Source organism: Ricinus communis, chromosome 2 (assembly GCF_019578655.1).
Source record: "Ricinus communis isolate WT05 ecotype wild-type chromosome 2, ASM1957865v1, whole genome shotgun sequence".
Classification (NCBI taxonomy): Eukaryota; Viridiplantae; Streptophyta; class Magnoliopsida; order Malpighiales; family Euphorbiaceae; genus Ricinus; species Ricinus communis.
This window is the reverse complement of record NC_063257.1, coordinates 2,702,124-2,954,480: the sequence shown is the minus strand read 5'-3', so window position 1 is coordinate 2,954,480 and position 252,357 is coordinate 2,702,124. Positions and strand designations below refer to the sequence as shown.

Here is a 252,357-nt window from a genome sequence, read left to right as displayed (position 1 = left end):
ACAAACAGAAAAACTATAGATTGAACATTCAACATAACATATCATGTGATGTTATTTTTATTTTTAAATTTATTAAATAATCAAATATTAACCATTGTATTTAATTTGATAGTAACATAATGTATTATATTATGTAAAATATGAAGAAATTTATATCAATTTAGATATTATAATATATTATTTAATTTAATTACTATTATAATAGTTAAACTAGATGAAACTGAGTAATGCAGCTAATGATAAAAATATAAAGAAAAATAATTGGATGTAAATTGTTAAAAAAAAACTCAATAATTATGTGATAAACTAAAAAAAATGATCTAAAAAGGCTAATAGACATTTAAAATAATTTTATATATTTGTGACATCACACAATGGATTATGGATCTCTTTTCTTATTTCAAACATAACATGATGAATACATATTTCTTAATCCATAATGTATTATTTTGCCTTTGAAATTTTTTATTATTTATTTTAAAATAATATTAAATGTACTATATTTATATCCTTAGTTAGGTTGGAGTTTTAAGCGGGATTAAAGTTCCTAAACTAGAATTATGATGTTTAAACAAAACCTTCATCAACAACAAATTTTGTCAATTAACATATTTATTTTTTTCTTTTAAAAAATATTATTTGCTCTCTTCTTAAATTATAATTAAGGTCATTAATTTGCAATTAAAATGGAAAAAAATACCATACATATATCTACTTGATTAATTTGAATTAAACGAAAATAATATTTTGAAATCAAAGTTGACGATGATGATTAACCTAGGATTTTATGCGATGACATCCGCAATACTTTGAAAAGGGTTTTTGCTAAGGGCAGTTTAGGTCAATATTTTAGTAATTTACTATGCTTGCCCGTAGCAATACTATTTCTTTCTTAACTAAATCCACGCTGTTGCCTAATTCAAAAAAAGGAAAATAAAATAATAATATCTGGCTTTTTTGTGTTGGGAACATGACTAACCGTTTCCGTATAGGATAACGGAAAACAAAGAAAAACGTGCTTCTTTTTGTTTTATCAAAATTATGTTTTCGCTTTTCTTACGCATTCAATTCGTGGGGAATGTTTTTGGTTGGATCATATGGCGATTGTTGTGTTGTGTGGCCTTCTGAAGTTGCTGGGCTTATGTAAGCAAAAGCAAACTTGTATCATTGTATGGGTAAGCACCCAAATCCACCCCATCTTTTTGGAGGACAGCATGACAAAAACTTTCCACGAAATTAGAGGTCCAAAGTTCGAGATAAGTTTAGGGAGCAAACTGAAATAAAACCGCAGGCTATCTCGAAAGAAATGAAACGGCCCCGAGCTTGACCCATTACTTAACTGATTTGTTATAATATGGGAACTCATATTGTAATCTACTTCGCCACATATTAGGCCCATCGTCCACGCTCTAACAACAATATAGTTTGGGCTCTTAACACAGTTTGCATTACGTTTTTGGACCAACACAGCTCTTTTAAGGCTTGAAGTCCTAGCCCAACTTGTTACCATGCACCATTAATGTTATTACGTTAATAATGACATGGAGAGAAAACAATTGCTATTTATTTATTCATAAGAGGTGGTGTGAAATAAAGACTAATAAATAGAATCGGAGGAAAGTCATCTTTTTATATAGTTAAATAAAGATAACAACACTTCTAGTACTGGAAGGAGAAGGCTTGAACCAAACCTCCTTCTGGGAGCAAAATGTTTGAGCTAAGCCTCTTATTTTATGATAAGCTATGATTTACGATAACTTATGACAGGAGAATGTATGATTTATGATAACCTATGACGAAAAAAGAATTATGAAAAAGAAGAAATTATTTCGCGGGTTAAATAAAATCAAACAAAAACAGATACTCTTGTTTCTAAGTGCTGTTCTTGTCTGGACTCCAGTGGTTTCCTACAACAGAAGGCTATAATGTAGGAGCATGTGCTAGCTTCGGCCGAGCACATTGGCGTGGCCGTAACTTCAGTGGCTGGCTAGACCTGGCCCACGTATCACCAAGTGGGTTTTTCTTTTTTTATTTCTTTGGTCAAACATTTATGGCACGTCAAAAATAATTATTTTTCCCCCCTTTGTCTAGCTATATATGATATATCTCCACTAAAAAGCAACAAGATCTTTAGGTTTCTGAAAGATTCCTCAGATACCTTGACACTAGTAGGATTCCTCTATCTTTTGTCCTTCCTTTCTATGGCTAGGATTTGATGGTTCACTTAATGCCCTTTTTCTCTCTTTCAACAGAAATTGATGTTATTGCTGAATATGAATTCCCCATCGCACGTTTCGATATGATCAAAGTTGGTGACTTTTGCTGCCCATGCATTCTCTAGGGTCCAAATGGTTAGAGTGGCTAAGTGAACTTCCCCAACTTGAGGAGCCAACCAGCCACCATTTTCTTCGTTTTCAACCATTATGTTATTCTTAGTTTTCAACTATAATTAAGATAATACCATATGCACGCACGCATTACTTTTTAGTTAAAAGGGATTAAATTCCTTATTAATGAATAGATTAATATATATATTATCTTAATTAGAAGAATAACGCATCACTAGTTCCTTTCATCTTTATATTCTTTCTAGATATGTACATTTTTTTATTTAGTTCATCTCACCTTCATTTTCTTTCTAGATTTGCACATCAAATTCAAAGAATTAAGCACTAATTAAGATGGACAGCCTTGGACCCTTGAGGAATTTTGTGGGGTTTGAACGGTTAGGAACCTTTCTTTAATAGGTAATTAATTAAAAAAAAACCTTTGAGAAATCTAAGTGCGCAATGCATCGAGATCTCCAAATCATTGCAAACCAGACCTTCGTTTAAATATGGAGTAGTATTAAACTTCTCTCTCTAATCATGATTTAACAATTTATTAAACTCCACATACCACTTTGGGATATGCTTTCTTTTTCCAAAACCATCTATGGTGCCTTTAGGTTAACTGTGCATTACTTGCAGTAATTATCATGTTTCCAGATTTACACGTCGATCGCTACTTAATTATAAATGCTTCTGTGAATAAATTATGCTTCATTACCAAACTTAGCATTCATATATATGTCAGAGGTGCATGGGTGTGGGATGATGCTAATTAGAAATTTAAACAGAACTCTAGCTAAGTATTCTAACCCCAAGCTTCACTAACAAAAAAAAATAGTGGAAAAAGCTTTTCTGTCAAGTCTTCAACATCCCATTTGACATGACATAATATCTACGTAATATTGCTGCTTAAATTTTATTCTCTTTTGCAGGAAAAGGAAAAAAAAAAAAAGAAGGAACAAAAGTGAAAAGAACAAAAGCAATGCCGCTTAAAAGGTTGAAAGTGTATTTACAGATGGAATGATAGATATATATGATGTACTTGGTTGAGGAGCCCCACAAATCCTGCCTTTGATTCTTTTCATAATAACCAACAGATCTTATTTTCTGCAATATAATATATACATAAGGAAGCAAAAACTGGAAACTATTATTGCTAGGTTCATTTATTTATCTATTATACATTCATGTAGCAATACGCATACCTTGTATTGCAGCCACCGAATGTGACTAACAGGTCAAAATGAGTATACATGATTCTTTGAAATTTTTTTGCTACTCAAGAGAATATGGATATTAGTAAGCGGCTTGAAACTTTTATGGACGACGCAAATTCTATTGGGGAATTCTTATTGTTCTGCAACTTCTACCATATCTATCACATATCTCTTTAGTCTTCATCCAAAAAACACCAACATCATGTTTACATATCTCTTGTATCGATTAGCATAAAATTATATGATTAAATCACAAGCTCTCAATTGTATTATCATCTCAGTGATGTGCTTGTGCCATTAGCTGGACTAATTTACTTTTAAAATCGGTTTGCATTCGTTGTTTTAAACTGAATGTGCTGTGGGTGGGATGGTGAATGGGTTTGTTCAGAGACTGTTGGTGGTGTGTGGGAGGAGAGAGAGGACAGATGGGATGTCTGTAAAACGAGAATAAATAGGGAACAGATGGAAAATGATAAACTGATAAGCAACACAAGTTCCACTACCAAACACACTCAAATAAAATGCAGAGTTGAAAGCTTCTTCTAGTAAACAATGAAGATTCATGTATTCAATACCTAATAGCACGCGAAATATGATGCTAGAGCAGTAAATCCCGAAACTTGTAAGCTCCATTTCAAGAAATTCAATACCAATAAGCATCAAGTCAAATTTAATTATACTGTATCAGTAATGGTTTTATACCAGAAAAGTCTTATTCAGACGGCAAGTGGATGCAACTTCTAATCACTATCTCACTTCTATTCTGTTAAAGCCATTAACAATCAACACAATATGTTCAGATTATATAATATTCTATAATTGCATGGGGCATGCAGAAATAAATAAATAAAATGGCAAAAAAAAATATACTGAAACTAAATATGTACGCACAGGGAATCTTAGGGGACATTATCATGGCAAACTTTGAAATCATTCGACCAACATTTGACTATTTTTCCAAATTTTCTAGTTTGCTTTATTTATTTACGGTACGTAATTTTGCTCCACTATTCAATTCAAGTCTATAAATACCCAGCAACACAATAGCTTGGAGGCATCAAAACTTCTCAGTACATTTCTCATTCTTCTCTAGATCTCTTATTTTGAGTCTTTTAGCCTTCACTTAGAAATATCACTACCCTTAGTTTATTTTCCAATGGCAAGAGTTAAGCTTAATTTCTCTATTGTTTTAGTTATTGCACTGGTAGTATCTTATGGTATCACTTCCACAGAGGAAAGGCAGTTGAGGATGCAAGTGAGAGCAGCTGGGATGGAGAAGGGTACCGGCAATTTATACTTCGGGCGCAGCCTTTTGGTGGATAATGATGGAGATAGCGACGATTTTCGACCAACAAATCCAGGCCACAGTCCAGGAGCTGGCCATTCCACCGGCCCTAGCAGCAAAAATGCACATTAAGGATATGGGACGATTAAGCATATATAATTAACCTTTAATTTCTGCTTAATTCATATGGGAAAAAGTATAGATATATAATATATCAATGGCATATAAAATTCAGCTTTGGTATGCATTGATTTATTTCCATAGATTGTGTCCTGGTGCATATTATAGTTATATAATTGTACCATTAATTATTATCTATATATTTGTATGTAATTCAGGGATGCTATAAATAAAATTGGATATCAGCATGTTTATGTAAATGTTGTTCTAGAGTTGCTATATGATAACCATATGGAATATGTATCCGTTTTCAGTAATATTTTTCCTCTGTTAATTTATGAGGCTTTATTCCGAATTCAATGATGATGATGATATAGACCAAGAATTTGTCCAGCAAATGGAGTATACCTGCAAAAGAACAAACAAGAAGATAAAGAATATCAAACCATTAAAAATGTTTTGCTCAATGAGGGACAGAACATAGCCATATTGGTACGGACAAGGCGAAGTGTATTTTCTACATGACAATTAACTTTTACTATGACTTGGGGCCAGGAGGCATTCAGGGCGTCGCTCAAATCTCCTGTCTCAACTTTACATAACTGGTGAAAAATCTAATGGACTCCATTGATGAATCAAGCGTGAGGGTTTTTATTATTACTATTATTTGAAATCTTTAATGTACTCTCTTTGCAATATGGCTAATTAATAGCAGAAATCACAAGACTAGCAGTATGCTGTATAGACAAAAATTTCTGAATATGTCATGAAAATTGCCTAATCTACCATTTAACCGAACTTTATCAATGATAAGACAAGTTGTTTGTCCAATAAAGTCATCGTTAGGCTTCTTATGGGCAAAAATCCTTTTAAAAAAGTACATGTTTTCTAGTTGTCTTCACAAAATGTAAATCACAACTTCTATATAGATATTTATAAGATTGGCATAGTCTCTCTTTTTTCTTTAATTGAAATTCTCTCATTTCTGGCCAAATATGGTAAGCCATGTTTAGATGATTCTATCTATTAAAATACTAATTCAAATTAAATTTTAATAAGATAATTCCATCTCAACTATTAAACTTAAATATTGAATAAATATCCAATTAATTGCGAATATATTTTCTTACAATCTTTTAAATCATGTTCACAAGAATAGTTTATAAGAGAAGACAAGAAATAAAAGAAAATTAAAAGTAATATTATATATAGTAACATATACTATGTATACTATAAATAAAGTCACATCAGCAAGAAAGTAAAGTTCTACTGCATCAGTTTGTGGCTACAGGGAGAGACTGCTGCCAATTTGGTCCGATAGAATTGAAAAGATAAATCTGGAGGCCAGAATGTTTTGACTTTGATAAATAAATAACAAGTACTATTATTATTCCTTAACAACATAAATTAATAAAACCTTATATTTGTTTCCAACAGTCAGCTGGAATCAGGACTTCTCTCTCTACATATATATATATATATGATAAAGATGTTGACACTATGCATTATCATTCAAAGTGCCTATACGTTAAAAGCTATGATTTCAGTAATCAAAATCCTTAATGATCAACAAAAAGATGGAGAGGGATAGGGAGAGGACATGCTTCAGTCTTCCTCTGACACTCCAAAAATAATATGTTATTTTATTTGGGAGCACTTTCGAACTTTCAAGGTAGGAAGGATGGTCAACTTTTCACATAAGAAGGTGATTTAGAGTCTCTCAATTCTGAAATGAGATTGTCATGATTAGCGGTGAAACTTGCTATAACATATTGAGTGGAGCAAATAGGCCTGAGTAATAATAAGATAGAGTCTGGGGTTTTATATGGTGCTCCTATAAATTTCTTCAAGGAAACACAAATTTCAAACTCAACCCACTATAATCAGAACTATCAAATGTATGCAAATTTACAAATTCTTATAGCGGCATGTTTCTAAATTCTTGAATTTTTCAAATCAATGATATGTAAAGAAGAGTTGATGGAGATACTATTTGTTATAATTGGTCTACTTATTATATATACTTAGTATCATTTACTTTATGTGTTCATCTCTTTTGCAATATATTTCGGGCGATTCGGGTTGAAGATCTTAAATTAATAAAACTAAATTTCCTGGAATATAAGAATATGGGCGACTGGTGGAAAAATCAAGTTAAAACTGTTGCTTTTGTTGGATGGACCTGGTCTTTGCTTCTTCTTTGAATCAACAAACTAGAGGCCCATTTGCGATATGACCCATCCTATTCTAAGACTTGTTCAAGCTTCTCAACCCGAATAAAAAATGATATATGACTGATTAATAAGGACTCAACTGTTTTCTTTGTCTGTTTCCTTGCATACTATAATAAAACTTTGTTTTAATCAACTTGATTAAGCTCTTATTCTATAAAAAGACGCATTCAGAAAGCTGATTCATTTGTTGACTCGTTATGGGCCACCGGAACATTTCCAATACGTTAGCTAGGCGGCCCAATTCAAGTTAGATTCACATTGTACACGTGCTAATTTACGTCCACAAGTTATATCAACATTTTTATTTCTTCTATTCCAATGTCTAGATTTTGTTCTTTCGTTCAATTAAGTTTTTTAACTTTATTAAAAAATGTGTTTTTATTACCCAATTTCATTCATTGACGGAATGTGAAAGAGCCCACTTTTATTTAAATAAATTTTAAAAATATACCCAATCTCAAAAAGTTTAAATAAAATAAATAATTAAATTCGTCGCTCATCACTTCTTATTTACTTATTATATAATAATTAATATTATAAAATAAAATAATAAAAATAATTATCTTTATCTCTTTCAAGTGGTAATCATCCTAGTTGATTGTAATAGTTATCCGAGTTTCTTGGTTAATTACAATAAGATAACTTCTCTACGGATTATTAACAAAAATAAAATAAAAATTCAAGGCTTATCATTATGCGTGGCCACTTATGGCAAACCAAAGTGATTAAAGGATAAACATAATAAGAGCTAAGAGAAAGTTTTTCAAGAAAAAAAGAAAAGGGCAGGTCAAGGCATCGAAAGAGGCGGTTGGAGCCAAGATCGAAGGTGGAATTTTTTTAGCATTTAGGTTATTTGCTGGTTGGACAAGTCATAGATTTAGTAGTGTGTTTGATTTTGGATTTTATAAAAATGACAGTGGGTTTTAATTTCCATCATCACTCTGGGCTCGTATTAAAATAGATGGAAACAATTGATTCCAACTTCGATGATTGCAGTGAATATAATCATATGGGAAGAGATATAGAACTAAATTCCTACAGTTGTTGTGTGTTTATATTAACTGTAAGAAATCTGAATGCAATCAAAAAGATATTTTATAGTTGTAGCGACACAAGATATATTCAAAACCCAGACCAATAGCTGAAACTATTAGTTTTGCTGTAGAAGATAGTGGAGCAATGAATGGTGACTGCGGAGATCTCATAGGAGAGAGACTGAGCTAAGACCAGGTGAATATCAATAAAATTAACACTATCTTTAGATTAAAAGATGTTATTGTCCTTTAGCTCATTTAGTTTAAAGATTTGTTTTTATCTCATTGGCCATCCACTCAAGTAAAAGTGGGACTTATTTGTGCTTAATCAGCATTTTGATGAGAATTCTTTTTTTCTTTTTTAAGAGTGCTTCTTCGAATCATTGTTTTATTCGATTTAAATATTTAATTGATTAAAAATAGAATCTAAACACGAAATAGTAAAAATTAGCATTACAATCGAAGAGAAATTCAAGAAAAAAACTCCTAAGAATATCCAAATTGGAATTTAAGAAACACAAATCCTAACAAAACTCAAATGCTACGCTTCATAAAAAACCTAATAAATTCTGAAATTCTACGCTTCAATATTCTCAACACTAAAAAAAGAGTTACAATAATCATCAAATTTACTAAAACCCAAACCCTAAGTCCTAACGTTGCTAGAGCCACTGGTCAATATATTATATATATATATATATTGCTAAAGCCTAAAGTCATTTGAGCTTTTGTCCTTTTGGTTATGCACGAAGAAGCTGTCTGGGGGGGAAGGAAATTGGGATATGCCATTTTCGTTAAAATGGGAAAATGTAATTAATTTAAACTCATCGGATGCATGAGAATGAATCTGATGTTTATAGCTCTGCATTTATAATTTCAATATAAAATTCAGATGATTGAAGTAATAAAAAAAGTTATGGTGGTACACATATTCTAAATTTCTCCATTAAAACACATCAGTAGACGCTACTTCCATTAAATAGTGTTTGCCCCTCGCAAAATTTAAGAAATTCAATCATAAATTGCGTCCAATCATTTTAGTTAGCATAAGGTAGGAGTTATCATTGCTTTTGCAACCCTATGAATATGTTGGGAAATTTGATTACAGTATTAATTGTCACCTACAGTTTTCACTTCCCATTAAACTTGTGAGATGGGCTAATTTCAGGTGACAGTCCAGGGCTGTCAGTTTTTAGAACCCTAAATTTAAGAAAGTCCAATTCAATCTAGAGCAAACCTTAAAAAGTTTCCTTTTTTAATTCCGGTACAGAATTACAGTTAGTAGGGAAGGAACAAGAATCTTTCCCATTTATTAACCGTGAGGTGACGCAAAGTAAAAAAGAAAAGAAAAGACGAAATACAGTTATTTTCTCAAAGAAGGTAAAACCCAAATACTGCCCACAAAACACAAAAGATGTGCAGCTGGCGGCGGATCCAGTCGAGTGGAGAAAACCAAAAGTAGTATCTTGGTTACGGAAAAACCAAAACCAGTATCACATGCATATCCTCTGGTTTCGAAAATAAATTAACGGCCACGATTAAACCCTCAACCCTGTAATCGGACGGCTCTAAATACAACCGCGTTCACTAACCCAACCCATGAATCCTTCCTTCTCTTCATTCATATCTCTTTTTTTTTTTTTTCTTTCTTTCTTAACAAACAAACATAAATCCTCTCTTAGACCCTAACCGTGTTTCGTTCTCTCTCTCTCTCTTTCTCTATCTCTATAAACCAAAAATAAATAAAAATAAAACAACAGTCTCAGATTCATTAAATTTTTCTACTTCTATTCATTTTTATCATTTAACAAAAAGAGTGAAAAATTCTTATATAGTTATATATAGAGGGAGAGATACTTTCTAAATATAATATATATATACATATATATATTTTGAAAGTTAATAAGATAAGATGCAATCAAACGGTTCTGATTCGCAGCAGCAACAGCCGCCACAGCAGGAGCAGAACCAACGGCAACAGCAGCAGCAGCAACTGCCGCCACCGGCACCGCAACCGCAATCGCAACAGCAACAACAGTGGATGGCGATGCAGTATCCAGCGGCTGCCATGGTAATGCAACACCAGATGTTGCCACCTCAGCATTATGCGCCCCCGCCACCGCAGCACTACATGACTGCATACCATCAATATCACCATCACCACCCACACCCACACCAGCCACAACAACATCATCAGAACCAGGGATCTAGCGGCGGCGGATGCGGCGGCGAAAATAGAACAGTATGGATTGGTGATTTGCATCATTGGATGGATGAAAATTATCTCCATACATGTTTTGCTTCTACTGGCGAGGTACAGATACAAATTTGTTTTTTATATGTCACGCAACACATGTATGTTTGTGATTTATATATGTTATGCGAAGAGTCCACTTTTGTAAATCTTATTTTTGCATTGAATTACTGCAATAATGTATTTTTTCTTTTCTTATATATACTTTTTATTTTTTTTTCTAGCATTTATTGCTTGAGGTTAGGTTTACAATGGTAAAATGTAAACAAAATATGATAATAAAGAGTTTTATATAGTAAGTGCTTTATATGTATATGATATTTCTAGTCACATGCAAAGTATATAGTTTGGAGTAAAAATGGGAGTCAAATAAACATCTTTTCCAATTTGTTATATTTTTTAACTCATAATTGATGAGCCAAAATATAGTTTTTGAAAAATGGATTTTGTTCTCACCTAAATTAGGTTGATGGAAGCGCAAATTTTTAAAAGAATCTCTTGTTTTAAGAATTGAATGAAATTCTATTCTAATTTATATTTGTAGTATGAACCAAAGCCGCTTAATTTATTTTGTTTGATGTTTACTTGAATACCATGCTGCTTCTTCTTCTTCTTCTTCTTCCTTTTTTATTTTGGTCTAACAATACTGCAATGCGTTGCACAGATTGTCTCAATTAAGGTTATTCGTAATAAGCAGACCGGTTTGTCTGAGGGATATGGATTTGTGGAATTCTATACGCATGCAACAGCTGAGAAAGTTCTACAGAACTATGCTGGTATTTTGATGCCTAATACAGAACAGCCCTTCCGTTTGAACTGGGCGACGTTTAGTACGGGTGATAAGAGATCAGATAATGCACCTGATCTTTCTATCTTTGTAGGAGATTTAGCTGCTGATGTTACTGATAGTTTATTGCATGAAACTTTCGTTAGTAGATATCCATCTGTTAAAGCTGCAAAAGTTGTATTCGATGCCAATACTGGTCGTTCAAAAGGTTATGGTTTTGTAAGGTTTGGAGACGATAATGAAAGAACACAAGCCATGACGGAAATGAATGGCGTATATTGCTCAAGCAGGGCTATGCGCATTGGTGCTGCAACTCCTAGAAAGTCCACCGGATATCAGCATCAAGGTATTATATTATTTTGATTGCATCTGAATTATCTAAATTTAATTGCTCTGGTTGGTGCTTTAATATTAATTTTTGAAAGCTTCGTATAGTGGTAAATAGTTGCTGCTCAAATTGCTTTTGATTTTTGATTGCTTACTTTTGGTTAAGCATTTTAGGACTTTGCTTCCCTCACATTCTCACTCTCACGCACACACTTCAACAAGCTAAACCAACATGCATACGTATATTATCCCTTTCTACTCAGAGTGTTAAATATATGTTTCAAGCATCGTCCAAAAGTGGATGATGATATATTAGTATTGGCATGAATGCTACAAGTCTCTGTGCCATTGTCTTCTAATCAGAAAAAAATCAGTCTTGAGTTAAACAAAATGCGAACGGTATGAGGTTTCTTGGGATTTTCAGCTCTGCAAGTCATCTACATCTTCTTTTGTTGCCTCACAAGTACCCATCTTTTGCACCTGAAAAGAATTATGTTTGCTCTAGTCTGATGTGATCATCTTTGATCGTCTCATTGTGAAAAGTGTCTAGGTTATATAGAGGAGAATTACCTTGCTATGATAGAAACGCAACTAATTATAGACCAGGCTAAAAATTCTGAGTTTTACTCTCTTATTCTGTTACCTTATTAGATGGAGATTCAGCATCCTTTTATCTTTTACTGCTATTTAACATTTTATTTTTGCTCAATTCTTTTATATTAGTACTTCTGTACTTCAATTCAAGTTGAATATGCATGTTCTTTATAATCACGACCTTAAAAACTTATTGCAGATACTGTCTTTATCTGTTTAGATATGCTGGTTTGTCTATCCTGAATTTCATACTTCAGTATTCATATGGGAAAAAGGGGAGCACTGTTAAATGTTTTGATTATGAGTAGAATGCGGGCAAGGTCTGGATACATGGATAGATTTTAAAATTGTTTCTAGTTAGATAAGGACAACTTATAACTTTTTCTAGTATTAGGCTGTCATTTGATTATTGAAGCTACAGAAGTGTTGCCCGGTTGTCGAATGCCCCAAGTATCCAAATTGGAAAGATACATTTATCAGTTTCTTTTCTTCTTTTTTTCTATATGGACTTGCCTCACATGTTAAATGAAAGTACTTGTAAGCACATATGGCTGCATTATAGACCAAGTTTTCGTCTCATGGTTGAAGTGAAATCAATACTCAATTTGGCTTTTAGTTTGTAATGCTTAAAATTTTTCTATTATACGAGATAGAGGCCCTGCAGAAACTATGTTTTAGTATTTTAGTATTTTAAATAATCTGTATATTAGGGTGTTGAAATTAATTGGAGGTTGTGTGATAGGGGTGGAGGTAACCCAAAATACTTCCTCTCATAATCTGGTTAAAATAGTAGTTGCCATGGTTAAATCTTTACATCAGCAAAGGTAGGGACTTCTCTCTTTTGTTTTCACTGACATTGCGTTGTTTTTCTTAACTGTAGTCTCTATTTGATGGCCTGACTCTTTTTTTCTTTGTCTATATATCTTCCCCACTTTCCGCTTCTTTAACAAAAGCTAGTGATTTACAGGATTTTTCAGCAGAGTGTTGGACTTGTAAGGAAGTCCTTTCTGCTAAGCATTATGTTGGTTGGGCCCCAAGTTTATGTTGAAATGGCCGGTGGGATGTATCGTGATTGTGTTATCATTTTGAAGATCTGAGTTCTGAATATTTATTTTTGGCTGTGTTTGTTGATTTCTTAATTTACTGGCTCCCATTCATTTAACTTTTGTAGGAGTGCTGTATATCATATATTCTATTCTGCTTATAAGTGGGTCTCTTTGTAATTGCTTTTGGTTTTTATTTCTTTTTATATCTTTGCACTTTACAATCTTCTGCCAACAGGGTTTCTTGTTAAAATATAGTTTGAAACATAAAAGTAACCATTGATCTGGAGTCTAGTCAATCTTTCTTGTGTTCTTTGTTAGGCGGATATGTGTCAAATGGTGCATCCGGCCAAGCTTTCCAGGCTGATGGTGATTCTACCAACACAACAGTGAGTTATACGGTTTCTTCAAGCGGTTTAACTTTAGGAGCCCCTTGTTTTCCCTTTGACTCAACCGTGTTTCTCTGTAGATTTTTGTTGGAGGGCTTGACCCCAATGTTACCGATGAAGATCTCAAGCAACCTTTTTCTCAATATGGTGAGATAGTTTCTGTTAAAATTCCAGTTGGTAAAGGATGTGGTTTTGTACAATTTGCCAGCAGGTAAAATTTGTGGCGCTCACTCTGCTTTGCCTTCTTTCCTAGTGAAATTCTAAATTATAAGTTCAGTCATGTCATGTTGAGTTCCTATAAGATTCTCCATCTTAACTTCTTTTGTCAGGAGTAATGCTGAGGAAGCATTACAAAAATTGAATGGTACAGTGATCGGCAAGCAAACAGTGCGCCTTTCTTGGGGTCGCAATCCAGCAAATAAGCAGGTATACATTCTTACTGCAAGGGAAGTTATCAGACACTAGATGCTGAAAACTCCTGGGACTAACCATTGTCAGAATTCGGCTGTTATAAATATGCTGCTAGGTTATTTATTTTGAGAGATTCTTACATAAACTTGGTGTATATACAACAACTAATAGGAGAGTGACACGTATTTATTATTGTTTTATACTTTGGTATTGGATGATTGACACATATTCCATCATTTAAAACTAATAATTATGGTATTAATCATTTATCATTTGGTGTATAGGTAGAGAATACACTAAGTCTAGGCAAGATTTTTCCATTTATTTTGGATTTTATTATTTATTTTTCTATTTTATTTTGGGTTTTAGCAGCTTCGATCGGATTTTGGCAACCAATGGGGTGGAGCATACTATGGCGGGCAAATTTATGATGGTTATGGGTATGCGTTGCCACCACCTCATGATCCAAGCATGTATGCCGCACCATATGGGGCGTACCCAGTGTATGGCAGCCACCAACAGCAAGTAAGCTGAAAGAATAGCAGCATGAAGCCCACGTAGCCTTTTAGCAATCCGAATTTGTCACGGTCGAGAGTCCAACAAAATGCGTCTCATTTCTCCATTAGTTCTATTGTTTCTGTAGAATGCTTATAAATCCCTCCAATTTCTGGAGCGGAACCGAATTTTGATGACATGATGAGAGGTAGTTTGCTAGAGATTTAATTGATTAATCATTTGTTTAGGATTACGGATGCTGAAGAAACAACTTATTTATTGGAATGCATGACTTTGTGAATGTGTGGCAGAGTGCTTCGTGAATAAAAAACATGTGCTCCAAATAATGCTTATTCTGGGATGTTTTCTATGTGATAGATGTTGAATTTGAATTGCATTGCATTGTTAACTCTAGTCCACGTATAAATTACAGGTCCAATGTCCTTGACCAAATAAATTTTATAATTAGTGCCTTAGTGATCAACTTGGCATCAAAGCTTGCGAGGTGGTGCCTCTTTGCCAACAGAACTACACCTTACTGGTTATAGAGTTTTATGCATTTGAGAATTTTGTTTTCCACGCAGAATTTCCCTAGTGTTGTGCACGGACATACAATATATACAAATAATTTATTTGGGTTCAACGTAGCCGAGCGGTTTCAAATGACACTATATAGAAATCTTGTAACTCTTAACTGCATAGATTAAAGCATGTATTCCATATATTATAGAAGGCTTACAAAAATGAAAAACGTGAAACATTTCATTCAAACAACTAAAACTCATATTAGTTTTATGGCGGGCCTTTAGGAGCCCAAGCATGCTCGGTTGGTCCGGCCCACCCAAAAGTATACAATCTGTAGAGTGTTGGAGACTGGAGCCTCCTTCCTTGATTAGATCTACGTGCTCCCCCATGCCTTTATCGATCCTTTCGATTTTACAAAAAGTTAATATCTATAAAATGGAAAATCATTTGTCCACCTCATAGCAGTAAAAAATAATAATAGATAGTTAAATATTATATAACCTGACGTTCTAAGGATGCGAAAGGTTAATTGCAGTGGCTCTGCGAATCCTGAACGGGTTTTAGAAATTAGAATTGTATTATTATAAAACTAAGAGAAACAAAGAGCCCCATAATCTGTTAATCATTCTAACTCTTTGGTTGGTCCCCCACCCTGAGTTTTGCACGCGAACGCTGCCGTCTGGTGGTGGTGGTGTATTATTCATAATCGCCATGAGACGGCTGATTGAAGTCAAAATCAAAGGCTCGTACTGGCGGGGAATGGCTCTTTAAGAGTCGCTGCTTTAGGGGGAATCGAGCTGGAAAGTGTTGGTCTCATGGGGCGCACGGCACCCTAGAGTTTTGGTATGGCGATTGGGGTGCAAAAGCACCGCTTGCACCATAATTAAGTACACCTTAAACAATAAAAAATTATTATTATTGTATTCAGTAATAATCTTTCAAATAAGGTTGTACCTGAGGACGGTTGCTACTCAAATCACTAATCAACTCCCCAACTCAATTCCTAAACTCAAATGCAATAATTATTATTCACCAACTAAAACCAAGGATGAACTAAAATGACTAACTACCCAACAAAACTATTCAGCCGCCATGGAAAATCCTCTAACTTGTTACATTCTCAATAGGATGTTCACCTAATTACGAATAAATGTTACATAGATTCTACTATTATAATACACTATGAATTATTTTAATAGCCGCTAAAATATTTTGTAAATAAAATGACAATTATTTTCTGTAATTCAAATAAAATGATAAAGATCTTAGTAAATATCTAACTAAAATTCTTAAAATAATAATTTACTATTTATAAAAATTTAATTTAATAGGACTATAAATTAATATTAAATATAAAAAATAAATATTTACAACATACATCATTATACATTTATCGATTATATTTAGCTAAAATTTAATATTTGTATAGCCAAATGATAGAGAATTTCACTTAAGAATAAATATATGTAATAAAATTTAACTCAAATGAAGTAACGTAGATAGGTTAAATGATTGAAGGATTGTATAAATATTTTTTTCTAGTTTCTTTATAAGAAAATAAAAATACGAATAAAAAAATACTCATACAAACATTTAATAATATTTTGTATAAATATATTCTTAAAGATATATTTAGATATTTGAACTTTCTTTATTTAATTATTTTATTTTAATTTTTAACATAATTTAATAAAAATTTTATTTTATTTTATTATTTTTTAAATTTTTTAAATTTATTTTTATAATATGAACTAAATATGTTCAATAAAATTATATATTAAATATATAATAAGTATATATATATATTAAAAATTTACATATTAGAATAAAAAAATTGATAAAATCTAAATGTATAAATATATATTATATTTTTAGGAGAAGAAAAGAATAAATTTTATTGAAGCAAATGTTAAAAATGGGAGATTAAATGATAACCGGGGATGGGAAATCATTAAGACGAACAGTAGGAGCACATGAGGATAAGCTTCCTACACGGGGTGTTTTTGCCAAAAAACATGATGGGTTGATCGGTGACAAATGATAGCCCATGACATGGGCGATTGTGTCAATGTGTGAGTTACTCATTGGCTGCAATACAACCGACAGCATCCACGTGGCGTATACCATCTTTTACAGGTGTACCTACTGTAGAAAATACTTGGTCGCCGCGCTAAATTGGGTTCTTTATAACTTTAATTAGGATTTCCTTTTCACGTTAGCGCTGAGATATTTTCATATAATAATAATAATAATAGCAATAATTTAAAGGTCCAAAGCTTAATTTGCTTACAGCTGGCCAATAGCTTTCTGCTCTCTGCCCAACACGTCGCTAATGGCAAATTTCTGTTTCGCTCCTCCTCCTTCTCCTGTTCCTTCTTCTGCTCTGCACTTTCAGCGACGAATTTTTGGTTTTCCGTCTTTTCTAATTCGAGCTGCTTCTTCTTCTTCTTCTACTTCTATTTCCACTTCGCAGCCGAAAGTTGTGGTCACGAGAGAAAGCGGCAAAAACGGCAAGCTCATTAAAGCTCTGGTGCCGTTTTCTATCTCTCCTGTTATTTTTCTTTTATTGCATTTCGTGTATTGTTGCGTTTTACTGAAGCTTCGGATTTATTAAAATTTGATTCTTTTGTTTAGTTTTTAAATTTGTATTGAGGTGTTTGTATATTTTGATTGGAATTATATATTTCGTGCATTTTTATTATTATGTTGTTTATATTAATTCTTTTTCAATAATGTGAAGTGTTTGATTGAATGCGAAAGAGACAAGCTGCATTTAAGCATTTCACTGTTAATATAACTGATACTAAATGCGAGTATAATGTAACCATATTCAAATATTGAGCGTCCATTTCTATTATCTGTCTCTGCTTAACTGTAGTGATCTTGTAAATAGTAGAAGCAATGGATCTATATAAGCCAAGTCAAGCTACATGAAGCAAATTATTCCTTTCTACCTTTGTTTTTTGTTTTTGTTTTTAGTATAGCCACAAGTGAATTTATTGATAACCAAAATGTCATCAGCGAATAACGGAGCCAAGCTCTGAAAACAATGAATGTAAACTATCCCAAGCTCTAAGTATGGGAATGTATCAGTCCCTGTTACAACCGTACAGATTAAGTTTCAGAAAAACAGCCTCCTTTACACTGTGCAGAACTCTATTAACATCAGGCCTCTGCTGCTTGGTGCAGACTGAGTGTTTTCTTGCCATAAGAAACACAGAGAAGATAAAAGGCTTTATCTTGACACAGCTCAACATTGACCTACCTCTGTCTTTCTAGAGAAGTTACTAATTTCTTTCACCATAAAGAACCTCTCTGAAAGAGATTGGCTTGTAGGATTCTTTTCCAAACAATCTCAGAAAAAGGGCAACAGAATGAGATATTGTTTCAGGAAAGGCACTGCAGATTATCATCCGTGACCACATTGCTGCTTTTGTTAAGAGACATAGTTAAGGTTTTCTGGTTTTCGATTTCAGGCCAAACATGGGATCAATTGCTTGGAGCTTCCTCTAATTCAGCATACTCAGGGACCTGATTTTGATAGACTCCCATCTGTACTAAGTAGTAATTTCTCGAACTTGATGAACGAAGTTTATGTAGTTTTACATACTTCTTTGCCTATCCATTAAATGCCAACTCATTAGTTGTTAGTCGTCATGCTTCTTCATTTTGCTCTGGGGCACAGAAAGCAACCATTTCAAGATCATAGATTTTTCTGATACCTAGAGGTGGTCTGCGTGGTCCTGATTGATCTTATCGAGCTGATTCTATAACCCTATAAATATGAAATTCCATTATGTCTAGATTATTCTATTGCTGTTTACATTTAATTCTTATGTTTCTCCCCATTTGGTTATTAAAAGGTGATTTTAACTTTTTCCTGGTAATGGAGATTGTTGTGCATGTTTATGGTAAATGTTCTTGTACCATGAGTTTTCAATGATGTTGTTCTTTAAGTGTATTATTTGTATTATTATTTCTTTTAATTACAGCTAGCTTTTCCCTAGTCTGAACTTTATTCTACTATATGTTTCATGGTTTTTATTTTGATATAACGATTTCAGCAGATACTTCCTTTGACTGGATTGTCATAACCTCCCCTGAAGCGGGTTCGGTCTTTCTGGAGGCATGGAAGTATGTGCATGAGGTTCTGTTCTATGTAGTATATTAAGTAGTTCCTTAATAATCTACCGGGGTTTCTTTTATTAGCATTATAATCTTTGACGCACAAATGTGACTTTGAATGAGGCTTCTCTCTTTCTTTTTGTAGTTCAATAGCTTATCTAATTATTATGCAGTGGGCTTTTTTCATCTGAGGGTGTATATCTATAATTATATGTATACACTCTTGAGAATTTTTAGTTTTGCTTAGCCAAGTAATGTCTCCGTTTATCTTTTTTCCCCCCACTAAAGTTAATACCGTCAGTCTTGTGCTTAATTTGCTCATTTTAGGGCCGCTGGAACCCCGAATATTAAGGTAGGGGTTGTTGGAGCTGGTACAGCAAGCATTTTTAATGAAGTAAAGCAAACATCTGGACAATCTCTTGATATTGCCTTTGTGCCATCTAAAGGTACTCACAGATGTACAGATATGCAGATAGTCCTCTACTTTGTTGCTGCATTGAGTTCTTCCTTCTTGTGCTGTACCTGACTAAACTGCAGTTTCTGTTTTCCTATTCCTTTGCTTGCACACTATCTAATATTGTCCTTTTTCATGAACTCTTCAGCTACAGGTAAGGTTTTGGCATCAGAGCTTCCAAAGAGTGAGAGCAAAAGATGCACCGTGTTGTATCCAGCTTCTGCTAAAGCAAGTAATGAAATTGGTAAGTATTGTCCTTCTTGTTGTGTACTTTCACCTTTTATTTGTTCTCTTGAAATTTGACCTGTATATCTGAGAAGCTGCAAAAAAGTACGATTTTGAATATCTTACTTGTGTATGTTTCAGAGGAAGGTCTCTCTAATCGCGGATTTGAGGTTGTGAGGCTAAATACATATACAACAGTAAGTATTTTTGCTTTGCTGGTTTTACGGGCTCCTGATGAAACTTATAAATTATATTAATTTCTGGGTTTACATGTGCATGATGAAACTGATAAATTAAATTTAATTTGTGGTAATGTCTTAAGTCTTCTTCTGTCTAAAAAATGATTGTCAGGAATTTAATGATGTATGACCAGTTACTGCCTTCTAGGTAGACTTTGTCAGTACAGTGGAGCCCATGAATTTTGAAATTTATCATGAATTCCATGGATTCAGATACTCCTGGGACCTAACTATGTTACTTGCAGTATGGCAGTATTATTTAAGTATGGTACTTCTTCTATGGGATGTAGGGCAGCCATAGATGTCCCTTGGTTTGACTTTTAAGGGTGTTCCTTGCTTTCAATTTAAAATTGCAAAATTATCTAATAGGCTCAAGTATAATAGATATAGAGTAGAGTAGAATATAATAACAGTGTGGATGAGTTAACAATTAAGAGTATTTCAAGCATAACTATTAGCATTACTTAAGTCAAGTTAATAGGTTTGCCCTTACGTTAAATTTTTTTTTATATTTCTTTATTGGCTCAATATGGGATAATCACATACTTCAAGAATCTCCCTTCAAGGGAAAATGCTCTTGAAAGTAACGGGTCTCAAGATATAACCCCTATTGCTCTCTAATACCATGTGAAATTATCAAATGGGCCCAAGTGTAGTAGATTTTGACTCGAGTAGAATATAGTAAAATAAGAATAGAGTAAGAGAAGAGTGTGGATCGGCTAACAATTAAGAGTAATTTGGCCTACCTATTAGCATGACTTAAGTCAAATTAATAGGTTTCCCAATTAAAAGTTTTTTCTTTTTGTGCCCAATGGGGAATAACCACATACTCCAAAAATTTGGTGAATCATAAACTGATTTAAGAACCTAGGATTTGATTAAGGTAGATGGAGAAGTAGTTCAGTATAATTGAGTGGTCATGAGTTGGAGAAGTTTATTATTGGTCTTAATATCGCATCTTAACCTTGTGCTTACTGTATTTAAGTGTGTGGCTTTCTTGTGCTTGGCCTTAACTGAAATGCAAATTATCATCTCTCTGGTTGTTTTGACCCCATTTGCTCTATTTGATAATAATAATAATGCCATGGATAAATGAGTGATATGTGTCATCATGCCCTGGTTTTCTCCTTCAGGTTCCTGTTGATCATGTTGACCAAATGGTTCTGAAGGAGGCCCTTATTTGCCCTGTGGTTGCGGTTGCTTCTCCTTCTGCAGTTCGGTGAGTACTGGTTGATTTTTAAGCCTATAGTTGATTACCCGGAGCTGCTCAAGGAAGTGCCCTGGTGGCATGCGGAACAATCAGCTGCCCATGATATAAAGTTAATTGAAATTAATTATTTTTCCCCTGTTAGTGAGGATATTTGATTCAACCTCCTGCTACCTGCCATAAATCATTGGTCATTGCAGATCTATAGAAGTGGTGCCTTCTTGGTACTTTTTGATAGGATTAAACACTTGAGTAAACCATTTCTTCTCCCCTCCCCCATTTCAGCTACTTAGATTGACCTAGGTTTCTATTTGTGTACTTAGTTAATATGCTCTCATTTCATGTGCACAGTGCCTGGGTCAATTTTATTTCAGAATCCGAGCAATGGAACAATTCAATCGCCTGTATTGGTGAGACAACTGCTTCAGCAGCAAAACTTCTGGGCTTGAAAAACATTTACTTTCCAACACATCCTGGTCTTGAAGGGTATTGCATTATACCTGTTTTTTTTGTTGTTTTCCTTTTCATGCCCATCTCTCTAGAGGATTAACTACCGATATCTATGTTTTCATGTTAATAGTAACTTGCATTAAGGATTGTATTACTTTTATTTAGGCCAAATGCATTTTTGCTCACTTAAACTTGTCTAACTTCCGATATAACCTAATAGACACCGTAATTTGTTTCTTCTGTGATATTTAAATATTTTCTGACATGCAGCTTCATTCAATACGTCCATGTTAATTGCTCTCAAGTGTTTTAAGTATTATCAAAATATAAAGTAAGGGTGTCTGTTAGGTTAAGTCGAAAAGCTTAAGCGTTTTAATATGTATTTTGCCTTCTATATATTTAGGCCTTCATTAGATGGGCGTGCTTTTTGGCTATTAGTGAATGCCCTGAAGCTTTTAAATGTTAAGCCAGGTGGTTCTGTGGTTGCAGTCATTCTTTTTGCCTATATTTTGGTGTACTGGATTTTTAAAATATCTATTTTTTAAAAGGAATCATTTATTCTAATTGATACAATCACTTGTTTGTTTGCAGTGTTGCTCTCCTGATTTGCTGCATAAATTTCGTTTTGCCTAATTATGAATTCAGTCTGTAATGATTTCCAGATTATGAATGCTTTATACACCCGTAATCTTCATCGCATATCATATATGTGTATAGTGGAAAAGAAAATAATTTTCTTTATTATATCGATATAATATCTTAAATACTCCTTTTGCTTCAAGAATGTGCCATGTGCATTTCTCCTTTCGTCCTTCCCCTTATTCCATGAACATTTGTCCTTTTCTTCGTGCCCACCTATATGGGTAATGGTGATGTTGATCTGGTAATCCTCTTCATCCAACATGAAAAGCTTCTTTTTCTTTTTTCAAAAGAATTTTATTTAATTCTTATTTTTTTATATAAATTTAGTTTGTATTAGTTTTAATTTAGTTATATTGGAAGGATAACTTTTCAATACCTGCTGGCCTTTGTTGCATTGATTTACGTATCAGAGGAATTTAGGGAATAGTCCAACACTCGTGTTGAATACAAGAAAAATTGGGGATGACACCTTCTTGTCCCGCTTCCTTGTCAGGTGGGTAGGTAGCATAATTGAAGCCTTGAAGGCACATGTCGCCTCCTAGAAGTTCAAATTTTTCAGGTAGCTGCTGCTCTTATTCCTGGCTCTCGTTCTATTCATTGTATTGTTAAAAGGTTGATGTTGTCTCCTTCCTAGAAGGTTAATTGGCTAGTATCTTTCTAGTTTCTAGCAAATCCTTGGCAGGTTGACAAGAAACTATAAGGCACAAGCTTATTTCCCCTCCTGAAATGTCACGGGCACTGCAAAACTGGCTTCAGGGCAAGGATGATAATATGGCAAGCAGCAAATAGTAAGGTGGCAAAATGCTTTGATATTTGGAGAGATCATGTCTGGTCATCACAGCTCTCATTTGAGGTCAGCCTAAAGATTATTGAGGTTGTTGGTGGGAAGAAAGCTAGCTGGAGGAAGCCTCTCTACTCTTACATACAGTTTCTAATATTTTGCTAGAATCGATTTCATGCCACGTGGAAATGCAGCATCTCCAATTCTTCACCTGCTAACTATAAGCAGAGAACTCTATTAGAGTGGAGGTTAAGATCATTGTTCACTGTATCTATAAGCGTTGTTCACTCTGTTTTATTTGATCATTTCATTTTTATCTACTTACCAATTATTTAATTTCTATGGATGTGTAGCAACATCTTAGTTAGGTAAGGGTGCATGTTGTAACGAATTGCTGAAGCAAGTTGGGGGTGCATAATTTGTTTCCAGTTGTAAGGAGTTCCCTGATCTTGTACTCGGAGATCTTTCTAACCAGTTAACCATAGAAAGCACATGAATCTTTGACAGTTGAATTTTTCCAAATTCAAATGTCGCGTTAGAGTATGAAATTCAATATCAGCAGGGGAGTCGAGAAAGATAAAATCGGTATCTGAAACTGGGCAAGTAGCCATGGATGCACACCTGCGAGTAGACATTTGTTATGTTTATAAATTGACGCCAGTGTTCTAGGCATGTTCGTTTCGGTATAGAGTTTTGCCAATCTCTGTTAATTTTAATTGGACCAAGCGCCAGCAGAAGAGCAACCAGATCCTGTCGGTGGCGAAGATTGCAAAAGACAGGACAGGTCCACAAATGCAAGTCAATGTGAAATAACTAGGAACTGTTCCCATTGAGCCACAACTCGTGAACCCAAGAATCTCCACGAAATAGGATTAGGCCAGCATTACAGTCAACATATACAGCATACTAGCCAGATTCTACTCCCGCAGCCTCAGGTTCTCCAGCAAGCTCTTCTTCTCTTGCGCTCTTTCTTTCCCCAATGTCATCGCAATACTTGTACTTTTCTCCTTCTCTTCTTTAATGCATAGTGGGCCTGAAATAATCGTGTCCCATTTGTTCCCTCCTTCAACGCAAACTAGCGTAGCAGATCATTAGCATTTTCTTTCTGGAAAGAGATTGTTAGCACTTCTTAGCTGAATGATTATTCAAGACTGCTAGTTGATAGGTTATTCTATAAGCAATTTAAAAGTCTCTTTTGTAAACATAACTGCGAATCAGGTGGTTCATTATCTAGCTTCACCTTCTGATTTTCTGTTCAGTTCTTACTGAATTAGATTGTAATCTCCCTGTATCTGTATTCACTTCTTGCTTCTGATTAATGAACTCCTTCCATAAAAAAAATAATAATAATAACAATACAAAGAGAAATCTTATAAAACTGACGGCTGTTAAAGCAGTGTAAAATTGAGTTCTCTACTATTTTTTACTTTATTTTTATTATCTTATAATGAAATTGCATTGAATCATCTTATAATAAAAATGATGATATGAAAGATAAATTTATGTAAAAGAAAAAAAAGGTGTCTGTCGCAGGACCGAGATAAGAACCGAGACAACAAAGCTCTCCCATCACAAGATTACTATGCCTTTAGCTGTAGATTTTTATGTCTCCTCCTCCACTTACCTTCTGCTGTATCTGGAGTTCACCTCTTTCTTTTTCTCTCCTTTTCTAAATCTACTTTAGACATTTACATTTCCCTTAAAACTTTCTTCTTTTCCAAACCAACTTTAATTTTCTTACAAGTTACACACGAGCAGTGGACGATCGACAACAGTAACTTAGATTATGTATCAGCTTTTTTAATAATCAAGAATATTTATTTATTAAATTTATAAGAACTAGAATTATAAAATAGTATAAATCTTAACACACTCAAAATAAACCATACGCCTTATTATAGCTATCTTTATTGGAGAATAATCCAAAGGATGACTATCTTGAATCTCTGTCTTGGGATCTTTCTCCTTTATGTAAATACTGAAAGTGGACTTTTGGTGAAAGCAATTGGTGATCGCTTCTTTTCCTTTTCTTCTTTCTTTCTTTTCTCTTATGTATGTCTTGGGTTCTTTCTGCTACTCTGCCTATTGGATACTGGGCCTCTTTACCACCCCATTCACATCTGATCAAAGTGGCAAGGACTAAAAAGCCTAAGCAGCCAGCAAATTTTACAGGATTCCTTCATTTCTCATGATAATTTAGAGGGAAAAGAAAATTCTACTTTGCAGCAACTTTCATGGTTCGTTTAATACAGTTCATCTATTGTAAACTTTAAGAGTCATTTAATAATAATCTCTATATCCTCACAATTCTGTGTTAGTGAGATCATCAGTGTTTCCTCATGTATAGATTTTTCGTGAAAAAAGGTCAAATAATATCGAAAAAGACCAGCTTTTGTACATCCAGAAAATAATGTATTGAGATCAGGCATGGGAATTTTGGCAGCTTTAAAAGAAAGTTTGTAGAGGACACCGTAGGGTTGGCCCTCTCCGTGCTCAAGTCTTTGTCGTACTCCACAAGATTTGAAGGCACGCACACATTACTAAAACAATATTAGCTAGTTAGCTACATCATTTCATTCCTAGTTGGTTTCAGGAACAATCAATCACACTGATCCATTGGAATTCCTCAAATATATGTTTTCCTTGATGAATTTTCCATTTTGTTCATGTGTTTCATTTAAAGGGCAAGAAACCCTGAAATGGAATGGAGCACATCCATCAACAGTATAAGTAAGAGGTACCTACCAAATCCTGAGGAAGTGCTGGCCAAACCTAAACCAAGATATGAAAGCCGACAATAGTTGCTCTGTACAAATTATGCAGCGTTCCAGAGATTTTCTTTTGGGATTTTGTCTGTTCCTTTGTCTCACGTAATAAATTTTCAGACCCTTCCTATATAGTCACACGGTAGATCTATGGCCTCAGATTGAAACTCCAATGGATTTAATCGATCTAAAATGAAAGCAAAAAGTTAACTTTTATTGTCTCGTCTTAGCTCTCTCCCCTCTGTGATTCATTTTTGGACCATCTGGTCTCTTGAGCAACATGTGCACAGTCATTCACCTATTTGAACATGCTCAACAGTGGAATTAATATATTTTTCACTGAAATTATGCTGATGGTATGGAATACTGAAGAAGATACGTGGAAATCCTCTCTAAGATTATTCTAAAAGAGGGTGCACGTATCATTTTTCCCTTAAAGATGTAGCACTAAAAATTGCCACGTTAGCCATCTTGATCCTTAAAAGAAATATGTGACAATGGAAGTTACAGTGATTGGTATTAGAATTGCTCAAGATGCAGGAGGGCAAAAATGTTCATGCTGTCCTGTGATTAGAGGACAAACACTCTAAAGGAAATATTGTCCCCCAGAAAGGCCAGCTGGCAAAACCAATTGAAAGATATTATAATGAGCAATGGATGGGACACAAAGTGGGCTATTTCACCCTTAAGTGGAAAAAATAACACCAATTTGCTTGCTCCATTTTGATTGCATCATTAATTACATTTGCAGAAAAATCAGAACTAGTGTCATTAAACTTTTATTCTTCAAATAATAGAGATATTATCAGAAATGGAGGGCCAAGAGACAAGACAGTGAAACAGTGACTAATCCTCATTCAAAGCATAATATAAAATATGAATAAATAATATGCTATAATGGACTTTAGACCTCCTTTCGATCTACTGAAAATGAAAAGAGGGACTTTTTACAATGGAAGTGCTGTTTTCCCTGGATCGTCAGATTGCCACTGTTTTTCCATGTTCTATTTTGGCCTCATGTAAAGTTGAGACACCCAGAAACCCATGCATTCCAAAGACAGTCGGACCACTTCAAGCCCTTGGCCTTTGACTTTGATGGCTTCTTCATCCCATCATTACATATATGCCCTAGATTTTTCCGTCCATCCACTATACGTTGGAAGATATGATTCCATCTTGCCCTTCAAAATTAATCATCATTCCCTAATTCTAATGCAATTAAATAGGAGTTAAATCTGATCATTCTGAATTATTAATTTCAAATGATTACTGCCTGTTCGAGAACTGTTATAGTTTGAAGCATTAAATTTATTATCATCAAGGACACCTGGTGAAATGGCACAGAAGAGAAAGGACACCAGCATGACTACCCCACTAAACAAATTGATATTACTTTCTCATCTCTTATACTGTCAATAATTTCTACTATATTTAGATCGTCCTTTAAGCAAAATACTCATTTATTTTTGTAGTATGATCTGTCTCTCAACCTTAATATTTTCAAAGTTTAAGTCTTCTCATTTATTAATTTGGATAAACATATCAATCCCTTTCATACCAAGAGTTCTGTATGGGAACTCATAAATAACATTCTGCATTTTTCTCAATTTAATAGGACTAATTTGCTGCACATATTAAATTAATCTGAAAATGAAAATAACATGCCAGCATACAGAAAAGTTATGATAAAAATTATATGGCCCAACAAAAGGAGAGGGGGGGTTCATAAATGGGGAAAAAGAAGATCATAGGAGAGCAATAGATAATCTTTAGGTAAAGGAAGCAGTACAATGATTTTGGTGGCATGAACATCAACTCCAACTCATCAACCAAGTCCCACACTGAAATGCTTTTAAAGCTATAAATATATATATAACAGAGTGCACTTTTGTAGGAAGACATGGATGAGGAGTAGAGCAGGGTGTGGCTTTCTGCAATGAAAATGAAGGGAAATGGGGGATGGCTCACTTTGTGGGGTAATACTTATGGAATCCGGAGCACAATCATCACACTCGCAGCTTCTAATCCACAAAATGAAAAGTTGAGACATACATTTGAAGCTCTAATATGAAAAAATATATAAATGTTTCTTGTGGTGGGTCATTAGTAAATGAGTCACCATGATTCCCTCGGTCTCTCAAACAGACCTACCAAAGTTTCTCTTTTCAATGCCCTTTCAGCATGATACTCCCTTGTCTTCTTTTTTTCTTAAGCTTTACACATGTTCTCATTACTTGATCCGAGCCTGATCTTTTTCTTTTTCTTTTTTGTTGGAAAAGGCAAAGATATCAAAAAAAATAAATGTTCTAGCGTATGAGATTTCTTCTTCTAAACATGTAAACCTAAAACTTTATTGTTAAAACTTACATGCAAGTGATTAACTTAGAATGGCTGAAAGTGGTCTCTAAGAACAAGAATAAAAGTAGGAAAGGAAATGATAGTACACACAAATGGTAGGACCAAAATGTCTTGTGTTATAATGAAAATGGTGTGCGAATGGTAGCATACTTGTCCAAAAAATGTTTCATTTTCTCGCAAGTTTCAATTGATGAGGTAGAAGTAGTCCCCTCCCCAGTCGATGAACTCGGGTGCTACTCGGACACCTCTGTCACCAACCGTGGAAGATTAATGTCCACCGCCTACCACAAATCATTTCCTCAACAGTTCTCTTTCACTACTTGATAGTGTTTTTTTTTTTCTTTCTTTTAGTGTCCAAACAATCCCTAGCTTTCCTTTGCTGCGTTTCTTTTTTTCATTGTCATTGATGATTGATGATTGTGGAATGTTGTAGACTACTTTCTCAATCTCCTAACATTCCTTTTTTTTATTCCTTTGCGAGTGTTACTTTCTTTTTTACTTTAAATCCAAGGGAATATAAAAAAATATAAAATGGGAAATACACCCAGCTGCCTATTAATGAAATGTAAAGGAAAATAATAAGACAAATAAAAAGAAATTTCCCTATGCAATAAGTCATAAAAGGGAGATCCACATAATTTCTATATTTATATTTAGTTTGATATTTTGTTAATATAATACGGACTTTAAACAGTATTTATTTTTTCTATTCCTTTAATTATCAAAATCATTTGGTGATTAATTAAATGGGGGGCATTGTTAATTAGCAGCGATAGAATGTAAATGGAGAAGACACTAGAGGCTACTTATCATTATGTTTTTTCGTTTTTCATAATCATTAATTGTAAAGTGGTACCCTTTTCTCATCATTCATCAGGAAGTTGATATAATTTTATCAATTAGTAACCAACGAAACGACAGAGAGAATTTGAAAACTCGAAATTTTGAATATTTTTAAAAAAAATTAAAAATATCAGTTTGATTTTTCTTTTATTAATATTAGTTATTATGTTTGTAGATGATGAATGTGTAATTAGTACTAATTACATATTCACTTTCTATCATTTATGTGTCATTGGAGATTATGATATGGAAATCAGCACAATTAAACGACAAAAGAAACTACATAAACATCAAACTCAAAAAAATTTAAAAATTCAATTAATGAACAAGAAAATAGACAATTCACCTAACGGAAGATCAGCTTGCAGTGATAATGGTTGAATTTGCAAGAAACTGTCTCTCTGTCACTGCAGCATCAAACAATAAAGGAAATCTTCTGCTATTTCTTTCCATTAAGTAAATGTTTGGTCAAACATGACTTTATTAATGAGAGAATCTTAACTAGAGTTATATATAAAAGATAGGAGGAAAAATATAATTAATGGAAACTAGAATGAGGGTCTTGGGTCTTGTAACATTTACATCCACACCCACAAGTTCATTTTCCTTTTTTTTTTTTTTTTTTTTTTTCCAAGAAAATAAAAAATACAGAATTGTCCTATTAGCTCAGTGTTTGGATCCAGCTTGCAATTACTGTAATGTATGGACCAGTTTTCCATTATCCTTTACCAAATATATAAAATTGATAATGATGCTACACAAATAAGTATTGCCATTTACAAATACGCACAAGCTGAAAAATAGACTATTCCTCAAGCGGAGGAAAGGTCAAAATAGTTTTATCTCACTGCAGTGATTATTTTAATTTAAATATTTTGTTTTTAAGCTATGGAGAAATAAAGTGAATAATTACTAAGAATTGACATATAATTAAGAGATTATCCATATAAAAAGAGGTCTAATTAATCACTCGTTGTTGTTTTCTTACGCTGTAATGCAACATAATCATTCCGTATCACTAATAAATTAATTAAAACCTTTTCGTATACGGAGGCACAATCTAATAATGTGTTATATATATATGCATATGGTGATAATAATTTGATAAACTTTGAATTCTATCACTGTTAACACAGATTAGTTATTCAATTTAAGCTGATTTGGGCTGTCTCACCCTCTAAAAAGAAACGAAGTAAAGACGTAATCAGTGAACAGCTAATGCTGATCTAACAGTATAATTTAATAGATAGCATAAACGAGTCACGTGGGGTGTGGGTGGTGCGTCCACTTCAATTTTCACTTGAAATCCCACCTCCCATCATCATAGATGGGTGCATTAACATCTTACAGAAGCCTTTAGTTTGCCATAGATTTTTGTTGGCATCTCTCCCTGCCTTAGCTTATCTGATTACGGACAAACAAAGCTTTCAATTATAAAACAAACCAGAAGAATTTATTAATATAATAAAATAAAAGATGGGTTATTTTATTTTGAGAAGTTGGATAAGAAATAAGCAAAAGCTTAAGAAGAACGCCAGACATTGCAGGCTGTGTGTGGGATTCATATTTTTGTTTAGATTCCAAGCTTCAGCTTTACATTTGTTATCCAAAATAGTAAAGCCTCTGGCATTAAGAAAGGAAGTTTCGTGCATGCATCATTCCTCTTCTTCCCGAAACTTGAACTCACATCTTAAGGGCCAAAACAATCTTTTTTTTCCTTTTTTTTTTTTTTTATTAAATGATAAATAGATATTGATAAAATAAGTGACTGACCAATAAAAATATAAACACACAGTAGAGTTTAATTTATTCATTTTATAAGATTTAAAACGCTCTAAATTAACTCTTTTTATATATACATGAATAGATATTTTTTACAATTGAATGTGTCAAAAATAGAGTTTAGTGATAATTCAAAAACTAAAATTCATATTATTAAAAAATAGTTTGACAATTTACTTTTCTTGTTTTTATTGCAACTTTCCAAATTTGAATTTCTAGGCACATGAACATTGGACATTAATTATTTGGCGGTTTTGAGAAAAGAACAACATTACAAGTTACAAGAACAAAAGATGAATAAGAACATAATAAATGAGGAATAACGATCAAGTCTTTGAGCATCCATTAACTAAAATTGTGGAAGACCAGAAAATGTTTAGTTGGCAAACATGTGACTGGTGCAGCTTTTGCCTTGTATGATTAAACCCTACTTTCTTTTCCTTCGATACCTTTCTACCTCCAATATTAATTCCACTAATTCCCACAACCAATCATCTCTAAATATATGGCCAAATTTAATTATGGTCTCGATTGATGCCGCTCTTCCCACCTTCTGAGTCAAACCCACTTAGCATTATGCACAAGAATAGCCATTCTGCTTCAAACAAAGACTATGGGTATTTCCGCTGCACCTTCTCTATTAATTATAGCAAAGTGGTTTTCCATTTCACATAATGATCGATTTGTCAATTACGAAATATTAAATCATATAAAATTGTGAACAATAATTTGTTAGTTTTTTTTTTCTTTTTCTTATTTTCTCCTTGGAGTAAAATAAGGCTTTAATTTAGTGATAAATCTACTGAGGCTAAGGCTGAGAAGTCAAAAGAAATTTTAAGTTTGATCCTCACAATGAATTGTAATGTCCATTTATTATTAGAAGAAATTGTTTGTTAATATCCAATTGAAATACTAATTCAGAAAACATAAGTTGGTCATATAATAAAGAATAGATGAAGGGGCATTTTGGGAACGATAAATAAAAATGGAAAGTGAAGAATGTTTAAAGTGAAGAAGAAGGCGCACGTTATTTCATAATGAGGCAGAAAGAGAGAGAAAGAGAGCGGTAGAGGAGCTTGCGTACGATGCCATATTGCTCCCAGATGAGACGCCCACTTGGCCTTTTTCTCTGCCATTTAGCTATTAGCCACCACCTTTCATAACCACCACATTACCCATCACCTCCCTCTCTCTCTCTTTATATATTATTAATCCTTTCCATTTTGTCTTTCAACTGATCACATAAGAGTAAACACTAAAATACAGCAGTGATATCTCACCTTCTCTCTTGGTTTCTGTTGTATATATATATATATTTGCCAAATATACATAAAAGCATTGAATTCAAGTGTTTTTAATTTAGCTAGAAATCTGGGTGCTTGATGCTGGGCGAATTCACTTCCCGGTGATCGAGGAATTTGCAGAGATTATGTAAGCATTGAAGTTTCTTGGGTTTTTCAAGGAATTAACTTTATGTTAAAGAAGGTATATATTCAGATAGTCTTCTCTGTTACTAAGTGTTATTCAATATGGACTCTGTCCTCCAATTCTGTTTCTTTCGGTTCTGGAGTTTTTTTTTTCTTCTGACGAAGTTATTGAAATGGGGTTGCAGATTTAGAGGCAGTGAAGTGGAATATAGTAAAAGATGAATACCAGAGTCAGAACAAGGCTGCAGTCCAAGAAAGGTCCAGCGAAGCCTGAAAAAGTGAGCTTCACACTTTAATCAATGTCTAAACAGTGTCCTTTATGGTCGTTTATAATGCGCTTTTTTTTCTTTTTAAATCGATTATCTTGAAAAAACAGTTTATACTGTAAATACTCTATTCGAAGACTAAACCATGTCCGTCTTTCTACTTCTTTTAATTATTATTTTTCCGAACTATGCCTTCAGTTTCAATGATGGTGAGGATCCAGAAGCTGAAAGCTCTAGAATCCTGACAAAGTTGCCATATTTGATGGGAATCTGAAATGGGTTTTCAGTTAAATCCATTAAAATGAAGGAAAGATTCATTTTTATTTAATAAAGATTTCTGATTGGATATAGTGATCCCTGCAATCACCAAATTTCCAGTTATGCACGATGGCTGTAAATAATTATGATATGTAATAATCAATGGTCGTTGTTTTAATGTCTATTATTTTCTTTGTTTTACTTTCTACGGACAGTATTACTTTACTTGATCAGCTGATGATTATTAGCTCTTCTACTTTCTAATTATTCAATCTTTATTACCATGAAGGAGAAGATAGAAATAAAGGGGAACAAACAAAGAAATGCCACTAAAGCGGCTAAAACTCGACAAGCCTCGAGCAGAGAGAGGAAAATATCATTGCAGCAAGATGTACTATTCCATCCTTCTTGATCTTATTTCTCAGTTCACTATCCGTCAATACAATTGTTTTTTTTTTTTTTTTGCACTAGCTCTTCTATTAATTGGGTGTTCGAAATTGTAATCATGCAGGTTGATAAACTAAAGAAGAAGCTCAGGTATGAGGAGAACGTTCATAGAGCTTTGGAGAGAGCTTTCAACAGACCTTTGGGAGCTCTACCTCGCCTTCCTCCATATCTACCTGCATCTGTAAGTGATTCATAATCCCTTCATTTCTACCTCAGATTTTCACTTCTTTGCTAGTCCATAAACAAATACGAAAATCCTTTAGGAAGTAACAGTAATTTGTCAATCAAAGCTGAATTAGAAGAAGGGAAGAATCAAAAGAAGAGACGTGAGGAGAGAAACAGAGCAAATGACCCACCAATTTCAGCTGATATTTCTAATGGTCAACATGAAGATTGGCCGATTTTGCTTGAATTGAAATTTTGATTCTGGATTTTTAGTTTTTGTAGACGCTAGAGCTTCTCGCAGAAGTGGCTGTTCTGGAAGAAGAGGTTGTTAGGCTTGAAGAACAGGTTGTGCATTTTAGGCAGGATTTATATCAAGAAGCTGTCTACATTTCAAGCTCCAAGAGGAATGTGGAAAGTTTTGCAGATTTATATGACTTGTCCCAAAATAATAATTCCAAACAAGCTAATATTAAGACCATTGCTCGAAATATAGGTGATTCAACCACATTCACGGTTGGGCATTTGCCATCTCTTTCAGGTAAGCAGCAGCTTTTAACATACATTGACGGTGCACATTTTTTACCAATTTATAAATTGCAAAAGCAGCTTATGGTCTTTATTAATCAGTTATGATTCTTATTATAGATGGACAAGAGAAAGAGAATCAGTTGTGTACTAATTCTGTGAAGAACAACAAGAGTTCCTCAATCCATAAAGCTCAACCGGGCAAAACTCCCATGAAAAAACATCCCATTGAGAATAAACAAATTGAGAAGTGCTTAGATCCTCAGAAATTGCAAGTAAGTATCATGGAATCATGCCCCCAATTTAACATAGTTATAGCACTAAATTAACTAGAGTTGCATATAAATGCACAGCTAGAATGTCGAGCAATAGGCCAAGAGAATCCAAAAGAAGCAAGAAATGTTAGTACTGCAGACGAGCATCTATCAGCAAATGACAACCCAAACAAGATATCTGAGGACATTGTGAAATGCTTATCAAACATTTTCTTGCGAATGAGCTCAAGAAAGACTAGACGTACTGCAGATAATCTGTCTTTCTTATCATCGTTAGTGTCTCAAGAAAATGGTGAAGAAATTGAATGTAGAGATCCTTACAGTATATGTTCAGAAGTTGGGAAGAAAGATATTGGTCCTTATAAGCATTTATTTGCTATAGAAGCTGGCACAATTAATCCGAACCGGACATCAAACTCTCTGTTTCTACTTCATAGGCTAAAGTAAGCTTTCTTTCAATAAATATTTTGATTCATGCAGTCTTTTTTATTATATATATACCTTGTATTTATGATTGATCAATTTCTGAATTCTCAGACTTCTTCTTGGAAAACTTGCATCCGTCAACTTACAGAACCTCACCCATCAAGAGAAGCTTGCCTTCTGGATAAATATCTACAATTCCTGCATGATGAATGTATGTGATGCCTTTTATGTGATTTATCAAGTTCCATTGGTTTTGATTTATCTATGATTGTCATTATTTCTTCTTCTTTTTCTCTCTTTTTTTAGAAATTATGCTATAAATGCATTTTCTTTCTTTTCCTATTCTGTGGTCATTGAAGGACCCTCTTTACTGTGCTGTCTTGGTTCAGGCATTTCTAGAACATGGAATACCAGAAAGTCCAGAGATGGTTGTTGCACTAATGCAAAAGGTATTGCTTATCCAGTTATGGCTTGTATGATTTTGGCCTATAAATCCATGAGGAATTTGAAGAACCATTTTCTCAAATTTTATTTCTGTCTTATACATTTTTGTATTTTCATTTTCAATAATTAGGCAACAATTAATGTTGGGGGGCACTCGTTAAATGCAATAACTATTGAACATTTCATCCTCAGACTGCCTTATCACTTAAAATACGTAAGTTAGGGGACAATTCAATTTATTCACAAACTTCTCCTTTTTTCCCAAAATTTAAGACTTTCTGAGCTAATTGTTGTTCTTGAGTTACCATCAGGCATTTTCAAAGGGAACAAAAAATGATGAAATGACAGCAAGGAGCAAATTCGGGTTGGAGTTATCTGAACCATTAGTGACATTTGCCCTCTCCTGTGGAAGCTGGTCCTCCCCTGCTGTAAGTGTATATAGAATGCCGATGGGTGTGATTTACTGCCTACTATAGCTCCACATTCATTCTCATGATAGTAACATGCATTCTATGTCTATAGTGCAAACCTTTTTCATATTTATAGCATCAGAAGTCTGTTGTTTTCTTGATAATATCGTTGTACTTATTTCTGAATAATTTTCCAGTAAGTGAAATATCTGTGAAGATAACTCTGGATCGAACGAATTTCTTGGTTAGGCTCTCTGTAGTTTTCCAAATCATCAAAAAGCCTTCAGAGTGTTTCTGACAGTGATGTCTTCCATAATGAAAAATCTCCTTGTATAATGGGTCATGAGTACCAGGATGTTTGGTTCTACTAAATTATGCCATTACTAATTGATGGACCTTGTGAAATGAAGGTAAGAGTGTACACTGCATCTGAAGTTGAAAATGAACTGGACGCGGCAAAGAGGGAGTACTTACAGGCTGCAGTGGGATTTTCAACAAGAAAGTTTGCAATCCCAAAGCTGTTGGATTGGTATTTACTCGATTTCGCAAAGGACTTGGAGTCATTACTTGACTGGATCTGCCTCCAACTACCGAGTGAGCTTGGGAAAGAAGCCATTAAGTGCCTTGAGAGAGGTAAAAGCGAGCCTCACTCGCAGTTTGTTCAAATTATGCCGTATGAGTTCAGTTTTAGATACCTTTTGTGCACATAAATAAATTTCATCATCATTTTTGCTTGCTTACATGATTGTGGGGGAGTATCAATTTTGTACAAAGATATAGGATATATATAAATATTATATATCATAGCTAAATGTATTATTTGATCTTGATGTAAGTATTTATAAAAATGAAAATTTAATGACAAAAAGAAATCTTCCGCTAAGCCATTCTGCCTGAAACTACACTTGTGAAAGGGTCATACATAAAATGATAAACACCCATTGCTTGAGAAACTTATTGACTTCTACAGCTTATGACTACACATGGTCTGAAAGACTGAACGAATATATATAGATCTCTTGGAAAAAACTGCTTCGATCTTGGATCAATGTTCTCTTCTCAATGGAGGTGAGTGGTAGAAATTATGCTGATGATGCATGATATGCTGCAAAAGGACGCCAAGAGTCTTATTTTAAAAAATAAATATAAGAAGTTAAAAGCCTTAAATTAAGATTATTGGCAAGTTAATCTATTTCACCTAAAAAGAAAAAAAAAAAAAGAAAGAACTGGATCCGCTTACTTTTTTCATGTAATTAAATTGCCAGCTATATTGATGATGGATATAAAACATGAGAGTCCAAATCAATGGAAGTGCCATACTGCCATTAAAGAACAGTACCTGCAAAAAGTAACAGCACATTTCTCTGTCTGGCCATGTTAATGAATAGTTAGGCAGTTATACCACTTAATATTATCCCCCTTCCGAAGTCTTTTATACCAAAATGCGTAGAAAGCTGCTGGTGCTCGCTTGAACACCCCAATAATCATAGACATTATTGCTTGTGGCCCTAAAGAAAGAAGAAGGCCAAAGTTTCCTGCAGGGATAACCCATTTTATTCAATGCTTGGGACAGGTTGTTCCAGCCTCCTTTTTGTAGCTGCTTTCATATTAGCTATTGTAACGTTAATTATTGCTTGCAACAATTTTATCACCTCATCATCAGCATGTGCTTTCTCGTGGTTCCTGATAATAAAAACCTTTTCTTTTAAATACATTCTGAGGAACGATAATAAAAACATTAGTTGTAAAGGAACTGTCATTGACCAAATTTGCAAAAGAAAATTCCAATTACAAAACTATTTCTTCTGAACTTAAATGAATTCAGAACTAAAACCTCATCTAAAGCCTTTAGAAGCAGCGTATAGCAAACAAAGCCATAGTACTGGGACCAACCAGGTATTTGGTTAAGTAGTGTATAGTGGTTTGGTAGCCTGACGGAATAAAGGGTTTGTCCCATGCTAATGAACAAGTAGTGATGCAAGTAGGAGTGGTCCTAGTACCGTTTTCTAAAATGGGGCTCCATCTGCCAGCCATACTTAACAACGTACTATTGAAAAAGTTAAAAAGGGTCACAACTCACAGAAGCTAAAGCCTAAATATGTGGTGGTTCTAGTACTTGGGTGTGGTAAAAAAGGAGGATTGGCTTCTTCTAAAGCTTGGCCAGTGACTATAGATAGCGTTGGGAGTCAGTTTCGTCGTTTGCCTTTTCTTCCTTTTTCTTTATGCTACCCATGTTATTTCATGGATATCTGGCTTCATATTTGGACGGCAGTTTTCGGGTTTGAGTATTATCTCATTATTTTCTTAAGAAATAAAAATTATAAAGTAATCTAGATTTGATATTATCTGGTTTAGAAATTAATTTCAAATATGCTACATATACATATTTACATATAAATAAAATATATATGATTAGTTATTCAAATTGGTTCAATTAGAGTATGCCATTACCTTCATCGGAATTACACAATGGCTGGGTATTGCTTGCCCTATTCGGATAAACTATTATTTTTAGATTTAATTCTTTATTTTACTTAAACTTCTGGTTTAGACTTCATTGTATAATTCACATAGATTAAACTAGAAAATTTAGAATAATCAAGTAGATTTAGTTCAATGCGTTGGCATCAGGTTATTTCAAGTGAGAAATCTGGAAGAAAATCTTTAAAGGTTTCTTGACATGTATGAAGATGATCATAGGAATATCTAAGTTTGGAAAATTCAAGCCTGGCCCAAACCGCAGTTTGAAGGGGTCCCAAGATACTCGTTGAATAGATAATAAACTGCCAGATCTGGGTCACAGCTCACAAGTAAGCCAAGAAAAAACGTGGCTCTATAGCCCAATTGGAACAGGCTGAAACCCAACCAACTGAACGCATTGCACAGCCCAAAACGAATTTTCTAATGTCACCTAACCTAATGGAATTCAAGATTCGGCATTTGTATATTTCTAATATCACGTAGTGGAAAATGCATGTAGGGAGCGACTAAAGTTAATGCATGCACGCATAATCATTTGTTTCTGCGAATGTATTGTAGATACATTTGAGGATTCTAGATGGTCTTTTCTACAGCCATGCAATTATACCCTCAACTTAATAATAATTGAAGAGGGTCAAATTAAATTTATTTCATGGTATCCGTAGCTGTTGCTTGGTCATCTTCATGAAAACGTAAACATGCATTAACTCATTTTTTATTAACTAAAATCATAACCATCTTCATATCTTTATATACTAGTGTATGGAAAAGATCATTTCTAATGTTAATTTAATAAAATAAAATCGTATGTTTGCATTTTGTTTATTAGTTGCAGATTTCTGCCTAACAAATTTAATAACGTCCAACTCAATATCATATATTCTCTACATAACAGTTATAGACATTTGTTGGAATCTCCACGTCATCATGAGTGAGCCAAAAACTATTTGCAGATAAACCAATAATACTATTATTATACAACAGCAAGTACTTTGGATTCTCTTCTGGTTTTTCTTTGGGTGTGTGTATAGGCAACGTGTCAAAGTCACAGTACTTGATCAATAATAGGAAAATAATTGTAATAAGTTGAAGCCTCTGTCTGGTGAGAAAGATGAAACGTTGATGCAGATCAGAAAAGGACATTCACAATCCTTTAAATAATACTGATATCTATGCGTGTGGAATCTGCAGGTTTGAATTATAATGGCTTAAAAATGTAATAAAATTGTGTGCACAACGTGACTCCGTGTCCTCACTTTTTAAAATTAAACACAAACATACACCATAACCCATCCATCCATCCCTCTGTTTGTTTTATTCTTAATATATGATTCGTAAGATCAAAATAAAAAGATTTCCAATACCGTCTCTTTCTCCAAGTTCAACAAATAAATGACATGCAATTTAAGATTAATTCTGGACATTAAGCCTACAGTTAATCTCATGATGTCATTTCACTCTTTACAACACTGATAAAGGTGATTAGCTTTGGAATCTCGTTTTTCAATCTTTTACCTTTTCCAACATATTCTCCTAATGATGAGAAAAGGTCTGATATAAACAACAGAAAAACAAATGGCACCAGCCAAAGCAAAGATGATATCCTTTTAAAATCAAAGAAAGAGGCTGAAATTAATTGTTTTCGAGTTTTCCCTTCATGGCTGGAACTGAATATATATGCATTTCATGTGTATAGGAACCCAAAAAGTCCAAATATAGTAGCGCTGACGCTGCCTAAATCTTAAAGATCGAAGCCTAATGTGCGTTTTATTACTTCCAACATATGTAGTCTGCTAATCTAGAAGCGTATGAATTAGTCTAATAAAGTATTTGACACATTTTCTGTGCACAAAATGTTTTATATTACACTATATAATGGAAATAATTATTTACTACCCAAATCACAAGTTTATGCTTTTGCTTGCCATTCAAGTGAAGACTCCTACTTCCTGATGTGGGTCAAAATCGATTAACGAAAATAGAAAAGTTTGAACCCATAAAATCCTATTCTAGCTAGCGGGCATGATATCATGCGAATCAAATGCTGCTGCTAATATCAAGATGACTCTACCCTTGTTTTGATCATTTTATCAAATTGTTTGATAAGATAAAGTGATTTTCATAATTCTATTTTCCAGATTCTGTATGTAGGAGTTTATCGTTTATGCAATTACAAATAGAAGCCCGAATGAAATAATTAAGCTTACAAATGGCAACCGACCATAGAGATCCGCTAATGTGGGCAATGATTGTGGAAAATCTCACATATTGACTGCCTTTACTGGTTAACTTTTTTGTTTACCAATAACTTGGAATCTACGTTTACAGCGTGGTTTCCTTTTAAATTTGATCACGTTTCTGAAACAAACTTGCTACCTGTTTATAAATCAACTAATCCATACAACAATTCCTCACTATATGCAAGTATGACGAATCTCTCAAGGCCCCATTTCCTTTATTTTATTTCCCTTTCCCACTAGTCTGTTTTGTGCAAACATTTTCATAATATTGCACAACCTTCCAACTTTTTTGTCAATAATTAATTAGGAGAAGGAAAAAATAATAATAAAGAGCACATGGCAAATAACAACTTTTCTTTAATAACAAAAGAAAAACTCCCTTTAAACTCCTATAATCTAACTCGATCATATTTTAATTTAGATATTAACTTTTAGTTTATAATAGGAAAACCTTTCAATATGTATCATTTATCATATTAACCACCTTAAAGCCGCAATCAACCCAAGGAACACAAAGAAAAAAAAAATAATCTTAAATAGATTTAATCATCCAAAAATTCAATAATAGATATATTACGAGTAATTTTATCATTTTATTTTAAGAAATATAATTTCTATAATAATTTTTTTAAAATATCTCAATATATAAAAATAAAAATTATTAAAATTTAATTCACTCTTTATATTTTACTATTTAATTTATTTTTATTTCTATAAACATTAATATTTTTATCTGTCTCTTTGTTAATTTTTATCAATAAAAGAGAAGAGTTATAAATATTAATTAATTAGGTGTACAAGAATTTATAGTGTCAAATAAAAAAATGAAATTTGTATCAAATATATAAAATGGACTCTCTTAAAAATATTTTAAACAAAAATTGTTTATTTAATATCTGTCAATGATCCAACCTAAGTATGTTAGCAATTAATAAAAATATTATAAATCGTAGGCTTAATTTGATTCATCAGAAGAATGCATAGCAAATTAGCATTGCAGCAGAACCAAGCAATGTAGAGATGAACAAAATTTATTGACCGGAATCCATTATTTAATGTCTTAAAATAAAACGTGGGGGTGAAGCATAATTAAGTTGTAATGTTTTATATATTTTACTTAATGGCGTTGAGTCGTTTATATGTTTAAGAATTATCACAAAATATTACCTAATTCGATATGTCACTCTCTGCATCTTCTCCATAGAAAGTTCATCACCACACCAACACTCAATTCTCACCTACTAATAAACAAAACCAACTATTCAAGAACCCCCTTTTTTCCTTAAAAGAAATAAAATTATTCCCCATGTGAAATAAGAATCAAACAATATGAAAAGGGCATGGGGTGTTTTTTTTTTTCTTTTTTTGTGAGGGATAGTAATAATGAAGGATGCGATGGCGGCGGCACCTATCTTATATGACTCTCACGGTCAACAATCTCATCTAACCCTGTCTCTTTCTGCAACTTCCGTCTCCCTTCTGTATCTACTCATTACCCTTATATATATCAACCACCAATCCTGTCTCTCCTTTAACCTCACAAATCGATTATCAAGCACTCAAGAAACCAAAAGAAAGAAAAAAGAGGCACAGCAACAGAGAGTGAAGCAAGCAAGTACAAGCCATGTTAAAATTAGAAGTGGCAATACCTGCACCGGGTATGGATTTCGACTTCAATGATGCACGGCCTATGCCTTTCTTGAGTGCTCCGTCTACACCAAAACGTTTCGGTGACTACTCTCTCAGTGTTCCTTCAAGCCCATCAAGAATGGCGGAATTTTATCGTTCTTTTGATGATTTTGATGAAAACACTACTTTTACTTGGGAACAGAGGCCTGCTACGCCTAAATCGCCTGCTGCAGGAGGAGGGGATGATTTCGCATTTGATTTCAGGTCAGAATTAGAAGAGAACTCTCTTTCAGCAGAAGAACTTTTCGACGGAGGCAAGATCAAACCGCTGAAGCCTCCTCCTAAACATGAAGACAGGACTCCGCTTTTGTCGCCAAGATCACCAATAGCTCAAGGGAAAAAGATGATCCGTGAGGTTTTTTCACCGAGGAAAAAGAAAGATCATTCGGATCCATTTGCTACAGAAAGAGGGAGAGAAAGAGGTCCTGCTTTAACATCCAATACAAGCAGACGAGCTGCAAGATCGCTTTCTCCGTACAGAGTATCTGAATATCCATGGGAAGAAGAAGAAAGGAAGTCACAAGAATCAACCAAACAGCAATCAGCTGCACCTCCCACTTCAAAAACTAATTCACAGCTATCTAACTCTTCCTCCTCGACGAATAAGAGTTCTTCAAGAAAGTGGAGATTAAGAGATTTTTTGTTGTTTAGGAGCGCGTCCGAAGGAAGAGCATCAGATAAAGAGTATAAGTATCCATCTTTATTTAGAAGACCTGAAGATGCAAAAAACTCTAGCTTCCGTTCCAGTGACAGTTCCTCCGGTTCAGCGTCGGGGACTCGAAGAAAGGCCCAACTGTCGGCTCATGAATTGCATTACAAAACGAATAAAGCTGCATCTGAGGATATGAAGAAGAAAACTTACTTGCCATATAGACAAGGTATTTTGGGGAGATTGGCGTTTAGTCCTGCTACTCCCCATGTTTTTGGCAATGGCGTTGGATCTCTTGGCCGTTAGGTTCATACTCGTCACTACAAGTGAAGTCCATCAATTTGGAATTTCTTGTTTGATAAGTTGTTTATTTGATATTGACGAACAAATTGTAGAGCTATATGAATGAAATTCTTTTCTTTTTTAGAAAAAAGGGTTGTACTGAAAGATGGTAAATATTATTGCAGCCATATCAGACATAAGTCGAGTTATAAAATTCTTTTTACCAAATTTTCCTCGTATTTTATCAAATTCTTTTAGCTCCTGAACATTTTTGTGTATCTTGGTGATGTCGGTTGGGAGCTCGATCAGCACGACTAGCCTAAATTCGGCGTGCAACTAATTGTTTCTTGTTTTCTTGTTCAATTAATATTTGATGGACAAAAAGATGAGACTCAACAACAAAATAAAACTAAAGTAAAACAAATAAACAGTAACAATTGATCATGGATTACGTTAGTTAGGAAAATGAAAGTTGAAAATAAAATGGTGCTTTGGCAACTTTGTCCAGCGGTCGTGAGCGACGGTTGAATGATAGGAAGGTCATGACATCTGTCATGCCCTTTGGAAATGTTGACCATTACCCAATTGCCATCTACCAGATGAGCTGTTTAGAGTTCAGACACAATTGAAGCGCAATCCACAAATTATATTTTCATTTCTTAACGTCTGAAAGTTAAATGCTAAGCTAGCGGTCTCAGCCTAAGGAAAGCAATTGTCAACTTCTAGAACAGGGGAGACATCAGATAGGCTTAGGATCTGTGATTTATTAATGCCAACCCATCTATCCGATAACATACCATATTGGATAATTGCGGCCTTGCAAACCAAAAATCAATTTAACAGGGAATTTAGCCATCTAGCACCTGGCCACGATGGGATGTCCATACCAGCTACTCACCTGACCAAGGATTGCTGCCTAGATTATTGGAAGGAGGAAGAGAGGGGCAGGGTAAAAGGGGAATATTATTCACCAATTCATAGGAAAGGAAAAACTGAATAGCAGAAGAAATGCAATTCCTGTAATCAGACTAATCATGATTTTACGCAACTTAAGATGATCAAACAGTATCCTCAATTACCATCGCACGTTAAGCACTTCAATGCTCGAAGCACCCAAGGCAAACAAAAACTTGCGCCGTCATTAGTTTGTTCAAGTTCCATTGATACATTTAACTTAATCATACAGAAAAGCTGCTTATAATAAACTTGCAAACAATTGATAATGATTTTTCCCCATTACAAGCCCTGCAATGATGATGCCATGTCTATTAGCTCTAGAATCAACCATAAGAAGTAGCATCCCAAAACAGTGTGGGCTTATGTTATTAAAATAATAAACTGGAAGCAAATTTCTAGTCAGGTTATGACAACAGAGAACATGACAATATAGTCATCTTTCAGGTTCCCAGAATTTCTATCAGATAAAGCAATTATATCGTACAAGCTTGTCGCTATTCCATGGGCATCTGAACTTCTCAAGCTCATTTTTACTGCTGTGCAACCATAACAGCAGATCCCTAAGCTCCAGAACATGAATTAGATACCTCGATATCACGCGGTCAGCCTATGTTATCAACTTTGATTGGAGTAATCTCATCAGCAACATTAAAGTGTCCAACCAAACGTGCAAAGAACACCATTTGTTGTTCCAATGTGAATTTAATGTTCTCGGCCTGTAAATAATCATAGATCAAGCTGGTGTTTTCCTCTCAACACAAATCTTGTGATAAGATGAACATAGAATTAGTAAATACCTTTCGAAAACCATGCTGTTCTCCTTCATACTCAACAAGAGCAACTGGCACACCCTTTTTCTTCAATGCATTGTATATTGTACGAGCTTGATCAGGGGCTACAACCTGCAGAGCAAAAAGTCGGAAATTAAGAATATAACGATGACTTGTGCTAAATATATAAGATATGTTGTATACGTCCAAATTGCATTAAAGAAAAACAATCTTTGGCTCAAACTGGAACGATGAAGTATACATTAGCTGTGCCATATCTCTTAAACTGTAGACTCCTAAATTAGACGATAAGTTGACGAGTCGTTAACTCAAATTCAAGTTGAACTCGGAAAGCAATCGAGATTTTTCACATAGATTATGACTCTGATTAAATAGCAATGCATATAACCTTCACAGACAATTTAACAACTTTAGCAAGAAACCTCTTGTTATTCAGTTCTAGCTCATTAACACCCCCTTCATCGCCACCCTTGAAGCCAGAAGAATTCAGAGTAGAATGAAAATAGTATGTGTACCTTATCTTCTAACCCTTGGAATAGAATTATGGGGCAAGAAAATCCATCAACAAAATTTATTGGGGATCTCTCAAAGTAATCCTTTTCATCACCTATATTCAGTTAAGGATTGCGTTACCGCCAAATGGAAAATAAACGAATTGTGGTAATGTAAAGGTACAATTACCGAACTTACCAACGAGGTTATCAATGTAATGAGACTCAAATTTGTGAGTTTCTGCTCTCAACATGCTTAAGTCTGCAACCTGTACATAAACCAACGTGATACTAAAATCAGTTAGATCTTAGTAGTAAGGAAAAAGATCTTACATCCTATACTAGAAATCATTTCACAAAATCAATATCTTATAAAGAAGAAAGAAAATCAGTTTTCTAATTCATGGAAAAGATTTGCACAAGGAAAGGAAAAAAAAAACTCAGAATTTACAGAATAATAAGCAAGTTCACAGATGCTTAAATTGCCACATAATTTATACAATAAAAATAAAAAGGACACAAACACACATAATTCTTTTGTACTTATTTGCATCTTTCCAATAGTTAAAAATATTTCCCAAAAGGGACCCATCATACACTTGCAATCAAGATTCAAAACGAACTCAGTCCAATTAGTAGCTGGCATATAATTTTTAAATTGCTATTGGAAAACAAAAAACGAAGTTGCCTTAAGCAGAACCAATGAGATGCAGTTAGCAGTTTGATTCAGCAAATGGCATCGCGCTTCCTATACTAAATCAGAGGGGCAATCAAGTGATAGGTCAAATTTTATTTCTGGGTAAAGTTAAACTCAGAGAAGAAGAGCATTTTTCTCATTGTTAGTTGAGTACTGGTTCAAATACTCACACCATACAATGATGCACCAGCCTTAAATGTTTCTTTAAAAGCAAGAGCAGCTAATGTTGTATAACCACCAGCTGAGCCTCCAGTTATACACAGCCGTTCACCATCAGCCTTTCCGGTGTCCACCTTGAAGAAAAATAAATATATAATTATGAATCGGTAATCATTATGCAATCCAGCACAACATATAAATTATGGGAACAAAGAATCGACACTTACCAAAAATTTAGCACAACTGCAACAATCATTAACATCAGTAATTCCCCAATTTTTTATTAACCGTTCTCGATATTCTCTGCCATAACCTTCAAAATAAAATTTATGCAGCATCATATGAATTTAATGTTGCCATATGACAAGTCAACATAATAGTGTAACTCAAGGAGTGCCCTAATTGGTTCTTTCACTTGTAGGGAAAAAAGAAGAAGCAAACATATCAGTAACAAGGCCAGAATATCTTTCCTTTTTATTATTTTCTTAGAAGTGCAGCAAGGGCCAAACATATTGGTTGAAGAACAAAATCCATCAGTTTCCCGTTTCATGCATTCTATTTAAGATCCTTTCAGAACAATATAATAGAGTCTATAGATTATAGAAGAGAAGCGAGGATTAAGGACAAATGTCACAGACCAGTGCTTCCACCATAATTTACATCCACAAAGGCCCAACCTCGACTGGTCCAGTACTGGATACTCGGGTTTAAAATTCCACGTGTATCACCAGTAGGTCCTCCTGCAAAATTTTAAACACCCTGGATGCTGTTATATTTGTAATATGAAAGTAACTTCTTATTCAGTCAATAGAAAGCAGAAAGTTAAAGGCAGGTTACCCAAAAAGTTCAGGAAAGAGCAACTTTGTCCGACTATAATTAACCAATGAGATCGATCAAGTATTAAGTGAATAGCCTTAACATACCATGACTTTTCAACAACAACGGAGGTTTTTCTTCTGGACTGGCTTGGTACATGGGATTAGAAGGTGGATAAAAGTATGCATATGCATTTTGGCCAGGAACTTCTGTTGGAAATTCAATGAACTCTGGCAAGCTGAAATAGGATGCGTACTTTAAACTATCAGGTGATGACGACCAAACAATCTTGAAATCAGCCACTTTGGATCCTCGGTCATCCAAATCCAGCTGAAAAGAGAAAAACAGATGGCTGATATTGATCACTAGGTCCGTAACAATCTGTTAGATTATCAGAATTTGTGGCAATAAAAGAATAGCAGTTCATTAGAAAGACAAAAAAGAAGAAGAAGAAAAAGCAGCTAGCAGCACCTTAGCCACTGATGGTGGATGAACGGCGGATGCTCCTTCAATGTATAGGCAATTGTTCCCTGAACTCTGTATGACAGAAGATGCACATCTTAGAACCATCATCAAAATCCCACTTGAGGGTTTGCTTTGCACTTCAGCTTAGAAAGAATAAGGTGTCTGAAAGTACAATATTATCTATGTCTGTGAAAGGAATATCAAGCAGAGATAACGAGCTTTCAGCATAGTCCAAAATACCAAGATACGATCTTCCCTTCTGCCTGCAAGCAAATATCAGAACTTCTCAAACTATAGTCGGTGTTTTATTTTGTGAATATTCTTCAAAATAGCAAAGAAATAAAATTGAAAAAGGTATGTGGATTAAGTAAGAATACAAAGCCAGTTTTTAGGGTACCTGTAGCTGCAAGCAATTAAGTGCTTCCCTTCATTGTTCTGAATAAGCTCGTAAGAGTTAGTGCCAAAAACCCATAATGGCCTTGAAAACTCAGCAGCCAAGGGATAGAGTGCTTGCACTTCATTTACAGATTCAACCTGTTGTCAGAATATAAAAAGTAATCAATTCAAGGGATACTGAATAATGGACAAGTTAAGAAAGTAAAAGGGTCTAGTAGATATTAAAAATAATCAATTCAAGCTATAGCAAACAATGGGAAAGTTAATAAAGTATAAATGTTCTAGAACCTACCCACTTGTAAAGATTCCAAAATCCACTTCTTCTATCAGTGATAAAGAATAGCTCCCCTGAATTTAGAAAAGAAAAAACAAACTTTACTATGTCGATGAACAAAAAGATTTCTGATTAGGTAAATGTCGAAACATGTTGAGGAATACTAAACTGTTAATACATAATACAACATCATTAGCTCCCAATTGAATCAAATCTAAGACTTAAGAACCAAAATAAGTTCTAGGAATTTGTGTCAGAAATGAGATATGTGCATTATGTCAAGGTTGCTGATCCAAGTATACTTTTTTATGAAAATAATGCAAATATAACGTTTTATCAATAATAAAGGTACTAGAGGATAATCTCCCCGGTCACCCTTGATATATGCTGGACCTTTTTCATGATAAAATTTGCAATGCCATTTAGAGAACTCATTCACCAAAAGATTAAAGAGTACCAGTGGAGGACCACTTAGGTTCAGTTGGAGATTCAACAACTGCAGTATCACAACCAGCAACACATATGCGTTTATAGACGTCTCTGCATGACAGGATCAAGAAAGTGAAACACCAAAAACCATGAATTCTTCTAAAATCTAATAACAGTGCCAAAAGGAGTTCTTCAAACACAAATCACAAACAGATTCGGCCTACCCATTCTCAGAAATATAGCCAACCCAGAGTTCTGTCTTATCCCATGGCATGTTAGGGTGACCCCATTCTATCCATGCTATCCGCTCACCTTTAGGATCGATACGTGGAAATGCATAGAAATCATTGCCACTGAGTAACACTTTTGGTTCTGAATGCCAAAACATCCAACAGGTAGGCAAATAAACACAAATCAGCTCCTCCAGCTATATTCTAAAATCAAAGTAATAACATGACTGACAGAAAACAAGCAACGTGATAGTCCTAAAATTCCATGAAATACTTTATACCTTGGATATTCTCATCACTGAGGCCAACTGTTACAATTGTTGTAACTGCATCCATACTGCTTAATCGTCGATCTATCGAGTTGAATAAAAAGGGATCAAACTCAAAGAAAACCAAGTGCTTCACGCCAAAAGAAAAAATTCAGGCTCAAACAAACATCCTAAATGCAGTTAACAAATTATACCTTCCATTATGGTAACAAAACGGTTAAATCGGGAATCAAAAACTCCATCAGCATAAGAAACAGAGGGTGAGCCATAATCAGGTGTAAGTGGAACAGGTGGAGAATCTGGTAAGCACATGATACAAAACTAAACATATCAGCAAATTGTTATTGTCATTTATCCCAAAATAAAATATAAGTATATATTAAGACATCATCCACCTCTGGAATCAACAGATTGCTTGTAAAGCCTTTGGTCTTTATAATTTGCAAAGATAACAGTATCTCCTGATATTGTAAATGCACCACCTCCATATTCCTGTGCAGTTGATCGAACTGAATAATCCTTAGGGGTAATATCTGTAGTTTTATCTCCTTGTTTATCCGCTTCTTTAACAAGAACCGATCGTCTACCATAGTAATTAATTAGATAATCAATACAAGGTCTAATAATAGACAAAAACCACAAACATAATAGTAAGTACAATATCGTACCCTGCTTCAGTAGGACGGGATTCAAGCCAGAAGAGGCGACCGTTACCGTCAACGGCGGTGCCGCCGAGCCGTTTGGAGGCTCCGGAGACAACATCGGCGGTAATTGGGGACTTCCAAGAGCCGTATGGAGCTGCCGTAGTTTCCTGTTTAGATGCAGATTCTAATGGTTGTGTTGATGAAGCCATGGTTTTATAATTATGTTGTCGCTGTTGGTATCTCTTACGGGAAATTGGACAAGTGAGAATGCGAATTTGGTGGCTTAATTTGAAGAGAGTAGAACAAGTGTGATAGTAAGATAAGCGAGTGAGAGTTATTGCTGAACTTGAGAAAATCATCGAATTTTCTATTAATATTAAAATATAGACACTGATAGTGTGAGGTTTTATTTCTCACAAAGAAAAAACAAACAATATAAAAATATCAATATCCACCGTTTGTTTTAGGGAAATCAGGATTCCTCTAGCCGTTGGTGCGTTTAGGATTGAACAATATAGGGCATCCGTTATTCTTGTTTGCGATGGAAATGCAGTTTAATTTGTTATTACATTTAAAAGAAATGATTGTAGATTACATGGCATTATTCACGACCAAGTCAAGTGCATATACCATTAGTCTAAACTTGCAGCTTCAAGGACTCCCAGTCCCAAGCGAGTTTTACACAACAAACTGCCAGTTATATACCATTACTCATACAGACGCGACGGAGCTAGCCAGAATTTGTGTTACCTCCGAAGGCAGTCTCAAGAAACCCAATATTACTAAGATGGCGGATATCGCCCCAGGTTTTGATGGTCCACTTGTCCTCACCAGCCATGGGAAAAATGTTAATAGATGTATTCTTAATCTTGCCTGGCAATTCCTCTGCTGGAGCAGCATACTTGTGAAATGCTCTCACTACTCCACCATGAGTTACCACTATCACTCTCTGTCCTGAAATTGAATTTGCAGGTTAACTATTAAGCTTCAGTGGAGAATCCACTGACAAACAACACATATGATGGAAAGATGTTAGATGCATATTCACCGCCAGACTTTGCTATTACATTAATTGAGTATACTGGATACGAAACTGAACAGTGAACCCCATTTTTCTTTGAACATATCAATTATCATAGGTTGGAGTGGTCTTGATAAATGAGTGGTATGTAGGAGTTCAAAATCGGATTGCAGACAAAATTTAAACTAAAACATGGGAAAGAAATAAGCATATATGAATCCATTCGAACGTTTAGCATCCTCAATGTAAGACTAGTATATGTCTCAATCCCAAAATGCAGCTTTATGCTTCCTTCCAATTTTCTGCAATGAGGATGTGCAGCGGTTATAGAGTTGATCTAAACTTTCTCCACCTCCCTGCATGCCGCAGCACAACAAAATAAAACAAGATTGTCATCAGATAAAAAATAAAGTTACTTTAGTTGGCGTCATACAGGCTCATTACATGTTAATTACAATATAGATCATCAATTGAGCAAACTATCATTGATTAAACTCCAGCCCCCAATTTTCCAAAACAACACTCGCCACAAATTCAATATAATTAACAGAGTTACATAACAAGATAAAATTAGTGACACCAGTAAAGATTTCACTCCAAAGAACCAACACTTTGACAACCCACCAAGTCCTTTTGAATTATTTCAAATGAATTGGCGATGTTTAAAAGCTTTGAAGGAATGCAAGTCTACAGTATCATTCTAGCCCGCATAGACGGTTCACCAGTAACCATACATTCTGTTTGCAAGTTTAACAAGAAGAAATCGCATACCGGAATTTCTTGATCCGTCCTTGATGATAAAGATGCCTTAAAAGCATCTGATGATAAAGTTTTCATTTAAGAACAACCTAAAAAGAAAAAGAAAAAAAAAAAGAAATCAATTTGAAAGAAAGATAAATGAGAACCGAACCTCGGGAACATTGCATCTGCTTGCTATAATCTGAGCAGTTTGACGAGCTCGCTTCAAATCAGAAGAGTAAACAGCCGAGATTTCGCTCTCCTCTGCAAGCCGACCAGCAACCTATAAGAAACACGCAAGTAATTTTAGCATACTGTAATTTGTAGCACACAAATCCTTATTAACTAACTGACGGACCAATAGAAAAGCTGTAGCAAAACTATGAACGGGAGCTAGCAATGCTGACCGTATTGAAAAGGTTCCTGAGACACAGCATGGAAGAGTCGCAATATTTTGAGGGAGGGAAAGCGTGGTTGACAAGCCACTTCTAGGAGGCGGCTGGACTGGAGTGCTTTCATCAAATGATGCATGTAGGCTGAGCCATTCCCATCCCAAGTGGTGGCCCGATTCGGCCTGCACTGGTGGTAGGTTGATGCGACCGCCTTGAGGACTTATAACCATTTTCTGCCGGTTGAAGTGTCCCTTTTGAAATTTGAATTGGGTTTGGGATAGATAGACTTACCGCGCAGTCTAATAACGAAGCGAGCCTTCACTGGAAAGAAGACCGCCTATCGGCTTGGCTTGGCAAGGCTGAGAGTAAACGAAAACTAAGCTCACCCGGCACTCCTTGAAAAAAGGCCCTTGGGCGAGATCAAGGGCATTGAATGCCTCGTAAGAAAGGGCAGTTAACGCTCTTGAAAGCGCTCTTAGGAAATCCAAGTCTTGCATTCCGCTGTTTAACTGTCTTTGAGATCCCTGAAGAGGCCATTTGTCTCTTATTTCCAAGGAACAAGCACGAAAAAGTCACCCTAAACGGTCTAGGGCGCCAAAAAAATTTATATAACTTCTTGAAAGACTCAATGAGTTAATATTCCATTCCCTCACTAGCACTACTACTAATTCCCCCCTGATGGCTTAATAGGACACACGAGGGAACGTCTTATAATCCCTAATTCCTTTTCCTTTCTAGCAAATAATTGCAATGTTTTCTAACATTTCACCCTTTTTACTGTACTAACTCTGTGTTGTCCTTTTTTGACTATTAGCTTACTGCCATTGCCTGCTGTCTCCCAACATCATTTAACTCCACATCCATGTGCCCCTACAAAATTAGAAACTTCAAATTTCAAAATCATTAATCACTATAAATGAAGAATTGAAGAGAGTAGTGTAATCGAGAAACCTGAACTCTTCCCTCGCAATTCTAGGCTGTTTCTCCATGACGGACCACTATAACCTCAGTATAATCCATTGCGACGATGCCACTGAAAAGCGCCATCCGATCGTCGTAGAAATGAATCCTCGCAGATGATAACGAGAAAACAGCGATCGATCGGATATGATGTAACTAATAACGACTGAGGAAAGAAGAGTAAGAATGGGCGGGAAAGGTCCTACGTGGGGCATCCATCTCGCGTAGTTGACAGGCACCTGTAAGCTTCGGGCTTTCTACGCCAATTACAACTTTGAGCTCTGCATGGGCCTAGTCACTCAAAGAAAAGGTCGGTCTATTTAACACTGTCCAGACCCAAGACTAAACAAAAGCCCAAATAAAACCCAATCCCTTCCGATGGCACTCTATAGCAACAAAAATAAAAGGCAAATTGCATTATTAAATTTCTGTTTTATTTATAAGAAAATGTTCATAAAGTATATTTAATATAAAGACTCAACAGAACAAAATAGATATTTTAAAATTCAATATAATAAAACTGAGAAGTTAAGAAAATTAACAATTGATTCTTAAAAAAATAAAATAAAATTAGATCCATATAGAAACACTTTTAGAAAAAAAATTCTAGATGAACAGGCTGTTCCATTATTGCAATTTATGTCTTTTTTCTATTTTTCCTTTGATACTTTTCTTAGGAAGAAAAATTGTGTATTATTTGGTCTGAGAGAATTTGAGGGTGTGGAAAAGCAAAATAAAAACATAAGAAGATGGTAGTCCCCAGTAATGGCAGAAATGGGGGAGTGAAAACACTATTCACAAATAGACAACCTTGTGTAATTGATGGTCATGTAAATGGGGCATAAGGACCACTACAAATGAAATTCAACCTTGTTGGCGAGCACAAGTATTATTGTATGAACTTTAAGGATATATTGCTTTGTTTATACCAGAAAGTCTTCCTAGTGAGCTACAGCACTTGGGTTTTATTTGACCTCTTTCAATTATAAAAAACTCAAAACTATGTAAACCTCTGCACCAATTTCCCTTTTGTATCTTAATCAAAAATATGCTCACATGCCCATATTTATGGGTTATATGCTACGATGTTTCTTCCTTTTTGCCGATCTTAAAAGCAAAAGAAGTATCAATATGATACTTATATATCTTAAGTTTATATATGTGGATAAAGCTTCTTTCAATATGAATATGATACGCTCAAAAGTATATATCTGTAACGCAATTGGCAAACTCATCATCCTTTCTTATAAGCATTTTTAGTTCCAGTTAAGTAACTACGCTGCTATGATAAGAAATGTTGATGATAGAACAGATTCAGCCTCAGGTTATACATAGTATTGAAACTGTAGGCCAGTAGCAGAACCCACTTGTCAAGCATCTTCTAGGTTCATCTCTTTTTCCTCTTTTATATTCTTTTCAGATATACAAGCACTTGCCACCTTTGCTTAGTAGCTTCATTATTTGCTCCACTTCATTTTCCTTTTTTGTTTATTTGTTTACATCTGATGAAGCTACAGATGTATTGTCTATTCTGCATTTACATCAGTTCATATAAATCTTGTTAGTTGTAACCAAAGTACCTCAAGAAACCCACTTGCGATAAGCAGCGTATCAAAGCAGATTTTAGATATATTGCGGTGTGCTAGTTTCTTGGTGTTTGGATGTGTGTAATTTTGTAGTTTTTTTTTGTGATTAATCTTTCTGATAAATAGCTCCAATCAACAAAATTACCAGTAAGACAAACTAGAATTTGTAGTCTTACCTTTGTGGGTCGGCAATCATGATCTTGAAATCAAACAAGATTACATAAAAGGGGCCTCTTTTTTCTTACTTAAATTGAGCCACGATTGCAAGTAAACCAAAAAGCAGTTAAACGTCATATAGATTGAACTCTAAGATAAGTGAGATTATATAAGGTCAATCAAAATCCCATCACAGACACAATAATTGGAATGCAACGACAAAAGGCAGCTTAGATTATGGAGTCATTTTACTTCAGCTTTAAATCCATATCCATGCTCTCTCTAATGCATCTCCTTAAAATAATGTTCCAACTCATTGACTCCAAAGCCAGCTGCATTTTCTTTTCAAATAAATGAAAAAATTTAGGGGTATTTTCATTTTGGCGTTTTTAGATTAATTTTACCCACCTTGACCAAATTACTTATTTGGATGGATTTGAAAAGCAACCCGACACTTCAAAACACTACCTTATAAATACCAGCCATGAGAAATAAACCCCAATTATGATTAACTAGGGCTAAATAAATAAATAAATTACCAAAAGGTTGCTCAAATGACCAATGGAAGAATATCTTGCAAGCTCAAAAAGAAAAGGACCAATTCTATCATTTTTAAGGTACAAATCGATTAGAGTTCGCAAACAAATATGAAACATAGTTTGTGTAATAATTCATTACCTAATATGACTAAATAATCATTTACAAAATAAAGTAATTACTAAAATGATTTCAAAATATCATTTACTTAATTAATCATTATAGAACTTTAGTAGAACTATCGTTCCAGCCTAAAGCTCGTATTGCTCTTGATTTGTTGGCTAAGCACTAGAACTAAGCTTTCCACCCCTCAAGTGTAGCATCAGGACCACAACATAAAGTGTTATTTTCTGGCTTGTACAGTTTATTACAACTCTTGAAGACTCAAGTCAAGTCTGTACTCGATCTTTATTTCTTTGATGAGTTCTAGTTTAATGTAATTGTTCAATTAATGGAGATAAATGAATGATACTAAGAAAAGAAAAATAAAAGAAATTTGAATAGCGCATGTTGTGTACATCAAAATGAGCTTGATTGATGATTTATCTTGAACAAAAATCATGCTGCGTTACTGTTCTAAGTCATGGGATGATGGGTTTGTGCAGCTTTATGTTGCATCAATGAGGAATTTTTGACTCCTTAATACATAAATAATAGAACACACTTTAGGGCTTTGGTAGGTCTAACACGCTAAGAGTGATTTTTGGCAAACATATATATTTACATGTAACCTTTGGTCCAATCACTACACGTGCTTGATGTGTGGTTGTGTTCTTTAAGGAGGGCCAGTTGTCCGTGAATTTAGAATATATTTGAGGATGATTCGAACCATTTCTAGGCAGTACCGTTCCTTTCTATTTTCTTTAACCCTTGTAAACGTAATTACCAATCATTTATCATTGTCGTATCAGTAACTTCAGTTGGCCCATACAATTGCTTTTAGGAGAAATAAAGACATTCCCACTTTCACAGTTCATCCATTTCTAGCAGATATAATCCTGTAGGAGTTGAACCTGTACACAAGAAAAAAGATTGACGAAATGATTGCGATGAATCCGATAATACATGGATGAAAAATGTTCGGTGATTGATGAAATTGTTACCCATCTAAAAAGCTACAAGCTGTAAACCAGATAACACGATCTCATCGTATAAAGTTTGTTTTGGTAGAAAAATAAGAGCCACAAAAACAAGATTTTACATACTGATTTACTACTCTTATGATTGAAGCTTCTAACTACTCTTTTTTTTTCTTTGTAGAAATTAATTCTCAAAACTGATGGGTCTACATGCATTAACCAAATGCCATCCTGTTTACAGACATATAAAAAGATTTCCTGGCTCAAAAAAATTCCCATGTAGTATCTGTCAAAATGTTCATGGTGCACCAGGGCAATGCCGACAACGCTTCCTCTCAATTTTAGTCTGTGTCAAAGGATACCCCATGTTGGACACTGACTTGTTTTGTTTGGACATTTCTGCTAATATGTGCATGTAAGATTACTTAAATAAGGATATTAAAAACTTCGTGTTTGTAAAAGAATTAGATAGAAAATCTTAATACGATGATTAGGATTGCCCAACTATTGGCTTAAATATGAGATGTCAGGCTTGTAATGTAAATCTATGCATGCGTTTAATCGACATATATAGGTGTACTAACTTGGTACATAAACAGTTCTACATTTGTATTTTTATGGTGCCTGACACATAAAATGTGAAGCAGAACTCAGAAAAGGAAGAGGGAGTCATCCACAAGCAAAAGCAAAGAAAAAGAAAAATAAAAGAATTTTCATGGAAAGGATAGGTGCAGCTCAATAATTAGTGAGGAGTTAGGGATGGGGTTTGGAAAAGCATAAAGCAAGTGATGTTGATGCCCTAAGTAATGATCAGAGAGGCACATGCCCAAGCCAACATTAGCAGAGTCCCTTTATTCATCTTTTTTGAGTTATAATTTTCCTTCACTCTCCCTTTCCCCACATTATGTGGTCCGACCTCTCTTATCTTATCACATTCAGAACCCATCTTTATTATTTTGATCACTAAACTTGGTCACATCAAACCATTACTACTCAATTTTCCTTTTCCCTCAACCAACTTGGAGGGGTCTCTCCCTCTCTTCCTCTTTCCCACTTCAAAAAGATTCCAAAGGACAACACAACCAAAGTGATTAACCACCTTCCTAACTCCCTCTTTTGCAATTCCTAGATAGACCTCATTTTTCTTGTCACTAGCTTAAATACACCAATCACCCTTAACATTTTTCTTGGAATTTCATTACCCTTTCTTGAGTTTCATATCACTCTTAGCAAGTCCTGCAAAATGCCACCAGTACACTCTAGCCCTTATTTCCAAATGGATAATCCAGCCATAATGTCTTTGCTCCGGCAAACTGCGGCCGAGAAGCGATCGAAATCTAGTTCGGGTGGCCTTCTTAAAATGTTCAAGCTCTTCCCTATGTTAACCTCAGGTTGCAAGATGGTTGCACTTCTAGGTAGGCCTCGAAAACCTATGTTAAAAGATAGTGCTACCACAGGTACTCTTTTCGGTTATCGTAAAGGGAGAGTTAGTCTAGCCATACAAGAAGATCCTCATTGCGTGCCAATGTTTGTTATAGAATTACCAATCCATACAAGCGCATTTCACAAAGAAATGGCATCGGATATTGTAAGAATTGCACTAGAGAGCGAGACCAAGACTCACAAGAAGAAAGTGATGGAGGAGTTCGTGTGGGCTGTGTATTGTAATGGAAGAAAGATAGGATACTCTATTAGAAGGAAACAAATGTCCGATGATGAGCTTCATGTTATGCAGCTTTTAAGGGGGGTTTCGATGGGCGCAGGTGTTCTTCCCAGCCCAAATGAAAAGGAAACAGCAGATGGGGAATTGACATATATTAGAGCAAGATTTGATAGAGTTGTAGGATCTAAAGATTCTGAAGCTTTGTACATGATTAATCCTGACGGTGCAGCAGGACCAGAATTGAGTATTTTCTTTGTCAGGGCTCATTAGATTGTAGACTCTTTGTATTTAAATTTAACCAAACAATATATGTTTTACTAGTTTCTTGTTTTGCTTATTTATTGATAAGAGGAAAAGAATTAGTGTGGCTTTGAAGTTTTCAGTCCCAAGGTTAATATCCTTTTTTCTCTTTCTCTTTTGGTATTAATAACTAACATGCTAATTCTATGTTGTAAGGCCTAGAAAGTGGGAATCAATTTCACATACTCTCTTAAAACAGAGACATAAAAGCTCAGAAACTAGCCTTGGAAAAACAGAATACAGACGAAGTAGAAAGAATATATGCACTTTAATTTTTGTAGGAGAATGACTTTCCTATTAACTTCAACCATCAAACACTTTTTGCCAAGACAAACAAATCAAGCAACAGGATTTCTTTCTCTTCTTTTTTTTTTTTTCCCACTCTCAGGAATCTGCTACACTGACATGTGATGAAAATTCTTAACCTGATGAAAAAGGTAAATTTAATAGTTTACGCAGAATATGACACACACGTATAGAAACCTCCTGAACAAGAAGAAAAAGTTACTTAATTAAATATTGCACAATCTTGAGTTAGCATGAGAAACCAATTTGGGGGTAATATAAAACACATGGCTGGGTAGGTTGTAGCTAGCTTATGCAATAGTAAGAATTGATGTAGACTCCAGTGGAAATTTGTGCACAAAATAAATAGATAGATGAAACAGTGGGGACTGACTCTGAGGGAAACTCCAAATGTCAAATGACATGTTCAATTCCATATCTCCATCCTTATCTGAAAAGATGGAGACTGTAACATAGTCAACAGTCCAGTGAAGAGGTATATGGACCACTATTTTATTAAATTCCTCCTCGTGATAAATCGTTGCCACAATCACCTATAGAAGGGTTAAATGTTACTTATTCTCTTATTTATCTTATGTTCACAATCTGTGTCTATATATTAAAGAACAAGGTCATTTCATTTGCTGTCAGGCCTAATTCCTAAGCATTTGCAGGCAGCATCAGTGAGGCCTAATTCAATTTGCGCATCTATTGAAGCATAATTGTTGTTTCTACCATAAACTGACAAATGAAAAAAGAAAGAAAAGAAAAAAGGTGACTGAGAAGTGGCCCAAAATTCGCGCTCGCAAAAGGAGGCAAGGCAAGTAAAAGGGGTCTGAGATCGGCTAGCCCAAACGCATCAGTAATTTCTAGAAGAAGGCCGAGAAAAGCCCATTTGAAGCAGTTGTAAGATGAGCCCAATATGGATGTTTCAGATATACCCGACATCATCCAACCAGTTGCAGACACAGCTCGCATAAACATAGAAATAGGGAAACGAAAGAAGAATAAATAAATAAAATCCGCCAAACACAGCGCATATAGAAAAACATTGTTAAAATTCTTGTCAAAGGCAAAGATGATTATATGAAAGGAAATTGAGAAGTTGCATTTGCATTTGCAATTATATACAAAAATAGTACAATAGTAAACTATCAATTTGAGACGTAGGGCGAGCAAAGAGGACAAAGATTTATGAGACATATATAAAGTCAATGAGGAAAATGATTGTCAATGTACTTTACGATTTAATTAAAGATGGGTAGGGTAGCTACTTCATATCATGGCTAATATTTGTTCAAAACCGGATAAATATTGAATTTACTTATTATGAAGAATTTCAACTAAATTAATTAAATTTCACCTAATCACGCAATCCAAATCTTAAATAGATTTTAAGATATTATATAATCCAAAATTTAATTGAAAAGTTAAAACACTAGTAGCTATTGCTTATGATATCGTATTTATCACATTACTTTATAAATAAAGTTATAAGAGAGTCGACAGTGTCAGTAGCACATAAAATATATTAAGGCATTTTAGTTGCTATAAGTTTAGAGTCTGTAAATTTTAGTTGCAGTAATGAAGTTTTAATTATTTTAATGTGATCCCGAATAAGGGTTTATTTCTTTTAGTCATTTTTTTAAAAATATAAAATATTTGAAAAATGAATTACTTATTTCCCTTCTACTATATACAAGTCATTTTGTACCTAAATAAAAGATCAATCAAGAATTTATTTTATGAGATGTAAAGCAAATATGAATTACTATTTAGTAGTATGATATGTGTAATCTATTGTTTGATTTTATAAATTTAAATTTAATTGTTTTAATATTTTTCGAGAGAAATATTAAAATTGATTATGTAGAAATAGAAAATATATTAATACAATTAGACAAAACTCAAAGAGGTTGAGGGTAACTATTATGTTTTGGATAAAAATAATAGTTGATTAAGAAAAGAAATCCGATAAAAAAGAAAAAGCAATTGATCTCACTAAATGAGAGAAACATTAAAATCAATTATTGAAAATAGAAAGACATATTAATATATACTATGTCCAAAATTGAAAGAGATTAGAATAATTAACTCTTCGGAAAGATGTAAAAAGTAATAATAGACACAACAATTGGTATCAAAATTGTTGGTATGCTTCATATTTAAGAGATAAACAAGTAAAATGAAAAAGGAAAGTGAGAAGAGGGAAGCAAATGGTTGACCAGTTCAACAAAAGGAAAAAGTAGGTGACACCACGCGGCTTTGGACAATAAGCCAAAATCATCAGGACCAAACCCACCGGCAAAGAGGTTGGAAGGGAACAGGATGGGCTCCACTGATCGCTACAAATCAAGTGGCTACAATTTATCTTCATCAGATCACTCTCCAATATATCTTTCTTGACAAACAGAGTCCCAGGTCCCACTGTACAACTGCCAGTACTAGTACACAATTATTGAACTCCCGATTCAGAAATTAAAATACTGTCTTCCTTTTTCTCTAACCTTTTGGAGCTGAAAATGAAAACTACAAATGAAAAATTATCAGTCGGTGAGTTTAGGGTTTTGATGACAGCTGTAGCATCAACTGCCCAACTGCTTCTTGCTAAAATTACATCACAGGTCCACTGCATGATTCCTATATATCCATTCGTATTGCCACGTGGGCGGCCAAGATGTAATGATGTAATGACTCGTTTTCAGATGAACACTGTGATTCCCTCCTCCTATTTAAGCGCGTACACTACAACCTCTGTATGTACCAGTGGCTCTTTCCTGTATGTAATCAAACTTAGTTAGCACAGATCAGTCTTTCAGTTGCCTGTATTTTTTTAAGGCAAGAGTATAAAAACATACTTTATGCTCGTGTATGCTCTGTATATTAGAGAATCTTGGCTTTTTTTTTCTTTTTTTTTTATATAAAAATAATAATATTCTTTTCTAAATTTTCATTATTTATAAATTAATATTTTTAAATCTTATAATTTAGTATTAATATAATGTTCACTTTTAATAATAAAATCATTTTAAAAATTGATATAACATACATCTAATTATATTAGATTCATAATAAATAAAATTATTATATACTTTTAATTCTTTTAGAGATAAAATAAAATAAATTTTAAATAAAGTTATAATATATTTAAAAATATTCTCATAGTTAATTTGAGGATCAATCATGTGCAAATTAATTTTATTATTAAATTTAATATATTTATTATAAAATAATTATAATGTTAGATGCTATTCTATATTTTTTCTTTTATAGAAAACCACTTATAATGATTTTTATAGGACAATTATTATAAAATTAATAAATTTTTTATATATTTCATAATTTTTGAAGATGAGTTATTGTTGGTAGTTCGAAATTTAAACACGTTGAAAGAAAATTGTTTTAGGCTCGTTTTTTCATATTGAAGTACTGATAGCTTTTTTCTTTTTCCTTGAGAAGAAATCAAAGCTAAAGTTGGCTCACTTTTAATTCATGAATCTATTCCAAATTTGATAATTACTAATGTCTTCATCCATTAAATGTCAATAAAATTAAAAATAAATGTCTAAAAATTGCATACCCTAAAATGAGATCTCATCCATATGAGTTGGACCTCCAAACCTAAAGTAGCACTTTTTATTGTTATTATGCTTACTAAATAGTCTTGGAGCTAGAAAATTTATTTCAGAAAATATATAGTCTTAATGAAATGAAATTTAGGAGAAAAATATTTAAAAATAATTAGTTCAATTTTAGATATATATATATATATATATATATATATATAATTCTCAAATATTAGTTGAAGTGTATTATGTTACAATAGGCTATATTTCAAAATTTGTTTTATTTTATGAAATTGGTCAAATAAAAGATTATTTTATGTTCCGGTTAAAAAAGGATTTACTTCCGTTTTTCTTATATTCTAACATGCAATGTCTTAAAATCATTATGATTGAAATGAAAATGATACGATAACTTTCTTAGGTTTTAGACTTTTTGTTAAATTATTCATCATTTGTATTGCACTAGTCCAAAAATAAATAAAGGGATTAATAGAATTGGATACAAATAGAATTCGGGTGAGGAGACGCACGCTCCGAGAGTGCGAGTAGGGTAAGTGAGTGAGTGAATTAAATTGGAGAATACGGCAAAGTCAAAGTGATTCAACTCGAAATCACGTGAGATTCGTACAGGCTGGGAGTGGGGCCCATCCTACGTGGAGGGAAGGTTGAAGTCATTTTAGAAAGGAGGGGGAGGGAGGGCTTTTGAGACAGTTGATTGAGGCCGTTTGATTAGAGTGACTGAGGCTACGGATTTGGACTTACAGCTGTAAATCTATCCAAGTAGTCAAAAAAGTCGTTGGCCCCACCTACCTGTTTTTGAAACGTTTGTTTTGTGTTCAACAGCTCTGCCCTTCCTGTCATGTTTTAAACGCCACGCCTTGTTTTGCATTACGTACGAGAATGATTTTTATTACTCTATTTATTCTTTTCTGTCTTTCAGTAGATCCCTTTGTTTCACCCATTTCCCGCTTTGCCCCCTTAACTAAACAATGGTTTCTTTATCTATTTATTAGATATCTTTTACTATTTTAGTATTTTGTTTGGTTGAATCAATTTTAAATTTTTTTAAAGGATTTTACACAAATTTAATATTTATGTCTCCGGTTAAAATTATATAATTAAATTATCATCTTTAATTTTAAATGATAATAATAATAATATCAATTATATTGATAGTATTAACTTATATAATATAAGAACTAATTAATTTTTTATATTATTGTGCTAATAAAAATTTAAAAATTAAGAAAAATATTTAAAATATAATTAGTTTACTATAATTTTTTAAAATATTTATAAACTAACATCAAATGTCAAAATTTTAAAAAATTATATTTATTAATTTAATTTTATAACTAAAATAATAATAACAGCCGTACAACGTATAAATATATATTAATTAAACATAAATTTTGATAAAATTGCATGGGCTTACATCCATAACTTACTTATATTATTCTCTTTCTTATACTTTGTCCTTAATTCACATTTGTGTTATTAATTTATTTACATAAGAATTTTCTTACTTCTTTGGATGTATTGTAGTTGATGGTCTTACTCAAAAAAATTTACCTGATGGTCGAATTAATATACTGTGAGAAGTAATTATAAAATTTAATAAAACACTTAAGTTTTATCTGCTAAAAAATAAAGTGAGAAAGGAAAGAGGGGAAAAAAGCTTGGAATAAAAAGAATAAGCAGAGGTCACATTTCTTATTCTCTCATTTACCTTTTATCTTTTCAAATAAGAAAAATATTAATTGTTCACATTTTTCTTCCCAATTTTCATCTTCTTTTCTAGGTCCCTCTTCCCAAAAATAAAAATAAGAAGAGTACATGTGATTTATTAGACTTGGAGTATAATAGGGGCAGCCAAGTGATTTCCCAATACGTAAGTCTTTGACCCTTTTCTAGTAGTATTTAATTTTATTAGTTAAATATTAATTGTTCTTAAAATAGTAACAGGCGCATTCTATAAAATGGTTAAATCAAATAACAGTTATCAAACTATCACTTGAGAAGTCTAATGACAATTAAGTTAAGAGTTATTAAATTCAAACCATTAAGACAAATTCTTAACTCGGAAAGATTTAGATATATAAATTTTTTTATTTATACTACAAAAGTATATATATATATATATATACATAAAGAATATTTTATATTTTAATAATAAAAAATTAATATATAATTTATTATTTAAAATTAATAAATAATTTAATATATAAAAAACACATAAACTACACAAGAATTTCTCAGGAGACGCAGACATACAAGTCAAAGTTACCTACACAAAATACATGCCATCTGCCCAAAATGGTCAAATAACAATAGACAGACAGAGAAAAAAAAAGAATCAGAGTGCCACGAAATTTTGCACGCAGAAAGCAAATCAGGTAAAGAAAGTATTAACAAAGCCCAAGGGGGTGCGCACATTCTAGTGTAGAGTTTTTAGACCACCCACCAACTTTACAAAAGCCAGTTTCCTGGAAGAACCCTCTCTACTTAAAAAATACACACACACCTCATTGGGCAACGAACCAAGTTCATGCATCTCTCTCTTTCACTTCTCTCGCAGATATATATATATATATATATATATATATATATATATATATATATATATATATATAAATATATTCTCATCTTCACTTCTTCTTCTTCAAATCTGCTGTGTCTTCTTCTACCTCACTCTATTAGCTACTACTTGACCAAAACTTTTCACTCTCCGATTTTTACAATATACGATGGAAGCTGCAGTCAACATGTGTTCTACTTCTTCTTCTTCAGAATCTTCTTCCTCAGAGTCTTCATTCAATAATACGCCAAGAAGCTCAAATAAACCTGAAAGGATCAAAGGTCCATGGAGTGCAGAGGAGGACAGGATTCTTACTCGTCTTGTTGAGCGACATGGACCACGAAATTGGTCTTCAATTAGCAGATATATTAAGGGTCGTTCAGGTAAATCATGCAGGCTCAGATGGTGCAATCAACTTAGCCCAAATGTAGAGCACCGTCCATTTTCTCCAGCTGAAGATCAGACTATCTTAGCTGCGCATGCTAGGTACGGTAACCGTTGGGCCACCATTGCTCGGTTGCTTCCAGGTCGTACGGATAATGCTGTCAAGAATCATTGGAATTCTACGTTGAAGAGAAAGGCAAAAGAACAGCAACATCAAATGATGATAGAAAGTAATTTTGATCACAATGAAGGGGTTATTGTCGCTGTTGAATCATCAGCAGGATCTATTATGCCGCGAATGGCAGTACAAGAGGAGGATGTGTTGACTGCGTTGACTCTTGCGCCGCCGGGGATTGGGGGTGGTAGCGGTGGTGATAGTGGTACAAATGGTGGTGGAATGGTGGCGGATAATAGGGCAGAGAGTTTGCCATCTGGGTTCTGGGATGTGATGAGGAATGTGATTGCAAGGGAAGTGAGAGAGTATATGAGTTCTAGTTTAAATGAGACAAGTCCAGGTTTTCATTAGCTTAAAGAAAAGAAAAACAACAATGGTTGTTTTTGGGTATGATTAATTAAGTTCTCGGTGTTAATACTATGATTTAATTATTTCATTTTCCTATATAATAAATAATTGTTCAAATGTGAAAGGTGATGAGTGCCTGAAGCGGATGACTTCAAACAAATTATTTAACTCTTTTGTTACACAGCCTGTCGCCAATTGAAAAAAGAAGAGAAAATGTCCTCTTTAATAATTTTCTATTCCTATCTGACGATGCGAGTATTTAAACAAGATTTTAGTGTCTAATTGTGGTAACATTGGATTAAAGAACAAAAGAAGACAAATAATTTTGCATCATCCAGTAGACTGAGTATGTGAAATAGAATTTGACATCTATTATCAAACATAAATGCTGTCTGGTCTCCGCCACGCCTCTAACAAATTAATGTTTTGTATCTCATTTGTAGTATGACGATTTATGTTGTTTAGTTAGGAGTTTCGGGCGTATTATTACTGCCTTAATTTGAAGGCCTCAAATATAATATGAAGCTGAATTTTGTTCATTTTCTTTTATAAAAGGAAAACGTTTTTTCTTCTTTTTAATTCCTAATTCAATTTTACACACTAATTTATCTTTGTTATAAAAAATAATTATTCAGTTTGGATTTGGATATTGATTGAACAGAACTTGATTATATTAATGGCCACTTCGGAAATATTTTAAATTACAATCAATTTCAGGGTAGTTTTACATTTGTTTTGGTAACTTTAGTTTTGTTTTGAATCCATCTCCCTTCTTTTATAATCTAAAATTAAAAAGAAAATCTTTACCATTTAGGAGAGAGATGAATATATTAATGTCTAAATCCCAGATGACGAAAACACAAGCAAAATAGTTAAATTGTTCTAAAGAAAAAGGGTAACATATATAATAAAAATACTGCTACTGCTCAATTGCAATGATCTGGTCAGTATTATTCATATGCACGTGAAAAATAAAGGAATGGCGCAATAATTTCCATCCTTTGGATGGCAGGGAAACCGAAATCTGGTTGCAAGGAAAATGTACTGAGAATTATGTCTTACTTTATAACTGCACTTTTGGATTTTGTATTTTGGACAAAGGCAACTTTCATATTCTAAATGTGCATAATGCTTTCTTTTCCCCACCTTTGTTACTTTAGGAATCTAGTTCCAGATCAACCCTTTTGAATTTTACCCTAAATTCAACAATTAAAGTTTGAATATATCATATGTATTACATTCTGATTTCCTTTTTTATCGTTGGAATATAATATTTAAATATCAAATAATTTTCTTCGTATTTGACTATTTCACGGTTCTTTAATACCACATGATAAACAAAGAGATTTAAATACGAATCACCTTATTTCTTATTTATAAAACATTTGACGTTGTATGTCTTCATCAGAATTAATCATCCAGTAGCTGCCGCGAGGATGGCATGCTTGAAATTGTCACACAAACTCTTTAGGCTGAGAAAGATGCCTCACCATTCATCAAATATCATAGGGAAATTCAATAGAAAGGGATAAACTTAGACAGTCTGGTGATATCCTTTTTCCCTATTCTTTCGGCCTAACATTTATAATTTGTGGTCCATATATAACTGTTTTTTTCCTCTTGTTTTGATCATTCATGTCTTCTTTTATGCACATAAAGATTTCTGGTGTGAAAGAGACCAGCTAATCTGATATGATATCTATAATAAAAAGTAAAAAAAAGCAAATAAAATCCTTAGTTTAAAACACCATGTGAAAATAATTGCCTAAAAGAATATGTATTTTCATGTTTTTATCAAATATGACATATAATATAATCTTTATTAAACTAAATAGATAAATTAAAATATTTATATTGACTCATTATAAAATAAGTATATATATATGATTTTTTTATATATTATTATTGATAATTGATATATATTTTGTTATTTCAAACTAATAAATATGTATCAATCATACATCGACATCGAATAATAAATTTATTTAAAAAATAATTCCATATTTACTAATTAAATAATTTTAATTAAACACATTAATTCGTCTCATTTCCAACCTACTCAAACATCTATTTCGCATTATTTATCACTTTTGTCACAATTTGAAAAAATTTAATTCCTCGCAGAGTTCAAATTAAATGAAGAAGATAAAGCTATACATGAGACAAAAGTGTGAGTCCATGGTAATGAAATAAGATTTTAATTTTTTTGTTTTAAATTGCTTAGTTAGCAAATTTGTTATTATTCATTAGTTTGTTATTTGTTTTCAATATCAACTCAATATTTTATGATATTAATTGAAATACTAGTAAATTCGATATGAATATTATAGCATACATCTAGAAATAGATAAAAATAAAATAGAACCTGCGAAAATGTCAAAAATATAAGATTTATTAAATAAATAAACTAGAATCTCAAGATAATTGATAAACTTAATCATACATACTAGCTATGATTAAAATAAAAAATGCACAATATTTTTCTTGTAAATTAAGCCTTAAATGTTAATAAATCCTAGTCAAATTTTCAAAATGATTCAACCTGTTTCCTCCTCAACCGCATGAAAGACTATGCTTATGACTTCTAGGCTTTGCTTGTATTGTATGTCGTGGAAAAATATATGAATGAAAAAGGAAATTTTCAGGAATATTTTAGGGTTAATAAAAAATATTGTAATTATTGTATGATTTTTATTTTTTAAAAAAATACTATTTTTTGACTTTTTTAAACACGGTGTAGTTATTTTTTAATTGTTTTATCAAAAACCATTAAAAATAAAAAAAATTAAAACAGTATTCTTAAAACAAAGAGTTCAAAATTGTATTTTTGATATTTTTAGCCAGTAAAAATGAAAAAGTTTACATCATATTTTTTATAAAAAAACTAAAAAATATAGGTATTGTTATTATTTTTTATAAAAAAATTAATATACTATATTGTGAGGCAAAATTAAATTGGAGCTAGGGTGGGCTGTAGCCCAGGGTAGTTTAGGAATTCTTTTTTTTTTTTAATTATATTCTTGAGTCTATCAATTTATTCTAGCTTCGAAATAATTTTAAGAAAATATAATTAAAAAATATAATTTTAATTTAAAATATTTTAATATTTATCATTATAAAAACATATTTATAGTCCAACACATATTGACTATAACTACTAATTACTACTCAAGAAGTCTCCGATGTTTGTTCTTGATGCATGTATGCTATTTTACTGTATTTATTTTTTCTTTTATCTCACATTAAACAACTAAAAAATATAGTTTGCAAAAAATATTTTGATGAACTCATTACGAGATGGTTTTTTTTTTTGATTAAAAATATAATAAATATTATGAGAGCTTCTTGATATTCGTTAAAAGAAAATATAAGATAAGTCTAGATCTAATTATGAGTTTGAATATTTTTTATTTTTTATCTAATAGAAATTACAATAAAAAAATCCTACAAATAAAAATGTTTGAAAAAGAACCGTAACTTTCTTTTACTATAAGAAAAATATAAAAAAAAGCGTGTGCGGTAAAATTTCTTGAAAGAAAATCTTGGTTCAAAAGAAAATGTATTTGGAGTATTTTGTATATGTGTTGTGAGACTTGTAATTAGATGGCGTGCCACATTAATAATTGTGTCTAGCTCATAGAGTAGCAGTAGTACATGAAGAAAATTTGTTAAAACTTTCCATTCAATTTCAAAACACGTTTTTGTTTGTTTTCAATCACAAGTCACAACCCTCTCAAATGTTCGAATATAGCACCCAATAAGAGAGTTGTTTATTTTTCAAGAACCCCATGGTGATAATGGCACAACTTTATCCTATGTATAAATAAACTGCACTGATGGATAGCCATCGTCTTCTCCGGAAGTAAATCATTGTGGATTCAACAGATAAGAATAACCTCTACCATTTCCTTGTGTCGAGTTTGCAAGGAGCTTAGATTTCTTGAGCTCAATCAGTTGGGCACCAGGTAGACACTATTGAACACTGGATGGCACATTTAAAACACGCGAAAAAGAAGCCAAACACTGAAACAGGAGTTAAGCAATGGAGAAACAAAAGCAGTTTTGGTATCTACTTGGGGCAACTGACCAGCATGCCCTTTGTGAAAAATGGGCTATAATTGAGGCCCACTACCAACAACAATGGTTCTAGCCTCTACCTCACCAATTCCTGATACACAAAAGTGCAGCAGCCTAAGAGGAAGATGAAGCAGTGAGGTGAATGAGCAAAACCCGGCTCCACCCAAAACTCGATTATGTTTGAACCTTCTGAGTTTATAAGTTCCCATTTGTATACTAGTCCCTTGATTTGTTCTGAACCTTCTGTTCTGAGTTAATAGGTACTGTATGTATGATGTTTGTCGTATTGGGTAATGATATTTCAGTTCCTTTCAAGAAAACAAAAAACAGCAGACATATACGAATAATTATTGGATGAAAATAGTAAAATGAAAACACAAAAGAATTTTAACCTATTACTTCTAACTTCAATTTTTTTAGTGATAAATTAGAAACTCTTATTTTTTCTTTCCTATAATTCCTTTTTTTTTTTTTTGAAAACTTTTACAATAATTCTTTGATAAATAGAATTTTCTATATAATAATATTTTTATTATAAAGAATAATGCGATTAACATTTGCAAATGGACCTAACCAGCTGAAGCCCAACATGGCAACCCTCTAAAACATTTTGAGAACATAAGATTTGGGATTAATCAGACCAGGCCTTAAAATTTTCTCTTTTAGACCAATAAAACGGCGTAGTTCCCTTTCTTCGGCCTCCATGTAGCTTTGCCGGCATCGTTAAACGATGAGTTTGTTAGGCTCTCTACCTTTGTAATGATACCTTTCATTCCTACACAATTATTTATTTATTTATATACAATCTAGAATAGCGGCGTCTACATCTTTTGTTTAGGGTTTATGTAGGGTTTTTGGGATTCGATTGAATTTTACAGTTTCCTGAATCCTAATTCTTGATATTATATCAGTTTCTTGTATTTTGATTTCGATTGTTTGCTTTACATATGGTTTTGTGTCAATTAGTATTATTACTGTAGTTTGCAAAGTTGGCTTGTTGCTTAAATTGACCAAAATGAAACAGGAAGTATGTATTCACATTAATAGCAAAGTTAGGCGTTGAATTTATTGGATTAAGATTACAGATGAAGAAGGATTCCCCTCCTAAACAACCTTTGTTTTGCTTGAAGTGGGCATGGGATATGCAGCAACATTCTGAAAACCCTACTGTTTGTTCCTTGGAGACTCCTTGGATATTCAAATCTATGCAAAGTCTTGGGTCAATTGCTTCCGATTCATTTAACTCAATCTCGAATTCTTGGATCAGTAACTTTAATCCGATCAAATTGGATGCTAAAACCCGAACTAACAGTTTGAAAGCCCAAAAGGTGTTGACTCCTGATGAGCAAGGAGAGGCAGAGCAAAGAGCTTTTGCCTCTGCACTAGCAAGTATGAAAGAGGCTACAGTTCTTGAATTCTACTCACCCAAATGCAGGCTGTGCAACTCTTTGCTTGGTTTTGTCTCGGAGGTCGAGGGTAGGAACTCAAGTTGGCTCAATATTGTTATGGCAGATGCAGAGAATGAGAAATGGTTGCCCGAGGTATTTTAGTTATCTCTCAATTTTATTCACATAAAATTATTGGCCAGTTTGAAATTTTGTGTCGTTGATTAAGTTGGACTAAAATGAATATGAAGAGTCTGAGTGCGTAATTTTAAGTTATGTTTCATGTTATTCTTTTGGTTCTTGGTATGTAAAAGATAGTTGCACTTAAGTAAATTTTTGATGTTATCATGAAATAATGTTTATTCATTACAATATGGTATTGAATGAGCTTTTTCTTTGTAAATAATTTGTGAAGAACTGAATATCACATCTTACTACAATTGAGTTTTGCAACATGGATAAATCAAAGTGTATGCTTATAGAATCATTCAAGAGACTTGTAACTAGGGATGCAAGGGCTGCTTCTGTAAGCACACTAATAATTCGTGTTGAATCGACCATGCCCATCCATATTCTGAAAATTTCATCCCTGGATGGATAATCTGAAGACATGAAATAGATTAGCGTTCTGTGATGGCATAATTGACTATTGATATTGTTGATTGTCTGCAGCTCCTCCATTATGACATAAGATACGTTCCTTGCTTTGTACTGTTGGATAAAAATGGGAGGGCACTGGCAAAGACAGGTGTTCCAAGCAGTCGGTTGCATGTAGTTGCAGGTCTATCACATCTTCTCAAGTTGAAACGCCCTCAGAGTCATAATGGCTAGAATAAATTGTCTGTAGATCACTATGAATTGCTCCCCGTGTAAGTTTGCGCAAAGATGTCAGTTATGATCTCCAGATTAACATAGTCTTGGGAAATATTCTGGGAGAGAGTTTCTCCTGTTATTGGCTTGGCTTGATTATTGTATTTAGTCTTCTCAACGTCACTTTATTATTTGCACCTGCTTAGTAAATTGTAATTCAATCCAGAAGCCTTTGTTAGCTTAGTAAGGGGAGGACATAGTTCCTGGAAAGGCTCAAGTTGATGGGCTTGAACTGGTAGGATGTGATGCACCTTGTATGTTCATCTCTTGCTTTCTTATGCAATGAATGCAGAACAAGCTTACTGTACCATGGCTATTTAAGATGCAATTTGGTATCTGGATTCTGGTGTACTAAATTCTCTCTCTCTCTTCGTAGCTGGAATCAAATGATTGATGTTGGACCATTTCACTTTGAAGATAACTGTGCTTGGGCACGAGTTGGGACTGGTATTCTGATTTCCTACTTTATTTGGGAAAGGGCAAACTTAATGCTCCACTTAAAATTGCTGGGTTAGACCTTTTCCCAAATGTGTGATTGATTGATCCATCAAGTAATTGAAAAGGCACGCTACTTGTTCTCTACAAGGTAATGGCCTGTATTTTTGGGGTGAAACCAATTTCGCTTGCCCATCAAGATCTGTAAACTTGGGAAAATACTTTTTCCTTCCCATGGCTTAGGGCAAAAACTTTGTTTCAAAACTACTTTGGCATTGACGAATGAAATAATTATAGTTCTGCAACCAAGGCCTATTTTCAATGCCCAGGAATCAAACTAATTTCTGAAGAGGGGGAAATTTCGCACGTTAAAGTTCCGCTTAAACAAAAGAATTATTCATTATACTCAATTAGTTAGCGAAGTAATTTACCGAAAGAAACGAAAAGATAAGTTAAAAGAGGAAAACTACGAAATGCAAATCAGGACATATTCACCTCAAAATGTATACCAGCAACAATGCATAATATTCTTGCAAGCAAACAATGTGAAATTAAACAAAACAGAGCCACTACATCCACAGGGAAAAAAATGCTCAAGAATCAAAGACTTTCAGGTGGGTGTTGAGGAGATTGCTCTTCCTGCTTGGTTTCTTGGTGGATTTGGACAGGCAACGGTGATGAGCCAGAGGTAACAAAAGGATTAGACCTTGGTGCTGGAGAGCTTATCCTTCCATCAATGCAAGAAGCGCATTTTGTTTCTGCCCAGCTCTCTATATCATACTGACCATAACCCAGGATTCTCCTTCCTGAGCAGAGCCTTCCAATCATAACAGCAAGAACACCTAAAATCATTATTACTACAAGTACTACAATAAGTGGGCCAATTGAGCCATGAGTTGAGTGAGTGCTGAAAGGTTCTTGTGCTACAGTTACTGCTGGTGGTTGCTGAGTTAATGGCATTGACATTTTAGACTTCAAGTTGGTTTCTGATGAAAGTAAAGAGATCTGGGGTCTGACCAGAAAACAAAAAGAACAAAGGAAATTTGGGCCCAAAGACTAGCTAGCTTATAGGACAGATGCGCGGGTTTATACAAGATTCAGCTTGAAAATGTGGAGGGAAATGGAGAAAGATAGAATATAGTATGCAGTATAAAACCCAATGATATTGTGCAACTTCGCCTCGATGCTTATAAGAGAGTAAGAGAGCGTGCATGGGAGAGGGAGAGGGAGAGGGAGAGGGAGAGACAGAGACAGAGAAATCTGTAGATTGAGAACAAAATACTAAGGGCTGGAACTTGAAACTAGTTAATAAGCCTTTAAAGGAGATAATGATAAGTATCTCTAGAAAACTGCACTTTCATCCCTACTTTCTAAAAAAAAAAGTATTTTTAGTTTTTTCACTCAAGCTGCATCAATCTGTCCATTAGTCAGAAGTAGAGTTTGAAATGACCAAAAAGGATACACACTATCTTACACTTTGAATCACTGAATTTTGTTTTACGTAACAAATTGGTTTCAAATATTTATATCATAAATCGCTTTAGTCTCTTATGGAAATAATATGTAAGCTTTTTGATCGAAAAGACTATTATGTAAATGACAGATAACATAAGGGGTGAAAAGTATTATCTTTAAAAAAGCAAGGATCGAAGTGTATAATAATTATCCCCTTTAGAATATCGTTTAGTTACCTCAAAAAAGGGACGAGAGTAAGGTTCTGTTATTCTGTAGCATGTCAAGGCTCGAGAATTCAAATAAATAGCAGGGAAAAAGGGCCAAGGCCCAGTGGCCAGTAGGAAGAGAGGAAAGGAAATAGGTTTATACTTACATTTGAAAGAGAATAATAATAATTTAAAGAAAGAAACTAACGAGTCAGGACGAAGGCAAAGGCAAACAAAAAAAAAGTAATCGGAAAAGCAAGGAATCTGAAGGGACTGACTAAAAAGTCCAAAACCTTTTCCTAGAGAAGCCCGTTTCGAAAACGCCTACGAGCTTTTGCAGAACTTCTCTGCTTCTGCTGCTGGCTGTAAAAAGATACCATCGGAAACAAAACAACCTTAAACCATTTTCAATTTCATTAATCCACTTAATATATTTCTCCCCTTCTGTGGCCTATTCTCGCTTCATCAATTGTTTACTCAGTGCACCAAATCAAACATTTTGCAACCCAGAAGTTAGTTTTTCATGATAAAGTAAAAATATGTGAAGTTTCATAAAGGGTTGCCGAACACTGAACATCCTAATTGGACATGCTGAAAATAGCCCCACTTCAGATGTAGATTTAAAAATTTGCTCAATGATTTTCAGTTTGGCCGTGTGCTTCAGTTTTGTGAGGAATTAATAGACTCGCTCATTTATTATCGCATTTACCAGTGCCATAAATTGCTGTACGTCGAAATTGCATTTGATATTTTTCCTTATTACACAATCACCGAATAGGAAATTACTTATTCATTTTTTCAGGATTGGGACGAATATCTATTTCCTAATACTTATAACTTATATTAATCATTCATGGTAGATGGGTTCTAGCAAAAAATAACGAAAGAATTAAAGGAGTCACAGAAAGGGTTTCTCTTTCATTAATATTGGACCAACCTCCTTCATGATTGTCTACAGCATTGGTTCGACAGTAACATGCCACCCTTCCCCCTATCTAGAAGCTTCATGACGTATCTGTCCAGTAAATTCAAACTGATCCACCAATCCTTTACTATCCACAATCAACATCATTCTAAACCCATATGCCCTTTTAAACTGATACTGAAACGTCAACTTAATGACCCTTCATCTACAAATTGAAACCTTGTAATTCGGACTGATCAGATGAGAAGGACCACCTTCTATCTTCAAGCATACAAGAATTCCGCATCCTACATTTTTTTCTTGACTTTGCCCATCTAGTTTAATGTGTCTAACCAGGACCATTTTCCTTTGTTCATTGGCTAGGGGGGCAATGGCCCCCTCCTTCCGACCCACCAATACAAGTTCCTAGATTGCACATAATAATGTTACTCGCATTTGTTCAAAGAGTCTAAGAACCAGCTGAAGAAAAAGATTACGGACGTGGAATGCAGGACAGCGGGTTGGGCTAATACATCATGTAATACCGCAGTAAGAACCACTTCCAGCAACGTCACTATGTTGTGTTGGGGAAGACAGCTTGTGTATCAAATGGCATACATCATATATTCATATTGCACTCTTGAGGTCCCATGACAAGCAATTACCTGTCTAGCAGTTCTCGCATAATGTTCCTGGCCTCGGTGAGATTATTCACATATCGAACTTCCTTAGCCCATATATTTTGAATGGGAAGCACTGTCATCTCCATTTGCATAAGGTGTTCTTTCTCCAACTGCTTAACAGCATTAGGATCCATCACATTAGCAACAACAGTCTGCAAATGTGAAAATGAAGATGTGATATGAAATCAACTGGAGTTCAAATCAAAATAGAACCTAAACGTGAGCATGGAAAGTTACTACCCAATTTCATGTTGCAAATCTGGAAATTTGGGCAGGCTTTCCACTTTAAATTATTATCTGGTAGGGTTCAAAATCAAAAGAGGCTCTATAAAATCAAATTATTCACTTCAGCATGATCCACTATCCAGTTAAAAATGTTAATTTTACTTGCAGGAATCCTTAAACACTACTATTACCAAAAATATTTCCCTTCTATATTGAACACTCACCCACAATGTCCCAAAACAAGCATTAAAGAGTATGAACTTGAGGAGATTCTCATCTGAGCTGCTGAGGGCATTATCTGAATGAACGGAGACTCTAAGATCTTGATGAGAAGACTCTACCACTGATCCATAGTTTCTAACAGTAATACTGTCGTGCTTACTTAGTATTCTTTCAAGATGATATACAGTGTTTTTCCAGCAACTTTTCTCTATTCCCACCCACTTAAATGTGCATCCGCTGCTCTCAAAAGCTCTCTCTGGAAGTTCTTCATGCAGCCTTAGCAAGGTTGCTGCTCTTTCAGCATTGGCCCAGCAACAACATGTGGATGATCCATCATCTAAAGAAACAAATATATTAGGATGTAAAAGTCCGGAAGCAAAATCTTCTTGCACATAGCTTGGTAGGTTAATTCTCAAAAACATCGTGCGAAGCTGAGATGGGGTTTCTAACTGACCAAACATTTACTAATAGTAATATGTTAAAAAAAGTACACCAAACTCCAACGGGAGCTAACAAAGTCATCGTACCAACTAAAGTTTAACTGTGACAAGTGACTCAATGTACTACAATGATATTTGTACCATTCATGACAGTTAACAGAACTACAGTGTTTATTGAACCTTCCGGTATCAAGGAAGTGTACAACAGATCACATCTTTAATTCAACACAAACTGGCCTTATCACTTTTCAGACATTCAGAGAAACTTCAACATACTGCTACTTTGTAAGAAGAGGGCTCCCACATATATTATGGAATCAGCCTGCAGATGAATATTCTTTTACTGCATCTTTTCTTAAAGTAGAAGAGAAATCCCCAAACTGGGATGTGACTGAAGAACTTTATGACACTGAACACAACTCCATCTCCATAGGGCTAGAGTCCAGAGAGATGCAAGAGGGAAAGAAATAACAATTTCTAAACTAAAAACACGCATCTAAATTAAACCAGTGCAGGTTCTTGGCTAGCATGTACTAGTCAAACTAAATGCAAAAAGCCTACCCAGATGTATCATCAAGACATTAGCATGCTTTAAGTGGCAAGAATAACTTACCCAACACAAGACCTACAAGTGGAATGTCAACAAAGTCTGGCCTGTACTCTACTTCTGAAGGCAAATCATAATATTTCCTATTCTTCTCCAGAACCACAACATGGACGGCGGCAACCTATCACAACCACAAACAGATAAATTCGTAGTTACCAGCTTTGCACGCCATTAACATTCGTACTAGCATTGCAGAAGCCTAGTGCAAAAAATTAAATATTATAGACATTAGACCTGCTTAGAAAGCCTGTAAATCAACAGATGCATACAACTCACCCTGCAATTAAACTGGAGAGGCTTGCCATCTGCATGCTGAATCAATTCAGAAATTATACCAGAAGAAACGTTGTCCAAAGAGGAAGCAGATGATATATTACTAGATTGGATATCAGAACATTTTTCAGTAAAAAGTTCATTTGTAACCCTTATGGAGTTCAAAACAATAAATGATACAGGTGTCAACATCAATTTATTTGTCCCCCTGAAACAAGACATAGCTATTTATATTAGTTCGCGTGCTATATTATTTTAGAAGATTATGAAGGAATCAGATACATAGTAGCTTCTAAAGCCGGTAGAAATTTGAAGGGCAGCACAGGTGAATGAGAATTTAATAAGAAATATTTATAAGGGTATAACTGCCACCAACAAATAAATAGAAAAGAAACAAAATGTTTCACCAAACTCAAGCTACATAGCAAGTATAATCCATGATTGGATGAAACACTGTCATCTTACTCCGGATCTGTGATCAAGGACAACAGAAAACCGGCAGGGGCACCCATTAAAAATGGCTTATAATCTTATTTCTGGCCTTTTCCCCCTAAACCAATGGCTGGCTATACAAATGGCAGGAATAATTGTGGCATTAGTTTTGTTATAAAGTGGTTAGGAGATGCAATAATGAACTGGAAGACAGCAAAACTCAAATAACTAAAACTCAAGTATGTCTTTAGTGGATTGAATTTGTACCTGAATTTAAGAATTCGATGGAACGTAGCATTTACATCAGGTCCAAATCCAACAGGAAGTGCATATTTACTAAGTGAACCAAAAATAGTCACCTGATAAATTAAATGATGTCATGATATGAAAATCTATGTTTAAACAACAATAAAAAAAAAAATATAAAGAAATAGCCAACTTCCTGATTATAACATGTGTGCAACAAATACTAATAAGAAATTACCACTTGATTATCCACCAAAACATGAATACAAGAGCCGCTTGTTTTCCCCTGAGAAAATCTCATGTCAAGAACATCACCTAGTCTGTTGCAGCTTAAACTAATATCAGCAGAATTATCATCAAAGCCATGAATGGCAACCACATCTCCATGCACAGATGTTAAATTTCCCTCAGGAAACACAGTATAATCAAGAGATCCATAAGATAAACTAGATGAAGATATTGAATAGTTAGAGGTCTCCTCTGGTGCCGTAGGTGGATCAGTATCTGCTCCTTTTCTTGCATTAAGCTTAATGTCAAAAAACCACATTGCATTTGCAGCAAGATAAAGAAAAACATCTGAACAAGATTCTGGAGACTTGTCAGTGACTCTGAGGAGTGGTTCAACTTGAAATCTTCTCAGAGATTCTCTACTGCTTGAAGAAGAATCACCCTGAGAAGCATCACTTGATGATCTATTATTTCTGATTACCTCATCAGAAGAGAAGAAAAGGCTCCACAAATGTATTTTGGATGAGATAAAAATCTTAACACCACTAATGTAATTATGGTTCCTAATACTACAGAGAGATTCTTCAGGATGGTGATTTATGATGTAATAACTGCCAATCTGCAACGACTGAAATATACAGTAAAGTGAATACTTGCCCTAACTGGTTACTGAAATAAGAGAACATCAGTATTTCATATTCCTTGTACTAGGTAAAGAAAAAGAAAAAGAATAGAAAAGTCTCACACCTGATACTTGATAAAATTTTCAGTGTTGAATTCTAGCAACACCTTCTCTGTACTCGGTTTAAAGCAAGCACCAGTATCTGTCTTGCACTTTGTGCAGCACAGTTTCCCTGAACCAAAAGAGCTATAAATATTACCATGTCTAACAGTGATCGAGCATGGAATTTCAAGCAAAGAATTCAAGTTTCCACATTTCCCATCAGTGGATCCCTTGGAAAGACTAGAGCAAGTTCTCAATTCACAGCAACCATTATTGCAATCATTCATCATATCTGAAGCAAGTGTCTCGCTTGATGCTTGATCAATTTTACATTTCTTATTGGGGGGATGTTCCTGGTAATTTTCAATAGAGCAATTTACCAATGGCTCATCAGGCCGATCCCCTGAAACCTTAACTGGAAGTCTAGTTCCATCTTTCCCAGGAAGGAAGAGATCCCAAGGCAAGATAATGGCCTCAGCAAACATAGTAGAGTTGTCGGATATCAATAGTTCCCCTTGAAACTGCAGAAAAAGATATGGAAGATCAGTAATCAGTAAGGAAACCAGTATTCCTATCCTACTAAAGTACAGCATAAATAATATCATTTAGAGTATCAATATGAGCTTAAACAAAAATTACTCTTAAAAACGCACCATACCTTTTGTAGAACAGGATATTTGTGAGTTACCCAGATCAGATGAAATCTTCGACCTTGAAGTTCCTTGTGATCGTAATTCCAGCCCAAAAAGGGATTAGAAGGATGTTTTTTCCAGATTGCGTTGCTTAAGCGAAAATAGATATAGAGTGTCAAGTTGATCTTTCTTGTCCATGAGGTGCAATGAAAGATATGCCTGCAGGAGAATGACTCATTTCTTGGCAATCCCAAATAATCTACAAGGTCAGGTGTACCTTCCATAATAAGACTATAGTTACCAACCTGAAAAGCAAATGCAAAATAAGTATCCATAAACCTATATTTTAGAGATGCATATGGTTTAATAATTCAAGTGGCTAGCGGTAGCTAGAGAATAAGTTCAGAAATCATCATTTTCAGATAACCTCATAGATGCCATTGGACTTCCAACCAGATGGAAGATCAGGTACTATAACATCAATGCTGCCCATTGCATCAACTAACTGCAACCTTCCAGAAGATGGAGAAATCTGGATTACCAATAAAAATCCTTAATTAATAGAGTAAAAGGTTTCACCAGTAATCTTGTACCAATAAACCACAAAATAGCCATTTAAGCTCATAATCAAAGAGCAAGTACTAAGAGAATTATTGACATCAGTAAGTATTAAGAGAACAATTGAACATTCTCTAAACAAGTAGTTAAGTGTTTATAAATAACCCAACTAATATGTTATAAAACTCAACTCAAGACAAGGACCCAGTAACCTGACAAGTGCCACACCCACATAAACCCTTCCTTTTCACATGTAAGTTTCATTTACAGACATCCATAATTTTGCCATCTGCCGTCACTGTATGATCATCAATTTTATAAAAATCTCTATCGAGAGTTTTACTTTTTTCCCTTATACAAGCTTATTGAACCTTGGCTCAAAAGAATAAAAGTAAAATAATAAGAATTTGCAGCAATGTCATTAGTTCCACATAAAAGAATACTATCTATTGTCATCTATTATTTCTTATCGCACTGTCATCATACACTTTTCCAATCAGTTGATAACTTGATTCACATTTGACAATATGATGCAGTTGAAGGGTTTAGGCAATCACATTTCAACAATTAGGCTAGAGCAGGGATTGATTGCGGTTGAAACAAGAGTAAGATAATTAGGTTTAAAGAAAACATATTTAGTGTAATACAATATCAAAATACAATGACTCAATTCTCTACTAGCAATCCTATTTATACTAGACAAAAGACTTAATGGCAAGTTAAAAATTATGAAGATTTGGTGAAAGAAACTTCAAAAGTAAACTAAATAACATTAAATTAAGAAAACAGAAAAGAAAGTGAACCTAAATGAACAAAGAAAATTAATAAACACATGCCACATCACCATAGTAGTAGAGGTGGTTGCATGGAGCACACAGATACTGTAAAGAAGCAAAATCACCAACCTTTAGACTTCCAAGCAGAGAAACACCTATATCCTCACTTTGGAATATCCTCCTCAATGTTCGACCATGAGATCTCCCTTTACATGAGAGAAGACTAGATGAAGAATTACCAGGCCAGATGCGACAGTTTCTCTCCAGCTGTACCAGCACTTTCATCCACATGGACTCACAATGATGGAGAAAGGTAGAGATAGGTGGCACCTAAGAGTAAGAGAGATTATTGATAATTTAATTTCTACCATCTATTAGATTTGTTACCAAAAAAATTGACAACCTTATACAGCCAAATCTGATATGCACTTTGATAAGATGCACCAAGCTATACTTAAGATATTACGAATGAAGCACTCTGATTGTTAAACTGACCAATTTCAGGTTAGCACAATATTGTTCCCGACCACAGCCAAATGCATCATGCTGGCATGATTCCGTAAGTATTCCATGCTGCAACAAAAATCTTGTTGTAGAATATGACAACAAATAAACTTGTATCTTTTCATCTAGCAATTATTTTACCAATTTACCCGAACTCGAATCATTGCTGGGGGTACATGTGAGCTTGCAAACATATGAGCCAGTCCTTCCTTCTGATTACACCTTGCAACCATCCACGCAAAAGTCAGCAGATAATTATTAAAGGACAGCTGGGGAGAAGAACATGAAAGCTTTGAAGTAAAAAGAGAAACTCTATCCAATTCATATGCACAAGGAAGACCTAAAGCAAGTAAATTACATGTTTAGATCCCAGAATGTCTCTTTCTGATAAAATTGAGCCAAACTTTTTCCGGAAAGAATAAATGACAAGAAGTGTCCTGAAACCAGCCACCATATCAAGCAAATAAGTTTAGTTCATATATGTGAACCACCCTTTTAGATCCCATAAGTTTTCCCAGAAGCATCTCCAATGCTACATACCACATTCTTGCAGAAAAATTCAAGGACTCGAGAAACTTCCCCAACTGGCTTTGTGAATGTGAAATCATATGACACCTGCAGGATAGAGTTGGATCTCCATTATGCATGCCTGACATGTTTAGATGTCCCAAAATAACAATAGCTTTCATACATTTCACATAAATTAGAAGGAAATCCATAAGGTCATTAGAGCATATTAGGGACTGAATAAAAATTACCATGGTAACAATTTGAAGTCATTTTCATAAAAAAAAAAAAAAAAAAAATTAAATATCTGTGGCAAGTCAGCACGTGTCAATGATACTTTTAACAAGAATTCAAGATCCATAAAATAGTAAGAGAAAATCAGCAGTGCACACCCAGTTTCCAGTGGAGAGAATGAATCTACAGTAATGCTGGTCTTCAAGCAAGCCCCAAGTATGAGCATTTTTGTCCAAGAGAATTTTGGATTAACAAAATGTACATTCCTCAAAGTGACCTATAACAAAACATCTTTGCCATGTTCAGGATAGAACCAGACAGATAAGAGCAAATTTCAATTAGACAACCAAAAGAACATATAAATTACTTACAATAGCGCCCACTCTAAGACTATGTGGTACAGCAAGTAGCTGATCGGTTAATAAAAGCCAAACTTCTTTATCCAGCTCAACGACCATTCCTTGCATGTATACAACACTAACAGCACCCTTATAATCACCACATTCCCCTTTCCCCAGCACAACATTTCTCAGAAATGGTGACCAATTCTTAGCTACCCTAGGCAAATGGATCACAGAATTCTCTGTAATTACAAACATTAATTGAGACTCCTCTTTGCCTATAAAAACCAACTTCTTTTTTAAACCTGATAGTGTCACAACTTTTCTTACAAGCTTAGTAATCACAGGATGCCAACTCATAGAAGAACCAAAAAAATATACAAACGAAGGTTTTGTAAATACATGAGTTTGTTGTTCTGGTTTGATAGGCTCTTTAGAGATACATAATTTACACTCGCAGACCCTAATTTGTGCAATAAAACCACGAAGATTCTTCGACTTGTTAGCACCAACTGAGCATGGAACAATTGAAACAGGGCTTATTGATTCGATTGGTCCATGAAGGCGATATCGAGCCTTCAGTCTGTCTTCCTTAGAACTAGGAGAAGGAACTGAAATTATAGGAATTGAATCTACACTTGAACAGCGGGAGAGTGCAATATTATTAGTTGAATCTGGAAAACTACATTTGATAATCTCTAGAAACCCGCCAGGAGAGTGTTTAAGAGGAATGAAGTTCCAAGAGAGAACGTGAATTCTTTTCCCGATTACAGGAACACTGAAATCGAGAATATCGCAGCAGATAGTGGACGAACCATCGGAGAATTGAAAGCAATTTTTGTTTGTACATTTTAGGGTTTCCGTTGGTAGAGTTAGGGATCCGACGAGGACCGCGGGGTGAGTCAAAGGAGAGAGGATTTTACTAAGCCTAGGGTTTGAGTTTATGGTGGTATCAGGAGGAGGTGGTGGCGTTTTTGATTTTGAGAATGAAGAAGGGATAGGAAAGCTAGGCGAGGAATTGAGAGTAGCAGTGGCGGTGAGGGGCTGGCCACGACGGATTAGCTCTGAGATTGTGAGTTGGTTAACAGTTTCTTCCATTTAAACTACAATTTTTTTTAACAAGATATTTCGCTGCAATTTTTGATGCGAAACCAGATGGTGGATTATGAGAGAGAAAGCAACAGGCAGGAACTGTGGCTTTTAAATGGCTTTTGGCGCCCGCGCAGCGGGCTAGTGTTGGGGCTGCGTTAACCTGTGAAGCCCAACCCAGGCTGTTGTTTGGTTTTCTTGTAACTAATATCTATTTTGCATTTGAAATAAAAAAAATAAAATATTAAAAGGAATAATTTATATATATATATATATATATATATATATATATTGTGGTTAGTCGAAATTTATGAAATTTATAGAATTTATTTACAGATTTAATTTTTTTTATTTTGAGTGAAGTGAAAAATAAATAAGAATTTTATATGGTTAAATTTGTTTAGAATTGATGATAGCTAATAATATATATATAAGTATAATTTTTAAATTAATTTTATGTTAATTTAAAAATATATTTTATAACACTAAAATATTTATGTCAATTTTATTATTTTATTTTATTTTTTATATATTTTTTAAATAAAATAAATTTTTAATAAATTTTAACTAAATATAATATTAATGTTTGATTATTTAAAGACACTTTACTAATAGTAAATATTTTTTCTCATGGACCAAAAGAGTTCCTTAGAAAAAGAGAACATTTCTCCTCATTAGGAAAACTTTCTTTATTGAATGAAAATTTTCCCTCATTAATGGAAAATTTTCCTTATATAAAGAATTTCATCTAGTGGATAGAAAATTTTCTTTTCAAAAGAAAAATCTTCTAACAACGTTTTTTTTTTGTGGATAAAATATTCCAATTTTGAAAAGGATTTTTCATACAATAAAGGAGATTACTCCTTTATGACTATAAGGCTTACTTGCAAAGAATAACTTGTGATGCATGGAGAACTTCCATTTCAGAAAGAAAATTTCTTGTCGTAAGCGGAAGATTTTCCTTCCAAAAGGAAACTATTTTCTCATGGATATAAATAAAGAAATCATTCTCTTTTTTTTTTTTTTCTAAATCAAAATAAAACATTGTCTTTTGATATATAAATTCATAAAAGAGTTTTTATATTTTTTTTATTATTTGACATGATAAAGAATTTATTTAATTTTTAGTGAAAAGCGGACGAGCTTGACAATTAATACATGAAAAAAGAAAGAAAAAAAAATTAAACTTTGTCGATATTAAACATATTACACACCAATACAATAGACTGTATTACATTGCATTCTTCAATGAATAGATCTCACTAAATGGTTTCAAGTCAAAACAACACAACTCAGATTGGGGTACAACGAATATTTAGTTATCATTACATACAGAACTGGTTTGAAAAATTGCAACTAGCTGATACAAGATTTTCTATGTTAGGAATGAATAAAAAATAATGTGGAAAAGATACATGTATTTACAAATTCATCTAAAGTATGTCACCTTCTTTTTTCTTTCTTTCTAATAACACAATAATGAACAATCTATTTCCAGTTCTCCCACTTTTTCCCTTCTGGTGTACTCATTGCTTACTACCCTCGTCCCTTCCATTTGTATTAGGTCTGGCTACAGTGATGAATATGGAAAATCCCCAGCTAATTAGATTTCCAAGTTGAGAAGTCCCCTCAGCATTTTCAAGGCCATAGAAATGAAAAACTCAACCTCCAAGCTCAGGAGATGTGAACCTAAAAGGAGATGAAAATCTCCAATTCATCCTGTCTAACCCAATTGCTCGCTTCTGCCTAGCTGTACGTGAAAGGAACTAGCCTCCATATCAACAACCAATGAAATTCAATTAATTCATTTTTCAAATATGTGGAACTTCCTTTCCATGACTCCTCAACAGAGCCAAAGGATGGTTATTAACAGCAACATGCGGCATGTTGCTCGAAACATTTGAAGAAGAGCTAAAATTATGTAAACCATAAACCACTTTGTGATATGGGAAGGACTTCAACTGGGGACGAAGGAGAGTGATAAGAAGCTGCAGAGCAATTTAATGTTTTGACACAGCTTTGTTAGCTGGTTTCACTGTGACTCAAAACAATTATAATCAAGAAACAAGATCAGATAATTAATGAATCAGAAAATATTTTCTGCAAACGGTGTGTGCAATTCTAGTTACCTATTGTTAGTCAATTTATCATTCATAATCCATGGGCCTGGGGAGGTTGCCATCAAATCAATGTTTTATGCAGCACAATCTCTGGAACTTTGTATTTTTTCCTATAAGGACACGTGAAAAATTAGTATACTACTCATAAACATTCCTAGAGAGCAACATAAATAATTTGGATGAAATCAACTGCAAAAGAATGCCTGTCTGCAGATTGTACACCAATGAATATCATTCAATACTTACCGTGAGATTTTTTAACGATAGTGGGCAGGTCGATAGATTGAGTTCACTTGAATTTCGTAGAAAAGGATGCTCAAGCAGCATACTTGCTGATGGTCTTTCTGCAGGATTTCTTCTAAGGCAACAGCATAGAAAATCTTTTGCCTCTGGAGACATTGCTTCTGGTATAGGTGGAGTCTTATTCAAAGCCTTGAACATTGCTTGAGGCTGATATACGAAAGATAATTAGGCAACCAAACAGATGGAATAGATAAACTCACGAGCGTGCACACCATTTTTAATGGAAATTTCAAAATGAAACATGCAAAGGGAGGCAAATATGATGAGAAGACCTAGTTGAAGAAAGAAGATGCATAAGCATCTATTTCTTTTTGAATGCTTTCAGAACATAAAAATGAATCAAGAATCAACTCACCACCCCAGGGTATGAAGCAAAATGGAAAACCAATATATTTAGAGGTTCATCTTAAAGGTGGGCTGATAATATCGAGCAAGGAAATAAGTTATTTTCAATCAGTAGTGTAAAATAGTAAACTTCTTATTGATTTCCTGCAACTTGGCTCTTGCTAATAGACTTTACCACCTAACACACTTTTGTTAGATGTGTAAAAGAGTTCTTCAGTTCTTCAAGAACAAATAAATGTATTCTACCATTAGTTATAATATAATAGCAAGAAAGATGAAAACTCCAGGGTTGAGTGGGCACTGGAAAAACTTTCAATGATTTCCAGTTACCTCAGAGGCTTAGCAGTGTAATACAAGTCTTCTCCTTTTTCCTACTAATCAGTGTTAGATTCTGAAGAAGGAATTTCTTTCAAAAAAATAGCTCACAATATCAAAATCAGTCAAGAAACATTAGTTTTATTTGATTGAGCTACTTGGAGTAGAAAGCCAATTCAGCCAGGGAATCCATTGGATTTGGATTAAATTGTCTGGTCAAAAGATTTTGCACATCATCTATAGACTCCAGTATATTTTCTCAATGTTAAACCCTCAATGCATGCGAGAGAAGTAGTCTATAAATTGGCTCAGAGATCTTAAGAGTTGAGGAAGATCTCAAGTTACAAAGCAACTTCAGTCCTTGACAGGAGAATAGTTCGGCATTCCCGAATCAGAGAGGTACAATAAAAGGAGTCCTAACAATATGTATTTGACAAATTTCCTATGTTAAATAAGTAAATGAGAATAGATCTTTGTTATGAGCTTACCCCTTCAAGCTCGCCCCAGGGAGGTTTACCAGTAAACATTTCAATGATGGTACAACCCAAGCTCCATATATCAACAGCCAAAGCAAGATCAGGATTAGCATTATTCTGCATCACAGCTTGTATGACCTGAAAGAAAAATGTAAACCAGTTTAAACAATGTTTAAAAATGCACCTTCAAGGAAGTTAAGGTAAATATCTTAACATGGCATACCTCTGGAGCCATCCAATGTGGACTGCCTTTCAAAGACAATTCATATGATAGTCCACTAAGCTGAGCACGAGTAAAACATTAAATAAAATTTAAATTAACTACACTGAACAATCTAGTATAGAACAATCCAAGCAGCCATTCGAAGATATCTAAAAAGAACTCACATGTTTTGCCATTCCAAAATCAGCTAACTTAACGATGCCTGATGAATTAACAAGCAAATTTGCTCCTTTAATATCCCTGCAAAGCAAAATTCTCTAAATCATTAAAACTCAATGCTTTTGGGGAAAGCTAAACTTTGTGACAAATAAGGTATCAAGTTTTTACTAATTTCATAAAGTCAACAAATCATTGATTACAGATAAATAAGTGACCTAGAACTTCTTTTTTAATTTTCACTTCCGTTACAGATCATTTACCTGTGTATTGTCTTTTTACTGTGCAAATAAGCCAATCCAGAGAGAATATGGCGGGTAAAATTACGGACTATAGATTCTGTCATAGCTCCACAATGTTCACGGACATATTTGCTGATTGAACCAGGATAAACATACTCCAAATATATGTAAAAGTGATCATCAACCTGAACATAAAACAAAGCTCTCTAGGTCAATTAAGCTTGCCAAGTTTTATGAGCAGTTAGATTCAAAAAAATATAACTTCAAAAGAACAAGAAGAATACTCACTATCTCACAGCTATAATACTGCACTATATTTGGATGCTCTAGATGTTGGAGGAGTCTAATCTCCTACAGACAGCACAAAATAAATTCATGATGTAGCTAATTAAATCCTCAGTAAATGTGATTCACATGACTTCTGCATTTTCCTTGATGTAATAATTGGAAGGATTTAGAGGGTGAACTAAAATTTCTAAGCAACGCCGTATCAAAGAAATAGAAAATGCTTATTGATTCATTAACCATCAGAAAAGAAATGTTCTCATAAAGCTAGGACAGGAAGAGGTACTCCAGTAGCATTCTACATTAATTAATTTGATCCAATAAAAGTCAGAATAAATAAAAAAATCTAATGATAAGCATAAAAGGATCATGAATTCATGCTTTATAATCCTCCTAAGACTCTTTGAAGTGCCACAGCAAGTGAATCAGGTAACAATGACACTGTTTAGCATAAGATAAAGCTCCTAGCAGAAAATGGAATCGAACTGACCAGCAAACTCAGACAACTTACCCAGCATCCAGGTTCTTAATTTTTAATCAGACCCACTAGAAGCATTAACTGAAAAGTAAAACTGCCCAGTATAGATAGTTAGGCCCTTATGCAAAAATCTGGACCTTCCCTACTAGTAGGAAACAAATTTCAACCATTTCCCAGTGTCACCGTCTCCAGGTTTTCACACAATGACTTAAATGCCTCATAAAAAAACTCTTAAAGATACCTGCTCTAGCTGCTTTATGCATTCAACAGATTTGGAGTCACCAGGGATAATATCAACTTCCTTCATTGCACATAAAGCTCCAGTCTCTCTGTAGCATATAAGCAACCGAGTATTATTCACTGCAGAGAAATTCAAGAAAGAAGGCATAAGAAAGCTTCTAAACACATGCATACCGGTTGGTTCCAACATAAACACTTCCATATGTACCACGTCCAATAAGTTTTCCTTTCAGCCACTGAGTTTTCCTCAATGATACATTTGGCTTCTCAATTGTGTGATGGAGAATAGCTGGTGGTGATGGAATAAATGACTGTGGCGATGCTGCTCCAGGAGGAAGGGGCAATGGGTGAGCACTAAACTGACTATTAGTCTCAGGCCATTCCTTTGATTTCCCCACAAACATTTTATTATGCAATTGAAATGAAAATTTATGGGGAGGTTTCTTGTTTGGTGTCGGACTTTGCTGTGATGGATAGATTGCAGAACGATCTAGACCATTCCCAGTTTTCACTAATGATTTTCGTGAAGTATGACCAGCATGCCTGCCTAAGTCTGGAACCTCTCTAGCCACAAAAGATGGTAAAAAGTCTATAGTGTAAGATCTTTGAGGGCTAACATTTGGGCTTGAGAAACCACTTGTTGGAGCGCTCCTGGGAGAATCAATCCAACTCAACTTGTAATTAACACATTCAATATTTAAATCATTCAATTGTCCCTTACAACAAGTTTTTGAACATTTAGTCGAGTCGGCAGCATTGAAGGTAGTAGAAAACTCTCCTGCATTTGATCTCCGTGGACTAACCAGAGGACTTGATGGAGCACTTCGTGGAGCAATGTTTAGTCTTAAACCGTGATTAGCAGTATCGACATTAGGATCTTGAGGAGAGAATCTCCATTGAAAATTGCTTGAACCTGTGGCAGAATTTATATCAACCTGATCCGCACTATTCCTAAGAATCCATAGAGAAAAACCAGAAAGCGAGATTAATACGGGGACATAAAAATACATGAAAAGCGTACAGTGCCGTTTAACTTTTTCATATAAGAGTTGCTATAATTTTTTTTAGTGATCTTTTAGTACCATAACAATTATATTGTTAGCATTTTTTATTCAAAATTATTAAGACTGCTAAATTAAATTTCTAATAAAATTGGATAGCTGCAAATTCGTCTTATGAAATAGATATCGAAATATAAAATTTTTTAGTTTTATTATATTATTTAAAATTTATGAAAATTAATTAGAATTAAGAAGAAAATTAAATTATAAAATTATTTTTTTCTTTTTAATTTTTCTCTTCAAACTCTATATAGAGATTAAAATTTGGATGAAAGCTAAATTGGAAAGGAGTAGAAGGGTGATAGAATCACAATCAATTAATACTAAATGAATGAATTATAATTATTTAATTAATGAAATTAATAAATTTAAATATAAATTATTAATATTTTAATTTTTAAAATATTAGAATATATAATATAAAAAAAAAAAAATCGAAACCTCTTAGATTGAACCATATAATCAAATTTTATAGTTTCCCAAGATACCTATCCGGAAATGTTACAATTAGGTCTTATTAGTTTTCTATCAAATTAACACCCAAGCACTTCATAATTCACAGCATAAAATTATCAAAAAGACAAGGAGTTAAAAGAGAACTGTGTGTCTTGGGATAATCAATCACATGAATTAATTATCAGTGATATTTCACGTTTAAATCATCTAGAAATTGTTCGTTCAAGTTACAAGTTAAGGTTGACCAGACATAGGAAATGCTAATAACAAGTCAAATATATCTACTAATGCTTTAGATTCCATGATTCATCTATTTACCATCAGTTCTTATATAATAGTGTTAGATTTTATTTTATTTAAAAAAATTGCCAAAATCAGCCGAGCTTTAGATTTTAAAAAATATAATAAAATGTAACTGATTTTAGCAATTCGTTAATTATTGATTACCTTCTCAACAGATAGATGGGGCGTTCTTCTGGCGATGCAGGAACAGCATGACCTGGAATGAAACCAAATGGTTCCGGTCTCCTAGTGAAATGCGATTCAGGAAGCGGCAACGGTTGAGGCAAGGCAGGGGAGGAGGAGGAGGAGGAGCACGGAGGAGAGCGAGGCTTTCTGGCGGAATCAGGTGAAGCAGGAGGCGAATTCAAACGATCTTGAGAGAACTGCAAGCCAAGATCCTGCTGAGTTTCGTGCCTGATCTTCCTTTGCCGCGTCAACCTCTTAGTATTATTTGCAGAAACAGGAGGAGAAGACGGCGAAGAGGAAGAAGTTTTTGGAAAGTAAAGCATCTGAGAGTTTTGGGAGAGAAAAAATAAACTTGAATTGCTGTTGCTGTTGTTACTGAAGGCTTCATGAGAAAGGAAATGAGATCACCGGTGGTGGTTGTTGATTTTCTTGCATTAGGAAGTAGCCTCGGTTACTTCTTAGTTCTTGCTTCGCTTACTTCAAAACATAAATACTAAAATTTTCTAAGGTTTGAATTTGTTTCAGTCAACACTGAAGGATTGAGACCTTTCGAATTTATCTGACCCCATAAAAATGCACTTCTTTTTAAGCTCTCAGGCCGAGTTTTTCTTTTTTACTTTTGCCCAACTAACAATCATTCTTCTACTTCTTCTTCTAGTTTTATAAAGGGCAAAGAAATAAAGAAAATTCAAAAACGGGTTTCTGTTGGAGAACTGGGAGTCAGAAACACGACGTTAGCTTCTTTAAGAGAGCTGCGAGGTCAATACGTGACTCACGCGTGGTGGAAAGTGGAAACCGCCGCCAGTGTAGAAATATATTCTTTTTTTTTTTTTTTACTAAAATAATTAGGACACTAACTATGTTTCACCTTTAGCAGAAAAAACTATATTATTAATGGATAAATCTTTTCTTTCTAGAAAAGGAAAATTCTTATTCAATTTATAAAATGAAAAGGAGAAAAAAGGAAAATAAATCCATCATTATATGGAATAGCATTAGCAGAAAGTAAAGGCTGACAAATAAAAATCTACGGTGCACCGTGTGCGTACGGCAGAAGTACATATTTACAGGGTGTTTTTTGCTACTTCATTGTTTCCACACTACATTGAACATTCAAACAGTTGAGCAATTACAAAGATTATATATTTTATATAATACTAATAAAAGGAAGAAAAGGATCGCAGATAGACTAATGTTGTCGCTGGTTTTACAGCTAATGGACGAGGGTCCTTGTGAATATAGCAGCAAGTGGTATTTTGTTTGGCAGTGGATGAGTGTCGGTTAGTAAATTTATCTGCATGTATAGCGTTGACGCCGAGAGAAAGAGCCTCTACTTTTTAGCCGTCTCGCCGGTGGGTGAAATGGGGACATAAATTCCTTGTTTGGATTCTGGCGATTATTTGCATGTGATTGTTGGGAATCTAAATCCAGCGCAGTAGTGGTAGCGGAATGCCCATTTTGTTTTGATAATATTACCATTAATTAATTGAACCATACAATTGTCTGTCTTCTCTTCTCTAGATTCTGTGCTGTGACAAAATTTTAGATTCATCTCCACCCATTATACTAGTACTATAAATAAACGAGCAAACTTTCAGTAATTACGCAGCACAACCACGTATAAAACACAGATTGATTGTGGACGGACTAAAACACTTCGATCTAAGTTTTAAACCATTCGCATAAAACTTGGGCTAGTAAGGCCCATTATATCCTTTACAATGGTCTAAACTTGGGCCTAGAACTTGGACGCATACGGGGGGTGACCGTGCGTGACACTTGGACTTGTCTTAAACCCTAATCCTTTTCTTTTTCTTTTCACTTACCAAAGAATATCATGCACACCACCGGCTTAATATTCCCGCCAGAAAATCAAATCAGTCTCGCCGGAAATATCCACTGGTTACCAGACCATCGACATCTCCAATTACCAACTACACTCCGGATGCATGAAAAAGGCGTATTTATATAATTTCGGATCCCAAATTAGAAACCTTCCCCAATTTTCACTTCGAAGACTCGCTTCATTCTCTTCATGTTCAGCTGCAACCCCTGAATCACCTAGTTTCTCTACCGAAGAAGATGAAGTTAAACAAGGCGGCAGCGCCGTTTATCGACACGTTCTCCGACACCAGCGGCCGGCCTCCATAAGATGCAAACCTGAGCTGTATAATTCTGTCAGCTTTATCGGACGCGTTGATCGGCCACTAGAGATTTACAAGACAAAAGGTGACACCTTTGGGGCTTATACTTTTATTGAAGTGAGAAATCCTAGTGATCCAAATCGCACGTTTAGGTTAGTTTCCGCTTGAACTTCACTATTTGGTAACTTGTAAATTTCGAAATTTAATAAAGATTTTTAGAATTTTTGTGTGAACAGGATGCGTGTGGAGATGTGGAATGATGTGGCAAAAACGGGTATCCAACATCTGAAGCAAAATGATGATATATATGTTTCAGGTTGTTTAGGGTCTTATGAAATGCCTGATAAGAATGGAAATCTCGTATCAATTTACAAGGTGCATAACCGTGCTTACTGCGAAAAGCTGCTTTATTTCTGATTCCTGAAATAGTCTTTGAATTTTAAATACTGTATAGATTATAAAATTAGGCAGCGGTTTAGTTATCTCTTTGTATGCTAAGTGATGGGAATGCACACCAGACTTCTCTCTTTTACCGAGTGTACACTGAGACACGAAGCAAACACATCTGCATATTGACTTTTCTCTTCGCACGAGTATATTTAAGATTGGGGCAGTATTATGATTTTTATTGCTTTTTGCAGGTTAATGTGAAAGAATTGTGTTATGTCGCACAACATGATCAACACTCAACTGCCCAAAAAACTGAATCAAAGGCCTGCCAAGTATCAGATGAATTGCAATTAAAGGCTAGCAAAAAATCAGAAGAACAATCGGGAGGTATGTTTTTTCATTACTTGCCGAAGTATGTTTAAAAGTGTCTCTATGTTTAAAAGTGTCTCTCTTGTCTGTCTTCGGGTGAAGTTACTGCTAGGATTTCAAGCTAGTAAATACTTTGCATAGCAACTGACATAACAGATAGGTTTAGATGGGTGGGATTGAAATTTGAGATCTTAGAAGGGCCTTAGCATTTTAAGAAGATAATTATAGTTATTTTTTGCAATTTCATGGTTTCACGATCCTTGTGCGCAGGACCATTAACTTAAAACCTATGCGTATCAGAAATGTGTCACTTGACACGCTATTGTGAGAGTTGTAAATTTACAATGTGGAGAAACTATTCCCTTTAATTGTTCAATTATATTAGCATATCCTGCTAGATTAGGCCAAATTGCACAAAGCGAATCTATGAGGATCAATATTGCTGCTCTATTAGATGGTTTTTACATTGTAATTACCTTTCACTGAATGATTTTCAGTTTTTCCTATTCTTTCATTCTTATCTATGTATATTTTTAATGCAACATATTTAGATGGAAATAATATGGAGAATTACAAAAACCGCCTTGACTTGTGGCAACTGTTTTTCTGCAAGCCGTGTGAGTGGTGGGATAAGAGGAAGAGTAAACAAAATCCAGAGTTGCCAGATTTTAAGCACAAGTACAATGGTGAAAATCTTTGGTTGAGACCAGATGACCCACCATGGGTCAAAAGACATCTCCAATTGCTTGACATGGAAATAGCTAAACAAAGGCAAGCAAATGGTGTAGGCAAATCTGGCATGATGAGGTACAGTAATCGTCATCACTTATGGCAAGTCTTTTTCAGCAACCCACATGAATGGTGGGATAACAGAAAAAATAAGACAAACAGACGGTCACCAGATTTTAAGCACAAGGACACAGGTGAAGCCCTTTGGATAATGCGGGATGATCCACCATGGGTCAAAAGACAGCTTAAACTTCTTGATTTCATAATGGCAGAACAATGCGTAAGGGAAAAAGTTGGTTCTGGTTCTCGGCTATCTGAATGGATATTTGATGCCTAGGAACTAATCTGGAGTTAAAGTGTAGGATAGGTACTTGCTTGCTCTTGCCTCCTGCTGGCTTGTATAAGATTTTTAATGAATATTTGAGGTACAACGAATATCTGTAGAACTGATGTATATAAGCACTGAAAATTGAACTAGAATGAGATTTTTTTATAACATAATCTAACAATGTATGATGGAATGTGAATACAGAGTTGTTGCTTTTCCTTGCAAGCAAATCTGCATAAATGGAAAATGAAGGCCATTTGGGAATATTCTAGAAATCCATCGATCTCTTCCAATAAGGTTTCTACTAAGCTAAATTTTTGAAGAATCTAGTTGTGAGCCAGTTTTCTCCCGTGAACATACAGAGTTATGCAGGGCTGAGCTATTAACTAGCCTCTTTACCAGGGGATTGGTCCTAATTAACAGCTTGATTACCATGACTTGACGAATTGAAATGCAAACAGAAAAGAGTTGAAAAAAGAGTAATATTTTGTAGAAGCCATCTTGCTAAAATACCGAGCATATGGAAGATTCGTTTGTTTCTTGGCCAATTCATCTATAAGCCCTGTATTAGCATCTCAAGTACTCCTTTTGGATTTGTTTTGATGTCATGGCTATGCAAGGGTTTCTTAAGTTTCTGCTTTCGAGGAGGAATGGATAGAGAAGGAAAAACTAGGGTTTGGGTGGATTAAGCAAAAGATTGAAGGCCCTTCCAGAGTGAGGCTCTGTGGTCAGGTTTGTTCATTTTAGCAGGGTTGTTCATCTTCAAACTTTGTGAAAATGGGCTCCAACCCGCAACCTTAATGTTTTTATGCCGCTAAGCTAAGCCAATGAAATTGGATTGTCTCTGCTCAATCAATCCATGATATTCCACTGCAGAAGTTGCTAGTATAGTGTGTCAACCAATTTTTGTTCTGTCATGACTCGGCTAATGTTCTAATTGGTGTAAAACATGCATATAAGGATCTGCCTCTGGAACTTGCAAGAGTGTTGAATTGGATTGCCTGAAAAAGACCGTCAACTGAGAGAGAATCACCCACAAAATGACTTACCAAGTCAGATACATGAACGAGCTCACTCAGGTTGTTTTCATACACAACGCAATTTACGGTAATATAATTGATCACTTCAAGCGACACCCTCACGTTCCAAAGTCCATGATGAGGTAATGGTCTAAGCTGACCTAAGCTAAGATTCTCAATTTTTTGGTTCAAAACATCAACAAACTAAATTATACGATAGGGTATCAAAACAATAAGATTATTGATTTTGTTTCTCTCTTAATGTGTCACACTACTAGTTATTTTTATTTAGTATTCAAAGTTTAAATTCTAAATTTTAAGTAAGGTCAAAAATATGTTTATTATTTTATCTACATATTTTTAGTACCGCTAGTTTTTTTAACTTGAAGAAAAATAGACGTCTATGGAGTGGGACCGTGGTACGTTATACAGGGGTAGAGCAACTTTTTATATGTGTCATATCTATTTATTACAAAAAAAAAAACCGAACTCATAAATTAATATTTTTAATAAATTCCTTACTTCCCAAGTATAAAATGAAGACTAGTTAAAATGGCATAATCTTATTGGATAACATAACAGATTAGGATAAAGGTAAGAATGTATCAATTAAGCATGTGAGCACGGACTCTTGTCTCTGCAACAGTCGCTAACAGGAAAGAGAAAAAGGAGGCCGTGCTAAACAAGTTCATGAGGGTAAAATGGTCATTTAGCGAGTCAATGGGAGCCCTCATATGTCGCTGGCACTGCGCTGCCAAACTTTTTGTCCCCACTTCTGAAAAATGGCCATCCATCCTCCAATTTTTGTTTGGTCAATAATTTTGACTTTTTTTTTTTTTTTTTTTTGTGTATCCATAATTGCACATTATACTCTCAATGTTTGTGCAAGTGCCACGTTACAGTTACACAGACGTCAGTCTCTCTTATCTCAGCTTTTTATTTTACTTTTGGTGATCGGATCAACAGAAAGAGGGATGATGTTACTAATCAACTACATATATAATTGAACAGTGGACTCATTAGCAAAAAACAAGTAAAGACAAAAAAAAGAATTTACAGTAGTCGAGATATTAACCCTTCTGTCTTTCGTAAATCTGCACAGTTAATCTCCCTTTTAATTATGTATGCTATTCCATCAATTGTTAAATGCACGTATAAATTGTATAATAATAAGCATAATATCACTCTGTATAATAGGGCTGGCAAATGACTAACTTAATCTACTATAATGCTCATAATCTCATTTATATCAACAATTACGAACTGCATAATAAGCTTTTTATACAGTAATCTGCGACCTTAAACAGAAGGAAAATGGATCGGCACTTTTCTTTTCTTAATGGAAAAGAAGAGAACAAAACTCTCCATACAAAATAACAACTTGAGAAAGGGAAAACATATATTAAATAGCCACCAAATTGAGGGAGATGGATTAACAACAAGCATCTAATACGTGTACACATTGAGTAATAAAAGAGATTGATGATCGAGTAGGCAGTCTATGTGATGCTGGGTGGCTTAAAGTATTAATAATAATAAGATATCCAAAATACACGTGATGCTTTGATAAAGAGTTGGTTGTACTGTTGGAATCCAAAAGTTTTGAAGCTTACTGTCTCTTCCTATATTGGCTGTCTATTTATCACTTGTCCCCTAAGAATATAGAGTTAAATTTACAAATTTTAAAGTATATACTGCTTCCTTCTCAAATTTTAATTCACTTTTTTAATTGTTACTTTAGTAATTAACTGTTAAAAATATTCTTCATTAGTTAATACAAGTATTGTTACACATGTAATTACTATCTGTAAGGAGTTATAAATTGACCAATTTTATAACAACAGAAACTAAGTACTTTTGAAGTCAAATCTTAAAGGGTATGTAAGAAACATAACAAAAAGGAGGACAAAGAAACAGTTTTTTTTTTTTCTTCTTTTTTTTTTATAAAAAAAACTAAACTAAAGACACCCCTAATTTGAATCTGTCAATCCTAAATTGGCTCAAAGAGCTCTGACCATCTCAAATAGTAAAAAAAACTAACTCATTTATAATTATATGTTAGTTGGATGAAAAAAGAATTATGAGTTAATTATCTTCAGCATTTGAAACTATTATCCAGTAAAATTTCCAGTTTCCAATTAGTTAGAAGGAGACAAAAAATGACTCAATATGTTCTCTTCAAACAGACTGTTCGTCAATTTGGTTGTTGATACGTGACATTCATAATACAGTTAACTTCTTGTTTGTTTATATTAAACAAAAGCAATTCAGCTAATATGTTCAAATGTTGTCTCTAATTTGAAATCTGGAACGCAAAAGCAATAATTTCAGATGAATGCGAGAGACTTGAAGTTTGGTCGCCCTTCGTTGTGATGTGGAAGAGTCAAGAGGTACTCATGACTCCTGAATTGAAATAACACATGGATGGCTAAATTCAGAATTATTAAATTTAGCCCATTGAATTTGACTCGATCATCTAACTTATTATTTCCTGTCTTTTTATGTCACTAAAGTTTGATCAATGTGCAAACTCGGAGAAAATCTTTATTTCCTGTTATTCCATATTAATATGCAACAAATCATTTAATTTACTTTTAAATGTAATTTTTTTTTGAAATTCAGCTTTTTAAATTAAAATAAATTAAAAATATTGAATTTAGCTGAATTGCACAATTATTTGGAAAATAATCAAAGACAAACGTTAACTGTTTTATGCTATTTTATAATAAATGCTCAAATGAACTTTTTTTTCCCTACCCTTTATATATTAAAATTGTAAAAAAGAAAAAAAAAAAAGAGAGAGAAAAAGAGTTTCAATCAACTTGTTGGCATTGATTGGCATCATTGATTATTATTCAAGAAGGAAAAATTTATATTTTAAGTAGGATTAACTTCTCGGCCTTTACATTTTGCATGGCTGGAGCGAATCTAAGAAAAAAAAAGTCAATTGAAGGTAAATTAGTTTTAGTTGTGTTTGGCAAAGAAATTAAAAGAAATAATTCTCTTTAGAAGTTGAATTTAAGTACATTCTAATTTGGAGTGTAAGAAATTCTGATTGATAGAAAGAAAATAAAATATAATTAGTTATTCTTTTTGTTTCTATAATTATAATAAAATTAATTAATTCTCCTTCATTTATTATAATAGAATTTTTTTATGTAATTAAATATTTAATTTTGTTTTTTCTTTAACTTCCTTCAAAATATTCTTTTTCTTAGCTTAGTTCTTATTCTTTAGATAAACTCCAGAAATTGAGATGAACCGTTCTCTACAATGATGCTATACAAATAGTAAAGTTCGTGAGATTGTATTAATTCCAGATACACATAATGTTATTGTTTATATTTAAGGCAGAATAGAGCAAAGAAAACTTGTGTACGCAACTCTTGCTATATAAAGTCAATATATGTTCCCTTTTTTTTCTTTAGGAATTCCTTTTACTGATTTTAAATCAATTACTGTTAATTCTTTCATTAAATATTTCAATGAACTGAAAATTTGAGAATTGTAAAGAAAGTAAAGCACCAGCCTTCACTGCAGTATCCAAAATTAAAAGTCGGTGCAACAGAGACAGCCAAGAATTAAACAAAATGGTGTGTATGTGTCTTTTCAATATCAAGTTGGTGGATACGACTTGGCGTGCTAATGGAAGAAAAAAAATGAAAGAAACTTTAGATTACTGGTAATAGCTTCCACTACATCAGCATCTTCAAATGGGTTTTTATTTAAAATAGGAAATCTGTTTAATTAAAGGCATAGAATGTATTTATTTGTACTAATAAATAATTAAGGGCTTATCTGCTCTCTCTCTAATCGTTAGGGACTTATTCGTATCTTTTCTCTAGAAGGAATTCATTTTATTTCAAACGTTAAATAACGGAAACTAAAAGAATAGGAACTCATTAACTTGCTCAGTTAATTAAAAAATAATTTGTCTCTTAATTATCATTGACAGTGAAGCTGATTTTTATTTATTTATTATATTTTCTAATTCTCCTACAATCAGAATCAGAGTAAGCGAGAGGCTTTTAAAGCCTTTGTGTCAGTAGAAAATATCGGACCCAGTCTCCCACTACCTTCGTCTTTTTATCTTGCTTCAGCTCAGAGCGCATAAGCATAACAATAAGCGAAACTCACCCGCCACAGCCAACGGCGATGGGAGTAACAGACTTCTTCGCCGGCGAGATTGCCGTGGAGCTTCTAAAAATGCTAGTAACAATATCACGCAAATCTTTACTGTGTAAAACAAGCGCCGACTCCTTAATAACCAACATCAATAGTCTCCTCCCGATCATTCAAGAAATTAAACACTCAGGCGTAGAACTTCCCGCTCTCCGCCAAGGCCAACTAGACCGTGTCTCCGAGACTCTCCGTGAAGGCCATGAGCTTGCCAACAAGGTCCTCAGGTCCAACCGATGGAATGCATACAAGAACCTTCAGCTTGCAAGAAAGATGGAGAAGTTGGAAAAAAATGTTTCAATGTTTGTTAAGGGACCTATGCAAGCACATGTATTGGCTGACGTTCATCATTTGAGGTTTGATACTGCAGAAAGATTTGATAGGCTTGAAGGGTCTGCGAGGAGACTGGAACAAAGGCTTGGAGCTATGACAATTGGGGTAGCAAGTGGTGGGTGGATTGAGGAAGCTGTGAAGAGAGCTGAAGTTGAGGAAGAGAGGTGGGAGGGCAGTTTAGTAAATTTGCTTGGTGTTGGCATGGAGGTGGGCAAGAGAAAAGTTAAAGAGATGGTTATTGGGAGAGATGATTTAGGTGTTATTGGGATTTGTGGGATTGGTGGCTCTGGAAAAACTACTTTGGTTAATGAAGTTTGTAGAGATAATCAAGTTAGAGGTAAGTTGTTGTTCTTGTTATTAAGATTGGTTATTTTTGTTTTAGAATTTTATGCAGTTTTCTAATTGACTACGTTTATTACAATTTTCAGGTTACTTTCAGAATAGAATTTTGTTTCTGACAGTATCACAGTCTCCAAATGTGGAGCAATTAAGGGCAAAAGTTTGGAGATTTGTTTCAGGAAGTGATGATGTGGATAGGGGTGTTAATGATCTCATGCCAAGCTGGAATCCCCCGAAGTTTGAATGGAGATTTGGATCTCGAATGTTGGTTGTTTTAGATGATGTTTGGTCACTTTCTGTTCTTGAGCAGTTAACTTTTAAGGCAGCTGGATGCAAGACACTTGTGGTTTCACGATTCAAATTCCCAAGTGTCACCAATGCTAGTTATGAAGTAGAACTGTTGAGGGGGGAGGAAGCAATATCCTTGTTCTGCCTCTCTGCTTTTGGGCAAACATCCATTCCTCTTGCTGCTGATGCCAATCTGGTCAAGCAGGTAATGTTAAACCTCCTCTCTGTGCGTGTGTATTGTTTCATTACCAAGTGATATTGAGTGATAATCCTGCTGACAAAATTTTCTTGGTTGATAGATCGTGAATGAGTGTAAAGGGCTTCCCTTAGCTCTCAAAGTGATTGGATGTGCACTAAGGGGCCAACCTGAAATGTATTGGGCAAGTGCAAAGAAGAGATTATTGAGGGGGGAACCTATTTGTGAGTCCCATGAAAACAAGTTGCTAGATAGGATGGCCCTTAGCATTAAATTCTTGCCTAAAAAAGTTAGGGAATGCTTCTTGGATTTGAGTTGCTTTCCTGAAGACAAGAAGATCCCTCTTGATGTTCTCATCAATATGTGGGTTGAGATACGTGATCTTGATCCGGAGGAAGCTTTTGCTATCCTTGTTGAGCTTTCAGACAAGAATCTTCTCACTTTGGTGAAGGATGCAAGGTAATTTTTCATCATACTAATTAAATCTAGCTAGGATGATGTTGTTTAGATAAATTGCTCATCTAAATTCCTTTGATTTGTTAATTTTGCAGAGCTGGAGATCTGTATAGCAGTTACTATGACATCTCTGTTACTCAACATGATGTGTTGCGGGATCTTGCTATATATTTGGCCAATCGAGGTAATGTAAATGAGCGCAGTCGATTACTTATGCCGAGAAGAGATTCGGAAACTCCAAAAGAATGGGACAGAAATGCTCATCTGCCATTTAATGCTCAGATTGTTTCACTTCATACAGGTATCTATCTCCCTTTTCTTGTTTGCTTCGCTTTAAACAATGCTTAACCGGTGCAATTGAAATTAATGATGTGATGTTTGTATTGATTCTGATGTATAGGTGAAATGAGAGAAATGGACTGGTTGAAGATGGAGTTCCCCAAGGCTGAGGTTCTCATGGTAAACTTCTCAGCAAATGAGTATTTCCTGCCTCCTTTCATCGAAAACATGCCAAAACTTAGGGCATTGATTGTGATAAATCACAGTACACGAAATGCTACACTCCATAACTTTTCAGCTTTTTCTAATTTGGCCAACTTGAGGAGCCTTTGGCTTGAAAAAGTTTCCATTAAGCAGTTGACGGAATCTACCATCCCATTGAGAAGTTTGCGTAAAATATCTCTCATCCTATGCAAAATCAATAACAGCCTTGATCAGGTTGAGATCTTTCCTTCCCTCTCAGAACTTACAATTGACCATTGCGACGATTTGATCAAGCTGCCTCCTAGCATTTCTAGGATGCAATCACTGAGAATTCTTAGTATAACCAATTGCCACAATCTCCAAGAACTCCTTCCCAACTTAGGTAACCTGAAATGCCTACAAATTTTGAGGTTCTATGCTTGTCCAATTCTGAAGATGCTTCCGTCAAGCATATGTGAGCTAACATGGTTGAAGTACCTAGACATTTCTCAGTGTGTTAATCTAAAACGTCTTCCTGAGAACATTGGTAAATTGTCAAGCTTGGAGAAGATTGACATGAGGGAATGCTCACGGATTTGGAGTCTACCACAATCTGTTGTGTCCTTAGAGTCTTTACGCTGCGTAATTTGTGATGAAGAGGCTTCTTGGTTATGGAAGGATGCGGGAAAGGACAATGTTCATGTTCAGGTTGCTGAAAAACACTTTGGTATAGACTGGCTTGATGAATGAGCAAGTCCTGTATTACTGTCTATACTTCTGTGGAAATTAGTGTAAATAATTCTTTGTCCAATAGAAGAAAATAAAGTTAGTTCTGATAGATTCATTCTATGCTTTTGCTTTTGAGTTTTCCAAATTAAACGACGATAGGCAGGAAGTTAAGCTTGTTACTTCTGGAACTAAGCAACTATTTTCTCGTGGGGGGAACGGAAAGAAGAAAAAGGATGGGTGAAGAAGTTCGTCTGAATAGCAATCAACTTTGGAAAATGTGCTTGGAATTAACAAGCAGCAAGCTTTGCTTGGAACAGAATTGCGACTCAAATTAGTTACTACCTAATCAAGAAGCCCATAATTAAACTATGCACGAATAATCTTTATAAACTGGTACTAGATCTTAAGAATGATATAAAAAAGCATTGTTAACCAAGGAGGGGATAACTCTCTTCATTCATCCCAATCTATATTGAGTTTGTGGGATGCTGTAATATTTGAATTATTGGAGGGAGACAAGTGTGTGGTCAAATTTATATTTGATTATAATCAACCATAATAATACGGTCAATTCTCCTTGCATCGTGTTTAGATTGGCTGATTTAAGCCTCTTCCTTTCAAATCTGCCTTCCTAATACTCTGATGTACTAAGCTAATTGTTTATCGAATAGAAAAAAATTACCGAAGAATGTCCAAGAAAATTAAAGTTATTGTATCATTTTCCAAAAGAAGTAGTGGCGATAATCATAGAAGAAGAAGATAATAGGACGCACCGTACGAGTGACAGGCGGCTAGGGATCATAAGTGGACAAATAAAACACAGAAGCAGGGCAGCCATCCTAGATGGACTTTTATATATTTTAATCTAAAATATTTATAAATACATTAAAATTTTTAAATATTCAACAATATTTTGAATTACCTCTTGCCATATCAGACAATTTTCTGGTGGTTATATATTTTGGTTGATATTTTTATAATAAGGGTAAAAATAGAAAAAATAATATGAAGGGGGAGTCATATCATATGTATATCAAATTTCAAATTTGTATTTGTGTCCGAATCTCGTTTCTCCGATCTGTGGGTCCGCCCACTGCCTAATTCGAGCAATGTCCATGTAAGAAAGCGAGGCAAGAGATAACGAGATGCGTGTGGACCCCACCTCAGTCGCTGACTCGGATGGGTAATAATGGGCCGGCCTAGTCAAAGGTGCCGCTTCTTTCCTGAGGTCAAGTTCTCGGCTTTTCTAGCTTTTGCTTTCCCCATTACGAAGATTTCGATTCAGCTCCCATTGATATTATTATTACTGGTACCTCTTCTGTCCTGTGATTTATTATTATTTATTTTATTTAAAATCAGAATATTAATAATATTATTATATATTTAAACAAAGTTTAATACACAGACAACTATCATAATTAGATTTTTTTTAACATGTCATAATATTTGTATCATTTTTTTTATTAATACTCATTAAGCTTAATTTTCATGTACAATAATATTTATGCATTTTTGTTAGAGATTACCAACGTTGATTTTGTTGTGTCATGAGAGGACATAAACTTGTATGTTATACCTGAAATATAAATATTACTAAATTTTCAATATGATTAGACTGTTGGTAAATAGAAGTGTAGTTTTAAAAAAATAATGCAATTCCTAATGTTCTTACATGTTTATAAAATAGGTTGGATATAGATCAAACTTTCAGTGAAGTCCAACGTGTGTGTGTATATAGATTTTCTTTTTCTTCACAGAAATACATCCCAATTATATCAAACTAATAACCTTTTACTTTTCAAAAATAATCCAAAAATGGCAGTAGCAAATATTGAAAAACACTTTCCTCCATAAGTTCAAGGTACAAGACTGGCCATCACATATGCTCTTTTAAGTTGCGCCCACACTTGGCACAAGCAGCATATACACATGGCTTCACCTTTGGACTTTCATTTTTCACATTGCTTCTTCGACTTTTAAGGTTTTTATTTTTTTATAATAAGGTTTTTTAATTAAAATATTTCTTATCTACTCCGGAAACCGATAAGTTATTGCATGATTATGATCCACCTCCACGGATTTGGCCAAGAACTGTCCTAAAAGGATGAACAGCCTGCTCAGTGCTAACTAAAATTGTCAAGTTAAGAGACTAAGAAGAAGACGATAAGGAACTTGGCCAACCTGCCAGTGGTTAAGATTTTACCTGAACAAAACAAATATTTTACCTGATAGCTAGTGGTTAAAATTTTGTCCAACAACTTACAAAGGCCTCATCATGCATATTAACATGAAATTTGCTCGTTGTATAGCCACTATACAAGTAGGTAAACTGTATTTAGAGAAATCTAGAGGGTAACCACTCGTTTATCCTGAGGGGCAGACTGTAAAACTCCTCCGTTCTAACATCCCCTTTCCGGTGCTGGAAAGGTTTCCACCATGGAAGTCCTCTGTCGTTGGTCGTATGCCTTGCATCAAGCGTGCTATCAAGCACAGTTCCGACGGTCATTGCCACAGTTGGAGGTGATGAGAATATTGTGTTCAATATGTCATTAAACTGCACATTTAGAGGATATACATCAGATCATTTTCACATTCCATAATTCATGTATCATCCACTTTTTCAGTGGATGCTCTCTTGTTTTTTACTGAGAAAAAATGGGGTGGGGGCGGCGAGGGGGATATGGATCTGACTAAGATATTGATGTTTTGTATTGATAATTCTAAAACATGATTGGGTGGATGAACAGCAAAAAAAGGAATCAAATGATGTCCAAAAAAGAAAAAGTTAGAAAAGACAAAAAGACAAAGCATGTCCCTTTATGCAACTTACCCATCCACCATCTGTTCTAACTGGCCCATGCCCATCTATGGTGGTGTTACTGGCAAAATATTGAGGAATAGATATCCCAAGGAACAAAGACAAGCCCAAGATGTAGTGATTTCTCATGGAGTTATTGTTAGAGAACTGTATAAATGAAATCCCAATAGCAGCTGCGGAGAAGAAAAAAGATAACAAATTACCGTTAGAAAACTACTGATATCACGTCACACATAACTGTAAGGTGTAACAAAGTAGATTCTCTAGAATGATGACAGAATCACTCACCAACAATGCCAAATAGAACACAGTATATGGCAGCAAATATTGTCAGAGGAATAGAAGCAAAAAAGGCACCAAACTTCCCTGGAAGATGCGAGGTAACAGGGTCAAACATAAATTTACAAACCTAGGTAAAAGAGTACAGAGTTTATGAGGAATGAAAAGGGACAAACCAAATATGGAGAAAAAGATCATGAAAGCAGTTGAAATCTGCACTACTCTTCGGCTACCAATGTTTGTCATTCCAAGAAGGCCAACATTTTCACTGCAATACCATTCAGATAACACAATAAACAAATCTCTACATTACAGTCATTTGTGAATTTCAGCCAGTAGTTAACATTACAACTTCTTCTCAAGTTACATAATTCCCCTATCAGTTAGCAGCATTCTATAAGACAAACTAATTATAGAAATATTTTCCATGAGGCTATGAATAGCAAGTCATAGGTTTTGAGTTGGTACTTAATCTGCCAAGTAAAATTACTAGGAAGTCAGTTCTACTTAAATTGTTTGTGCAATTATCAGCTGTGGACATACAAATATCATAAATCGCAGAACGACATTCAGCTTCCTTTTCACACAAGTATTAGTCTCTTACTTGAGAATTGCAGACTACACAAGCTGCAATGTTTAATGTTAAAACTTTTCCACTAGAAGGTCATCATCCTAAGCGTAATCATCTTTCTCAGCTAATATGATACTGCACTTTTGATGGAACATAACATTGGGAACAGTTGAGCCTTGTCCAAGGTGCAGGTGTTGGATATGTAACATTAAAACTAATAGTACCCAAAAATAAAGTGGGGCTCTGCTACATTGCTAGGAAACCTTACGTTGAGCTAGAATGGAAACAGAAAATAAACAAAAAGAATTTCTTCCTTACACAGATACAGTATTGCCAACAGCAGCACCAAAAATTCCTTCAAGCAGCATTCCAACACCCTATATTGTAGAAAGAGAAAAAGAGAAAATCATATCTTCAACTTCTACAATAGAAAAGCTTTATGAGTACTTCATTCCAGCATAATTTATAGAGAAATAGCTTGCAGGAGAATAAAAGGAGTGCACAGCAATAAAAAGCTTAACCTGCAGACCAATGCTTCTGGTGAGGACATGTGCTGGAGGGTGTGTAGCACCCGAAAGCCTTGCTGCTGCAAAATATGCTCCGGTGGACTGCATCACAAGTTTATCAAGTGATTAGGAGGTAAATACCCAAACAGCAAATTTCATTCTCTATTGAAAAGGAAAAAAGTTAAAAATTAAAAAAGATAAAAAGAGTGTTAGAGAATTGAAGTCCATGCATAGCAAGAAACTTTAAATTATTTGAGGACAGGGTAAAACTTAGGCAACTTTAATTGATATCGGTTAAAAGTTTTCAAAATGCATCAAGATTGATAAAGCAGGGTTTTCTAGGTTAGTGGCTGAACCTCTGCAGATGAAACAAGTGCTGCTCCCATCATTCCAAAGACATGGCTTGCTCTAAATATAGGAGCACCCCACTGAAAAGGGTATGGGACTCTAACCCTTGGAAAAGAATCAAATAATGTGTTATACAAATGATGAATGAAATCAAGAAGGTATCGAGTGAATTAAGCCAGCAAAGAGACAGATCATCTCTACAATACCATGGAGCAGATGATATCAGAAAAGATCGATCTGTGCGACAGCTAATTTTTGTTTGTTGTCGGACATTGTTGTAAGCACCAGAAACAGTGAGGATGGCAGCAAAAGCCCATACAATTCCAACACAGAAGAGCAAGCCAAACCTCTCAAGTACAGGGCGAGTCCTTGGATGGAGATGCTTCAAATACTATAGGCAAATTAAAGGCTCTGTTACCATCACATGAAATACACTTTTTGTAGTGAACTAGACATTTTCAAGATAAACTACCTGGCACATGACCAATAAAATGAGCATAGGCAACCCAACCTCCACACAATTAGCAAGCTGCAACAAATGCTTAGTGTTAGAACCGATTCTTACTGTTAGTTTCCAACAGCAACAAATGCTGTAATTGGCCAAAATGATTTTACCATTGGGAAGCCCCTCATGAACAGACCAAGACCCACCACAGAAACTACTGGTACTATAACAATGGGACTGAATAACCTGAAAGATTAAAGCAAAATATTAGGAATCTTTCTGTTTTTCAAAAATAAAGGAGCTGCTAAGTTCCAAACTTAGACCAGAACCCACAGTTCTGAGGAAGACTTGGAATAATAAGAACTAAAAATGATGAAATGGAAAAAGTTCATGCTTGGAATTAGGTTACCTTGTCAAATTGCCCCATGCGAAACTAAACCCGAGGATGATGTTGACAAAGGAAGAAACTATTAGTGATCCTTGAATGGTCCTCATAGTGTGGATAAACCTCTGCAACCACCCGCATCATTTCAATCAAATTTCTTTTGGAGAATTATCAAGAACATTAAACCAGTGTTGGTGGAAAACAGAAAGGCCAGCTGGTTCACATTGGTCAATCCAAATTTTGGAATCTGCTACAACTTGCAAATTAACGGAAGAATGAATATTAGTTAATATATCAGTTTTATACTACATACATCATGTTCATCTGCAAAGGTCTCATCAGACAAGTCCTTTATGATTGACAACACTGGTATGGTGAATGCAACTGAAGCGCTCATCACAGTCGGAAGCCTTGATCCGATGAATGTTTGAATCAGTGTATTCAATCCCGCCATAAATAGCAGTGTCTGAATCACGCGAGCTTTATCACCCTATTCACAGAAATACCAAATTGAAATAAACAGATATTTGTGGTCCATCAATCTGTTATTCATATGGTGAAACAACTTACATGGTCTCCGCCCATTTGAGGCACAAGATTACTGGCAATCAAGACTATAGTTCCAAGCATCACAATATAGTGTTGAAAAGCTAGTAAAGTAGTCTCAGCTGAAAATTTTTAAATCAGGAATCAGTAAAAGATTGCAAAGAACCAAGTTCAAATTCTTTAAAAATCTCTTTCAGAGATTTGGAAAACCCACTTGAAAGGCAATGATTCAACCTGGAAATGTCAGTAAATGCACGTTTGAGATGGTTCATCTATACGGCCAAGATAACATATTTGGTCTAGTATACAAATAGTGTTGAATCAGCTAAAGCTAAAGGATCTACTTCAACCAATGGGAGAAAGTTTCAAAATTTAAAATAGAATCAGAATCCAGTATATAATAATCATTAGAAAAAACAGATAAGTAGAGCATATTATCAACTCCAACCCTCAATCCTATCAAAAAGACTATAACTTTGGATAAATTAGATATCTTTTTATGCTATACTAGATTTTAAAAAATATCCTCCTTACAGCCTCAACTTTCACCAGCTTTTTTTTCTTCTTTATGTCAGGATTAAATAGTTAGATAAATAAAATTATATTTATATATTAATTAAGTAAACCGCAGGAAGGGTATCATCAAGAAATCAAAAATACAGTGACAGAGAAAGACTAACGCCAAGAAGGATTGGAATGGATGCAGTACTGAAGCTGCTGGAGTTGCTCAGCCGGAGTCCAAGTAGGACCCCTTGAAACTCCAAGAGATGGAGGTGGAGGTGGTGGTGCAGCCGCAGCTTGCGGTGGAGGTGGCTGGTGGTTGTGGGCTGTTTCCCCCATTTACTATTATTATTTCTTGTTTGCCTTTTGTTGTCACTCTTCCACTATCCCTTAATAGATAAAACTTAAAACTATATACCTTAGAAAGACTCTTCTTTTGTCTATATCTCAATCAAGGGAGAAAAAGAAAAGGAAAAACATTTCAAAAGCTGTAGTAAAACACCGACAGAAAAAAAGAGCCAGTATCGCCACAACAAGTGATCGAAACCAGAAAGAAAATGAAAATAAAAGAAGATAAAGATACAGTAAAGATAAAGAAATGAAGAAATAAAAGAAAAGGAAATGATCAAGTTTATTGGAAATAAATTAAGAAGCTTTTGAAGAAGAAAAGGAGAAAAGATTAAAATTGAATCAGTAAGAAACTGAGAGAGGAGAGAGAAAGGAGTTTAGAGTTGAGTTAAGGTTGTCGTGTAATGAGAATCATAAAACATAAACATTTACGATAACGTATGGGCAGAAGAACGCGTGGGCTTTCAGTTTCAGCTGTTTCGAGGAGCTTGCAGCTTGTAAAACTTGCAACTTTTTCTCTTCTTCCAAGTTTAGCTTTCTTACTTCCTTTTATTCACTATTCTGCCCTTCTTTTCAGACAGGTAAGTAACACTATTTTAATGACTTTCTCCCTTTTTTTAATAATTGGTGCTGCTTCATTCCTCATTTAATTTCATTGGCATGACAAAGTTATTCACATTTTAATTGTTCATTTTGTGTAATCACAGTGCACATGCCAATTAGGTAGCATGCACCCATGAGGATTTGGTGCAGTCAATGCGATTATTAATGGGTAATTAGGAACTTGTTATCTGTAAACAAAAAATAAATCAAGTCTTCCATCCTAATAAAACTAAAGTTTTCTTTCTCTGTTTTTGGTTCCTCTTCTCCAATTTCCGAAAGACCAAAACCAACAATATTATAATTCCACATCAGAGCCTTGGTCCAAAAGCAAGTTTGCCATGTGGCCCATTGTAGATATTTGGAGGACTTGGACACTTTTGAAAAACAATGAAATCAATCATGATGAAGAAGGCAATTAGATTCTACTTGATGAATGATCTTTTTTCTTTTCTTTTGAATGAGTAATTTTGCAGTTGTATCATTGCTATTTAAACCTGTCTTTAATGAACTTGATGGTGCATGATTGCAATGAAACAAAAGAGCTAGTTATGGAGGATCAATGCCATTTCTTTATGAAGGAGAAGGACCCATGCTTCATTCACACTGCAATAGCCTTGTATTTTTTGCTGTTTCTTTAAAATCTGACTAATATTCCCACGGAAGAAGCTTCGAGACACCATCACCATTTTCATTTCCTCGTTATCAAGATCGGTCCAAATCTAATAATAAACTAAATTTATGGTTTCTCAATTATTCCCTGCTTAACAACTCTCTCAAGAAAAAGGGTGCATCTTAAAGTAACTACATAGCCCTTATTTAAAGGACACTCATAGGTAGTGACGGGGCTATTGCCAATGTCATATCTAAACCCACCACTTCAATAGTGGCATGAATATTACGTTCTACCTTACGGGGTAATAAATTCTTTAGTATAATAATGAATGAAGCGAAGATTCTATTAGTATTACCTTAACAAACAAGAATCGTGCTGATCGTAAATTTTAAGACAAAGCAGTACCATATCCGACAATCCACCAGCTTAAGGAGATAGAGATAACCGTTGAGAGAATTAAAATTTCGCGCCAGCCACGTGAATCCACACGTGGCCACTATGCTAACAATGCGCTAAATTTAGATGTTTAGTGAAAGAGAGTCATTTGATGTCTATTTTATTCTCTCTCTGTATATATAAATAAATATAAAATTTGAATATATAAATTTGTACTTGAATCAGTTTAGTCGGCACCGCCCATATCAGAAAGAAGCAAAGGGCCAAAGTACGCCCTCACATCCCTTAGATGGAAGACGAACAAGAAGCTAAAAAGCGAGCTAGAATTCAAGTCTCATGGATCTAAATGTTAAGTACATTTCATAATTTAATCATTCAATCCACAGGATTTTTTTGAATACTTTCTGAATCAATTATTTTAATAAGTACTATTACAGAAAAAAGAGATATAAAAATAAACTCAAGAAGTTTAGATTAGAACCATGGGCCTTGCTGGCTTGGTCACAGACACAGCCTAGTCAACTCAAGATTAACTCTCTGCCGTTTCCGCCAGTGTCGCAAATAGCATAAGATGGAAACAGCAACTGCGCGACCAAGGAATGCATAACAGAGAGAAACATGGAAACAAACAGTTCAGAACAGCCAGGGAAACGGGAAATTTTTCTGAATTGAAATCAGGGTCAATTCCAGCAAAGGGTAATTACACACTTGCAAATATCTACTCGACCTCAGTCATATTTGAAGTTTATAAGCCTTCATTGTACTTTGTTATTTTTCTACTTGCTACAGTGAAAACATGGTCACATACACAGTATCAGTGTATAAAAATTCATACAACCTTAAGTCCACAATTATCGTTAAGACAAAACAAAAGCTCCATTTCAAGGCAAACTCCTTTTGTACAGAACTTGGCGTCTTGGGATAAACTATCCAACAAGGCACCAGGGGTCCAGGGGAGCAGCAAATATACAACACGCGAACCAGATATTAATCATTGGTATTAGGCCTCATCTACTTACATGTGTTCTCCATTACAAAGACTCAATTGGCCTGTGAGGGCTCAAGCACATGGCCAATGAACAACACCAGCCCAGTCATGTTTTCTCTGATCAGGAACAAGAACGGATGGTCAGCTACAAAGTCAATCTTATCACTAAAGGCCAGACTCCTCAATTTTATAACACCAGCAGAAGCAGCTGCCGCTTCCGTGCCTTCTTCGTTTACTTCAATGAAGGATTTATGGAATATGCTTGAAACATATAGCTTCTGACCAACAGAGGAGTCCACCATCTCTGTCAGATCTCCTTCACCAGAGAATGGCAGCACCAGCCCTAGTCCCTTAAGAGCTTCAGAAGCTTCAAATCCAAAGGAAATCCTAAATCTAGGAATCCTGAAGTCACCCACTTCGACCTGTTGACGTGGAAGGTGGTGATCCAAGAACCCAGACTCAGAACCCACTTTCTCCGCCAAAGCAGGCAGTCCGTCTTTGGCATCAGGAAGAAAGAAGTACATGGAGAATTGGCGTTTATCTTGACCTTGATAATAAGGAAGACCTAGGACTTTGAAACCCTCAAAGGCACGAATAAATTGCTTCTTCTTGCTAGTCATAAAAGGTGCATGAACTGAACTTCCATTCAAAAGGTAAAAATCATGGTCTTTCGTAATCGATGCGTCAAATTTTTCAGTCCAAGCTCCTTTAAAATAGAGTGCATTTGCAAATACGAGTCTAGTTGAATTGTCAACTGATCCAGAAGGAAGAACCTCTTTGATTAGGCCATTGGTTTCCTTTTCAGCCCATGCGTTCACTTCATTAGCCACTTCAACAGCCTTCAAAAATAGATGAAATTAAGGCAATTAGCATCACTATCCCCTTGTCTGGAGAGTCTAAAATTGCAAGAATTCAATTAAAATTGAATTCTATTTTTTCAGCTCTCATGTTTGGTAAGTCCAAAATCTATAGAATTTCAACTTAAAAAAAGAAAACCGAAAGCGATTAGAAAATAAATGAAATCATGACAAAGATTACATGATTTTGCAACAATGCATTCATGAACATGATTTGTTCGAAACAGTTCCTATAGAACATAAGTAGTAAAGAGAATTAAATACGATTTTGATGCTGAAATGTATGAATTTTAAAAGTCTCAACAGGAACGGAAGATCAAAAAAGATATCAAGCACTTAAAATTAGTGAACTACTGAGGTTCTAACAAAATCTAAAGCTATGAGAAACAGAGGGCATTGATGATGCTCACATAAGCCTAAAGAAACTAGAAATAAAATTAATAATAAAACACATGCTTTACCCTATACCTAGTCATAAATGGAGATAGAAGTGCCAAATTAGAAGAACAATCTATTAATTCTAAAACTATAAATGGAGAGTTACAGAATATAAATAAATACCTTAGTTTGGAAATCCACATTATTAGAAGCAGCCTTATAAACATTATCCACAACCTGTTTGAAAGAATGTTTGAGGGATAGCGCCTTGTCAACCCAAACACCATTGGCAAATGACAATCGTGGGCCACCAGCGGCACTTCCGTCAGCAAAAGCCACTGCAACAAGCTCGGACGAAAAGGAGCTAAGCTGATCATTAGACTTTGACTTAAGGAAAGACAGCAATTGATCGAGTGTAGCACCCTTCGAACCAGCGGCAATAATACCAAGCACCACCTGGATCGACAGCGGCGAGAACACTGAATTAGAGCTCTTGGCTTCACCTAAGAGGACGTGCTTTGAAAGGGTTAAAGCGACGTCGGTCTGGTTCTTGATCGATTCACGGAGATCCATTTCTCTTTTCTTCTGTGTGTTTTCTAAAGTTGCTGCTGAGAGTTGCAGAGAGGGAGACTAGTCAAGAATTGATTTCTTTGTTTAAGACATGTAACTCCTTACTTTAAAGTCGAACGAACCGACATCGGACTTTTCCCGTGTCCGTTATTTTGCGTAGGACTTAAGCTGGAAAATCAACATGACCATGGCCCATGGGCCAATGGTTGCCCTTTAATAGGCTTGTTGATGAATGCAGCTGAACCTTCGGATCCAAGGTAAGGAGGCTCATATGGTATACTGGAAAAGTAAATTATTAATTAACATAATTTGTGTTAGGGGTAAGTAATTAAATATTAATTTTTCATTACACTAGTTCTCTCATTTTAAATTCTCTCCATTGTTTATAAAGATATTTAAATTAAAATAATACAATAAAAATATCAATTCACAAGGGGAGGAGAACTACTATTTCCCCCTAAGATTTGTCAATTAGAATACGCTAGCTCATCTTTAAACATTGTAGTTGTAATCTATGATAATAACTAATTCTCCATTTCCGTTAGTTTTGGTAGCTTCACTTGGATCAACACCGGTGAGTGCGTGATCTTTGAGAGGCCAAGTGGAAAGTCAGCTTTGCTCACTTCATGTGCGTCTTTCTCCTTGGCATTCAGTGTTGAAAAAGAGTGAGTTTTGGGCTTTCAGCAACTGGGCATTGTGAAGAATGTTTTCAGCTTTTGAACAACCATTGAGCTATATATGTATCAATACATATAGAAAACAACACTTCTCAGTCTTTAATAGCCAGGTCTAATACCTTCTTTGCAATTCTTGAACTTTGCCCGCCATCTGCTGGCATTGTGGTCTGAAATCGATTCTTTATCAATAGCCCACCCATCTTTTTTGAACTTTGTCAATCATCCAACTTAAAGATATAAACTGAGTACCATTTGATGAGTAACTGAGAACAAGGGAGAGGGTATAGAAAATATAAAGTAACTAAAGAGGAAGTCATTGCTACCAGTAACGACTTGTTACGATCCTTCATATAGAATTCATGTTTTAGGTATGTTAAAAGACATCCTTTTCGCTAAGTGTATATAATAAAATAGAGTGCAGGAGTTCTTCCCGAAGAAGCTGACAGAAACATCTGCAGCGCAAATCATTATAAATAGCACTAAGCATAATAAGAGTGTAATTAAATAAATGCAAGCCAAAAGTAACTAAAAATCTGAAAATCCAGTGTCAGTTCATAGTATACTTGCAGCAACAACATTAGCTAGTTAGGCTTACAGTTAATGTAAAATAATAAGCCTTTAATCAGTGCTATTCCTTTAAAAGAAAGGAAAAGTGAAAGGTTATTTCCTATGTGACAGAACTTCCAATTAATTTATAAGGCACGAAGCAATTTAGTTAAGCACTAAGAAAAAGAGTACGTGTGAAAAGTAAAAACAAGAATATGAATCAGACAATGATCTTAATGTTTGTTATATCGGGTATTACAAATCATCTGACCAAACTTTTGGAACTATATAAGAACTAAGTAGGGCACCAAAGGAGCGATAATTACTCCATTAATTTAGAGCAAGTAGCATAAAAATAAACTCTTCAAAGGCAGATATCCTTGTCACGGTTTTTAGTGAAACCTCACTTTAGTCAGCTTCTTAAACTTGTCCTTTACTGCTAAAGATCATACATTAGAAGCGTGTTAAATTAATTCTGGGATCTAATTGGGTTCCACCTCATAAAATCATCAACTGTGAGCGCCCAAAAAGCATCGTGTCAACTTCTATAGTATCATTGGCTGATGCTGCAAATATATCTTGCAAAACCTGACGGCCCTTCGTTAAAAGGGAAGGCCAGCTGGATGCTCTCTCCTCCTCCATGTCTTTATATCATTCAGCAACACTGCTAAATATGTAGGTTTCCTTTCTATATTTAAAATCTTCCATGGATCATAATTAATGAATATTTCGGAGTATATGGTTAGACAGAACCTGGATATAAGTCCTTTAAGCTTGTGAATTTGCGATAATTAATTTGATGGATTCATTATAAATCCATCATCAAGATGACAAATACTTAAATGACAACCAAAGAGATGAGGAAGGTATTCCTACTGCAAGGGACTTTAATAAAAAAAAAAAAAAAAAACTCCAATTAAGGCAAGCCTTCGATGAACTAAACTGACTAGGCCTATTAAATAAATTAAATTCTTTATAAGACTTGAATTGAAGATCAAATCGAAACAAATTTATCAGATTAGATAAAATTATTTGAAGAAGTTAAATTCTGATATTTCTTTCTTGGATGTTCTTTTCCTGGAATTTTGCTCAACGCAACTCCAATCCTTCTAGACCCCACGTTTTTTCAGGATTTTTACAACAACAACAACAAAAATGAAGCAAAGAAGCAAGAAGAGAAGGCCAAAATTTACCCCCTCCACCCCATATTCTTACATTATTATAATGTTTGAGGTCCCTTTTGAATGCCCCACAAGTTGAATAACAAGAATTTTATAAATCATTTGAGAATTGAGAAAGTGCTTAGATTTTTTATTATGAATATATAGACTTAGAAGCTAGTATATGGAATTATAGATAATATTATATTCAATAATTTTCTTGGTTATTTATACTTAGACGTTGAAATATATGAATTATAAGGAATTGGTAGAGAACCAAAATGCAAATGCTAGAATACATGAAGCCCATTACTCATAACCATTTTTTTTTTAATTTGTTGCAGCTGTCATGAAATATATTTTATTGATGCTGAATTTCTATGGTTGAATCTGTTCAACATAGGGTAGGTTCGAACCTTGATTATATACACACTTATAAATGAATGTTGGTAGTTCAAGGGATCATCACAACCGCCATTTGATCTTTGCAACTATAGATATTTATATAAATTCAATAATGTCTGTGTATGAGGTCCTGGTTCGTTGATTCAACTTGATTAATTTGTGGAAGGGCCATGTGCTCAAAACACACAAAATAAATAAATAAAACTATAGACGTATGAATGTGTTACTAACAAATAATGTCTATATAACTAAGTAAAATAATGGGCAAGTATAATTATCATATTGGGGCGGATGGTAGATGGATGAGATATTATTATTATTATTATGTTAAGAGGTTTTTTAATGTGTTTATATATCAGTTAAGCGTAATTTGCAAGCGAGATTATATTAAAGGGGAGATGGATTAGAATTCAAGGATGGTTAATTAAAAATCTTCTTCTTATAATATAAACAAAATATTTAAGAGATCCGAGCAATTCAATTTCAATCAATATTAATATTAAAACTTCCAAAATCTATAATTACTTTTCTTATTAGTTAACGATCACTACAAAGAAAGTGGTCAAATAGTAAGCTGCATTATCATCTAACTGAAAATGTTTAGCGAAATTAATGGTTAAACCTGCATTGTTATTTTAGTAGTTACGTGAAACATGTGTCTCCACTTAATTATAAGAGTATGTCCATAGATACATAGTAATCTCTCTAAATGATAGTTGGATTATAATAATTTCCTTGGCAATAAATATCATAATATTATGTCTCAATGAATCAAATAATGAAGGTGGATTTTTAATAATTAACTTTGCTAACTTGTTAGCTAGTCAGCCTACGAAAGCAGTCTGTCACCTTACATATATGCACAAACCAATCAATTGGACCGATCATTTAAAACATCCAGCTTTCATCCTTTAATTAAAACTATATAATATCTATAATAAGTCGTCAACTATATTATAATTTTATAGTATGTCTAGTGAAGAAGGGAGAGAGAAGTCAAGTCTGTCTAATAACAAACAAAACCGACCCTAGAAGTCTTTGAAACAATTAGATGCCATTTGATTCCTTTCAGCTTTTGTTACCAGTTTGTATATATATATATTTGGTCGCAGGTCTGAGGTTTCCTTGTTAAAGAAACAAAAGATCTTCTTCTCCCTATTTTGTTTGGTAATAGAAGAAAGACTTAGAGCTCTAAGGAAAATGGTGCACTCTTTTTCTTTGTAGTCTTAAGTACTCAAGCATGTCTTGCATCCTTTTAACTAATAAGTTTATGTTTGATATACTCTTCAGGGCATCTGCAGAGATGTTAAAACTGGACCTCAGCAACAAAGAAAGCTAGGTGGAAATAGAGCTGCGCTTTTTGTATATGGCAAGTATATTTCTCTACTCTATATATTATATATTTATTTACATTTCTTTAGTTAAAATTTAAAAGTGCTCTATTATTTTAGAAAATAACTACAATCTTTTCAGTTTTAGAGATGACTTCAGTACCATTAAGTTAAAACTCATTAAGTTTTATTAATTATTATTACAATTTGGACTCTGGCAGAAATCAGAATGTATTCAGCTCTAAATGCGACTTCATTTATTACCACTGAGCCAAATAATTTATTTCAATCTGGATTGGTGTGATCGTAGTTAAGGTTGGCTTTGATGAACTTGTGCAGCTATGGAAGGGCTGGAGAACATGGCATTTGTATCCAATGCTTTGAGCCTCGTGACTTATTTCTATGGATATATGAACTTCAGCTTAACGAAATCTGCCACTTCGCTTACAAACTTCATGGGTTTTTCATTTTTACTCGCTCTATTTGGAGGCTTCATCTCAGACACCTACTTGTCAAGATTCAAGACTGCTGTCTTATTTGGATGCATTGAATTATTGGTATGTTTTCTTTTTCTTGCTTTATATTCTTGCGTATTTTCCAATTATGCTACTTAATGCCTTGACAAGGCACCATGTTTTGTTAATTTGTGGGTGGGATGTCACTTTTTTGGAAGCCTTACAGGATAATTATTTATCAAGTAAAAAGACAAACACAATAATATTATTATTACTGTACAATTAATTTTATCTACAAATGTAACTGAATCTATCTAAACAAATATGTTGTATATAGTTATATATATCATCCCAAACTCAATCCGAGATTCCCTAATAAAATACACATGTAAGGCATTGAGGGTGGAGGATAAGTATGGAATCTACCCTTCAATATTAATTTAGTGAAAGTAAAATGGGTATCTGTTCTCAGGTTAAATGTTCAGATTCATGCCTGAATTTCTTTGTCATTGCCATAGAGTACGAGCAAGAGAAGGCAATTTGTTAACCATGATTTATGTCAAACTACCCATTCATATGGCTGACGTTTTATTATCTTAATGACAAGTACTTCCACCCTAAATTTCAATGAGTTGGATATTTGCCAATACGCTTGAACTATTGATGAATGAGCATATTAATACGGTTGATAATATATGAGCAATCACAAGGCTGTGCATACATATATATATAATTCCTGCATGTCAGACCCACCACGTACAAGATAAGTTAAGGATAGGTGTCTTTTTCTGTTAGTTGGATACGAATAAATTAACAAATTCTCACCTTCATCTCTTTATAGTTTATAACAAATATATATATGCTCAACTAATTATATAAAAGAGTAGTCCAAAATTATACAAGGAGACCCTTACATCATATTTTTATATCATTATCATGCACATATTTTTTTAAGGAAAGTGCCTAATACCATACGCATCGCCTGCCATTCAAAATTTGTAAAGACAACTAATTACAATTTGCAAATTAAACGAATCCGTTAATTGATAAGAGACTATTAATAAAGTACCATTATTATCCCGAGTACATCGACTCAATTAGTAAATTCTAGGTTCTACATATTGATATTCACTGTCAAAATATAACACTTCTGATCTAGCTCTTAGAATCTAACCATGAGGACCTATTTGATCCAATATTTCCAGGGATATGGCCTCCTAACAGTTCAAGCACACTTCCACCAGCTAAGGCCGGTGCCTTGCAAAGGTGTTGCACCAGACCAGACGAATCAATGCGATGCTGCAACTAGTAGCCAAGAGGCAATTCTTTACATTGGTGTCTACCTTATTGCACTTGGTACAAGTGGGGTCAAATCTTCTTTGCCATCCATGGGAGCTGACCAATTCGATGAAAATGACCCAAAGGAAGCAGCTCAGTTGTCTAGCTTTTTCAACTGGTTCTTGTTTAGCCTTACAATTGGAGGTATATTTGGAGTCACTTTTCTTGTATGGATAAGTACCAACCAAGGTTGGGATCTGTCATTTGGTGTGTGTACAATAGCAGTTTTATTTGCTATAATCTTCTTGTGCATGGGGAAGTCCTTGTATCGAAATAATAAACCCAAAGGAAGCCCCTTCCTTCGGATTGCACAGGTACCTACTACACAGAAAACTTACATGTCTGCATCCGTCTCTTCCCATCAAGGTTGAATTCTTTCCGGTGCTTTTTGTTCATAATTACAGGTACTTGTGGTTGCTGTAAGAAATCGAAACCTTCCAATCCCAGAGATGACAGATGAACTACATGAAATTCATGACAAAGAAACAGGGAAGCAAGATGAAATCCTAAAAAGGACTAATCAATTCAGGTAACTGTAATGTTTACAGAAAGTGGTTGTCACAATTAGCAAGGTCTCAATTGATTACAAAGACACATGCATTGCTAAATTTCCAATTTCAGGTTTTTGGACAGGGCAGCAATTGTAAGGACAGACCATGGTGCATCACTATGCACAGTTACACAAGTTGAAGAAACAAAAATTCTTCTTCGCATGCTTCCAATCATACTTAGTACAGTTTTCATGAATACATGTCTAGCTCAGCTCCAGACTTTCACAGTACAACAGAGCACAACAATGGACACAAATTTGCTTGGCTTTCACATACCAGGCCCCTCAATTCCAGTAATTCCTCTGTTGTTTATGTTTGCTCTAATACCCATATATGATCGTATTTTTGTTCCACTAGCCCGAAGGCTCACAGGAATTCCCACTGGAGTCCGGCACCTTCAGCGCATTGGAGTAGGGCTAGTGCTGTCAGCTATCTCCATGGCAGTTTCGGGAGTAGTCGAAACACACCGCAAATCTGTAGCTATTAAACACAACATGGTTGACTCTGCTGAGCCTTTGCCGATGAGTGTGTTTTGGCTTGGGTTCCAATATGCCATTTTTGGAGCAGCTGATATGTTCACTTTGATTGGACTGCTAGAATTCTTATACTCAGAGAGCTCAGCTGGTATGAAATCATTGAGCACAGCCATATCATGGTGTTCCTTAGCTATTGGATACTTCATAAGCTCAGCGGTGGTGGAGATAGTGAACAAAGTTAGCGGTGGATGGTTGGCTAATAACAATTTGAATAGAGATAAATTGAACTACTTCTATTGGTTATTGGCAGCATTGAGCATATTGAATTTTGGGTTGTACTTGGTATGTGCATCTTGGTACAAATATAAGAAGGTAGAACAGCAGCAAGTAGAAAGTTCTGGTGAAGGTGATGGCAAGGGAAAGCTTGAGCTAGTAAGAGTTTAGAAATGCCAGAGCATTTCTTCTTCTTAAGGTTGTTACCTTGCTGTTGTATGGACGACACTTGGAACTCTAAATTTATATAAAAGAATATGAAGCACAATCATGAGAAAATATAAACCTAACAATGATACAAACCAGTTCTTTAAGAAAAATTTAGGAATATTAGCATCGCCGGCAATGCTCTCCTCACATTATTTTGGTGGGGATACAACAGAACGTAGAACAAAACAAAGCCTAACAAACAAGTGGCAAGAAAGTGATTCCATAGAGAAAGTCCAATGATTGTTAACGACTCCTTAAGCATAGTAAATAAGAAATTACAAATCTGAGCAAAACGAGTTTGTTTGTGCAAAGACAGGAAGTTCAACACCACTAAAATAAGAAAAAAAAAAACATAAAATGAAGTAAATAGCAAATATCTACAATCAGATATGAATTATTTACCTCAAGAACTAGAAAGTCTAGAGGTGAACAATAGTGGGCTTGTAGTCAATGACAATGACCTTGTCTACGGCACGCAAGAATAAATTGGCAAATTCAACATGAGCAGGATGAGATATATATTCGGCAATATCTTCAGTACTCTCAAAGCTAGATTCAAACACATGAGTGAATCCCTGATGCAGGTTCTCAATACTCACATCCGAGCCCCTGTTGTCACATCATAAATTAAAATGTCAAATTTGCATATTATATATTATCAGAAAAAATGTCTAACAAAATAAGAGAGACAGATTTGAACTACCAGTGGAAAGCTTTCATGGGTGGAATTAGATTGACGAGATTGGCGTAGCCCTTAATTAGTTTGTCGATCTCATGAGTTGGGATTTCATCTTTGAACTTTGCAAGCAACACGTGCTTCACCACTCCTTTGGCTTCCTCCATTCCTCTTTGTTATCCTCCTGTTATTGTCTCTAGAATATAGAGAGAGTCCTCAACTGACGCAACGCACGATGTCGTTTCTTGCAACTCGCATGCTGCTATTTTATTGAATTTTTGGTTACCTGAAATGTTTTCACTAATATACACTTGAGTCCCCAGGTGTTTAGAGTTGCACTTTTTAGTCCATCAAGTTACTAAACAACTATATGGTTTATTCTTTGTTTCAATGAAATATTAGTTAAGACATCTAAAATTTCATTATATTTCAAGCCCTGTAAAACAAAAAAAAAAAAATTAAAGTTGGGATGAGTCTGCAACACTTGGTGATTCATCCTATTTAAACCAATATCTTTTTTGCGCCTCTTCTCCTTATCTTCTCTTTTTTATTTCTTTTCGATTTTGCCCTTCCATTATCTGATTCTCTGTAAAGCAACACACAGGTAATATTCCAATTCTTTGTCTTATGATATACATTAATCATTGCAATTACATCGTCTTTGATTATTTTTTTAATTATTGCAATTACATTGTCTTTAATTATTCATTTTTTGGAAAAATTCATTAGATCTCAAAATTCAAAACAGATAGCAAGAGCTCGGGGTGGATAACATCCCACCTAGTAAGACCTGGCCAAAAATCAAAAGCTCTCTTGCCAACAAATGAGCTAGCTGATTTGCAGGTCTTTTAACATGAGCAATTTTAAGATTGCTAATAGACAAACTTAACATTTTACAATCATCTATAGTCAAACCCAAAAACAGAAAGATCAATATCCTGACAATGAAAGGCCTGCACAACAAGAAGAGAGTCTGACTCAAGGATAACATCATTATATCTTTGTTCCACAAGCCATTGAAGAGCTTCACGCAATGCAAGTGCTTCAGCTATAAGAACAACAACGTTTCCAGGAAAGGAATTCACAAAGGCACTGAGGAAATTACCTTCATGAACCCGCAGCACACGCCCAACACCAACCTTATTAGAATTTGCGAACATTGCAGCATCAACATTCATCTTAACAAAACCTAGTTCTGGCTTAAACCACTTCTCAATACTTGGAACAACCTTTACAACTGGAAGCAACTTGGACCTAGCATTCTTCCACTGATGTAAATGAAAGAGGCCTGAAGCCACCACAATTATTTTATGATTATAGTTGTTTTATTTGATATGTTTATTTACATCTACAAATTGGAAACCCTAGTTTTTGATAGAAGTTTGTGACCCTAATTCTGGTGATCTCACAGTTTGATATCTTGATAATTAAAGATTCCAGCAACAGCAGGAGGGGTTCGCATGCCAGCGAACAATAGGGTACACAGTTGTGCAACCCTGCAAACACATGGTATATGGCAAAGTGCAATTGGGTATGGTCCATATGCACTTAATAAAGATGATTAATTCAAAATCCTCTTCACAACAAAAATCCACCTCAAATAATGCTTCTGAACCTGAGGCTAAGAATGCTTATGCTAGTTTTCAAGGCCTTTTAGCCCTGGCCAAAATCATTGGTTCTAATACTAATGAGGCTCGCGGCGCTTGTAAGAGATATGGCCGTGTTGCTCATCTTGCTTCTCAATGTGGAAACTTTTTGAGTTTTAAAGATGACTCTAAAGAGAAAGAACACAGATGATGTTCGGGCTGCGATTTTATCTAAGTTGGAAAAGATCAAGGGAAGTGCAAGAAAGAAGGAGGAGAGCGAAGAAGAAGAGGAGGAGAGTAGACTTCCGATTCAAATGTGGATTCGAAGATTGAGAGAATTATTGCTGAAAGGTATGGCAAGAAGAGAAGTAGTAAAAGCAAGTCGTTTAAGGAAGATGATAATTCTGAGGCTAATGATGGCGAGAGAAAGAAAAGGGGGAGATCGAAGCAAAGGAGGAGTAAAATAAAAGGAGAGTAGTGATTGAGATGATAAGGATGAAGAAGACTAGAAGAGAGAAGAGGAATTGCTAACTCATCTCTCCTTTTCTTTCTTTCCTTTTTAACCTAGTTATCCGGTCAGCACAAACCATCTTAAGAGATTGCCGGATTGTATTTTAGAGAAAATAATAAAACTTTGGTGCCTTCTGAAAAAAGTTTGGATATCTTGGTTAAAATTGTTAAAATCTTTAAAGTTGAAGAGTTTTTAGATAATTAACCCTTTTTTATTAGAAATAAGACTTGTATTAAACAGCCAGGCAACCATACTTTGTTGATTGGCTTCTTAGTTTCTTTTGCTATTCATATCTCTGTCTTACGAAGTTGCGAGTTTTAAAACCTCGTACTAGATAATGAATCATCAAATAAGGATGCTACAAAATTCTTCCAAGTTTCTTGATAAAATGTTTCCATCCATCGACAATGCAGTTGAATAACAAATTAACCGCAGAAAATGCCCAATATGGCCTATGGTAAATGGATGCGGATTCGCAAAAGGACTCCTGATGACCTTAATGCATTCACAGCACCATCATCCTGGAACAAACAGAGCAATAAATGTCGTGCAACATGCTGTGTGCTTTGATGGGGTCAAATTACTACGATGGTAGGAATAGGAACAAGAGATCACTTCAGCAACTACCATATCCCATACTTTCCTACACAAAGCAACACTTCAGCAAGCATCACAAGATGTAGTTCATCCTTCTATTTTGTGCACAAACACGGGGACCCAAAAGAGAGATGATGCACGATTAAAAGATTTTTCTAAAATTATGTACAATATTAATACAGACAATAAGCAAGAGACGCGGCATAATCGACGGCACATTGCTTTGATATGTAAATGTTCTTGAATAGAACTATTCACAAAAGAACATCCTACCATTTCACATCCAGTGTCAGAGCCTCAGGAGGTACAAGAATAGAGGGGAATTTGGTAAAAGATAAATTTGACATTAAATTACTCCATGAAGCTGAATCGACTGCAATAAAAGGCCTAACCTTCTTAACCACAACAGGTCTCAATTTCTCATCTTCAACTCTTGCCAGCACTTCAAAGTAAACCCGCTCAATGGTTGGCCTTGTTCTCCAGTCTTCCAAAGCATCATGAAGAGTCGCACTGCTCCCAATATTCTTCTCTAGCTCCAACTGAAACCGAATGATGGTTGCTGCTTTAACATTTGATCTAAGAAAGCCCGACAACTCCATTTGGTTGCCAAGAAAGGTCCTCAGTAGCTTTCCCAGCCTATCAATCTTTAAACTCAAGAAATGACTGAGCTGAGCCTGGTTCTTGTACAAATCGTCACTATAACATTTTTCAGATAGTAACTTAATCGTTCCTTCCGATAATAAGGTAGTTTCAACAGGTGCATCGGGATTCCTGGTCTTGTACGCAATCAGCGATGCAGAACCAATAACACGTATAGGAAGTAATGGCATACATAACTGACGCCAAAACAAGCAGAAACCAGATTTTCCTTTGTTTATTTTAACTCTTCCATTCATAGAGAAACTAGGATCAAAAGTTTGAAAAATAGAAAGTTGTTGAGCATCTTTTACTTCCACTGTGATGCCTTCGCCAACTAGCATTCGTTTCAAGCTGCTGTGTGAAACATTCAGCTGACAATAAGAAACAAATAACATAAGAAACTGCAACAGATAAAAAAGAGAAAAAAGAAAAGCTAAAACTAATAATAACAATGTAGGGAACAGGTACAAACTTGGATCTAAATTAGTTAGTTATTCCTAAATTTTAACAAACACATTCAACTAATACTATTATGAAATAAAGATTGAAACTTCAATAAAAAATTTAAAATGGAAAAAAAAAAAAAACGAAAATGAGTTACCGGCAAGGACAAAGAGAGGTGGTCTTGGCCACCGATCCACAAATCAAACGGACCTTCGACTTTGAAAGTATCCAATACAGCCGCGGTACCAATCTCCTTGACAGAATTTTCGAAATCGTCATTTTTCTTATTATATCTCTTCCAGGAATACACCTCGTCAGGAAATTTGAAAATCAAAGACATTTTTCCAAATCGGATCCGAAACTCGTATCTCTGAGCAGTGCCAAACCTAATCTTACTCACTTTCAATTTCGATGTCCTAATTCTTTCCAAATCCCAGTTATGCCTTTCGGATATCTCCTTCAAAACGTCCTGTTGTAAACATGGAATTAACAGAGAGAAAAGCAAGAAAAAGATAAATAGATTTAGAAACGAACCTCGAGGATGTCAGTGTTATTATTGGTAATATGATGATTGGGGTCCGGAATATTGATTGCCAGAATTAGTGTTGGTAATGTTTGGAATAGGAGGAAGATAAGAGAGCATGGTAAACGACGACAATTCATTGCGTTATTGATATTTGATTCAACGTCAACAGCCTGACTCGCGAGCAAACGACTTTCTTGCCGATCTCAGAATTTGCACTTTTTGAATGGAACTTGGTTACTATGACGATTCTACCCCCAAATCTCTGTGCGAGGTCTCATTATCTGCCACGTATCGAGTGGGTTCATTTTAATTTAATCTACTTTTCTGTCGATCCCTTTCTCCGGTTTACCACTAATTATTCCGACTAAAAATATTTGCTCTTTTTAACTGTGAAATCAGTAGCTTGATTGTTAAGTACCCACATGTAACATACATTAGCATCAATCTAACTATTCACACGGAAGGGACAGAATAAAATCATACATTTTCGAAAGATCTGATTTTCATTGCACAAAGAACAATTGAGCCAAGGAAAATTCAAGCTAATACATCAAATCATTAGAATACCATCAAGTTCATCGATGGCGAGGTTCAACAGTACATATATCCAAAAAGTATGTTTAGCCCTGGACAACGTTGCTGTTATTATTTAAACAAACAAATTCCATATGACTAAGGAAAATCTGGTATGAGCTCCAGGAGATCCAACATGGGGCGGCAACCTTGTCCAAGTCATTGCCCCCTCGATGAATTAAAATGAGGCTTATCCCCTCCTGCCCGACCATGGCAACCTCTGGTGGTGTTGCTTTAAACAGCAGCACAGCACATCAAACCCACATCAGAAGCTTCCTCAACTCTTCGACCACAGCACAAAGGAAGCAGAAAAAATGAACTTCTCGATCCAACATCACCAAGCCATTGATCATAATGCCTGAAATACACGAGCTTGTAGGAGCATCTCAATTCCCCAACACACAAGGACATCAAAGCATGAGAAAAGAACTAGAGAAGTCTTTGCCTGTTCTTTTCTCTTCCAATTTTTTTGTTTGCGTGATATAGAAAAGATTATTACAATAAAGAATATGCTTCAATGACACAGTTAGGCCATTGACAAGCATATAAATTGACGGATGAGCACAATGATAAAGGATGACATATTAACAACTGCTCCATTAAGAGCCAGAAAAATGCAAAATGATTTATCAAATCACCATCTTGATGACATTAAAGTTATCTGATATCCTCCCTGTTCATGCAGAGAGGCCTTGCATCAAGAAACTGCTTTGTATTTTTTGCTGCATTTGGTTCGTGTAAAATGTTGGATACTCTGGAGGGAGGCCAATACCGAAACACCGACCTCCCGACGATGTTCTTGATAGGCAGAGGACCCCTGAAAATAGCAGGCACAACTATAAGTTAGAATGTGCATTAACAAAGAAAACATCAACTTGACTTTCTGACTTATCTTATGAAATTAATAAAATTTGAAAAGAATGCCAGCAAAGCAAAAAACACCAAATGCAGGAATGTTTTCTTTCAATGCAAGATAATCTCAAGCTATAACTCAGCAGGGGCTTAAAGACTCGTGAATTACCAGTTATGGGAGTCGAAACTGTTATTGCGATTGTCTCCCATCACAAAGACATAACCTTCTGGTACAAGCTGTGATAGCAACCAGAATTATATGCTTAGTTCGTGGAATGCAAGCGAGCAAAGAAAGAAATTAACATGAAAGATACAAAAATAATCAACAGTAAGAAAAGAGATGCATGGAGAGCTAGATGCACATTACCACTGGTTCCATCTCATAAGCAAGAGGCTCTAAAATGAAATCCTCATGTTGAATGACTCCATTCACATATAACTTGCCCTCCCGAACCTACACAACAGAAAAGAAAAATATAATACAAGCATTAGACAGGAATATGTGAATGTAAGACAAAAAAAGCAAGAAAATTGCAAGTGGCAATTAACAAAAACTTTTGCACAAAGTAGCATATCATTAAATAAGATACAGAGCCTTACTTCAACAATGTCTCCAGCTGTTGCCACAATTCTCTTTATGAACACATCGCCAGAGCTATATCCAATTTCCTATGTATTGCAAACAAAACAAAAAGGTAGTAAGCCAAATGCTGAAAGATAAAAAGAAAATCTTAATCATGTTCACCAAAAAAGTCCAATTTCATGTAATACCTGCAATATCGGAGGTGCCTTAAATATCACTATATCTGAAACTTCAGGCTGCCTGAAAATAAATGAGACCTAATACACCCAAAAAGAAAAGACATGGAAAATATTATCAACAACCAACACCAATGTTTCAATGCGGACAGTAATCAATAAGCGCTAGTATTTCCAGCAGAACTGAAAATCCAAAAGATTTAACAACCACTGAGTGGTTGTTTCATAGTAAGAGTATTAATAAGATTTAGCGAATAGAAAATTCAAATATAATATAATCTTAAAACATAATTGAAAGGAGATATTCGAATATTAGTTGCTAGGTTCCCTGGAATTCAAACCAAAAATAAAAATAAATGCGTGAGCTCCTACCTTCTCCGCTAAAACGCGGTCACCTACGTCCAGAGTAGGGCACATAGAAGTTGAAGGAATCGATCTTGGCTCAGCCAAAGCCGACCGAAACAAGAAATTAACAGTAGCAGCAGTAAAAATAGCCTTAGCATCCTCCGAAAAAGAACTCAAAACCCTAGATAACCAGCTCCCACCCTTGTCCAATTCGTTCCCGTTAATCTCCAATGTCACAGTAGTAGTAGCAGTAGTACAACAGCTACTACTACTCCCATTTTTAACACACTTTACCGTCCCTCCTCTATCGACGTCACTACTGTTCTGTCTAGTAGATGGCTCGTTATTCTTCTGTCCAGGAGATGGCTCATTACACGGAAGCCACCTGGATCCTTGTAAAAAAGGAAGGATCGAAGAAGCTTTAAGTGGTGAAATTCCAAAAACGCCAGTGCTGCCCGAAACCCCAACTCCAGCAGTTGACTTCATTAGTTCAATCAACCCGACGGCTATGGGACTTTTGCAGTTATTTCCGAAGATTTCTCCAGCGATTGTACTATACAACGAAGTCGAACTCTTACGGTAACCACCGGACTGGAAGACACGTGACGGCCGAGGTGCAGGTGGTTCCAGATCGACGTTTTGATTAGTAGGTGAAGCGAAGATGCGTGAACGGACAAAGCACTCGTGAAGGGACCTGCAGTTTCCGACGCGGATGCCGGCGCACGAGGCGATGCTTTGAGCGACATAGCCGGAGTAGGTGAAGGTAACTCGAATCGCCATATCTAAAAATTTGATAAGGTTGATAAATAGTAGGTAAATAGTTTCTTGGGAAAGTGAGATTACAGATGATCTAGGAAAACCTAGAAGAAGTAAATTAATGCCATTTGTGATTAATGAATAAAGGAATTGGATAAATGGAGGTAGAATTGAAAGTTTGGACCTAAATTAAATTCAAAACTGGGCGCGACTGAAGACTATTCACAGCAAAAAATTAGGGATTTGGATTATGAGAAAGAGAGATTCCTGAGATTTTTGAAGTCTCAGGAAAATGAGAGGGCAGGAAGTGGAGAGGATCACGATAGGAGGCGAGGATTTACCAAAAAAACAAACGCTACGGATTGCGCGAGTTTGGGATTTAATACAGGGCGGCGCGATGGCGGAGTAACGAAAGTAGACTTCTTTTTTGCTTGAAATTACGGATTGCCTGTGTTTGTTTGGTGACGTTTGGTTCCATGTGGTGGCGCTGTTGAATGGGATTTAGGAAGCTGCCTAATCTTCTTTTTTCATTAATTTTTCATTCACTTCAAGTGAATTATTAATTACTCAAGTTCTTATCATTAAAAATATAAAATATATTTTAGATATATCTACTATAGATATTTTTAACATTAAAGTAGTAACAAGATTTTTTTTATTATATAATAATTCTATCAAACAAAAAGGAATAAACCTATTTCTAACTTATATAAAATGGTTTTATAGATAACATTTAGAAAAATTATTAGTATTTAATGTTATTTATCATAAACAATAAATAAAATATTTTTAATGCCTTCTATTTATAAATTTTTAATTAACGAAATAATATAAAATATTACTAAAAAAATTATATTAGTTAATTTTTGAATTTTATATAAAATTAATAGTATAAATATAAATCATACTATTATTTTAAGATTAAAAATCAATGATAGTGGAATAAATTTTTAGTTAGTATAATATTTAAATTAATAATTAAAATATTATTTACAAAAACTACATTCATTGTATAATAAAATAGATCAATTATTCACTTCACATAATATTAAAATTACAATTAAAGTTATCATTTTTAAGTCATATTTTTTATTAGAAAAGTAATTTATTAATTAATATAAAAACTAATATATATATATATATATATATATATATATATATATATATATATATATATATATATATATATTTGATAGATTTTACTAACATTCTAATTGTGTTATATTTTTACAAAATTTCCAATGATGTTTTTATTTTAAAATTATAATTTGTTTAAACAATAAAAAAATTTATTTGAATTTAGTGATAGTGTCAAAAAAATGTCTCTTTATATATTTATTTTTATTTTGAAAAAAAATTATCAAAGAAATAAATATAAAAGTAGTAAATATTAATTAATAAATATATAAGAGCTTCTAGTGTGTTAATTATAATAAAGTTAAAAAAATTATAATAAAGTTAAAAAAATTAACTTTCTATATATAAAGAGAAAAAAAATTAAAGGATTCCTGATAATAAGACTTTAATGCATATAAAGACTTTAAACAAATATTTTAATAAACTTTTGAAATATTATTGTTATCTACAATGATTATATATTTATCTTTTATGAAAATTGACACTCAAGCACTAAAATCTTTGTAACAAATTATTTTCATTAAACTTTTATTAGATTCAAGTTGATAGCTAATAATAATAATAATAATAATAATAATAATAAAATAAATAATGTGAAGTTTTTTCTTTAGGAGAAAAATAGTGCAAAGTATTGAAATAAGAAATAAATAATTAGTTAGGACTTGTTTAATTTTACAATTAGAAATAGCTTTCTAATTCATGTAAAAAAAAAAACTAAAAAGAAAGTAGTAAAGAAGGTTCAAAATCAACTAGTTATCCGCATTATTGCAGGCAAAGCAAGCGACATTTAATAGTTGAAATTTAGATAAAATAATGTAAATATTTTACTTTTAGAGTTTTTTTTATTATGGTTAAATAAAATAGTGTTTTGACAATAAAGTATTATATATGTTTTCTTTTATTTCTCTAAGGTATTTGAAACAAGCACTATACTTTTTAATAGAAACATATAATTTTATAGATTTAAAATTATAGCCAATTTAGATAAAATAATATAATTTTTATTTTTAGAATGTGAATAACAAAGATATAAACAATTATTAATTGTAGAATGGTAAATAAATAAATATTATAACAAAAATAGCTAGTTATGAAATATATAATAGAACGTGAATAAAAAGTTTGATAGCAAAAATTAAAAGTTAACTAATTATACAATAATTGAAAGTCAACATATTATAAGAATTTTAATAAAAAATAATAAATTTCTTCTCTTTTTAAAAGAAAATATAATATAAAATTTACTTATAAATATACTTTTAGATTTAAATTAGTTGTATATAAAAAAATTGTAATTTAGTAAAAGTGAAATTGCAAATAAGTGTATTTTGACTTAATTATAGATAATTAGTTAACCCGTATGTCAAACTAAATATAAACATTGAGAATAAAAGATAAAATATATTATTCCAAAAAATTAATACAATGGATGTAGTTTTAAATTATGAAAAATCTCTTAAAAACTAAAAAAAAAAACAGTGCTAAACTCTAACAAATATTATTTTCTGAGAAATATATGTAATTATTATTAATTATTATATAGCGCCAATTTTTTTATAAAAAAAAACTATATATTTATAAGTTACTATAAAATGAGTATTTTCATTTTCCTTTTCTATCTTATTTTCGGTCAAACAAAGAATGGTGGAGTCGTCATTGGGCTATGAATCGGCGAGCAAGTTTAGTCATAGCAATTCGATAGAAAATGGAGGGTATTTTTGTAGTCCCAGACTTTTCCAAGAATTTTAGTTGACTTTGACCGGGTAGCTCATCTCTGCTTCCTATCCGTTTGCCTTCCTCCAACTTTCATCCGTCTACATAGCAGGCTGGAGATGCAAATGGACAAAAAAACCAAAATGTCATCGCCTTTTACTTATGCAGACAAAATTCAGCCTCAAGATTCAAGGGCATTTGGGGAATTTAAGTTAAACGTCTTTCTGAGTTATCCGGTGAAGTTTCGGGAACGTTGTAACTAGCTTTAAATTTTTAGAATTCATTTTGAACTATTTTGACATTAGCATTTTCAGTAAATATATATATATATATATATATATTTTTTTTCTTATTAAATTACAATATAATTAATTTTATATTTTTATTTATCTTAAAAACGTTTGTAATATTTTAATAATATTTTATTTTACTTTTTAATTAGTTTTTATTAATAAAAATAAATAATAAATAAAACTATTAAAACTTAAAAGAAATAGGATAAAAAATAATAAAATATATTTAAAAATTATTTTCGTCTTTACAAAATAAGAATAAATAAAACATTTTCTAAAAAATCTAAACTTCACATATTTTTTAGATAACAAAAAGAAATATAATTTAAGAATTTATATGGACGCTTTAAATAACATTTGCATCAATTTGAAGCTAATTCAGTGCTGCCATATCTTTAAAAACCTGGAAGGACCATGTGAATAGTCAAAGGCATGGACCTTCTAAAAGAAATAAAATTATTTAATATTGGGGCGGATTTTGGAAATAAGAAAAAAGGCAGGGGGTCCTTTGTAATAAAGATATAACGCGACTGCCTACTAAGTGATGCAACAACGAGTAACGTAAGCGCTTACGTGAGCAAGGGAACTTGGTTGGTTGCTTCGTCCATCTCAAAGACAAATGTGCCAAAATCTTCTAATACCAGATTGCCGATCGCATACTCCCGCCAATTTAATTGTTAATTAATAGGTTAATCCAACAGTCTTCTAATGCTTCTTAATTTTCTTTTTGGGTGTCTTTGCCCTATTCGGTAGTTCACTTGGATTATCTATTTATATTATACTAATTATCGTTTTTTAATCATTTAAATTAATTAAGTATTTAATAGTTAGTTTCATTCATGGATTCATAATTCCTAAAATTAAACTTAATTAAATCACAGAATTACTAATTCTAATTGATAGATTCATATTATATATATATATAATTAAGTATTTTAATAATCTTTTGATATGTTTTATATATATATAATATGTAGAAATATGCGTCTTTTATCTTACTTTACCCTTCTTGTCTAATTTCATGTGATAATAACTAAAAAAGGAGAATATGAGCCAAAAAAAATACATGAACAGGTTTTAATTAGACTGCATCTGTAAAAGGCTTGGAATAGAGACACATGGATTATCAAAATTGCAGCCAATTTATCAAGACCTACAAAGAAAAAATTAATTAAATATATATAATAAATAATAATTATATTTAAAGTTGTTTATTTTGTTTAAGGCAATTGAGAGGATAACTATAGTGGTGTCATACTGAGATAATGACTCTAAAAAATGAATCTCTAGAAGTATAAGTCAATTAAATAAGAGGGGGATCAATTATTCTTCTCTATGCGAATTTCGTATAATTCATCTTCTACAGCATTTAGTTAGTTTTTTGCATTATTCTTTCAAGAATCAAATAAACTTTTCAGGATGTGAAGAGTGATAATCAATCTTCTTCATTCATTGAAGAACTTTTGAATTTTAAGGGAGTTTTAATTTTTTATTTTATACATCTTATATCTGTCTATTTAATTATAATTACCATTGGAATAAATGTGTCAGGATAAGTTCCATAAGTGTTTAGTTTGACTTTTTATTTATGTATGAACCTTATATATTATGAGTTTAATGAATAATTTATTTATCTTTATATATGTATTAGTTTCATTTATTATTATTGGTTGACCATCATATTAATTTAATAATAATATTTGTTATAAACTTTTTAGGTTAAAAGTATTAGAAACATCATATTTACTTTAATCTATAATGGTATAAAAAATCTAAGTGGCATCATTAGCTTGAATGACTTAGGAAAAAAACATATCACTATTTCATTCATTGGATTTGGATTTAAGGAAAATAAAGAGATTACTAAGTATAAGCTAGACTAAATGTTATTTTATCATATAGTTTACATTAATCATTCCAGCTGTATATTTATTTTCTAGTTATTTAATTTCTTTCATAAACTATAAATCATTCTCAAAATATTAACTTAGAGTGTTTAGATTTATTTTTAGTATTTTGTATGATAGTTGATATTTATAATATATACTCTATAATTTATTGTGAGATCGACCTCGTGGTGAACTTGCCAATACTATCATTCAGTTCGTACACCTGCGATTACTAAGTTTGAGACATCATTAACATTCTTTGATAAAATATATTAATTTAATTTTTGTAAATCTACATTTGGTAGGATTGCTATAATAATTAAATTACTGAACACTATTTGCCATATATATAAAATTTATATCTTCTAATTTTTTTTCTCTCTCAAAACGTCTTTTAAATTTACTTATCTACTCTACATCAACTTTTGATTTGAACTACTATCTTTTGCTATAGGGTATACCAATCTAAGCATAGACATCTGTGAAATCAATTAAAATATTAAGACCATTTTAAGAGATAAAATAAAAACTCAAGGTTGTTTTAGAAATTAAAACTTTATTAATTATGAATTAGTAATCCCACTATATATGCTTAATAAAGACATGAGAGTTTTAATTTTAGATAAAATTTATCTCATAGGTTAGTTAAGCCATTGAAATTGTTAAATCCAACTTTTATTGTATGTCTCAGACATTATTATTATTTATTAATATTATGATTTAATTAGGCAATCTCACATACTTTTTTAATATAGGCAAAATTAATTAAATTATTATTTTATAGACTGTAAAATTTATCATATTAAAATAAGAATAAAATAAAAAAACTAAAAATAAAATGTCTTGTTAAATATATAAAATTAATAAACAATTAAAATTATTTTCAGTTAGTATAAAATAGATGGAATAATTGCTAATTCAAAACTAAAATCAATATTTATGTTTTTAACGGAATTAATAATAATTTTATTTCTTATTAGATAGCAATAACTTTATAATGTTATTAATTTATAATTTAATGGCAAGATGTAGATATGTTGCTGAGTTGAAGCACCATGCCGCCCATAACACCATTTAGCTTTTCGGGAAGGGATTGGTACGAAATGGTTGGTGTATGGAGGATTTTAAACAATTAGAATCATTCAACCACATCTCAAAATGAACGTAAAGTTTTGGACAGGCCCAAGTAGTTGCTTAAAATAAGCAGTCGTTGCAAGCCTGTGAAAATGGGCTGCACAAATAACCAACTAGACATGATGTTCCATTGCATTCTCCCTCTGTCTCGTGTCTTTGGATTCCGCAATGACCATTACTGTAATATACCATAAAAAAATTGAAACTGTTGCCTAGGAATTGGTATATAATGGACCCGAGTCTATAATTCTTTATGTACACACGTGTAATTTTCTTTTCTTTTTTTTAAATATTACTAATCATTTTTACATAAATACTACTTTTAGCATGTCTTGTCTTTTTATTCTTTTTACTATATTATTATTAATAATTTCTAATTATATTTTTTATTTTCAGTATTTTTATTATTATTATAACACTAAATTTATTTTTTAATAATATGTTAGTATTTTTATAATAAAAGTCATATATTAAAATGAAGTTTTATACATATACGAAACTTTATTACAATTTAATTTTTATCAAAATATTGGATTTAATCATAGTTAAGTATATATTTATATATTAAATTTTATTACTTTTTATTTCAAAAAATTAATTTTAGTTATTTTTTATTATTATATAATAATATTTTGATTTTAAAATTTAATAATAATAATAATAATAATAATAATATCAAAATTAATAATTTTATATTCATAATTATAAATTACAAAACACAATCATATGTTATGGATACAAGTTTATTAGTAAAAATTATAAATGTCAATCGTAAAACTACAGGTTCATAAGTTAACAACAAGTTCATGAATTATAAACTATAAGTTTATTGTAAGTATACTTGAAGTTCATTTATAGCATCTCAAAAGTTCATAAAATATACAAATTCATAGGTTAAAAATAAAAAGGTTCATAATTTTCAAATTATTAAGTTTATCACATGTATACCTGAGATTCATAGATTATAGTTTAGATTCATAATTTAAAAAACAGATTTATATCTTAATTGATGAATTTACAGTTTAGAACACTGATGAATCTATATCTTATATTTGATGAACTTATAAATAATACTTATTGATCTTATTGTTTATAATTATATTTAACATGAAATCTTCAATGAATCTACATTGTACTACCAATGAAACTACAATTTATATCTAATGAACCTAATGAATGTGTGATAGTGAAAAATTAATGTCATATAAAAAATAAATATAATATTTTATGAGAACTATCCTTAAAGTTATTAAAAAAAACTACTAAAAAATGTTAGAATTTGTAAACAAAAATTATATTGACAATTTTAAATTATAAAATTAAAGGTTCATAAGTTAACAACAGATTCATAAATTATAAACTATAAATTTATTACAAGCATACTTGAAATCATAGGTAACATCTTAGAAGTTCATAATAATATATAGATTCATTGATTAAAAACAAAAGGTTCATAATTTATAAACTATAAATTCGACACATATAGACCTGAAATTCATAGATTATAGTTTATAAGTTTATAATTAGAAAAACAGATTCATATTCTAACCAATGAATTTACAGTTCAGAACTAATGAATCTATACCTTACATTTGATGAACCTATAAGTAATACTTAATGATCTTGTTGTTTATAACTATATTGAACATTAAATCTTTAATGAATCTATACTGTATTACCAATGAATCTACAATTTATATCTAATGAATCTACAATTAATATCTAACGAACCTAATGAATATACGTGATAATAAAAATTTAATATCATATAAAAAATAAATATAGGATATTTTATAAAAGAATATAACTATCCTTGAAGTCATTAAAAAAATGACTAAAAGATATTAGAATTTATAAATAAAAATTACATTGAAAATTTTACACAAATAAAATTTTTATTCTTTGTTATTTCTATTAATATTTATTACGCTAACATTATTATTATAAGAATAAATTATTAATAAAATTACTAATTTTTAAAAGAATCAATATTTAATGAAAATAAAATTAATTATAGAACTTAATACTTAATAAAATTATTAATTTACCAAATATCAATTATAAAATATTATATTATGAAATTTATATATGACTATTTTGTTGTGTAAGCCGCACGTATTAAATGACTTAGGTATATATTGGTGTATGTACCTAAGTACGAGGGTCCATATGATATAATTCATCGCTGCCAAAACTAGTCCTCAACATCTTTAGCAGAATATTTCACTAATGATTATGAATATGACTTTATATTCCTACAAATATTATAAACGTACCTTCTTTCTTTTGTTCCCCTTGAATATAATTATTGAGGGCACGCAGGGATCAGAAATCTCTTTATCCCACTTGTGAAAATCACGAGCAAATTTTATGCAGTGAATAGTTTCTTATAAAGTGATTTAGACACGAAGAAGTAACAGCTTGCATACTTACATAGTGATCTTCATGAAGTTGGCATTTACTGAGACATTCATTATACGCATAGTACCCAAGAGCCTTGTCAAAAGGATTCTAAAAGTCGCGTAAACTAAAATCCCAAACATGAAGAATGTTGGGTTTTTTTCTTAAAAGAAAAAAAGAAATTTGTTTTAGAAGAAAAAGGGGCTGGTTGGTTCAACTTTCGGCGGGTGTACGGACTACTGTGGTCCATTTTTGTTTGGGTATATTGACTAATAATTTGAAATTGATTGAATAATTAGCAAGCCAAATATGATATGAAGTGAGCACGCCTGAATAACAATATGATGTCTGCAGCAAAGCAACTGGCATGATATGGTTGTAATTAATTTCAGCGTTTGATTTTAATCAGCACGCCTAATAAATCATCTTATCTGATGTTTTGGTTAAACCAGAGGAAGGGCACGTGCTGGTGTCGGTAAAACTTTGTCTGTCGTATTTTGTTTTATTACTTACTACTTACTTATGCGACCTATCTTATGTTTTTTTGGTTTAATTTTAAAAAAGTTAGCGGCACCCAGAAATCGATGAATGTGGGACCATTTTATTGGCCCATTGCTCTCTGCTTGCAATACCCTATTCTATGAGGAGCGGAAATTCCGGAGACAGGCCATAAGGACCCCACAATATTAGAATGATCATCCATCAAAACGCCTGATGGAAATGATTAATGTATAGTTTGACCTACTCTTCGTTGCCCCCACATCATAACCTTTCGTATACCCTCCGTCACACAATCACTACTACTACTACTACTACTACTACTTCGACACACTACTCTACTATAAAAAAATTAAAGAAGAAAACCATGAATCCAATTGTAAAAGCAGTCAACTTCACACGTCTGAAAATACAGGCTCAGTCTTTTATAAATTATAATAGCCTCGGGCAGGCACACATCACTACCATTCACCACAAACCTTACAAACTCATGCAAAGATCAACGGTCATGATCATATGTGTGCAAACTTTCATGCTGAACTGCTAGCACTAAGCTCACATTCCCCGTCTTCAGTTTTCAGACATTCATCAGAGTGACAGTCACTCACAAACCCATCACCTCTCTCTCTCTCTCTCTCTCTCCAATAACCACAAAGCAACAAACCCATAAAAACCAAACAAAATCTATTGTTTCTTCTTTTACTCGCTTCGCTTCTCCTTTTTAACTGTGTATTAATCTACACAAGCATTTCTGTCACCCGCAGCAGTAACAGGGCAAGAAGAGAGAAATGGAGGAAAGGCCAGAAACGGAGCTAATATCCATTCCAGCCACGCCACGTGTGTCGACGCCAGAGATTCTAACTCCGTCAGGTCAGCGATCACCTAGACCCCCTTCTAAGGAAGCGAAATCATCGACGGGGTGGACACCAACGTCGTTTATTTCCCCTCGGTTCTTGAGTCCCATAGGAACGCCGATGAAGAGGGTATTGATTAACATGAAAGGGTATTTAGAGGAAATGGGTCATCTCACTAAGCTCAACCCACAAGATGCTTGGCTTCCTATCACTGAGTCTCGTAATGGAAATGCTCATTACGCTGCCTTTCATAATCTTAATGCTGGTGTTGGCTTTCAAGCCCTTGTTTTGCCTGTTGCTTTTGCTTTCCTTGGCTGGTATGCTTCTACTTTTCCCCTATTTGTGTACCTTATGCATGTCTTTCCTCTTTTTCTAGCTCAGTATGCAAATAATGTTCTTAGTTTATTTTTTTTTTTGTTTCTCATTGCATTTTAGGAACCTTGTTTTGAGCATTAGATATCACTTCGTTGTTCGTATGACCCAGTGTATTTTCTTCTGTTGTGTCTCTTAAACATGTTCGGAGTTGGATTTTTCTTTTTCTGTTTCAGTTATTGCAATTACTACACATTTTCTTTCTTTCTCCTGTGAGTTTAGTTTTTCTAAAGACCGTTACTTTGTGCAGTGGTTTTGAAAGTGCATATTAAGCTTTAATTAATGTTTTTAATTCAAAAGGGAATGTGGGCTATTGTGGTGCTTTCATATGGTCAGGGGAATCTGACTAAAGTTTATGGGTTGTGGGTCAAGGATGTGGATTTGTCTTAGCTTTTTCAAAATTCATATCAAGGAGATTGTTTGAATGGAAACCGAAACTACTCTTGAGCCATGTCACTTCATTCTTTTCATCTTTTTAGCTTTTACTTGCACAATGTCCAATTATTCCAGAGAAAAGTTGTCCAAGCCCAACTCTGGCATGGGGTCCCTTCTCATAATTCTGTTTTTACTTTTTTCTTGATCCATGTTCGAGCCCCCCTTTATAATTGATTACTATTTATTACATATGTAGCTTTTTTCTACAAGATATCAAGATAGCCATTCCTAATTCCCTTTATGTAATTACTCATAATCATTTTGTGTAATTTCATGCTGATATATCGATAAGTGATTTACCATTTCTAATTTGATTACTAGTGAGGAATTTGACCCTAAGCTAGACTTTTGGGACAATTCAAAGGGATCCACCTCAACTATCCTTAATGATACAACAGACTGTAGCTTAATTGTACATGATTAAGAAACTAGAACTTATATAAAGCCAAGAACTGCTTTGGAAAAAGTATATTATTTACAGATTTCCCAATGTATATGATTTCTAAGGAAACAGTTTATGGTCAAATTTAATTAAATAGATATAGAGCTCCCTGTCTCGGGGCTCTGCATATCATAGTAGAAAGAAAGCAAAACCACAAAGAAAAATAACTTGACAAGCTGCTGTTACTTTTCCTATTGGTGCTTTTACAATTTTTATGAACTGGAGAACAAAAATAAAAGTATGTTTAGAGGAAGGATTTGGGGTTGATTAGTCACCGTTGGTGTTATCTGCAGGAGTTGGGGAATACTGTCTTTGACCATAGCCTACTGCTGGCAACTCTATACTTTATGGATTCTTGTTCAGCTACATGAAGCAGTTCCTGGGAAGAGGTATAACAGATATGTGGAGCTTGCACAAGCTGCATTCGGTAAGGATACAAGTTAACACCTTATAATTGAATGTTAAACAATGCACTCAAAAGTCACAATATAATAAATACCTAATTAATGTGATCCAAATTTTCTGCTTACTTAGCTTTGGGTTCTAATTATGAATGTTTGGAAAGGAATTGCATTTTTTTTTTCGATTATGATCTGTTCAATTCATATACAATGGTGGCAAGTTTATAAAATACCTATCTGCAGATTTTTTACTTGCAATTCCATGATATTAAGTGTCCACATCATTTTGTGTTCTCTTGTTTGCAGGGGAACGATTAGGTGTTTGGCTTGCTCTATTTCCAACCGTTTATTTGTCAGCTGGAACTGCAACAGCCTTGATACTTATAGGAGGAGAGACCATGAAACTCTTCTTCCAGATAGTTTGTGGGCCTCTCTGTTCATCTAATCCCCTAACAACAGTTGAGTGGTACCTGGTGTTCACTTCTCTGTGTATTGTTTTGTCTCAGCTCCCAAACCTTAATTCAATTGCAGGGCTTTCCCTTATCGGTGCCATAACAGCTATAACTTATTCCACTATGGTATGGGTTCTCTCTGTTAGTCAAGAAAGGCCACCTTCAATCTCCTATGAACCCCTTTCACTGCCATCCTTTACTGCTTCTGTCTTTTCAGCACTGAATGCTCTTGGTATTGTAGCCTTTGCTTTCAGAGGGCATAATCTAGTCCTGGAGATTCAGGTATATAAGCGTTCTTTTAGTTTCAAAGTCATAGAGCTTCCTCTCTGTTGTAAATATTATGTACTTCTTTGAGGCGTAACTTCCGTTGTCTAATTTGGTTTTCTCAGGCAACAATGCCGTCAACCTTTAAGCACCCAGCTCATGTACCCATGTGGAAAGGAGCCAAAGTTGCTTATTTCTTTATTGCTATGTGCTTGTTCCCTGTTGCCATTGGAGGCTTCTGGGCTTACGGAAATCTAGTAAGTCCTTACGCCCCTTCACTCATTTCAAAAATTCATTCTACCTATGTATAATTCTTTCCTTGAAATCTGCTGCTTAGCCAGCTCTAGAGTACTTTTTTTGGCGCAAGAAGTTAACTTATCCTTTTGGCTATTGGTAATTATGTTTCTTTTATTGATTCAGATGCCTACAGGAGGAATCCTCAATGCTTTATATGGTTTCCACAGCCACGATATTCCTCGAGGACTTCTTGCAATGACTTTCCTTCTAGTCGTGTTCAATTGCTTAAGCAGTTTTCAAATATATTCAATGCCTGTATTTGACAGTTTTGAAGCTGGCTATACAAGCCGTACCAACCGCCCGTGCTCAATCTGGGTTCGCTCAGGATTTCGAGTATTCTATGGATTCATCTCTTTCTTCATAGGGGTTGCACTTCCTTTCTTGTCCAGTCTTGCTGGTCTACTGGGTGGACTTACCCTTCCAGTCACATTTGCTTACCCTTGCTTCATGTGGGTTCTCATTAAAAGACCTTCCAAGTACAGCTTCAATTGGTATTTCAACTGGATTCTGGGCTGGTTAGGCATTGCATTTAGCCTAGCCTTTTCCATTGGAGGCGTGTGGAGTATGGTAAACAGTGGACTTAGGTTAAAATTCTTCAAACCGCCCAATTAATAACTAGTATTCGAGCTTTGGAATTCTATTACAGTCATTTCTGTAGATTTTGTGTTGTATGCTTGTTTACAGTTAGCCTGGAATTCCCTCTGTGACATTGCCTGTCTTCCCTTGGCACTGCCTTGGTTCAACATTTTCTTGGTCTTGAGGAAAAAAAGTGGTTGGGAGTTTGTTATTGTTATTTGTAGAGTTAGTTATCAGTTTATAGAATACTTCCTATATTTTCTCATGCATAAGTAATAGCACATTTAAACTACTTCTGTGAAATGCAAATGCACTTTGACCTCTCTTACACAAGTAAAAGTATGATATTTTTCAGTGTATATTTTGGGATCCCTGGACCACAAGTTTACATACATGTAACATTCATCTCATAGACTCATTAATACTTTATAATAATGAATGATTTAAAAAATAACACTTGAATCAGACTGGTACTCCCTGTCATTTATGTAAAGTGAAAAGCGAAGACCAGCTCATTCTTTGATTTATTGTATCATAATAATATGAAGTGTCAATGTATATTATTTTTAGTGTTGAAGGCTTAAAGCAAGCAAACTGCTTCTGTTCAGTTTGGCAAAAGCTTTTAGTTCCGTCTCTTTTGTTTTTGTTCCTAGACCTTGTAATTGGGTAGCCCACGAGTTGGCTAGGAAAACAGTTTTTTTCCTCAGCCCAATACCAATGGCCGGTACTGTAGTTTCTCTTTATCAATCAATCATCATCTTTTGACAAAAAATAAAAAAAGCAAACTGCTTTTGTTTAATGCTTAGAGTTTGTTTAAAGAGAAAATGATTCAAGTGGTCTTAATCTTGCACATCAAAATATGGTTTATATGGTCAAAAAGTGAAATCTTTGTCTGGGCAGATAATACAAGACAATTAAATAAATTAGTTAAATGTAGACATTCAAATTTTTTATTTTCTATGTAATTATGAGAATTTTTCATTCGTTTCAAATACAGCTTAATTGTAATACTAAAAAGTATAATTCATAAGTCAAAAAGATATTCTCAATTAAATGGAATTTTTTTTTTATATATTTTAAATATTATTAATAAATATCTCTTAATAAGCAACTTGACAATTACATGCTTCATTAATTTTTATATGATAATACAAATCAACTACTTAATTTTCATAAGAGCTTCCTAGGAGAACATCTACTACTAGTGTTTCAAATTTACTAAACTCTACGAATATTTCTATAAATATAGATATATATATATCATTATTAAATATCATAATCTTCTGTAAAAGACAACTCAAAAAACTCTAATAATAAATAAGAAAAAAAAATACAACAAACAATCTAATAGATTTCTAATTATCAATCAAACAAAATAACAAAATCAGAAAAGCAAGAGATCATCTCGATTTAAGAGATAAATGAAAATAAGATAAATAAAAAAATATATATATATAATATTAAAATATTTTTATAGCGAATCAGTAGTTCTATATAAAAATAATTTTTATATAATAATAGAGAAAATCATAATTCTAATTTAAATCAGTTATAAATAAAAATAATTATAGATAACAAATTTTTAAATCTCATCTTAAAAAATATATTTATATATAATATTTTAAAAAATATAATTTCAAAAAATATATATTATTCTATATTTTATCTTTACTAAAATTGTATAATATAATAAAGTATATATATATATATATATATTATTAACAGAATTAAATATTAAACCAGAAAAGATTTTAATACCTAAATTTTTATTAACCTCTCATAATTATAAAATTTACTTGGCCTTAAATATATAACTATATAGAGATAAAAATTAGTTTAAGATTTTACTTAAGCTAAATTTATAAAAAAATTCTAATTAAAATAGGCAAAATAAATATTACATTAATAAGCCATTACCATAAAGTGAATTTTACGGTTATCAATTTTCACAGAGGAGAGGAGTAATCAATTTGTAGTAATTATTGTTAACGAATTTAACTAATCACGGTATTCTTGGAGCTTTAGAAATAAATTTCATAAAGAGAAAAAGAAATACATAGTGTTTATTGCTACCCTTAATTTTCAAGAAAAAGAAAAAAGAAAAAGGTGTTTCGAATCTAATAGTTTGTCATCTTTGAAGAGAAGAAAAGGGGAGCACTCGACACTGATACTAAACCTTAAAGCTCAAGTGTGAACAGAACAAAAGGCAACTCAGTGCATGGAAAAAAACGAGCGTTTGGCCTGTTGCCCTGTTAGAACCCAACTGAAAAGAAATACATTTTTTATTTTTCTCATGCCGGTGCCTACGGATGCTTTCATGATAGTCGCAATCGAACATATCCATCTTTTACGTCTCAACAGTGGATATTGAAACGAAAATCTGCATTCTCGATAGCCGAGCCCGGTTTGATTCAGAGTCCAGACATTCTTCGAAAATCGGAACTCAGTTTTCGAGATCGGTCTGTTACTTGTTCACATCTACCTAGAATCCGACTAAACCGCAAGAAAGAGAAAAGAACAACAGTAACATTCATTTTTCTTATAACAAAAACAAAAAACAAAGATTTTCTTTTTCTTTCTATTTTCTTCCATAGATGTGTTCATCAAGAAAGACCCAAAAAGCTTTACAGAACCACCATTGAAACATACCCCTAATAAATAAAAGGACCACCTTTTTATCCAAAGTCATATCCTATACCATATCCCTATCTATAAAAACCAAAAGGAAACAGGACATTTGAGAAACCTATTTCAGTAGCACGTACCTTGCCTGCAAAAATTTAACCAGAAAAAAGAAAGAGAAAAAAAAAAAAGGAAATTCTAACAGCAGGACATGATCCGAAAAAGAGAAAGAAAACGTTACAAGAAAGCCCCTTTTTAAAACAAAAAATTTTAAAATGGCTAAAAGCCAATTCTTCACTTGAAACCTTTTCCTGGTGTGGAAATTGCAAGACCAGGCCAAGAAAGGCAGTTATTTTCTCCATCAACTAACCCACCACCAGCATCACCCACCTCCACTTGCTGCCATGTGTTGCACCCTGAAGAAGTACCATCCTCTACAGCATCACCTCCATTAACATAGGCCATGCCTGGATAAACCCAATTCTCTCTTCCCGTATCACAAAACCCATATCCAAAACCTGGCCCGTAACCAACCATCCCCATGAACCCTTGTCCCTGCTGAGAGCTCAACAGCGAGATAAAGTTTCCGTTTTGGCTCACAAGATTAACTTTCTCATCGTTTAGATTCCAATTATCTGACAAGTTCTCACTTTTGGCTGTCAAAACAGACTCAGGAATAGCAAGGACAGGCAAAGATTGATCGGGCTGATCTGGAGTATTCAAAGATGACAAAGCAGAAGCTGAAGTAGTAGTGGTGGAGGTGGTGATCGAAGAAGAATAAGAGCGAGAACGTTTCGAGTTCTTGCGGGTTCCACCGCCAATAGGTACGTTACGAAGAGTGCCACCATGGGTCCAGTAACGTCTACATGCCTTGCAGAAATGGCGTGGCTGAGAAAGGTTGTAGTTATTGTAGTAGCAAAATTTTGTGTTGTTAGAATCACACCTTGGGCACGGGAGTGGCTCAGCCAGTTTTGGCGGTGGGTGCGAGTGTGAGACTGGGTTGGTGTTGTTTTGGCCTGGAGTTGATTCAGTTGGCATTTCGATTTTGGGTGTCTTTTCGAAGAAGAGAAGGAATTTGGAGGAGGCAAAGAGAGGAAGCGAGTAATGATTTTGGAGGAATGCGAATGGAAATAGAGAGATGGGTTTTAAAGGAAGTGCGTTTGCTCTTTGGTCTCCTGCACACCCACAGGCGGTGGTAATACAATGTTTAATGACGGCTAGACGCGTGGCTTGTAGGTCAGTGGCGTATTTTTGGTACTGAGGAGGCAGAGATGATTCAGTACTTGTGTTTCCAATTGGTTTTACTGTTTCTGTTGACTGACTGTTACTAGATCTTCGTATGAGTGGACAGTCTCTGCTGTTATGCTTCTGTTCTCTTTCATTGCTTAGTTCTACCACTGCATGCAGTGTACATACATGTATTTACACGGTAAACAGTTTCTCTTTTTTTGTTTCCCTTATTATTAATTCTAGCTCCAATCCCACTAAAGACACCTATTATGTGAAACCAAAAGACTAATCTGTTAGATATTATAATGCTGTGTAGATATAATAACCTGTTAATGGCTGTTTAAATATAAGAACCGATATAACCCACTTCCATTCGACTTTGATATGTTTCTAAATACCCATTAGCTCCTATCCGCTGGATTATCAATCAGAATTCCCTAATTAAGGATCTATCTTCCACTTTTTTTGCTTTATTTTATTTTTCCTTATTCATTAGAACTATAAGCTTTAATCTCCATTATCATGACCAAATAAAGTGTAATGGGATTTTCAAGTAGGACAAAATTCCAATCTTCGGGAAACGTAACAGGAGGTGGAAGGAATTAAACATATATAAGAAAGAGGACAAGTGATGAGTGTAGAAGAAGGCTTAGAGATTAGTGATGGAGTTTTAGGAGAAGGAGAAGAAAAATTAAAGTTAGAAAGATAAAGAAGGGAAGGAAGAGGGAGACAGCATGATGATGTCGGGAAGCGTGGTTAACAATAATTGGGTAAGTTAGGTAGGCTTTTCAATTGCCATGCTCTCTGTCTCTGCCACCATAAATATATTCTGATTCTCCGCCATCTCCATCCTTTTCCACTTTTCCCCAAATCTCTCATCTCTTCCTTCTCTGATTTCGCTTCTCTTCTCCTCTCTCTCAAATTTTCCTACTTTTCCCTTCCCTTGTATGTGGATTGGACAATAAGAAAATAAATAAGCAAAAATTAAATTTATTTCCTTTTTCTCCTTTAAAATTTTTAAGACATAAGGTTCAGAATTTTTAATTCATTTAACAGAGTCAAATTATTTGGGTTATATAATACATAGTGATTATTTTTGTCTGTTATTATTTTAATTATAAAATTAAACTAATAAATATAATTTAATAATTTTTTAATATTTAGTATTAATAAAAAATACTTAAAAATAATAGCAAATTAAATTTTTTTATTTTTTTTAAATATTAGTGTGTAATAATATAAAAAATATTTTAAAATATTTATTAATTAATTTTAGTATTGTATGAATTAATATTATCAGTACAATATGTATCATTATTCTTTAGAGTTAAAAGTTAATTATTATAAAATATAGTAAAAATATAAATTAAAATATTATTTTTATTATTAAAATTATTATCTAATTAAAAAACTAACTTATTAATTAATATAATATCAAAATATAATTAATGTGCTATTTCTTAGAATAAAAAAATTTTATAATTTTATTAGTGTAATAATATAAAAAAATTTAGAAATATTTATTAATTAATTTTGATGTTATATAAATTAATATTATCATATATAATAACTATAATTCTAGAAATATCATTTTAAATTATATTTTTAATATTATATTAAATAATAAATTAATTATTTTAATTATATATTAAATTTTTAATTTTAAAAAATAATAATATCAATTAGTTGTTATAGTTATTTTAGTTAATATAATATTAAAATATAATTAATATGTTATTTTAATATTTAATTAGAAATTAGGGATGTCATTAATAAATTAATAGAAAAAATTATAAAATCACATATCGGCTATAGAAATATAATTTAAGATATTATTTCTGAAATTAGAGTTATTATCCAATTAAAAACTAATTTACTAGTTAATATAATAGTAAAATATAATTAATATACTATTTTTTAAGATCAGAATCAGTGTTGTGTCGTTATCTCAGAGTAGGAAACTATTTATCAATTAATATAATATTAAAATAAAATTAATATGTTATTTCAGTATTTAATTAAGAATTAGAAATATAATTCATTAATTAATAAATTAATAAAAAATTATAAAATTATATAGTAATTTAAATTTTATTTATTAAAATAAATATATTAAAATAAAAAAAATTATATAACACGTATTAAAAAAGATTTAGATGCTATATATATATATATATATATATAGAGAGAGAGAGAGAGAGAGAGAGATTGAGCATGGTCACTGTGCTTAGCAGTTAGCACATAAACGACTGGCAATCGATAAGAATTCCAAAAGTGTATAAGGAATTTGAACAAGTGGACCGAATATAATCAAGACCAACCATAGTTATGTATTTTCAACAATAATAGTTAAAAGAAGCCAAGCCAGACAGTAACATTGAAACGGTACCGTAAATCACATCGAGCAATATAAATGCAAATCTTATTAGTAGATTATTAGTACAATTCTATTGAACAGTCGTATTAGGCATAGGGTATCACCGCATAGGTACACAATGATAACCTTATAATATCTTTTTATATATATAAGTTTTATTAATTTTTCTACTTTAGGGGATTAGGTGAAAATCGGATATAATATTTTATATTTTTCTATTTTTTTTATAATTTTAAATAAATCATCTCTTAAATAAAAATAAAATAAAATTTAAAAAAAGAACGGCAATTCAAATTTAGATATTTCTAATATCTTGTGTTAAATTATAAAAATAAAATAAAATAGAGACAGAAAGTAAATTTTTGAAATTATATGATTAACAAACAACGAATATTAGATTAAATTTTATTTTTGTGAATTTCCAGATAATTTAATTAACCCGATTTTAATAATAATCTAGAAAGTAAATTATTATTCGCCAACACTTTGATAAGTAATAAAATGAGTCTAAATCGCGTCACTCGCTTAAAACAGTGAGTGTTTTAGTTATCCAACATGAATATAATTTGCCTAGAGATTATATATAAATCATTCTTCGATAAATAAAAATAACAATAATAAAAAGAAAAAGATTTAGGAGGGGTTGGCCTTTGGGGTAGCCACATAGGCCTTAGAGGGACCTGACTCGAGTAGTGCAGGTAAGTTGACAGACCTGACCATTGAGGATGAGAAGAAGTAAGGAACCAGGTACTGTAAACGTGTCAGTTAATTAGAGACAATGGACTGTAACTAAGCGAAGCACGCGAGCCAACTCTCCATGCAGCCGAATTTGGCCACACTTTAGTCTAAGTTTCTTTTTTTTTTTTTTAAAAAAAATTTATTAATTAAAAGTTTCATTCTGCCGCTAGGCCTCCACTTTCAAAACCCATTTGACTGTCCCTCCATGTCGAAACCCTTTTCACTTCAGCACCAATATAACTATTCTCCTCATTTGTATATTATTTTAATTTTAGTAATCCATATGCTTTGTTTAATACAATACCAGAACAAACATAGGAAATCTCAGTTTGAATCTGAATATTTGTCGGTCGCCACTTTGATCGAGCTGTCTCAATCAGAGCTGGTAATTGGAATTATTACTTGTTTGAAGTTTTCAAGTTTAGAACAGGGGAGACTTTACAGGAGTTTTTGTTTTCATAATATGTCTTTTACTTTTTTACCACCACAACGTACTTTTATATATTTAAAACATAATACAAATTTCACTTTATTGACATTTATTATTATATGAGTAATAATATAAAAGAATAAATTTATCTTATACAATAAAAATAACACACAAAGATAATCGGATTAGTAATATAAAATTAATTTAATAGATTGACTTTTCAAATGGTACAGTGGGGTCCATTTCTTTGAATTTGTGATGAGTGGCGATTGTTTTCATGGGATTTGATATGTGGGTTTTGAAAATGCTTGAATTAAATAAACATGATGCTTCTCATTCAGTCAGGTAGAAGAGCCATTTCTCAGTGTCACTATCTAATCTAATGTGTCCAATTTTAACATTTTGTGTACCTTTTCTTCTCTGAATTCAGATTCAAGATAAAATTTCAACACTGAAGATTGTTATGGACAGCATCTCCCTACATTGCACCTATTATATAATTGGCATATCAGAACAATTTTGCAGTTTAAGCAGGTGGGTCGGTTTGACTAATCCATCGTTTGGAATAAAAACCCTACATTTACCTATTATTCGCCCATTGTTTGGTGTGTCCGTTTTGGATCATTTTTACTTGCACTCAATTTATACATCTCAATTAATAGAAATACTCTCTCTATATATTTTTTAATATTAAATAATTAACAATAATATTTAATTATTTAAAATTTTAAATATTTAGTATATATATATATACTTAACATATAAATAGAGAGAACTTTTCGTCCACTTTTCATACTACAAAATCAGTTATGCAACATAATTTGTTTTTTTGTATGAATAATTAAATAACTATATGATATTCATACTTTATAGCATTTAAAATTTTAAAAACTAGAAGAAAATTTTATATTTCAATACCTACTGTTAGAATAGATTCTTTTTATAATAAATACATAATATATCTAGAATTAGTTATAGCATTTTGATTAATTTATATCATTAAAAATAAATTATACTCTTAATTGTTAAAATAATGATTATATTAACTACTAATTGCATTCATGAGCGGACTAAATAAATCCAAAAAATTATATTATTACAAATTCTAAAAATTATATTATTTTATTCTTCAAATGTAGTTTTAAGAATGCATGTGAGGCTTTTGTTGGCATGCGCCGAGATGGAAACAGCCAAAAATTCTCTTACTAATGATATCCATTATGCTAAAAAATTGGACTAGTGAAGATGTGAATCTTGAAAATCAATTGTTGTAATGGCCGCATTTTATAATTCTTCTTCAAATTATTTTGTTTCAGTCCTAAAACTGGTTCAGGAAATCGTTCACATGCATTTCACATAAATTGGGATATTCCACGAGACAGAGAAATGGAAGAAAGCCCTGGTTGCTCCTTACAGTCTTCTTGGCTTTATGGAGAGATGCAATGGATGAAGCTTGCGAGTTGTCAGTCCAACAATATCAACATCTTCTTCCTCTCCAGCTTTCAGTCCCCATTCAAATTCTTGCACCAGTCTGCCAATTGATGTACTGGCTATTAATAATGCTTGAAGAGCACCTGCACAAGCCCTCTTTCCGGCTCCAAAAGCCATTGTCTTATGCAAGTCCCCGGAATCATAGTTTCCGTTGAGAAATCTCTCAGGATTCCACTCTTCAGGGTTTACCCATCGATTCTTGTCCATGTTGCACCCATAAATATTAATTGCAATCTGCACAATATAATTACAAATTGAAATGGAGAACCAACATCTATAGGAGAAGAGAAAAGGCCAGGATAGACTAACAAACCTCACTTCCTGCAGGAATGTAGTATCCCCCTAATTCTGTATCTTCATGTACATAACGCAGAGGTATAACTGGAGCAGGACTGTACTTTCTAATAGTTTCATGGAAAACAGCATTCAAGTATGGCAGTTTAGACAGGTGTTCCTCTGTGATCTTCTCAGACCCACATACATTTTGAATTTGGCGATAGAGCAGATCCTACCAGATTATAGGAGAATCAATACAAGGACAAACGAAACAATTATCTAGAGATAAGAATGTAGATTAACAACTGAAACAACCTGGCAGTTGGGATTCTTAGCAAGTTCGTAGATGGCCCATTCTGTAGCGACCATAGTCGTATCTGATGTCTCAACAATTGTCTCCCAGATCAACATTCTGATTTGTTCATCCGTGAGTGTGCTTTCGGATGATAAGAAATCGAGATAACAATTTACCTCCTATTCCAAATAAGAACCAAGTTACAAGACTATAATGCTTTTGAAAGAAATTTGCACCTGAAATTGAAGGGAAAGAAAGACTACCTCCCCTAGAGCAATTCGTTTCTTCTGCTCCTTGATGAGGGCACCCATCACTGCCTTCCTACGAAAATGCATCTGCTGGATTTTCATTTCCCAGCTCTTATTAGGAACCCATCTTAAATATGGGAAGAAATCTCTCCAGTCCACATCAATTGCCCCTTCCATTGGGTCAAGCACCAAAACCTCAAAAATCTCCTTCCTTGACAGAGTGGTCCCAAGTTCATCAACATAAATGGATTGCACATCCTTTCCCAATGCCTGCAAATTTCAATTATTATTATTTTTCTTTTCCATTCAAGCCAAAATTATACATATAAGACAATTATCTTCCTGTAAATTGAAAAACTCACTTCTTTAAGTGATAGTCCAAAAAGTTCAGACTCAAAAATATCCCTGAAATTTACAGTTTGTTCAGGATTGGTCTTTACATGAGCATGAAACCGGCTCGAAATATTTTTGATCAGGGTGTCCCTGTGGCACCGATGTCGCCTCTAGAAGACCAATGGAAAAAATTATTCTCAGATTATTATGGTAAAACATGTAAGATGAAGACCATATACATGAGGGAAAACTAGAAGCTATGACAGCTAACCTGAGCATTGGCTCCCAGTACATTTGTAAGTAAATATCGTTTCACCATCTTGTGGAACTCATCATAATCACTTGTTGCAACCATACATTTATCCTGGGTAAGGATTACCAAGGCTTTTGATAGCTTTCTTGTTGAAATGGATGAATATCTAGTCACCATGGCCTGAAATAAACAGGAAAATCAATTTTTGTTTTCTCTAAATAACAAGACAAGCATTTAAAAATCTGTGTAGCATTTTTGTTCAGCAAGAGAAATAAGATGCTACTTTACCACAAGTACATAAACAACTATAACCAAAGAACAAATATAAAAAATCTGTAGAAAATTTACAACACATCAAAAGTGCAATGATAATTTTTTTGTTCTGACATCTAAATAAGGAACAATTACCATGCTTATATAAGATCCATGGCAACTGGAAGAATAATGGAGACATAGAAAACAAATATAAACTTTATGAAAGAAATCTTTCTGATTGCAAGAACTAGTATTTGGGTATAAGCTGTAAAAGGGCTTAGGTTGTCAATGATAGGCTAAATCTGATTTACTTGGGCTAGCCAACCACAGGTAATATTCTCTAGACTGGTTAGTGTTGCAAACAGAATAACTACAGTATGCAACTGCGCATTCTTTAGCATAAGAAACTAAAGCCAATGACCTGAAAGAAATAATATTTAATTTCAATCTAAGTACCAAACAGCAGATTAGTTCAAAGTAATGTAGCCCCACGACACATTCTTTGGTAAGTGATGATGTAACAGAAATCATATTTCATCCCAGTACCAGACAGCGTAAAAAAAACAGACAATGCAAAGGTACACTACAGCCAGCAAAATTTGGGAGAGGACCAACAATTTGGACTTATCCTAATCAATTGAATTCTAAAGTCGAGCAAAATTAATTTAATAATCAGTCATTTTCACTGAAAAGAGACTTGAAATTTTAGTATTAGCTCAGTAGATAAAAGCATAAAAAGAAGACGGACCTCTTTAGCAACGTCAGTTGAATTGAGAACAATAATAGTAGAAGCACCAGTTCTAATCGAATAAATAGGTCCATATGTCTCAGCCCATCTCATGAAAGTCTTATGGGGTTTCTTCTCTTTGAGTTGCAGCAAATTCCCTATCACTGGCCACCCTGGTACTTCTGCAATCAAAAATTCACCATCACAATATTACTCCAATTCTTGAAAATCTTAATCAACACAATCATATACATAAGAAACCCAGTTCTTGATTTCATTCAAGAAAGAAAAGAAAATTGCAGAACAAGAACCATATATGGAAAAGAAAAAAGAAGATGGCGAAAGAAAAGAGTTATAGAATAATACCTGGTACAGGAGGAAGTCTGGCATGTCTTTTCTTTTGATTGGAGATCAGCTTTTTCATAACGAACATGGAGAAGAACAAACCACCAACAGCTGCAGGGGTGGCATAAGTCATTGTCTGAAAGTTTAGAAGAATGTTAGGGGTGACAGCATCCATTTGCTCTGGCTGAAGAGAAAGATTGAGAAGTGAATACTGTTGTTTTAAGATCAATCTGTTAAGAGACAAGGCCACTTTATATAATTGGAAGTAATATCGTTTTATCGGAAATGGGATTAAAGTTGGCATTATTTATACCATACAGGGTACTCTCTCCGAGTAAAATTTCAGACAAAAAGAAGAAAAAGAAAAAAGAAAAAAAAAAGTATTATATCAGATAAAGAGAAGAAATATTAATTTTACGGCCTACACGTTTGTTAATTAACTAAATAAAAAAATAATAATAACAACAACAAAACCGTCCGTCGTGTTGTAATTGCGGGTGAGGCGCTGGATATACCTGATGAACGGTGATTAATGTGTCCCGGTGATATATTCGTTTTAAAGTTGTTAAAGTAATTAAGCAGGTGGCGTCTGATTCCGATTTGGATTTTGCTATGATCCAGGCTATATATTATATAGTATATGGTTGTTTGAGATTTGCTAAACATGTTTTATAATAATAATAATCTTGTTTTCAATTATAAATAAGGGCTTATATTTTATTATCGCTAAGGTCAGTCCATATATGTAAATGAATTCTGATTTATTTTCATAAATTTTCAGCTACTGGTCACTCGGCTTATACGGCAGTGGCAGGAGCAGGAGCACAGAATACTTTGTGCCAGAAGTAGAAATTGAGGATGTTGTCTACACCTGCTGCAATAAAATCCATGTACGTTCAATGCATTGGTCAAGTATTTAGTAACTGACCAGGCTAAGTAATGCTCCTGGCTTGAGTTAGATCGGTTTAAAAATTATACATTAATTGGAATGTATTTATATAAAATAAATTTAATATTTAAAATTAAAAAATAATAAATTTGAGTTTATTAATTTTTAATTGAATTCGGTCTTAAAATATAATTCAAAAATTTTAATTAAATTTGTATAAAAATTTAAAAAATTTAACAAGAATTTTTTATGATCCAGCCTACTGATAGAGTAAGCATCCCTTATTATACGGACCTACTAAAAAAGGTCAATAAATTTAGACAAAGTTTGTGTGTTTGCCTATGGTAAAATGCAATTTATTTAAGGAAAATTGGTTGTCTCTCTCTAACAAAGGAAAACTGAGTTGCTAATTCAGTTATGAAGTGAATTTAGACTAGGTTTGTGTTTTAATTATGGTAGTATCAAATTACTGAAGGAAACTTGGTTGTCTTTCCAAAAACGAAAGCTGAGTTGCCAATTTATTTATGAAGTGAATCTACACTGGGTTTGTGTTTAAATTATGGTCAAACCAAATTATTTGATTGTCTTCCTAAAAGTAAAAATGGCAATAGCGGATCCGGGCGGATTTGATTTTTTTCATTCTCATCCCATCAATGATTGGGATGCGTACGAAATCAAAACAGTATTTTTTTAAATAAAATGAGATTGTGTCCGAATAATATCTATTATATTTATTTTATATAATATAAAATATAATTTATTAATTCTTTTAATATATTTATCTAATATTTTAACTATTATTAAGTATAATTAAAAAATAAACTCTAAATTTAAATAATACTTAATATATATTATAAAAATTATTTTTATATATTTATATTTATAAATAATATATTGGGACAGATTACACTGACGGAGATGGCGAAAATCTATCTCTGCCCTATCACTAGCATAGTGAATATTCTTTCCTTTGTTAGGTCGGATTACGAATTTATTCACGTCTAAAAATACATTGCCATATCTACCTAAAAGAGATAGTTAGAACTTCCAATTTAATTATGAAGTTTAACTGTAGTTAGTACCGTATTATACACCAATTTATTGTACACTGGATTAGCGGTTTCCAAATCACATAAAAATTAGACTGCTTAAGTTATTAGTTTTTATTTTAAGATTCAAGTCGAAATTGAATTGGAATAGTTAGTTAGACTCCAATTTTGGAAATATATAGATTATATATATAATTAATTAAATTTGGAACGATTTCGTTAGAAATTGGGACTACTGGTTCCAGACATGTCCGAAGCAACCTAAAATTAGGGTTAGGCTTGATTAATGTATTCCAAAATATGAGCTCAGTTAAAAACTTAAAATCGAAAGAATGGGCATTAATAAATTTGAATAAACTAAGAGGGATCAGTCAAACTGAGACGTCTACCTTTGACATTTTGTCCAAGATCTTTTCTCATGTTTTATTGGACTGTTTATAGAAGTACCATCCCGATATTTTATCTGCGTTAATTTTGCCAGATAAAATAGTTTGTTGTTGCCGGTTTTCGACGTGTACAACTCCTCAAGCTTATTCCATAATGTTTGTGCGTGAGTCTCATTACAGATGTAGTTGTACACATTATCTTCGACAAACTGTCGAATGAAACTACACACTTGCTCATGCTTGAACGCCCATTCTTCATCCGATTTTTCTTCGGGTTTATTTGTTACAAACATCGGTAAATGCAACTTCATCACAAATAAGAGATCCTTCATCTCGTTTCTCCATATGCGGTAATTCGTGTCATTTAAACTAACCATCTTGCCCGTCTTCGCCTCCATATTTTCGACATATGGCCAGCACTTCAAGAAAGAGTAAATAAATATATCTAACTTATTTTCTGATATGGAGGATCCACTGTCTAGTGGCAACCACAGAGCATACGATAATTAGATATATATAGATACTCAAAGGATGGTCTGATACCAGTTGTTGGTGGGCGCAGCGGAATTACTTTGTCGAAAATAAAATTAAGGACGGGCAGAAACTAAATAATAAACGACACCGAGAATTTTAACGTGGTTCGCTCTTAATATTGGGTTACGTCCACGGGATAAAATCCGAATAAATCTTCCACTATCAAAATAGCAGGAATACAAAGAGAGTACTTTTACAGAGAAATCTCACCAAAATAATGACACTCAAGTGTTTCTCCCACACCCGAAATAATCTTATTATCTTTATCTCCCACATTTCTCACTGCTCGCACCCTTTAGAGAAAACGTTTCTCTAGCTTGCCTATTAGCCTAAAACTAATATCACTCACAAAATTTTTTTTTTTTTGTTACTCATTTCTTCATTCACCTCTTTACTATGTCGAAAATAAAATTAAGGATGGGTAGAAACTAAATAATAAATGACACCGAGAATTTTAACGTGGTTCACCCTTAATGTTGGGTTACGTCCATGGGACAAAATCCGAATAACCCCACATCCGAAATAATCTCACTATTTTTATCTTTCACCTCTCTCACTGCTCGCATCCTTTAGAGAAAATATTTCTCTAGCTTGCCTAATAGCCTAAAGCTAATATCACTCACAAAATATTTTTTTTTTTTTATGTTACTCCTTCCTTCATTCACCTCCTTGCTATGTCGGAAATAAAATTAAGGATATGCAGAAATTAAATAATAAATGACACCGAGAATTTTAACGTGGTTCACCCTTAATGTTGGGTTAGGTCCACAGGATAAATCCGAATAAATCTTCCACTATCAAAATAGCAGGCATACAAAGAGAGTACTTTTACGGAGAAATCTCACCAAAATAATAACTATCAACTATTTGCCCCACACGTGAAATAATATCACTATTTTTATCTCTCACCTCTCTTACTGCTTGCACTCTTTAGAGAAAACATTTCCTAGCTTGCCTATTAGCCTAAAACTAATATCACTCACAAAATATATATTATTTTTTTTTTGTGTTCCTCCTTCCTTCATTCACCTCTTGCTATTTATAAGCAAGGAAGTGAGTAACCTCCAAGCAACTCCAAGCCAATTTGCTTGGAGGTTACTCCAAGTTATATATATAGATATATTAAATAATGTGGAGTCACCGTGTGGAGGGACCCCAACAAATTAGCCATGACGCGAAGGAAAGTGCTATAAGAAGGCAAACAGAAGGTGATTTTAGATTTTTGGGGATGAGGGAAAGTGGTAGATTCTTCAGTTTGGACGAGGGTGATCGAGTTGCTACCATGAGTTAAGGTATCCTTCAGCATGAAAGACAACAGAGAGTATAATAGTCAATTGGGGCTTAGGGAAATATCTTTAACCACTTCCAGTGACGAGGAGTCCCTGGATGATGGGGATTATGACGATGAATAAGAGTGGGGAAGGAGGGAATCAGAAATAATTTGCCGGCATCTAGATCACATCAATGTTTTGGGACTAAACAAGACTACCCTCATACTTTATTATCTCGTCAACTGGCTGATCACATCCTTACTTCAACTTCGTTTTACTTCTTCAGATAGAGCTGGTGTTCCTCTTGTCTAGATAAATGGCCCTAAAATAATATATGAAAGAGATGCAACTGTAGCTTTCAATGTGAGACGATACATACATTGGAGAACAGCTAATTCATCCTGAAATTGTTCACAAGGTGGCCGAGGAAAATGGTAGTTCTCTAGGCAATGCCATCCTGAACCATGTAGAGATAGTTGACAGCCTAAAACAACAAGATGGAGGATTCGATCTCGAAGATGGAAAAAATGTGTTTTACCAAGTGGAGGTTGTTACTTCATCTCTTGGATTTCTGACAAACTTTGAAGATGTTTACAAGATGTGGGCATTTGTTGCAAGGTTTCTCAATCCATCGAAGATGACAAATTATCAATAATACAAGAGGATTCAGAAATGTAATACTTTGAAGAGGCATGGACCCTTGCAATCCCATTAAGGAAGACGTTATCGTGGCAATGCTTGAACCGAAGTATGAGACTGTTGATTTTGCGTAAATACTGGACATAGTCTGCCCTCAGGATGAATAAGCCCAACAATGTCGCATTACAGGCCCCAATCTTAATGCCACATTTTTTTTTTAGAGAATCTTAATGCGACATTATATTATGTTAAATATCGCAGTCAAAATTATAAGTTCATGTCTTAGGTGAGTGGGGTCTGAAACCGAGTGAACAGAGCTACTCTTCTATGGCCGAGAGCAGGCGTTTCTTCAGAGTCATGATGCCCGGCTTCCGATCAAAACTTGTACGTGGTTTTTTTTTTTTTTCAATTATTGGTTGTTGTACCTTTTTCTTTCTTTCTCAAAATGTCTAATTTTTTAGGCCAGTATGTTTCCTGTAAGCAGCCTCTACCAGTGGCTTTCTGTCGACAGATAAAAGGGGAGGGATCGGATAGAGCAGTTGTGAAGAGCTCTGACCGTGAATGGCATATTAAAGTTGGTAAATGCTGTGATGGATCGCTATATTTTGAAGAAGGGTGGGAAGATTTTGTGAAGCACCATGGCCTTAATCTTGGAGATTTTGTTGTCTTTGAATATAACGGGGACTTGGTTTTTGATGCTATAGTGTTTGATTCAAGCGCGTGTGAGAAAGAGATTCCAGTTTCCATCAATTTGTTTTCTGAGAAGATGAAGAATAAGAATAAGAATAAGAAAAAGAAAAAGAAGATTTTATCTGACGAAGGTAAGAGACATCATAAGAGAGAGCATCTGGATGGTGGGTTCTATTCTAAAAGGCTTTAACTTATAATTTTTCATTGACTAATGTATCACATTCACGCCGAGTTTTGTTGTTGCATGTTGCTTTTATCTATTTATACACAGGAAAAAGCCCATTAGAAGATGCTAAATCATACCCTACCAATGGTCCTCATTTCATTACAACCATAAATGCATCCAATGGACCCGATGGTATATCGTATCTGGTGAGCTAATTTCACCCTTGTTTCTGAGACTTGGAATGGGGATTTGCTCCTTGTAGCCTGACAGGAAAGAGTTCTCTTGTGCCTGTAAATTGCAGCATATTCCTGTAGAATTTGCAAAATCACAAAAGCTTGACCGAGCGTCCATTGTGATACTTAGGGACTCCTCAGGAAAATTATGGCCAGTGAAGCTATGTACCAGTGATTTTAAATTCAGGGGGAAAATGCTTAAACGTACAGCAATGAGAAAGGGATGGCTCCACTTTTATGTGGCTAACAAGCTGAAAAAGGGAGATGTCTGCCTATTTGAGCTGGATCTCACTAGAAAAAAATCTTATACTTTGGTGATGGATGTTCATATTTTCCCACTAGTGCTCTAAATGAGAAGGTCTGCTCGGCATGCACCCTCTCTCTTGCTTTTGTTGTCATCATTTTGATGCCTCTGCTTGTGATTTTAGCAAATAGCGCAGCAAGGATGCTTTGTCATTTGTATCTGCTGGCTAGTATTATGAAAAGGGACTCCTTTTGTATTTTCAATGCCCATTTCTCTCAGTAAAAAAATAAAAAAAAGGCCATTTCGATGAGTTTATTTTTTAATTCTTTTGTACTTAAACTGGGAGCGTGTGAGGTGGTGGATAGGGCCTTGCAAGGTATGTCTGGCAGAATTCCCAAGTGTTGAGATCTATCTATTTTCAAGTTGACAAGTGTAAATGAGGTGTAGTGAAATAGCAAGAGCGGTTTTCTGGAGATGGACCGCCACTGCCCTTTTATGCTTGAACAGTGTTCTGGTTGGAGAAGTTCCAAATTAGGTGCTTCTTTTTTTCTAATGAATTTGTGACATCATTATTGACTTCATATCATATGATACGGTTTCTCATACCAAATTTATAGAAACAACTGACAATCAATATGGCCCAGTTCCTTTCTTCTTCTTTTCTTTTTTACATATCTTATCTTAGAAAAGTACGACATGCTTACCAATTTTGAATTAATCTTGTTTTGTATAATTGATTGTGATGAGTAAGATAGAATAACTTGACTGCTTGATTGATCGAGTGATGAGTGATTTTAATGTTATGTATTTGATAATAAGCCTATGTCTGGATTGAAGGAAAATAAAAGTGGCATTATATAGTTAAGCGGTGGATTGATTGTCCATTTTTCTTAATTTACACTATATAGTTAAAATAGTCTTTTATGTAAATAAGAATATCTATCTCAATCAATCAATGATTGATTATAGTAATATATCTTTTATTTTATAAAATAAAGAGTAAAATAGTAAATGTACACTATCGTAAATTTTTTTCTTCAATTTTACTTTCTAAATAAAAAATATAATTTTTTTTTTTGAAAAGTATGACTTTTTTATTTTTACTTTCCAAATAAAGAAAAATAAATTTACTTTTATTTTATTTTTCTATTTTCTTCTATACAAATACGAAAAAAGATGAAGTAAAATAATTTTTTTTTTCTACAAATTTTTTCAATTATAAATATATCTAAATCTTAATACAGTGAATAGTAAAATAATAATATTGTCTTGATTTCAAATTATTTCACAAATGTCACGTGGTTAATTATCACAATTTCAAACACTCTTTCTCTAAATTGGAATAAATTACTTTTATCATTCCTGAATTTTAGGCAGCAAAATTTTTATTTTTTAATTTATAATACTAAACTGTGTAAACTTCAATTTCAGAATTATAAATGATCAGAATGATGATATGGCACATATGTGTATGTAATTTATAATATTATAAAATTTATACGAAGCCATCATTAAAATATTAAATATAAATTGATTACAAATAAATAAACTAAAATGTAAGTTTTTACTAATCAAACATCAAATAAATACTAACTTTTCTTTATTTTCTCACTAACCAAGCATAAACATAATCATTTTTTTTTTCAGTAATAAAAAAAATAAAGTCTAACCATAAATTATTTTTTTCACTAATCAAATAAAAAAGAAAAACTCAATTCTAGAATACTTAAATTAAATCATTAAATTTTATCATTTTCTCACTGAAACTCAGATACGCAAATGCAATAACAGCTTCATTAACAATCAACCACCGGATCCGCACTATTAATAACATATCCATTGATAATAACAAATTCACAAATACACTCAACCATCGATGCACAGAAGTAAACACTTTCTATACATAACAGAAGGTGAAGAGCCTTACATCAACTTTTTCTCCCTCTCATAAATGGCAGAAGATGGAGGATGGCTAGATAAACATTATAATTTTAGGAGGACACTGAATTGAGGTAGGCAAACTCCCTGTTGAAAGTGGCAGCGTTAACCGGTGATAAAAACAGTGAGATTTGGAGAAGAAAGCAGCGACAATCTTAAATTATGTGTTGGTACTCTTCAATACCGATATAGATAAACTCACGGTGACATGGGCTTCGCTTCTGTGGTGGTAGCACCACTTGGTTTGGTCAAAAAATAAAAATTAGTGAAGAAAAAGAAAATACAGCGAAAAGAAAAAAAATAAGAAAAATGATATTTTTGTTAATTTTTTATTAAAAAATAAATAGATATTATAATTTAATCCATCAATTTTTATTTAATTTATTTTTAATCTATTAGTAATAAAATGTATTTATTTGCTGGTAATTTTTTGTAAAAAGACGATACAACAGGATTTTTATGATATTGTTGTATTTTTATGATATTGAAAATTTAAACAGTTTAGTGTTAAAAATAAAAGCTAATCATTTTTGCTAGTACGGACCCCAAAGTCTAGGGAAAGCGGGGCTTCCGCATAACTCACAAGTAGACCTGCTCATGGGCCGGGCCTGGGCGGGCTCGGGTCGGGCCTGACCGTGCTTGATTTTATTTTGAACAAGCCCGAGCCCACTCAAGCTCGAGCTCGAATTTTTTTTAAAAGCCCGGCCCAGCCCGGCCAATTGTTAAACCTGTAAATACGGATCGGGTCTGGGCGGGTTCGGGTTGGGCTGAACGGGTTCGGGTCGGGCTTGAGTTTAGTTTTATTTAAATATATTATTAATAATAATAAAATTATAGAAAAAAATAATAGGTAGTTAAGTGGTATGTAGTACTTAATTATAAGTTGAAAGTCACAAATTCAAATGCTAGGTATGACATTTTTTTTCTAATTAAACTAAACATCGGACCGGCCCGGACTGGACTTGGATTTTTATATAAAAGCCTAAGCCCGGCCCGAAGACTACTGACTTTTTTTGGGTTCGAACCGGGCCGGACTTGTATATAAAATTTGTTGTCCAAGCCCGGTTCGAGAAGTGCGAGCCTGGGCGGGCCGGGCGGATACCCAGACGTACTCACAGGAGTTTAGATAATACAAGGTTATTGATGTCTCAAGAAAATTTAAAGGTCCAATCTGACTTTTAGAATAAACTTGAGGGGCAAAATCGAGTTCTTTTTCATACTTAATGCTGCACTGCACAGCTATAATTAAACGCGAGTAAGCATCCATGTCATCACTTCTTACCCACGCGCCAGTATTCAACTTGAATTGAAACAGGTATCTATCTATCTATACGTGTCAACTATCTCAAAACCGCTCACTGACGCGTGATATACACGCCCCAGATGAACACAGAGCGAGAGCGATGCCCCCTCAACCCCGATAATTACCAAAAACACCTAAGCTCCCCATCCTACTGCTGCATCAAACTCCTACAGAAATAATCTCAGTTTGTCGTAAAACGACAGAGGATTAGATTTGATGGCTAAAGAAGAGAATGAAGAGGAGCTGATAAATGCTAGACGACCTTGTTTCTTCGAGATTTTCTCTTCTAATTTGTCCTCAGACCGGCTGGTAATTTCTCAGTGTCCCTCTTCTTGCACATTTTCTTTGTTGTTATTCTTCTATAATCAGACAAGTAAATTAGGGTTTTCAATAACCAAAAAAAAATCTGAATTGTTGTTTGCAGAGAATACCTGCAAGATTCACAAGACATTTAGAAGGAAGGACGTCAGGATCAGTTTCATTAACAGGTCCAAGTGGAAACATCTGGACAGTTAACTTAATTCAACAAAGTGAAGATATTTTCTTTGATCATGGATGGCCAGTTTTTGTGAAAGATCATTTTATAGCATGTGGTGATCTTTTACTTTTTAGATTTGATGGTGAATTGTGTTTCACAGTGCAAGTATTTGATCAAAGTAAATGTGAAAAAGAAGCTGCTTTTCATTCTAAATGTACTCAAAATCCTATTCAGTTTTATATTAGTATTGGCCAAAAGAGAGAAAGGGATGATGGTGATGATGATGGGAATAAAGATTCATTTTTGGTTAGAAGTTGTGAATCTATGCCCAAAAAGGTTAAAAGGGGCCAAGAAGAGAGTTCCTTGCATGAAACTAAGCAATGTTGGAGTCCCTGCCAGAACACTGCTGCATCTTCTCGTTTGAATATTTGCCATGAAATACTAGGTAAGCGAAAATATTTTTCCTGGTGTTTTTGCTCAGCTAAAGAAGCATTTTGTTTTAAATACCAAGATTTCTTTTGTTGATTATCTGTTGTTTTCTGGCCTGTTAGTAAAAAAAAGGCATGAGAGCTCACTGTTTTTGTTTATTAATAGTTGTGATTCCAAGTTTTCGTGGTAGGCTATTGCCTACACAAAGTCAGTACTGTACTAGTATTTCTCTAAACAATTTTGGAAATTCTACAATATTCTCTATAAAATTCATGGAATTATATCATGGTGATGCAATGTTAAATTAAATCAATCAAGTTTTATTTACAAGCCACAAAATAAATGTCCTTCGTTTTTCTTTTTCCTTTCTAAAATGGGCTTCTAGATCCTAAAGCTGAGGTAGCCATCCAGAAAAGAACAGGCAAAGAAGATAGAAATCTGGCCGACAGAGGTTATGGGTCAATCTTTTTGGAACGTGAGAAAAGGGTTGCGCAGTCTTTCATCTCTTGCTTTCCTTATTTTGTGCGGATCATGAAAAGGTTCAACATCAGTGGTTCATACACTCTGGTGAGTGTATTCCTTTTATTTATTATTATGGATTTTGATGGAAGACATCATTCATGCAGTCTGTGATCTTCTTTTGGCAATTACAAACTGCATCACGTTGAGTCCTTAGCTCCCTTTTCATTATTCAGCATGAAGCCAGGGTGACAGCGGAGTGTTAGGTGATCCTTTTGTCTTTGTTCTTTGCTCAGTCCATTTTTTCAAAAAACTTTCTGTGGTGCAGAATATACCATATCAATTTTCCACAGCACATCTTCCGAGTAGCAAAACGGAAATAGTCCTTCGAACTATCAAAGGTGCTTGTTGGACTGTGAATTCTGTGCCAACGACAAGAGTGCACACAAGTCATACTTTCTGTGGAGGATGGATGGCCTTTGTTCGCAGTAATGACATCAAAATAGGGGATGTTTGTATTTTTGAACTTGTTCGCAAATATGAATTGCGTGTGTTTATTCTTCGAGTTGGAAAGGAAGTCGTGGAAGACCAAAGTGGAAATGTAGCTCCTGATGGAGGAAGTATTGATTCTATGTCCACTTCACATAAAATTGAAAACTTTCCAAAGCAATCAAGAAAAAGTGGTCTAAAAGTCCATTCACGGCTCATCACAAAGGTAGAAGTATGTGATAGAAAGAAATCTAATAAGAGTCAAGCAGCAGCTTTTTGCAATCGCATAACAAAACATGGAGATGCAGCAAAAGGTTCTGGCACTGAAAAGCAGGGTAAGGGACCTGATTTTCTTTTTCTCCCTAGATTCTTCAGTTAAGAATTCAGTTTTAATTTATGCTTCTCTTGCATTTGAGGAGAATTTCTCAGATTTATTTTCTTCTCTAGTCAACTATGTGAAGTAGGCCAGGGGGTCCATATCTTTTGGAAAGAAATGTCATTTGTGTATGCTTGCTTTACTTTGTTCATGTAGGCCTTGCATACTTGTGTCCCTTGTAGAGCTTCACCAAGTCTATAGATGCTTGTGATGGCTTTATCTGCAATTTTCAGAAAGAAAGTTGTCACTTGAACTCCACTTCACTTGTTCACATAGTTTCATGTTATATTATAGTTGGGTTGGTAATTTTAATTGATAAAGCAGAGGCAATAGCGTGTAGCAGAAAGAATTTAGATGTTGAACTGAGTCCACATGCAGCAGCTGGCTTGAGAATGATGGCAGAAGCCGCCAAATCTTTCACCTCTGGTTTTCCTAATTTTGTAAGAATCATGAGGAAGTTCAACATCAGTGGTTCATATACTCTGGTGAGTTCTCTCTTTTTGTTTGCTTTTTTGCTCATTTCACTATAATAAGGAAGGAATAATTTGAGATAAGAGGACTTTTCTTGGACAAGCCGATACAATAACATCCATGCCTGAAGAGTCTGAGGCTCCCTTTTCTGGCACCCCTGGCTGAAAATTAATATTGGCAACAATCACTTGCTGTTTTATCCTCCTTTTCACATTATTCCAGTGCCATCAATTTATTTGTTTGTGGTTGAGCTTGGATTCTCAGCATTCTTATATATCCAATCATAGCCCCACCATTGTTTAACTCATCTCAAATCAGGCCTTAATTCTGATAGTCAAAATTGGCCATATGGCTCCTTGAGCTCCAACCTCAACATAGTAGTCATTTCCAAATTGATATTGGAGTGAACATTAATCTTATTAAAGATTATATCAAAGATTATAAGCTGGTTAACTCCCGCTACTCTTTCAAGCTCGCATGGGCATTCATATTATAAATATGCAGGATCCTTTTTGTAATTTTTACACCACTGGACACTGCAATGAATTTCAAACCATTGTCACAGGCCGCCTTGTAAACATTTTTAAGGTGCAGGGGCTTAGATAGCACAAAGGATACTCAGCTTCAACTTTTTTATTTGAAGTTCTTTTAACCAAGCTTTTCAGGCCACTATAGAGTTTCTAGAGTTCTTTCTCTTCTTAGGATAAACTCATATCAAGTGCATGAGTTTCTTGATCTTTTCCACTATTAATCTTGTTTGCTAACGACATTAACATTCTGCAGAAAATCCCTCACCAGTTTTCTGCTGCACATCTTCCCAACTACAAAACAGAGATTATCCTTCGTAATTCACATGGGGAACGCTGGACTGTGAATTCAGTCCCAGACTCAAAGGGGCGAACAGTACATACATTTTGTGGAGGATGGATGGCTTTTGTTCGTGACAATGATGTGAAAGAGGGGGATATCTGTATGTTTGAACTTGTCACTGAATGTGAAATGCTAGTGCACATCTCTGGAGTTGGAGGAAAAATGCTCCATTCTCCTTCATGAGGCATGCTAAACAGTCAAAAAGCTCAATATTCACTGAATAAATATTCTGGTAAGATTTCTATGTACCCTCTGTTTGATTTCTTTGCTTATGTCATATGAAATGTTGTATGCTTTTGTCTTGCTTGTTACATTCACTTTTTGTCCAATCAAATGTGTTAAGCTTTCTTCCATATCATGTGGAGAAACTTTGAATACAGTAGAAGTTGATCATCACTGTTGTGGTTCTGAGAAACTAAATAAGGTAGATGCACTTTGTTCATTTCCTGCAAAGTAATAAAAGGCAATTTTGTGCCTGCATATCGAGGAATTTAAAATCAGTATTTCTGAAGTCCAGTTTCTGACTCGGTTAGGTGTTCAAGGCCATTTTGGCAGTACTTCTTTGTAGACCAAACCAAGCTGACGTTAACAAATGGTGTGAGTTTTAATTGCTTACTTCTAGCGAGCTTTTTCCAAATGGTAATTGCTGAACTATCTCTAATGGAAATGACCTGAAATTTGAGCAATCCTCGGAACTAAATTAATTTCTTTTTCATGTATTTTAATGTTGAGGTAAGCTGTTAATACTTTTAAGAATGTGACTTTCAATTTTCATCTTTCTTTTGCCATGAATCGGCACAGTGGCTCTCCATTCTTTCGCACATTCATCCTTGTATATGGTATATGTATTGCAATACTGCCCATTCATGCAGGTTACTATTTGGTGCCTTTTATTTCTTATACATATAATTATCCGTGTGCAGGCTGTCCTTCTTTCTCGTACCCGAAAGATTCAACGAGTTTTACTTGCCTGATTGGACCGAGGGGAAAAGACACAAAATGCTGCTTGGTTGCACACTGGATGAAAAAATTAATGCTGATGGAAGCGGAGGCATCTAATAATTTTTGGTGATCACTGGAATCCATCGATTTTGTGAATAAATCGTTTACTTGCATCGTGGAACGGTGTGCCTTTGTAGTCCTTTTACTAAGAAGCAAAAATTTATTGTACATGCGATAATCCTTAGTAGTTTTGTTCACTTGATTGCACTTGCAGCCCAGCATGTGCAAGACAAACTGTGGAGTCACTGCTCATGGCAAGGCACTGTAAAAAATTGGGATTCAGGCGCTATGCCAATTTAACGTGGCTGATGATTTTCTACTGACAGACAGTTAAAAGTTTATAAATGGTGTTTGGCAAAGATGGGAAGGAAAAGGTTTAAGCGAGTCCTTTTTGCATTTTAGTCTTTCTTTTTCTCTTGCATTCCTTAAACAAAACTCTTTGATTTCATTGAGAGATGCGGTAGTATAAAAAAGCCCAAAACCCAGTGGGACTAAACTAAACACAAAATAATAATAATAATAAACGAAGTAAAGGTTAAGAATATAAAACAACTGGACTGGTTCAAGAATTGGTTGCCAACTTTCTTTCTTTTTCTTAAAGAAGAATTTATTCAAGGATTTATATAAAAAGAAAGCATAGAGATTACCATTTGATAACAAATTATCTGCACACTGATTTATGGAGGATTTTGTAAATTTTTTGTTTACGTATTTCATAAACCGCGTGATCACAGTGGGATGTCAAGAAGCTAGATTCCACGTTAAAGATCCCAGCGCGGATACAGATGGCATAGGATTGAAGACGAGTCTCTGCTGTTAATTAATTTCTTGCTGATGCGGTTTGGTGGGCTCTTCGTTTCATTGCTATCACTAAGCAAAGGCTCGTGGTTTAAGGATGCTGTCTGTCTGTCTGTCTGTCTGCGTTGCGCCTTTTAAGCACCTTTTTCTGTACTGTGAATTTCACGCCTAGGCCAAAACCAAACAATTTGTTGATTCCCTTCTTTGTGCGTCTCCCCAAGTGATACCTCCGTTGAAGGACAGGTCCATAAGTCCTTTTACATCACATGCATGTTTTCTTTCTAGCTAAATCTTTCAGGTATGTCTTAATTGGTTATACTAAATTCTTTTCTTTCCCTTCATTCTTGCTCATTATTCTTCCGAAATTCTTGTACTTTGGAAACTTTGTTTTATAAAATTCTTAATAACTACATGTTCTGTTATGGCTGGTTTCTTTGAAGCTCCAGTTAAGAGCTGCTTGTAGAGTAGAAAATGAAAGAAGGGGCATGCGCAGATTGCAGAAGTTGGGAAGAGAAATTATATTGGATGCATTTCCAGTATATATATTTTTGTCAGTTTCTCCTTGCTGGGTTTAATCAGCGCTTGGTAAGTTTTCTTTTCTCTAGTCCAACCCGTCAATGTACATTCAGAGACATTTTAATGCTCCTACTTTTGTGTAATTTTAGCAATAGTCCTTGTTGGGCGAGAGTGGCCACAGTGCTACAATTGTCCACCTGGATGCTTTTGGCATCTTCCATGTGTAAACTATCAACTCCCCATGGAATAAATTGCTATGTCAAAGTAGCCACTGGCTAGCTGCAACACTATAACTATATAATGAAAATTGGTCAACCATCCAGGACATCACTCTAATTTTAGGAAGTTAACCAGTCCCAAGTAATCTAAATGCCTACAAAAAATCTGATTTTTGTGTTTATCTATCCCCGTTTTCTGCTTTGTTTATAGCTTTTTGAGGCTTACTGGAACAAACAGCGATATGCCTTCTAATCATTGTATAGAATGAAATCCTAATAAAGCATCAAATTGCAGGCCATCCCTGAAAAATTTACTAGAAACCTGAGAAGGAAGTTGCGTGATACTGTGACTCTTAAAAGTCCTTGTGGCACTGCATGGGAAGTATGCCTAACAGCGCATGAAAACACCTTATTCTTCGATCATGGTTGGCGAGAATTTGTTGAATACCATTCTCTTGAAGAGAATGATATATTGGTCTTTAAGTACAATGGGGAGTCTTCCTTTGATGTGTTAATGTTCGATGGACAGAGCATGTGTGAGAAGGCAGGTTCTTATTTCCTCGCAAAACGTACGCATAAAGGATATAACAGTACTGGATACCAATCAAAAAGAAAAACTGGTGAAAGTTCTGCTGAAGTTCTCAGTGCCTTGCCTGTGGATGGTAATGGAGGTTCTCCACTAAAGAAACCTAGACATCATAATTTTCACACTACATTAGGAAGGCCTCTTATCTCGCGAGCGGTTAATAATAAAGCCCGAAGAGAAATTAAGTTCAAGACTCCCATTGATGCACCAAAGACTGCAAGGAAAAAAGAACCTTATACTTGGGCTGAGGATGCAGAAGCCAAAGCCGGTAGCTTCTTCACCCTAATTACTTTTTCTTGAAAAGATTACTTTTCTCTAGGACTTCTATACCCTAATTACTTTTGCTTGAAAAGATTACTTTTCTCTAGGACTTCTATATCTCGGAGATCCCCGACTCACCTCTATATTTCCTTTTGATTACCGTGTTTCATGTTTGAGTTTATATGATTCTCCAACTTGGTGAGGAAGTCTCCTATCCCATGTCATTGACAATATGTCTAGCTTGTTATACAATGTCATCATAAAGGCCATTTTTGTACAGGCATATGGAGTCTTCGTTGTTAATGCGTCTTTCACTTAATATATAAAGTGGAATTGCTCGTTTATGGCATGTTTTTTCATCAAATTATGCAGACACTGCACATGATAAAGCTAAACTGAAGGTGTGTCAATCAGCACAAGCAGCAGTAACCTCTGAGGGCTTTATTGCAGTTATGAAACCCACTCATGTATCCAAGAAATTTTTTATGGTAAACATTTCATTTCCTCAGATCAAATTACATTTTTATTATGTCACAATATTTTTTCCTTTCCCATGTGGTTCATCTTTTCTTTCAAGTTCGTGTTTGGACAGAAGCATTGAAGGTTGATCTTATTTCTTTTGTGTGGTTTTGGTCAGTCAATACCTTCATCATGGGTATCTGAACACATCACCTGTCAGGAAAATCAATACGTAATTCTACGTATTAAAGAGAAAACATGGCAGGTAAGATTGTATTACCGCAAAAGGCCAAATAGAGGAGGTCTTGCTTGTGGGTGGAAGAGTTTTGTTTTGGATAATAACATACAAGAATTTGATGTATGTGTATTTGAACCTGGAAACCCGTTGGACAACACGATGGTCCTAGATGTTAACATCTTCCGTGTAGTCCAGGATATGAATCCGCATACTCCGGCCAGCCTCACCCGGTAGCCTGGTAGAAAATGGCATCATGCTCATAAATCTTATGCTACTAGTAAATGTTCAGTTGTTAGCAGTGCCCAAGTGCAATTTTGGTGTTCGTATATATTGGCTCTGGAGCACTCAAGATTTTCTGTATCATCTAAATAGTTTCCTTGTTGGCTCAATGTATATAGAAGTAGTAGTGTTATGTTGGGTTAGATTTCTGTGCGACTTTGATGACTATGCAGTGAATTACCCGTTGATTTGTCCTCTCAAAAAGCAATTTGCATTTTCTCAATTACACAATTTTAGAGTGGCTATTTGGATTTGTGCTTTGCTTGTGAATCTCCTTCCACTAGCTATTATTTTCGTATTTGGTCCATGGCCCAAATTGGCCTCATGTTTGGTCCACACAAACTTTGCAATTGCAGAGAGGTAAATGACGTCTAGCTTATCCTCCGCAATATATATATAAGAAATACATATTAATGGTATTTGTTCAAGAAAAAAAAAACTAAATAATAATGAAATGCTGGTAAAAGAAATTATATATACGGTTAAGATGAGGAAATAAATTATCGTTACGTAGCGTAGTAAACAACCAGAGAGAAAATTACAGTTGAAAAAAGAAAAAAGAAAACTCAACAGTATAGAAAGTTGGAAGTGAACAGCATTGCAAAGCAAACACCAAATATTCTTCACGAATCACGAGACCGAAGCCAAGCGTGCAAACAAACCAAGACCCATGGTTAGTCTGTCTTCTGAATTTGCAATTCCAATTTGCTACCTTTTTTCAGTTTTTGTATGTCTTAATTTCCAACTTCAGCCATAAAGTCTCAAATTTTTGTCATTATTCTAAATGCATTTATTGGATATCAGCAGTTTGGTGTAACTGTAATAACTCCATAATTTTACAGTAAATGATATTACATTACTTATATTACATTACTTTCTGTTTTCAGTCGAGTCAAAGTTATTGTCTGTGGTGCGTCTTGATTTTTTCTTTTTCAGTATTCTTATTTTATTTTTTTTAAATGCTTACCCTTCTTGTACAGTAGTTTTGTGAATTTGGGATCAAAAGGGTAAAGCTCATTTCTTGATCCTGTTTAGTTTTGATCGGAGAGCTGTATAATAGTGAAGATGGGAGAAGAATCATGTAGGGATTGCAGAAGCTGGGAAGAGGAAATTTATTGGACGCATTTCCAGTGTCTCCATTTCTCTCAGATTCTACATCCTGGTTTTGATAGGCGGCTTGTAAGTTTTCTCTTCTTTAAGTACTAGCTATTTTCTTTTTATAAAAACAAAAGAGAAAAAAGAAAAAAGAAATTACTCTTCAAATATTAATTATCATTCATTATATCTTGAACCTTAACCTGACGCTTTTTTTTTTCCTCTTCAAAATTTTTGATCTGGTGATTTGGGTTTTATAACAAAATTTGCAAAGGCTTTGCTGAAATAATTTCCTATTTTAAACAAATGCTTGAAACTTGTTTTCGCTGCTTTTTCCAATTACATTCAACTTTTGTTGAATGGAACCTTTATTCTTTTATTATGGTCTGATTGGACTTATTTCTGTGAAACCCACCTGGCAATTTTAGAAAATGGCCTAATCTTCCTCTTGTTTTTGTCAATGTGTGCCATTTGATCTCCACTGTCTCTAATTTGGTGTGATCTGACTTTATTTTTGCATAAAGCCATGTTCTTCTTTATATGAAATTCCATGGACAATAGCCAATTCGTTGTTCAGTTTTATAAAACAAATAAAATTAGAAATGAGTGGATTGAAAATGAATATTATTATATTAGCTGTCAAATTAATGTGCTCATATGTCAGATTAACAAATGTAATAATTTCTACAAATTTTTGATTTGGTCATTGCCTCTTACTATCTGTGAACTGCAGGCAATTCCAGAGCAATTTACTAAAAATTTGAGAAGGAAATTACCTAAAATCATTACTCTTAGAGGTCCTAGTGGCAGAACATGGGAAGTTGGACTCACAGCAAATGATGATACTGTGTTTTTCAATCATGGTTGGGAAGCATTTGTAATTGACCATTCTCTACAAGAGAAAGATCTTTTGATCTTCAAGTACAATGGGGATTCATGCTTTGATGTTCTAATTTTTGATGGTCAGAGCTTGTGCGAGAAGGCAGCTTCATATTTTGTCAGAAAATGTGGACATAGAGAACAGGAGAGTGGTTGCCAGACAAAAAGGAGGATTGGGGAAATTTCAGTTGAAGCTACTCTTCCTTCTCCTGAGAATCCTGTTGAGGGACCTACACCTGAGAAATCTGCAAATACTGACATTTACACAACACCATTACGGCAACCTATCACCTCCAGAGCCTATACCAAAAAGACTCGGAGGGAAGTCGAGTGGATTAAAGATATTCTTGAAGAAACTTCTACTTCTATTGAGGAAGTAGATACCAAACCTGGTATACTGTTTTATCTTCTCGTTTTCCAGAATGTTGCAACTATAAAAAATGCTGTAATTTGAAATATCCTTCGTTTTTATTGTGCTGCATATTATAGGTGGCGCACTGTTGTTTCTTTTTACAGTGACTCCCCGCTTTACTGAACTGTTCACATCATTCGTATTCATTTCTCTATCCTGTTATGTATTTTTTTTTTTTAGATAAGAGTCTTTAGTTGAATTCTGATTGCGTGCAGCTTTGTAATGGAAAATGCGGTAATGACAGAATTGTGTAGTTGGTTTGTTTGTCTCGCTTGCTTATTTATTGTCTGATACATAAATGATTCAGATATTGAGCAAATCAGTCCAGATGTGATACATAATGTTCCATATCTATCAAGTAGAAGGCTAATAACAGAGGAAGAGAAACAGAATGCACTGCAATTGGCACAAGCAGCATTAACAAGCGAGGGCTTCATGGTAGTTATGAAACCCACGCATGTAAACAGGAGATTTTACATGGTATATAAGTCTCTCATATTGTACCGCTAAATTCTTGCAGCTGCTTCCTTTATTGTCTTTGTGTTTTATCCAATTCTTCTGATCTAACAGAGGAAAGAATAGGCTGTTGCTTTTAATCAAGAATGGTCAGGAGTTTTGACGTGGGTCTTGTTATATTGATGGTGCTGTTTTTGTTTCAGTCGATACCTTCAGGATGGATGGTTAAACATCTCAGCTCTCTGGAAAAGCAGGATGTGATTCTCTGCGTGAAAGAGAAACAATGGGTCACCAAATTCTGTTATCAGAAATCTAAACACAGTGGAGGTCTTTCTGGGGGATGGAAGAGCTTTGCCTTGGCAAATGACTTGCAGGAATTTGATGTGTGTGTTTTTGAACCTAGCGGACTGCAGAACAATGCTGTTGTCCTGAATGTTAACATCTTTCCCGTTTATCAAGAAGACCTGTGACCTTGGCATCTCAACTGAAGCGTGGATGATAAAGAAACTGATAGTTAGTGGTGAGATGAGAGCAAATCCAGGGATCGCATTTTACTTGTAGCTCGACATGCCTAGTTTATGTTATAATCTGTCTGTATAGGATGGGATGGGTTTGAGTTTCCGATGACCCTGCAACTGATGTATCTGTGGAGCAGCAAAAAGGCACCTGCCCGCCTAGTTTCTAAGTTATATGAATGGGCCCTCTTTCTCTCCTTCCTGTCCTCTCATGGTTCTACCTGTATCACATTCCCTTTGAAATAACCAACACCCAGTCTTCCCAAAGGTGTCAGTTTTGTTGCCTGTCTCTCCCTATCTTTTCATTGTTAATTCTATTAAGAGTTGGGAGCTTCGCCAATTCAAATTTTTCTATTAAGAGGAGGGAGGCTGCATATTCCAATTTCGGTTTCAATTTTATTATTAATGAAGAGGCATGAGATATCTTGGTCAACCTAACATCCTTCGTTTTTCCTATATAAATGAATTATGCTGAGAAAAATATCAGATCACATGTTTTCAATTTGTTATCATTTTCTTTTTGTAATTTCAATCTCTTTAAACTACGATCGGACTACTCTCTTTTTCTTAAAGCCCTATAATCTACAGTATTTTTCTTTTCTTTTTTTGGGAAATATAAGTAATTAAATTAACAGTACTTTTTTTTGTCTAAACAGAAATCATTTTCGGTTAGTTGTATGGCATAAGATGTATAAGCAACTGCGCTGCTATTATATGGCCTGGAATTTCCCTTTTAGTGCCCATCTATCTCTTTCAATTGCTAGCCATTCATTTAGCTTCTTACCTTATCCCATTTCATCCCAATACAAAAGTAGCCTTTGCTTCTTCTCCACCTGTTTCCAACTTCTTCCAGTCCAAGGCACAGGTAATCCCTCATCCAAATTCATCTGAACGGATTCCCTAATACACAATTCAGCTAGCTCTAGATTAATTATTTCTTTCTCCTTTTTCTTTCTTTATTGTGCGCAGTAGAAAAATGGCAACAACAGCAGCTACCTTCACTCCAGCAAGAATCAATGGTGCAGCTGTCAGTTTTGGCAACAAGCCCCAGAAGAGAATGGACAAGGTGGTGTACATAAGAGGACTGAATTCCTTTGGAGGTCTCAAGGCCCACAACAGTGTCGTCTCTCTTGGCATGCCAGTATGTACTGAGCAATGCTTTGCAAATTTTGTTAGCTCAATCAAAGCAGCAGCAGCAGCATCAAATGGAAAAGGAAAAGGCGGAGGTGCGCTTTCCTCTAAATGCAGTAAGATTGGGGAGATATTCCAAATTGCCGCTATTATGAATGGCCTTGTTTTGGTTGGAGTAGCTATCGGATTTGTACTTCTCCGAATTGAAGCTTTTGTCGAGGAATCTGAGTAAAGCCCTTCTGTTAAACTGTAAAATTAAGCACCCTGTTGCTAGACAATTGTTCTTCTATCAATTTCTTTCATTTACTTTAGAACCAAATTGTTTTCGGATGTATAAACAATGCCTTCATGAGTTCATGTGTAATTTGTACTAGAAGGTAATAAATTTCATCCTTCATTTTAAAGTCTTGACTACTTCATTGCTCAGCTTCTTATTGCATTAATGGAAAAAGGTCAATTTCAATTGCTCCTATTATCTCCAATGAACTATCCTCACCTAGCAACATTAGCAGATTTAACGATTCACCCAGCATAGTAGACAACCGGGTGGATCGAATCTTACAATTCTAAGTAACAAACTAGTTGGAAAAAGGCTTCAGTTCATCCTCCATATATTCATATCGAAGGCTTAGCCAAGTCCTAGCAAAGAATTTAATACAACTAGTTGCTAGGAACACTGTAATGGCATTGATAGCGTATCTGATTGCTGAAGGAATCATGTTTTTAGTCGAAAGCAAGTTTCAACATGATAAATTGCTGTCCAGTGTCATATAGTCTACGCAAACAATTTGTAGTTACGTACGACAAGCTCCGGTAACCACCACTTCTACTCAAAAGTCTTTTATAAATTCTTTAGCTGCATAAAAGCTCGCCTTACTTGGGAAAGAAAAATAAATTTTCCGTCAAGCCTCTAAGGAAGGTACAAATCCATAGTTTCTAAAGGTGACAAAAGATATATTGCAAAATTTTAAACAAAACAGTACAACAGCCTTCATTGGGGGTATTTGATAGCCACATCGCTAAACTACTTCATCACGCTCCAGGAGCTTATCCTTTATCTAGTGTTAGAGAAGGTACTGTACTCTCTCAGGATGAGGGTCTCTGGCAAGCAGAAAAGAGTTGCCAATTGATAAGAGCCATGACTAGAGAAGTGAACAGTTCGAAGCCTACCACTTTTGGGAAGTGCCACCCCAACCCTCTTCTCAAATAGCTGCCAAAGACATACATTAGTAAAACAGATTATATGACTGTCCAATTTGTTATTAGCATGCAATGGAAGAACAGAACTACAATCAATCAAAACCCAATGATTTTCTCTTTTGCAGATAAATAATCTTGCGAGTTATAAGATTAAACTCTGGTAAATTTATAGTTTTAAGAGAATGGAAATTAGACTTCATAAGAGAACAAGTATTTAATGCAAAGACCCAGTATGCAGTCCTTCCGGTCAAGATAGTTCTCAATCATATTGCATGGTGAATAGGCTCAAAATGTTTGTACAAAATACAAAATTTTGATTGATGCAGGGAAAAGAAGTATACCTTGTGATGGATGGCATGGTTGCCACAATGCCAGCACATGCATATATAATGGGAATCAGAGTCTTGGGTTTGTTTTTGCGAAGCCACATCAGAGATCCCAATGCTGCAAGGGATATACTCAGCACCTGAATTTAGAAAGAGCGGATATGAAAGTCAACCAAGAGAGACAAATGACTTCACTTTGATGTCGGCCAATTATCAACATCAACAAATCTAAACTTGCAAATTTCTATTATTTGTCAGCTGATGATCTCCCAAACAGCAGTAACAGTCTTAACAGAAAAGAAACCATATTGATCATAGTAATACCAAGTTTGCATTTGCTTCAAGGCCCTGCAGAATGTAATCCCAAGTGAATTCTAGTCCTCTAGCTCCAACCCAAAGAGGTGCCAGTCTATGTAAAACAGAATCAGCAAAAGCCCACCCTGAAATAAGAATAATTTGTTTATCAATGCTAAAGAATAATCAAGAGATGTAATTGGGACCAAGCGAAAAGAAAGACCATTTTGAGCAATTTACAAGAAGCTCATACACATAATGAGAAATAGAAATTGCAGACAGATGCAATGTAGATCTCCAGAGCAGTTTTTGTCATACATGGCAAGAAATTAATAGCTCAAGCTAAAGTGATAACAAAGTTTCATTTGGTCTCAGAAACTGAGACTTTACAATCTAGTTGGTAATAAATGAAATAACTTGAAGAATTTATACTCACCAAGACCAACAGCTTGAAATTTATGATTTTGAGAAATATTTCTATGAGTCAACTGAGTCAAGGCAAAATATAGCCCAGCAACATCTATAAAACCAATTAGAGCTTTCAACAATTCCTGAAAATAGATAGAATGTTTCCATCAGCAAATAGAAACAGAAACCAGTTAAAAGCATAACAAAAGTGAAGTAAAGATCCATCAGTGTGTATTTCAGAGACCTATAAAACAACCAATGTTAAAATTTGTTGTTTTAAGGAACATTGTTTATAAAGCAACAACAGCATTATTGTATTTTTCTGAAATTTAATACGACGCCATATATGTTGCAGTCAAAATAGAGTCACAATCAAATTGCAATGATCAAACAAAAGAAAGAAAAACATACATTTAAAGCTATAAAGAAAAGAAGCTATAAGCTCTGGCCTTTAGAAAAAAGTTACCTGATATGGATCAAAGGTGTCATTCTCAGAAACCTTAAGAAAAGTGGCCAAGCAAACAAGCTGCAATTCAGCAGAATTGAAAAAACAGTAAATATCTAATATAATATTATTGAAATAAAACAGCATCCAATGAAATTAACAGTGACCTTATAGCAACCAACAATTACCGACCTTTATTAATGCTGTCCCTAGATAAACAAGCGCAGCTTTAACAGAGGTGCCAAGTGTGTCATACTCTGACCTAAAATAATAATAATAATAACAATAACAGTTATCGAATAAAGCAAAATCTTAGCAGCAATTCCAATTTGCTATCCAAAGCAGTTGAATTGGAAGTGAAAAGTTTTGGAAATTTAGAAAACCTAGATAGAATCGCAGACAATAGATCTATAAGACAAAAAATATATACAAAAGAAGTGAAATGATTGCTGAAAGGTAGAAGGAAGAAAATGATGGCGTACAAGGGAGTAGCGGAGTAGTAAACAGCGTGAGGACCGAAGGTGAGAATCGCACAGTTGAAGAAGTGAAACACCGTCATCTCCGTATTAAGTTTCCTCTTCTTCTTCTTCTTCTTCTTCTTCAGTGCAGGCTGCGAGATCCCAGAGGCCGAGGAGGAGTTTAGAACTGAGCAGGAACGACAGTTTTAATTCTTCTTTTCGGTTAAGCTGTATGCAATTGGGCTTAATTTTGTTATGGGTCAAGTTAACAAACTAATTGGGCTATTAGAATGGGCCTGAAAGTAACATAAGCTCGTAAGTGAGTCGAGTATAGATCAGCAAATGAGCCTCTCAGGATCAGGAAAAGTGATTGTTATACTTCGGTTTCTACTCCAAATAATCTTCTTTACATTTTTACATTGAGTAGCTCTTGTATAAAACTCTTGCTAACCACTTTCTCTCTCTCTCTCTCAAAATTTAATAACGTATATATTACGGAAATTCATCATGTTATTAGATGAATTAGTATTAGTTCTCATAAAATCAATATGAATGTCAAATGATATTTACATTTTTTTTATGTAAAAGAAAAGGCTATAATTAATTAATTATGATTTCTTTAATTCCCTTGGCTGGCTTCGGCAAGCAAAAGGATGTCAAACTCGTAAATTTTTTTAATTACATTATTTGATTTATTTAAAAGGTGAAGAGCATTTGGAGGTTTTGGATACATAAAATGAAAGAATGGTAAAGCAGTTCTCATTGGGTTTGACCCATTAGGCCTGTGACGTTACCATTAGTTGGTCGAGTGTTTCTATTCATGCGGGACAATTGTGTTTTTTTTTTTTTTTTCTTCCTCGAAGTAATTTAATACTATATCATGCTGAAATTGGTTCTTTTTTTGGGGGGTAGATATTTAAGGGAAAAGACCAAAGTGCAGACTCTAAGAAGACAGAATGTTTTTGGACATTCCCTCGAATGATTCTAATAATACCAACAAGTAATTTGTAAGAACATGAGCAAGAAGAATCCTTTTCATATGTTTTATGGGTGGACAATATTGTGTGCATTATTATTCCTTTTGCTATATACATTATTTTTATTCATTAATTTGAAAGGGAGATCGATGCAGCAAAAATCTAATTCCTTTTAGTTTGTAATAAAAAATTTAAGGTAACGGTGATTCAGTTGTATTATTACATATATAGAGCTAAAGTTAACTTATAAAAACAATAATAATATGGTTTGGGAATTCAACTGGTGAGTGCCTGCCTAACACAAGAGTATAATTAATCGGATGATGTAACAATATATAACCACTTGCCCATTAACATTGATTTCGTACATTTAAATCAATAGGGCGGTGATAAAGTGCAGCAATTGATAAAACTATATCTGTATGAGAAATTGATGACTATGCCATCCCCAATTACAGTACATTTGCCCTTTCTTGTTGAAAATCAGAAGCAATCAGATTCCAGGAATGTCTTATCTTCCTAGCTATATATATATATATATATATATATATATATATATCTTTGTTTGAATCAATTTCATGTTTGACTATTTGATATATCTCTTTCTCCATGACCTCACATGGCCACCAATAATTATTTCAGTAGATGCTAAATGCTATGAGCTATGATCATGCCATTCTCTCTTTTTGCAGGCTAGGCCTTTAGATTTAATCTGCTTAATATGTGACACTGTCATGTGTTTCCAATTTCCCAATTGAACTTGTCTGGTTGTTTTTTTCTCAAAATCGGAGCACATTTCAAGCAATATGGCCTTATCTTGTCAAGCATATCATAGCCGGTAGATATTTCAACAAGTACTACCATACAATAACAAAATTATCATACTATTTCCTTCTTTAAATATGTATCTACATATGATTTCTTCATTTAATTGAGTATTTAATCTTTTTCTAACCCCTCATGTAGACAAGGCATTCTTGCTAGAACTCCAATTATTGCCAACGACAAAAGATTACCACTGCAAACAAATGTTCATATCATAATCATGTTTATGTCTTAATTAATAATATTGCTAATTAATGGCAAGAGCAAGAATACATTAATTATAATGTCAATCAGATTTATTTCAGTTCACAAAAGAAAAAGGAAAAAGAAAATAAACACAGTTTGCGTCACGGAGGGGAGTTTATTCTTTATTGAAAGGGAAATGGAGAGGGGAATTTATTTAGTTGATGTTGACATTTGAGGTTCAGTTTCTTCTATAATCTATTAATGGAGAGCTTGACATTTGACAGCCAAAAAGGGTATTCATTTTTTTCTAGCAAATGTTGGAAACAGTCAAAGGAAATGGGAAAGCAGAAAAACCGTAATAACATTTTGTACAATAGTATATTTAAATCTATGCATTTGTGGTCCATCACACAACTATTGGAAAATGAGACTGCTGCAGAGTCATAAGCAAATATTTTACAAGGAAGGGTTCTCTAGGTGTATAAAAAATAGAAAAAAAAAATTTAGCCAAAATAAACATAATTTTTCAAGTTAAAATTGAGGATAATTATAAGATATAAAGATAAATCACAAAATTTTGATGGGCTTTTCTATCTAATGAATGGGGACCTAAAAGATATGATAAGTAAAAGATTTATGTCGAGAAAAACATAATAGCTTATTAGCACATATGTCTTAATTTATAATTGGATATATAAAAAGAATTTATTTATGAAATTAAGAGATCCACAGTCCTCATGGCAAAAAACAAAACCTAATTTTCTTAATTATCATGTAATTAATGTGTATAGAAACAAGCATGGCAATAATTTGGAAATTTGGGAAATTGAGAATGACATAAAACTTATAAAATGGGCAGTATAGGTTTAGAGAGCAACTTGGTCTTATCCTATTACAATGATGTTTTAGTTTTATTTCAACCAAATATTCAGGTGAATTATATAAGAATACTACATGTCCTATTACATTTTCTTTTTTATTTCTTTTCCCTTTGTTTTTTTTCTTTTATAATTTGACTTATCTTTTTAGATGAATTAAATATTAAATTTTCTTATGAGTATTTTAATTTGATGTACATATACGTAGCAAGTGCGCGTGAGTATTAGTTTGGTTCGATTTTGAAAACAAACTAAAATCTAAGTCTTTTATAAATTTAAATTGAATTGAATAAAAGAGCCGAATAAACTGAATTTCTCATACATGTAAGAATACTATTGTATTATATATATATATATATATATATATATATATATATATATATATATATATATATATATATATATATATATATATATATATATATATATATATATATATAATTTGACTTATCTTTTTAGACGGATTAAATGTTAAATTTTTTTATGGGTATTTTAATTTGATGTTCATATATACGTAGCAAGTACTAGTGAGTATAAGCTTAGTTTGCTTTTGAGCCACAGACCAAAAAGGCTAAGTTCTTTTTTTTTCAATGAATTTAAATCAAATTGAACAAGAGACTAAATAAATCCAATAAACTAAATTTCTCATAGATTTAAAATTAACCAAATCAACCAGAAAGTTAAACAAGTAAACTGAAATGGTTCGGTGTAGATTCTTGGTTTTTTTTTTTTTTTTTTTTCTAATATTTTGCTTACTCTAACTAGCAAGCTGTCCACCTATGGACTTGGAAATATTTTAAAATTAGTCACAGAAATATGCAAAACTTATTTTACTTTTCCTGATGATGACTATTATAGTAGGGTAAAGCCTTTTAAACTGGAAGGAGCTGTAATAGGACCAGACTGAATTTTCATCAAGTTAAAGTGGCCATTCTGAAATCCCCAACAATAGCTGAAAGAATGCACATGATCTGCCTGCAAAAGTGGGGTCCTATATATGATATTTGGTACGATTATCTGTTCCAATCTTGATGGGAAAACAAGAACTGGTTTATAGATTAAGATCGACAGAGAGAAGGTTTCTGCAATTTGAAGCTAAAACCAGTATATGATCTGTATAGACTGTATAGATAAAAACATTGAAAGTAAAAACAACTGCTAGCACAAAGAGGAATCCATAGCAGGGACATAATCTCTCTATATTTTGTTTTTTTTTTGGAGATTTCTTTTATTATTTATTTGAACACCTTTTTTTTTTTTTTGGCGGGGGGTAAGATTGGTTCATAGACTTTTAGAAGTATACGGATCTGTCCAAATTGAATTTTCATGGCTCCACTTACAGTTCTTGAAAGAAATGTACCGTACCATACATTTCATTTTCCTTGTTAAAATCCCAAGAAAACTAGCTAGTGATGTTGTTTTGAAAAGAGAAGAGGCTTTGGTCATTAATGTTAGTTGGAAGTAGGCACATATCCATCATCTTCAGTACACTCAGCCCGGTGAAGATAGGAGTTCTTTCAAACTTAATCAGTTTAGTCAATGGAGAGCGCATGGAATGTAAATTATCCTTGTTGTATTGATCTCACCAATGATATTTCATTGTCAAGTAGTAGGTACCTTTCAGTTTCAGCTCATCTTTTACCATCAAAGAACAAGATAAAATTATACAAAATATTCTCTGGAGGTTAGAGTAAGAATGTTAAGTTTCCAACAATAGCACTTTAATTTGTTTATCTTATAAGAGTACCACTGATTCGTCGGTCATACAAAGACATCTTTTATCTCCAGAAAGACAAAGCATTCCTTAAGAATTATGGGATTACTTCGATAGTTAATATTCCAAGCTAAGCTTTATTTTTGTTAATGGAAACAGATACCTAATATTGATAGTTGCTATACTAAGGTATATCCCTCGGTTAAGGGGGAAAAAAAAAAGGAGACGAGTTTAGAGTCTCAAAAAAAAGAGGTGGGGTTTGCGTAGGGTCTGACTTCTTAATGGCCTTAAATTTTTGTTCCTTGTAAAGTGACACCATCTTGTTAATTGAATAAATCATAATTCAGCATTTTTGCCAAGGGGTGGATGCTTTCGGCTCCGGAAGCTGACAAGTGGCCTTTACCCGGTGGCGCGTGGAGAACAGTTTATCTTCTGCCTCCTTTTATGGTGCTTTCAATTATATAGCCTCGTTCAGTATGTGTGAAAAGAAATACGCCTTTTTAGGTTCACCATTAATAACCCTTTTCTGAGCTCTTGTATTTTTTCCCGAACTGGGTTCTTGACCATTGTCATTACTTTTATTGCATATACTCATGAGCTCATTATTACGGTTCTGATTAATTATCGAAGGAATAAATTTTCTTTCTTTTTTTATGAGGCATCTTTCGTTTTCTTGAATCTTGACCTGATAAAGCTGTCTTATGTCAAACACAAAGGCACAAGCAAAAATTCTACATAACGGGCAAAACAATGTAGAGTGGCGGAGTTGCTATTACCAGACTCCAAACAGAAACACTGCATGTTTATGTTTCTGATTCCTAAAAAACTGCTAAATAAATCAAATTTATCGGATGAAAATATAATTTAATATCTTTATACTTATCATTTGAGAAATTGAAAAATATTCTGACTATGAATCTACTTTGTATTTTAATTAGAGATAAAATATTACTAGTTATGATTTTAAAAAATGAAAAAGAAAGAACTAGATAACAATTAATAGAAAAAGGAAAAAGAAAAGTTGAGATATAGAAAAAATAAAAAGTAAGAACTCATATTAATCTGATTAATTTGATCCAATAAATATTATAATGTGATGCAATGTCGCAGTGCACGTCAGCCTAAACGGCGTTGATTTCGGTGATTCCTTCCTTTCTTTTTTGTCTTACTCTTCTTCAATCAAGATTTGGAGTGGGAGAAGGTGGAGAAAGAAAAGCCCAAATTTCGAAGCAACAACATGCCTCAGTGTTATGATCTCACGAATCACCACCAAGAAGCTAATATTCTTCCAAATTGGGTTTATTTATTTATTTATTTATAATTTCTTAATTTCTGTCGCGGACAAGAGATGTCATTACATTAATTTGCAATTCTTGCTCTAAACCCATGCGTGGCCATTACTCGATACCTTCTCTTCTTAAAAAAATGGTGTTTATGGTAACTAATAAAGAATGGGATTCTTTTGGAACATCTTTCGCTTTAAGTGTCAAACCAGCAACCTAGTCTCACGATCTCAAAGAGTTGCGCATAAAGTTACAAGATCAGATCAAAGTTATATACCATTTAGTTCATTAGCTTCTGATCCGAATTAATTAAAAAAGTAACACTCTGATCAAGTACTTGATCATATATGTTAATGATATAATTAAGCAAACTCGTTTGTGAGTTTAATGTAATGGTAATTAAGAATTTTGTTTTTATAGTTAAACATATAGATGAGAGTCAATCACAATTCACAAGTTTAGCAATAAATATTAAAATCAATATTTAAAAAGGGCTTTTAAAATGATATATATCAAGCAAATCAAAGATTTCTTAATTTTAAGCAGTGCTAGCTCGCCATATTGATACACAACCAGGATTAGATCGCCATCTCAGACGATATGCAGTCATGCCCATAATGCCTGAAGAAATAGGTGAACGTGCTCCACTCTGCCACATTCGGAAACACTCTCCATAAAGGCTTCACCAGCGAGCTAGTACTACAAATACTCAATCAAGTCTCATCACCGGGTAATACAATTTTGATTCTTTATAGACTTTATTCAAATCTTCATTCAAATACTAATTTAAGCATCAAAGTGATTTTTCAAATACTACACTTGAAGCTTCTAACTGATTTTATTTGCAGATAATCTAATTTTTTTTTTAAATCAACTATACAATTTATGATTTCATTCGGACTATATCACAAGATGCTAAACTAATTTTAATAAGAATATGTGAAAGATAAAAGAAAGAATATTGTCAATTTTGATACTTCAATTACACTCCAGAAAACAGGTAAAAAAGTAATGCAAAAAAACTCCTAAAAAATTCTTTGAAAATTTAAAAAATATAAAATTTTAGTTACGTTTATGTGTTAGGTCTTTAAGGAATGAGTAATAATTTATGCTAATATTCCAATAATGCCCTTACTTTATTTAGCTTGGATATTTTATTAGATATGCTCTTCCACCGATATATATATATATATATAATAGTAGATGATTTGGTAATAATAAGCAAAACTAGCATATTGTCTGTCCGTCCTTAATCTATGCTATTGAACAACTACACTATAGTTAAAGAGGGGTTAGTGATCTAGAAAGAAAATATAAAATAAAACAAACGAAGACATATGTATACATAGTCATACCCTTTTGATGAATTGTTGGGTACCCACTAGCCTAGAATTCTGCTACATGTTGTTGTTAACGTGAAAAAGAATGGAGTCCCTTTTCTGGGAATGATGTACAACAAATGTTTCAAGATTCAAAAAAAGAAAAAGAAAAAGAGGAAGAGTAAGAGTGGTTCTTATAAGACAAACACATGGAATATGGAATATGGAATATAGCCCAAGCATTTGACAACGTTAGAAGTGAGCCACAGAGGGACATGTTGACCGGATATTATCATACGCTACAAACTCACTATACAATAATCCAAGAAATATAACAAGGAATAATTTAAGTGGAGAAATATATATAAAGAAATAAAGAATTCCATTTCCCGGAGAATCTAGAGCGCATCAGGCGCTGACCGGGCCTTCGGAAACTATTAACAAATGATTAACGTTTTTCTAGTCATAATTAATGCAATCAGCAGATAAAAACAAAAGGAATAAACACGTAATTAAAATTAGGGACTGCAGCATTTTAAACGGGGAGATGGAAGTAAACAACAAAAGAAGAGAAACAGAATATATATATATATATATATATATAACCTAGACAAGGTCACGTCCATAAGTCACGTGATGTGGAACCTCAACTCAAAAGCTCCCCCATGTTGACGCCGAGGAATATGGTTTGTTTTTTTCGGGTTAAATAATTATTATTATTTGTTTTGAGAGTTTCCACGCGCGGGTGGGGTGGGGCTCGACAGCTTTGGGTTTTAAGTTTTAACTATAGGAATATTTGGACACGGAGAGGGAATATTGGCGATAGATGGAAGATCGCATAGTAGACAAATACTACACGTTGATTTTTACGTTTCTATTTCCAACTCTTTTTCTCCAATTTCCACTCTTCCTCTCCCCACGCGCCTCCTCAGTTGCTTCTTCTTAAATGTTCCATCATATCTAATTTTCTCTTCTTCTTCTTTTTTTTCTTAATTTCCTCTCTCCGTATATATCTTTACAGTTATTGATTATATATCGGTGTCATAAATATTTTTATTTACAGTATCATATAAAATAAATAATAAAATAAAATTATTTTTTTAAAATTTTAACCTTAGCATAACATAGATCCTATTTATATGTAAAATTATTTTAAAAAATAAATTAAATAAATTATAATATGTTTTTTTATTTTAAATTTTTTATTTAACTTATAAATATTATATTTTAATCAATTTAAGCCAATTAGCAGGTTTACTTTTTATTTCATTATTGTCTCTAAGTAATAATAAAAAATAAAAGTTTAATATAATTTTTAATTAAATATCATAAAAAAAATTAATGTTAACTTTTCAATAATTAAAATTTTACATACATTTTCATTAGTTTATATAATATAAAAATATAAATTATTTTTTTATCCTTTTATAAATTTATAGCTGTATTTTTCTTTTCAAATTCAATTGATTGATTGTCAATAACTGATTTCATATAATAAAATAGAACTTTGTTATTGAAATCATAAAAACTAATAAAAATATATAGAAAATATACTACAAATAAAAATAAAATAGTATAAACGTATAATTTGTAAAGAAATAATGTAACAACAAAACCTTTGAGAGAGTGAAAAATAAAACTTGTAATTTGAATATTTATTTTTTATATTTTCTTAAAATTAAAAAACTGAACTTTAAAATTTAGAATTCAATCACTTAGCCATTATCTCTTTTTCTATTGTGAATAGTTGAACATTAAAAATTACTTTTATAATTAAAAATTTGCAATGAATAGAAAATATTTGATAGAATCAAATTTATCAATATATACTTAATATGGTATTAAATAATATAAAATAAAACTCTCATTATTGGATTATAACAAAATATAAATCTTTAATTATATAAATAATTAAATTTTATTTATTTATTATATCTTGTAATATAACTTAATATTGTTTTAACCAGTTGTTTAAATTACTGGTTGTTTAAAGAAGTATAATTGAATAACTGAGATTTAAAATAACAGATATAATCATTAAAATTAAATATGACATTGGTATCACTTGACAACAAATAATGACTATTTCTTTTAGTATATCAAATGATGTTATATATATTTAAATAAATATATGCATATGTTAATTATCATATTTTATCTGTTTATTTAGAAACGACTTTTTATATAGGAATTAATTATAAAAGGTAATTCACCTTAAAGTAGATAATTTTAACTACTTTTTAATCTTTCTTTCATTTAATATATCATATGATATTATATTGAATAATCCGATTTATTATTTTATGAGCCATAAGACCTAAGAAAGATATCTTTTTATTATTATTGATCAATTACTATAGCTTTAGTAATCAGTGAATATATTTATAAAAAAACTTACGACGCTTATTAATATTATTATTACAGATTTGCTATTATATATATTTTTTTTAAATTAAGTTTTAAATATTCGAGAGTTGAATAAGTAGACATCAAGTAAAAATGTTTAATTAAAAAAATCATCAAACACAAAAAGAAGCAAAGTCAACTACGAGAATCAACATGAATATTGGTTATAAAAAGAGAAAAAAAATAAAAGAAGAAGAAGAAGAAGAAACTAGTAAGGCTACAAAAAAAACAGAGTTGGTTTCATGGACTATAGAAGAAGAAGGACGATTGTGATGAACTTATGAGATTTAATAGTTTATTTGTGACAAGAAGGAAGGGTTAAAAAGAAAGAGAAAAAGGAGTAAGGTGATTCAATTCCATTGCGGTCCTATTGCTACAGAAGAGGTCGGATTTCCCACTGAATTTGGATGGAGATGGGTTCTCCATTGGGTGAATCAGGTTTTACCATCCTACCCTCTAGGGTAAAATTGGGAAATTTTAATTTTATATTGGTACACTAGCAAAACCAAACAAGCTTCTTCTGTGGAACACATTTCGGAGGTGGGTGATGTATGGAAATTTGACCCAAAGAATATAATAATGATAATAAAAGGGCAGGCCAGGTAGGAAATTAAAAGCGCGTGGGGTAGCATCCTTGGAAGAAACTTAAATGGAAAGTGGGGAAGAGAAATAGTAGCATGTGGGTCTGTGACCCTGGTGTCGCCGAACACCCCAGCCAATCTGACACTTCTTTCTCTGTTGTATACTAGTATAAGATTACTCTTCCCCTTATTAATATTCTTCTTCCTTCTTATTCCTCACAGTCACAGCAACCAATTCTAATCCCCCAAGCCCCTCTCATTTTTGTTAGCCCTGTTCGCACGTGTACAGCTCGATATTTATTGGCCATTCCTTACGTGCGTGCCAAAGACTACTTTGAAAATAGGTAGTACCGCTATACTTATGCTCTCTACACCCTTATTTTAATTTAGACAATATAAGAGTCTTTGCCCTTCCTTACAAATTTGGGGTCCGACACCTGTTTGACTGGACTAGAGCTGGCAATAGTAGTGGTCGGTTTAGGGCAAGAGGTAAGGTTGTGCTGGAACTGCAACCCTACTTTTCCATTTGTCATTTCTTATTGTTAATTACACTGCTATTTGCATAATCTTTAATTAATTGGTTTTCATGTCTCACGTACATGCAGATTAGTCAAACCAATTTATCTATATTTATCGATACCATTAGCTATTAATTTAAACCGATTTACTAATCAAAGATTAGGCCATTTCGTTTTCTGCAAGTGCATTTTTGTTTTTCTGCTTAACTAAATTAAGTAACATGAGGCATTGAGCTTATTATTTTGGTTCAATGATCAGAGGGTTAAACTCAATTAATACTTTCCCAAAAGAAAATAGAAAACAAAAGAAATGGTGCAGCACTAGCACTAGCTCAGCAGCTATGACAGGGATATTAATTTGGCCTGCCAGTCAATCCTCGTTCATGGTATAAAAGGGCAATATTTTAATTCAAGCAAAAGCTATTTAAACTCATTATTAAAAGAATGTAATCAAATAAACGACAAAACAAAAATAATAAAGGAGTTAAAAGGAATTTAAATGAGTCGCAATCTATGAACGTAGATAGATTGCGATAGCTAGAAAGATAGAGAAAAAGAAAAGCAAAAGAAAAAGAAAAAGAGGAGAGGAAAGAAAAAAAAAAAGAAAAAAAAAGAAAAGAAAGGAAAAGGCACTCACTATATCTCATTGAACAGTAAGTAGCCTTTTTGTTAACTCGAATCCCAGCCATTCTCTTCCACCATTATATCTATCCCTCTGCAACTTCCTTTTATATTTTCATTCTCCAATAGAAAAGAAAGGGAAATTAATTGAACAGAGCCATATACAATTCTCTCTTCCTCTCCTCTCGAAAGAAAGAAAATGCCTCTGATCCATCTGCATCGATCTTTGAATACATAACTTCCCCCTTTTCACTAACTTTCTACTTAAACTATCATCCCCAGAAAACCTCTGTTACTTTCTCCTTTCTTGCATTTTTTAATATATATATATAGAATCTGGTTAGTATTCTCTGCAATTCTTTCACCTCTAGTGAAATATTTATATTTCTTTCTTTCCTTTCTGATCTCTCCTAGCTATATCTATTAACCCTAGATTGATCCTACTGAAAAGAGCCTCTCCTTTTTTTCTTTAGTCTTTACTCTACTTATTCTCTCTCTCTCTCTCAACGCCCATGCAAATCATAAGGCACTCATGATATAATCATATAATCACAACTCCTTCGCTTTTGATCAGCTCTAGCGCTTCCTTCAATGTTCTAGCCCATTTCTTGGCTTTCTATTCTATTCTACTTTCCCTCTTTGTCTCTTCATTTCCCTTTCCTTTTAACTTTCTCATTCTTTCTCTTTTAATTAATAGTAATACTGCTTACAAGTCTGACTAACTAAATTAATTAGACATCTCCATCGTTGATCGATCCTCATGTTCTCTAGCTCCAACCTGATGATGAGAACTGCATCATCTTTGCCTGATCTTTCTTTGCAGATCAGCCCACCATTAGCCTCTGATTGTGAAGCTAATGAAATGGGTACAAATTATAATGGAGGAATAACATGGAAAGCACTTTACTGTGACAGGAGCTCAACTACTGATTCTGGTAGCAGTGGAAGTGATTTAAGCCATGAAAATGGTACCTTAAACCAAGAAAGGAGCTATAATAATAATCTTGGTCCTAGTGAGCCCACTTTGAGCTTAGGGTTTGAAATGGCAGATATGACTACTCCTCCAGCACTGCAACTACCAAGAAATCTTAATCATCATCATCACCATCAACCTCAAATCTACGGCCGCGAGTTCAAGAGAAATGGAAGAATGATTGGTGGAGTGAAAAGAAGCATCAGGGCTCCTAGAATGAGATGGACCACAACTCTTCATGCCCATTTTGTTCATGCTGTCCAGCTTCTCGGAGGCCATGAGAGTAATAACATTTTCTTACATTCACCTAATTTAATATGTCTAGTATTTTCCTTTTTGACAAATTAAGGATCAGAAGCTTAGAAACTTTTCTCTCTGCAAATGCAAACTGCAGGAGCAACACCAAAATCAGTGTTAGAGTTGATGAATGTGAAGGATCTAACCCTAGCTCACGTGAAGAGTCACTTGCAGGTGGGGTTACTGTGTACAATCTGCAATGTTTTGAAATTATGTGAATGGATGTACAATTTTCAATATTCCCATTGTAGTTTTTGCACTTTTATCGTCGTTTTTCTATACGCACCTATTCTATATATTGCCATGTCTCATTTGTAGTGGGGGTGAAGAACAAGAGGTAAGGACAAAAGGGTATCTAGCTATCTAGAGGGGTAATCTTAGCAATGTGGACTTTTTGTTCTCACATTTCGTTTACTTGTGGTGTTCATGCAGATGTATAGAACAGTGAAGAGCACTGACAAAGGAACAGGTAAATTAGACTGTTCTTCATTTCCAAGAACTGTAAACACAATTTTTCCCTCTTCCATCTCTTTGTTTGATATATATAGCTAGAGAGGTTGGTGATTCAAGTATGACCCAGAAACACTATCATTTGAAATTACTGTTTTCATACCAAATTAAAAATAATTGGAATTGGACGGACTTGAAGTGAATAATTAGTTTGGTGTCTGATAAAGCAAGACCATAACTAACGGCTCTCTATATGATATTATTTCAGGTCAAGGCCAGACAGATATGGGTTTGAAGCAAAGAGCAGGGATTGTTGATGTAGATGCAGGAGTATCTGCTGGAAAAGCTGATGCCAACCCTTGTTGTTCTCTCAACCCACCACCACCACCAACACCAACAACACCACTACCAAGCGTCCAAAAAACCCAAATAAGGTTATTGCTTAACTTCTCTTGCCTAACCTTTCTATCCTTATTTGCTTTGTTTTCTTATACTCTTCATCTTTTAAAAATGCAAATAACTGATTTGGATTTTAATGAATGCAATAAACCAAGGCACACATACATGCACGAAAATACACAAATGCTTGGGTCTAACATGTTCTGTCTTTGATTAATCGGTTCTTTTATTAGCTAGTAAATAGTAAGCACATAGATAATTTTTTTTTTTTGTTACGGTAAGTACATAGATCTTAGTGAACTTCGCCTAGGGTTTCTAGGCACTCAGTGGTAAATAATTTACGTGAACTTTTGCATATTAATAATATAATAACAAGTTCTTCCATGTCCGTTGGATTGTTTAGTGTCTTGATCCCAATGCATGCTAAAAGTCAAGGCTGGTCCAAATCTCGATGCTATTTTTTATCTTCAATTTTATTTTAATCTAATGAGTAATCGGGTTTCTTTCTACACTTCACACAACATCAAGTAGTCATTTCTTTAGTTGTTTAAGCCATTAATGTTTGGCTGGATTTTGTTGGATTATACCTGTGGACAGTCAACAAAAAACCAAAAGATCGAGTTTTCTCATCAACTTAATTTATTTCCTTTTTGAATTTCTATGAAGATGCCAAGTTTCATCAATCTTGAATGCTTATGTGAGCACTCATAATTTTATGCTGCAGAATGGATGCATGCGTTTTGCAATATATTCAATTACATCTCTTAATGGATTACAAGTTTGTTCCCATGTTTCTTGGTTCTTACTATACTATTTTTTTTTTTTCTATACAAGAAAAGGAAAAGGTTTCTGATTACTTAACATGCTATCCACTGCCATAGACATGTTTTATACTATCTTAATTTGTACGAACTCGGTATTACCAAGTTGGCCTGATTTTTACAATATATCAAAGAACTGTGAGACAGTGCATTTGAATTCTACCATTAATTTCATTTGGTACTTCGGAAATTTTCAGAGGAAACTTGTGGCTGTTAAAACTCCTGAATCGCTAAGTATGAATCTGACTATTGTTAGCCTAAGGATCAATTAACCCAACACTTCCATAGTCTGAAATTGAACTTGTGTACATTATAGTCCATGCCAGTAATCTTTATCCATCAACATCTTTCAACAACTACCTAAGTATGCATGATCAACGTTCAAAAAAAATGTCATATAATCGATGATCAGTAGTTGATATCACTGTTAGTAATACTTGTCTCCAGTATTGATTTCTTGGTAATCTTGTGAACAGAGGTTCTTGGTCATCATCAATGGAGACAAGGGACATAAATATATCAAACTCTGAGGCATTAATATACTCTCATTTCAGTGCACATGACACAAAGGTATAATTTTGTCGTGAAAAATAAGATCAAACATGTTCATTATTTTCTATTAACTAATGAACATATCTATAGATATATAGTCTTTTTGTTACACTCATGAGCATACTTTTATATCCCTGTGATTAATTATTATTATGGTAATGTTTTATTAGGAGAACGGACCCATGGCAGACCTCCACATGTCTGATAGAGTGAAGGAGAGCTTGGATTCTAGCAGTTTGTCATCTACAGATATGTTGGTTAATCTAGAGTTTACACTTGGAAGACCAAGTTGGCAAATGGACTATGCTGAATCATCAAATGAGTTGACCCTTCTCAAGTGCTAAATCACTAACTAATTCAATATTTTGTCTAATCTTCTTTTTCGGGTGAACGTGCATGGACAAAAATATGGAATATATTTTCATGCATCTGTTCCATGTTCATGGAATTTTGTCTAAAAAGAAGTGGAAAAAGAATGGTAACTTTATTGTATGAAATATATGCTGGACTGAAGGAACTGCCAAGGTACGCATGGTAGGTGAAACCGTCATGATCAAGAGACAGCTTTGAAAAGAAAAATTATGAAAATAACTAATAATTCAGCAATTGTCATGATGATAAACTTGGGCCAGGGACTGCAGTGTCCTTGCAGAGGGTCCGGATTAATTCATGAACAAGTGGGTCAAGGTTATAATATGAAAAATCTTGGATGATTAGTTGCAAATCTCAATCAATTGCTCTGTACGTGTATACGTTCTTGCAGGAACTTCTTCTTGATCATAGAAATTATTGTCTTTTTGTCTGCCTTAACTTAATTGAAGTTATTTGAAGAGCGCATATGTATTTATATATATAATATGATAAATATTGACAATGGATACATATAGTACCTTGCATTATATAACGTTGCCTCGTGTTTCATGAGCTAATAGTATTACAACGCATGCATGTTTGACCTTTGGAAAGTAAGAGTAGAAGAAGAAAAATAGTGAGTGTTTGCAGGATCCTATAGCATTTGTCTGTCATGACCATCTCTAATTTCGAATGCTGGAAACTGTTTGAAAACAGAACTACTGTTACAGTACTGTTATTCTGGGGGAAATTAGTTAGGCACTGCAGTAGTATTTTCTTTTAAAACAAACTAAAACTGGGGACTCGAGAGCTTCAAAATCCCAGGCTACTCATCGTCGACCGAGCCATAGGTAATTCTTAACTCAAACGAAATTTATTTAGAACATGATGTAATTTGGTACCTGACATGATATGTTATAGATGCACGACGATTGATGCATTAATTGTCGATATACAGTGTGGAGTGTTGTATGTTGGCCTGGTTGATGGCTGACGATTACAGATGCAAGAAAGCTGAAAACTTGGTGTGCTGTTACCATGTCCATACGCATGGTGCATGTCATCGTGTTTGATTTTGACTGGAAAAGGCTTATACGTGGTAGCTTGGAGTTAAAAAAGAACTCAGAATCTTCAATATTTGTTAAGCCAAGTGATAAGCAATTTGAACTCTACTTAAATGACACATGAATATAAGTGTCATCTTGGACATTTGGACAGACGGGGGAGAAGAGAATAAGATGATGAGATGGAGTGTGACGATGGAAAAAGATTAAAAAAAGAAAAGCAAAAGGGCTCCACAAGCCCAGAAAAATCAAGAGCGATGAAACCTTTTTAAAAATATCAGGCCCAACTTTAAGCGGTTTCAGCGCTGCAAAACAATTAACAACATTTAAAAAAACGCAAAGTAGGTTGCACCGTTGCAGGGCGGTGCGGCAGCAACAAATGCCAATCAATCATATAACCGAAGAAGAAGAAGAACAAGAAGAAGAAGAACGAGAAGGAAAAAAAAAAAGGAAAAAAAAAAATTGTTAGTATGAGAAAAGCAATGATAGTTGGTTGTCCGTTGCGTAAAATATAATTGGAGCAGCAGAGCACCAAGAAAATTCAAACCCCTAATGAGCCCCATAAAAAATATTTCAGGTTGAAAACTATCTTTCCACATTGTCCATCATTACATGATATCTTGCATTAGATTTTGAGACAAAATGTGCATCTGTCTCTTTCTCACGCTATAATCCCCTTTGTCCCACTTTTCCCACTATTCTCCCCCTTCTTTTCCCCCCTTTTTTATCCATTACGTTACACTCTTCAGCTCATAACCTGTTTTGGACTATAACTGCATGCCTTAACTTAGTGGCATTATCCGGAAGTTCCGTGAGAAGAATGGAAAAATAATAGCAACTGCAGAAAAACATAAGAAAGTTAACAGGGACCCAAAATAAATCTATGAAGATTTTAGAAGATAAAGTTTTAAATATCAGTGGGCTGGAGTAGTTGCCTCCATTTGGCTCTAAATAGCAATTCTAGTTGCACTGTGCATATTCTTTAGATTGGGTTTATTGCAGCTCTAATTACTTACGAAAATTAACACTTGGATTGAAACTGCCGGAATTTCTTTAATGGCAGTGGCGGTCCCAAAAAATTGCAATTTTCTGTGTCAAACCAGGCCATAAGTAACAGTGTTCACATTTTGTACTTGAACTATCAGATTAGCTGCTTGATTAGTCTTAGATTTTTTTCATGAAAAAACTCAAATTAGATCCTTTGACTTCTCAACAGAGCTTTTCTTTTGCCTATTCTTTTTAATCCTTTCCTTTCCTCTGCATGCGGAAGACAGGATATTTTTGGGTTTTATTATTCAATAATTTGCTTGTTCTGTAGCAATTTAATCTGATGTGATGATCTTGGTTCGTTTTCTTGTAACTCTCTTCTATTTGATCTGAGTGTATATGGTGGATTGGAGGAGTAATATACTTCAGCAATCTAACAAGTTATTCTTTCATAAGATCTTTCAGTGGGCGGATAATCCTGCTAGCTCTCATGCAGCCCTGTATATACATTGGAACTGGATGATGAATGAAATGGAATATAAAATTTGCTATGAATTGTCGTCATGCAGTTGGTCAGCAGCACTAAATGATATTTTATATTAAAACACTGTGAGATGCAAATATTATTTCCAAGTATCAATTTCAGAAGCAATCCACTGAGAATAATATATAATTAGAAGTAGGATAGGAAATTCCATGATTCAGAGACATATTTCTGAAATCTTTCTGACATCTATATTATATTATGTACGAGAGCAATTGAGCATATACTGGATGCTGTGGCCCTTGCCTGAAATCGTAAGACTTGGGTATGTTTCATGCTTAAGTTTGTTAAACTGTTGATGAAGTAGGCTTATAAATTGAGTAGGAGTATAGTTTCATTCATGCATATATCCTAACCAATTATGGATTCTTTACTTCAATTAACTACAATTGCTGTGTTTTTCTCATTCATCATTCTCTGCAGTGCATGGCTTCGAGGGACAAAGCGAAGCAGAGGCAGCAATGTCAGAGAGGCTCCTGAACCAGCTGGTGCGTGGCCAATTATTGGCCACCTTCGCGTATTAGGTGGTGCTGATAAGCTTCTTCACAAGACACTCGGATTAATGGCTGATAAGTATGGGCCGGCATTCAATATCCGGATAGGCAGTCATCGAGCCTTTGTGATTGCCAGTAAGGAATTGGCAAAGGAATGCTTGACCACAAATGACAAAGCTGTTGCTTCTCGTCCCACTACAGCAGCCACAGAGCGCATGTGCTATAACCATGCCATGTTTGGTTTTGCACCCTATAGCTCTCACTGGCGTGAGATGCGAAAGATAGTAATGTTCGAACTTCTTTCTAACAGGAGACTTGAGATGGTTAAAAACGTTCAGGCTTCTGAAGTTGATATAGGGTTAAGGAAGCTTTATAATCTGTGGGCCGATAATGGTTGCCTTCCAGTGCTTGTTGAACTTAAACAGTGGTTTCAGGATGTAACATTTAACGTGATTGTTAGAATGGTGGCTGGAAAGCGTTATGCTGGTTCCTCTGATGACTATGAGGCAAGACTCTGCCAGAAGGCAATTTCTCAATTCTATCACTTAATGGGAATCTTTGTAGTTTCAGATGCACTTCCGTTTTTATGGTGGCTGGATCTGGAAGGGCACAAGAAAGCAATGAAGGAGACTGCCAAGGACCTTGATACTGTACTTGCAGGTTGGCTGGAAGAGCATCTCCAAAGGAGAGTTCCAGGAGAGGTCAAGACCGAGGTTGAACAGGATTTCATTGATGTAATGTTGTCACTTGAGGAGAAAGGAAACCTGTCAGGTTTTCTTTATGATGCAGATATTAGTATCAAGGCTACATGTCTGGTATGCTCAATACTTGAGAGAGCTAACAGTTCTTAGACTATATGGTATTTTACAAGTAAACGTATATAAATATATATAAGTATATATTCCAGCACGTTGTAGAAAGCTTAAAGTTTCCGATTTAGGCACCGTATAAACATATTTTACATATTATTTGACTCTTCAGGTCGTACTTAACGCATTTTACTTTTAAAAGAAAGCATGAGGCTCTAGTAACGCCAGTATGTTGTTTACACGAATCTTACTCCTTTAAGTTCTTAAATGCAGGCTCTAATCGCTGGTGCCAGTGGCACCACAACAACCACACTAATATGGGCCATCTCATTGCTTCTGAATAATCAAGCAGCACTGAAAAAGGCACAAGAAGAACTGGACCAGCATATCGGCACTGAACGTCAAGTTGATGAATCAGACCTTAAGAACCTAGTGTACCTTCAAGCAATAATCAAGGAAACCCTCCGCCTATATCCTGTTGCACCCCTCATACCCCGGGAATTCATGGAAGATTGCACAATAGGTGGTTATCATGTAGCAGCTGGTACTCGCTTATTAATAAATGTATGGAAGATTCATAGGGATCCGAGGTTTTGGACAAATCCATTAGCTTTCGAGCCAGGGAGATTTCTGACAAGCCATGCTGATATTGATGTCAGAGGTCAACACTTTGAGCTCATTCCTTTTGGCTCAGGTAGGCGGTCTTGCCCAGGTGCACCATTTGGGCTCCATGCTCTTCACCTGGCACTTGCCAGGTTCCTTCATGCATTTGATCTGGCAACCCCAATGGATCAGCCAATTGATATGAGTGAGATGCCAGGCACACATGTACCAAAAGCTACGCCTTTAGAGGTTCTTGTTTCCCCTCGTCTCCCTGCAAAACTCTATCGCTGTGCTGAAGTATGAAGTTTGGATATCTAATAACAAAGGATGAGTTCTGAAGGTGATTTAACAGTCCCTTTATGGAGGTGTTGGAAGTATAAATTTAAATATTAATTATATGTATGCAAGAGTCTTTATTATATTAATATATAAAGAGCCATAAGTTATGTAAGTTTAAAAGAGTGTAGAAATTTAAGAGTTTATGATTATATATATGTGTGTAATCTTACTTTGAAAGTGAGGATGTGAGTTAATATATCGACCACTTTGATAATAAGATATAAGGTTATAATTTCCTTCACTGATTTTATCAACAAAGTGGTACAGAGCTTTGGCAGTTAAAAAGAAAAAAAAAAAAAAATTATCCATTGAAAGTGTTCCTCCAAATTTGTGGAAAGAAAACTTGTTGTGAGGCTATTTGGAAGGCATTAGTCAAAAGGAAAAGGAGATGAGAAAAATCTTTGAAATGAAAGCGGTGCGCTGTGAAAAAAAGTAAAAGTATCAGAGTGTCTGCAATAGTCTGATCAAATTATAAAAATTTGTTTGTTGTTATATGCGGTTTAAGAAACGAAACAAGTAGTTGAAGGAAAAATACTTAAAAAATTACAAATATTAATTATAATTATAAAAGAGTTTTTATTATCAGTATGTGAAGAGTTACAAGTATATCTGTAGAATCTAGTTTGTTCAATGGAAATTGAAATGGATATTTATAAATTACAGATTCCTTTTGCAAAAGGTTAGGCCTAATGAATTACTGCACTTGCATAGGACATTTAGGCATAACACAAGTTAAAATTATCAAACTACACTTTATTCTCACTGTTGCTGTGTTTACATTGTTGAATCATATAATTCAGATGACTAATGCCTTCTTTGGATGTCTTTATTGTTCTGTGTTTCGCTGTTCCTTTTTTGTTAGTTTATCAGAGAAGATAATTAATGTTTGTCTATGAAAGTATTGTTGGACATAGAATCTCGAGTGCCGGAAGTATAAAACATAAACTGACATACATGTGAAGTAGATTGGGATTTAGCTGGCTTTTTGGTAAACCAAATTATTCTTAAAATAATTTCTATCAAAACAAAATTAATAATTTAATATAAATTGTTTTATTTTGTAATAAAAATATTAGATAGGATATATCTTTATGTATTTCATATTTTAAAATTTTTAAGTAAAGGTTAAGAAATATATTATGTTTATTTATTTTATCAATATATATATATATATATATATATATATATGTTTATTTATTTATTATAAAAGAATTTTTTTCTGTAGGTAAATTTTTCTATTTTTTTTAACGTTTTTTATGAGCTTTTCTACTTCATAGTTTATGCAATTGGGTTTTGATTATCATTAAACTTTGAGTTCAGGAAACACCACCTCGATATAATTTTTGTTATTTGTTTCTGTTTTTCCTTTTATCTTTTCTGTAAACTGTTGACCAAATCTATCAGGCACATTTGTTCCATTACCATATCATATGCAGTAGCAATTGGATTAGAATAGGTGGTTATGGTAGTTATTTTGGTTTACATGTTAAATTCTGTATAATTTGAGCTTAAAGCATTACAATAAAAAAGTACTTTGCTTAATTTTAGGTTCTTTTAACATGATAAAAATGTTAAAAATGTTCTTCTTGAGTCCAAAGTCCTAAAAAACATTTGATATGTTCCCCTTAGTTTTTGGTCCTTCTCTTCCTTACTGCGACATGTAACAATGAATAGAGATATTTTCTATCTTTTCCTTGGTTACCTGAATTGCAGCTTTTGTCAAGCATTTAGCAAAATGGATGCTTGATGCAGCAAGTGAAATGTTTAATGTGGAAGCTATGACTAAGCTCAGTGGCATTTTTCTTTGCATCTTCGTCCTGTTTGAACGAAGTGCTTGCATCCCAGGTAAGCTGCCTATGTTGGGTTATTCTCAATTTGTTTAAGTAGTAACTGAATTTTCCTTTCTATATTCCGTCAGCTTCTAAATTAATTAACAATTTGCTAATATATTATTCTTGGGACTCGGTCACCAACACATGCTACCATTTCGTCAGTGATTTTGGGATTTGTTATGCTGAAGCAAACTGATAGGATACGATACATATAGTTTTCTTGCATTCTGATTCTGTCATCTGTTGCAGCAATGACCTTGGTCATGTTCATGGTCTAACACTGGTTGGTGACTCTAAATATTCTGTTAAAACGTTGAAAGATGCAAGCATTAATTTCAAGTGCTAGCGTCAGAGTTGCACAAGTGTAGGGATTAACTAAAAATGTCAAATAATTATATCATTAAGATATTTGAAACATATCTTGTATCAATTTCTATATATTTTATTTGTGTATGCATATACGGGGAAGACATGGCCCTTGCCAGTACGCATTAGACTTTGGTATGCTTCACGCTGAATTTTGTTCAAATGTTGTTGCAGTAGGCTTATAAATTGACTGGGATTTCAATCCGCTGTGTGCAAATCTCTAAACCAACTATGGATTCTTCTCTCCAATTGACTGCAATTGCTGTCATAATTTCATTCATCTTCGTATGCAGCACATGGCTTCGAGGGAAAAAGAAAAGCGTAGGTAGCAAGAGCAGAGAGGCTCCTGAACCAGCTGGCGCATGGCCAATCATTGGCCACCTCCACCTATTAGGCGGTGCTGATAAGCTTCTTCACCGGACACTGGGTTCTTTGGCTGATAAGTATGGGCCAGCATTCAATATTCGCATAGGCAGTCATCGCGCCCTTGTGGTTGCCAGTAAGGAATTGGCAAAGGAATGCTTCACCATCAATGATAAAACTCTTGCTTCTCGTTCCACTACAGCAGCCACAAAGCACATGTGCTATGACCATGCAGTTTTTGGTTTTGCACCCTACAGCTCCCACTGGCGTGAGATGCGTAAGATAGTAATGCTCGAACTTCTTTCAAACAGGAGACTTGAGATGGTCAAGCATGTCCAGGCTTCTGAAGTTGATTTGGGGATAAGAAAGCTATATAATCTGTGGGCTCAAAATAGATGCCTTCCAGTAATAGTCGAACTTAAACAATTTTTTGAGGATCTAACACTTGATGTGATAGTTAGAGTGGTGGCTGGAAAGCGTTATACAGGTTCCTCTGATGATGATGAGGCAAGACAGTACCAGAAAGCCATTTCTCAATTCTTTCACTTGATGGGCATATTTGTGGTTTCAGATGCCCTTCCATTTCTACGATGGTTGGACTTAGAGGGGCATGAGAAGGCAATGAAAAAGACAGCCAAGGACCTGGATGCTGTACTTGCAGGTTGGTTGGATGAGCATCGCCGAAGGAGAGTCTCAGGAGAGGTCAAGTCTGAGGGTGACCAGGATTTCATTGATGTGATGTTGTCACTTGAAGAGAAAGGTCACCTTTCAGGTTTCCAATATGATGCAGATACTAGTATCAAGTCTACTTGTCTGGTATGCCCAACGTACTATGTATGCCTCTGTATAATTGGTAGATTTGAATCTTACCCAAGGTTTTTTTAACTATTTTGTTAAAATTTCTATTTCCTCTTTTCTTTTCTATTTCTGGATCCCAGGCTCTTATTGCTGGTGCCAGTGACACTACAACAACCACGCTAGTATGGGCCATCTCATTGCTTCTAAATAATCAACTGGCACTAAAGAACGCTAAAGAAGAGTTAGAAAAACATATTGGGACTGAACGTCAAGTTGATGAATCAGACCTGAAAAACCTTGTGTATCTTCAAGCTGTGATCAAGGAAACCCTCCGCCTATACCCTGTTGCTCCCCTTATACCCCGTGAATTTGTGGAAGATTGTAGAGTAGGTGGTTATCATGTACCAGCCGGCACTCGCTTGTTAGTAAATGTATGGAAGATCCAAAGGGATCCTATGTTGTGGACAAAGGCGTCAGCTTTCCAGCCAGAGAGATTTCTTACAAGCCATGCTGATATTGATGTCAGAGGTCATCACTTTGAGCTCCTTCCTTTTGGCTCAGGTAGACGATCATGTCCTGGTGCGTCATTTGCACTCCATGCTCTTCACCTTACACTTGCTAGGTTCCTTCATGCGTTTGATGTCGCAACCCCAATGGATCAGCCTGTTGACATGACTGAGCGATCAGGAACCACATTACCAAAAGCAACCCCGTTAGAGGTTCTTCTTTCCCCACGTCTCCCTGCAAAACTCTACAGCTGCTGAAGTTTGAAATTGGGAGACTTAATAAGAGTACATTATGAATTTTAAAGGTGATTTAAACTGAGTATGCTACTATGTACTCTGTTATAAACTGCTTTTGTAGTCTACCATCTGATGCTGTATCGTTAGTTATGATCTATATACTATGAAATCAAAAGACATATAATTACATATTTAAATCTCAATCTGGTTTATTAAAGAGAATCAACATATACGAGATCCCTTTCATTTTCTTTTTCTTTCTTTGTCTACTATCATAAACTCTTGGAAATCCTGACACTGGAACAAGTTAACTTGGGCTCACTAAACACGTTCAAATTAACATGAAACCCACGGATAAGTGCTAGCACTTGGCATGTCCCGTACTTGAACAAAAAGCTCCACTGGTATTGAGTTGTAAGCATTGCCAATCTGGAGGCTTCCAAGAAATTAACATTTCCTTTCGATTTTTACTCCCATTGCCGTCTTCTTTCTTTCCAATCTCGTTGAGCATTCTCTCCTTCCACAAGTTAGTAATTCTTCCATCTCCAGAATTTCCATATTGTAAGACCAAACATAACAGACCAATTTAACTATGAAGTTCAAGAATGAAGCTCATGTGGAAGAAGAAAATATAAACTGATATTAATGAGCTGAGATTATCAACCCCAAGTTGACTTAGAATTTGGTTTTTCTATAATTGCTAGGCTCAGTTTATATGTTTTCGCCTGTTCAAACCGATAAATGATTGATACGTATTCGTTAGTTGAAAATAATAAAATATGTGTCAATTATCCAATACAAAAATATAAAATAATTAGTTGTGGTATATACACCCAGCCTACCTAAGAATTTCTTAATTGCTTAGGTGTAAAGGAGATTCTTACAATAAATTATTAGGTAGATCCGTTGTATTCTTCATTAGGTGTATTAATTGTATTAGTGGTTTATAATTATAGGTGGTTAATGGTAATAAATAAACCAACCACTGCAATTATTACACCTAATAAAAAATATTATGTGTCATTGTATAATTGGTTTAGTCTATGGATAGTATATGATAGACCGAGTCCACTTAATAATTTCTTTTTATCTAGGCTTGATGTATACACCACAACTAATAGGAGAGTAACACGTATATATGAATGTTTTAAATTTTGATATTAAATGATTAATACATATATTATTATTTAAAATTAACAAATATATGTCAATTATCTATAAGTTTAGTGTGTAAGCGTCTGTTGTAAAAAATTTCTAGCAAAAATTGTCAAATAAAAGTTCAAAAATTACTTAGAATGAAATAGATCATTAGAAACGAAGTGAAATAAACAAAAAAAGCAAATGAAGGGGGGGGGCGGGGAAGACGACAGCTTTCATAACATATGAACAATAAGAACTCGCATTCTTATTGAGACTAGAACTCATAGGGAAGAAAATAGATTTATGGATGGAATCAAATATGCAGTATTTACAGACAAAATTATTCGGTTGATGGAGAAAAACCAATATACTAATAAATTCTTTAATGAAAATAGATTATCTTTCCATTCATTGCAAAACTTCCATGATCCCTTTCCGAACCAAATATGAATATTTCGATTCATTTGGCTCTCACACTCAATTACTTATGGTATGGGGAGAAACATGATTATCCGTCGTTAGTCAATAATGTGGGTTGGCTTGGATTACTTAGTGTTGCGTGCCTAGGAGGGTAGCGCTCTTGGGGAGTGAACCAGAAAAGTTTGGATAGAGCCGGATCTAAATGTTGGCTAATTGTCCACTCTTTCCAAATGTGATTTCTATGTTATGTATGGCCGTGCCTAAGGGCATATCAGTTGAAATAGATTCTTCTATTTGATCAATCAAAATCTCTTTCCAAACTGTACAAGCTTCTTCCAAAGCATACGGCTTTCTAAGTGTAGATGATGATATCTATACATATAGATTTTATATATCGTAAAATGAAAAAAAGTACAAACTAATTCCTATAGATGTCTATTTGCCGGGCTGTCTACCTAAACCGAAGGCGGTTATAGATACTATAACAAAACTTCGTAAAAAACTATCTCGAGAAATTTATGAAGATCGAATTAGGTCTCAATCCGAGAATCAGTGTCTTACTACCAATCACAAGTTTTATTACAGATGTATGATCATTACTCTTCAACCGGATTATTTTATTCCACCTCTTAGAAAGAAAAGAACTTAAATCAAAATATGTGTCCGGATAGTTCAAAATGTCAATAGGTCTTCCAATCGATGAAGACGTGTCGGTGCACTATTTCGCGGTGGGAATTCTAACTTTCCATGAATTTCTTATTTCAAAGAAAAGAAAACAAATTATATTAGAAAAAAAAAAGAATAACAATGAAGATGAGAAAGAAGAAGATTGAGAAAAAATGAAAAGAGACAAGTCGCTTTTTATCTTTGGCTTGTTTTCTCCCTTTTTAACCTTAGTTTTTTTTTTTAATCTTTATCTTTATCTTTTTTTTATATATTTTAATTTATTTTGTATTAAATAAAATAAATATACAATTATACCTCTCTGAATTGATATTTTAACAATCAATAATTTTTAATGTTTAGTAAATTTCTTAGAACTATTCCTATTTTATAGGATTAATTCAAATTGTTGGAATTTAATAAATTAATCTTTTTTTTTTTGTAAAATACATTTCTTTCTTAATTCAAGAAATTTCGCTTTACTTATTAATATAAAAAATAAAATTTAAAATTAAAGAAATAATTTGAGAAAAGCAATTTCATATAGACTCTGTGTGACACATGATCCGAAAACAATACACAGTTACTGACAAAGACCCATACATGCGAATGGCTAAAATTTTGGATGGAAGGGAGGGTGGCTTTAGTAGCTAGCCTGTAAAGATACTTCACATTTTTTGTTTTCTTCTTTTGGTCAGTTTCTAAGTTTTTTCTTTCTTTAGTTTTTGGTATTGTCTTCTAGTTTTGGACATCCCTCAACGACGAAAATTTGATGTATCATCAATTAGCAGAGTGGATCGTGTTTGAAAACGCGCAGACATGGGTGGCTAATCCACCTCAGCCTCAGGAGCTATTTAATGTTGTCAATCCTGATCTTAGTTTTTGCTTTTTAATGAATTTATTTTATGTGAAATAGGCTGATAGGAGTCGCCACTCTCCGTGCTACTCCACTGCACACATATTCAACTTAACGTATTAGAATTTTGCACTCTATTTGGACCGCAATTTCAATTCCATTTGTTGTAATTACTTGTACGCAAGACTTCAATTTCACATAAGAAGACACCTCAATTATTAGGGGACAAGTTGCGGTTGATATTTAGGGATTTGTGTTTCTCCCACATTGTTAAATTATTAATTTTTGAGGAGTATTTCTCCCACGTTGCTAAGTTAACAATCTTGAGGTATCTTCCAAGCCTATATAATAGAGGCCTCACCTTGTTATTCAATCATCCCAAAAATAAGAGAAAAATATTAGAGAGTTAAGCAATTATTTTTCTCCTATTATAAAGAGAGAATTTTAATGTTTTCTCCTTTATAAATAGAAAGTTTGTAACTTCTATTATTTTCTTATAGTAAAATTCTTCTATCCTTGCCTGTGGTTTTTACCCTAATTTGTTTAGGGATTTTTCACGTAAATCTGTGTGTTCTATTGTGTATTTTATCTTATTTCATCTTTATTTTCTCAAATTATTAACTGTGATTTTGCTCTATCAGGTTCATATTTTTCTATAATTGGTATCAGAGCCTGGTTGGTAAGAAATTCCTTAAAATTCTGTGATTGCAGCTCAGTCTGATCTTTCACATCAAAAAAGGATTTTGAGGTTTCTTTGGTGCAAAAGAGCTTGTGTGGAGTAGTAAGAATACTTACAATTTAGGGAAGGTTCTGTCTAAGGAGTTTGGTATTTAAGAGGTTCGCTTGTGACCCTCCAGTCTTTCCTGGGAACTTACCTAGTGAGTTGTGTTCATTACTGCAGTTCATTTTACAAGCTAAAAGGCACTGTTTGTGATAGAAGCAATTGCGGCAAAATTTGAGATTGAAAAGTTCAACAGGAGTAATTTCTCACTGTGGAAATTAAAGATAAAGGCTGTATTGAGAAAAGACAATTGTCTTGCGGCTATCAGTGAACGACCGACAACACTCACAGATGATAATAAGTGGAACGAGATGGATGGGAATGCTATTGCAAACCTTCATCTGGCACTTGCAGATGGGATCTTATCCAGTATAGAAGAAAAGAAAACGGCAAAGGAGATTTGGGACCACCTCACTAGACTGTACGAAGCCAAGTCATTACACAACAAAATTTTCCTTAAGAGGAAACTTTACACATTAAGAATATCAGAATCTACTTCAGTGACAAAGCACCTTAATGTTTTGAATACTCTATTTTCTCAACTCACATCTTTGGGCTATAAAATAAAGTCACAAGAATGTGCAGAACTTCTACTCCAAAGTCTACCTGATTCGTATGATCAACTCATCATCAGTTTGACAAATAATGTTACCGAAATTCTAGTCTTTGATGATATAACAGCCGCTATTCTTGAAGAAGAAAATCGGCGAAGGAACAAGGAAGACAAGCAGGCAGGTTCACAACAGGTGGAAGCCTTGATGGTGATGAGAGGGAGATCAACAGAACGTGGTCCAAATGAGAGTCACAATCATGGTAGATCAAAATCAAAAAGTAAGAAGAATTATAAATGCTACCATTGTGGTAAGAAAGGTCACCTGAAGAGGGATTGTTGGAGTCTGAAGAATTCCAATCCTCAAGGGAATGTGGCATGCACTTCGGATGATGGAAATGTATTGTGCTGTGAAGCAGCAATATCAACTGAGAGCAGGAAGAGATTTGCTGATGTATGGCTTCTTGACTCAGGAGCAACTTATCACATGACCTCTCGAAGAGAATGGTTCCATCATTATGAACCTATCTTAGGAGGATCTGTGTATAGTTGTGAAGATAATGTCTTAAAAATCATAGGCATTGGAACTATCAGGTTGAAGATGCACGACGGTACAGTCCGCACTATTCAAGGAGTGCGACATGTGGAAGGTCTAAAGAAGAATTTGTTATCTCTGAGACAGCTGGATGATCTTAATTGCATCATCAAAGTTCATAAAGGAATCATGAAGATTAGCCGAGGAGCGCTTGTAATTATGAAAGGAGAAAAAATTGCTGCTAATTTGTATATGTTTTTAGGAGAGACTGTGCATGAAGCAGAAGCATTTGTTGCTTCAAGTAGTTCGAGCGAGAGATCTGCAATAGTGTGACATCAGAAGCTTGGACATATGTCTGAACAAGGCATGAAGGTTCTTGCTGAGGAAAATCTACTTCCTGGTCTCACAAAGGTGTCATTACCCTTTTGTGAGCATTGCATAACGAGTAAGCAGCATCGATTACAGTTCAATACATCCAATTCTAGAAGCAAGGATGTTCTAGAATTAGTTCACTCTGATGTATGGCAAGCACCAGTTTCATCACTAGGAGGAGCTAAGTACTTTATGTCCTTCATCGATGATTACTCCAGGAGATGTTGGGTGTATACTATCAAGAGCAAGAGAGATGTATTTGCAGTTTTCAAAACTTACAAATCACGGGTTGAACTTGATTTAGGCAATAAGATCAAGTGTTTGAGGACAAATAATGGAGGAGAATACACAGGTAATGAATTTGATAGCTTTTGTAAGCAAGAAGGCATTAAGAGGCAGTTCACTACGCCATACACTCCTCAGCAAAATGGAGTGGCAGAGTGGATGAACAGAACTCTGTTAGAAAGAACTAGAGTAATGTTGGGAGCTGCAGGCCTGAATAAGGCATTTTGGGCTAAGGCAGTTAACACCGCTTATTATGTGATTAACCGGTCTCCATCTACAACAATTGATCAAAAGACACCAATGGAGATGTGGACTGGAAAACCAGTTGATTATTCAAACCTCCATATATTTGGAAGTCCTGTGTATGTGATGTATAATACCCAAGAAACTACAAAGCTGGATCCAAAATCCAGGAAGTATTTGTTCTTAGGATATGCTGATAGTGTGAAGGGGTATCGCTTGTGGGATCCCACTGCCCACAAGGTTATAATCAGCAGGGATGTAATCTTCTTAGAAGATAAATTAAAGGGAGAAGATGATAGCACTAAGAGGAAGAACCAGTCGAGTTTGAAGAAGATTCTTTTGAAGCAGCACCAGAGCACGAAGAGGAAGAACCAGTCGAGTTTGAAGAGCCAGCCGAGTTTGAAGAGTCAGAACTTGGAAAGAGAAAACGTATAAAATATACACCAACCTGGCAAAAAGATTATGATATAGGCAGCAATGTCGCATACTGTCTTCTAACTAAGGAAAGGGAGCCATCAACTCTCCAAGAAGCAATGAGCAGTTCAGATGCATCTCAGTGGATGACAACAATGCAAGAAGAGATGGAAGCTCTACATAAGAACAAGACTTGGGAGCTTGTGCCACTACCACAAGGAAGAAAGGCCATTGGCAACAAATGGGTCTTTAAGATCAAAAGAAATAGTGATGATCAAGTGGAGCGGTTTCGTGCAAGAATGGTGGTGAAAGGATATGCTCAGAAGGAGGGGATTGACTTCAATGAAATATTTTCCCCTATGGTTCGATTAACAACTGTTCGAGTAGTCTTGGCGATATGTGCTACATTTGACTTACATCTAGAGCAGCTAGATGTGAAAACAGCTTTTCTTCATGGAGATCTTAAGGAAGAAATTTATATGTTCCAGCCAAAAGGTTTTGAAGAAAAAGGAAAGTGGAACTTGGTTTGTAGGTTGAACAAATCTTTATACGGTTTAAAGTAGGCGCCGAGGTGTTGGTATAAGAGATTTGATTCCTTCATCATGAGCCTTGGATACAAAAGACTTAATGCAGACCCTTGTGCATATTTCAAGAGGTTTGGTAAAAGTGATTTTATTATCTTACTGTTGTATGTAGATGACATGTTGGTAGCAGGCCCTAACAAAGATCATATTGAAGAACTAAAGGCACAGTTGGCTAGAGAATTTGAAATGAAGGACTTTGGACCAGCAAACAAGATTCTAGGAATGCAAATTCACCGAGACAGAAACAATAGGAAGATTTGGCTTTCTCAGAAAAATTATTTGAAGAAAGTCTTGCGACGCTTTAATATGGAAGATTGTAAGTCAATTTCTACCCCACTTCTTGTTAGTTTCAAATTATCCTCCAGTATGAGTCCTAGCAGTGAAGAAGGAAGGATGGAAATGTCTCGAGTACCGTATGCATCAGTAGTGGGGAGTTTAATATTCGCGATGATTTGTACACGACTAGACATTACACATGCAGTAGGAGTAGTAAGTCGGTACATGGCGAATCCTGGCAGAGAGCATTGGAATGCTGTAAAGAGGATTCTAAGATATGTTAAGGGAACCTCAGATGTTGCATTGTGTTATGGAGGATCAGACTTTATTATCAGAGGATATGTTGACTCAGATTATGTAGGTGATCTTGATAAAAACAAATCTACTACAGGGTATGTGTTCACACTTCAGTGCGAAACTACGATCGGTTGTGGCGACATCAACAACAAAAGCAGAATATGTAGCAGCTACACAAGCTAGTAAGGAAGCAATATGGTTGAAAATGATGATGGAGGAACTCGGGTACGAACAAGAGCATATTCCTCTGTTCTGTGACAGTCAGAGTGCCTTGCATCTCGCAAGGAATCCAACTTTTCATTCAAAGTCAAAGCACATACGAGTCCAGTATCACTTCGTTCGTGAAAAAGTGGAAGAGGGCACTGTGGATATGCAAAAAATTCATACTAAAGACAACCTAGCAGATTTTTTGACGAAGGCAGTTAACACTGATAAATTTATTTGGTGTCAATCCTCTAGTGGCCTAATAAAAGTATAAGCAGCATGGAAAGGCAAGGAAGAAAAGACAGTGTGAAGATCTGACTGATCCTCAATCAAATCTTCATGTGGGAGATTGTTGATATTTAGGGATTTGTGTCTCTCCCACATTGTTAAGTTATTAATTTTTGAGGAGTATTTCTCCCACATTAACTAAGTTAACAATCTTGAGGTACCTTCCAAGCCTATATAATAGAGGCCTCACCTTGTTATTCAATCATCCAAAAAATAAGAGAAAAATATTAGAGAGTTAAGCAATTATTTTTCTCCTATTATAAAAAGAGAATTTTAATGTTTTCTCCTTTATAAATAGAGAGTTTGTAACTCCTATTATTTTCTTATAGTAAAATTCTTTTATCCTTGCCTGTGGTTTTTACCCTAATTTGTTTAGGAGTTTTCCACGTAAATCTGTGTTCTATTATGTATTTTGTCTTACTTCATCTTTATTTTCTCAAATTATTAGCTGTGATTTTGCTCTATCAGGTTCATATTTTTCTACAGTTGCTAGACGTGTTCGTATCCGAAGTGGTCCGAGAATAGAATAGAGAGCAATTTCCGACGATGTGTCGTCTTTGGCGTTGCCCCAATCCCACTGTTTTTGAAGCCGATCCCTTAGGGCTCACAAACATGAGGGGTCCAAGTAGTCCACCACTGCAGAGGGCCATTAGACAAAAACAGACTGCTTTTTAGATAATCTCTACCCATATGTACTTGATCAAGAACGCAGCAAAAGTTTCTTCAGCCCAATACCTGCAGTTAATCATGTTGCACTTGACCTGTTAATCTACTAAATTCTCATACCTATCCAGGCTCGTGTCGTAATCGAAATATGGATCTTAATCTTCAATTGATTGCTATTTGTGGGTTCATTTGGACTTTTCTCTACTTTGCATTGCTTAGCAGGAGAAGAATTACCACAAGAAGCAACGGTAAGAAAGCACCTGAACCAGCTGGCGCATGGCCAATCATCGGCCATCTTCATCTATTAGGTGGTTCTGATCAGCTGCTTCACCATACACTTGGTATGATGGCTGATAAGTATGGCCCAGCCTTTAAGCTGCCCTGCTTTTGTGGTTGCTAGTAAAGAAGTGGCAAAAGAGTGCCTCACCATTAATGACAGAGCTTTTTCATCTAAGCCCACCACCGCAGCCATAAAGCACGTGTTATGACCATGCGTTGTTTGGTTTTGCACCATATAGCTCCCACTGGCGTGCGATGCGAAAGATAGTAACCTTGGAACTTCTTTCAAACTGCCGACTGGAGATGGTCAAGCATGTTCAAGCTTCTGAAGTTGATTTGGGAATAAGAAAGCTATATAGTCTTTGGGCTGAAAATAAAGACCACAGGTGCTTGTCGAACTTAAACAATGGTTTACAGATCTGACACTTAACGTGGTTGTTAGGATAGTGGCTGGAAAATGTTTTTCTGGTGGCTCAGATGATGGTGAGGCCAGATGGTGCCAAAAGACTATTGCTGCGTTCTTTCACATGATGGGCATCTTTGTGGTTTCAGATGCACTTCCATTCCTACGTTGGTTAGATCTGCAGGGGCACGAGAGGGCAATGAAGAAGACAGCCAAGGACATGGATGCTATACTTGAAGGTTGGCTGGGTGAGCATCACCGAGAGAACGCTTCAGGAATGTTTAAGGCTGAGGCTAAGCAGGACTTCATGGATGTAATGTTGTTGCTTGAGGAGGAAGGACGACTCTCTGGTTTTCCTTATGATGAAAATACAAGTATCAAGGCTACTTGTCTGGCATGCCAACTCAATAGGCTTTCCTAATTTTGAACTCTTTTAACTTTTCTGTTAAGCTAATGTTACATGGTCTGTACTTTTATCTTTATTTATAGGAATTTGTACATTTGATAAACTTACACCTCTTGATTACAGCCTCTAATATATATTGGATAAGAAAGAAATTCTGAGTCTTCTTGCAAGCTTCCTGCAGGCTATTTTTGCTGGTGGCAGTGACACCACTGCAATAATGCTGACATGGGCAATCTCATTGCTTCTGAATAATCACTTTGCACTGAGAAAAGCACAAGAAGAATTAGACCTTCATGTAGATGTTGAACGTCAAGTGGAGGAATCAGACATCAAAAACCTGGTGTATCTTCAAGCTATAGTCAAGGAAACCCTCCGTCTATACCCCGTAGTACCGCTGTCAGGACCCCGAGAATCCCTAGAAGATTGCAGTGTAGCTGGCTATCATGCTCCAGCTAGAACTCGCTTGATAGTAAATGTATGGAAGATTCAAAGGGATCCGAGGTTGTGGAAAGATCCAACAACCTTCCAACCAGAGAGATATCTCACAACCCATGTGGATATTGATGTCAGAGGTCAACATTTTGAACTTATTCCTTTCGGTTCTGGTAGACGATCATGTCCAGGTGCATCATTTGCACTCTGTGCCCTTCATTTCTCCTCCAGTCGTTTGATTTGGCGACCCCCATGGATCAGCCTGTTGACATGACTGAGGGACCAGGAGTAATTACACCAAAAGCAAGCCCATTAGAAGTTCTTCTTTCCCCTCGTCTTCATGCCAGATTCTATTGCTGATAAATTATTATAGCTAGAGTTGCTAATAATCTTGGAATGGGAATTAGTCTTAATGAGAGGAGGGAGAACAGTAACACAAATTTGTAGCGAAACTATTAGAAGAATCAATAACAAACTGTGGTTAATTTGTGTCTCTTATCTTTTCAGGATTGATGTTATACTCAATATTACAAGCTTGCATTTTACTTGTATATTGAATGATTCATACATGCATATAATAAACTCAGTCATATTAACATTCACCAAGTTACACGACAAAAGGATTAAAATATTGTCTTAAAGTTAAATACAATTTGTTTTTTTAAACAGATATTGGTCTTTTCAGTGGGATATGGTGGTGGCCCGTTGATTATGCCTTGCACTGATTGAATGGCATTGACTTATAGTCTCCATAAATCCTCATGTCGATCAATTTTCATCTCCCTAACAAATGATATGGATGTGAATCTACAAGAGTTCGCAATTATTGGGCTCTTTTCCTTAATCCTTTTCTACTTTCTATTACTTAGAACGACAAAGATTGCTCGAGCTAGCAATGCTAGGGAAGCTCCTGAACCAACTGGTGCTTGGCCAATAATCGGCCACCTCCACCAACTTGCTGCTGCTAATCAGCTCCTTCACGAGACGCTTGGAATGATGGCTGATAAGTATGGGCCTGCCTTATGTATCCAACAAGGAAGTCGCCGCGCTTTTGTGGTGTCTAGTTGGAAAGTGGCAAAGGAATGCTTCACCACTAATGACAAAGCCTTTGCTTCCCGTCCCATCACAGCAGCAACAAAGCACATGTGCTATAACAATGCAGTGTTTGGGTTCGCACCCTACAGTCACCACTGGCGTGATATGCGAAAGATAGTCGTGCTTGAACTTCTCTCAAATCGTAGACTTGAGGTGATCAAGAACATCCAGGAATCCGAAATTGATGCAGGAATAAAAAAGATTTTCTATCTTTGGGCTGAAAACAAGAAAATAAGCCTTCCTGTGCTTGTTGAACTTAAACAATGGTCAGAGGATATTACATCCAGTGTAATTGTTAGAGCAGTAGCCGGAAAATGTTATACTGATGCATCTAATGATGTCGAGGCAAGACAGTTCCAGAAGGCAATTGCTGAATTCTTTCGCTTGATTAGCATTTTTGTTGTATCAGATGCATTTCCATTTCTATGGTGGTTGGATTTGCAGGGATATCAGAGGGCAATGAAGAAGGCAGCAAAGGAATTGGATACTATACTTGGAGGATGGCTTAATGAACATCGCCAAAGAAAACGTTCAGGACTCGTCAGGCCTGAAGATGAGCAAGACTTCATTGATAGAATGTTGTTAGCCGAGGAGGCAGGGCATTTATCAGGTTTTCCATATGACGCAGATACTAGCATAAAGTCTACCTGTTTGGTAAGCTAAGTTCTTTATTTATTCAGGATCTCTTGTTAAGTTGGGCTGGCCTGACCAATAAGCTTGGCTCAGTTGAACGGAGTCATCCTACTTGTGAGGTGACTAGTTGGAACCGTAGACGGAGCCCAATGAACAAAAAAAGAAAACAAAAAAAAAATAAGAAAGTTATGTTTGGTTTGGTCTCTGTTTCTTACAAATTCAATTGCAGGCTGTTGTAACAGGTGCAAGTGATGCCACAGCAACAACGTTGACATGGGCAATATCATTACTCCTGAACAATCGCATTGCATTAGAGAAGGCGCAAAAAGAGCTAGACCTTCATGTGGGAAGAAAACGTCCAGTAAAAGAATCCGATATTAAAAATCTTATCTATCTTCAAGCTATAATCAAAGAAACCCTCCGGCTATCTCCCGTAGCTCCACTCTCAGGACCAAGGGAGGCCATGGAAGATTGTGAAGTAGCAGGTTATCATATCAGAGCAGGAACTCGTCTGATAGTAAATGTATGGAAGATTCAAAGGGATCCAAAGGTTTGGGCAAACCCATTAGATTTTGAACCAGAGAGATTTCTCACGACCCATGTGGATATTGATGTCAGGGGCCAAGATTTTAAGCTGATTCCATTTGGTTGTGGTAGAAGAGTATGCCCAGGTTCATCATTTGCACTTCAAGCTCTTCACTTAACACTTGCGAGACTTCTTCATGCGTTTGATTTGGCAACTTTTAAGGATCAGGGCGTTGACATGACTGGCATGTCAGGAATGAATACGGCAAGAGCAACTCCCTTAGAGGTTGTGCTTTCCCCTCGTCTCCCCGAAAACCTCTATTGTTAAAAGGATTAAAGCGCTTTTTATTTACCCTACTTTAATAATAACGCCAGCAAAAGGGTTCTCTTTGGCTTACAATTTAACTTTGAAGGCTTCTGCTTCACTGATTTTTGTCCTGGAGAAGTATTTTTTTCTATTTTCTCGCGCGTTCGTGTGTTTATTTGTCCTTTGGTTATTAAAGAATGTGAAGTGGGTTTTCACTTGTTCAAGAAGGGCCCAGAATAAAGCCTTGATTTCACTTCCCACCTCCTTAGTATAATCGAAAGATAGAGAGGAAAGCAAATCAAAGAAGTGATTCCAAATCATCCCAATAGAAAAAATGATAAGAGGGCAACGCTAATGTCGTCAATTTTATTGAACTAACAACCGATAAGAGCTTTCTCTCTATGACTTGGTTTCGGGTACAAGTAATTTTCTATTGTTCGTTCATATCAGAGATTAAACCCTAGTTGTGCTTTTATCAGATTAAACCCTATTGGATTGCTGCAAAAGAATGGACATTTTAATGTAAACTGAAGTACCTGTTAGTTCTCTTTTATACTACAATCTAACAGTCGTTTTGGCAGCAATAATTAACTAATTTTTGAAACAGTACAGTCAACCTACAATCTAACTGTTGCCAGAACTGGAAAATTCTCTCAACTTTTCTTTAGTTTCAAAACTAAAATTTAAGACAACAAAACGTCTATTTACATATCTCAAAAGTAAATCTTGGTTTTATTTTTTCAATTAAGCAAGTCTTTATCTCGATTGATAAAGTCTCTCCTTTTAAATGTGTTTTGCTTGATCTTGTTTGAATGTAATTTTCTTATATGCAATGTTAATTATTTTATATCCATAATTGCTTTACTATGTAACTTGGAATTCCCCCAGAATACAATGGTGAAAAGTGAACTTGTTTGATCTCAAGCCTTTATCTTCTGAAAATTTTCTTGTTGAAAGAATGCCTTCGCAATAAAAAAGCTGTGCTATAGAGCCTGTAAGCAATTGAGCATTCATCTCATATCTTCTATACAAGCTATCCTGGCTGTGCTTTTTTCCCGGTTTAGGCTGTCTGTTATAGCTTAAGTTGTTTCCAAATACTAGTGACGATTTTTCTATTAGTCACATTAGGAGTTTGACTTGGCATTCCTTAGGAGTTAGGACTTTGTTCTGTGCCAATAATGTTCTGTGATATTAAAAAATTGTGGTGTGTGATTTTTCAATGTAGCTTTTTTTGTTCTCTTGTTGCTTGTCACCTGAACAATTCACTGAGTGGTCTGAGGTTTGAAATGAATAGTAGTGGGTGAAAGCATCAAAATATAGAAGTAAAAAAACTGGAAATTCTTTTTTTTTCACTCTTCTGATTGGGTTTCCTAGTGAATGTTATTATGATCAAGTAATATTTTTTTTCTCATAAAATTATTATTTAAATCACAATACTAGCCATCTTGGAAAGTAGTCTAGTGCATAAGCACTAGGAAATACATCCTTGCCAAGTCATCTTGATGTATTTTTTGTGCTTCTTACGCTGTCTCATTCTTTTGTGCTTACCCTTTGAGGATTAACATTTCATTTGTATTATTTGTGTAAGAAACTTGGAAAAGTCATTCATTCTTTCTTTTCTCTTTTTCTGTTTAAAGGCTTTGTTTTAATCTTAATCTTTATTTTAACTCTGGAATTTGGGTCAAAATGTTCCTCCTTTACAGCAGCCTATAGTCATTTCTTTGCACTCTGATGATTTGGTAAATGAGAAAACCAACCATATGGTGAAAACAAACGATTTCCATCTTGGTTTGCTCAATCATGCATACATGTTTACATTTATACTGAATATGCACCCTTCTTTGTTGTCTTCTTAATGGCATGAACTTTGCCTATCGCCATCCTTTGCTATGAGAGCAGGAAATGAGATCTAAGATTTTATAATGAGATTCATCCCACTGTGCTTTAGTCGAGGATTATGATAAATCTTTGTGGAATATTTGAGGTTTGTTATCTAGTGGATTTGTTCATTCTCTCTTGAGAAATTCATCCAGTGCTAATCTCCAGTTACCAAAACTAGCCATCTTAGACAATAATTCCTCTCTTTGATGATAAAAGCTAAGCATTCTGAAACAAACAAGGCAACTCACGAAAATGTTGACTATGAAAGCTTGGGAGTAGCGCAGTAACTATCCAATTCTATATCCTTAAAAAAATGTGTCCATACATGAGTAGTCCCATTTTATTCAAATGGAAGCCACTGTTTGATAATACTATCCTAAATACAGTTTCTAAGATTCACCTTAATTTGTAGAAACTTAAATATTATAAGCAGTGACCCTTAAGCCTTAGGATTTAACATGAAATGTTCCACTGGTACATGCTAGCTGCAATGGCTCTGCTTCTGCCATACCTAAATGGTATTACTCTTGAACTTGCCGCCATACTTGTCCGTTTCTCTATTACTATCTTTTAAGGAGGTCCAAATCTGGCAAGACCAAGACAGCACCAGAGGCTGATAGTGCATGGGTCACCTGCCCTTGTTAGTGGTACGTGAGCTTCCCCACATAGCTATTGGAACATGTGAGCTTGTCTTGGAAACAAGCACATGGTTTCCAGCAGTTTTCCATAACTTGTAAGTTCTCATGTAGTATTTAATTTCTTGTTTGATTTTGTACAAGTTCCTATATTAGTGGCATTGGAAACTACTAGCTTGTAAGTCCTCATATAGTATTTAATTTCTTGTTTGACTTTGTACAAGTTCCTATGTTAGTGGCATTGGGAACTACTAGCTTGTAAGTCCTCATATAGTATTTAATTTCTTGTTTGACTTTGTACAAGTTCCTATGTTAATGGCATTGGGAACTACAACTTTTGTAATCTCCTTCTCTATTTAAATCAAATGTTAAAGGCTGAAAATATAAGAAAAAAAAACATATTTTTCCTCTCAATTTCTCTTCATCATTTCTGTATTTTTTAAGAACTTGAGCTTAGATTTAGCTCAGTTTATAAGAACTTTAGCTCAAACCCAGCTAAGTTCTATTTCATTTCCGCATTTGGTATGAGCTCTGTCCTCGGTGAGGCTAAAAACAGAAAATCTAGAGAGTCAAACACGTGAAGGAGAGAAATACCGAGTGTTTGAAAGATTTGTGAGATTTTTTAAAAAAGAAAAAGAAGAACAAGAACAAGAACAAAACTAGAAAAATGGCTTCAAGTAGCTCATCAGCTCCAGCAGCTCCTACCTTCAACGGATCACTTTATCATTTATGGTCGGTGAAGATGAAAACTTACCTCAAATCTCAAGGTCTATGGAAAGTGGTTGAGACAGATGAAGATCCTCCCACTCTCAGGGCAAATCCAACAGTAGCTCAGCTCAGAGACCATGAAGAACAGCTCCTCAGGAAAGATAAAGCCTTGACTTGCATCCACTCATGCTTGGCAGATCATGTTTTCACCAGCATCATGGACCTGGAAACACCCAAAGCTGTTTAGGATTACCTCAAAGAGAGCTTTGAAGGCACAAACCGAGTGAAAGCTGTGAAGCTCTTGACGCTCAAGAGAGAATTTGAGCTGCTCAAGATGAAGGATGACGAGCTAATGAAAGATTATTCATCAAGAATGATGGATCTTGTAAACCAAATTAGGTCATGGTGAAGCTCTACCCGATCGGAGAGTGGTGGAGAAGATTATGGTCAGCGTACCAAGAAAATTTGAAGCTAAAATTTTAGCTATTGAAGAGTCATGTGATTTGCAGAGGCTAACAGTAGCTGAGCTCACTAGCAAATTAGTAGCTCAATGAGAGATGAAGAGACAACTGAAGGTGCTTTCTTTGTTTCTCATAAAGGAAAGAAGCCAAACAACAGAAATAGAAGAGGTACTAGCTACAAAAATTGAGCTCCAGAAAATTCGAGCTCAAAACAGGGCAAGCTTCCTCCTTGCTCCATTTGCAAGAAAACAAACTATGCTGAAAAAGATTGTTGGTACAAAGATGGTGAAAAACCAAAGTACAAATGCAACTTTTGCAACAAGATTGGCCACACCGAGAAGTTTTGCAGAGCTAAGAAAGCTCAACAAGCTCAGACGCAAGCTCAAGAGCAGGTCCTTGCAGCTGAGGAGGAGAACTCACATCCAAGAGAGCATTTATTCATGGCTTCTCAAGCTAACAAAACAGCTCAGAATTACACTTGGCTCATAGACAGTGGATGTACTAGCCACATGACACCAGATGCTACAAGTTTTACTAGCCTTGACAAGTCAATAACAACCAGAGTGAAGCTGGGAGATGGCTCAACGGTTCAAGCTAGAGGAAGAGGCTCAATTTCTGTCAACACTAAGAAAGCTCGAGAAGTAGAGTGTGAGGCTGTAAGCTCGGAAAGTCACAAAGAACTCCTTTTCCAAAAGGCGGAGTCACTAAAGCTACTGAAAAGCTAGAAATTGTGCATTCAGATATTTGTGGTCCTATGGCAACACCTTCTTTGAGTGAAAACAGGTACTTTGTGCTCTTTATTGATGATTTTTCAAGGATGACTTGGGTGCACTTCCTCAAAACCAAGTCCTCAGTTTTTTCAATTTCAAAAATTTCAAGAAGCTAGTGGAAACTCAAAGTAGCTCGCAAGCTTAAGGTGTTGAAATCGGCAATGGTGGAGAGTACACTTCACAAGAATTCAACTCCTTTGCCAAGAAGAAGGCATCTTACACCGATTCACGGTTCCATATTCTCCACAACAAAATGGAGTCTCGGAAAGAAAGAATAGAACCGTGATGAACATGGCTAGAAGCATCTTTGTTTGAGAAGAAGCTACCAAAGACTTTTTGAAGTTTGGTAGCTACTTGATATATTTGTTGAATAGAATTGCAACGAAGGCAGTGGAAGGCAAGACCCCACATGAAGCTTGGAATGGTGTCAAGCCTTCAGTTGAGCATCTCAGAATTTTTGGCTCAATATGCTATATTCACATTCCTTCAGTCAAAAGAACGAAGCTAGATCAGGGAGCTATGAAGGGTATATTTATGGGCTATTCAACAGAGTCCAAAGGCTACAGAATTTTTGAGCTCAACAATAAAAGAATTGAGCTCAGCAGAGATGTGAGCTTTGATGAGAGCTCTTTTTGGAATTGGGATTCACATGAAGTCGAGAAGCATGAGCTCCCTTCCTTATTAGCTCCTACTTTTGAAGTGGAAGAAGAAGAGAACGTCAATGACGAGCTATTTGATATGCACAACACTAGTGGCACTCAAGTGCTCAGAAGAAGACCGTTAGCTGAGGTGTATGAAAGATGCAATTTTGTCTTCGCTGAGCCAGCTAACTTTGATGAAGCTTCCAAGCATCCAGAATGGATTGAAGCTATGAAAGCTGAAATTCAAATGATAGAAAAGAACAACACTTGGCTGCTCACTGAGCTACCACAAAACAAGCAAGCTATTTGTACGGGCTGAAGCAAGCTCCAAGAGCTTGGTAGCAGAAAATTGATGCTCACTTGATGCAACAAGGGTTCAAGAAAAGTGATAATGAAGCTACTTTTATTTGAAGCAAGAAGATGGAGAGCTCAAGATAGTGGTTTCATCATATGTTGATGACCTCCTTGTTACTGGTAGCCAAGAAGAAGCTGTTTCAGAACTCAAGAAGCAAATGGAAAGTGTTTTTGAGATGTCCGATTTGGGCTTAATGAACTATTTTCTTGGGATGGAAATTCATCAATGCTCCTCAGGAATTTTCATATCTCAAAGAAAATATGCTCTTGATATTTTGAAGAAGTTTAAGCTAGAAGCTTGTAAAGAAGTTCTGACTCAATAGCTCAGAATGAAAAGCTTTCGAAGAATGATGGAGAAAAGCTAGAAAACCCAACTGTGTACAAAAGCATTGTTGGCAGCTTGTTGTATCTTTCAACTACAAGACCTGACCTAATGTATCTACTAGCCTTCTTTCAAGATTCATGAGCTATCCTACGAGTGTGCATCTAGGAGTAGCTAAAAGAGTTCTCAAGTTCTTGAAGGGTACCGTGAAGGATGGTATTTGGTATCACAGGCTTGACCAAATTGAGCTACAAGGTTATGCTGATAGTGATTGGGCTGGAAGTGTGGATGACATGAAGAGCAACCATGTGCTTGTTTCCAAGACAAGCTCACATGTTCCAACACTCCTCCTTGAGGTTGGTCTTGGAAGCTCCTAGCTGATTCTTCAAAAAATCAATTCTTGGTCTTGATAATGGTTTGGTAAAGAGATCAGCAAGCTGCTCTTCTGAAGAGCAATGCTGGAGCTTGATCTCCAAATTCTTCTCAGCTTCTCTAATGGAGTGAAACTTCACATTGATGTGCTTGGTTCGTCCATGTTGAACTGGATTTTCAGCTATAGCAATTGCTGACTTGTTGTCATAATAGATTGTAGTTGGTTTGTCTAGCTCAACACATAAATATGACAAGAGCTTTCTAAGCCATATAGCTTGATTTGATGCAGCTGCAATCGACACATACTCAGTTTCAGCTGTTGATTGAGCTACAACTTCTTGTTTCTTTGAGTTCCAGCAGTTTTTCATAGCTTGTAAGTCTTCATTTAGTATTTAATTTCTTGTTTGACTTTGTACAAGTTCCTATGTTAGTGGCATTGGAAACTACTAGTTTGTAAGTTCCCATGTAGTATTTAATTTCTTGTTTGACTTTGTACAAGTTCCTATGTTAGTGGCATTGGGAACTACTAGCTTGTAAGTCCCCATGTAGTATTTAATTTCTTGTTTGACTTTGTACAAGTTCCTATGTTAGTGGCATTGGAAACTACAACTTTTGTAATCTCCTTCTCTATTTAAATCAAATGTTAAAAACTGAAAATATAAGAAAAAAATATATATTTTTCCTCTCAATTTCTCTTCATCATTTCCATATTTCTTAAGAACTTGAGCTTATATTTAGCTCAGTTTATAAGAACTTTAGCTCAAACCCAGCTAAGTTCTATTTCATTTCCGCATTTACAATAGCATTAACAGCCTTAGTTGATAAGCATGGACTTATCTTCAGCATCAGGATTAGGATATACCCAGATTTGATAGTCAACTGTCACACAATTTTACTATATATATTTATCATATCTCACAAATTTAATTAATGTTTTTAATTTTAGCCAAATTTATTAAATTTTTTAAGAAAATGAATATAATTATCAAAAAACGAAAAGTTTAGATTTTTTTTCTGAATCATTATGCATGTGATAAACGTTTTTGAAATAATTGAGGTTTGTCATCCAATGCATTTGTCATGCGGTACTACTTTGTGGCCAGCAGAATTAGACATCTTACCATAAACAAGGATAACAAGATAGATCACCAAAATGATGAGTACGGAAGCTTGGGGGAGGACCAATGGCATCCAATTCAATTTCCTTCAAGAATTGTGTCCATCCATAAGTGATCTCAATTATTGTAATTTCAAGACAAACAAACAAAAATTCTTGAAAGGAAGCCATTATTTGATAACATGCTACTTATCCTGAACGTTATTTCTAAAATTCACCTTAACTTGGATTTTATTACAAGTAGTGAACTTTAGGCCTAAGGATTAAGCATGAAATATCTCACTCTGGAATAAACTAGATACGATGGATCTGCTTCTGCCATAACTAAATGGAATCACCCTTGTATTCGCTGCCATACTTGTCTTTTTCTACTCTTACTATCTTCTAAGGAGGTCCAAATCTGACGAGAGCAAAGCATCACCAAAGGCTGGTGGTGCATGGCCTATTATAGGTCACCTGCCCTTGTTAGCAGGACGTGAGCTTCCCCACATAGCGTTATCAGCCTTAGTTGACAAGTGTGGACCTATCTTTAACATTAAGATTGGAATATCCCAGCTTTGGTGGTCAATAGCTGGGAGTTGGCTAAGGAACTGTTCACTGTCCATGATGCTGCTATATCCGCCCGGCCCAAATCCACAGGTGCAAAGCTTCTGGCCTACGATTTTGTCACTTTTGGATTTTTCCCTAGTAATGAGTACTGGCGTGAGATGCGCAAACTAACAGCAGAGGCGGCTTGAGCAACTAAAATATATTAGAGCCTCTGAGGTGGAGGGCTCACTAAAGGATCTATACAAGTTTTGGGAAAAGAACAAAGATGGGGCAAACAAAGCCTTGGTTGAGATGAAGAAGTGGTTTAATGACATAAATACGAACGTGATTTTGAGGATGGTTTTAGGGAAGCGATATTTTGGTGTTAGTGCTGCACCTGATGACAAAAAAGCATAACGACTCCAAAGGCAGTAAGGGAGTTCTTTCACCTGATGGGAGCGTATGTGTTGAGGGACGCTCTTCCACTTCTTGGGTGGATATGAGAAGGCCATGAAGAAAACTGCAAAAGAATTTGACACTACTATCGGAGAGTGGCTGGAGGAGCACCGCAGGAAGGGAGGGACTGATGAAGTGGGTAATAAAGACTTCATGGATGTCTTGCTGTCGGCTCTTGACGGTATTAATCTCGCTGGTTATGATGCTGATACAGTGAGGAAAGCCACAACCATGGTAATTCTAGATTCAATTATCCAAAAGCTCAACTGTCTCAATTTCATCACTTTTGTGAGATTTATTTATTTACTTTATACTTCTACTAATTGTTGCTATATACTTCTATTACCAAGTTATATGTATGAAGTTCAAATAAAAAGAAAAAGAAGAAGAAGACCAAGAAGAATTAAGTTGATACAGTGTGCACTTGTAGGAGGCGTTGATACCATAACTGTTACTGTAACGTGGGGACTAGCGCAATTGCTGAACCATCCCAGTGCACTGAGGAAGGCCCAAGAAGGGTTGGATGTTCATGTTGGGAAAGAAAGACTAGTGAATGAATCAGACATTGATAAGTTAGTATATCTCCAGGCAATAGTCAAGGAGACTATGAGGTTACATGCGGTTACTTCACTCTTAGCGCGTGAATTCACTGAGGATGGCACCATCAATGGTTCTCGTATACCGATAGGTACCTGAGTACTGGTTAATATTTACAAGATCCACAGGGATCCACGGGTGTGGTCAAATCCAACAAAATTTAAACCAGAGTGGTTTTTAAACACACACAAGGAGATCGATTTGAAGGATCAGAACTTTGAGCTCATCCCATTTGGTGCTGGTAGGAGGATATGCCTGGGATAAATCTTAGTACTTCAATGACACAATTACTGCTGGCAAGTTTCCTGCAAGCCTTTGAGTTGTCAACTCCAGCAAATGTACCAGTTGACATGACGGCAGCTGCTGGATTAACAAATAGCAAAGCCACTCCCCTTGAAGTAATGTTCAAACCTCGTTTCCCGCCCATCTCTACGAATAAAGATGAAGTGTTAGATAGAATCGAGCATTTTTAGTGTGTGTAACATACTCAATAATAGAGGAGCAAATAGACGTTTTTAGTTTGTGTAAAATACTTAATAATAGAGTGTATTTATAGTATTACTAAAAATTGAGTTGAACTAGGCACAAGCCTGTTTCAGAGAAAAGGAGAATTGGAAGTACAAGAGTTCAACGTTCCATAAAACTCTTTACAAGCTGAAAGAGAAGGATATTTTTATAAACAAAAATAGAGACTTTGACTTCAAAAATATGGGATAAAAGACTTTTTATAATACAAAAAATATAGTTTTTATAATTTTGTGTTGAAGTTGTTGTTTAAGTTAATATTTCCAAAAACAATGAAGTGGAAACGAGGGGTAGACGAGTCGTCTGATTAAATTGTTGCATTTGGATTAATTAAATAACTCGCGTCCCTCTTTTATCTATTTCTTTGCGTTCCAAGTTGTGCCTCAGTGCTTCTTAAAGGTTTTACTTGAACAAATATCAGGCACCGAAGCTTATTAAAACCCAACTATAATTTCCCGTTGAGGTTCTTATATCAAATTTAATTAAAAGAATTTCCATAAAATGCTTTTGACTCCTATCTTCATCTGCATTTGTTCACTTCTGATTTCCATAAATTACTTGCTTGGCATAAAACATGTTGCTATTGGGTATTGTTTTTGATAAACCCCTAACAAAGAAACCCCAAAAACCAGAAAAGAAAAGATAAATACATTTACAATTAATAGTCGCTCAGGAAATGATAAATCAATAGGACCTCTTTTTTTTTTCCTCCTCTTGTGTGTTCATCCAAAGTATGGGAAAAAGAAAAGCGTGCAAAATTAATTTACCAATGTATAATATATCGATTTACAAAATGTACTCTATTTCTATATCACATCCTTTTACAGCTTCAAAAGTGGCTCAACTATTCTTGAATTATATTCACAAGCTGCATGGATTTCTTAAAGAAATAACCCCTGATGCAGATAAAGACGTTTACCAGTGCGTTTGCCTGGAGCTATTCAAATTAGTGGGTTCAAGCTTAACATGACCACTGCCTATGTCTATCATTTTTTCTCATCTCTATCCACTTCCTGGTTCTTGATCAATGCCAATTTATAAACAGAAGAGCGTACAGTTCATTTCTAAACAGTTCGAGTCTTTTACATGATTCGGAGAAACTCAAGAAAGTAAAACTGTCTACCAAACTTTAGCAATCTAAGCTAGCTAGAGAAATATCCAATTAAATTTAATAGTAAAGCTGACTGCAATTGCTCAATCAAGACTCCTCTTAATTTACTTCTTCTGGAGATGTAGATGGCTATCATGAATCACACTGCACGGTCAACAACAAAAATGGAAAATCCCCCACGTCTGTAGGTAGAAGTCCTCCCGATTTTGTTATGAATATATCTAGCCAGATTTTACATTGTGGTGTCTAGTAATGAGATGAACATTATTGCTTTCTCGGGTATTATTTGTAGGCATTAGCCATCTTCTGCAGATGTGCCCAAGTTTTCTTTGCTGCCAGAGGCACTACACAATGCCTTCCAGATAGGTACCAGCATCTTGACAGGAGATCGTAATTCCTGGACTTGGAGTTCATATTTAACAAACAGTAAGAGACTGTAACCAAGAAACCTGAAGAATTGGCAGAACCTTGAAAAAGAAAAAAAAAATGCATTTTCAACTCTTCACCCTTGCCAATCTTAGCTAAACAATGAGACATTTCTGCAAGGTCTAATTTCTTCAATGTTCAAAATTTGCATACCTTGAAAACCAACGTTAGTTCTGTTTCCCCATGCAATATCAAAGACAGGCTCCAGTAACAAGTAACTGGAGTAACGCATTCTAGCAGCACAGGTTTCAGAATCTTGCCAATTGGAATAAAGCGGCGATCAATTCTTCCACTGCACAGAAAATAATAATGTTACTGCAACAAGAAGAAAAATGAACTTTTTGACAGATAACTATTAACTATTGAAAGCATAGATGAAATAGGCAAATACATCTTGGCCTCTGTTAATTTTGCTTCAGAGTCAATGGCATATATAATAATATTAAATATTAAATGAAATCAGTGCTACTTTTTATTTAACTAAATGGGGGAAAACATGAAATTGATACACATGCTACCCAAGCCGAAAGGCTCACCCAATACACACATAAAAGAAGCCTAAGAAACACCAGCAGTCCAAAACTGAATCACTATTGTCAATACAAAACCAAAACTGAGATCCTTCCAATTACTATAGCAGACTACGAAAAGAAACACCAGCAGTCCAAAAGAGAATGAAGTGATTGAGATGTTTGATAGAAGAGAATCAAAAGTTGAGAAGAATGATGAGATCAGGAGTTCAAATCCTTAGAAATTCTTCAATTAAGAATTCATGTCAGTGCAAAAGTTAAGACATATAACAAGGGGACTGTCTTCCCCTTTCACAACAATCTCTTGTGGAGAATATTGTAAGTCTTGAACTTCTAATTAGTTGCCTGTTGAGAAGTCAAATCTCACGTAAACATACAGACCGATACCATCATGTAACATTTGTACATACCTAATACAGGAATTTCCACACGGAAAAAGAAATAAGTTATACCTCATATAGTGTGTTTCAAGTTGGACTCCAAAAGCTGGCATTACGATGACAGACTCTGGGTCATTCCAACAAAGAAATAAGAAATTGGGAAAGACAATATTACATAGAACATTCTTAAACGTTAGAGATAAAGCAAATGCCCCAATATCAGTAACTCTCACCTTTAGCAACAGGCATCAGAAACAAAAATTTGACAAGGATTGCGACTAATAAAAAACTCCACAAAAGAATGGTGATTGATATATCCTGTTAATCAATAGATATTATATCAGTTGATGATACAGTTACTAGAAAAGATAATTAATAGTACTGGCTGAGACAAATAGTAAAATACCTTGAGTAGAAAGAGAAATGAAGCGTATGCTAAAAGAACAAAACCCAAGAGACATACCATCAGTCTCTTTCTATTGCTCTTTCGGACTATAATGTGGTGCGTGTCAATGGCTTTACAAGGCAATTTACAATCATGTATGTAAGTATATCCCCGACTAGTCGTGGATAACTCAACCATTGTTTATAGCTCCGGATTTAGATCATTATTGGCCAATACAACTAACTATACCTGCATTGAGAAAATAATTATAATAACCATAATAATAATGATAATAGTTAACAGTTTCCAAACCCTAACTCCTAAGAGATTAAGTGAGAAAGGAATAGGAAAAATTCTAAACGTTTACTCTAAGATAAGAGTGTTAGTTACCTGTCCGCGAAGAGAAGAAGTGTGATGTTTGAGCCATGGCACTGAGTTAAAACGCCATTGGCAATTATGAATTGCGGCTGCCATCGCGACGGCGAAAGGCAAAGTTAAACCACATTCTGCCAGATTTAATTTTGCCGAAACGTGGTCGCTTGGATTGGGACTTTATCAAATTAGTCAAAGAATAATAATTAATTTCTTAACTAGAAGGATATTTTTGTTTTATTACGATAAATAATTTTAGTATGATTAAAAAAATATTATCATAAGTCAAAAATTAGTTGATTATTATTAAGGAATCGCATTTTAAGAAAAAGTAAAATTAATTAATTAAGTATATTTTAGTAGACACTGTTAAAATTAGTTGATGCTTGAGTTTTACAGTTATGTCTTAAACTTGATTCAAATTAAAAAAATAAGGTTGAACTATTTGTCTACTAAAATTAGAGTTGGTGTCTAGCTTTCTCCCAACTTCTGAAATGGTAAACCGTAAATTATAACTTTCTTGTTTTAAAAGCAAATCAAACTTTCAAATATTAAACTCGATCGTAATTATATTTTTAATTAAATTAGAATAGAGGTAAATGAAATTAGTAATGTCCGCTTAAATCTTTTTTTATCTTAACAAAATTAAAGTTAAATCTTAAGTCAAAAATATCAGTTAGCTATTATTCTTAGATATTAAAATCAAATTGTGTTGAAAAGGCTTAAATATAATAGGAAAAAAGCTCCAAATATAACTCTAATGTTTAATCATTTTGTCACGTTAGACCGTAAAGTAATTTTTTATCTCAAATATGACCTCATACTTTTAGAAATAAAATATTTAAGCTCTTTCTCTAATTGAGGTTTTAACACTATTAAATTTTAATAATATGAAAAAATGGAACCTATTATTTAATATTTAAAATAATATAACTTATAAGAAAATAACGAATGTTCCCTAAGTAATTGTAATCAAACTGATGAAATAATTTTTTTATCACTCGCTAACAATTTTTTTAACTCAACTTACGAGCAAAATGGATATAAATTGAAAAATTCACAAATTGAAGAACAAATACATCCAAATGGATTTAAATTGGAAGATTCACAATTGTCCATTGTCTATTTTTCTCTTTCTCGTCAATTCATTATATTTGAGACAACTAATTGTTATTTTAATGAAAACCAAAACGAAAAAGAAAGACGGAGAACACTAAGATGAAAAATATTTGAATATGACAAAGAGCAGTACTTGACTCTCTTACCACAACAAATTAAAGAAGTTTTACAGTATTTGTGCTTGTTTACAATTAAGAACACCATTACAATGTGCGGACATCGACAATGAAATCTACAGAAACGTTTATGGATTAGGATTTTAGGATTGTCAATTTGTTAATTTGGTTTGGATACATTTAGAGATGATATGTTAAGAACTTGCAAGCTTGATTTCTTGATTTTGGCTAGTTTATGAGGTTTTCTGTGATTTCAAGATTAAAGGTTTGTTGATAAAGAGGTTAAACAATTTATGATAGGTTTGATTTTAAGATTAGCTATGTTTATCTTGAGACTTGTGTTGTTAATGAAATTGTGAAATTGAGTATGTTCATGGAGTGGTGAAATTGAGATTTGTTAATAAAATCCCTAATCATATATTTCTCTTAATATTGTAAAAGCTAAGACCAAAATTTTATTTTATTTACCAATTGTACATCGATTTTAATATTAACAGTTAGCAGTTTGTTCATGTATTTTTTTATTATAAAGTGAAGTAGTGGATTCAGAAACCTTTGTGATTTTGTATCTTGTAATACCCGAAAATTTTCTTTAATAATAATTAATAAATGACTTTTGATTTAAATTAATTTTACTTTATTTTTATTTGGTTTAATTTGAAATGATGTAATGGAATTTTTAATGTTAGACAAATAAATGAGTTATTTTCCATATCCAATTAGTTTGATTTTTAAGGAATTAATTAAGTAAATTATTTGAGAAAATAATTATATTTTGGTTATTCAAATTTTCTCCAAATATATATATATATATATATAGTATATATGTATAAATAAAATTATATTGGAAAATTTTAGAAAAAAATTTGTAAAAGATATTTTAATTAGTTAATGGTGTTAAATTTAATTGGAAAAATATTTAGCAATTTAATTAATTAAATTAATTGTGTTAGGATTTAATCGAAAATTTATTTTGGGATGAGGACTAAAATAATAATTTATTATTATGGGGGTTTAATGAAAATTTGTAGCTTTGGTATTTTTGTAAATAAGTATGTCGGTAAGGGCTTTTTGGTAATTTTACATTTAAAAGCAAGGGTATATATGTAATTGTGTATTTCTAATAATTCTAATTTGGCCCAAATTAAATAGTTAGGGGCGTAATTGAAAGGCTAGAAAGAAGTGTAGGGGTTAATTGGAATATTTGAAGGAAACATTTGTTGTAATTAGAAAAGTTTAAGGACCAAATGGAAATAAATAAAAGTTGAGGGACCTAATGTCGATATTGATCGAAGGAAAAGAAAAGAAGAAAAGGAGGAAGAAAAGAGGAAGGAGAAGAGGAAGAAGGGAGGAGGCGGCGGCGGCTTCCAGCCGGTGGGGGCAGGCTCCGGAGGCGCGCGAAGCCGGCCGAGGGTGCTGCTGGCGCCGGCGAGCCCAGCAGCGGCGGCGGCGACGTTAGCAGCAGCAAAAAAAAAAAAGAAGGGAGCGTTGTGGCTGTCGGCGCCGTTCCGGCCGTTTCCGACGTCCTTTGGCGGCGAGGTCGGTCTTGTCTTGACCGGTGAGTTGAGGGCTTCCTTTTGGTGGCGGTGGCGTCGGCTTTGGTGGCCGGAGGAGGGATTTTCCGGCCAGGTGATGGCAGCCGCGTTTTCCGGATTTTCCGGCGAGCTCCGGCGGAGGATGGACGATCGGAGAACGTATCCCGACTCTCCTCAGCTCAAGCTTCGCAATGGCACCAGTTTCGTGGCGATCGGACTTCGTTTGCAAATCGACGGCCGAGATCGTCCGCAAATCTCTCTGGATGATCGGGGGTCGGATCGGAAAATTGGAAGTGGGGATCGTCATCAGCGCGTCGTTTCGAGTCTGATGGTGTGTTCGGATCGTCAATCGGACTCCGGCGGCTAAAAGCAAGTCGACTGAGGAATCAAGCGTCTCGGTAATTCTCTGACCCGTTGATTTTAGAATTCTTTGATAAAGTTATATGTTTATTGAATTGTGTTGAATATTAGAAAATATTTTGTGTTAAAATACTTATTGTCAGACTGTTTGCCTTGGGTTGTGTTTTTGTGTTGTGTGGCGGAGTCAGGAAATTAGTGAAGTCTTGGGGACCCGACTCCTGTTGTATTAATTATTGAATATTTGAAGTGTTTTTCTAGTAGGTCTTGGACCCGTTTTACGGGGGGTAAATATCGTATTTTAGGAGAGGTTCTGCCGAATTTTTGGGAGAATTTACCCGAGTCGAAATTCTTAGACAGTCAGTCCTAGGAATCTAGACCTAGGGTCAATTGTAAATTATTCAGCGTTATTGATAAATTGTTTTCCGTGATTAGATAATCCGTCTGTTCGGCTCGCTCCAACCGAGGCACCGGAGCAAAGCTAGGAGGTCGCCTAAGCTGTGAGTTAAAGTCATATATCTGCTTACGTGTGTCATGCAAATATTTTATATGATATCTCTGATTTAATGATTAATATTTTGACTAATTGGTTATGTACTGTTTATGCATGCTTCATTTTCCGCATTACAATTTTTATTGATTTTGTGTTGACTCGGGATGGGACGACAGTAGAACATAAGAGTTTGATGAGTGTTCCGATATAAATTTGAGAGTGATGAGAAAGGATAAATAGGTAAATTTAAAAAGGAAGGTTTAAGATTTGCCCTGGTCGAGCATCGCTCTCTAGGCTTAGTAGAGTGTGGTTGCCGGAGTAAAAGTTCCTGGTCCAGCATAGTTCTCTGGGCGCCGGCTTATTTGGAAATCTAAGTGACCAGACTGGAGGTAATGTCCTTGGTCGAGCTTTGCTCTCTGGGCGCCAGTCTTATTGGAATAAGAGAGCCGAAAGGCTAAGGCTGATAGTGAACATTAAGTGACCAGACTGGAGTTAAGGACCCTGTTCGAGCTTTGCTCTCTGGGCGCCAGTCCTATTGGAATGAGATTAGTCAGGATGTTAGAGTTGATATTAGTGGAGATGTCAGTATGGAGATTGATCGAGATGTTTGTGTTGGGATTAGAGTTTTACTGGAGTACTCTGTTCCGTTGCATGAAAATTATTTTATTCAAGCATGACATGATAAGTTTAATTTTTGTATGACTTATTATTTATTTCAAATTAAATAAATGTATTATTGAAATGTTGCAATTGTTTTTAGATATATGATTTTAACTCACTCTCGAGACTGACAGTCTCAATTTACTGTTTTTCAGATTCGTGACTGTTAATCTTCCCGTGACTCTTATTCAGTAACCTGACTCCTTTATCATCAAATGGTGTATTTGATTTGGTATGTTAATTTGTAAAATCTTAGATTATCTGCAGTAGTAATAGTAGATGTTTCAGTTGTAAATTTTCTGAGTTTCGGGTCTCGCCAAATTCTTCTAGCAGACCGAATTAATTGTGTAAAATTCAATGGTTCCGATAAAGTGTGGCATTAATAACATTAAATGAGATGAGATTTATTTAAGTCAGTGAGTGTCGGACTTACTACAGGATTCGGTGGCGTTACACCTACCCATTCTCTATTGCCGGTCACGGCCCACAGAGGGGTCGTGACATATCTCAACTTTCAGTACCTGCAATAACACCATAATTATATGGACTTTAAGTATCTATATTTGTTTTTATGTGGAAAATAGAACTGGATGTGGAAGAATAAATACTTACGGAGGTAGTGGTTTTACTGATGGTAAGAGTGAGAAAGTTTTCTATAAATATTAATTTCTTCAACCTTATGAATGGTTATTCATCAATTAATAATTAAGATAATTAAAATGTAACTAAAATAAGTAACATGGGTAGAGAAGTTCATGCATGCAATAATTAGATTTTTTTGGGCTCTTATCCCTGGTTCCATTTTTTACGGAAGTATTTGAATCTCTTTGGGTTCTTTTCCTTGAACTTCTTGTTGCTGCGCGTGTATTTCTGGAAATGATGTCCAGATTTCTTCTTATGATTTGTACAGACGCAGTTGGCGGCTTTGCACTTAATCTTGAGGTGGTTTTTGTTGCAAGCCTTTTGAACTATCAAGTCCCTTTGAGATAACCTTTTAAATAACTCATGTTGATCACACAGTCTCTTAATGGAAGAGAGTGTGAATTGCCAGATTTCGCCAAGTGTAATAGAGGTGACTGGTCTCTTTGTAGCCGTAATCATATTGTTAACCTCAGGTTGTATTTCATCCGGCAGAGAGGTGATGAAGGTATACTTTAGTGTATCGTCACCATCATGTCCTCCAATGATATAGTAGAGCTTAGACATAGCCGAATAGTGCTTTTCCAGATCCTTCATTTTGAATGAACAGCATTTTCGATCAAAGAACTCTTGTTTCTGCTGTCTTATGACAAGGTCATAACTTCCAAGGAACTGGTTATGGAGGATCTTTACTGCTGCTGAAGGAGTTGGCAGAGTGACAAATTGAAGCCTAGTGTATTCAGGCTGAGACTGAAACCAATCTCTTAAGCTTCCGGTAAACCTTGTGACAAATTCGGCAAGGACCTTTTTGAGTGTGGCCCCTTCAAAGGTCATCTGAAGATCAATCCATGCCAAGAATTCGGAAAGCTTATCCTTCCATTTTGATAGTGGTAAGTCATCAAAAGTGAACCAAGGTCCCTGCTACCGGTTTTGACCTTGGGTTTGGAGCTCCAGTGGGAGCAAAAAATGACTGAGCATCCTCATCTTCAGGTTCCACTATTTCTGGACTGGGATCAGTAGCAGAAGTGTTCATGAGGATCTCAGTGATGTCCGCCATCTCTGAATTATCTGAAGAGGATTCTGAATCATACGGACTGATGAGAGATTGCTCTGGAAGTTTGTCTTTAGAGGCTAGAGGAGGAGAGGTTTTCTTTTGCTGGGTTTCTGAGTTTTTTGGGTAAAGGTAAGAGAATGTGCCAAAGGGCTGATAAAGAGTTTCTTGTGGTTGTTCTGGTTGTGAAAGAAAAGGGAAAGAAGAAAAGTACGAAGGAGCAATAACCGATGAGGTTGAAGCTGCTGATATGAAAGTTGGAATTGCAGCAGACTGGTTTTTCCGGAGATCATTTTCAATTTGATCTATCTGCTTCTTCAGCCGGGAAATCTCCTTTTGCTTTTGCATAAAAGAGGGGGTGATCGTTTGAGGTATCCGGAGTTCTTTGTCCAAAGCTTGATACTTTCTTTGTCGGGGGATGAGTGATTGTAGGACTTCTTGTGAAAAGTATCTAGCTTGTGATCTATGTTTTGAACCAAGTGTAGCGCTTGATCCAATTTTCCATCTATCTTCTTCAAATAAGTGTTTTGGACAATAGAATTAGATGTTTGCCAGTTGAGTACTTCTTCAGGGGGTGTCAGCGGTTCTAAGTTTCCAGAGGGTGAAATCCGTGTAGGAAGGATTTCAGATCTTTTGTTCTCTGTTTTTCCCTCTTTGGCAAGAAACTCAATTGCCTCATCGAACATTGGCAGTGGCTTTTTATTTTTTCTCTGGGAACCATCTGGATCCCGATCATCTGGCTTAGGATGAATCTTTGAACAAGAAGTATCCAAAGACATCTTCTTTGGATTCTTATGTGGATGCTGAAAGCAGGGTTCAGCATAATCCATATCATCATTACATGGGCATTCTGGCTTGCACATTTCTGGGGCTACATCCCAGACAAAGTATCCTCTGACTTGTGCAGCATAGATCTGGTTGCCAGATTCTTGAAAGGAGTGAATAGGGATCTTCTCCCTAGGCCGTGATACAGGTTGTATCATTGATGCTTGGAAAATTGATGGTGCTGAGGAAGATTCCTCAGTTCTTGTAAAGACCGTCTTAACAAAAGAAGACAATGAGAGGCAGAAGAAATGAGAGAGGGTGGGATCTAAAGAAAAGAAAAAAAAATAAAAAAAATAAAAAGAAATTAAAAATATTTACATTTTTAGCCCCGTGTGTGAGATATAACTAAAGCTTATTTAACAGTGTTTACGTCGTTGTTAGAAGGAGGGTTTAGATACTATGTTTTTAAAAATATGATATTATATTTGAGCTAAAAAATATTTAAAGTTTTAATGGGACAAAATGGGTAAATACTAGGCTCAAAATTGGACTTTTTCCAATATAATATGAAAAGTATAGGGACTAGCTAGTGTCAGAAGCTAATTTTGAAGGTGTGACTTGTGTGGGAGTAAATAGTACTTTAATACTTAGCATTAAAGGGTAATGATTCGGAATAGGAGCACTATCATTAGTGTATCTATTTTAATAGAATCATATTTTATAACTCACTTCTCGTAGAAGGTAAATAAACAGTCTCAAAGCAGTCTATATACTTATATTTTGATTAATTAAAATGCAAAAATTGACAATACTATTATATTATATAATTAATTAGTGAGGTCAAGTAAACTAATTAATTAATCTTTCTGTAGTTTTGATTTGGCAACGCTGCTTCTTTTCTTATCAAAATAAATTGACTTATCACAAAATTGGATGTATAAATATCTCAATTTTATATATAAAAACATAAAAGAGTTAAATCTCTTGCACCATAGAGAAATTCAGAGAACTAAATTTTAAAGGATCAAAGACACTTTTGTTTTTTCTTGAAAAAAAAAAAAGAAACTTTGGAAGTAATAAAAATAAATTTCCCCAACTTGTCTTCTCTATCATCACTGAAAAAGCTAATGGGTAGAATTAATTGAGTGTATTTTCTTTCTTTAAATGAGATGCCAATTGCAGAGGAATGAACACACCACCTTCTTAGTAAACCACATCACCTTCTATGTATTGAACTTCCTGTATAGGAATTTTAAAAACCAGCTTGGTTAGTTTGGGGTTTGTGCTCCACGTTAGTGTTGCACTAACATTAATATTATGATGGCATTAACATGGCACTAACATTAAAGGTTCTTCTGTTTCTCGTACGATTGAGTTAGTTGATAATTTACCTGTGTATGACTTTTATAGAAAAATTCCATGAAAAGATGTCTTTATATAAGCTCAAGTATCATATTTCTAATAGTATTTGAATTGTGTATTGTCTGTTAGGGTTTTCCTTTTTATATTTGCTTTGTTATCAGTATAATTCAAATAGAATAAAGATAAGTAAGAAAACCTGGAAAAGCATAAGTTGGAGAAATACACAATAAACTTGTCAAATCCTGGTTGGCTTTACTATTGGAGTGAAAAAGCTCCATAAAAAGTCTGCTTTTTCTTGACCCTTCTCTCTTATCTTACGGATAAATAGATTAGAAGAAATCAAATATATGATATTATCTGCACTGCACTTTTTGTTAGCAGGAATGGATTATGTCATAGCCTAAACCTTAATTTCTGATCTGGATCAATTGAATTAGTTCCGTTGGGGTAGGGTTTGTCAATTATTAGGCGGCCCGAGCGTGGTGCCTTCTTTTCTTTGGTAGGTAGGTAGAAAGTAAAGTAATCATCCACTGTCATTTTCACGTACTTTTGTTTGGGGACCATTACATGCGTATATTTTTAAAAGTCGAAAACACGTGTTTTTGTAAAGAAAAAAAAAAAAAAAAAAGCAAAGAACAAAGAATGCAAGTGAAGATTGGCATGCATTTGGACAGCAGGGCCTTGACACAGCCCAATTTTACAAGGCTTTTTTTGACACGGCAAAGAAAACAGATTGTGAATAGTGAGTGTTAAAACTCTAATTACTTAGTGTTCAGTATGCGTAGGCTTAAAAGACGAATCATGTTAAAATTCTTAGTGTTCTTTTATAGCTATTTATTTTTTCATCAATTAATTAATTTCTTGGATGTATTATAGTAATTAATAATAAAATCTAATTACAATTTTGGCAATTTTGGCAAATCAAATGATAAAATTTCAAGGTCTTGCACGGATGCACATTTTGATAAAATGATACTGACATCATCTGCGTCGTTGGGAGAGAAAGAAGCGGGAGTACTCCCTGCTTGATTTGGAGATTTTTGGTGTTTTGGGTGGTTTCCAAGTTGAAACAAAACTGCTACTTCCACTTGTTTTTTTTCTTCTTTTGATACTTAAAACACCATGTTTGCAGAATCTTTTCTATCGCCTTCTCTGCCCGACCTTGTCCATTGCTCTGCCACCATACGCGCACACAGAATCTTTTCAAGTTCTTTTTTCTAAATTCAAAAACCTAATCGAGGTCTTTCCATTTCTTTTTTCCTTTTTCGTTCGTCTTTTTAAAATCTTTTAGTAATTTTTCTTCATTTGTTGTTCCATTTTTATTTTCTTTGAACCAATGGAGGAGGTTTTGGTGCTTATGACTTTAATGCAGTGGTGGTGGTGGGGACTCATGCACACTGGTTGGTTTGTCAGGGACTCATGCAAAACGCGTCGTATAACAAATAGAAAAATAACTATAGATAAGAGTGACTTTTCGGAGAAGAATTAATAATGGCCATTATGATATTTGGAGGATCAGAAATAGTGTAATTATTTTATAATTATAGATAAGTGTCGTGAATCGCGTGCTGCGTGAGTGCTAAATCATAAAACCGCTCCTTATATATGGATGCACAAATATGACAAGCTTACCTCATTCCGCTCAAGTCTTCTTTTCTCTATTCTTCTTTGAAATGGATTTCCTTCTTCCGAATTTTAACACCGTCGTAACCGTGATCTTTGCCTTACTTCTGTTTGTCTACTATCAAGTGAAACAATTTAAACCTGCCACAAAACTATCACCCCAACCAATGGGCGCATGGCCTATAATCGGTCACTTGCCTTTATTGTCAGGATCACATCTTCCTCACTTAACATTGGCTACTCTAGCAGATAAGTATGGTCCAATCTTCACCTTACGGATTGGGATACATTCTGTTCTGGTAGTGAGTAGTTCAGAGGTAACTAAGGAATTATTCAGTGCCAATGACTTGAATGTAACCTTCCGTCCGTTACTGGTATCAGCAAAACTGATGGGCTACAACTATGCCTTCTTTCCTTTCACTCCTGGCGGTCCATATTGGCGCGAGACGCGCAAGATATCCAATTTACATCTGCTCTCTAATCGGCGCCTTGAGCTCCTCAAGCATATCAGAACGCAAGAAGTTGAAACTTCCATAAAGGAATTGTACCAATCTTGGAAGGATAATACGAAAATTATTGAGATGAAGGAATGGTTTTCGGACTTAAGCATGAATTCCCTTCTTAGGATGATTATAGGTAAGAAATTCTTTGGTGCTGGTGCGACTGGTGATCAGACAGAAGGACGGCGATTCCAAAATGGGATAACAGTGCTTTTTCATTATTTGGGGACTCTTGTTTTGAGGGACGCTGTTCCATTTCTCGGATGGATGGATGTGGGTGGACACGATAAGAGAATGAAGAGAACTGCTAAAGAATTAGACGATAGTCTTGAGAAATGGCTGGAAGAGCATAAGCAGAAGATTAACTTGGGCGATATAGAGAATGATAAAGACTTTATGGACTCGATGATTTCAGTCCTTGACGGAAAAAATATTGAAGGTTATGATGCTAACACAATCAACAAAGCCACATGCTTGGTAATCTCTGTTTTTTTTTTTTTCTCAGACTTTGATTTGTACATTATACAGCAGTTTGGTGATGCCACTATGTTGCTTAACCAAGTTAAATTGCAGAGTATGATTGCGGGCAATGAGACAGTTACAGTTGCCATAACATGGGCACTATCTCTACTGCTAACCAACAAGCATGCATTGAAAAAGGCTCAAGAAGAGTTGGACAAATATGTTGGGAAAGAAAGACTAGTGAATGATGCAGACATAAGCAAGCTTGTATATCTCCAGGCCATAGTCAAAGAAACTTTAAGGCTATATCCACCAGCAATTATCCCAGGACCCCGTCAATTCACTAAGGATTGCACCATAGGTGGCTATCATGTAGCAAAAGGCACTTGGTTGATGATGAATCTTTGGAAGATACATAGAGACCCTAATGTATGGCCAGAACCTGCGGACTTCAAGCCAGAAAGATTTCTAACAACTCATAAGGACATTGACGTTAGGGGGAATAATTTTGAGTTGCTTCCTTTTGGAGGTGGCAGAAGAGCATGTCCTGCAGTATCTTTTGGCCTCCAAATGATGCATTTAACATTGGCCAGTTTATTGCATGCTTTTGAAATCTCAACTCCGAACAATGCATTGCTTGATATGTCTCCTGGCATTGGGCTAACAAATAAGAAAACTACCCCTCTGGAAGTTCTCATCTCGCCACGCTTGCCTTCGTATTGTTTTGAGTAATGGGAATTTAGTCGAGAGGATTGCAGGAGCAATGGCTCTTGCCACCTATCACTCTTCCATAAATATGCATGTATACGATGTCAGCTCTCCTATGTGATGATAAGTTAGTGGTTGTTGTTCGTTTTAGCCTTATTACCTAATGTGCCTGCTCATGCGTAACACCAACTTGAGGTATTTGACTTAAATTTAATAGGTCTAACAGTCTTAAACATTAGAAAGGAAAAATACATCTACGTCAAGGATAAGTTTTGATTTAATGAAATAATTTTCTTTTTTTAATTTTGGAATTCATTTGGTTATAACCAATAATTAAAAGTTCTAAATAAATCTCTGCTTACGTTAAACACCTAAAATATGAATTTATAAATAAACTTTATAAAAGCTAATGGAAATGCATACCAAACATATTTAATAAAAAAAAGTTTAATTTCTTAAGTTTAAAAACCACTTTTGAAAAAGATACTTTACAGGATCACTTTGTTTTTAAACAAAGTGACTTTTTATTTTATTTTAAACACTATTAATTCTTAATTAGTTTAAATTTTATCATTTAAATTTTATAAGTAAAGATGATTGACAACCTGTTGAATCATCTATAATTTTATATTTTTTACAAATCATGCTAATTTTTCATAAGTATTACTAGTTGCGAAAAAATAAATATATTTAAAAAAAAATTATTTTTGTAAAATTTAATAATTTACAAAAAATACTAAATTTTTCGTAATTGTGAAATATATTGCTAGATTATGAAAAATAACAATTTTTTTCATATTTTTTACAAATTATGCTAATTTTTTGTAAGTGTCAGTAACTGTGGAAAAATGAATAATATTATGAAAAAATAATTACTTTTATGAAATTTAATGATTTACGAAAAGATTGAAAAATTTATAAAAAATATTAAACTTTTCGTAATCGCGAAATATATTGCTAAATTACGAAAAGAATCAATCTTTTTCATATTTTTTGGTAAATTATACTAATTTTTGTAAGTGTTAATAGTTGCAAAAAATGAATAATATTATAAAAAATGATAATTTTTGTGAAATCTAATGATTTATGAAAAAATTGGCTAATTTACAAAAAATGACAATCATATTCATATTTTTTTTTACAAATTATACTAATTTTTCATAAGTGAAACTAGTTGCAAAAAAATGAATGATATTTTGAAAACATGATAACTTTTGTGAAATTTAATAATTTAAAAAAATTGATAAATTTACTAAAAATATTAAATCTTTTCGTAATCGCGAAATTTATTATTAAATTACGAAAAATGATAGTCATCTTGATATTTTTTTGTAAATTAAACTATTTTTTCATATATTTTAAAAATGTATAAATTTTTAAAATTATTTTATGTTACTTTAGCAAACTTTATTTTAATTGATAACTTGTAATTACAGGTTACCAATTTTTTCATAAAAAAATTTATGTAAGTTGTCATTATTTTATTGATGGATAAAAATAAAGTATGGGTAACCATAGAATATACCTTTGGAGAAATACAGGTATGTTGATTTTGTTTGCAATAGTAAGTTTGACAAATAATTATAATAAGCTAAAATAGTTTATTAAAATTAAAACTTCAATAAACTTACTTTTTAAACATCTAATGCCAATCCTAATCAATTAACTGGATCACGATCACGTAAAATCAAAAGCTCAAAATTGTAGATAAAGATGTAGAAGTATTATACATTATTTGATACTGACTTCCTCCACAGTATCTGCTAATCAAAACTTAGCAATCAATTTAAAGCGAAGCAGACAAAAATTGAAGACAGTGAGAAAGCTCAGAAAGAAAAGGTTACGAGGATTTTCAACCGAAATTTTTAAAATAATAATATGGGTTTGGGTTTCAATACCAGATCCTGTTTACGCCAAACCCAATCATCTTGGATCGGGCCATTTTTAGCTGGTGGGCATTAGCAGTAATTACTCGGCTTTAAATATATGAGTTCTAGCCCGTCTAAATGACAATGGAGAGAGAACTCTATAGTGATTTCAGTTTCAGTTCGTTAAGCATTTAATTGGTAAATTTGCTCCTCTGTTATCATCTCCTGCCACTGTAACACTAAGACAAGCACAACATCATTAATATTCTATAGGAAAGAACCATATTGTAGATTCAATGTTTGCCCGGTTACACACACAAGAAGATGAAGGTGAATGGTTTTAACTTGGTCAAAAAATACTATCAATTCGAGCCAAAAGCAAATTTAAAAAAAAAAAAAAAGTGCTATGATATACATGAGGGTTTCAGCATTTTAGCGAAGAAAACGTAGAAACAGTCAGCAGTGATGCAAAAAAGAAAAAGAAAAAGTAAAAGGAGAATAGGAAGACAAATCTCACATGAGATATTCAGAAGAAGACCTATGACATTCATGCTGCAAAGATAGTTGGCTATTGCTGGAACCTGGGGATGTTCTTACAAAACCATAATTCACAGAGCAGTCGCTAGCTATTATATAGGTTAGCAAGCACTGCACAAGAGCTATAAGTCTCGATTACCACATGGCCTCCTCGTCTGGTGAAATTATAAGATGCTGGAAAGTTTAGGAGACATTTGTACAAGTACAAAATAACCGGGCAAGTTCCAGACAACTCCAGGAAATAGTTGCGCTACTGCATTCACTTTTTCCAATCTCTTTTACTGCCTCCTCAGATGGCGAACTTAAACCGTGCTGAGAACCTAGCTAGCTAGTCTGCAAATCCATTATTGCGAGCAGTGCAAGTGCATCACAAAGTTTCTTTTGTTTTTTCTTAAGAACTTCGACAAGTACCACATTGATCTGTCCAACAAATCCCGATTGTTTTTTCTTTTTTATGAAGATTCTTTTTACTTTCAAGAATTTTCCAAAGAAAGCACCCCGCCGCTATACTTTCATGCAGTCCGATTGGCACCATTATTTCACAGTTCATGCAATACAATTTTGGAGTTTGTTAAAAGCTCTTTGCCTGAAGGAATATATTCTTGGATCTAGAGAGACCTATTTAGCTGCCCCAAGAGATGATGAAATAAGCAAATTAGATTCATATGTAATCTTTGTCTGATTTGTTTTACCAGTTTTGGAACTCCCGAATCAGCTGTTTGGAACTAATCGATCAGGTTGATAGTTTCTAAATCAAACTAAAATATTATTTAATAATGAAGCAGCTAAAAAGACTTGCATATTGTTTAGGTAAATACTTAGTTGGCAAATGCCATTTTGCAGTTATTAATATTGGGTAGAGTATAGCGGTGGTCTTGCGACTATATAACCGAGTTCCGACGAGCTCGCAATGCCAAGAAATCTGCACAAAATCCATCCGCCTCTGAATGGATAGCACCGCCAGAAGGGTCTGTGAAAATTGACATTGACGCTGTCATCAAGTCAAAGTTTGGCATGTCTGGCTTGGGTTTTGTTATTTGAAACCATTTAGGTTGTGTTAATATGGAGATTTCTATGTTCTTTTCCTTGAAACTTCCCCTCTTGGTTTTTCTAGAAAGATTACTCGGCCGGTGCCAAATTTTGAAACTGTATATCAAGATTTTAATTTAAATCAAAATGGTATCAAAAGTATAGAAAAATATATTAATTTAATCCAAATGTCCAATTTTCAACAACGGATGGTGACGTGGCAAGCTGAGAAGGTATATTCCGGTTGTCTCGCCCCCTCAGCGTCTGCCACGTCAATTAACTTTGTCTCCTCAGCTTGGCACGTCATTATCCGTTGTCAGAAATTGGACATATGGACTAAATTGATATACTTTTCTGTACTTTCCGTACCATTTTGATTCAAGTTAAAGTCTTGGTATCAAATTGATATATAGTCCCAATGTTTGGTACCAACTAGACAATTTACCCAAAAAAATACGAATGGAAAACTTTTTTTTTTTCTAGAAACAAATATGAATATTTTCTATTTATGAGAATTAATAAGTATTATATATTAATAAAAAAATAAATTAAATATCAAATATAAAAGGATATATAAAAAAATTAATATTAACAATCATCAATCAAATAGATAGAATAGTAAATATAATTTTACGAAAATAATACTCTACTCGGTGACATTATTACATATCGATTTTATATGTATTTTTTAACAAATTTAATTATTTAAATAAAAAATTAAATTTTATTTTATCTTCATTACTCTAATAGGAAGAGAACTCAAACCCCGTAATGAAAGGTCATAAAATTTCTATTTTTTTAATATTATAATTGAGAAAAAATAAGATGCTAAAAGAGAGATTTTTAATATAAAAATTTTAACAACTTGAATATTTTTAATAGTTAAGATATATGAAAAATATTTTAATTTTACGTATATCATCAACAGACTAAGTGTGTTATTATTGGATTAGTATGTTGATTTGCAACGCAACACAATATTTAATTATCAAGTTGGTATGGCCAAACTTGATGTCTCTCGACGGAAAATTCATCTCCTCCCTAATATCTAAATTGACATAATCAAGCATATCTTGACTATAACAAAGTCAGAGACAATCATAAAATCTCATGAAAATAAGATAAAAATTCAAATTTACACATTATTGTCCAATTGAAATACAAATGCTATTTTAGAATAATAAAATAATAATATTTAAATAAATATAAATAGTTATTAATGCTAAAATATAATATTTATTTATATTAATTATTTAATATAAAAAATAAAATATCCTCATACTCGTCTCAAATAAGAATTTGTCATTTTAATATATTTATATTCTGAAATTTTAAATTATATAAAAACTGATGATATTACGTTGCATAATAATTAAAAGTTCAGAAATCCTAAATTTCATAAAATTCCATATCACATTATTTTTTTCTAAAGAAATAAAATTATGAAATTATGAGCTAGAAAAGCTAGCCATAGTTCAAAGCGGACAGGGAAAAAGAAAAAGAAAAAAATGTATCTAAATAGATATCATTGGCCATTTGAGCCTGCCATGTGGGCACGACCACCTTAGCAGCATCAGGCTGTTTTCTTTTCTTCCCCGCCTCGTATCACATCATATCGAAATCTGTCCTCTAGTCTTGACATGTATGATTAATCTAGATATTTGTTTTTGATGTGTTCAAATGGACTAATCCATCACCTAAAACTATGGGGAGATACTCATCTATGCATTACACCGATTCAAATACTATATGGACTGAAACTGCATATCAATTGGATTAATAAAAATTGTTGTGAGTTTTTATTGGGTTTAATGAATTAATCTGAATATAAGTTCATTACAAGCAGAAATTGAGATCTTGATTTACAATATTAGATAGCTAGCCACCCGTGTCTAGACGCATTCAATCACAGTGCACTCTGGTAGATTGATGATACATCAAAACTAGAAAACAATACCAAAAACTAAAGAAACAAAAAGAAAAAGAAAAAACCAAAAAAACCTTAGAAAAAAGAACGAGGCAGAGGCAGACCCCCTAATATTCAACTTAACGTATTAGAATTTTGCACTCAATTTGGACGCAATTTCAATTCCTTTTGTTTTTAATTAGTCATACCCAAGACTTCAATTTCATATAAGAAGACACCTGAGTTATTAGTGGCCAAGAGCTGGACGTGCTGGTATCCGAAGTGGTCCAATAATACAATAGAGAGCAATTTCCGACCATATGTCTGTGTTTGGCATTGCCCCAATCCCACTCTTTTTGAAGCCGATACCTCAGCCAGGCCTCACCAACTGAAAGAGAAAAAAATATGTTTAACTGGTAATACATAGTTGAAAGTTCAAACTAATAGTCTAAACAAATAATCAATACCAATTACGTTTGCACCATTAATTCTTCACCATATTAATTTTGGATAAATTAAGAATGTGCTGTTAATATTTTTCCGTATTTATTCAAAAAATTATAAAATTTAAATTAAATTTACATAAAATATTTTAATATATAGTTTTTATATAAATTTACATACTAAAATGTTTTTATATAGATTTTTTCAACGACTAAATGAGTTTTAATTTCATGTACATTTAAAGTCACTGAATTAAATTTTTGTTAGTTAGTCAACTTGGTCAAAGAAGAAAATTCAATCTAATCCTTAAACTCAATATTCGTTATCAAACTCATCACCAATAAATACTTTTATCAAATTACAATGCATTTTAATTCTTGCACAAATTTAATTTAGTACATAAAAAATAATTTAACTTATTGTATTTTTTATTTAGCATGATTTAATCTTAGTGTTTAAAAATATAAGTTAATAATTATATTGATATCAACTCGAAATGAAAAAAATTAATACATAAAGTTTAAAAAAAAGGAATGTATTCATTTTAAATATTTTTTCTAGAAATTTAAATAATAGAAATAAAAATTCATAAATCATATATTCATATTTATATGAGATTTTATTAGACTGATGGAAAATTAAATAATTGAACTCATAGATACATTAGATTATAGAGAGATCCATATGAATTAATTAGAGTATATAAGTGCTTTAAAGCGCCTAAAATTTTTATTTTGACAAGGTGAAAGTAGGTTTAAATAAATAATGATAAAATTTAAAGAAGTTGTTTTAACTTAGTAATAAAATATGCTTTTTCTTTATAAGTTTGATTCTTAATATCAAGTTTAAGTATTAAATTAAATATTTTTTCTTTAACTAGATTAACTAACTAAAAAGTCTAACTAGATGATTTAAATGTAGACGAATTCAAATTAAAACCAGCGACAATTAATTTAACTTTCAAACAAAAGAAATTCAATTAAGTATTAATATGGTCAAAACTAAGTAATGTACAAGTTATCTCCTTAACAATTAGTTGCATTTGCGTGCAATCAAGACCAAGTGATGAGAACTTAAATTGATACGTTTGTAGACAAAAGTGATTAAAAAAGAGTTACTGAAGAAGAATATGTAAAATCTCCATTTATATATGAGACCAACCAATAAGTCTTACGAATGAAAAAAAAAAAATATTACTAGTCACGATACACCATATCGTTTTACATATAGTAAAAGCTTAATTACTAATTAAATTCTAAATTTTATACATTTTGATAATTTTATTTAATTGTTTCAAAATTTTGAAATAAATATTTATATTTTTAATTTATTTTTAAAAATAATTTTTTATGATAATTTTTAAAATTTTACGGTGAGAAAAATAACGTAATTACTAATATAAAAATTAATAAATTAATTAAAAACTTTAATGCATTTAACATATGTGAAAAAATGTATATACATGAAATTTTTAATAGTCATATTATTAAGTTTAGAATAAACTATTTGTGCTAATTTATAATTATTATTCTTTCAGTAAGTATAGTCGACTTTTTATATTATTTTTTTACTATGAAACTTTAAAAATTATTATCAGAAAGTATTTTTAAAAATAAATTAAAAGAATGAGTATTTATTTTAAAATTTTAAAATAATTAGATAAAATTGTTAAAACGTGTAAAGTTTAAAATATAATTTGTAATTATACTTATAAGAAAATAGTAAATGATTATATATCTTATTTTTAAATTTGAATATAATGTAACAAGGTGAAATCATTAACAATTCTTGTGACTATTCTATTGTGTTTTTTCTTTTGTTGACTCTGTTTTGTATTTATCTTGAACTTTTGTTAGAATATAATATTTTATTTGTAACAAAGTTGTAAATCTTTGCACATGGTTTATGATGTTTAGGAGATACTTTATTTTTCTCTGTTTTTTTTACAAAAAAATTATACTATTAAAAAAGAGAATGTTGAAATCAAGATTTAGGATTTTGAAAATTGCGGCTTGAAGATAGATCTTAATGACGTATTTGACTACAAAAACTTGATGGGTAATATTTTCTATTTGTTTGAATGTCTAAATTCCCTCATCTTGAAGGACTTAAGATTTTCCACTGAAAAAGGGGAAAAGAAGCTATTAATTTTTTTTCTTGATTTTGTTTATATCTTTTTTCTCTACAAATCAGGAAAATTTTATATATTTATTTAAAAATTAAAAAAAATATTAATTGAACACAGTGTAATAAATTAAAGAAAACTGAACACTTCTTTTCTTCTTCCTATTTCTTTCTGTTTTTCAATTTGTTTTGAGCTCTTAAACTGATATCTTCTTAAAGAAAACTCATTTTTAATTTTAGTTGTGAGGTGGTCATCTTCCTTTCAGAGAACCATTTGGGTCTTTTTTCCTTGTGGAATTATTATTTGTTTGTTCTGAATTTTCTTAGTCAGTTGGTTTGTCTTAAAAACTATTTCTTTCTTTTCCTTTACTTCCTGTGAGTGGGTAACGTTAGAGTTGTAAAGCTAGTGATGATTTCTGTTATTAAACAACAAAACTGTTCCACTTCTCTTCTTCCTCTACGAGAACCAAATGGATAAGAAGGCAGCAATGAGCACCTAGGCAGAGTGACTTTCAATCATCTTTAGCTGCGAGTATCTTTCATTATTAATTTTCATCTATCTGTTTGATAAAATTTGAATATAATGTAACAAGGTGAAATCATTAACAATTCTTGTGACTATTCTATTGTGTTTTTTCTTTTGTTGACTCTGTTTTGTATTTATCTTGAACTTTTGTTAGAATATAATATTTTATTTGTAACAAAGTTGTAAATCTTTGCACATGGTTTATGATGTTTAGGAGATACTTTATTTTTCTCTGTTTTTTTACAAAAAATTATACTATTAAAAAAGAGAATGTTGAAATCAAGATTTAGGATTTTGAAAATTGCGGCTTGAAGATAGATCTTAATGACGTATTTGACTACAAAAACTTGATGGGTAATATTTTCTATTTGTTTGAATGTCTAAATTCCCTCATCTTGAAGGACTTAAGATTTTCCACTGAAAAAGGGGAAAAGAAGCTATTAATTTTTTTTCTTGATTTTGTTTATATCTTTTTTCTCTACAAATCAGGAAAATTTTATATATTTATTTAAAAATTAAAAAAAATATTAATTGAACACAGTGTAATAAATTAAAGAAAACTGAACACTTCTTTTCTTCTTCCTATTTCTTTCTGTTTTTCAATTTGTTTTGAGCTCTTAAACTGATATCTTCTTAAAGAAAACTCATTTTTAATTTTAGTTGTGAGGTGGTCATCTTCCTTTCAGAGAACCATTTGGGTCTTTTTTCCTTGTGGAATTATTATTTGTTTGTTCTGAATTTTCTTAGTCAGTTGGTTTGTCTTAAAAACTATTTCTTTCTTTTCCTTTACTTCCTGTGAGTGGGTAACGTTAGAGTTGTAAAGCTAGTGATGATTTCTGTTATTAAACAACAAAACTGTTCCACTTCTCTTCTTCCTCTACGAGAACCAAATGGATAAGAAGGCAGCAATGAGCACCTAGGCAGAGTGACTTTCAATCATCTTTAGCTGCGAGTATCTTTCATTATTAATTTTCATCTATCTGTTTGATAAAATTTGAATATAATGTAACAAGGTGAAATCATTAACAATTCTTGTGACTATTCTATTGTGTTTTTTCTTTTGTTGACTCTGTTTTGTATTTATCTTGAACTTTTGTTAGAATATAATATTTTATTTGTAACAAAGTTGTAAATCTTTGCACATGGTTTATGATGTTTAGGAGATACTTTATTTTTCTCTGTTTTTTTTACAAAAAAATTATACTATTAAAAAAGAGAATGTTGAAATCAAGATTTAGGATTTTGAAAATTGCGGCTTGAAGATAGATCTTAATGACGTATTTGACTACAAAAACTTGATGGGTAATATTTTCTATTTGTTTGGGTGGTCATCTTCCTTTCAGAGAACCATTTGGGTCTTTTTTCCTTGTGGAATTATTATTTGTTTGTTCTGAATTTTCTTAGTCAGTTGGTTTGTCTTAAAAACTATTTCTTTCTTTTCCTTTACTTCCTGTGAGTGGGTAACGTTAGAGTTGTAAAGCTAGTGATGATTTCTGTTATTAAACAACAAAACTGTTCCACTTCTCTTCTTCCTCTACGAGAACCAAATGGATAAGAAGGCAGCAATGAGCACCTAGGCAGAGTGACTTTCAATCATCTTTAGCTGCGAGTATCTTTCATTATTAATTTTCATCTATCTGTTTGATAAAATTTGAATATAATGTAACAAGGTGAAATCATTAACAATTCTTGTGACTATTCTATTGTGTTTTTTCTTTTGTTGACTCTGTTTTGTATTTATCTTGAACTTTTGTTAGAATATAATATTTTATTTGTAACAAAGTTGTAAATCTTTGCACATGGTTTATGATGTTTAGGAGATACTTTATTTTTCTCTGTTTTTTTTACAAAAAAATTATACTATTAAAAAAGAGAATGTTGAAATCAAGATTTAGGATTTTGAAAATTGCGGCTTGAAGATAGATCTTAATGACGTGATTTGACTACAAAAACTTGATGGGTAATATTTTCTATTTGTTTGAATGTCTAAATTCCCTCATCTTGAAGGACTTAAGATTTTCCACTGAAAAAGGGGAAAAGAAGCTATTAATTTTTTTTCTTGATTTTGTTTATATCTTTTTTCTCTACAAATCAGGAAAATTTTATATATTTATTTAAAAATTAAAAAAAATATTAATTGAACACAGTGTAATAAATTAAAAAATAACATATATACGAACGTTTTATATTTTAATATTAAATAATTATTTTATTATTTAAATGAATAAATATATATTAATAATATAGATATGATTAGGATTAGCTTTTATTTTTTGGATAAGTAAAGAAAAGGTTCCAATTCCTCTCTCGTCTTTCCAAGTAAAAAGGTTAGGATCCCTCTCACTTTGGCAAAAGATGGAAATGTCGATAGTATAATTTTTTATTATTTAAAGTCAAATGAATATTAAGGTCCTATTTCTATTATAAATTCTATTTTCTGATCCATATAGCTTTGGGTGCTGCTAGCATAAAGCCGATACTATAACTTTAACTTTGGTATATACGGTTAGACAAAATCTACTCTTACTTCTCCCAATTTTTATTTTTTTTATCCTTTTAAGCCCTAAAAGTATTTATTTTATTTTATAATTTTTATATTATTCTATGCATATCTTATTCTCACTCATTTTATATTCTTTTACTTTATTAATTTTTAATTAAAATAAAAAAACGATAAAATACAATATAAATGATAAATTTAATAGAATAAATTAAATGACTTTGATTTAATATTATATGGTATATGCATGCATCTTTTTCAACCATTTTCATTTTTGGTCAATAACCTGAACTTGAACACTTCTTTTCTTCTTCCTATTTCTTTCTGTTTTTCAATTTGTTTTGAGCTCTTAAACTGATATCTTCTTAAAGAAAACTCATTTTTAATTTTAGTTGTGAGGTGGTCATCTTCCTTTCAGAGAACCATTTGGGTCTTTTTTCCTTGTGGAATTATTATTTGTTTGTTCTGAATTTTCTTAGTCAGTTGGTTTGTCTTAAAAACTATTTCTTTCTTTTCCTTTACTTCCTGTGAGTGGGTAACGTTAGAGTTGTAAAGCTAGTGATGATTTCTGTTATTAAACAACAAAACTGTTCCACTTCTCTTCTTCCTCTACGAGAACCAAATGGATAAGAAGGCAGCAATGAGCACCTAGGCAGAGTGACTTTCAATCATCTTTAGCTGCGAGTATCTTTCATTATTAATTTTCATCTATCTGTTTGATAAAATGCTTCAATGGGAATGATTTTGTTATCGACTTGTAGGGCTCTTGTCATCCTTGTTTCATTTAACATTATACGATTCTCTTAATATGATTAAAACAGTGATTAATATAAATTCAATGAATCTGTATATGAAATTTTCTATTTTTTGTATCACTTAGAGATGTTCAGAAACTAGAAAAATAGAACTGCTATTGGTAAAAAAATTGAGGCATAAGAGAACCATAAAGTTTCCTTGGTTTTGGGTTATCATTTACTCACATGTCAACATATTGACTTATCATTTGTTCAAATATTAATTTTTTTGACTTAGTCAAACCATGTGGCAAACACGCACAATTATAAGGCCTGCCAGGTGTCTAGAATAAACAATTTAAGCAAGTTGAGGCGCCTAATAGATTCAAGTGCAGGGAGGCCTTAAGTTTTTTCTCACAATATATGTTCAATTGTGGTATTTCTTTTTTATCATAGGAAGGAAAAAGTAGAGCTTTTTTAATTTGAAATCTTCACTGGAGTTTCATAAAATTCTCCCGCTACACTAAATATTTATGTATAAATATAAATCTTATTTATCCGATGACAAAAGTCTCTCCTTTACGCACAAAGGTTTCAATTTAATCAATTAGTCCGATTTGATTTTAATAACCATTTTTGTAACAATTTATCTTTTTATATATAAAAAAAATAATTAAATAATTACCTTTTTTATGAAACTAATTAAATAATTACTTATATAGAGGATACATTATATTTTATTTTTTTACTATCACCGCCGAGTTTGCCAAATCATTATTAACATCGTTGCCATCAATTTTATTAGTTTTAGTTAAAATTTGGATCTATTTAGTCTTTAAATGATAAAGTATGTATCAATCATCTAATATTAAAGTGTAAAATACTCATATATACATGTCATTTTCCTATTAGTTGTGATGTACACAGCAACTCTAAATAAAAATCTCTCTAAAATATATTCATATTTATAAAGCTGTTTCGCTAAATGCGATTTTGAGAATTTAAATT

The 252,357-nt window shown here is 34.0% G+C and overlaps 35 protein-coding genes, 2 long non-coding RNA genes and 3 pseudogenes across 72 annotated transcripts; 25 read left to right on the top strand and 15 right to left on the bottom strand.

The window, feature by feature from the left end:
- Positions 1–9,830: 9,830 nt before the first annotated feature.
- Positions 9,831–14,873, top strand: LOC8260865 (polyadenylate-binding protein RBP47). Of its 2 annotated transcripts, none has more exons than XM_002510220.4 (6): positions 9,831–10,534; positions 11,139–11,607; positions 13,547–13,614; positions 13,695–13,825; positions 13,944–14,040; positions 14,395–14,873. In XM_002510220.4, exons 1-6 carry the CDS (start codon positions 10,133–10,135, stop codon positions 14,557–14,559), a joined length of 1,332 nt encoding a protein of 443 aa, XP_002510266.2. In that variant the 5' UTR covers positions 9,831–10,132; the 3' UTR covers positions 14,560–14,873. The 2 variants fall into 2 exon arrangements, with proteins under 2 accessions (XP_002510266.2, XP_015576047.2); XM_015720561.3 differs by having other exon boundaries at positions 9,841–10,534; positions 14,398–14,873.
- A 2,393-nt stretch (positions 14,874–17,266) lies between these two features.
- Positions 17,267–23,680, top strand: LOC8260866 (uroporphyrinogen-III synthase, chloroplastic). Of its 8 annotated transcripts, none has more exons than XR_007214769.1 (10): positions 17,267–17,575; positions 18,522–18,609; positions 19,110–19,179; positions 19,498–19,616; positions 19,773–19,868; positions 19,991–20,046; positions 21,222–21,307; positions 21,647–21,705; positions 22,881–22,946; positions 23,070–23,680. XR_007214769.1 is itself a non-coding variant. In XM_048370899.1 (10 exons), exons 1-9 carry the CDS (start codon positions 17,378–17,380, stop codon positions 22,927–22,929), a joined length of 897 nt encoding a protein of 298 aa, XP_048226856.1. In that variant the 5' UTR covers positions 17,270–17,377; the 3' UTR covers positions 22,930–22,946; positions 23,070–23,680. The 8 variants fall into 8 exon arrangements, 5 of the variants coding, with proteins under 5 accessions (XP_048226856.1, XP_048226859.1, XP_048226857.1 ...); XR_007214770.1 differs by lacking the exon at positions 23,070–23,680 and adding an exon at positions 21,441–21,547 and having other exon boundaries at positions 22,881–22,918; XR_007214768.1 differs by having other exon boundaries at positions 17,268–17,575; positions 23,049–23,680.
- Positions 23,681–31,937: 8,257 nt separating this feature from the next.
- LOC8260867 lies at positions 31,938–36,383 on the top strand. Of its 2 annotated transcripts, XM_048371112.1 has the most exons (13): positions 31,938–32,401; positions 32,529–32,621; positions 32,808–32,818; positions 33,157–33,258; positions 33,379–33,495; positions 33,762–34,017; positions 34,125–34,279; positions 34,358–34,722; positions 34,817–34,916; positions 35,095–35,154; positions 35,280–35,363; positions 35,461–35,577; positions 35,970–36,383. In XM_048371112.1, exons 3-13 carry the CDS (start codon positions 32,813–32,815, stop codon positions 36,267–36,269), a joined length of 1,662 nt encoding a protein of 553 aa, XP_048227069.1. In that variant the 5' UTR covers positions 31,938–32,401; positions 32,529–32,621; positions 32,808–32,812; the 3' UTR covers positions 36,270–36,383. The 2 variants fall into 2 exon arrangements, with proteins under 2 accessions (XP_048227069.1, XP_015576897.1); XM_015721411.2 differs by lacking the exon at positions 32,808–32,818 and having other exon boundaries at positions 31,939–32,401.
- On the bottom strand, positions 36,379–37,280 carry LOC125369207. Its single transcript, XR_007214847.1, has 2 exons — positions 36,800–37,280; positions 36,379–36,664 (listed from the first exon to the last, which is right to left on the bottom strand). It is a non-coding gene; the product is annotated as an uncharacterized LOC125369207 (long non-coding RNA).
- A 4,371-nt stretch (positions 37,281–41,651) lies between these two features.
- Positions 41,652–43,128, top strand: LOC8260868. The gene has a single exon (XM_002510223.4). The coding sequence runs from the start codon at positions 41,905–41,907 to the stop codon at positions 42,922–42,924; it is 1,020 nt and encodes a 339-aa protein (XP_002510269.1). The 5' UTR covers positions 41,652–41,904; the 3' UTR covers positions 42,925–43,128.
- Positions 43,129–44,095: 967 nt separating this feature from the next.
- On the bottom strand, positions 44,096–52,775 carry LOC8260869. 2 transcript variants are annotated; one of them, XM_048370745.1, is made up of 21 exons: positions 52,621–52,775; positions 51,685–52,539; positions 51,311–51,560; positions 49,543–50,895; positions 49,270–49,457; positions 49,069–49,173; positions 48,887–48,958; positions 48,600–48,747; positions 48,404–48,486; positions 47,965–48,020; positions 47,674–47,810; positions 47,449–47,539; positions 47,283–47,348; positions 46,919–47,141; positions 46,634–46,735; positions 46,223–46,308; positions 46,007–46,129; positions 45,339–45,408; positions 45,164–45,255; positions 44,655–44,759; positions 44,096–44,573 (listed from the first exon to the last, which is right to left on the bottom strand). In XM_048370745.1, exons 4-21 carry the CDS (start codon positions 49,875–49,877, stop codon positions 44,460–44,462), a joined length of 2,196 nt encoding a protein of 731 aa, XP_048226702.1. In that variant the 5' UTR covers positions 49,878–50,895; positions 51,311–51,560; positions 51,685–52,539; positions 52,621–52,775; the 3' UTR covers positions 44,096–44,459. The 2 variants fall into 2 exon arrangements, with proteins under 2 accessions (XP_048226702.1, XP_048226703.1); XM_048370746.1 differs by having other exon boundaries at positions 51,450–51,560.
- LOC8260870 (phosphoglycerate mutase-like protein 4) lies at positions 50,249–52,716 on the bottom strand. The gene is made up of 6 exons (XM_048370876.1): positions 52,675–52,716; positions 52,489–52,539; positions 52,056–52,193; positions 51,450–51,560; positions 51,262–51,346; positions 50,249–50,472 (listed from the first exon to the last, which is right to left on the bottom strand). Exons 1-6 carry the CDS (start codon positions 52,714–52,716, stop codon positions 50,249–50,251), a joined length of 651 nt encoding a protein of 216 aa, XP_048226833.1.
- Positions 52,776–56,967: 4,192 nt separating the features above from the next.
- On the top strand, positions 56,968–58,025 carry LOC8260871 (protein MIZU-KUSSEI 1). Its single transcript, XM_002510226.4, has one exon. The coding sequence runs from the start codon at positions 57,231–57,233 to the stop codon at positions 57,918–57,920; it is 690 nt and encodes a 229-aa protein (XP_002510272.1). The 5' UTR covers positions 56,968–57,230; the 3' UTR covers positions 57,921–58,025.
- Positions 58,026–64,433: 6,408 nt separating this feature from the next.
- Positions 64,434–65,515, top strand: LOC8260872 (transcription factor MYB77). The gene has a single exon (XM_002510227.4). It carries the CDS (start codon positions 64,549–64,551, stop codon positions 65,287–65,289), a length of 741 nt encoding a protein of 246 aa, XP_002510273.2. The 5' UTR covers positions 64,434–64,548; the 3' UTR covers positions 65,290–65,515.
- Positions 65,516–69,961: 4,446 nt separating this feature from the next.
- Positions 69,962–71,925, top strand: LOC8260873 (thioredoxin-like protein HCF164, chloroplastic). Of its 2 annotated transcripts, XM_048371226.1 has the most exons (3): positions 69,964–70,119; positions 70,494–70,904; positions 71,421–71,925. In XM_048371226.1, the coding sequence occupies exons 2-3, from the start codon at positions 70,506–70,508 to the stop codon at positions 71,577–71,579; spliced, it is 558 nt and encodes a 185-aa protein (XP_048227183.1). In that variant the 5' UTR covers positions 69,964–70,119; positions 70,494–70,505; the 3' UTR covers positions 71,580–71,925. The 2 variants fall into 2 exon arrangements, with proteins under 2 accessions (XP_002510274.1, XP_048227183.1); XM_002510228.4 differs by having other exon boundaries at positions 69,962–70,904.
- Positions 71,926–72,527: 602 nt separating this feature from the next.
- LOC8260874 lies at positions 72,528–73,405 on the bottom strand. Its single transcript, XM_002510229.4, has one exon. The coding sequence runs from the start codon at positions 73,017–73,019 to the stop codon at positions 72,654–72,656; it is 366 nt and encodes a 121-aa protein (XP_002510275.1). The 5' UTR covers positions 73,020–73,405; the 3' UTR covers positions 72,528–72,653.
- A 1,204-nt stretch (positions 73,406–74,609) lies between these two features.
- On the bottom strand, positions 74,610–83,456 carry LOC8260875 (CST complex subunit CTC1). Of its 9 annotated transcripts, none has more exons than XM_048370815.1 (17): positions 82,281–83,448; positions 82,068–82,186; positions 81,709–81,783; positions 81,527–81,605; positions 81,318–81,380; positions 81,160–81,237; positions 80,794–80,994; positions 79,758–79,862; positions 79,357–79,635; positions 78,722–79,219; positions 77,985–78,602; positions 77,768–77,859; positions 77,072–77,276; positions 76,802–76,916; positions 75,909–76,085; positions 75,751–75,824; positions 74,610–75,453 (listed from the first exon to the last, which is right to left on the bottom strand). In XM_048370815.1, the coding sequence occupies exons 1-17, from the start codon at positions 83,346–83,348 to the stop codon at positions 75,280–75,282; spliced, it is 4,020 nt and encodes a 1,339-aa protein (XP_048226772.1). In that variant the 5' UTR covers positions 83,349–83,448; the 3' UTR covers positions 74,610–75,279. The 9 variants fall into 9 exon arrangements, 8 of the variants coding, with proteins under 8 accessions (XP_048226772.1, XP_015575646.2, XP_048226775.1 ...); XM_048370817.1 differs by lacking the exon at positions 74,610–75,453 and adding an exon at positions 75,462–75,598 and having other exon boundaries at positions 82,281–83,450; XM_015720160.3 differs by having other exon boundaries at positions 75,751–76,085; positions 82,281–83,443.
- A 1,114-nt stretch (positions 83,457–84,570) lies between these two features.
- On the bottom strand, positions 84,571–91,261 carry LOC8260876 (mitogen-activated protein kinase kinase kinase 5). 4 transcript variants are annotated; one of them, XR_001534952.3, is made up of 11 exons: positions 90,487–91,259; positions 88,697–89,473; positions 88,524–88,611; positions 87,808–87,870; positions 87,541–87,704; positions 87,286–87,361; positions 87,122–87,181; positions 86,911–87,036; positions 85,706–85,909; positions 85,469–85,569; positions 84,571–85,374 (listed from the first exon to the last, which is right to left on the bottom strand). XR_001534952.3 is itself a non-coding variant. In XM_015716800.3 (10 exons), exons 1-10 carry the CDS (start codon positions 90,828–90,830, stop codon positions 85,534–85,536), a joined length of 1,938 nt encoding a protein of 645 aa, XP_015572286.2. In that variant the 5' UTR covers positions 90,831–91,259; the 3' UTR covers positions 84,571–85,533. The 4 variants fall into 4 exon arrangements, 2 of the variants coding, with proteins under 2 accessions (XP_015572286.2, XP_015572293.2); XR_001534953.3 differs by having other exon boundaries at positions 84,571–85,327; positions 90,487–91,258; XM_015716800.3 differs by having other exon boundaries at positions 84,571–85,569.
- Positions 91,262–92,280: 1,019 nt separating this feature from the next.
- LOC8260877 (protein OSB1, mitochondrial) lies at positions 92,281–94,635 on the top strand. Its single transcript, XM_002510232.4, has 4 exons — positions 92,281–92,803; positions 92,888–93,026; positions 93,293–93,428; positions 93,962–94,635. Exons 1-4 carry the CDS (start codon positions 92,457–92,459, stop codon positions 94,474–94,476), a joined length of 1,137 nt encoding a protein of 378 aa, XP_002510278.2. The 5' UTR covers positions 92,281–92,456; the 3' UTR covers positions 94,477–94,635.
- Positions 94,636–99,497: 4,862 nt separating this feature from the next.
- Positions 99,498–102,577, top strand: LOC8260878 (probable disease resistance protein At4g33300). The gene is made up of 5 exons (XM_002510233.4): positions 99,498–100,335; positions 100,427–100,830; positions 100,925–101,280; positions 101,373–101,578; positions 101,678–102,577. Exons 1-5 carry the CDS (start codon positions 99,642–99,644, stop codon positions 102,487–102,489), a joined length of 2,472 nt encoding a protein of 823 aa, XP_002510279.2. The 5' UTR covers positions 99,498–99,641; the 3' UTR covers positions 102,490–102,577.
- Positions 102,578–104,672: 2,095 nt separating this feature from the next.
- LOC8260879 (nucleobase-ascorbate transporter 3) lies at positions 104,673–109,689 on the bottom strand. Of its 2 annotated transcripts, none has more exons than XM_002510234.4 (14): positions 109,047–109,689; positions 108,391–108,488; positions 108,134–108,310; positions 107,845–107,945; positions 107,606–107,681; positions 107,463–107,519; positions 107,197–107,381; positions 106,999–107,095; positions 106,658–106,744; positions 106,455–106,513; positions 105,742–105,833; positions 105,575–105,652; positions 105,299–105,459; positions 104,673–105,022 (listed from the first exon to the last, which is right to left on the bottom strand). In XM_002510234.4, exons 1-14 carry the CDS (start codon positions 109,204–109,206, stop codon positions 104,804–104,806), a joined length of 1,647 nt encoding a protein of 548 aa, XP_002510280.1. In that variant the 5' UTR covers positions 109,207–109,689; the 3' UTR covers positions 104,673–104,803. The 2 variants fall into 2 exon arrangements, with proteins under 2 accessions (XP_002510280.1, XP_048226952.1); XM_048370995.1 differs by lacking the exon at positions 109,047–109,689 and adding an exon at positions 108,581–109,004.
- Positions 109,690–111,684: 1,995 nt separating this feature from the next.
- Positions 111,685–113,736, bottom strand: LOC8260880 (serpin-ZX). Its single transcript, XM_002510235.4, has 2 exons — positions 113,234–113,736; positions 111,685–112,654 (listed from the first exon to the last, which is right to left on the bottom strand). The coding sequence occupies exons 1-2, from the start codon at positions 113,621–113,623 to the stop codon at positions 111,869–111,871; spliced, it is 1,176 nt and encodes a 391-aa protein (XP_002510281.2). The 5' UTR covers positions 113,624–113,736; the 3' UTR covers positions 111,685–111,868.
- Positions 113,737–117,465: 3,729 nt separating this feature from the next.
- LOC8260881 (protein NRT1/ PTR FAMILY 4.5) lies at positions 117,466–121,125 on the top strand. Its single transcript, XM_025157533.2, has 6 exons — positions 117,466–117,611; positions 117,699–117,777; positions 118,079–118,296; positions 119,400–119,846; positions 119,937–120,061; positions 120,154–121,125. The coding sequence occupies exons 1-6, from the start codon at positions 117,609–117,611 to the stop codon at positions 121,001–121,003; spliced, it is 1,722 nt and encodes a 573-aa protein (XP_025013301.1). The 5' UTR covers positions 117,466–117,608; the 3' UTR covers positions 121,004–121,125.
- Positions 119,221–121,968, bottom strand: LOC8260882 (stress-response A/B barrel domain-containing protein HS1). 2 transcript variants are annotated; one of them, XM_048371439.1, is made up of 3 exons: positions 121,746–121,968; positions 121,445–121,651; positions 119,221–119,993 (listed from the first exon to the last, which is right to left on the bottom strand). In XM_048371439.1, exons 1-2 carry the CDS (start codon positions 121,883–121,885, stop codon positions 121,462–121,464), a joined length of 330 nt encoding a protein of 109 aa, XP_048227396.1. In that variant the 5' UTR covers positions 121,886–121,968; the 3' UTR covers positions 119,221–119,993; positions 121,445–121,461. The 2 variants fall into 2 exon arrangements, with proteins under 2 accessions (XP_048227396.1, XP_002510283.1); XM_002510237.4 differs by lacking the exon at positions 119,221–119,993 and having other exon boundaries at positions 121,247–121,651.
- Positions 121,969–122,995: 1,027 nt separating this feature from the next.
- On the top strand, positions 122,996–123,940 carry LOC125369161 (annotated as a pseudogene).
- A 607-nt stretch (positions 123,941–124,547) lies between these two features.
- Positions 124,548–126,354, bottom strand: LOC107261133. Its single transcript, XM_015718202.3, has 3 exons — positions 126,030–126,354; positions 125,653–125,964; positions 124,548–125,422 (listed from the first exon to the last, which is right to left on the bottom strand). Exons 1-3 carry the CDS (start codon positions 126,156–126,158, stop codon positions 124,682–124,684), a joined length of 1,182 nt encoding a protein of 393 aa, XP_015573688.1. The 5' UTR covers positions 126,159–126,354; the 3' UTR covers positions 124,548–124,681.
- A 188-nt stretch (positions 126,355–126,542) lies between these two features.
- On the bottom strand, positions 126,543–129,765 carry LOC8260884 (probable thylakoidal processing peptidase 2, chloroplastic). Of its 2 annotated transcripts, XM_015720957.3 has the most exons (6): positions 128,578–129,756; positions 128,218–128,286; positions 128,047–128,115; positions 127,814–127,900; positions 127,616–127,683; positions 126,543–127,411 (listed from the first exon to the last, which is right to left on the bottom strand). In XM_015720957.3, exons 1-6 carry the CDS (start codon positions 129,328–129,330, stop codon positions 127,252–127,254), a joined length of 1,206 nt encoding a protein of 401 aa, XP_015576443.2. In that variant the 5' UTR covers positions 129,331–129,756; the 3' UTR covers positions 126,543–127,251. The 2 variants fall into 2 exon arrangements, with proteins under 2 accessions (XP_015576443.2, XP_048227395.1); XM_048371438.1 differs by lacking the exon at positions 127,616–127,683 and having other exon boundaries at positions 128,578–129,765.
- A 9,017-nt stretch (positions 129,766–138,782) lies between these two features.
- On the top strand, positions 138,783–142,680 carry LOC8260885 (lysine histidine transporter-like 8). Its single transcript, XM_002510240.3, has 5 exons — positions 138,783–139,541; positions 140,767–140,900; positions 141,181–141,608; positions 141,716–141,847; positions 142,011–142,680. The coding sequence occupies exons 1-5, from the start codon at positions 139,159–139,161 to the stop codon at positions 142,497–142,499; spliced, it is 1,566 nt and encodes a 521-aa protein (XP_002510286.1). The 5' UTR covers positions 138,783–139,158; the 3' UTR covers positions 142,500–142,680.
- A 2,336-nt stretch (positions 142,681–145,016) lies between these two features.
- On the bottom strand, positions 145,017–146,533 carry LOC8260886 (dof zinc finger protein DOF1.6). The gene has a single exon (XM_015718566.3). It carries the CDS (start codon positions 146,121–146,123, stop codon positions 145,380–145,382), a length of 744 nt encoding a protein of 247 aa, XP_015574052.1. The 5' UTR covers positions 146,124–146,533; the 3' UTR covers positions 145,017–145,379.
- Positions 146,534–151,125: 4,592 nt separating this feature from the next.
- LOC8260887 (ent-kaurene oxidase, chloroplastic) lies at positions 151,126–154,629 on the bottom strand. The gene is made up of 8 exons (XM_002510242.4): positions 154,105–154,629; positions 153,760–153,920; positions 152,775–152,936; positions 152,533–152,673; positions 152,186–152,440; positions 151,943–152,101; positions 151,665–151,859; positions 151,126–151,585 (listed from the first exon to the last, which is right to left on the bottom strand). Exons 1-8 carry the CDS (start codon positions 154,385–154,387, stop codon positions 151,271–151,273), a joined length of 1,671 nt encoding a protein of 556 aa, XP_002510288.3. The 5' UTR covers positions 154,388–154,629; the 3' UTR covers positions 151,126–151,270.
- A 3,467-nt stretch (positions 154,630–158,096) lies between these two features.
- LOC8260889 (B3 domain-containing protein Os03g0212300) lies at positions 158,097–160,494 on the top strand. 3 transcript variants are annotated; one of them, XM_015718894.3, is made up of 4 exons: positions 158,097–159,235; positions 159,336–159,705; positions 159,813–159,913; positions 160,009–160,494. In XM_015718894.3, exons 1-4 carry the CDS (start codon positions 159,179–159,181, stop codon positions 160,288–160,290), a joined length of 810 nt encoding a protein of 269 aa, XP_015574380.2. In that variant the 5' UTR covers positions 158,097–159,178; the 3' UTR covers positions 160,291–160,494. The 3 variants fall into 3 exon arrangements, with proteins under 3 accessions (XP_015574380.2, XP_048226536.1, XP_015574379.2); XM_048370579.1 differs by having other exon boundaries at positions 159,318–159,672; XM_015718893.3 differs by having other exon boundaries at positions 159,318–159,705.
- Positions 160,495–163,482: 2,988 nt separating this feature from the next.
- LOC8260890 (B3 domain-containing protein Os01g0723500) lies at positions 163,483–168,383 on the top strand. 2 transcript variants are annotated; one of them, XM_015719261.3, is made up of 7 exons: positions 163,483–163,734; positions 163,850–164,348; positions 164,718–164,899; positions 165,120–165,615; positions 165,951–166,141; positions 166,911–167,229; positions 167,921–168,383. In XM_015719261.3, the coding sequence occupies exons 1-6, from the start codon at positions 163,642–163,644 to the stop codon at positions 167,178–167,180; spliced, it is 1,731 nt and encodes a 576-aa protein (XP_015574747.1). In that variant the 5' UTR covers positions 163,483–163,641; the 3' UTR covers positions 167,181–167,229; positions 167,921–168,383. The 2 variants fall into 2 exon arrangements, with proteins under 2 accessions (XP_015574747.1, XP_015574756.1); XM_015719270.3 differs by having other exon boundaries at positions 163,486–163,734; positions 165,981–166,141.
- A 484-nt stretch (positions 168,384–168,867) lies between these two features.
- Positions 168,868–171,599, top strand: LOC8260891 (B3 domain-containing protein REM16). Of its 2 annotated transcripts, none has more exons than XM_002510246.3 (5): positions 168,868–169,095; positions 169,244–169,382; positions 169,827–170,385; positions 170,751–170,866; positions 171,016–171,599. In XM_002510246.3, the coding sequence occupies exons 2-5, from the start codon at positions 169,269–169,271 to the stop codon at positions 171,307–171,309; spliced, it is 1,083 nt and encodes a 360-aa protein (XP_002510292.1). In that variant the 5' UTR covers positions 168,868–169,095; positions 169,244–169,268; the 3' UTR covers positions 171,310–171,599. The 2 variants fall into 2 exon arrangements, with proteins under 2 accessions (XP_002510292.1, XP_015574771.1); XM_015719285.2 differs by having other exon boundaries at positions 169,238–169,382.
- Positions 171,600–171,778: 179 nt separating this feature from the next.
- On the top strand, positions 171,779–175,144 carry LOC8260892 (B3 domain-containing protein REM16). Of its 3 annotated transcripts, none has more exons than XM_015719281.3 (5): positions 171,779–172,027; positions 172,390–172,533; positions 173,183–173,720; positions 174,048–174,220; positions 174,400–175,144. In XM_015719281.3, exons 2-5 carry the CDS (start codon positions 172,420–172,422, stop codon positions 174,664–174,666), a joined length of 1,092 nt encoding a protein of 363 aa, XP_015574767.2. In that variant the 5' UTR covers positions 171,779–172,027; positions 172,390–172,419; the 3' UTR covers positions 174,667–175,144. The 3 variants fall into 3 exon arrangements, with proteins under 3 accessions (XP_015574767.2, XP_048227024.1, XP_015574761.2); XM_048371067.1 differs by having other exon boundaries at positions 171,781–172,027; positions 172,338–172,533; XM_015719275.3 differs by having other exon boundaries at positions 171,781–172,027; positions 172,335–172,533.
- Positions 175,145–175,419: 275 nt separating this feature from the next.
- Positions 175,420–176,246, top strand: LOC8260893. Its single transcript, XM_015719292.3, has 2 exons — positions 175,420–175,576; positions 175,681–176,246. Exon 2 carries the CDS (start codon positions 175,688–175,690, stop codon positions 176,072–176,074), a length of 387 nt encoding a protein of 128 aa, XP_015574778.1. The 5' UTR covers positions 175,420–175,576; positions 175,681–175,687; the 3' UTR covers positions 176,075–176,246.
- Positions 176,247–176,656: 410 nt separating this feature from the next.
- On the bottom strand, positions 176,657–179,222 carry LOC8260894 (transmembrane protein 147). The gene is made up of 7 exons (XM_002510249.3): positions 178,998–179,222; positions 178,708–178,777; positions 178,537–178,596; positions 178,099–178,213; positions 177,693–177,808; positions 177,384–177,508; positions 176,657–177,052 (listed from the first exon to the last, which is right to left on the bottom strand). The coding sequence occupies exons 1-7, from the start codon at positions 179,072–179,074 to the stop codon at positions 176,929–176,931; spliced, it is 687 nt and encodes a 228-aa protein (XP_002510295.1). The 5' UTR covers positions 179,075–179,222; the 3' UTR covers positions 176,657–176,928.
- Positions 179,223–189,810: 10,588 nt separating this feature from the next.
- On the top strand, positions 189,811–194,286 carry LOC8260895 (probable transcription factor KAN4). Its single transcript, XM_002510250.4, has 6 exons — positions 189,811–191,537; positions 191,649–191,725; positions 191,984–192,020; positions 192,270–192,435; positions 193,698–193,791; positions 193,944–194,286. The coding sequence occupies exons 1-6, from the start codon at positions 191,042–191,044 to the stop codon at positions 194,115–194,117; spliced, it is 1,044 nt and encodes a 347-aa protein (XP_002510296.2). The 5' UTR covers positions 189,811–191,041; the 3' UTR covers positions 194,118–194,286.
- Positions 194,287–196,847: 2,561 nt separating this feature from the next.
- Positions 196,848–199,419, top strand: LOC8260896 (xanthotoxin 5-hydroxylase CYP82C4). Its single transcript, XM_025156744.2, has 3 exons — positions 196,848–196,984; positions 197,143–198,028; positions 198,296–199,419. The coding sequence occupies exons 1-3, from the start codon at positions 196,872–196,874 to the stop codon at positions 198,926–198,928; spliced, it is 1,632 nt and encodes a 543-aa protein (XP_025012512.2). The 5' UTR covers positions 196,848–196,871; the 3' UTR covers positions 198,929–199,419.
- Positions 199,420–201,380: 1,961 nt separating this feature from the next.
- On the top strand, positions 201,381–203,257 carry LOC8260897 (xanthotoxin 5-hydroxylase CYP82C4). Its single transcript, XM_002510252.3, has 2 exons — positions 201,381–202,341; positions 202,464–203,257. Exons 1-2 carry the CDS (start codon positions 201,394–201,396, stop codon positions 203,085–203,087), a joined length of 1,572 nt encoding a protein of 523 aa, XP_002510298.2. The 5' UTR covers positions 201,381–201,393; the 3' UTR covers positions 203,088–203,257.
- Positions 203,258–211,409: 8,152 nt separating this feature from the next.
- Positions 211,410–213,666, top strand: LOC8260898 (annotated as a pseudogene).
- Positions 213,667–213,774: 108 nt separating this feature from the next.
- LOC8260900 (xanthotoxin 5-hydroxylase CYP82C4-like) lies at positions 213,775–216,273 on the top strand. Its single transcript, XM_015717652.3, has 2 exons — positions 213,775–214,909; positions 215,118–216,273. The coding sequence occupies exons 1-2, from the start codon at positions 213,890–213,892 to the stop codon at positions 215,739–215,741; spliced, it is 1,644 nt and encodes a 547-aa protein (XP_015573138.2). The 5' UTR covers positions 213,775–213,889; the 3' UTR covers positions 215,742–216,273.
- Positions 216,274–223,284: 7,011 nt separating this feature from the next.
- LOC8260902 lies at positions 223,285–225,205 on the top strand (annotated as a pseudogene).
- A 916-nt stretch (positions 225,206–226,121) lies between these two features.
- Positions 226,122–228,488, bottom strand: LOC8260903. 5 transcript variants are annotated; one of them, XM_048370539.1, is made up of 6 exons: positions 228,307–228,488; positions 227,998–228,161; positions 227,768–227,852; positions 227,607–227,661; positions 226,778–226,916; positions 226,122–226,600 (listed from the first exon to the last, which is right to left on the bottom strand). In XM_048370539.1, exons 2-6 carry the CDS (start codon positions 228,115–228,117, stop codon positions 226,481–226,483), a joined length of 519 nt encoding a protein of 172 aa, XP_048226496.1. In that variant the 5' UTR covers positions 228,118–228,161; positions 228,307–228,488; the 3' UTR covers positions 226,122–226,480. The 5 variants fall into 5 exon arrangements, with proteins under 5 accessions (XP_048226496.1, XP_048226493.1, XP_048226494.1 ...); XM_048370536.1 differs by having other exon boundaries at positions 227,941–228,161; positions 228,307–228,482; XM_048370537.1 differs by having other exon boundaries at positions 227,941–228,168; positions 228,310–228,482.
- Positions 228,489–230,823: 2,335 nt separating this feature from the next.
- On the top strand, positions 230,824–232,983 carry LOC125369123. Its single transcript, XR_007214624.1, has 3 exons — positions 230,824–231,459; positions 231,854–231,918; positions 232,727–232,983. It is a non-coding gene; the product is annotated as an uncharacterized LOC125369123 (long non-coding RNA).
- Positions 232,984–237,985: 5,002 nt separating this feature from the next.
- On the top strand, positions 237,986–239,831 carry LOC8260904 (cytochrome P450 CYP82D47). Its single transcript, XM_015717673.3, has 2 exons — positions 237,986–238,988; positions 239,085–239,831. The coding sequence occupies exons 1-2, from the start codon at positions 238,008–238,010 to the stop codon at positions 239,703–239,705; spliced, it is 1,602 nt and encodes a 533-aa protein (XP_015573159.2). The 5' UTR covers positions 237,986–238,007; the 3' UTR covers positions 239,706–239,831.
- Positions 239,832–252,357: the final 12,526 nt, after the last annotated feature.

Bases quoted from the DNA above. Each gene is read 5' to 3' on its own strand.
- LOC8260884 (XM_015720957.3), bottom strand. From the start codon at position 129,330: ATGGCGATTCGAGTTACCTTCACCTACTCCGGCTATGTCGCTCAAAGC. The intron at 128,287-128,577 runs GTAGGAGCTCAC...TGGGTGTATTAG, and splicing joins ACCGCGTTTTAGCGGAGAAG to GTCTCATTTATTTTCAGGCA. The intron at 127,901-128,046 runs GTAAGGCTCTGT...TCTGTTGTGTAG, and splicing joins CAGCTGGAGACATTGTTGAA to GTTCGGGAGGGCAAGTTATA.
- LOC8260877 (XM_002510232.4), top strand. From the start codon at position 92,457: ATGAAAAAGGCGTATTTATATAATTTCGGATCCCAAATTAGAAACCTT. The intron at 93,027-93,292 runs GTGCATAACCGT...TGCTTTTTGCAG, and splicing joins ATCTCGTATCAATTTACAAG to GTTAATGTGAAAGAATTGTG. The intron at 93,429-93,961 runs GTATGTTTTTTC...CAACATATTTAG, and splicing joins ATCAGAAGAACAATCGGGAG to ATGGAAATAATATGGAGAAT.
- LOC8260892 (XM_015719281.3), top strand. From the start codon at position 172,420: ATGGGAGAAGAATCATGTAGGGATTGCAGAAGCTGGGAAGAGGAAATT. The intron at 173,721-174,047 runs GTATACTGTTTT...TAAATGATTCAG, and splicing joins GGAAGTAGATACCAAACCTG to ATATTGAGCAAATCAGTCCA. The intron at 174,221-174,399 runs GTATATAAGTCT...TTTTTGTTTCAG, and splicing joins TAAACAGGAGATTTTACATG to TCGATACCTTCAGGATGGAT.
- LOC8260885 (XM_002510240.3), top strand. From the start codon at position 139,159: ATGGAGGAAAGGCCAGAAACGGAGCTAATATCCATTCCAGCCACGCCA. The intron at 141,609-141,715 runs GTATATAAGCGT...TGGTTTTCTCAG, and splicing joins ATCTAGTCCTGGAGATTCAG to GCAACAATGCCGTCAACCTT. The intron at 141,848-142,010 runs GTAAGTCCTTAC...TTATTGATTCAG, and splicing joins TCTGGGCTTACGGAAATCTA to ATGCCTACAGGAGGAATCCT.
- LOC8260887 (XM_002510242.4), bottom strand. From the start codon at position 154,387: ATGCCAACTTTAATCCCATTTCCGATAAAACGATATTACTTCCAATTA. The intron at 152,674-152,774 runs GTTAGCTGTCAT...TTGGTCTTCTAG, and splicing joins TACTGGGAGCCAATGCTCAG to AGGCGACATCGGTGCCACAG. The intron at 152,102-152,185 runs GTAGTCTTTCTT...TATTTGGAATAG, and splicing joins AACGAATTGCTCTAGGGGAG to GAGGTAAATTGTTATCTCGA.
- LOC8260865 (XM_002510220.4), top strand. From the start codon at position 10,133: ATGCAATCAAACGGTTCTGATTCGCAGCAGCAACAGCCGCCACAGCAG. The intron at 10,535-11,138 runs GTACAGATACAA...TGCGTTGCACAG, and splicing joins GTTTTGCTTCTACTGGCGAG to ATTGTCTCAATTAAGGTTAT. The intron at 13,826-13,943 runs GTAAAATTTGTG...TTCTTTTGTCAG, and splicing joins TTTGTACAATTTGCCAGCAG to GAGTAATGCTGAGGAAGCAT.
- LOC8260869 (XM_048370745.1), bottom strand. From the start codon at position 49,877: ATGATTTTCTCAAGTTCAGCAATAACTCTCACTCGCTTATCTTACTAT. The intron at 49,174-49,269 runs GTGGATGATGTC...TGTGCTTACCAG, and splicing joins GCAATCTGTTGATTCCAGAG to ATTCTCCACCTGTTCCACTT. The intron at 44,574-44,654 runs GTATTTACTAAT...GATTATTTACAG, and splicing joins AACAGCATGGTTTTCGAAAG to GCCGAGAACATTAAATTCAC.
- LOC8260873 (XM_002510228.4), top strand. From the start codon at position 70,449: ATGAAGAAGGATTCCCCTCCTAAACAACCTTTGTTTTGCTTGAAGTGG. The intron at 70,905-71,420 runs GTATTTTAGTTA...GATTGTCTGCAG, and splicing joins ATGAGAAATGGTTGCCCGAG to CTCCTCCATTATGACATAAG.
- LOC8260903 (XM_048370536.1), bottom strand. From the start codon at position 228,117: ATGGTTGAGTTATCCACGACTAGTCGGGGATATACTTACATACATGAT. The intron at 227,662-227,767 runs GTGAGAGTTACT...GGAATGACCCAG, and splicing joins TCTGATGCCTGTTGCTAAAG to AGTCTGTCATCGTAATGCCA. The intron at 226,917-227,606 runs GTATAACTTATT...TTTTCTGTGCAG, and splicing joins CTTGAAACACACTATATGAG to TGGAAGAATTGATCGCCGCT.
- LOC8260895 (XM_002510250.4), top strand. From the start codon at position 191,042: ATGTTCTCTAGCTCCAACCTGATGATGAGAACTGCATCATCTTTGCCT. The intron at 192,436-193,697 runs GTTATTGCTTAA...TCTTGTGAACAG, and splicing joins GTCCAAAAAACCCAAATAAG to AGGTTCTTGGTCATCATCAA. The intron at 193,792-193,943 runs GTATAATTTTGT...ATGTTTTATTAG, and splicing joins TCAGTGCACATGACACAAAG to GAGAACGGACCCATGGCAGA.
- LOC8260900 (XM_015717652.3), top strand. From the start codon at position 213,890: ATGGCATTGACTTATAGTCTCCATAAATCCTCATGTCGATCAATTTTC. The intron at 214,910-215,117 runs GTAAGCTAAGTT...ATTCAATTGCAG, and splicing joins GCATAAAGTCTACCTGTTTG to GCTGTTGTAACAGGTGCAAG.
- LOC8260876 (XM_015716800.3), bottom strand. From the start codon at position 90,830: ATGCTTTACTTTCCAAAAACTTCTTCCTCTTCGCCGTCTTCTCCTCCT. The intron at 87,362-87,540 runs GTAAATGATCTG...TTTGCTTTGCAG, and splicing joins AGTAAAAAGACAATACACAG to GGATATTAAAGGAGCAAATT. The intron at 85,570-85,705 runs GTAAGTATTGAA...GTGTCCTTATAG, and splicing joins TATCGTTAAAAAATCTCACG to GAAAAAATACAAAGTTCCAG.
- LOC8260868 (XM_002510223.4), top strand. From the start codon at position 41,905: ATGTTAAAATTAGAAGTGGCAATACCTGCACCGGGTATGGATTTCGAC.
- LOC8260871 (XM_002510226.4), top strand. From the start codon at position 57,231: ATGCCACCAGTACACTCTAGCCCTTATTTCCAAATGGATAATCCAGCC.
- LOC8260874 (XM_002510229.4), bottom strand. From the start codon at position 73,019: ATGTCAATGCCATTAACTCAGCAACCACCAGCAGTAACTGTAGCACAA.
- LOC8260894 (XM_002510249.3), bottom strand. From the start codon at position 179,074: ATGACGGTGTTTCACTTCTTCAACTGTGCGATTCTCACCTTCGGTCCT. The intron at 178,214-178,536 runs GTAACTTTTTTC...ATCTATTTTCAG, and splicing joins ACACCTTTGATCCATATCAG to GAATTGTTGAAAGCTCTAAT. The intron at 177,809-178,098 runs GTGAGTATAAAT...TTCTTATTTCAG, and splicing joins ATTTCAAGCTGTTGGTCTTG to GGTGGGCTTTTGCTGATTCT.
- LOC8260889 (XM_015718893.3), top strand. From the start codon at position 159,179: ATGGCCGAGAGCAGGCGTTTCTTCAGAGTCATGATGCCCGGCTTCCGA. The intron at 159,236-159,317 runs GTACGTGGTTTT...TTTTTAGGCCAG, and splicing joins CCGGCTTCCGATCAAAACTT to TATGTTTCCTGTAAGCAGCC. The intron at 159,914-160,008 runs GTGAGCTAATTT...TGTAAATTGCAG, and splicing joins CCGATGGTATATCGTATCTG to CATATTCCTGTAGAATTTGC.
- LOC8260890 (XM_015719261.3), top strand. From the start codon at position 163,642: ATGGCTAAAGAAGAGAATGAAGAGGAGCTGATAAATGCTAGACGACCT. The intron at 164,900-165,119 runs GTGAGTGTATTC...TCTGTGGTGCAG, and splicing joins TCAGTGGTTCATACACTCTG to AATATACCATATCAATTTTC. The intron at 165,616-165,950 runs GTAAGGGACCTG...GTTATATTATAG, and splicing joins TTCTGGCACTGAAAAGCAGG to TTGGGTTGGTAATTTTAATT.
- LOC8260896 (XM_025156744.2), top strand. From the start codon at position 196,872: ATGATTCAGAGACATATTTCTGAAATCTTTCTGACATCTATATTATAT. The intron at 196,985-197,142 runs GTATGTTTCATG...CATTCTCTGCAG, and splicing joins CCTGAAATCGTAAGACTTGG to TGCATGGCTTCGAGGGACAA. The intron at 198,029-198,295 runs GTATGCTCAATA...TCTTAAATGCAG, and splicing joins GTATCAAGGCTACATGTCTG to GCTCTAATCGCTGGTGCCAG.
- LOC8260866 (XM_048370899.1), top strand. From the start codon at position 17,378: ATGGCAAATTTCTGTTTCGCTCCTCCTCCTTCTCCTGTTCCTTCTTCT. The intron at 19,617-19,772 runs GTACTCACAGAT...TGAACTCTTCAG, and splicing joins TGCCTTTGTGCCATCTAAAG to CTACAGGTAAGGTTTTGGCA. The intron at 21,782-22,880 runs GTATTGCATTAT...CTTCCTTGTCAG, and splicing joins ACACATCCTGGTCTTGAAGG to GTGGGTAGGTAGCATAATTG.
- LOC8260878 (XM_002510233.4), top strand. From the start codon at position 99,642: ATGGGAGTAACAGACTTCTTCGCCGGCGAGATTGCCGTGGAGCTTCTA. The intron at 100,336-100,426 runs GTAAGTTGTTGT...TACAATTTTCAG, and splicing joins TAGAGATAATCAAGTTAGAG to GTTACTTTCAGAATAGAATT. The intron at 101,579-101,677 runs GTATCTATCTCC...TCTGATGTATAG, and splicing joins GATTGTTTCACTTCATACAG to GTGAAATGAGAGAAATGGAC.
- LOC8260891 (XM_002510246.3), top strand. From the start codon at position 169,269: ATGAAAGAAGGGGCATGCGCAGATTGCAGAAGTTGGGAAGAGAAATTA. The intron at 170,386-170,750 runs GTAGCTTCTTCA...CAAATTATGCAG, and splicing joins GGATGCAGAAGCCAAAGCCG to ACACTGCACATGATAAAGCT. The intron at 170,867-171,015 runs GTAAACATTTCA...GGTTTTGGTCAG, and splicing joins TATCCAAGAAATTTTTTATG to TCAATACCTTCATCATGGGT.
- LOC8260893 (XM_015719292.3), top strand. From the start codon at position 175,688: ATGGCAACAACAGCAGCTACCTTCACTCCAGCAAGAATCAATGGTGCA.
- LOC8260867 (XM_015721411.2), top strand. From the start codon at position 32,562: ATGAATACCAGAGTCAGAACAAGGCTGCAGTCCAAGAAAGGTCCAGCG. The intron at 33,259-33,378 runs GTACTATTCCAT...GTAATCATGCAG, and splicing joins AAATATCATTGCAGCAAGAT to GTTGATAAACTAAAGAAGAA. The intron at 34,280-34,357 runs GTAAGTATCATG...ATAAATGCACAG, and splicing joins TAGATCCTCAGAAATTGCAA to CTAGAATGTCGAGCAATAGG.
- LOC8260872 (XM_002510227.4), top strand. From the start codon at position 64,549: ATGGAAGCTGCAGTCAACATGTGTTCTACTTCTTCTTCTTCAGAATCT.
- LOC8260904 (XM_015717673.3), top strand. From the start codon at position 238,008: ATGACAAGCTTACCTCATTCCGCTCAAGTCTTCTTTTCTCTATTCTTC. The intron at 238,989-239,084 runs GTAATCTCTGTT...GTTAAATTGCAG, and splicing joins TCAACAAAGCCACATGCTTG to AGTATGATTGCGGGCAATGA.
- LOC8260879 (XM_002510234.4), bottom strand. From the start codon at position 109,206: ATGGGGGAAACAGCCCACAACCACCAGCCACCTCCACCGCAAGCTGCG. The intron at 108,311-108,390 runs GTAAGTTGTTTC...TTCTGTGAATAG, and splicing joins CTCAAATGGGCGGAGACCAT to GGTGATAAAGCTCGCGTGAT. The intron at 107,520-107,605 runs GTAAAATCATTT...CATTTGTTGCAG, and splicing joins TCATGAGGGGCTTCCCAATG to CTTGCTAATTGTGTGGAGGT.
- LOC8260886 (XM_015718566.3), bottom strand. From the start codon at position 146,123: ATGCCAACTGAATCAACTCCAGGCCAAAACAACACCAACCCAGTCTCA.
- LOC8260881 (XM_025157533.2), top strand. The intron at 117,778-118,078 runs GCAAGTATATTT...GAACTTGTGCAG, and splicing joins AGCTGCGCTTTTTGTATATG to CTATGGAAGGGCTGGAGAAC. The intron at 119,847-119,936 runs GTACCTACTACA...TCATAATTACAG, and splicing joins CCTTCCTTCGGATTGCACAG to GTACTTGTGGTTGCTGTAAG.
- LOC107261133 (XM_015718202.3), bottom strand. From the start codon at position 126,158: ATGAATTGTCGTCGTTTACCATGCTCTCTTATCTTCCTCCTATTCCAA. The intron at 125,965-126,029 runs GTTCGTTTCTAA...TGTTTACAACAG, and splicing joins ATAACACTGACATCCTCGAG to GACGTTTTGAAGGAGATATC. The intron at 125,423-125,652 runs GTAACTCATTTT...TCTTATTGTCAG, and splicing joins ACCTCTCTTTGTCCTTGCCG to CTGAATGTTTCACACAGCAG.
- LOC8260880 (XM_002510235.4), bottom strand. From the start codon at position 113,623: ATGGATCTCCGTGAATCGATCAAGAACCAGACCGACGTCGCTTTAACC. The intron at 112,655-113,233 runs GTATTTATTTAT...CTATTTTTGAAG, and splicing joins ATGTGGATTTCCAAACTAAG to GCTGTTGAAGTGGCTAATGA.
- LOC8260875 (XM_015720160.3), bottom strand. From the start codon at position 83,348: ATGGAAGAAACTGTTAACCAACTCACAATCTCAGAGCTAATCCGTCGT. The intron at 79,220-79,356 runs GTATGGTGCGTT...CTTTTTCTGCAG, and splicing joins AATATCCTGTTCTACAAAAG to TTTCAAGGGGAACTATTGAT. The intron at 77,860-77,984 runs GTAATTTCTTAT...TTAATTTATCAG, and splicing joins TTTTGGTGGATAATCAAGTG to GTGACTATTTTTGGTTCACT.
- LOC8260870 (XM_048370876.1), bottom strand. From the start codon at position 52,716: ATGGCGCTTTTCAGTGGCATCGTCGCAATGGATTATACTGAG. The intron at 51,347-51,449 runs GTTCGGTTCTCA...GATGCTTTTAAG, and splicing joins GCAGATGCAATGTTCCCGAG to GCATCTTTATCATCAAGGAC. The intron at 50,473-51,261 runs GTGAACCGTCTA...ATTCAATTTCAG, and splicing joins AACAGAATGTATGGTTACTG to GACAGAGAGTGATAGTGGTA.
- LOC8260897 (XM_002510252.3), top strand. From the start codon at position 201,394: ATGGATTCTTCTCTCCAATTGACTGCAATTGCTGTCATAATTTCATTC. The intron at 202,342-202,463 runs GTATGCCCAACG...TCTGGATCCCAG, and splicing joins GTATCAAGTCTACTTGTCTG to GCTCTTATTGCTGGTGCCAG.
- LOC8260882 (XM_048371439.1), bottom strand. From the start codon at position 121,885: ATGGAGGAAGCCAAAGGAGTGGTGAAGCACGTGTTGCTTGCAAAGTTC. The intron at 121,652-121,745 runs GTAGTTCAAATC...ATGTGACAACAG, and splicing joins CCCATGAAAGCTTTCCACTG to GGGCTCGGATGTGAGTATTG.